At 40.8% G+C, this 288,358-nt stretch overlaps 2 protein-coding genes across 3 annotated transcripts; one reads left to right on the top strand and one right to left on the bottom strand.

Moving 5' to 3' along the window:
* The first annotated feature begins 52,525 nt into the window (after positions 1–52,525).
* Positions 52,526–212,065, top strand: LOC132830419 (lysine-specific demethylase 2B-like). 2 transcript variants are annotated; one of them, XM_060848098.1, is made up of 11 exons: positions 52,526–52,676; positions 105,252–105,476; positions 113,246–113,389; positions 124,348–124,434; positions 126,961–127,122; positions 134,783–134,821; positions 139,855–140,585; positions 199,696–199,859; positions 204,627–204,788; positions 206,677–206,895; positions 208,562–212,065. In XM_060848098.1, exons 1-11 carry the CDS (start codon positions 52,635–52,637, stop codon positions 208,756–208,758), a joined length of 2,172 nt encoding a protein of 723 aa, XP_060704081.1. In that variant the 5' UTR covers positions 52,526–52,634; the 3' UTR covers positions 208,759–212,065. The 2 variants fall into 2 exon arrangements, with proteins under 2 accessions (XP_060704081.1, XP_060704080.1); XM_060848097.1 differs by having other exon boundaries at positions 126,907–127,122.
* Positions 212,066–229,561: 17,496 nt separating this feature from the next.
* bckdk (branched chain ketoacid dehydrogenase kinase) lies at positions 229,562–286,967 on the bottom strand. Its single transcript, XM_060848137.1, has 11 exons — positions 286,455–286,967; positions 278,468–278,536; positions 276,979–277,089; positions 273,653–273,700; positions 273,398–273,517; positions 270,401–270,499; positions 267,982–268,055; positions 256,900–257,028; positions 248,334–248,423; positions 234,737–234,892; positions 229,562–231,427 (listed from the first exon to the last, which is right to left on the bottom strand). The coding sequence occupies exons 1-11, from the start codon at positions 286,719–286,721 to the stop codon at positions 231,283–231,285; spliced, it is 1,308 nt and encodes a 435-aa protein (XP_060704120.1). The 5' UTR covers positions 286,722–286,967; the 3' UTR covers positions 229,562–231,282.
* Positions 286,968–288,358: the final 1,391 nt, after the last annotated feature.

Here is a 288,358-nt window from a genome sequence, read left to right as displayed (position 1 = left end):
AAGGTAACAGTACAATGTGGGTTGCCTGCGGGGATGAGAACCGTGGAGATTCTGAGGTTCAAGTTAATGGAAGAAGAAGACCACAAAGTACCTTAACAAGCCTCAATCACTGAAAGAAAGTTCTAATGCCGTGGTCTTTGTGGCTACATATTGGAGATAAATGAGTTTCCTGCTTTAAGGCTGAAGATTTGACAGTTGACAAGAATCACTGATCTTGACAGTCTCTGATTTGCCAGAGATCAAGGCTGAAGAGGAGCCACAGCTGCTATCAATGGATAGTATGAATGAGCACAAGTGATGGGTTTGCACTTTAGGGAAGTACTGAATAAGAAGACTGAATGTAAGTAAGACTGAACAAAGTAAACCATACCTATTACACATGCTTGTTTTAAAAACAGCATTGTTAGCCTCAATAGAAAGTTGCAGGTAACAAAGGTTGATCATTACAATATATTACAACCTATAAAAATCAATTCCACTCAAGCAACTATTAAAATTTCTGTTGCCAAAGTCCATCAAATTCTTTTCTACCAAGAACTAGCAGACAAAGCTACCCAATATTTAAGTAAAAAATGAGGTCTGCAGATGCTGGAGATCACAGCTGCAAATGTGTTGCTGGTCAAAGCACAGCAGGTTAGGCAGCATCTCAGGAATAGAGAATTCGACGTTTCGAGCATAAGCCCTTCATCAGGAATAAGAGAGAGTAGCCAAGCAGGCTAAGATAAAAGGTAGGGAGGAGGGACTAGGGGGAGGGGCGATGGAGGTGGGATAGGTGGAAGGAGGTAACGTGGCTGAAGAGTTTCTGTGCAGAGGAGATGACCTGGGGGGTGCTCTGTGCAGATGCCTTCCTTGAAGAAGCTCTCTTCCTCCCTCTACAAGGATTTCAGTGAGTCCCTCTCTCACTGCACCCCCCAGGTCATCTCCTCTGCACAGAAACTCTTCAGCCACGTTACCTCCTTCCACCTATCCCACCTCCATCGCCCCTCCCCCTAGTCCCTCCTCCCTACCTTTTATCTTAGCCTGCTTGGCTACTCTCTCTTATTCCTGATGAAGGGCTTATGCTCGAAACGTCGAATTCTCTATTCCTGAGATGCTGCCTGGCCTGCTGTGCTTTGACCAGCAACACATTTGCAGCTGTACCCAATATTTAATGCTGTTTATTCATTGTGAATTGCACTAGGCTGTGCAGAGAAAGTCAACCTCCAATAAAAAGATGTGGAAGCTTTAGAGAGGGTGCAGAGGAGATTTACCAGTATGCTGCCTGGATTGAAGGGCAATGACTGCCAGACAACTTAGACCCCTTGGCATCATGGTAGCCCACAAACCTACGAACACAGTAAAACAGCAGCTAATGAACTTGAAAGACCCTATACAGTCACCAAGTAAAACTAATGTCATTTACAAATACCATGCAAGAACTGTAACAAACACTACATTGGACAAACAGACAGAAAACTAACCATACACCAACTAGCCACAAAATGACATGACCCTCTCTCACTAGTATCCTTACATACAGAGGAGGAAGGACACCACTTCGACTGGGACAACACATCCATCCTAGGACAAGCCAAACAGAGATACACACAAGAAGTCCGAGAAGCATGGCATTTCAACCGGAACTCTATCAACAAACACATCGAGTTAGACCCCCAACTACCACCCCCTGAGGAAAGGAACAGGAAATGACATCACCAACCCAAAGAAACCTAAACAACAGAAAGCAGGAATGTATACTGCTTCACCTGAGGCCCGCTGAAGATGTTACCTAGTAGGGTGACAAAACATCTGGAAATGAACCTCTGAGCTCAACGAGCAAACCTACATCCAGAACCTCAACCTGAGCTACAAATCTTCTCATAAGAATTTTAAGGTTATTAAAGGAAGGTTTCAGGGAGATGTGAGAGGTAGGTTCTTTATACAGAGAGTGGTGGTTGCTTGGAATGCACTACCAGTGGGTGGTAGTTGAGTCAGATACATTAGGGGCATTTAAGCGACCCTTGGATAGGGACATGGAAGATAACACAATGAAGGGTATGTAGGTTAGTCTGATCTCAGAGTAGGATAAAATGCTCGCACAACATTGAGAGCCAAAGGGCCTGTACTGTGTTGTACTGTTCTATGCTCTATGTTCTAAAAGGGGTAGTAGCTTACAAAAACGAAAATAATGTCAATCTTAGACTGGGAGATCATTAAAGTCTTGTGACACTTATTGCAATGAAGAAAGGAATTATGACATTACAGATTTTTGTACAAAGCTAGCCTAACTTTAACTGATGCGGGAAATTTTAAAAAATGCTGCTACAGTTCTGAGTCACTTGACTGTGTAGCTTCTGCCTCTAAATGTATGACAGACAGATGTACCCAGATAGCGAAAGAGTCTTAAAACACCAGAAGTTTTTACCAGACAATAAAGGTGTGAGAACTATAACACCAGACAATAAAGGTGCGAAAATTCAAGTTTTAGAGATAATAGCATACAAGAGGAAGAATTTCAGAGGAACTCATAAGTAATTTCTTTGCTTTGTGGAACCCTTGATTCCTTAGAATTAGCATATCGCTATTTTGAACTTTGAACAATACTAAAAAATCTGCCTAGGAACAGCCAAATGTGCAGAATGCCAAGAAGAAAGCACTGAGAACACTGCTAAGTGGAAGTTTTGATGAAGGGAGAACATAGTGAAAAGTAAAACAAATAACTTTATGTTGAAAAACATCAGGCAGTGTCAAAGTATCAAAACCACATACAGTCATAGAGTCATAGAGATGCACAACACAGAAACAGACCTTTCGGTCGAACTCGTCCATGCCAACCAGATATCCTAACAAAATCTAGTCTCACTTAGTCCATATCCCTCTAAACCCTTTCTATTTATATATTTAGATGCCTTTTAAATGTTGTAATTGTCTCGGCCTCCAACACTCCCTCTGGCAGCTCATTCCATACATGCACTATCCTCTATATCAAAAGTTGCCCCTTCAGTCCCTTTTAAATGTTTTCGGTCTCAACCTAAACCTATTGCCTCTAGTTCTGGACTCCCCCACCCCAGGGAAAATACCTTGTCTATTAACCCTATTCGAGCCCCTCATGTTTTTATAAACCTCGATCAGGTCACCCTTCAGCTTCCGATGCTCCAGGGAAAATAGCCACAGCCTAGTCAGCCTCACCCTATAGCTCAAACCCTCCAACTCTGGCAACACCCTCATAAATCTGTTCTGAACCCTTTTAAGTTTCACAACATCCTTCTGATAGGAGGGAGAACATAGAACAATAAAGCGCAGTACAGGCCCTTCGGTCCTCAATGTTGCGCCAACGTGTGAAACCAATCTATCACCCTTCAATTTAAAACTATGTCCCCTCACGCTAGCCACCACCATCTGAGGAAGAATGCTCTCGCTGTCCACCCTATCTAATCCTCTATTTGCGTACCAGAACTGTACGCAATACTCCAAGTGCGGCCGCACCAGCGATTTGTATAACTGCAACATGACTTCATGGCTCCAAAACCCAATCCCTCTCCCAATAAAAGCTAACACACTGTAAGCCTTCTTAACAACCCTATTATAACCTGGGTGGCAACTTTCAGGGATCTATGCTCATGGACACCGAGATCTCTCTGCTCATCCACACTACCATGAATCTTCTTATTAGCCCAGTACTTTGTGTTCCTGTTACACCTTCCAAGACAAGAATTGTACACAATATTCCAGAAGTGGCCTAACCAACGTCCTGTCCAGCCACAACATGACCTTCCAACTCCTATACTCAATATAAAGCATACAAAACACCTTCTTTTCTATCCTATCGACCTGCAACTCCACTTTCAAGGAACTACGAACCTGCACTCCAAGGTCTTTTTATTCAGTCACACTCCCCAGGACCTTCCTATTAAGTATGTAAGTCCTGCCCTAATTTGTTTTTCATAAAATGCAGTACCTCACATTTATCTAAATTAAATTCCATCTGCCTCTCCTCAGCCCATTGGCCCATCTGTCCAAGATCCCATCATACTCTGAGGAAACCTTCTTCACTATCCACAACACCTCCAATTTTGGTGTCATCTGCAAACTTGCTAACTATATCTCTTATGTTCACATCCAAATCATTTATATAAAGGAGGAAAAGTAGTGGACTCAGCACCGATCCTTGTGGCACACCAATGGTCACAGGCCTCCAGACTGACAGAAAACCCTCCACTACAATCCTCTGTCTTCTAACTTCGAGTCAGTCCTGTATCCCAATGGCTAGTTCTCCGTGTTCCACGTGATCTAACGTTGCTAGCCAGCCTACTACGAGGAACCTTGTCAAACGCCTTACTGAAGTCGATATAGATCATAACTACTAAATAACAAGGAACCCTCTCTCCCTCCTAAAATCCACTGTCCCAAAGAGCTTACCAGTTCCAGAAAACACTATTCATTCGACTGCGGAAGCTTTGCAGCTACTGAATCTGACTTCAAGTATTAAACTTTTGTTATCATAGAATCATAAAGTCCTACAGCACAGAGACAGGACCTTCGGCCCAAACTGGTCCAAGCCAATCAAAACGTCCATCCACACTAACTCCATTTCCCTACACTTGGCCCATATCCTTCGAATCCTTTCCTATCCATGTATTTGTCCAAATGCCTTTTAAATATTGTTAATGTACTAGCCTCAACCACTTCCGCTGGCTGCTCATTCTATATGCGTATCACCCTCTGTGTAAAAACGTTGCCCCTCAGGTTCCCTTTTATTCTTTCCCCTGTAATCTTAAATTGATGCCTTCTCGTCATCGATTCCCCAATCCTGGAAAAAAGACTGAGTGCATTCACCATATCCACATCTTTCATGATCTAATACACCTCTATAAGGCCCTCCCTCAGTCTCATACGCTCTAAAGAAAAACGTCTTAGTTTGTCCAACCTCTCCCTATAACTTAGACCCTTCAGTACAGGCAACTTCCTTGTAAATTTCTTCTGCATTCTTTCCAATTTAATATCATTCTTCCTAAAACAAGGTGACAGGACTGAACACAATTCTCCAATTGTGGCCTCACCAATGTCCTGTATAACTACAACATACTTCCTAAATTCTATATTCAATGGCCTGACTGAGGAAGGTAAGTGTGCCAAAAGCCTTCTTCACTGCCCTGTCTCCCTGTGACTCCACTTTCAGAGAGCTGTGAACCTGAACTCCAAGGTCCCTCTGTTCCACTACACTCCTTAAGGCACTGCCATTCACCATGAAACTCCTACCTTGATTTGATTTTGCAAAATGCAAGACCTCACATTTATCTATATTAAACTCCATTTGTCATTTTCGGCCCACTTCCTCAGCTGATCAAGATCCTGTTGCAATTTCTGATAACCTTCCTCACTGTCCACAATACTGCCTATTTTAGTGTCATCTGCAAACTTACTGATCATGCCTTGTACATTTTCATCCAAATCATTGATATTGATAACAAACAGTAATGGGCTCAGCACCAATCTCTGAGACACTCAATTAGTCACAGGCCTTCAGTCTGACAAGCATCCTTCCATTATTATCCTCTGCTTCCTACCATTGAGATAATTTAGTATCCAATTTGCCTGCTTGCCCTGGATTCTCTGTGAGCTAACCTTCCAGAGCAGTCTACCATGTGGAACCTGATCAAAGGCCTTACTGAAATCCGTCAGCCTTCCTGGTCACTTCATCAAAGAACTCGAACAAATGTGTGAAGCATGATCTTCCACTTTCAAAGCCACACTTATTCTTAATCAAATCTTACTCTTTGTCTATATACATGGGCTTCAGTAAGGCATTTGACAAAGTTCCCCATGGTAGGCTGATGAAGAAAGAGAAATCGCATGGGGTCCAGGGTGTACAAGCTAGATGGATAAAGAACTGGCTGGGCAACAGGAGACAGAGAGTTGTAGTGAGGATCTAAAATTTGAATTTAGGCAACAAGTATATGTAGATTTTTATTTACCACAAAATGGCTTATCGATTTAAAAATAAAACTATAAAATGGCCTGTGAACTTGTACTGCAGATTTACATAATTAAGCTGAAATTCAAAGATAAGAGGACAATAGAGTTTTCATAAAATTAATACTGACATATTAATTGACCATTTGAACTAACCTTGAACTGATACAGTGCATGACAATTTACATAAATAAGATATCTTTTCCAAAGAATATAATTGGATTAGCCTGTCTTCAATCATGTCACCATATTACAGTTGACTGGACTTTTCTTGTAATTAAGAACCCTTTCCCAGGAAATATCATTGGATTAACTTGCTGTAAATCATGTCACTTTATTGTATGTGATTGGCCTTTCTTGTAATTAATGCTGTACTGTTTCTTAAAAAACATATAAATAATGTGTAATTTTCAAATGTCATTGCGCAATTTCACCACGGAACACAAAAGCTTCAACCTTTGTGTCCCTGGATAGAATAGCGTCAAGGTACCTTAATTCAATAAACTAATGACCCTTGCTCTTGAACAGACCGTATTTGTCGATTCTTTTGACCGATCCCGAACCAACAGGCCCCTTGGTTAGATCTTCAGTAGTGGAAGCAGGTTTCTCAAAATGGAGAATTGTGACCAATGGTGTTCCACGGGGGTCCGGCCATGCTGGGGCCACTATTGTTTGTGTTATACATAAATGATCTGGAGAAAGGTATAAGGTAGTCTGATGAGCAAGTTCGCAGATGACACTAAGATTGGTGGAGTAGCAGATAGTGAAGGGGGCTGTCAGAGAAATGGCAGATGGAGTTCAATCTGGGCAAATGCAAGGAAGATCCAATTCAAGAGGAAACTATATAGTAAATGGAAAAGTCCTGGGGAAAATTGATGTTCACATCTATTGCTCCCTGAAGGTGGCAACACGGGTCAATAGAGTAGTCAAGGAGGCATATGGCATGCTTTCCTTCATCGGACAGGTTATTGAGTACAAGAGTTGGCAGGTCATGTTACAGTTGTATAAGACTTTGGTTCGGCCACATTTGGAATACTGCGTACAGGATGTGGATGCTTTGGAGAGGAGGTTCATCAGGATGTTGCATGGTATGGAGGGTGCTAGCTGTGAAGAGAGGTTGAGTAGATTAGGATTATTTTCATTAGAAAGATAGAGGTTGAGGGGGGAACGTGATTGAGATCTACAAAATCATTAGAAGTATAGACATGATAGATAGTAAGAAGCTTTCTTCCAAGTATCGGGGACTCAATTACTATGGGTTACAAGTTCAAAATGAGAGGGGAAAAGTTTAGGGGAGATATGCGTGGAAAGTACTTTACGCTGAGGGTGATTGGTGACTGGAACGTGTTACCAGTGGAAGTGGTAGAGGCAGGCACAATAACATCATTTAAGATGTATCGAGGTAGATACACAAATGGGCAGGGAGCAGAGAGATACAGACCCTTAGAAAATAGGCGACAGGTTTAGATAGAGGATCTGGATTAGCACAGGACCTCATCTAGAAGACTGGAATGATGATGCAAAAATATCAGCCAGGTTCCCTGCAATTTCTTCTCTAGCATCTTGCAGTGTTCTTAGATATATCTGGTCAAGACCAGGTGATTTATTCTATTGCATCCAACACCTCCTTGACTGTGATATGGACTCTCCCGAAGATATCACCACTAACTTCCCTAAGTTGCCAAGTCTTCATGTCTTTCTCCATTGTAAACACAGTAGAAATATTCATTGAGAACCTCACCCATCTCCTTTGGTTCTACACATACATGTCCACTTTAGTCCTTGAGGGAACCTGTTCTCTCTCTCTTGTTATTCTTTTTCCTTTAATGTGCTTAAGTACCTCTCTGGATTCACCCGACTCTTCTCAGCCAAGGTTATCTCGTGCCCCCTTTTCGCCCTGCTGATTTCCTTCTTTGGTAAAATCCTGTATTCTCTATATAGCTTCAAGGATTCCTTTGATCGCAGCTGCCTGTACCTGAATCACACCTCCTTTTTACTGGTTAAAGCCTTCATGCCTTTTGTCATCCATAGTTCCCTATTGCTGTCAACCTTGTCTTTCACTCTCACAGGGACATTCAGACCTTGAACTCTAGCTATCACACTTATAAAGGCCTCCCACTTGTCAGAGGTCCCTTTGCCTGCAAACAAACTATGTCAATCCACTCCTACAAGCTCCTGTGTAATTCCATCAAAATTTAGACCCAATTTAGAACTTGAACTTGTGGCCTAGTTTTGTCCCTCTCCATAACTATTTTAAAACTAATGGAACTATGGTAACTGCTCCCAAAATGCTCCCCCCATCACCTATACTGCTCTGCTTCTCAAGAGTAGGTTGAGTTTTGCCACTTCCCGAGTAAAAGCCTCTATATACTGCTTGAGGAAACTTTCCTAAACGCACTTTAAAAATTCTACCTTCTCCAAGGCCTTAACGCTCTGGAGGTCCTAGCCTATGTTAGGAAAATGAAAATCCCTTACTATAATAACCCTATTGCCCCTGCAAGTCTCCCCAATCTCCCTGCGTATTTGTTCCTCTAATTCCCATTGACTCTGACCAGTAGAGTGTCGCAAGGATCAATGCTGCGTCCACTGCTTTTCGTCAATTATATAAATGATTTGGATATGAGCTTAAGAGGTATAGTTAGTAAGTTGCAAATGACACCAAAATTGGAGGTGTAGTGGACAGCTAAGAAAGTTACCTCGGATTACAACGAGATCTTGATCAGATGAGCCAATGGGCTGAGGAGTGGCAGATGGAGTTTAATTTAGGTAAATGTGAGGTGGTAAATTTTGGGAAAGCAAATGATAAGGTCCTAGGGAGTGTTGCTTAACAATGAAACCTTGGAGTGCAGGTTCATAGCTCCTTGTAAGTAGAGTCTCAAGTAGATAGGGTAGTGAAGAAGGCGTTTGGTATGCTTTTCTTTATAGGCCAGAGTATTGAGTACAGGAGTTGGGAAGTCATGTTCCAGCTAACAGGACATTGGTTAGGCCACTGTTGGAATATTGTATGCAATTCTGGTCTCCTTCCTATTGGAAGGATGTTGTGAAACTTGAAAGGTTTCAGAAAAGATTTACAAGGATGTTGCCAGGGTTGGAGGATTTGAGCTAAAGGGAGAGACTGATCAGGTGGTGCTGTTTTCCCTGGAGTGTTTGAGGCTGAGGGATGATCTTATTAGGGGTTTATAAAATCATGAGGGGCATGGATAGGATAAATCGACATAATCTTTTCCCTTGGGTGGGGGAGTCTAGAACTAGAGGGCATAGGTTTAGGTTGAGAGGGAAAGATATAAAAGAGACCTAAGGGGCAACTTTTTCACGCCGATAGTGGTATGTGTATGGAATGAGCTGCCAGAGGAAGTGGTGGATGCTGGTATGATTGCAATTTTAAAAAGGCATCTGGATGGGTATATAAATAGGAAGGATTGGGAGGGATATGGGCCGGGTGCTGGCAGGTGGGACTAGATTGGGTTGGGATATCTGGTCAAGATGGACAAGTTGGACCAAAGGGTCTGTTTCCGTGCTGTATATCTCTATGACTCTATGACTATCTGGGGACCTATAGTACAACCCTAATAATATCACCAACCCCTTCTTATTTCATACCTCCACCTACAAAGCCTCACTGGATGACCCTTTAGTTATTTCATCTCTGATTATTGTTGTGACACTCGCCTTAATCAAAAAAGCAACCTCCCCACCCTCTCCTTCCACCACCTCTCTCCTGACCAAAGTACCTATACCCTGGCAGATTGAGCTGCCAGTCCTGCCCCTTCCTTAGCCTTGTTTCTGTAAAGACTATAATATCCCAGTCCCACATACCTATCTACGCCCTCAGTTCATCGGCCTTACCTGTCAGCTCTCTTCATTGAAATAAATGCAATTTAATCCAACAAGCATTCCTAATCTTAGTATCTGTAATTTAGCATTGAAAATGTTATCTCTCTGTTTGTAGGGAAAACTCAATAAAAGGTCGTAATAATGTGCCGTTTAACCTGTTTAAACAAGAAGTTTGACTGTTGTCTACTTTACTTGAATCATTCAATTTAACAAGGAATTAAACAAGCAATATTAATTCAGATCCCCGACCAATTCGGAACACATTCAGTGGTCATAACACACATCAAAATGTGACGAAGACATCTACATTCCTGAACTGTTTTATTTATTATTCATCATTTATTCATCATGTCAATGGAGGTGAATTTTAGCTGGTGTAAAACTGCCTGTGATGTACAATTTAAAAAAAACATGTCTAGTTTGTGTACTAAAACAACTGTGCTCATCTGGCATTTTTTCACAGATATTCCAAAACCCATGATACACACTAGTTAAGAAGTACAGTTAGTCTCAAAGCAGCAACTGTGTTGCCAGTATAATTTGAAGCAGGTACTAACTTAGATACACTTGTTATTTTTCAATTTATTCTTGGCTTGTGAGCATCACATTCAAGGACAGCAGTAATTGCCCATCTTAAATTGTCTTTGAAAAGCTGGTGCATTCTTAGAGTAATAGAGATGTACAGCAGGGAAACAGATCCTTCGGTCCACCCCATCAATGCAGACCAGTAATCCCAGCCCAATCTAGTCCCATCTGCCAGCACCCAGCCCGTATCCCACCAAAACCTTCCTATTCATATACCCATCCTTTTGAATGTTGCATTTGTACCAGTCTCCACCACTTCCTCTGGCAACTTATTCCACAAACGTACCACCCTCTGCATGAAAATATTGTCCCTTTGAGCCATTGTAGTCTCTGTGTGTTGGTGAAGAGCTATACGGATACAATTCCAGGATTTTGCACCAGCAGCAATGATGTAACATCAAATAATTCCTAATCAGGATGGCAAATGTCTTGGAGGTGGTGGTATTCCCACGTATGTTCTGTCATTCTCCTTCTAGATGGTAGAGGTTGCATATTTGGAATATACTGTTGATGGAGGCTTAGTGAATTGCTACAGAGCATGTTGTGGAGCGCATTACTGCTCCTACTTGATCTCATCCTCACAAATCTAACTGCCACCTGTCCTTGACAGTATTGCAGTACCACTTCACAAATCTTGTAGAGACGAAGTCCCATTTTCACACTGAGGATAATCTCTATTGCATTGTGTGGTATAATCATTAGGACAAATAGAATGGACTCACAACAGAGCTCAAAGTTGACAAACTGTGGGATGCGGTGGCCCACCAACAACAGCAGAATTGTATTCAATGGCAGCAGATCAATTATATTTTATACTGACCACTAGATTGCTGAATCCATGAAATTGTGAAAATGCAAACACTGAAAGTCAATTGGAATCCCATAGAGGTTCAAATTAAATCTCAGTTTGAATTTCAAATTATTCATACTTCTTGTTTTTATTACAGTTACTTCTCTTAACTTTGTGGGCAGTTATAGGGCCATACACCATGGAAACATATCCTTCGTCCATGTCAAACTAAACTAATCCCCCCTGTCTGCTCCTGAGCCACATCCTCTAAACCTTTCTGATTCATGGACTTATCCAAATGTCTTTTAATTGTGCCCAAATCCACCACTTCCTCAGGAAGTTCATTTCACACACGAACCACTCTGTGTATAAAAAATTTGCCCCTCATGCCTTTTTAAAAACTTTCTCCTCTCACCTTAAAAATGTGTCCCCTAGTCTTGAAATTCCCCCATCCTTGGGAAAAGAGACATACCATTAACCCTGAGTATACTCCTCATGATTTAATAAACGTCTAAAAGGTCACTCTCAATCTCCTACTCTCCAGTGAAAAAAGATCCAGCCTTTCTTTATAACTTAAACCTTCCATACCGGCAACATCCCAGTATACCTCTTTTGAACCTTCTCCAGCTTAATAATATCCATCCTATAACTAGGTGACCAGAACTGGACATAGTACGCCAGAAAAGGCCTCACCAAAATCCTGTGTAACCTCAACATGACTTACTAACTCCTATACTCAAAGGACTGAGCAATGAAGGTAAATATGTTAAACACCCTGTCAATATATGACGCAAACTTCATAGAATTATGTACCTGAAACCCTCCAACACTACCCACGGCCCGACAATGAATGATATAAGTCCTACCCCTGTTTGTTGTACCAAAATGCAATATCTCGCATTTATCCAGATTGAACTCCACTGCCATTTTTAAGCCCATTGACACATTTGATCAAGATCTCTTTGTAATCCTAGATAACCTTCACTGTCTACTTCACCACCAATTTTGATGTTGTCAGCAGACTTACTAACTATGCCTTCTATATTCTCATCCAAATCACTTATATAAGTGACAAACAAAAGAGGACCGAGAAGCGATCCCTGTGGATTACTGCTGGTCACAGGCCTCCAGTCCAAAAACAATCCTCCATTGCCCCTCTTTGTCTCCTGTCATTAAGCCACTTGGTTAAGGTACAGTCAGTTCTGATATCACACAATAGTTCTGTTCTTGTGCAATCTTGCATTATAAGAAATTTGGACAATAGCTACACCGTTTAAACTAATGGGGTCGGACTCATGTTATAGCCAATACAGATAAGGAAAGTTTGTATTCGACAAGTAGTGGTCTAATTTCTTCAAAAGCCAAGTCGTGTTGAAGAAACACATGTTATAGCAGAACCAAGTGTACACGTTGTTGAAGAAAGGACATTACAGCCTTTCTTTATAACTTAAACCTTCCATACCAAGCAGCATCCCAGTATACCTCTTTTGAACCTTCTCCAGCTTAATAATATCCATCCTATAACTAGGTGACCAGAACTGGACATAGTATGCTGCTGCATCTAATCTAATCTAATCTACAACAACTTTTTCGATTTGCTATAACAGACTGGAGGATCACATGATTATTGCTACTGTGTTGCCAGAGTGATATATTTCAGTTTTGGTCATTGGAATACATATGAACATGTGGAATGACAGGTAGGAAAGGGATGGCTGGTCTGTAAGGTCAATTCCATACCATGAAACCTGACACATTGCAACTGGGGATTTTCAGCATTTGTATCCCCCATTTCTTACCTAGCGATTTTATTTCGAGCAGATGCAAAAGAAAAGAAAAATTAAGGACCAATGCTCGAGAAAATTCCTCTCCAATCCTCTCATGCAATCAAGACCATTCCAGGAAATCTCACAAAGTTTTACCTGTTATACCACCTATCTTTTTACGATTTGTTCTTTGTCCCAACTAAGAGCTTGGCCAGCTTCCCTTTAAAGATGCACAGATAGTCATCAGCCACACCAGCTGGCAACGCAATGCAAAGGATCATTACTCTTTACAAAACAAAGAATTTCCTAACATCCAGTCTATTTCTACTTTTGCATAGTTTAAAAATGTTTCATAGCCCTCCCAAATCTGTCAAATCGCTAGAGTACAGGCCAATAGAAAAGAAATTCTTGTCGTTATATTTGATATTTTTTAACTTTCAACATATATTATTTTAATATTATTACATTATTATACTCAGTACATCATATTTAAGGATTCAAGTTCTTTTTACAGCGGACAATGAGACTTTTTTCTAATATTAGGAGATATGGATTCAAAAGAAAGCATATAATTTTGATTGTTCTCATTGTGACTAAGGATTTCTTCTATGGTATAAGGTGGCACTCTTTGATCAGCAAAGCTTAAAACTTTCAATCTTTGCCACTGCTCAAGGCAAGTTATCTCCATTCCATATCAAGTACTTCCCAAAGTATGAAACAGCTTTGGCATTTGGAAATCAACTGCCTTCTGAAGTTTGGAAGATCCTGCCAAAATTGGTGTGTCAAAAATACAGAAATACTGAGGAGTAGGGTTTGCCTGTATTTATTAGTAATTCTAGGATGAACTTAAATAAAATTATTTGACAGTCTTTAATGTATTGTGGGTCGCTGTGGGTTAATTGAATATTGCTTAAAAGCCTTCTATAAACATTGGGTTCAGCATGGAGGTTAAGTAGTCTGCTTAGGGACAAGAGCTCTTCTGTGAACAATGTTTAGTAGTCTAGCTGAAAATAAGGAAAGTTTTGAATTCTGATTACTCTTCAAGGATTGGGCATGAATTTTGTAGGAAAATGTTGCTTTGTTTGAATGAATTACATGCATCGTGACTTCTTCATATATTTATAGCCATGTTATCTCAGAGAAAAGTAAATAGACAATATTAAAACCTATGGTGATGCATTGCAAATATTTATTTGGCACCTTTTCTTTGTTGCTGTACTTCTTTAAAGTTTCGGGCTTTTTATATTTTATGGAAGATTATTTTATGAAGTTGTGAAATTAGTAATCTCCTTTCATATATAATCCAGGTTGATACTTCATTGCTGTACTGTTGGTGTGCTGCATTGTTGGAGATGCTGTTTTTCAGCTGAGCTGTCAAACTGGAGCCTGATCTGCAAGTTAAGATCCCTTGGAATTATTTTGAAAAACATGGGAGTTTCCTGCTGTCTTGGTCAATATTTATCCCACGGTGTCTGAAAAAGATCAATAACTCACTGCTGTTTGTGGAGCCTGCTATGGGAAATTTTAACTGTTATAATTCCCTATTTAACAGTAGCAATTACACATCAAAAGTACTTAAATTGCTGTGAACCTTTTTGGGGCATTCTGCAGATATGAAATTTACAAGATCTTCTTCATTGTAGAGAACAAACATAATTGTCAAAAAATGTAACAATTAATTAGACCTTCCAATTTGATTTGAATGAGGCCAAAATGTTTAAGAAGGTTGTTAAGTAAACAATTCTGAACCCTAAGAAATCAAGAGATTAAAGCATATATTGCATAAAGGAGGAGGGGGAAGTGGCTTGCATTAAGAGACTAATGAGACTGATTGAGTTTAGTGGCTGCGCCAAGAAACCAGAGGCATTGGCAAGGTCAATGGAATCATTGCATGATAACAGCACATGAGGGCATTCAGCCCATTGTGTCCATTCTGTTTGCAACTTACTTGATTTACTCCCCTGCCTTTTTTTTTTACCATAGCTTTACACTGCTTCTGATTATTTTTCAATTCCCTTTTTAAAGCTATTGTTGAATCTACTCCACCAACTCCAATAATTTGCGCACATATAGCCTTAGCCACTGAGCTCCTTAACCTCATTTAGATTTGTATCCTTTAACTTATGTTAACTCACTTTCTTCCCAACAAGTATTTCCTGCCTTCGTTTGGGTCTGTCCAATGTGTCCACTCTCCTATTTCAGGTGTGGTGGTAGTGGTGGTTGGAGGGTGGTGGGGTTAGGGATTGGGGATATTCTGTGGGCAGTGAGAAACCTTTCATAGAACATAGAACATAGAAAAATACAGCGCAGTACAGGCCCTTCGGCCCTCGATGTTGCGCTGACTGAAGCCTACCTAACCTACACTAGCCCAATAACCTCCATATGTTTATCCAATGCCCGCTTAAATGACCATAAAGAGGGAGAGTCCACCACTGCTACTGGCAGGGCATTCCATGAACTCACAACCCGCTGAGTAAAGAATCTACCCCTAACATCTGTCCTATACCTACCACCCCTTAATTTAAAGCTGTGTCCCCTAGTAACAGCTGACTCCATTAGCGGAAAAAGATTCTCACTGTCAACCCTATCTAAACCCCTAATCATCTTGTACACCTCTATCAAATCTCCCCTAAACCTTCTTTTCTCCAATGAGAACAGCCCCAAGTGCCTCAGCCTTTCCTCATACGATCTTCCTACCATGCCAGGCAACATCCTGGTAAACCTCCTCTGCACTCGTTCCAATGCCTCCACATCCTTCCTATAGTATGGCGACCAAAACTGCACACAATACTCCAGATGAGGCCGCACCAGAGTCTTATACAACTGCAACATGAAACCATAAACTCCAGTTTAGTTTGAAGATATTGCATTTTGTGTTTGCTGTCTGCCATTTAATCCTCATTAACCATGTTAAAAGTAGGCTTTACCTTTAGTCATTTTCCTCTTCTTAACAAAATACATCACTTTACACACTCTCCATTAAGTTCCATTTATCACTTGCCCAGTCATTCCACTTAGTTGTATCTACCCTCGTGGAATCATTCACTAACTTCCTTACAGTTCACAGTACTTCCAAGTTTTGAAGTTGTTCCTTGAATACCCTTATCTAGGTTATTAATACATACCAAGAAAAGTGGAGATCCTTCACAGTGACCCCTGGAGAATGCCATAAGATACCTTCCTCCATTCTAGAAAACAACTACCCTCTGTCTCTTGTCTCTCATCCAATTTTGTACCCACTCTGTTACTGTCCCTTTTGTTCAATAGACTCAAACTTTGCTGACAAACCTGTTATGTGGCATTTTACCAAAGGTCTTTAGGAAGTCTACATATATAAATACTCCACCAACCACATTACACTGATAAATCACCACTGATAGTCTGGCTTTTTTTATTTATTCTTTCACAGGATGGGGTTGGTATTGTGGGCAAGATCAGCATTTGTTGTTCATCCTTAATTATGCTTGAACTGAGTAGCTTGCTAGGCCATTACAGAGCAATCACATCATTGTGGGTCTAGAGTCACATGCAGCCAGACCCGATAAAGACAGATCATTTCCTTCCCTAAAGCATGTTACTGAATCATGTGGGTATCTATGACAAACTTCAATGGTTATCAATCATTATGTGTAAGCAGACTTGAGACTGATCAAGTAAAATGTAAATATTTTAATTATTGAGATTGCCTGAAGATACCATTAGCTATTTCTGTTATCTTCATGTGCAATTTCACAGTTACTGCAAAAAATCTTAAATAATGAAATTTATAACTGTTTCAAAACTTTTAATAATGTGACTTTATTCACATGGTTAGATAATAAGAAATTCTACCTCTTGAGAACATATGAAATTAGTTTCAAAAATTTTAATGTAGTTTATTAATCCGTGTGAGCAGACTTGATAAAAATAACACCAGTAGATTTCATCGGGAAGCTGCATTATTATGTTCGCTTGCTTCAGACATCAAGTATCTCATTGATCAAACAACTTTATGCCAAGGCACAAGTTAACACAGTAACAGGTTCCACTCGATGGTTTCAGTTTCCATTACATTGTTAACAAGACAAAACTACAGCCTGTAATGAAATTTGACCAGTTTTCTAACGCTTTGTGTTGAGAAAGTTGCAGATGGAAATGGAAAGCATAGGCAAAACTAAAATAGCAGGAAATCCATAGCAAGTCAGACAATGCCTGTATGGAAGAAAGTGAGTTGATGCTTCAAGGCAATAACCTTTAATAAGGACTGGAAAAATATTAGATATTTAATAACTTGAAAATAAAGCACAAAGTTGGGAAAATAAGGGATGAAAGAATGGAGAAATGTAAACATTTGTGATGGGATGAAGATAGATGCTGCTAAATGACAAAAGGGATAATTGCCAGAGGCAAGGGACTGATAATGAGACAGGTTTGGAACAAAAGACTGGTGCAGAGTAGGCACAATTGTTTACAGAGTAATTACACAGGGGAAGTGAACCATGTAAAATTTGGCAAGGTGAGGTAGACTCCTGTGATAAGGAAATGAAGCACAGGGTGATGGGAAGACCCCAAGGATGTGGACAGCTCTGTCATATGCCATATTGTCAGTTGTGTACCAAAAAAGAATTTTAATTCTGAGCACCCACTTTCATCACCTCTACTCTATCACTCATTATCTGAGAGGGGTTTCATTTTCTCAGATATTGCAGGCTGGTAATGGAGAATCAGAGTCAATAGAAGTTCAGGCATGTCAACCATTTTTAAAAAAAAAATATAACTCAAGTCCAAATAGTAATTATGATTCCGTTTCCACTTACAAAGCTAAATTCTCCTGCAAACCTGTGATTAATTAAATACAATATATACATTACATCAAGCTCCATAAATTGTCTTCTAAGATATTACATTTAGGAACAGCAGGAAGAAGTGTAACATAGACAATGAATGATCTGATGTGAGTTGAAGCAGCCATGTAATGGTGTAGTAAACATCTGCTCTTAGTTTCCTCTTGGTAAAGGTTGTAAATACCTGAGAGGACGTTGAACTGGTTTGGCTAAAGACAGATATGAATTGGGCAAACTTACAAAGGAATATATTAAATAGAGAATATTATTAAAGAGACAGTAAATATTTGTGATGAGGGGACCAAGCAAGGTAGGAGAGAGGGAGATAGAATATAAAAGATTGAACAGACTGCTCGAATAAGCAGGAGACTAATGGGTAAAATGTAAAATGATACCAGGAAACAAAGATGCCCAAGGGACAAATGGTTGGGACCCAAGTGGTTTTTGCTAAACATAGGCAGAACAAAGGGAACAAGGGAGAAACCAATGACAGGAAATAAAAAAATATAGTAAGAGAGGAAAATGAGGAGAAAGCTAGGATAATGTATGAGCAGTGAAAAAGCAACAGATTGAGAAACAAGAGAAAGGCCCATGTATGCGTTGTTATCTCTCACCTACCTATAGATTTGTCATCTCCAGACTTGATTATTACAATCCCCTCCTCATTACCTTCTCATTTTCCACCTTCTATGCTCTTTGGTTAGATTTCCCAATATCCAGATGGTCATTATTTCATTGTAAATGGAAGAGGTGTTTATGGGACCGTGCGAAATCTCCATTATACCAGACAATGAAGGAATTACATAAGACATTGAAAATCCTGCTGAGCATTTAAGTCTCCATTTAAATTTAAAAATAGTTACTCAGGAAAAGTTAGGCTACATATAGTTTAACTTCATTAGGATATGACTCCCACACAAACCTCCTGTCCCACCCAATCTGACCAGAGATGAGACCTCGCCTGAGATTATCTCTCCCCAGGAAACCTGATTCCATATCATGTCCATAGCTAAGTTTACTTATTTCTTGTTTACTGATTCCACTATCTTTGTTGACCTACACTAAGCCTCTGTCGTCCTCTTACACGTTTGCCAGAGTTTTTCTAGCCCTGAATAATGTGAATAATGGTGACTCAGTTGGGAAAATATGGAAAAATAGGAAAATTTAAATGGGTGTGTTGAAGAAGGAAATTTGACTTTTTTAAATGTTGAGATGAGAATCTCCTGAGTGAGTGCTGAGAAGCCAATTTACATATATTAACATCTCATTACGATCTAATTTCACCTCATTTATATTGATTTTCTTTCTTCCAATATGCTGGACAGAAAGTAGATGCTAGCAATTCCCAATCTGAAAGAGCAGATATCTGGTGGCTTCAGCTCCCCACTTACTACTTTAGGCCTCCATCTTAGACAGCAGATCTCAGCAACTAAGGTTATGCTCCAAGGACAGCGACTGCCTATACTCACGCACGTTGGAGGTTGCATTGGACATGCACCAGCCTCACTGCATTTCATGGCACATTGCCAAATCACCTGGAGCGTCATTCTTCACTTCAATACTGCACTTCAGAGAATGCAGTAATTGTGAAAGATGGCAACTGAGCACATAAAGTGGGGGAAGTGCACTGGAGAATATGGCTTATTGTGGGGGTGGAGGTCATCAACAGTTACAAAATTTGACAGGAGGATAGTGTTGCATAACAGCCTGCATGGCTCAAAGGATAATGCTGGGAGATGAAGACTTAAATAAGAGTTGGGTCGGAATGTACTGATAGCCTTGACAATGGGTGCAAGAAAAAAACAAACATGGAAATTTGTGGGGGTTCGCTTGACTACTGAGGTCACTGAATTAAAATCCTAGAATTCCCTCTCAAATGGCGTTGTGGGTCAACTTATAGGACATGGATTGCATGGTTCAGGAAAGCAGCTCACCACCAACTTCTCAAAGGCAGCTATGTCCCACAAATTAATTTAAAAAAGAAAATCCTTGAAATTGACAAATAGCTGATTTTTTGTAAAATTCAGCTCTTGTCTCCACATCACTTTTGATTTGTACCCTGCCCTGCTCCCTTTTGTCCTCTGAATCAAAGCTTTTAATGTATTCAGGCACTGGCAAGATCATCTGAATCTCCATCACCAGCTCGCTACTCCCACTTTGCTCACTGCAACTCTCCCACACCCTTCAAAACCTTTGAAAAATCATCAACTTAGTCAAGTCTTTGTTCATCTTTTCTAATCTCTCCCTCCATGGCAGGCTACCAATTAATTTTCTTTCCCAAGGTATTTTCATTTGTGGAAAAACTTGGGATATTTTGACTTTAAACGCACTACATAAATATAAACATTTAATAAGTAGTGTTTTTCTGGATTCTTTCATGTAAGACATCTCAAGGCACTTCACTGTTCAACATCATGTCCAAATGCATGTAGGTTATGAACTAGAGAAGGTAGCTAAAAAAACAGACTTTTAAAGGTAACAGGATGGTGTAATGTGCAGAGATTAATGGAGATTGTTCTGGAGTGAGCATGTAATGAAAAGGGAACAGAGCATTTCGCAGTTACACATCAGGATGACTTTGACTTTGATAATATTGAGCTGCAAACATTCTGATTCATTTATAGGTACTTTCTAAGCAACCTTTTCAGAGATGTTATTACACACTTCTGTTGCAGTTGGGATTTGAAACCAAACATTACCACAAGCCTGACATCATTGGTGGGCAAATTGTTGGAGGAAATCCTGAGGGACAGGATTTACATGTATTTGGAAAGGCAAGGACTGATTAGGGACAGTCAGCATGGCTTTGTGCATGGGAAATCATATCTCACAAACTTGATTGAACTTTTTGAAGAAGTAACAAAGAGGATTGATGAGGGCAGAGCAATGAATGTGACCTCTATGAACTTCAGTAAGGCGTTCCATAAGGTTCCTCATGGGAGACTTGTTAGCAAGGTTAGAGCTCACGGAATTCAGGGAGAACTAGCCATTTGGATACAGAACTGGTGAAGGTAGAAGACAGAGGGTGGTAGTGGAGGGTGCCTTTCAGACTGGTGGCTCATGACCATTGGTGTGCCACAAGGATCGGTGCTGGGTCCACTAATTTTTGGCATTTATATAAATGATTTGGAAGTCGACATAGGAGGTTTAGTTATTAAGTTTACAGATGACACCAAAATTGGAGGTGTAGTGGACAGTGAAGAAGGTTACGTCAGAATACAATGGAATCTTGATCAGATGGGCCAATGGGCTGAAGAGTGGCAAATAGAATTTAATTTAGATAAGTGCGAGGTGCTGCCTTTTGGAAAAGTAAATCAGAGTAGGACTTATACACTTAATGGTAAGGTCCTAAGGAGTGGTGCTGAACAAAGAGACCTTGGAGTGTGGGTTCGTAGTTCCTCGAAAGTGGAGTTGCAGGTCAATAGGATAGTGAAAAAGGCATTTGGTATGTTTTCCTTTATTCGTCACGGCATTGTATATAGAAGTTGGGAGGTCATGTTGCGGCTGTATACGACATCAGTTAGGCCACTTTTGGAATAATGCTTGCAGTTCTAGCCTCCTAGCTATCAGAAGGATGTTGTGAAACTTGAAAGGGTTCAGAAAAGATTTACAAGGATGTTCCCAGGTTTGGAGGATTTGAGCTATAGGAAGAGGCTGAATAAGCTGGGGCTGTTCTCCCTTACTGGAGTATCAGAGGCTGAGGGGTGACCTTATAGAGATATACAAAAGCATGAGGGGCATGGATAGGATAAATTGACAAGGTCTTTTTCCCTGAGTTGGGGGAGTCCAGAACTGGCTTTAGGGTGAGAAGGGAAAGATATAAAAGGGACCTATGGGGCAATTTTTTCACGCAGAGTGTGGTACATGTATGGAATAAGCTGTCAGGGAAGTAGTGGAGGCTAGTACAATTACAGCATTTAAAAGGCATCTGGGTGGGTATATGAATAGGAAGGGTTTACAGATGGGACTAGATTAGTTTACGATATCTGGTCAGCATGGACGAATTGGGCTGAAGGCTCTGTTCCTCTGCTGTATATTTCTAAGACTCTACAACCCTCAAGATGTAAACAATTTGCATGAGCTTGTTATGACTCACCTCTGGGACAGGAGGCATTTGAAACTGCAGCACTACCACAAAACTCCTTTCTATTATTGCTTTAAATATTTTTAATGTTCAGAGTTGTTATTACACGCCTCTCAAGTAGGTGGGAGTTGAACTTGGGATTCTTGGCTCAGAGGAAGGGACTGTACAATTATGCCAAAAAGAGGTGAACCTGGGATCATAGTTTAGAGGTAGGGACATTACTACTGCACCACAAGAACTCCATAATCTTATAAACCTAACAATGAAATCACCATGGCTAGTTGTCAAACGTTTCATATGTCATGGCACAAATCACTGGTAGCTCGACGTTTGGGTAGTAGTCTGTCACCAATTGTCCTTAGTTTTCTTTAATTAACTTATTTAGACAAGCTGTGACATTCCTCTGGGTAAGGTAGGACTGAAACTTGATTCTTCTGGCTCAGTTGGAGGGACACTGCGGCTACACTATTAAACCCTTCACTATTACTTAATACTAACACATTAAAATCAATGCTGTTAATAATAGCAAGTACTTAAGCACATTATTGGGTTAATTAATTACCTAAATGACTGGTTCAATAATAAAGGAAGAATAAGAAGGACTGGTTTGCAGAAGAGATGCTGCACAACTGTGTTAATTAAGTTTATCCACAAAGAAAGCTATCTTGATTTCTGACTCACTGACAAGCTTGGGTCCGATTAATAATAGGCCAGTCCTTGGAATCAAGTGTTGTATTGGCTTTGGCTTCACAATTGTCACTACACTTTGTTAGCAAGTATGAGTATTAATTTTGTAGCTAGCTCATAAATCAGAAATTAGCAACTCTGTTCAGTGCAACAGGCATATTATATCATCGTCCACACCACTGATTTCATATTTCAGTACTGTACATGAAAGTGATGCACTCCAAGATTTCCACTTATACCATACAAGCTTCTAATTATCTTTGTTATTGACTTGATGTTAATAGCAATTACATAACCATATCAGCTGTGTGCATCTTGAGAAGATGTGGTTTTCGACACAGCTTCATATTCCAGTAAGAAATCTCTAAGGACAAATTAACACTAAGATATTCTGCACTTTTCCAGTACAATTTTCTCCATATTTGCCTATGGAATTATCATAGATCTATTATAGTGTTTTATTTTTGGTTTTGATTCTATGAATAAATAGGTTGTCATGATTAATTTCGATTCATAACCTGCACTCAAGCAGAAACTTAACATCTACTTTGTCACTGACCTTCATTGCAAAAAAACAACTGCTACAGGAACATTTTTTTCATGTCTGATACAGCTCCAGTTGTGTATCTGTCCTTATAATCTATTCACCAAACTCCTGTTACAACCGAACCTTGGGATAAGTTCCCCAAGTTATTACAATTCCAGACAAATATCCCAAATTATTAAGATCCCAAGTGAAGACAGTTGAACTGGCTCCCTTTCTTTATTCACCTACCTCTCATTGGTCGCAACAAGGCTAATTGAAGAAGGATCCCTCTCATGTAATAAAGAGTAAGTTTATTTATTGCTGAACAGAAAAAGAACTCATAGTGGAATATACAGGAACATGTGTCAGAAGAAAACAGGACAGAAGAACTATCTTGCCCTGTCTGCTTTCAGCTAACTACCATCAAATAAACATGATTTGGAGATGCCGGTGTTGGACTGGGTGGACAAAGTTAAAAATCACACAACACCAGGTTATAGTCCAACAGGTTTAACTGGAAGCACTAGCTTTCGAAGAGCTGCTCCTTTATCAAGTGGTTGACAACCACCTGATGAAGGAGTGGCACTTCGAAAGCTAGTGCTTCCAGTTAAACTTGTTGGACTATAACCTGGTGTTGTGTGATTTTTAACTTTAATCAAATAAACAGACCAAAAGGATTTCAAATAACCTGCAAATCCAAGCATCCCAAAATCCACCTACACCAAATGAACTGCAACATTCAAAGAAGGCAACTAACCAGGGATAGGTCATAAAAGGTATTGCCCACTTCCCTCCAGAAAAGATAGAAATTAAAAGATATTTGGGTTAGTTTCTGGGTCATTTGTGAAGATGGTGGAATGTTAGGTTGTCGTCAATTTCAAGATTCTCAGCTTTTGGAGATTTTTAAAAATTCTTTAGTCCTTAGTCCTGTTTCTTTGATGGTAGTTTGCTGGCAGTACTCAGAGCAAGAGTGCTTCTAACCTGTTTCATTCTGACTGGCTTGCTGGCTTCTAGCATGGAGAGTGAAACAAGCATTTATCTGCAATGTAGAGGTAACAAATGCATAATTCTTTAACTATGTATTCACAGTACACCAATGCCTGAATACAGGCTAAGCCATCAAGGTATGTTACAATGTAGAATGTAACAAAACAGGCAGGTGCTTATGAATGCACTAAATGCGAACTCACTTTAAATCAAAAATTAGCCTTGGGGTAACATTAGCATATTAGGTGTGCTGAGTTATGAAACAAGGAGCACCTGGAAGCCTTGAAAGCCAAGTCAAATTCAGGGAGGAAGGCATGTTAGTGGACTGAGGAAGAAACTAATCTTCTTCAGTTTAAGTTGAGATTCATGGGATGCTCATTTATTCACAAAAAAAAACCCAAACATCCAAAAAACCAAGTGCACGATGCCCGAAGAGGACAGACCAGATGCTGGCTTACAACACAAGACCTGTAACAAAGGCAAGGTCACATGACATCCTAAAACAGAGACTGAAGAGAGAACACTGGACTCAACATATTAACTCTGCTTTCTCTCCATAGGTGCTGCTAGGCCTGCTGAGTTTCTCTAGCAATTTCTGTTTTTGTTTTACCCCAAAAGAGTCACTAGACTGCGCATCTGCAATCCAAATATTGGGACATGGATGACCAGCTAATTTTGACCAAGCAATTTTTAAGCTTGCAAGGTGACCCTGAAGTCAAACTGTTGGGGCTGGGGCTAATGGAAGCATCACAGACTTCCTAATGACTGTACATGAACCCATCAAAACACTCAACGGCCTCAAAGAAGTAAATCAAAAAAGCTCAAGAGAAACAAGTGTGATAAAAACACCATTGCAAAGAAAACCTGGGCAGCCCAGAAAGCCCTGTCAGAAAAACACTGCTTTACAAAACTGACCAGTTAGAGCACTAGCCACTGCCCTGTGCCCTCTGTCCAAAGAGCTTAATTTTAGCACAAAAGTATCAGCTCCAAATAACAAGGGAAAATAAATTTACCCAATATTCAGGTCAACATCATGATGGACAATTAATGATGCCAACAGAGAAAGAGGAACTCAGTGTGGCCGTCAAAGGGACAAATCATAAGACTGCAGCAGGCCTAGATGGGATGAGATTGCAAGACATCCAGAACATGGACAATGGTGATTCTTTCCAATGACACTGACTTTTCTCACTACGACTAAAATCAAGAACCATCCTAGACTCCCTGAAAATGTGTCAAATGGTCCTAAATTGAAGAGGCAATGCTTAAAAACATTGATAAATGACAATATAACACAACTGGTCCTCAGTTACACCACTTTTTCAAGAAAACAGTAAAGAAATTAATAGAGGCAGTCAATATAAACCCTAGGCAGAAGGGTTTCCTAGCAGCGATCCCAAGTCACAACAAGAATATTGCATTCCTTGAAAATATCATTAAGGGGTGCCAGGCAGAAACGTAAGGACCTTGCAGTTATCTTTGTGATCTTGCAAAGGCACTCAACACTATCGGTCACAAACTGCTTAACTGCACTGGATCAACTTCCCTGGAAATTTCATACAGCTGATCGAAGACATGTACACGAGCAACACAACATTGCAACAAAACAAACCAACCTGATTAAAAACAGGCAGCGGAGTCAAGCAGGGCGACCCTCTATCTCTAATCCATTTCAAATTGTGTTGGATCCCTGGTTTGCACCCTGGAAAAAGCCAACTCAGGAGTGTCTGTGACATTGATCAACTTGCTTTGGCCTTTGTGGATGATATTGTCCTTTTAAGCAATTCAAATGCTGGAATGGCCAGAAACCTAAAACTGGTCCAGTCTTTATTTTTAACAACCCAGGACTTAAAATTAATACTGCAAAGACCAAAGGCTATCACTTCACCTATATGGGCAAGGCCTTTCTATAAAACCATAAAGAGAATTGGGCACTGAAGGGAGACAACACTTCTTATATTCCCCAGAGAGAAGCAACAGTGCCTGCACAGACACATGGGCAGGCATGACAGAGAACAAATGGGAGGAGACACCGAAGTACTGAGTCTCCAGCCTGGAAACAACTGCTCTCTGACTGACGCAGAAAATCGAGATCTTCCCCATATATCATCCCTAGGCTGTATTATCGGAAACATCACAAAACACCCTTTACAAACTTGATCAATTAATCCGGTACGTAACTAAGCAGTTCCTGCATCTTCTGACACATACAAATGATGACCTGTTACGCTCAGAGATGGCAGGCTCAGTGTGCCAAAGCTGAAGGTGCAGATCCCAGCTGCAGTCATTCGAAAATGGGAAACATTTGAGACAGCTAAGAATAATGATTCAGCCACATTTCAATTCTGCAGGAAAATATTGATACCATGAAAGGACTGCGCTAGACAAGGTCTTGAGGGGAATTGAGACCTACCTACAGAAGGAAAATCCAGAGCCTGTACTGGAAGTGGAAGAATTCATGGATCACCTAGATCCTGAACATATATTAACAACAGAAATATGCAGAGAGTAATTACACAGCTTGGAGACAGTGGTCAATCATTAAACAGTTAACTCTCAAGAGTCAAGTCTTTGGAATCAGATACTACAAGAACAATAAGGTCTCCAATACCTGAATCAAATTAGCATATAACACCAAGTCATAATTAACAGCGTATTATTATACTGCAAACTGTACCCAACTAGAACTACGATAACACAAAGTGGTCTCTACATGCTGAAAAACTGTCAGAGATGTGAGGCTCCATTAGAAACACTAGCACACATTTCTAGGAAATGTTTGTTTGTGAAGAATACAAGGATTAAACACTACAATATGATCCTGACAAAGTTACAAGAATATGTTGAGAAATACAGCTACACAACATGCAACAAACTGAGGCTGATGGACAAGGACATGCCACTTTGGAAACTTGACTTGATTTTTAAGAAAGAGCATATGATCATGGTTGGTTTTGACAGTTTGCTACAAGGATGACAAGACAATGGAGAAAGCATGGGAGGCAAAAAGAAGAAAGTAGACACACCTTGGCCTGGAGATTAAGGAACTGACAGGAAGTCTGAACAGGAACTCCAGCTCCGGCTTTGTGCTGGGCCAATGAAGGATGTGGTTCCTTGGTATACAATGGAAAAGTCACTTGTCCAAGAAGCATCAAGACTTAGAATATCCCTGATGCTTGAACTGCTACAAATTTTTAACAGCAGACAAAAATATGACAGAGTGTATCTGGCTTTATGCTGGAGATGACAAGCACTGACACTATTGTGCCAACTGCAGTGTCATGTTTATGGTATCAGCATTATCACATGGGGATAAAATTGGTAAAGGTACGAAAAAAACAAAAACATAGTATAACCAAGGAAAAATAATAGGTAATGGTAATGAATAATAATCACACTGGATCAGATCTTTGTCTAAATAAAAGCAATGTGGTGGGTAATTTACAACAAGAAGTACATCAAACAACTAGCCTGAATGGCATTCAGTTCCATATGCCACATAGAAGTGAAAATCCCACATGGTAAATTGGACGTTTTTGTCCTTCTTGGTACCTGACCCCTGTCCTTTGCCTGACATCAGTGATTGGTACTAGAGGTATCCCAAAACATCAATGAGCAATGTAAAGACTCAGACAAGGCACTCCTACAAGCATTCCAAAATAGCCTTTTTTACTGCTTCAATTAGTGGTATATTCTCAGGCAAGAGTGAGTAAACCTCTTGCATATTCCTGAATCCCTACACTGAAGTAATACGGACCAATGTTGGATGGCCACTTTATGCTGCTGTGTTACCCACTCAAAATAGATGAAGAAATCTTCTACCTCTGCCTTCTCAAATTTAGGAATTATATGAGCAATCTGAGTTGTCTCCAATCTTAAGTCTGGAGTCAGTGATGCATTCTTTGGACAGAGTAGGATTCCTGTTCCTCTACTTGAGTTGCGTTAGTTCAAATTTCTGTTTCTTTTGCTTTTCTTGAAATTTCCTCTTGCCTCCTTGTCTTTTTCTCTTTCCTATTTCTCATTATCTTCCACGCTCTCATTTTTTTGCCTTCCCTTTTCTTGAAATTCTAATTTTGCTGCTCCAATTTTATTATATTGCTACTCTCTTCATATCATCGTCCTCAATTGCTACTTCTAAACTTATAAAATTTTAGGTCTAATCCTAAGTGCTTTTCTAAATCTTTTCACTGTTTGAGGAAAGGAACTCTTGCATCCTCAGATTCTGCTAGAAACGCGCTGGCATCAAATCCAGACATGCCTATGCTGTAGTGGAGACTGTGGTGCTGGAAAGTAAGCAATGCAAATTCAAGAAAGCCTTTTCCAGCTTTTTCTTTAAAATTTATACCAGTGATAATTTACCCACACTAATTATTTTGTTTAAATGGTGGAATGATCTCCCTATGTTTTACAAACAAAGCCTGGACAAGGTTTCCCAAGTTACTATGGTTAACGACAGATATCCCATATCATTGAGCTCTTGGGTGAGGGAGGGAGTAATGGACTGGGTTTCCTTCTTTATCTGTTCACTGCCTCGGTTGGTCCGAGACAAATGAATCTATGTTTTAAAAGAAGCCAATTAAGCAGGCCTTCTGGAATTAACAAAAAAGTGAGTTTACTAGCTATTAAACATGAAGAGAATTAATACTGTGACATGCATAAACACAAACAAGGAATAAAGAGAAAAGGAAACTAGAAGATTTAAAGGTATTACAGATCAGTTTTTATGGATCATTTGTGAAGAGTAGTTAGTTGCATGTTAACAGTTATTTCAGGACTCTTGAATTTTTTAAGTCCTGTTTCTTTGCGAAAGGGTGACTGACAACATTCCGAATGAAAGAGTCCTCCTGATCTTTTTCATCTGACTAGCTAGCTGGCCAGTTGGTTTCTGATGCTTAGAGTTAGAGAATCTTTTTACCTGTAGTGTGTGGGTGACTAGTAGATGATTCTTTAACTGTGATTTTCACTGCAGACTACTGCTGTGACCTAGTCTTGTATACACTAACTTCAGTTCATTGGAACACCTTCTTCCATTAGCACACTGATCCCAAGGTTACAGTCTACATTGAACTCCTTTTGAAATTGCTGTAAGGGCAAAATAGAAGAAATGTCTGCAAGAAGTAGCTTTCTGCGTGGGGGTTGAGGGGGTGTGAGTGGGGGTGAAGAGCTTATGATAATCAGACACTTTGTTACCTCTTTCCATTACATCTTTCTATTTGTTTGAATTCCCCTGTGCTATTTCATGGGCTCCACACAGAGGTTGGTGAGAAAGCACTATTTATCCATTTGTAGACTTTTTAAAAAATCTTTGGCACTCCTCTTTTAAAAAACAGATTTTAGAATGAAAAGTTAAAAAATATCCTTGGTACTTTGGGGTTCTGATCCATTGTAATGATACTTCACGAGATAATGTTATTCTTCATCCTATTCTCTTTGCCTTCAAACTACACTGTGGAATTGTTAGGTATTAAGTCTTCATAATTTGATTTATTCACAGATTCTGGCTCAGAAGAAAACCATCAGGGTTATCATGTCTGCAAAAGCTCTCCAAATGAGCTTCGTGACTTAGTGTTTAGTGAAATAAAGGCAAAATACTGCAGATGCTGGAAGTCAGAAATAAAAGCAGAAAGTGCTGGAGAAACTCAGCACGTCTGGCAACATCTGTGGAGGCAAAAACAGAGTGCTTATTGAAGTTCTTTTATCTACTATTTTGTTTTAAGCAGGTTAACATTTTGTTAAAACAACAGTTTGAGGTTTATTATACATATGTATTCAATACTACCATCTATTACCATCTACCCATAACACCTCAATGTATTTTCCTTGCATTAAAAGTGAAACCATCTAATCATTTCCAATAAGTAATGTAATTAACGCACAAAATATAAATTTAATGCAAACAAAATTCAATGAAGAAGCGGTCCGAAACACTCTGCATAATTTCAGATTCTTTGTTTTGCATTTGGCAGAAGTTGATTTTGCAATCCATGCTTCTTCTGTTTGAATATTAAACACCAGTTCCAATCCCTTTGACTTCTATTTGCCTATATACTGGCAATAAATTCATTGACCTTTGATCAGCTTGTATTCTGTTTGGTTTCTTACAAGGTAGTTTATTCCTAGCATTCTTTTTTACCAAATGGGACGGGTAGTTTCATTCCAGTGGTTCTGGCACGTGACTATAGCTATAGTAACTACAAATATCTTAAGTTCCAGGCAGGTCTCTCTCTGCACATTATGACCTGAATTTTAATGGAGGTAACCGGATTACATTTTGGAGCTAGCTTTGCACACTTGAAATGCAGAGGAACAGGTTTCTCTCAAGTTCTGCTGAACTTAATGGCTGGATGCTTTCCAGTTGCAGAGAGGGTTGGAATCCAGTGACTCAGGAAGTAAACAGAATTATCAGCTGGGGATGGGGTTGGAAAGCGTTCTTGTTCTTCCTGGCAGCTAAGCAAATTAGGAGCTACTACTTCTACACTATGGGCTTAATGGCTCTCAAACTAAAAAAGTCGTGTATACCAGCTGGAGAAGTCACAAGCCAACACAAGAAAGGTGCAATTGCACTTCTCCAAACATCTTCCTTTTCATATATTCAAAACAAAAAATGTTTTCTTTGTCTTTTGTAGTTACAAATTAACCAATACACATGGTCACAAAAGACATTATCACTCATTAGCAAAAAAAATGCGCAAACCCCAGTCAGTTCCACTTCCATCAGTCTCTGAACATGCATTGCATAAATAATTTTTAAGTTGTGCAAGTCTCTTACTGGCACATGTGCACTTTTTCACCGGTCGTTTGTTAGGCATCTGCACATTGCTGGGTGATTTCCTTCTCTGCAGAATATTGTTCCTGTGATGAGTTTTAATCGTGGTGACTGTTGTTGCTGATAACATTTTGATATGGCATTCTGGACTCTGTGCAGGTGGTAAGATTGCTTCCTAATCTGTGCTTGCAGTGAAGGTACAGCTTCTCTAACTGTACTGAGGAATCTGCTGTTGTGCCGATCTAGCTGATCATTCACACTCACCACGGACAATCAAAATGGCAGCTACTCAACACATATCCCAAGTTGCTACAAGATCTGACTCTTGTTGAGAATGCTGACCATTTGCACCTTGACTGGCTTCCCAATGTTGGGCTTAATAATTTGGCAGTTACATCGCAGTGACATTTGACATTCTGTAGATAGATGTTATGGTTAGTATGCTTGGAGACACCACTAAAATTAGTGGTGTAATGGACAGCGATAAGGTTACCTCAGAATTCAAAGGCATCTTGATCAGATGGGCCAGTGGGCTGAGGAGTGGCAGATGGAATTTAATTTAGGTGAATATGAAGTGCTGCATTTTGGGAAGACAAATCAGGGCAGGACTTATACACTTAATGGTAAAGTCCTGGGGAGAGTAGCTCAATAAAGAGACCTTAGAGTACAAGTTCATAGTTCCTTGAAAGTGGAATTGCAGGGAGACAGGATAGTGAAGAAAGCATTTAGTATGCTTTTCTTTTATTTGCCAGATCAGTGAGTCTAGGAGTTGGGAGGTCATGTTGTGGCTGTACATTGGTTTGGCCAGTTTGGAATACTGCATTCAATTCTGGTCTCCCTGCTATAAGAAAGATGTTATGAAACTCGAAAGGGTTCAAAAAAGATTTACAAGGATATTGCCAGAATTGAAGGGTTTGAGCTATAGGGAGATACTGAATACACTGGGTTATTTTCCCTGGAGCATTGGAGGCGGAGGAATGACCTTACAGTGATCTACAAAATTGTGAGGGGTATGGATAGGCTACACAGCCAAGATCTTTTCCCTAGGGAGTCCAGAACTAGAGGGCATAGGTTTAAGGTGAGAGGGAAAAGATTTAAAAGGGACCTAAGGGGCAACTTTTTCACACAGATGTTGGTGCATGTATGGGATGAGCTGCCAGAGGATGTGGTGGCGGCTGCTCCAATACAACATTTAAAAGGTATCTGGACGGGCAAATGAATAGGAGGAGAAAGTGAGGTCTGCAGATGCTGGAGATCAGAGCTGAAAATGTGTTGCTGGAACAGTGCAGCAGGTCAGGCAGCATCCAAGGAACAGGAAATTCGACGTTTCGGGCATAAGCCCTTCATCAGGAATGAGGAAAGTGTGTCCAGCAGGCTAAGATAAAAGGTAGGGAGGAGGGACTTGGGGGAGGGGCGATGGAGATGTGATAGGTGGAAGGAGGTCAAGGTGAGGGTGATAGGCCGGAGTGGGGTGGGGGCGGAGAGGTCAGGAAGAAGATTGCAGGTTAGGAAGGCGGTGCTGAGTTTGAGGGATTCGACTGAGACAAGGTGGGGGGAGGGCATGGATAATGGTCTGACCCAAATTCTCACCTCATCACATTTCTCCAGTTTCCTCATTTCCCCTCCCCCCACCTTGTCTCAGTCGAATCCCTCGAACACAGCACCGCCTTCCTAACCTGCAATCTTCTTCCTGACCTCTCCACCCCCACCCCACTCCGGCCTATCACCCTCACCTTGACCTCCTTCCACCTATCACATCTCCATCGCCCCTCCCCCAAGTCCCTCCTCCCTACCTTTTATCTTAGCCTGCTGGACACACTTTCCTCATTCCTGATGAAGGGCTTATGCCCGAAACGTCGAATTTCCTGTTCCTTGGATTCTGCCTGACCTGCTGCGCTATTCCAGCAACACATTTTCAGCTCAGGGCAAATGAATAGGAAGGGTTTAGATAAATGTGGGCCAAATGCTGGTAAGTGGGATTTGGATAACTTAGGATATCTGATTGGCTAGACGAGTTGGACCGAAGGGTGTGTTTCCATGCTATACAGCTCTATGACTTTGATTCTGACTATCTTGATTATATCACTCGCTGTTAAGAGTGTGGTCCTGGAAAAGCACAGCAAGTCAGGCAGCATTTGATGCGTTTTGGGTATAAGTCCTGCATCAGGAATGAGGCTTGTGGGCTGGGAGGCTGAGAGATAAATGGGAGGGGGCGTGGGGCTGGGGAGGAAGGTAGCTGGGAATGTGATTGCAGGATCCCAAGGTGGGATTTTTCCTCCAGGTGTTGGGTGTTAAGGGTTTGGCGATGGAGGAGGCTCAGAATTTGTATGTCCTTGGTGGAGCCAGAGGGGGAATTAAAGTGTTAGAATCAACTAAACAATTAAAGTGTTTTGGGCATAAACTCACAAATATCGATCACTGCAGTGATTATTTCTGAGCTTAGTACTATTTTTGCTAGTGGAAGGGAGTTTGGATGCAGCATGAGGTGAGAATTTGGGTCAGACCATTATCCATGCCCTTAATAGGAGCATTTCGTCACTTATTGTCTTGTTGAAGTCTATGTAGATTTGTTTGATTTCTTTATCCAAGATAAAGAAATTTGGCAATTTTCACTGTTGTCTCAGCCTTTTCAATTGATTGGGGGCAATGTAGAGATGATATATCTTAGTGAATTTCCCAATCCCCTTTACACAATGGCTGAAGTTTTCACTCATGAATTGTGAGACATCGTCACTCATCCCAATGTCTGGAATGCAATAATAACTGAAACGTATTTTCAATCTTTCTACTAACTCACTGCTAGTCATAGATAGTGGCTGGTTTAACATTCAATATTCAGAATAGTAGTTGATGGTGGCTCCTGTGTGAGTGAAGAAGTCTACTCTAAGCTAAATCCATGATCTTTCTGAGATATCAAATATCATAAACAAGCTTTCAACTTGCTAAGATTGATTGATATTTGTTACAAGCAGTGCACTGGTTGATATCCTTAATGTTGATTACCCATAGTTGGTCAGTAGAGAACTTTTCTTGCCTTCATCAGACCCTACTCAATTACTTGGTGGGTTGCATGAGTAAGATAATAACTATTTCCTTTGTAATAAAAACCATCTTGGATTATCACTTCATCACTTGATGCTTTCAGGTCATTCTTTCATTATACCCTTTCTTCTTGCAGCATGGAGAATTGAAGAGATGCATCTTGCTGCACAGTTTGCATGACTTGAGTAAGACATTTGTATTTCAGGTTCAAAATCTCTGCTGAGATGATTTCCACTGTTGCTTCTCATTCAAACTGGAAGATTTCATACTTTGAAATAGTTGTATTCTCAACTCTTCAGAGTAGGTGTTGCTCTCAACAGAATATTTCACATCTAGATGATATCTCTGCAAACAAAGTAACATTCTTCAAAGATGAACATAGAAGTGGTCTGTCCATGATGCTCTGAAGTGGTTTTTGGTCGTACTCCACTGTCACTATGTATCTCCTAAAAGGATATTGATTAAAATACCCATTAACAAGGACAATAGCTTGGTACTTTTTTATGGGTAAAAACAATGACTGCAGATGCTGGAAACCAGATTCTGGATCAGTGGTGCTGGAGGAGCACAGCAGTTCAGGCAGCATCCAACGAGCAGCGAAATCGATGTTTCGGGCAAAAGCCCTTCATCAGGAATAAAGGCTGTCCATGCTTCCAGCTCACTGCCTTTATTCCTGATGAACGGCTTTTGCCCGAAACGTCGATTTCGCTGCTCGTTGGATGCTGCCTGAACTGCTGTGCTCTTCCAGCACCACTGGTACTTTTTTTTATCTCTGTCTGAGCCTAACAACATTTGGTTTGCATTAACATACTGGATGCAAATACAAGTAGTTGGCCTCGCCTACAAAAGGATTTTGCTAGGTCCTGTCATGCCAGGTGACTTTATTTACTTTTCAGTACCTAAGTACTGGTGTTGTTATCACTAGCTGTTTGATTCTAGTGAAAGCTGCTTCTTGTTCTGTGCCCTAACACCTCCCATTCCCTGTTCCATTTCTTTAAATTCCCCACCCTCCCAACGCAATATAAACAGAGATCCCTTGTTCTCACCTCACCAGTCTTTGCATCCAATGCACCATCTTTAAACACTTTTGCCAACTTCAATTAGACACCACCACCAAGAACATCTTCCCCTCCTGATCCCTCTCTGCCTTCTGCAAGGACTGTTCCCTTCAACAGTCCTTGGTTTGTGTCACTTTCGCCACTGATCCCCCCGAACACTCAGGCACCATCTCCTGCAGCTGGAAAAGATGCAAAAACTTACCGGTACACCATGCTCCTCACCTCCATCCAGGGCCCCAAACACTCCTTCCAGATGAGTCAGAGGTTCACCTATCTCTCTTCCAACCTAGTTTACTGCATCAGGTGCTCCCAACGTAGCCCTCTCTACATAGGGTGACCAAATGTAAACTTAGGGAATGGTTCGCCAGGATTGCAGCCGAGCATATAGGGGCTGACCGGACCTCCCAGTCACTGCCTATTTCAATTCCCCTAACCACTCCCTTTCCAACATGACCATACTAGGCCTCCTTCATTGCCACAACAAATCACACCGCAAGTTGGAGGAACATCTTCATCTTCCATCTGGGCAGCCTACAGCCCAGAGGACACAACATTGAGTTCTCCAATTTCAAATAATCTCCCTTCCCAACCCTCGAGTCCTTTCCCAACTCCTCCCCCATCCCTTCTACTGCTCCCTGCTACCAACCGCATTCATTCCTCCCATTGACCAAACAGGTCGTACCCTATACCTATCTTCAGCTATCCCCACTTCACCACCCTCTCCCCACCACCCCTTTTATCTGCAGCTCCTCCTACACCCACCCCCAGTCCTGAAGAAAGGTTACACCTGAAACGTTGACTTCTCCCCCTTCTGACGCTGCCTAGCTTGCTGCGTTCTTCCAGCCTCCTGCCTGTCCATTTTGGATTCCAGCATCTGCAGTTTTTTTGTTCCCATCCTTAAGGGGGATCTTGCATAGAAATCAGATTCTGATGATAAATTAGGCAAGACCTTTGCTAAATAGTTCACAAATTCAACAAATCATGATCCTGCTTTCACATTTTTTGGTTGCTGCATCTCTGCTACAGCTCGCAAGTTTTCAGGATATGGGCAAAGTCATTTTGCTGTCAATATATGGCCTATGTACTTGACTCATGGCCTGGATACTTGACTTCAAGCATTTTTGATTGCCTCTTCTCCTAGTTCAGTTTCAGGTTCATATGATGAGCCCTCCCTAGCAGGCACATCAAATTCTGACTGTCACATGTGATGCCTTCTTCCATCATATCTCCACTCCCATAGATTGGCAGCTCACCCACAATAATTTACACATTTGGAAGATCACAGATCTCCTGCTGACTGCATTACCCACTTCTGGAGCAGTGAAAATGCCAAACAGCACACACAACCATCTGTATTTTCAGAATGTCCACCATGCTGATAACCCAATCTGTCAGAGTTGTCACTTTTTAAAATCAATATATAGAGTCATACAGTCATAGAACTATACAGCATGGAAACAGATCCTTCGGTCCAATCCGTCCATGCCGACCCGATATCCCAATACATGTCTTTCAATTTAAACTTCAGGATAGCTGAAACTTCCCTGTCAGATGCTGAATTGTTCTCATGCGTCCATCTACTTCAACATAATATTCATCAGAAAGTCTTCAAAGACCTGTGGAAATATCTCTGTAGTTTTTCAGGATCTGTTCAGCAGTAAATGGCACAGTGCAGTGTGAAGAGTTGCCAATTTCTTTTAGCATGCTTGGGATTGCTAGGTCATGCTTTAGAATTGCTTCAGCTGAGATGACTGCATTTTGCTTAAGGTCTACTATCTGAAACTCCAAACTTAATTTTTCCCATTTGCACTAGGCTCTCAGCTTAATGTATCCTCATTCCATCATATAGCCTCAACCCTACGTTTGAGGGATTAATTTTGATGAACCATTTTATGTCGCTTTGCACAAATTCTGCATGAAGCATCAGTGTTATCTTACACTTCAGGCTCACTTGGTGCTCTCCTTCAGTAGTCACAAATCATTTATTACCTTTTGACCTGATGATATCAACCTACTGTAAGGTGCAAAGTAATACATTGGAAACACTGGCTGCTATCTCTTCAGCAACCATCCTTATAGGTTTATTTTGCTTCTTTTTAGCTGAACACTTCAACCAAAATGATTCAGCTTCTTGTAGCTACAGCACACTTCCACCACACTTGACATGATTGTTTCTTTTGCAATATTTTCCACAATATTTACATCCTATACTCTAGCCTTGGTTTTTTTCTGCTGGCGATTTTGCAAATATTTCTTCCCTGTTCCAAATCTGTTCTTCTCATTTGGCCTGTACAGTCTTAGCATAATGCACAGTCTCATTTCTTTTCCCATTGATATGCTCTAATTGAAGATTGAAATCCTCAGAGCTTCTGTACACTTCAATTGTTTTCTTGAGAGTAGGTTTCCCTCTGCAGATATGGGCTCACATCAGGATCCCTTACACCTAAAATAGTCCTGTCTCTGATGAAATCATCTTTCAGTTATTCAAATCTCAGGATTTAGATAGATGTGGTCACATACTGATCAATATCTAAGTCATAGTGTCACAGAGATGTACAGAACGGAAACAGACCCTTCGGTACAATTCGTCCATCCAGACCAAATATCCCAAACCAATCTAGTCCCACCTGCCAGAACCTGGCCCATATCCCTCCAAACCCTTCCTATTCATATACCCATCCAGATGCTTTTACATGTTGCAATTGTACCAGCCTCCACCACTTCCTCTGACAGCTCATTTCATACACGTACCACCCTCTGCGTGAAAAAGTTGCCCCTTAGGTCTCTTTTATATCTTTCCCCTTGCACCCTAAACCTATGCCCTCTAGTTCTGGACTCCCCACCCCAGGGGAGTCTATTTTTTCTATCCATGCCCCTCATGATTTTGTAAACCTCTGTAAGGTCATCCCTCAGCCTCCAACACTCCAGGGAAAACAGCCCCAGCCTATTCACCCTCTTCCTACAGCTCAAGTCCTCCAACCCTGGTAACATCCTTGTAAATCTTTTCTGAACCCTTTCAAGTTTCACAACATCTTTCCGATAGGAAGACCAGAATTTTATGCAATATTCCAACACTGGCCTAACCAATGTCCTGTTCAGCCGCAACATGACCTCCTAAATCCTATTCCTGAAGAAGGGCTCATGCCCGAAACATCGATTCTCCTGCTCCTTGGACGCTGCCTGACCTGCTGCACTTTTCCAGCAATACATTTTCAGTCCTAAATCCTTTACTCAATATGCTGACCAATAACGGAAAGCATTCCAAACGCCTTCAGAGCCATGATATTAATCATTTACCATTCAGAAAAAACATTAAGGTGGGGTTCCAAATGGATCTTTAAAGCCCACAAAATGTTTCCTGTCTGTTCATTACTCAGCTCTAGCTTTCAATACCACTGGTAGCACTCTTTCCCCAGCACTGATAACACAGATGCAACTTTATATATTCAGGTTTTTTAATTAATCTTGTTGCTATTTCATTGTTTTGCCACTGATTGGAAAGAAATTCAAATTCTGTCTCTTTTTATTTCCACAGCAGTAGCAAGTGGAAAAGTCAATTATTTTGACTCACCCAGCAATTCAACGTTGCATACAATTTTTAAAATATCTTTACTGTTTCTTTCAGTTGCTGGTTCAATTAAAGCTCTGTAAACCTACACTTTATTGTCATCTTTTCCACAGTAGATGGCTCTCAACAATTCAGTCAAATGTTGTAAAAGTTCATCCCAAGTTTGCTAAAATCAACCCAATTGTCCATGTAAATTCTATAATTACCGAAGTCTATTATTACTTTATTGGTCAACTACTGAAACATTGCTGGTGCCTTTTTAACTCCAAATGGCATGCCTTTGCATAGATAAAGTCCAGCCAGTGTTACAAAAGCCAAGATTTATTTATGATTTGGAGATGCCGGTGTTGGACTGGGGTGTACGAAGTTAAAACCCACACAACACCTGGTTATAGTCCAGCAGGTTTAATTGGAAGCACACTAGCTTTCGGAGCATTGCTCCTTCATCAGGTAGTAGTGGAGGGCTCAATCCTAACACAGAATTTATAGCAAAAATTTACAGTGTGATGTAACTGAAATTATACATTGAAAAATTGATTGTCTGTTAAGCCTTTCATCTGTTAGAATACCAAGACAGTTTCACTTCTTTCATGTGTAAATCACAAAACCTTTTTTTTTGCAAAAGTTGCATTCTCAGGTTAGCTGTTAACAATGGTGATAGCTAGACAATATGTTGAAGGTGTTAACACCCTGTGTTCTCTGTCTATGCCATGCTGTTTAGATTGATTCTCATCTAAAAAGTGAGATAACGGAGTTTTACATGAATTCATGCAGTTTTTGAGCAAAGTACAGTGTAACCCTCCAAGTGCAAATTCACTCCACAAAATATGTGTGTGTGTGTGTGTGTGTGTGTGTGTGTGTCTGTCTGTCTGGATTGTGAGTGTGTAGAAAGTATATGTATGTGTGTGTAGTGAGTGCAGAGTGTCTTAAGCCTGTGAGGGGGTGCATTTATTTAGCTCTCTTGGTTAAAGGACTTTATCAATAATAATACTATAGCAAGTTGTGACAAACTTGGCATGTCCATTTTCTCCAAGTCTGGTATGGGATTTGGGTCCACTTGTGAAACAGCTGGTTTTGTCACTATCACAACAGATGCTCTGACTTGATTCAATAATGTTACTGTTCATCTTCAATTTAATCTATTCCCTTATCTAAGGTAACCCTTCTGGACTGAAACAGTATTTTGTTGTTTTATAGGTACAGCATTCCCCACATCCACATCACAACAACCTAATTCCATACATTGATTTACAATTCTGTAATAACCCTCTTAAGTCACCTCGATGGTTTTCTGGAAGTTAAACGTGATGCTAACTAACCTGTTCAGTAATTCTGTATTTTCAAATTTGGTTCTTGGGAAGTTAACTTGGAATTTTTCTATTTCAGATTCATTCTGATGTCTTTATTTCATTCCCTATTTCTTTCACTTTTGTAAGTACAGTTTTCTCCTGACTGTCATCGCTACGATAATATCTTTTCAACAAGTCGAAATGACACATTCTTTGACTTTTTTTCCTATCCACTACTCACAACATAATTCACATCATTGCATCTCTTCTTAATTTGATAAGGTCCAGTGAACCTTGCTTTTAATGGTTCCTCTGAGAAGTGCAACAACACTAACATCCTGCTTTCTATAACAAAATTTCAAACATTAGCTGTTTTATTTGCCCTACTTTTCATTATTTATTGAGCTGCTTTCAGATTGTTTTTTTGCCAACTCACATGTGCTAGTCAGATTCTGACTCAGTTGACATTTAGAGTCATTGAGATGTACAACACTCAACCAGACCCTTTGGTCCATCTATTCCATGCTGACCTGATATCCTAAATTAATATAGTCCCATTTGCCAGCATGTGTCCCATAATGGTCTAAGCCCCTCCTACTCACATATCCATCCAGATGCCTTTTAAATGTTCTAATTGTACCAGCTTTCACCACTTCCATACATGCACCATCCTCTGCGTGAAAAAGTTGCCCCTTAGGTCCCTTTTAAATCTTTCCCCTCTCACCTTAAACTTATACCTTCTAGTTTTGGACTCCTCCACCTCTGGGAAAATACCTTGTCTATTCACCTTTTCCATATCCCTCATGATTTTATAAACCTCTATAAAGGTCGGCCCTCAGCCTCCAAATGTTCAGGAAAAATAACCCCAACCTATTCAGCTCTTCCTGTAGCTCAAACCCTCCAATCCTGGCAACATCCTTGTAACCTTTTCTGAACACTTTCAAGTTTCACAACATCCTTCCTATAGAAAGGAGACCAGAATTGCATGCAGTAACAGTTAAAGGTGGATAAATCCCCAGGACCTGATCAGGTGTACCTGAGAACTCTGTGGGAAGCTAGAGAAGTGATTGCTGGGCTTCTTGCTGAGATATTTGTATCATCGATAGTCACAGGTGAGGTGCCAGAAGATTGGAGGTTGGCAAACGTGGTGCCACTGTTTAAGAAGGGCAGTAAAGACAAGCCAGGGAACTATAGACCAGTGAGCCTGACCTCAGTGGTGGGCAGATTGTTGGAGGGAATCCTGAGGTACAGGATATACATGTATTTGGAAAGTCAAGGACTGATTCGGGATAGTCAACATGGTTTTGTGCGTGGGAAATCATGTTTCACAAACTTGATTGAGTTTTTTGAATAAGAAACAAAGAAGATTGATGAGGGCAGAGCATAGATGTGATCTATATGGATTTCAGTAAGGCGTTTGACAAGGTTCCCCATGGGAGACTGATTAGCAAGGTTAGATTTCACAGAATACAGGGAGAACTAGCCATTTGGATACAGAACTGGCTCAAAGGTAGAAGATAAAGGGTGGTGGTGGAGGGTTGTTTTTCAGACTGGAGGCCTGTGATCAGTGGAGTGCCACAAGGATCGATGCTGGCACCTCTACTTTTTGTCATTTACATAATGATTTGGATGCGAACATAAAATATACAGTTAGTAAGTTTGCAGATGACACCAAAATTGGAGGTGTAGTGGACAGCGAAGAAGGATACCTCAGATTACAACAGGATCTGGACCAGATGGGCCAATGGGCTGAGAAGTGGCAGATGGAGTTTAATTCAGATAAATGCAAGGTGCATTTGTGGGAAAGCAAATCTTAGCAGGACTTATACACTAAATGGTAAGGTCCTAGGGAGTGTTGCTGAACAAAGTGACCTTGGAGTGCAAGTTCATAGCTCCTTGAAAGTGGAGTTGCAGGTAGATAGGATAGTGAAGAAGGTGTTTGGTAGGCATTTCTTTATTGGTCAGAGTATTGAGTACAGGAGTTGGGAGGTCATGTTGCAGCTGTACAGGACATTGTTTAGGCCACTGTTGGAATATTGCATAAAATTCTGGTCTCCTTCCTATCGGAAAGATGTTGTGAAACTTGAAAGGGTTCAGAAAAGATTTACAAGGATGTTGCCAGGGTTGGAAGATCTGAGCTACAGAGAGAGGCTGAACAGGCTGGGGTTGTTTTCCCTGGAGCGTCGGAGGCTGAAGCGTGACCTTCTAGAGGTTTATAAAATTATGAGGGACATGGTTAGGATAAAAAGACAAAGTCTTTTCCCTGGGGTCGGGGAGACCAGAACTAGAGGGTATAGGTTTAGGGTGAGAGGGGAAAGATAAAGAAGAGACCTAAGAGGCAACTTTTTCACGCAGAGGGTGGTATGTGTATGGAATGAGCTGCCAGAGGATGTGATGGAGGCTAGTACAATTGCAACATTTAAGAGGCAATTGGATGGGTATATGAATAGGAAGGGTTTGGAGGGATATGGGCTGGGTTCTGGCAGGTGGGACTAGCTTGGGTTGGGATATCTGGTCAGCATGGATGGGTTGGACCGAAGGGTCTGTTTCCATGCTATACACCTCTATGACTCTATGACTCTAGTATTCCCAAAGTAGGTTAACCAATTTCTTGTACAGTTGTAACATGATCTCCCAACTCCTATATTCGATGCATTAACTAACAAAGGTCTTTGAGGCATAGATTAGAAGCAATGTTTCTGAGTTTTGGTTTGTCAACTTTTCCTTAATTAATTCAAGTGGTCCTCTTACCTCATGTCCATATATTTGTTCAAAAGGACGAAATCCTGACTACTCATTTGGAGTGACCCTACAGGCAAATAGTAACAATGGAATTTCCTTATCCTAATCATTCGGTCATTCTTGGAAAAAGCTCTATCGTTGTCTTCAAAGTTTGATGCCATTTTTTCAATGCAACTTGAGATTATAGGCAACATGCAGAAGATGTGAATTCTTTAATTCTCAACATGGTCTTCATTTTTTTAAATATCTGTAACACAGATTTTGAGCCTTGCTCTGAATGTATTTCATTGGGTAATATAAATCTTGTAAAAAAAATTGAACTTCCTGTCCACTATCAATTTTGTAGTAATTTTTCCTAAAGGAGCTGTTTTCGGAAATCTTGTAGAAACATCCACAATCATTAGAAGATATTAGTTTCCAGTCCTGGTCCTTACTCAATCTATTGAGAGTCTACTACATGTACTTGGTTGGACGTCAGGAAGGTCTTTCTGTAATATTTTTGTTTCTTTCACCTCCATTGTCTTTTCTACCACCTTGGCAAATCCAATATTCTTGAGTCTGCCAGGTTATTTTCCAAAATAAAATCAATTCCCTCTATAGAAATTTGTTTCACTACTTCAAATACCAGCTCCCCATCTACCAAATAACTCTTTAATTTAACTCTGTACAATGTTATGACTCCCATGAATCAGTTCCAATTAATATTTTCTCCTTCACCAACCCCTCGGGTAAACAAATGACATCATCAGCAGCCAGCATCAGTGATTGACTTGCTCTGGTATATCTCAATATTGTTACTGGCTTACCTCTTTCATTTGAAACATCAGGAAATATCTTCCCTTTTGAGATAAAATACTTTCCCCAGTTATTCTTCATGAAAGATATTGTATGATTGTTCTGAGCCATTCCTTCTTAGTAGATTCCAAAGAAATATATTCTCAAAGAAAGATGTTCCCTGTGTACCAGGGCATTGGTGCGAACAAGGGATAGATGGGTCAGAACAGTCTTAGTACCTTCTTCCTTCCCTGATGCCTACTTTTTATCTGAAGACTTCTTAGACTTTCCTACAACTACAATTGGTCTCCCATTTAATTTTCAGCAGTTGGCTTTGTTACGTCCAAGTCCAAATTATTACAACAAAAGCATGTTAACTTCTTTACATCCCTTTTCTGTTTAAGCCTTTCTATTTTGTTACTTTGACATCCTTCTATCTCTTATCTCAAAGTAATGCTTTATCCATCTGCAAATGTTCTCTTCCTCCAATATCCTTGTGGATTTCCATCTGACTATTTTCCCACTTGTAATTGTTTATGAGAGATATCTTAGACATTTACTACAACTTCTGTTTCTTTAATTTGGAATACTTGACGGTTTTCAGATTTATGGTAACACCAGTTCTGAATTCTTCCATGATCAAAACTTCCCTTATAAATTCAAAATTTTTCTCTAGTTTGAATAATGCAAATGTCCAATCTCATAGCATTTCCTTCTCTCTTGCAAAATTTCACATAAGTTGGAATAGTTTTGTTTTTTGTAGATGATCTTTTAAGCTTAAGTGGGAGACACACAACTTATACAAAGAAGTTTACATTTCATTTTACTGTGTCCTGTGTCATTCCTGGTGAAGGGCTTATGCTTGAAACGTTGACTCTCCTGCTTCTCAGATGCTGCCTGACCAGCTGTGCTTTTCTAGCACCACACTCTTCGACTGTGTTCCGTGAAGTCCCTGGAATAAGATATCTGTACAGAGCAGTGTTCCTGAGAAGGCAAGGACATATTGTGCATGAGGTTATGTAAAATACCCTCTTAAATTCAATGAATTCAAAAATCCAGCCAAGATTCCCCAATTATTATGATCCCTGCTAATGATATTACCAATCAAGATAATTCCCAGATAGTTTTCTAGCTAGATAGATAATGTTGTGACTTGTTTTAACAAAGTGGTCTTTTCACAAACATAAGCATGCAATGCTTAGATTTTGCCTTAACAATAAAACAGAAGTTCATTACAAAACAAATAAAGATAAAATCTACTTTAGTAATTCAAATTTTTTTTAAACAATGTACAAGTATAATACCATTAGTCCCAAAACATTTCTTTATAAATTGAAAGGAAACAGCTTTTTATATAATTCAAATACACCCTTGGTACTGCACCCAAAATACTACAATATTCACACCAGAGTCTCTACATCTAATACCTCGGCCAGCTTATGTTACTTGGAGTTCAACTTTTAAACTGGAATTGCAAATAGCTTCCTCGTAGGGCTATTATTTTTCTCTTTAAACGTATTCAGCTTTATATGTCTAATTCATTATGTTTCTTTCCATCCTCAGCAGCACTGCTTCATACAGCCATCTTATTTAGAGTCAGAGAGTCATGGAGATGTACAGCATGGAAACAGACCCTTCAGTCCAACCCATCCATGCCGACTAGATATCCCAACTCAGTTTAGTCCCATCTGCCAGCACCTAGCCCATATCCTTTTTCCCTTAAGTTTAAAAAACCCTCGCCTGATCTTCTAAGCTGGAGTTTATTTATCTTTATTGTGCAGAAAACTCTACCAATTTACACAAACTGCCATTAATTCTAAAGTTTAAACTCAAAAACTGTTTTAAAATAAAGCACATGGCTACATAAATACTTACAAGCTAATTATTAACTTTAGACTCCTAGATACTCACCAGGTACTAACCCAAATACCAGGAACCCAAACTTACAATAAGTAATTTTTTTTTAAATATACAAGTCCCTTTTTACATCTGAGCTGTCAGATTTCAACTTGCTTGATCCTTAAAAATACACAAGGCCTAAAAATGGAAAATGAAAAATAAGCCGTGTCCATTGCTTTCTGATGTAAGCAACACCTAAACACCATTCTGTTTGCTAATTTGCACGATATCAGTGTGCAAAGGCACTCATGATTTGGAGATGCCGGTGTTGGACTGGGGTGTACAAAGTTAAAAATCACAACACCAGGTTATAGTCCAACAGGTTTAATTGGAAGCACACGAGCTTTCGGAGCGACGCTCCTTCATCAGGTGATAGTGGAAGGCTCAATCATCTATTCAACATATTGTCTAGCTATCACCATTGTTAACAGCTAACCTGAGAATGCAATTTTTTTAAAAAAGGCTTTGTGATTTACACATGAAAGAAGTGAAACTATCACTGTATTCTAACAGATGAAAGGCTTAACAGACAATCAATTTTTCAATGTATAATTTCAGTTACATCACACTGTAAATTTTTGCTATAAATTCTGTTACGATTGAGCCCTCCACAATCACCTTATGAAGGAGCGTCGCTCTGAAAGCTAGTGTGCTTCCAATTAAACCTGTTGGACTATAACCTGGTGTTGTGTGATTTTTAACTTTGCAAAAGCACTGATCATGTTGCTGAGTGGCTCTTTAACCAAGCATGATGTTCCAAGTCTTTCAATGCTAAACTCAGCCTGCAGCTTTTAAAGGTAAGTATTTTCGGTCAGGGACAAGTGTTGGAATTAGTTGCAGAAGAGAATGCAAGAAAGAAGAACACTGATTTAGAAACGATAGTAAACATTTCTTTCAATATATAAGAAACAAACGAGAGGCAAAAGAGGACTTTGGGCCGCTCCAAATTGATGCAGGAAAGCTAGTGATGGGAGATAAGGAAAGAGCTGAAGTACTTCGCCCCAGTCTTCACATGAGTAATATCTCAACAATTAAGGAGAGTCAGGAGGCAGAGTTGAGTGGTAGCCATTACAAAAGCGAGAGTGCTAGGAAAACTAAAAGGTCTAAAAATTGATAAATCTCCTGGCCCCAATGGGCTACATTCTGAGGGAGTTCTGAGGGAGGTGCCTGAGGAAATAGAAGAGGTGTTGGTTGTGATCTTTCAAAACTCACTGGCATCAGGGAAAGTCCCAGATGATTGGTAAATCGCAGTTGTAACCCCCTTGTTCAAGAAAGGATCAAGACAAAAGATGGAAAATTATAGGACGATTAGCCTGACCTTAGTTGTAGGTAAAATTCTAGATTCCATCGTTAAGGATGAGATTTCTAAATTCTTGGAAGTGTAGGGTCGAATTAGAACAAGTCAGCATGGACTTAGTAAGACGAGGTCCGAAAAACCTGTTACAATTCTTTGAAGTGGTAACAAGTAGATTAGACCAGGGAAACCCAGTGGATGTTATAGATTAGATTACTTAGTGTGGAAACAGGCCCAACAAATCCAGGATTTTCTAAAGGTTGACTTGCAAGTTGAGTCCATGGTTAAGAAAGCAAATGTAATGTTGTCATTTATCTCAAGATGGTTGAAATATAAAAGCAGCGACGTGCTACTGAGACTTTATAAAGCTCTAATTAGGCCCCATCTGTGGGAAGCTAGAGAAGTGATTGCTAGGCCTCTTGTTGAGATATTTGTATCATCAATAGTCACAGGTGAGGTGCTGGAAGACTGGAGGTTGGCCACTGTTTAAGAAGGGTGGTAAGGACAAGCCAGGGAACTATAGACCAGTGAGTCTGATGTCGGTGGTGGGCAAGTTGTTGGAGGGAATCCTGAGGGACAGGATGTACATGTATTTGGAAAGGCAAGGACTGAATAGGGATAGTCAACATGGTTTAGTGTGTGGGAAATCATGTCTCACAAACTTGATTGAGTTTTTTGAAGAAGTAACAAACAGGACTGATGAAGGCAGATTGGTAGATGTGATCTATATGGACTTCAGTTAGGCATTCGACAAGGTTCCCATGGGGGACTGGTTAGCAAGGTTAGATCGCACGGAATACAGGGAGAACTAGCCATTTGGATACAGAACTGGCTCAAAGGTAGAAGACAGAGGGTGGTGGTGGTGGAGGGTTGTTTTTCAGACTGGAGGCCTGGAACCAGTGGTGTGCCACAAGGATCGATGCTGGGTCCTCTACCTTTTGTCATTTACATAAATGATTTGGACGCAAGCACAAGAGGTACGGTTAGTAAGTTTGCAGATGCACCAAAATTGGAGGTGTAGTGGACAGCGCAGAGGGGTACCTCAGATTACAAGATGATCTGGACCAGATGGGTCAATGGGCTGAGAAGTGGCAGATGGAGTTTAATTCAGATAAATGCGAGGTGCTGCATTTTGGGAAAGCAAATCTTAGCAGGACTTATACACTTAATGGTAAGGTCCTAGGGAATGTTGCTGTAGAAAGAGACCTTGGATTGCAGGTTAATAGCGCCTTGAAAATGGAGTCGCAGATAGATAGGATAGTGAAGAAGGCATTTGATATGCATTCCTTTATTGGTCAGAGTATTGAGTACAGGAGTTGGAAGGTCATGTTGCGGTTGTACAGGACATTGTTTAGGCCACTATTGGAATATTGGAATTCTGGTCTCCTTCCTATCGGAAAGATGTTGTGAAACTTGAAAGGATTTAGAAACGATTTACAAGGATGTTGCCAGGGTTGGAGGATTTGAGCTATAGGGAGAGGCTGAACTGGCTGGGGCTATTTTCCCTAGGGTTTTGGAGGGTGAGGGGTGACGTTATAGAGGTTTACAAAATTATGAGGTGCATGGATAGGGTGAATAGGCAAAGCCTTTTCCCTGGGGTCGGGGAGTCTAGAACTAGAGGGCACAGGTTTAGGGTGAGAGGGGAAAGAGACCTACGGGGCAACATTTCCATAGAGAGGGTGGTACATGTATGGAATGAGCTGCCAGAGGAAGTGGTGGAGGTTGATACAATTGCAACATTTAAGAGGCAATTGGATGGGCATATGAATCGGAAGGGTTTGGAGGGATGTGTGCCAGGTGCTGGCAGGTGGAACAAGATTGGGTTGGGATATCTGGTCGGCATGGACGGGTTGGACCGAAGAGTCTGTTTCCATGCTGTATGTCTCTATGACCCTGTTTAGAATACTGTGTCCAGTTTTGGGACCTACACCCCAGGAATGACATTGGCACTGGAGTGTGTCCAGCGGAGATTCACACGAATGATTCCTGGAATGGCAGGCCTGACATACAATGAATGGCTGAGGATCCTGGGATTTTATTCATTAGAGTTTAGAAGGTTGAGGGGAGATCTAATAGAAACTTACAAGATAATGCATGGCTCAGAAAGGGTGAATGCTGGGAGGTGAGGTGGGGAGACTAGGATCCATGAGCACAGCCTTAGAATTAGAGGGGGTCAATTTAGAATGGAAATTAGGAGACATTTCTTCAATTAGAGAGTGGGTGGGCTTATGGAATTCATTGCCACGAAGCACAGTGGAGGCCGGGGCGTTGAATGTCTTCAAGGCAGAGACTGATAAATTCTTGATCTTGCAAAGAATTAAGAGATATGGGGAGAGTGCGAGTAAGTGGAGTTGAAATAACCATCAACCATGACTGAATGGCGGAGTGGACTCAATGGGCCGAACAGCCTTACTTCCATTCCTATGTCTTACAGTCTTATGATATATGGAGACATTGACCGAGATCATGCTCCAAAATTCTGGGTGTCATGGTGAAGATGATAGGATGGCCCTTTATCCACAAGAGCTCTCCAAACAACCAATGTGAAGGGAATGGGAGCAGACAGCTGGGGAAGTCAATGCTAAGAGCCAACCTTGAGCATCTGGCTGCAGTGCACACATGAAGATGATCAATGAGCATACATAAACAGTCAAGGTCAGTGAGTTAATCACCAAATGTCATATTCCTAACAACTAGCCTTCGACAAATAGCCTCAGATACTGGTGAATTAATCACATTCTCAATACTCACTTATAAACAACCCCAATGTGTCATAGTCGCACCCCTAGCACTGTCACACACCTCACACCATGTCTCTCAATATGCACATACTGCCATTTATTCAACTCTAACAGCCATAACACCCGAAAATGGTGCATCACAATCACGAACACACCTTCCTCTCCCTTGCCAGACATGGTGTACAATGTAGTATCACCTGATTGGTGCGGTAAAGTCCTAGCCACATGTCCAAACCTCCTTCAGAAGGCAGTGGTTACTATTATTGCTGTGGCCATGCCTGAGGCTGTGGCCAGCTGCAGAGCTGCAATAATCAAAGAAGATAGTCTCCTGATACTAGGTTCTCCTTCTTACCGTTCACTTCCCTCATCTCACAGTCTCTTTGAACTTACAAGATAAAGATGAATTAACCTTCTACCATTGGTTTTACTTCTCTTCACCACAACTTTATCCTTTTCTCATTTCAGATACCAAGATCTGCAACATGGCAAAGTGTTGTGAAAGTGCAAAAAACTAGAAAAACGCTGATGAAGAAATACTATCAGATGCTTTGATACTAACAGTCATGTGTAGCTCAATAGTATAAATAAGAGAGTTGTAGTGCAGCACACAGAGTGCAGTGGGTCAGAGTAGAATCATGGTGAATTTAGTGAATAAGGGAGGGAGAACTTTTCCTATCATTGTTTACTGCCAGAAGACCAGGAGTTGAAAAGCTGCATAAAGCAGGCTAACTTAAAAAAAAATCAAAGAGTAACATCACATGGTGAACTATAAGTTCCTTAATTTCTCAATTTATTTTATAGTTAATGATACTAAAGTAAGTTTGTTACGGTGGAGCAGCTTGGGCATGCAGAGTGTTCACCATGTGAGGAATTGTAGATACTTCTTGTGACCTAAATAAATACATTTGCATTAAGTGTCACAGTCTGCAGCAACTAGAACACCAGGTTTTGGAATGTGCACAAGGTTGTCCACGAGGCTGAGAACTACATGGATAGCTTGGTGAGAGAGATGGCTACACCAGATTGGAAGCATGCAGGCAGATGGGGAATGGGATCACCAAACTGCAGTAATTCCACGAGTTCCATCTAGAAAACTGATGAAGGCGAAGACACATTGCACCATTGGGGAGTCTGCAATCATAGTGGCACCATATACTCACTTCAGCCGCGTTACCATACTAGAGAATGAAAATCATGAGCTCTCTATGAACACCTTCCTTCTACTACAGTGGACAACAAACTACAAAATATTGCAAACATCTTTAGTTTCATCCTACAAGGAGCTGTATTTAAAAACACTTCTGGCAACTGGCTCTTTTCCTGCCTGAAGGTCCAACTTTAGAACAAACATAATTAAAGAAACTTCACTAAAGTGCAAAAGTCACACACACTACTCCTCACTGAGGCTCTGAACATCTTGATGGATATGACCTCCTGTTCAGAGCTCTTCTCCCACTTCCAGCAGCTTGTCCTGTTTCATGTAGCCCCGAGCAAAATATCTACTGGTGAATTCATATCTGGCAACAGACATCTTATGAAGAAGCCTTGAAGTCAGCAAAAAGTCCTTCAGCAACTGCTACACCACTCTGTAGACTTTAGTATCTGAATTAAACTACTGAATGTACCAGACACTTGTAATACTTAACAGAAAATATATAACTGACCCACAAAGTAGTTTACAACCCTTTTATATAGCAATGGTGTGGGCCTTTTACTGCTATTGAATGTCTTCAGCTGAACAAAGTTAAGATCAGGCTTTAGGTGGAATGTTAAGCGTTGAAATTGTACCATAGTATTAAATTAGTGCTGCACGTGATTTAACATCATGATTTGCATGCTCAGCCTGTTTCCATCATATGGGCATTGCATGTGCATGTGTTATACAATTACAGATATGAACAAACCCATGTTCTGGCTGAAGTTCCATGCTAGTAGTATTACCCCAAAACTATTTTTCAATCCATCCAGTTTATCATTCCTCAGAATATTCCCTTCTGTTCTTTTACCACATTACCCCACTCCTTTTATTTAAGAGTCAGTTTTACAGCCCATAAAGAGACCGCTCGGCCCATTATGCCAGTTCTAATCATTAAACATCCATCTATTCTCATCCATTTTCCAGCACTTGGCCCAAACCTTGTATGGGTTTCAAGTGCTCATCTAAAGATTTCTTAAATATTGATATGGTTTCTGCTTTTATCAGCCTTTTAGACAGTGAGTTCTAACTTCCTGCATTGTCTGGGTGAAGAACCTTTAATTCAAATCCGCTCTCAACCTCCTACTCCTTATCTTAAAACTGGGTCTTCTAGTAACTGACCCCTCTATTGTGGAGAGAAGTTCACACTTATAATATCTCTAACAGTCATGATTTAGAGATGCCGGTGTTGGACTGGGGTGTACAAAGTTAAAAATCACACAACACCAGATTATAGTCCAACAGGTTTAATTAGAAACACACTAGCTTTGGAGAGTCGCTCCTTCATCAGGTGATAGTCTTGTCAGATCACTATCACCTGATGAAGGAGCGTCGCTCCGAAAGCTAGTGTGCTTCCAGTTAAACCTGTTGGACTATAACCTGGTGTTGTGTGAGTTTTAACTTAATATCTCTAACGTTTCCTAACTCTGGTAAAAAAAACATTGAGTTGAAACACTAACTTCAGTTTACTCTCTGCAGATACATGCGCATGCATTTTCGATTTTGCGATGAATGCCATTGACGCTATCCCATCATGACTCGGTGGGACACTCTTTAAAATCACACCTCTATTTCTACATAGCAGCAAACAAAAATAAATAAATCTCACATTCGCAGGAGGCAGAACCATGACTTTTCCCTCCTCCCTTACACCCCACCCCTATTTCTTCAGCTTTTGCCATCGCGCCTGAAAATGTCAATCAACATGATGGCAGCAGACGCTATTGATTGACGACTCCAGGAACCAATAGAGGCTGGGCTAACGTCATTACGCACACGGTACGTCCGACGCTGGAGGCCGGGATTTGTCAATTGCCATGCGCAGTGTAGTTGGATTGTGGGAATACTGCCCGTCAGCGCACCGCGTGCGCCGCTTCTCCGCGCGTGCTCACGTTTGAATCGCCAACGCACCGCCCGCGCGCTGTGATTGACACCAGCTCCCCGCCCCACCCCCTCGCCATGCTGTGAGCTGCAGCACAGGGCCCGCCCCCACACCGCTTCTCGATTGGACAACGTTACCCTGGTGGGCGGGTGGACCTGTGAACTGACAGCACCGATTGGGCGGTGCGCATGTCAATCACCCGGAGAGCTAGGCTTTTCATTGTGAAGTTAGGTTGAGCAGCGTTAGATGGAGGAAGCTCCTTAATGAATGTTGAGTGTATTCTGTGAGAGTGTGCTTAATAGAGCCATGACTGGATTTCTTTGGTTGGGCAGCATGAATTGTGAAAGGTCATGGCACTGAGTCCTGATGATGAAGATTATGACACCTCTCAGGTCAGCCTTTAAGGATCATTTTCTACTTTACTTAAAGGCTTAATGTGCCTGCGTGTGTTCTGTGGTGCTGTTGGGGAGAAAGTCTCAGTCAGTAGTGTCTGCTGTTGCTACTGGGCAAGGCCTTTCATCCTACCCTTAGAAAACACACACCACTGGAAAATTATGGTGCCCTTTCCACAGGAATGAAAAAGCTTCAGGGAAGTGGGATAGTTCGTAGCTCTTTTTGAGAAAGGGAGTGACCTAGTTATTCAAGCCAGTCTTTTAGGAATTTGCTTTAATTAACCATAAATCTTTGCACATCTTCCCCTAGGTAGAAGAACACCCTGTGTTATGCATCATCTGCTAAAAATAATTGTTTGTGTAACTAACCTTCTGTAGATTTATCTTTTTTAAAAAAAACTAAATAGCTCCTCATGTACTTCACTGTATTGAATGTGATAGATCAACTGCTTAAATAATTAAATGTAAGCTAGTTTGATTGGGAAATTCAGTTACCAAGTTGCTAAGAATAGCTGGTTATTTTAATTTTGTATAATCAGCATTATATATTGTTTTGTTAAATATCTTGTTAAATGTATCTGAAGAAATAATTATCTGATAATGTATGATGCAAATTGCAGATTTTTAATATGGCTGTTATATGCCTTTTATCTATCATATTTCTAAATAGCCTGTTAAGAGTTTTTTTTATTATGAGGGAAGGAATTGAAATAAGTATCCTGATACCAGGAAGGATATAGAATCATTTTGGGGCTTGCCAAGCTAACCTTTGGGCTTAATGAGCTAATGTTTTACCAAAAGTCCATTGTTCTGGAAAGCAACAGCTTAGGGTTTTATACATTCCTAACTTTTTTGAAAGATCGGTACATAGATATTATGTTGAGCTTTTACTCTTGCAAGATGCTAATTATCTTGACTGGGTATACTTAAACATTAAAGGAATATGTGTCAAAGTTTTGTTATTTTGGCTTGTTTTCTAAACCGGATGGTTTATCAGATGTGCATACTTTGCAAAAAGATTAATTTTCTGAGATTATGAAGCACTATTTTTTTCTCTCAAATTAAAGATCCTACAAACCTAATCTGTATAACTGCAGTTTATTTGGATGCAATCTGAAATTGAAATTCAGATTTGTTTGCCTTGTTCCTTGTACCATTTGTTGTCTCGAGCATTGAAACTGGGTAGCCATTACAGCCTTACTGTGTTTATTTTCAGAACCTGGGACAGGTTATAATGTTCTTAGTTTAATCTACCAATGCTGAATTGAGTGTTTAATCTATCAATGCAGTCCCAAGTTCTCTTGTTTCATCCTCGAATATAAAAAAAACTCTGCAAAATGAAAACAAAAATAGAACAGTGGTAATGGTTGTACTACATTTGATATAGAGGACAGATGGTAATTCAAGAAAAAAACAACAAATTCAAAATAAGTTAGAATCTATAGTTGTTAGGGACTTGTAGTCTGCAAGATTGGACTTGTAGATCTGGATCATTTAGGTTACTGTGTTTAATACAATTTGCTGGCAATTTCTTAAGATCTAACTCGTAAGTGGATCCATCAATAAAGTTATTAAGTACTTCCATGTTGTAAAACACATTGTGATTAGGTAATCACACATATGGACTTCAGACAAAAGGACAGTAGATTGAACTATCTAATGTAACACATTTACATTTTTTTGGGGGGGGGAAATGTTTACTTTTGGGATGAGATTTTGAGAATCATAAATTTAGTTATTTTCTGGAGGAGTGAGATTGCCTTTGTGTCAAGCTGGCAGTATTTTGGACATTGATTCTCTTCTCTTGATTTGTTTTTGTATGGTTTGGTTTTATAGTGCCAGGATTTCAGAGGCATGGCTGAAACCCATTTTATTTGCCTAAGCTACCATACTGTGGTGTCTAGCTGCTAAACTCCACCTTGTTGTTTAGTTGCTGGTGTCTTGAGTGGTTGTTATATTGGTGGAACATATTTATCAACTGCCCCAGTAATTGGGAAATTACTTTAAAATTTTATCGGTGCTAGGCAATGAATTGCTTTTAACCTTCACTGTCATTCATTCCTTGTGTTGCTATATTTTTAAGAAAGGCATTTTGAAAATGTTATAATTTATTTTATTGTGATGAGTTGTGATTTAGAATGCAAGTTTGTTGGAACCAGAGTGTTCTTTTTCAAAGGATTTAGATAAATACTTGATAAGGTTGTCAGTCTTCTTTCTCTTGTTTTTCTTTTTGTCTCTGGTCCACTCTCTTTTTTTCCAACTTTTTTACACTTCCATGGGTGTTGACATCTTTCGGATGGGTGCTTTGTGTCACGACTTCACTGACATTGCATTCTTTGAGTTTCGGTCACTGTAGCTGAAGCTAGTTGTCAATGCAACAACTATTTACTTGTCCATTTCTAGCAGACTTCCTGGTTTGCTTGCTCACTACTATCCCAATGAAGATAATATAATTCAGCAAAACTGCTAATCAAACCCAAGATAGTTGCAGAGCTATCTGCTGTGTCTGAGATTTTATAGCTTGCTGTTTTGAGAAATTGCTTTTGCTTCTTCTTTTTCAGCTGAATTAATTAACACCATTCCAAAGTTACAGTATTTGTAAGGAGAGTTTACATTAGCTAATTAGCTAAGTTCAGCGGTTTCTGGTTTACAACAGTTGGCATTTCTGTAATGCTACTTGTGTGTGGCAAGGTGCAGGGTTGAGAAAAAAACAGGATGTCAAATAAGGTTGAAGTGGAGCAACAACAAATGTGGGGGAGGTTGGTGGCATTGAGGAGAGGTGTATACAGAGCTGCAGAGGACAGTTGTACTGAATAGCTAGTGTTGAGAGTTGAACATTGAGAAATCCTGTTGGAAGAGCAAAGGGTATGAGTGGGCACATGAGACAAGAGGAAAACATTCTATTAACAGGCTAGTGTAGCTAAGTGTTAACTGCACACTGAAGCAGCTAAGCAAATCTCACAATTATATTTGGAAACCACCATCTTGTCAAGGGCAGTTAAGGATGATCAATAAATACTTGCTAGGCGAAAGTGGATGCTGAAGATTCATAATAAATACTTGCTGGCAAAGTCCATATACCACGGATGATTTTGTTTTTTAAAAAGTACCAGAAATGTGATAACTAGCATGTGATTTTTCAAACTCAAATGTAGCTGGCGTTGGAAGATGGTTATGCAGCCCTAAGAGGATGTGGCTTCATGGGATGCATTTCTAAAGCTTTACTGACATATAGAATAAATAATTACTGTGACATATGAAAGTGATATTTTTTAACTCTGAGCAAATTCTGTTACTTTTTGGCATACAACACTTAAAATACAAAGCAGATCTTTTTTGTTGTTGCAGTAAATCTTTGTATCATTTTCTTTTTTTAGCTGGTTCCTCTTTAAGTACATGTTGAGCCTTGCCTTTGCAACACACAAAATTGTCCATGAGAATGTTGCATACTTGAAATAACTGCCATTTTACTTTAGTTGTGCAATCTAATGTCTTACATTTATGGAGTAGCAAAGGTCTTTTTTTTAAAAACAAGCTTTTTTCTAGTGGTAGATCTTTATGATGCCACATGTAATTATGTGTAGTATTTTACACAAACCATTTACTGAGGACTCCATTTTTTGCACGAATTGCAACATGTAAATAGTCTGCAAATGATATGAGCTGTGCAACAAGATGCAATTCTGAAACCATTATTTTGGTTTATGGTATTAGCTATTTGTGCTGGTTTCTCTGTCTTGGAGATTTTGTATTGGTGTTATGGATTTGTGGTCTGTGGCAAGCTTTATGGGTGATAGTAATTGGCTGATTGGACACTACGTGAAGTACTCCATGTACTTTATATATAAAATAATATTTCTGATTTAACTAACAACTTATCACACCAAGGCTCCTTTAGAAAACATCTTCCAAACCAACAGTCATTTTGATCTAGATATGCAGGAACACCACCTGAAACTTCTCCACCATGACATTCGCAGTCCTGACTTGGAAACATATTGCCATCCCTTCAGCGTTGCTGGATCAAAATACTGGAACTCCCTCTAATAGCATTGTCACTCAGCCTACATGGACTACAGCCTACATGGACTGCAGTGGTTCAAGAAGCAGTTCCCCACCACCTTTGAGGACAGTTATGGATGGGTAATAAATTCTGGTCCATCCAAAGATGGCCACATTCCATGAGTAATTTTTGTTTTTTAAAAAAAAAAGAAAATACGATAAATGTGTATACATCATGAAATTCTCTCACTAGCACAGTAACCTAGTCCAGAGAAATCTAAGGGGTACCTGTAAACCACTTAATTGAAATCCTCTAATTGCCAACGCATGTTTGAATTTCTCCGTAGTAAATTAGATGTTGAATTGTCTTTTGTCACCTGTTGATGTTGCAGTTTTCAACTGGAGGGTTTGACTCCCATTTATTCCCCTCTTTTCAGTCTTCCAGGGTCACATTTTCTGATTGACTTTCTGTTCCCTTTTTTTGTCATTTTGTGGGTTTAAATTTTCACTTTTTGCTGCAGGATGAGGCCTGTCATTCCTTTTTTTTGTCTTGTTTTTTTCTTTTTCTTGTTTTGTAAGGGAAGGTGACAGCTCAGTGGTTTTATCACCTGGACTTTATTCGAGAGACCTAGGTAATTATTCTGGGAACCTGGATTCAAATCCCAACATGCCAGGTGATGGAATTTCGATTCATTATAAAACTGGAATTAAAGAGTCACCAAATTGCCAATTGTCAGAAAAATCGATCTGGTTCGCTAATGCCCTTCAGCGAAGGAGATTGTCATCCTTAACAATGTGGTTGACTCTTAATTGCTCTCTGGACAATAAGGATGGGCAGTAAATGCCTGGCCTAGCCAGTGAAGCATACATCCTATAAATGAATAAAACAAATTCACTTCTTGCCTTACTCAGCAGAGTGAGGAATCTTCATCAAGTTGTCTCATTTTTGTAGTCATGAATCCAGTCTGATACCACAGTATCTGAAAATCTAATATTTTAGATTTTAAAAAAAAATTTAAGACCGTAAAGCTCTGGTTAGGCCCCATTTGGAGTACTGTGTCCAGTTTTGGTCCCCACACCTCAAGAAGGACATACTGGCACTGGAATGTGTCCAGCGAGATTCACACGGATGATCCCTGGAATGGTTGGTCTAACATACGAGGAACGGCTGAGGATCCTGGCATTGTATTCATTGGAGTTTAGAAGATTTAAGGGGAGACTTAATAGAAACTTACAAGATAATACATGGCTTGGAAAGGGTGGACGCTAGGAAATTTTTTTTTCATTAGGCGAGGAGACTAGGACCCATAGACACAGCCTTAAAATTAGAGGGGGTCAATTCAGAACAGAAATGAGGAAACATTTCTTCAGCCAGAGAGTGGTGGGCCTGTGGAATTCATTGCCGCAGAGTGCAGCGGACGCCGGGATGCTAAATGTCTTCAAGGCAGAGATTGATAGATTCTTGATGTCTCGAAGAATTAAGGGCTATGGGGAGAATGCGGGTAAGTGGAGTTGAAATGTCCATCAGCCATGATTGAATGGCGGAGTGGACTCGATGGGCCGAATGGCCTTACTTCCACTCCTATGTCTTATGGTCTTACATAAGCACAGGATTGGATCATTTGGCCCCTCGATCTTGCTTCACAGTTCAATAGGATCATGGCTGATCTGGCACTCCTTGTGCCCTCTTTTCCTGCCCTTTTCCCAAAGGCTTTGATTGAAACATAATGCCCAAGAAGGAGTCTTTAGTCATTTTGTTAATTTGGAAGATTACATTTTTTTATGATCCTGACTTGTTTACTCAAATTTCCGGATTCTAGTTTCTTTCTAGAGCTAGTTTTGATGTGACAAACTATCCAAAAGTGCTTTTTGAGGATCTGGGATATGGGAAGTGTGTGCAAAAGTGTAGCTGAGGTCAATGATCACAAAGCAGACTTGGGCCTGAACTTCCTCCACCTCCACTCACCTCCTCCTCTTTCTTCCCCCCCCCCCCCCCCACCCCCATCATGCAGGTAGTGGCTAGTACAGGTGTTGGTTGAGTGGATGAGATTGTTTTGGTTTGAATGTCCTTTACTGGGAACTGGCCATTGTGCATTTTAAATGCACGTTACAGTCGTCACTTCTGTTCTGCCAGTCTAAGTATTTCAGAACCATTTATGAAAGGGTTACTTTCAAACTGTGTATTTCAGCGACACTAATTCATGTAGTTTGTTTCATTTCCTGCTCAGTATACCCTCTCTTTTTGAAGTACAATTCTGATGTCAAATAGCAAGAAATCAGCTTTGAATATTTAGATAAGTAATGCAATATATACTTACCAATTTACTTGGACCATCTGTAACCATGTCTAAAGATACCCACATGTCATAGCAGTACTATTAGGACATATGTAGTACAGCCTGAGTAATTACTACAATGAGGTTATTAACGCAGTGGATATTTTGCACAAAGTGATTGCAGTGTACCATTTGCACCACATGCAGCAAAATTCCATTTTAACATTAGCTATTTAACATTTCAGTCATATTAAGAATATTTGATTTCATGTGGTGATATGCTACTCGTATTGATTTTAGTAGTCAACATGTGTTAAATGATTACTAGAGATGTCCAGCTATTTCAACAATAAAATATATAATTTTTGTAATTGCAGAAACTAATTGCGTTACTTTTGAAACTGTGCGTTCAGGCCCATGAAATGTGAGAATAATTATTGAATATACCTTGTCTAATTGTTAGTTTCTTGCTTGTCATCTTGAGCTTTGGTGATCTGATTTTCTCTAAGCTGGCTCTTCGTTTTGAGTTTTTCATTAAAATTTGTCATCTTGGTTTTAACATGCTTAAAAATAAAATCTGAGAGGCACCCATAAAAAGAAAAAAATGGTTTTAACAATTGGAAAGAATTGATGTTCTAACTTTCTAAGCCTAAGTTACAATGATTAGGCTGTTCCTTCCAGGTTCTTTGAATTTGTGCTTTTCAAAATGTACTTTTTACTAACTTGTTCGTGGACGTGAGTGTTGCTTTTGTGAACTCAGTGTTGATGTGCCACGCAACACCAGGTGTACTTGAACTGATTGTATTGGATGTAGGTGCACCCACCATGTTGTAAGGAAGGGAGTTTTAAATTTTTGACCCAACAGCAGTAAAGGGATAGGATATAATTCCAAGTTGTAGCTTAGAGGGGAACCTGAGGTAAAGGTCTTTTCGTGTGTTTACAGCTCTGTCTTTCCAGTTGTATGGACCCACGTTTTGGAAGATGCTGTTGAAGGAGTCTTGCTAAGTTACTGATCTTGTATATGGTGTGTGCCAGTGGCAAGTGGGTTCACTGTTTAAGATGATGGATCAAATGCAGATCAAGTACACTATTTTAACCTGAATCAAGCATCTTGAGTATTGTTGGAGTTGTACCCATCCAGGCAATTGGGGAGTATTCTATCATGTTCTTGACTTGTAGATGGTGAGCAAGCTTTGAGGAGTTCGGGGTGAGTTGTTCACAACAGAATTCCCAGTCATCGACTTGCTGCTGTAATCAGTGTTTGTGGCTGTTTCTACTTCAGTTTCTAGTCAATGGTCACCTCCTAGATGTTGACAGTAGAGATGTCAAAGGAGAGCAATGGAGTTTAATGTTTTACATAATTTCATTTTTCAAAAATAGTAATAAATAATGATTTGGGAAGTGTTGGTGGTTGGGAAGCATTTCCAGTCAAACAAGTGAATTGATCATATGACCAGGTTTGCACATCTTTGTGCAAGATTGAATTATTGCAAGGTGTCATAAATATAGTTATCCCATTGTACTGTCCTTGAATAAAGAGCCTCTTATGCGATAAAACTCTTGTGTAATTTCTTCAGGAATCATAAGGCTCTATATTTCAAATCGTTGTAATGCGAAATCCCCTAAAAACCCATTGAATTCTTCATCCAGAGTTTGTGTTGTGGGGCTTTCCCAAACAACTTCTTCAGTTTGAAGAAACTGTAAGTCCTACAACCCCTCAACCTGTTGATCCAACATTTTTTTAAAAAATTATGAATTAACTGAAAATTAACTACCTTTTTCGTCATGTCTGTTTACATGTTCATTATGTTGCTGAGTAAAATTTTAAAGTCTTGTATCTTTCCTCGACAACTTGTGGATTTTGTACTGTACTAGTTCTTTTATTTTCCTTTTATCTTTGCAGTAGTGTAAGCATACACTACCAAAAAAATACAGTTAGATGAGAAGAGTAAGAAGTAGTAAGATGAGAAGTTGTTTCTGCCATATACTTTTGAAAAATAAGACTTTCGTTTATATAGTGGTCTTTCATTATCTCTCTGTCCCAAAGTGTTTTATAGCCAATTAAGCTGGACATCCCAATTTTGTTTGCATTAAGTATGGTGTAGGTGATTTAACAGCTGGAATCGCATGTACAGTAGTGCCATCCACAACCACCTGATGAAGGAGCATCGCTCCAAAAGCTAGTGCTTCCAAATAAACCTGTTGGACTATAACCTGGTGTTGTGATTTTTAACTTTGGAGAAGTAAAGGTAGAGTATTCCAGAACTGGAACTTAAGCAGCTACAAGCACAGCCATTAGTGGTAGAAGCAATTAAGACTAGGATGCACGTGATTCTAGAATTAGAGGAACATGACATTTTGGAAGCTTGTGTGGCTGGAGATTGGAGATGGAGGGCGAAGACAGAAGTGATTTTAAAAATAATAATTCTCACGTGAAAAATGTAAATTGTCGCTTCATCAGGAGCCAATGCAGGTGAATGAGTACAGAACCGATAGTAGAATAGTACTTGCTTTAGGGACACATGCAGGAGAGTTTTGAATGAGTTCAATGTTATCAAACAATATGGAGACTATTAGGAGCATATTGGAATACTCATGTTTAGAGGTAGCAAGGATTTAAGCAGCAAATATGGATGATTACCGGTTTCCAATTCCACTAATCTTAATGATGCCATGAATTTGAGTACAAACGCTCATCTTTAGATTAAATTTGACACCTAGGTTGCAAATATGCTTGTAATCTCAGACTGTCAGGGAAAGAGCGGGGGTGGTAGTCAGCAAACCGTTTGTTTTTGGTCCCTACTTAATTGTTTCAATCGATCTCATGTATATGTGGGAGAAATGTCTGCTCCTCCAGTACTGGATGTTGAATGAACAATGTGAGGAAGCCAAGAATAGACCATTGGAGGCTTTCAGAGATCATGTTACATAGAACATAGAACAGTACAGCACAGAACAGGCCCTTCAGCCCATGATATTGTGCCGACCATTGATCCTCATGTAAGGTAAACCTAATGTATGAACTCTCAAATTTCTGTCACCATATGCATGTCCAGCAGTCTCTTAAATGTCCCCAATGACCTCCTTTCCATAACTGCTGCTGGCAACGCATTCTATGCTCTCTCAACTCTCTGCTTAAAGAACCCACCTCTGACATCCCCTCTATACTTTCTGCCAACCAGCTTAAAGCTATGACCCCTCGTGTTAACCATTTCTGCCATGGGAAAAAGTTTCTGGCTATCAACTCTATCTATGCCTCTCATTATCTTGTACACCTCAATTAGGTCCCCTGTCTTCCTCCTTTTTTCCAATGAGAAAAGTCTGAGCTCAGTCACCCTCTCTCTTTTGAAAGATAAACCCTCCATTCCAGGCAGCATCCTGGTAAACTTCTTCTGAACCCTCTCCAAAGCATCCACATCTTTCCAATAATAGGGCGACCAGAACTGGACACAGTATTCCAAGTGCGGTCTAACAAGTTTTATAGGGTTACGACAAGATCTCACAGCTCTTAAACTCAATCCCCCTGTTAATGAAAGCCAAAATACTATATGCTTTCTTAACAACCTTGTCCACTTGGGTGGCAATTTTAAGGGATCTATGTACCTGCACACCAAGATCCCGCTGTTGCTCCACACTGTCAAGAATCCTGTCTTTAATCCTGTACTCAACTTTCAAGTTCAACCTTCCAAAATGCTTCACCTCGCATTTATCAAGGTTGAACTCCATCTGCCACCTCTCAGCCCACCTCTGCATCCTGTCAATATCATGCTGCAGCCTACAACAATCCTCCTATACTGTCAATGACACCTCCAACCTTTGTGTCGTCTGCAAATTTGCTAACCCATCCTTCAACCTCCTTATCCAAGTCATTAATAAAAATTACAAAGAGCAGAGGCCCAAGAACAGAGGCCTGTGGAACACCACTCACCACTGACTTCCAGGCAGAATATTTTCTTTCCACTACCACTCACTGTCTTCTGTCGACCAGCTAATTCTGTATCCAGACAACTAAATTTCCCTGTATCCCATTCCTCCTGACCTTCTGAACAAGCCTACCCTGGGGAACCTTATCAAATGCCTTACTGAAGTCCATATATACAACATCCACCGCTTGACCCTCATCAACTTGTCTAGTAATGTTGTGGGAATAGAAAGAGAAACCATTTCAAGTAATTCTTTGGCTCCAATTTAGTTAAGAATTGGGCCAAAAGAGAAGTATCCCATTCAACTGAGAATAAAAAAGTACTTTATTTCCCTCTCCAATTCCATTTTGAGAGAGTCCCTTCCTGCTGTCCCCCTCTTCCCCGATCGTTTGATGGCTTGCATTGCCCTTAATGGTCTTTGTGCATATATCTAATTTAGTTTCTGGTGGCAATTAAAGAAAAACAATAGAGACATAGATGTAGTGATGTAGTGGCGGTGGTTCATACCTCTGGACCAAAGGCCCATGTTCAAATCTCAATAACTCCAGAAGTCTGTAACAAAATCTCTGAAGAAGTTGATGAGGAAATGTCCAGCAGTGGAGGGGTGTTGGGAAAATGGTGTAGTCAACTACATCAAAGGCTGTAGGTAGTTTGAGAAGAATCTGGAGGGAAAGTTTACCTTTTGTTGCAGGCACATAAGACTTCAGTACTGTAGTAGGACACAATATGAATAGCAGGATTCCAAATAGTCAATTTCACTTAATCCAAATACTTGATAGTATTCTGAATTTAATTTTGATATACAGTACTCCTGTAACTTTACAATAAACCATTAACTATACATTTTAATCTATTCAGGTATTTTGCACCGCAGCATATGCTAGGAAAGACTTTCTTCACAGTCTGCTATCTTTGACTATCTGTTTTTTTTCATCTCAGCCAATGTTTTAAAAGTTGTATAATTTTGCAACACTGGTCTGCAGTCAACATTAAAAGTGCAGAGTTCCTTTTTATTGCATGGTTTTCAGGTTCCTGTCTGACAACATGTGTGAACAGTATTGCTATTACTAGTTGAACTTCCTTTTTTGTATTGCTTGTATTAGATTTTTATTTACATACTGGCAAATTTAAGTCAATTTGTTTATGACATGTTGCTATCGTATGTGAATTGAATTTTAAATCCGAAGCATAACTCAATTTCTACTCTTTAAGGACCAGGATAGCATCAGGATTTTTTTTTCAAATTTTCACTTGGCAAAAGTTTTCTTGGTAACGATGTCTGGCAGTGAAAGTATTTTGTTTTGGAGTAAACAGATCAGAGATCTCAATAGAGTCGGAAAGCAGGGCAAAAATAGCAAAAATTGAGCGAATTTGACAAGCGATTAAAAATTGAAGACTCTGTGAGCTTGATGATCATTCCACGTAATTTACCCTATTAAATTTACACACTTTTGCGTTCCCCTTCGCATGATCTAAATTGCTGGTCAACTCCAATTTCATAGTGCAAAATTGATATACTTGTGGTTTAAAATTGGACTGCTAACTCTTCTTTAACTTAACTCAATTGAATTGCAACATTCTTTTTATTTTACTGTAATTAAGTACGCCTACTCATTAGTGCTTCCATTGATTTGTACCATACAGGTTTTGCTCTATCAATGACACTCTTAAATTTAAACTTTGGCCTGCATTGCAGGTAGCCAAGATGTAGATTTTTGACAGGTTTCCCAATCTGCCATTGGTATTAGAAACTATTTATCTAGCCAGTACTGTGTTGGTTTTGAGTTAGTTTGGTGTGTCAGTTAGAAGTCCTTAGAAGTATGATGTAATGTAGCAGTACAAATATTTCGATTCACTGGTTCAGCTTAGTATCTGTTTTAAAAAAAGAAGTGCAGTTAAGGAACTTGCTGTTAGATGCCTCTGAAAGTAGTTACTCTGCTTACGTCAATATTGCCTTTTGAGCATCAGAGCAAAAAGCACCAAATTTAGCATTATTTCAAAATCCAGAGAAATTATAAGAACAACACACTTAAATTGTTCAGAGGATCTGATGTACGTAACCAAGCCTGATTTTGGATGTACATGCACAACTTCAGTATTGGGCTTGAAACATTTCCGGCTATACACTGACGCTGCATTTGGATAATAAATTATGCATTAACTATACCAATTGCAAGGAGCAGTTGTGTGCAACTTCCTTCTTCAGGCCTTCACCTAAATCTGCATTTTCAGTAGTTTCTTGTACAAATTCCTGTTTAATTTAGATCTAATAATTTTATGCTGTTGATTTTACTAAAAGAAATGACTGCTCTTAAGTTATTGTAGTTTTGTCTTTTAATGAATCCTGCACTCTTTAAACTAAAGGAATTTAATGCAACATTATACACATCCACAAACTCGTATTTCTTGCCTTCATATTTTAATTTTTAGTATGAATTGAAATAAGTGTTACCGCAATTAACTTATTTGTAGGATATTCATGTGTTTGAAACCACTTTGTAATTTGCTGTGAACATTTGGATTAGTTAGTCAGTTTTCGATATCCCAAACTGAAACCATGCGAAATGGGAGAGCAGGGAGGAAATGGAGTTCATCTATTTATGTCAAACATCATGTGCAACAATTGAGTGCTTTAGTGTGATATACTAATGCATTGAGCACCGTTATAGTGGACTTCAACCTACTTTTCTAATCAGCCTGTTAAGCAATGTTATTACACACCTCTGGAGCGGATGGAACTTAAACTTGGGCCTCCTGATCCAGGGGTAGGGACACAACCGTTATGCCACACGAGGGCCCATATAGCAGACTTCAGATCTATGATGCACAAATATTACTTTAACATACCAGCAGTTTTTTGGAGCATGCAATAAAGTACCGTAACACTTAGTTTTGTAGTTGGGTGTTGGGCAAGGATGTCAGTTTTTAGATCGAAAAATTTATCCTCGAATTCACTCCAGGTCTGGGTACTGTACAGCAAATGCAATGCTGAAGTAAATGGATAATTGCAAAGGTAATTAGAGTAGGGGGGTATACAACCTTCTTAGGACAGCAGCATGAAAACAGTGAAAAAAACGGACAGTATATTTAAATAGTGATATATTGGGAGATGGACTGAACAGTAGCAATGGAATTTCATTCTGAAAAGTTCAGGTGTTGCATTTTAGCAGGATCACCAAGGTAAGAGAGCACACATTGATTGGATGGACCCTATGAGAATCGGTGGGACCTTGGTGTGCATGCCCATTGGTCCTTGAAGGTGGCAGAACAGGTAGATAAGGTAATTATGAAGAAATGGGATATTATTAGTTAAGGTATTGAATACCATGAATACAGAGCAAGGAGGTCGTGATGGAGCTGTATCATTAGTTAGACCATAGTTGGAGTAGTGTGTGCAATTCTGTGCACTATAAAAAGAACTTATGCACTAGAGAGAGTGTGGAAGAGAGTTCACCATGATGTTACCTGAGCTGGAGTGATCCAGTTATGAAGAGATTGTACACTTCAATCAAATTCTCCACTCTGCTTTATTTATAACAAAGTTTTAAAGGGCACAGGCAGGTTAGACAGGGAGAAACGTTTTCCTTTTTTTAACTTTTTTTTTCTAATCAACCTGTTCAGAAATGTTATTACACACCTCTGGAGCAGATGGGACTTGAACTTGGGCCTCCTGGTCCAGGGGTAGGGACACTACCACTGCACCACAAGGAGGCCGTGGCTGCTATTTCTGCTTGAAGGGATAACTGTGTAAATAGTATCTATAAGAAGTGTCAGGTTACTTATTTTTTAAAAAAAATACAGTAATCCTTCAATGATCCTTTTCTCATTTCAGTCCACAGTCAATTAGAGAGTCAGTAACCAGGAAAAATAGTTTTAAGGTAATGAGCAAGAAGTTGAGGGAATTTGAGGAACAATATTTCACAATGTTGTAGATGTATGGAACTTTATGCTTGGAGGCCTTAGAGATGACAATCAAGAATTATTTAGATGAATACTTGAAATGCTATAACATAAACTACAGGCCAAGTGCTGGAAAATGGGATTAGTGTAGATTAATATTTGACCAGTGCAGACGCTATTGCTAAAGGACCTCTTTCCATGCTGCAAAAACAAATTCTATGAAATGTAGATGTACACAGAGATCTCAGTGTTCTTGTCCACCAATCAATGAAAGTAATCCGGCAGGTGCAGTAAACAGTTTGGAAGGCAAGTGATACATTAACATTGATTGAAGGAGGATTTGAGATCAGAAGTAGGGATATCTTACTGCAGTTAGTCATGATCTTGATAAGACCACACCTGGAGCATTGCAAGCAATTTTGGTTTCCCTATCTAAGAAAGGATATACTTCAGCCTTTAGGCTGATAATGGAACTATCCTATGAGAAGTGATTGGTTGGATCAGGCCTTTAATTTAGAATTTAGGAGGATGACGGAATCTGATTGAAACATAAAATTCTAACAGAACTGCACAGACTAGATGCAGGGAGGATGTTTTCCTTGCTCGAGTCATTGAGAAGCAAGGATCTCAGTCTTGGGATGCAGGGTAGGCCATTTTAGGACTGAGATGAGAAAAGATTTCTTCACTTGGAGTGTAGCAAACCTGTGGACTTCTCTACCACAGAAGACTGTGAAAGCCAGGTCACTGAATATATTCAAGTTTTTTTTAGATTTTTAATGGCATTAAAGGACATGGAGGAGAAAGCAGAATATGACAAACACATCAGCCATGATTGAATTGAAAAGTGAAGCAGGCTCGAATGACCTAATTTTTTTTTCTCCTACTTTCTACTTTTGTAATGCGTCTAGTGAGTTCTTGAATTTCTCAAGCCAGGAAGAATGATAATCAACACCATATAAAACTTTTGAGTCCATTTTTACTTCAATCTATCTTTTAGTCTTTGCCTCTTTCTTTCCCCACAATTTTGTCTTTTTTTGTCTATCTTAATCCCACCCTCTTCACCTATGCCGCTTTTTTTTAGCATCTCATTGAGCTAATGTTCCTAGATGAATTAGTTAATTGGGATAAATGGCCTTCCTCAGCTATATTAATTTAATGGTTTGTACAAGGAGATGCACGAAATGCACTGGCTAACAAGGTGAATCACATATTTTGAAAGTATTTTGCATTCTTTATTTGTAAAATAGTATTTTGTGCAAGGCTGTCTGTGGATTTAACTATGGGCAAATTGAGTCAGCATGATATTTTGATTTGAAAACTCTTTGCTTGAAGATAATGAAGAATACAAGGAAATGTGATATGCTGACAAAATCTCTTGTGTGCAAAAATTTCTGATTCTATGCAGTAGCACTGACCATTACTTTGACAAGTTACACATTTGCAAGCTTAGCCCCTTTATTTTGCATAGGAATAAGCAAATTGATATAAAGACAACCTTTAATTGGCCTTTGATTTGATTTCTTATTATTGTCACATGCACCTAGGTACAGTGAAAAGTTTTGCGTGCAGCACAGGCAAGTAATACCATACAAAGTGCATAAGAACTGCAAAGAATAGAGTATTATGGCTGCAGAAAAGGCACTCCAAGTAAGATCAACATTAAATTTAAAATTTGAGAGGTCCATTCAGAAGTTTTCGCAACAGCAGGGAAGAAGCTGTTCTTGAATCTGTTTGTATGTGTATACGAATGTCTGCCCCAACGGAACAGAGTAAAGTGTCTAACCAGGATGAGAGGTGTCTTTGATTACGTTGCTTTCCTGAGGCAGCAAGAAGAACAGGTGAAGTCAATGGATGGAAGGGTGGTTTGCATGATAGACTGGGCTGTGTTCACGGCCGTCTGGTTTCTTGCGACTTTGGGAAAAACAGTTGCCAAACCGTGCTGTGGTGCATCTGAAAGATTCTATATTGGTAAGAGTCCTTATGGATATGCCAAAATTCCTGAGCCTCCTGAGGAAGTAGAGACATTGTTGTGCTTTCTTGATTCTGGAGTAGAGTGGTGCTGGAAAAGCATAGCAGTTCAGGCAGCATCCGAGGGGCAGGAAAATCGACGTTTCAGGCAGAAGCCCTTCATCAGGAATCATTGCGTTGATATGTGAAAGCTGCAAATGTGTTGCTGGAAAAGCGCAGCAGGTCAGGCAGCATCCAAGGAACAGTAAGTTCGACATTTTGGGCATAAGCCCTTCATTTCAGCTCTGATACTCCAGCATCTGCAGACCTCACTTTCTCCTCGTTGATATGTGAAAGTCAGGGCAGATTGGTGATCGTCACTTCTAGGAACTCTGCTGTTAACCATTTCACCTCTGCATCATTGATGCAGACAGGGGTGTGCCCTCCACTCCACTCCTAATTTCTGAAGTCAATGACCAGCTCCTTTTGTTTTTACTGATATTGATGGAGAGATTATTGTCTTTACACAATGCCCCTAAGCACTCGAGCTTTTTCGTATATTCTGTCTCATTGTTTGAGATCCTCCGTACAACAGTGGTGTCATCAGCAAACTTGAAAATGGAGTTGGAGTGGAATTTGGCCACATAGTCGTGAGTGTAGTAGGGGACTGATGTTGAGGATTATGGTGGAAGAATTGTTGCCTATTCTTACTGATTACAGTCTATGGTTCATAAAGTCAAGGATCTAGTTACAGAGGGGGAGATGAGACATGGGTCTCAAAGTTTAGAGATGAGTTGTTTGGAATTATGGTGTTGAAAATGGAACTGTAGTCAATAAGTGGGGGCCTGACATAATTTGGAGATGCCAGTGTTGGACTGCGGTGTACAAAGTTAAAAGTCGCACAACACCAGGTTATAGTCCAACAGGTTTAATTGGAAGCACACTAGCTTTTGGAACGAAGCTCCTTCATCCCCTGATAGCGTCGCTCCAAAAGCTAGAATGCTTCCAATTGAGCCTGACATAGACATCCTTGTTATCCAGATGTTCCAGGATGAGTGTAGGGCCAGGGAGATGGCATCTGCTGTGGACCTGTTGTGCCAGTAGGCTAATTAGAAAGAATCAGGGCAGTTTAATAGGCTGGAGTTGATGTAGGCCATGACTAACCTCTTAAAGCATTTCATAATTATGGAGGTCAGAGTCACTGGGTGGTAGTCATTGAGGCACGCAGTATGACTTTTCTTTGGCACCAGGATGTTGGTGGTCATCTTGAAGCAGGTGGGGACTTCACATTATGTTAAGGCGAGGTTAAAGATGTCTGTGAATACTCCTGTGAGCTGGTCCACACTGGATCTGAATGCACAGTGGAAGCTCCATCTAGACCTCACTCTTTCTGTGGGTTCACTCTAAAGAAAGCCCTTTTTTTAAAAACTGTCTATGCCTGTATCAATATGTGTAGTAAACACCTAGGATTCTTTGTTCTTTCAGACCCTAATTCTGAGAAACGTATTTGTCTATCATAGATCCAAAGTTAATAACCTCACACTTTCCATGGTGAGCACACAGTTTTGCCTATCATTTAAGTCTGGGTCTAACCCTTTGCCACTACTTACGTAAGGTCTTGTGCTCCCTAAATTAAGTAACATCGTCTGTAATCTAAAATAGTCAAATGTGCATATCATTGATTTATATGGTGAAGAGCCAGGGTCTCAGTATTCCAACTGCACACTAGAAATAATGAGCAAGTCTTTGGGCAGCACGGTGGCACAGTGGTTAGCACTGCTGCCTCACAGCGCCAGGGACCTGGGTTCAATTCCCGCCTCAGGCGACTGACTGTGTGGAGTTTGCACGTTCTCCCCGTGTCTGCGTGGGTTTCCTCCGGGTGCTCCGGTTTCCTCCCACAGTCCAAAGATGTGCGGGTCAGGTGAATTGGCCATGCTAAATTCCCCGTAGTGTTAGGTAAGGGGTATGGGTGGGGGTTGCGCTTCGGCGGGTCGGTGTGGACTTGTTGGGCCGAAGGGCCTGTTTCCACACTGTAAGTCTAATCTAATCTTTACTAAGTGGTATCAGCAGTGTATTGCAGCAGTCATATTTTCTTGCCTTCACTTTCTTAACCTTTTTTAGAAATACATTTTCAAAAATTTGTTTTAGGAAAAAAATCAGGTGTGATCAGACAGATAAATTAAATATCCGGTCTAAAATTTATTGGACTGCTTCTGAGTCAAACCTCTTTCATTAATGTAAGATGTGTTGGCGCAAGAACCTGCTGGTATTTCTGAAGTAATGACTGAATCCAGATATGTTGCATGGATAAAAGAAGTTTATAGTTTCAAACATTGAAGACTGAGTGCTGGTATGAAACAAATACAAAGTTAGGCTTAGGGGAAAGGTATGGGTGGAGTTAGAGACCTGAAGTCTATACATGCTGTTTGTTTCTCATTGTCTCTGGCCAACAATTTTTAAAACCTGACAATCTCTAATGAATATTTTGAGTGAACTCCACCCACCACCTCCAATATCCTTGAGTTAAAAGTTTGCTCTGGTGATATGAGTTTTAGGGATTGTAATACAGGCTTTTTTTTAAACCATTGCTCCGTTTGAATAAACAGGAAGTGTTTATAACCAGCATGAGGACTGTGACTGTCACTTTAAAGGTTTAAACTAGTTGCATTTTTGGTGAATGAGTAGTCATGGTCGGAGTTCAGGTACTGAAATTTCTCATACTGCTAGTTTACCATAAATACTTTTCTGCTTGACCAAGCTTTCATTAATATTGTAGCAATCGTGATCTTTAAAATATAGCTTGATACATTTCAGTGTTAGTCACAGATTAGAAACATTTGAAGGTGTAAAAGAATGATAATCTGGATTTGATTCTTAGTTGAAAAGGATGCTGGTTTCAAAAATGCTTTGACTGATTTATTTTCTATACTTTTAATATGAACCAAAATTGAACTCTCCAGTTTTGACTTTGCTCACTGAGCATTTCCTAACCGCACACTAAAACTGATATGTTCTTTTTTTTACAAAAAAATAGTTAACAGCAGTGTGCACTTTGAGGAATTTGTAAATGTGCACAAATTAATTGGCTTTTGAACTGCATTTAAAAGTCCCAACAAGTGGGCTAATATTTCTAAAATCATAACTTCTTCTGTGCAATGTAAATAAAATTTTAAAATGGAGCTTTTCTGGCAAAACTAGGAAAAAAAAATGATGATCCATTAAATTTATTCTTGGTGCACTCTAATCCAAAACTCCTTGGTGTGTTTATACCAGTAGTTAGAATCATTGTGATTGATCCAGAAAACAAATGCTAGGTTTTTTTTTGTTTTCTTTCTATAGTCCTCTTCACTTTTTTAATGCAACTGAGTTATTGAACTAACCATTTATTAGCAATGTTACACTGATTATGTCCTTTAAAACCTTTTAAACCTCCAGGTAGACATATGACTGGAAAATAATACTCTCCTGTATTTCTGTGAAGTCCTGTTTCCAATTAATAATAAAATGGGAAATGCAGGTTTCCAAATGTTGTTGTCAGTCTTGAAATTGAGCGATTTACAGGGGAAATTATGCACATTACATTTGGTCCAAGACTGTCTTTGGGTTTAGGAATATCCTTTACTTTGCAAGACTGCCTGAAACAGTAAAAACAAGATCAGTTACAATCTGTGAGCTCAGTGCCACTGGGGACAAAAACCTGTTCTCTGCAGTAGGTTTTCTTGAGGTCTTTTTTAGCTCCAAGGTACTGATAGTGATAAGACTAAAATAGCTGAGTTCAGTCCAGTGAATGTCAACAAACAATGCTGAATTACACTATTGCTACCCTGTATGTTTCTTGTATTCTGCATGATCAAGACTTGAATCACGAACCCAGACGTGATTTTGCATTGTTACTGTAGAGTGGGTTTTAGATGCCTTTATTTAAGTAAACCATACACCTGGAAATATTAATTCCTCATTGGCAGATCTGGGTTCTTTTAATGTTTTGGGATAACAACAGTTACCAGATTGAAAGCATGTTGACTATGACTCTGATTCTGCTTTCAACCTGTGTGTTGGATGGAAAAACCTGTTAACTGACCTACCTTTGAGAAGTAAATGTGGCTGAATAACCTGTTTTTAATTACAGTTTTGATGTTTGATCCTAATAAATGCAACAAATATCATTTAACATTGCATCATAATATAATTGCCCAGTTTTGGGGTTTAGAAGAGAAACTAAGGAATGGATTGGGGGGAAATCTAAGTGACTTGCTGATTAACTTCTGTCTGATTTTGTTTTCACACTTGAATTAACTTTATTGACTGTATGGTGATAGCCATAGCCTGGCGTTTGTGTAGTACAAATGTTACTTGATCCTTGTCAGCCCAATTAGCTGGGTTAGATTTGTCCTGTTTTATGTACATAGAACATAGAACATAGAAAAATACAGCGCAGTACAGGCCCTTCAGCCCTCAATGTTGCGCCGACCGAATCCTACCTAACCTACACTAGCCCAATAACTTCCAAATGCTTATCCAATGCCCGCTTAAATGACCATAAAGAGGGAGAGTTCACCACTGCTACTGGCAGGGCATTCCATGAACTCCCAGCCCGCTGTGTAAAGAATCTACCCCTAACAGGTTATACCTGGGCAATTTTCCATTGTCTGGTAGAAGCCAGTGTTGTAACTGTACTGGAACAGCTTGGTTAGGGGAGCGGCAAGTTCTGGAGCACAAGTCTTCAGGACTATTGCTGGAATGTTATCAGGGCCTGTAGCCATTGCAGTATCCAGTGTCTCCAACCGTTTCTTACAACCGTGTGGAGTGAATCGAATTGGCTGAAAATCTGTAATGCTGAGCACCGTTTGGAGGAGGCTAAGATGGGTACTTCGCTCTGCGCTTCTGGCTGAAGATGGACACGAAAGCTTCAGCGTTATCTTTTCCACTGATATGCTGGGCCCTTCCACCATTGAGGATGGGGATATGTAGAGACTCTTCCTCCAATGAATGATTTAATTGTCCACCACTGTTCATGATTGGATGTAGCAGGCTGCATTGATCTAATCCATTGGTAGTGGGATCACTTAGCTCAGTTTATCCCTTGCTGCTTACGCTGTTTGGCATGCAGTAGTCCTTTTTAGTGGCTTCATCAGATTGACCCCTCATCTTCAGGTATGTCTGGTACTGTTCCTGACATGCCCTCCTGCACACTTCATTGAACCTAGCTTGATGGTAATGATTGAGTGGGAGATATGCTGGGCCATGAGGTTACAGATTGTACTCGAGTAGAACTCTATTGCTGCTGATATCCCACAGTGCCTTGTGAATGCCCAGTCTTAAGTTGCTAGATCGTTCGAAGTCTGTCCCATTTAGCAGGATGGCTGTGCCACACACCATTAAGGTTTTTTTCAATGTGAAGGCAGGACTTCTACTCTACAAGGTCTGTGTGGTGGTTGCTCTTACCGATACTGTCGTAGATTGATGCATCTACAGTTGGCAGATTGGTAAGGATGAGATCAAGTATATTTTTCCGTCTTGTTGGTTCCCTTCCCACCTTCTGCAGACCTTGTCTATCAGCTATGTCCTTTTGGACTCAACCAAGAAGAATCCTACTGAGGAATTATGATCTAAATGAGTACCTTACACTTATTAATTGTTTTGTAGGATAACAACAGCAACAAGATAGTAGTATTTTAGGCACTTTTGAGTGTGATTTTGTGTTTATTTTAAGGGAAATTTAGCAAGATGTAAATATCAATGACAATTACTGGGATTATTGGTCCTGACTTGAAAGTTCTGTATTGAGAATTTAGTTTCCTAACTTGAAATGACTAACTTATGGAGTTTTGGCAATTCATAAATTTCACAATAAAATCTATTCAAAGTTTTGAGTCCATAAACTGTAATAAAAAGTATGCAAATAAGTATCTGAGATGAGTGACAATCGACATCAATCCCTGGCTTCAGGTGACCCACTCATACTTCCATATAAGTTAGGGTGACACTTCACTTGCAGTACAGAGGAAATGTTGCATTATTGGATATGTTGCGTTATGGATGATATATTGAATAAGTTTTGTGTGGCTGTAGAAGTTGCAATGAAAGAACAGAAGTGGCTTGGCCAGTATTTTGGCACTTAATCAACAACACCAAAATACACTGTCTATTTTATTTCATAGTTATTTATAGGATCTTGCTATAAGCAACTTGAGAACCAAAAAAATTACAATTATGACTTCAAAAGTTATAATGTTCTGTGATTGTGGAAGACCTAACACACATCATTTTGTTTTCATTACCTCAAAGCTGTCACTTATAAAATTCACTGTGTAGTACAACATTGTTCATCTGCTTTGCTCCTCGTGCAAGAAGATTAATTGTACTCCAACACCTTATGTCCTTCACTTTCTTAATTCAGTAGTTTTTTTGCAGATAGGTGGGCTATCCTGAGAATAATTGCTAGCTAGGAGCAATTAACAAGACAGGAACTGAATCAACCTATTTGACTTTGTTTGTAACTCAACCCTAGGTGAGATCACTGCCTTTTTTAGTTGCTTATTTATTTTTAGGCAGAATCTTTAATACTGAAACAGGTCATTACAGCCCAATTTTGAATATACCTATGTATAAACTGTGCTCGAACCTCTTCCTTCATTTTCTCATACAAATTGTCTATACCTTTTGCTCTTAAAGCTTTCTCTTGAATCTGTCCATGTGGCTGTTGTGCTACTTGGTTCCATCATTGTGTCTGCTTGGCCTGAAGACAGGCCTTTGACTCAAGTCTTCTTGAATTCTTTCTATCTCACATTGTTTTTATTTGTTATAACTTCAATTTTAAAGTTATCTAAGTTAAATATTTTTCTGCCTCTTGCTTGAAATTTTCCCACCATAACATTTCTTATTAATCAGTTTCCTCTTAAAATGTGTCCTACCCAGTTTCACTGTCTTAATCTAATTATTTTCAATAAATTTCTTCATTGATTCATTCATTGCCAAAGCATTATGTTTTTCTGTCCAGCAGTTCCTTTCCATTCTCCTCCAAGCCCACATTTCAATGTTAGTTAGCAATTTTGATCTTTTCCATCAGTCTTGCATCCAGCCAAAACACACTATAAGTCAAGTTGAGTTGCCTTTAGAGCCACTTATTTAGCTTTCTGGTTATGGTTATCTCTTCTTGACATTTCCCATCATGGTCATTGTTCTTATTTCTTTGCTGCGTTTTTTTTTCTTCTGTAGCTATTATACTTCTTAAAGAAGAGAGGGAAATAGGAACTCCTAAATAGGAATAAGGGGAAGCAAATCTCTCATGATGTCACTAGGTAATAGTGTTTTATTAGTCTGGCTAGTGTAGTCTGGACTAGCTATTAGTACAGAAGTTCAGGTAATATTCTAGGACCTGGATTTGAATCCTGCCATGAGGAATGGTGGAATTTGAATTCGATTTCAAACAAAAGTCTGGAATTAAGAGTCTAATGATCATGGAATCATTATCGATTGTTGGAAAATAAAACCCCATCTGGTTCACTAATGACCTCTTCAGACTTCCCCACTGTCATCAGACTTACGAATTGGCCTCTCTGCATCTTCTCTGTAGCTGAAGCACTATATTCTGCATTCTGTTCTATTATGCTGATGTAATTATGTATGATTTTTCTGGTCAGCATGCAAAACAATAGATTAGATTCGATTACTTACAGTGGAAACAGGCCCTACGGCCCAATAAGTCCACACCGACCCTCCAAAGACCAACCCACCCAGACCCATTCCCCTACATTTACCCCTTTCACCTAACACTACGGGCAGTTTAGCATGGCCAATTCACCTACTTTTCACTAGCTTGGTACATGTGACAATAATATATTAAAATCAAGAAGTAAACTGCCGCTCTTATACAGTCTGGCCTGCATGTGTCTCTAGACCCACGGATACGTGGTTAGCTCAAAATCCTGCCGGGAAATTACAGATGAGCAATAAATGCTGGTTTAGTCAGCAATGTTTTAATCCTGTGAATTAATAACGAAATTAAATAGAGTTCTTGTACCTGTTGCGATTCTCTTCCTTTTATGAATGTATGAATATTTCTTGCTGATTATGAGATATGCATCTTTGGTCATATCAGTGTTCACTTACATTCCAGAGGTCATGCCTGCTGTTACTAATCTATTTACTCATTCTTTTAATCCTCCTGTGCTCGCTCCAAGTCCCTTAATTATCTGCAAATATAACTGATGCTATCATTCACTTTCCCAATCTCAACACCAAATTCTGTGTTCAAATGCTTTTTTGATAATTTCTCCTACACAGACTTTGAAGAGGACTGGTGATAAACAACACTTTTCTCAAATTTGTCTTCCAATTGGACATTACTCTAACTCCCCATTGGCTCCTCTCACTATTGCTGTTTGTCCACAGGTTTCTTTAGAGTCCACTATCTCTACTGCAATATATTTCAGCACCTTCAAGAGTTTAATGTAGTCAACTGAAACAAATACTTTTTAGCATGAAAAGAAGTAAAATACTGTGGATGTTTTTTTCAAAGATATATAAAAAAGACATTTTAATTTAGTGTTGCTGAACAAAGAGACCTTGGAGAGCAGGTTCATAGCTCCTTGAAAGTGAAGTCGCAGGTAGATAGGATAGTGAAGAAGGCATTTGGTATGCTTTTTTTTTTATTGGTCAGAATATTGAGTACAGGAGTTGGGAGGTCATGTTGCAGCTGTACAGGACACTGGTTAGGCCATTGTTGGAATATTGCGTGCAATTCTGGTCTCCTTCCTATCAAAAAGATGTTATGAAACTTGAAAGGGTTCAGAAAAGATTTACAAGGATGTTGCTAGGTTTGGAGGATTTGAGCTATGGGGAGAGGCTGAACAGGCTGGGATTGTTTTCCCTGGAGCGTCAGAGGCTATGGGGTGACCTTCTAGAGGTTTACAAAATTGGAGGGCATGGATAGGATAAATGGACAGTCTTTTCCCTGGGATAGGGGAGTCCGGAACTAGAGGGCATAGGTTTAGGGTGAGAGGGGAAAGATAGAAAAGAGACTTACAGGGCAACCTTTTCATGCAGAGGGTGGTCTGTGTATGGAATGAGCTGTTGGAGGAAGTGGTGGAAGCTGGTACAATTGCAACATTTAAGAGGCATCTAGATAGGTGTATGAATAGGAAGGGTTTGGAGGGATATAGACCAGGTACTGGCAGGTGGGACTAGATTGGGTTGTGATATCTGGTCGGCATGGACGAGTTGGACTGAAGGGTCTGTTTCCATGCTGTACATCCCTATGACTCTCTAATTGCAGTCCAGCTTCTGCTTATTTAAAATCAACCTGTTCAGGCAACCAGAACAGGTGAGACTTGAATCTAGACATTCTGGTCCAGAGGTGGGGACACTATCACAAAATCACAGGACCCTTTTCCTGTCCAATATCTAAATTGCATTCACTCACTAATCATCTTATAGTGATTGCTTCATTTGTCCCTCTTTGTTCCTGCATTCCAGACTGGTGCCCCCGAAGTAGTTTTGTGCCACCTCGTATTAGCTGGAAGAAGAACATAATGTTGACATTAATTTCATTGGTCCACAATTGTGTACTTTAAAAGTGAAAATGAATTAGATTTAAAACTGGAAAAGCAGCTAGAATAGATTAAATATGCAAACCTGAATAGATTAAACAGGAGGTATAAAATATGTAAACTTAACCTCAATGTTTACTAAGCTGAGCAAAGATACTAACTAATTTGAGTTATAATGTTCATGACACTTCAAATTGTACTTCATTGGTTCTGGTGAACTTTGTGTCCTGAGGTCATGAAATATGACTCATTTCATGTTTCTTATTTTTGAAAATAATCATGTCTAGAATTTTAGTGGCACAAAGGGACAAGGAATTGGGCAGTGTCCTCGAAATGGAAAGCTGTTTCCATAGAGTGAAGGGGAAAGGAAGCTGAGCTCTGGATTAAGCAAGGTGTCAGGCTTTTCCACCTCCTGACCCAGCTTGAGATGGTGTTGTGTTTTGATCATCTGCAGTCCAGAGATTTGCTGTTGCTGAATGAATTAATTAGCTATTTACAAAGTATGAGATCGCTGTAGTTAAACTTTGAATAATAGATTTGCCATTGCCAACATTATGTAAAAAATATTATTATTCCACTGTTGAAGTGGACTTGAGTCCCTTAGGGCAGAGATTCTGATTGCTGCAAGTAAGCATATCTAAGGTTGATCAGCACATATTTGTGGTTTGTGGGGGAAGTTAGCAGATTTTGAAATTAATGATAAGTTTCTAGTTGCAGTTGAAGGTTGAGGGATTGGGGGATTGCAGGGGCTGGAAATTTGAAATAACAACATAACCATTTTACTTTTTAAGTGTGTTGGATATTCTCTGTTGTTAAAATGCTAGGGAATTTCCATAAGTCTCCGAACAGAACATTGTGCATAGAGTTGTAGATAATCATAAGTTGCTCTATGACTTGTGCTTTTGTTTTTTACCGTACATTTCCTCCCCTACCCCCAACTTTGATCGCTTTTCATGTCATATCTCTGTCACAGCTTTCGGAAGTCATCAGTCTCTATTTTAGAGAAGATGGTTAGGTCAGAAGGGCTATCGGATATTCTGCCATCTAAACTGCTCTTCATTTTTTTAAAAAAAGTTTTTTGCTTCAGGTTTCTCAAGATAATGATTTTATTCTTGGTGGCAAAATTCCAAATACTGTGGAACTATTGAATGCTTATTCAGCACCAGCATTAGGTTCTATAGTAATACAAGCCTGTTTCTTAGTGGATCAGACAAATAAATAAAATGCACAAATGCCATCAAAAGCATTTATGAAATGGGGGCTCCAATGCAAGTTTAAATCTTCTACAGTGTGCCTTTGGGTTACGATTGTAAGGAATGTTTTTGCACACTGACCATGAGATGTTTATCTAGATCAAAACAAATGTTTCTATAGTTGGATCTGAATATTTGCACCAGTGCTGAAAGATTTTGAGGTTAGTATATAAAATATTAGTATATTTCAATATTGCTGAAGCATTTGGTTGGTGTCCAAAGTACAAGTGAGCCAAATGTGATGACCAAAACTTGGCAAATATCTTTTGGCAAAGCACACAGATATGCAGCAGCACTAACATAATTTGTGTAGTATTCAAGTAAACTTGGAAAAATACAACATTTTAAGATATTGAGCAACACCCAATATAACATCACTGTGTATATTGGTGCCAATCGGTGCTGTAGAAACTGTTTCTACAGTTTTGGATGGTTTCATTATCGTCAGTTAATGAAAAGCAAAGGGAGGCTGTGTATTATTTAGCCTGTCGCAGAGTTAAGCCATTTTATGACAAGGTAATCTTTGGGAATCACTCCACTTATGCTTTTCTGGTACTATGCAAAAGCTGTATTTTGGTGAAATTGAATGCTATGTAACTCAACATTTTTTTGTCCCTTCACATTAACTTGAACAAAACTGTCAACAGAGTAAGAGGTGATTAGCCATAATCCATGAAGGGCCATGAGCATCTCTCAACAGGCAGATCAACAAGTGGTTATATAGTTTGACAGAAACCACTCTGCATCAAACATGGTGTAAGATAAGGATGTCTGAATCTCCATAGCTGGTATGAGGATTGAAAACCTCTGCTGTTGGAATCATTGTACATTTGGCCTTTAGCTGTCTATCTAGCTGAACTAACCAATCTCATCAGTAACTTGACAGAATGCATTGTTATAGAGTTGCATTTCATGTCACAATGTTTTAAAGCGTTTTATAGTCAACAAAGCGGTTGTTTATATTGCAGGCAAATATGACAACCAGTTTCCAACATTGTGTGTCTCAAACTGCTGTGTTGAAGGACAAATTCTGAGCAGCAATATGAGAATACCTATTCCCCTACTCTACTTTCTGCACTGTTTTAGGATTTTTTTTCTGCCTTCCTGAGTAAGACAGAATCTTGGCTTTAAATGCCATCAAAAGCATTTATGAAATGCTTTTGTGTACTAAAATAATGCTGTAAACCTCAGTACAACATTGATGTCAGCCTATGTGACATCCTGAATTGGAGTTCAAACCTGTAATTTTGTAACTTTGAGTCTACCATTGGGTGCAGTCAGCAAAGTATCTGCTTTAGATTATACTTAGTGGGGGGGAAAGGAACCTTAAACATGAATGCTCACATTATAAACCAGAGAAACTGAGCAGGTTTTGAGGCTGAAAGCAACACCTGAAGGAAGTAGAATCTCCAAGTGTTGTCACAGCATGAGAAACAATTAATATTCAAAAATGGAAAATTGAATCATGTGATTTCCTTCAGGTTCGGAAGATGCCAAGCCACAAATTAAGTTATGGTAAATATCGAATGTAATCTACCTAAAACTTAAACTCAAGAAATTAGTTAGACTTAAATCAACTCTGCTTAAAAAAATTTAAAAACAGCTTTAGATATAAAGATTAGAGAGATTTGGCAGAGCAAGTGGTCTGCAGCTACTGCAGCATTTGGGAATGTGTGAAGAGTGTATGCTCTTGGATTGCCACATTTGCTGTAAGTCTCTATATCTTGAGGAATGTTAGCTCAAGATTTGGTGAGCTGGTGTTTGGAAGAAGTGAATGGCACCATTCACATATGTAGAGTTTTGGGGAGACAATGTCTGGTGAACTATGTATAATTTGGCCTCCATACCTAATAAAGAATATACTTGCCTTTTGAAGGAGTGCAGCAAAGAGTCACTAGACTGATACCTTGGATAGGGAGGTTGATTTATGAGGAGTAATTGAGTAGAATAGACCTATAGGTCCTTGAGTTTAGAGTCATTGAAATATATAAATTATTACTATTAGTGCGCTTGTAGATGCTGAAAGGATGATTTCCCCCAATCCTGGAAATTGGAGGAATAAGGGTCAGAGTCTCAAACTAGAGAATTTAAGACCAAGATGATGTGATGCTTCATCACTGAAGGTTACAATTCCTTAATCTTTTGTCCTCAAGAACTGTAAATGTTCAGCCATGAACCTTTCCGAGATCCAGACCATAGAGCTATTCTAGACTGTCATCTAGGGCTAAATGGTCAAAAAAAAAGCAAAATACTGTGGATGCTGGAAATCTGAAATAAGCACAGAAAACACCGGAGAAACTCACCAGATCTAGCCGTGTCTGTGGAGAGAGAAATTGTTGAATCATAGACTCCCTACAGTGTGGAAACAGGCCATTTGGCCCAACAAGTCCATAATTGACCCTCCGAAGAGTATCCCACCAGATCCATTCCCTTATCCTATTACTTTTACATTTCCCCTGACTAATGCCCCTAACCTGCACATCCCTGGACACTATGGGCAATTTAACATGGCCAATGCACCTGTCCTGCACATCTTTGGACTGTGGGAGGAAACTCTCACAAACACAGGGAGAATGTCTGGGTGGAGTTTGCTGTCACCTGAGGCTGGAATAGAGGCTGGCACTGTGAGGCAGCAGTGTTAACCACTGAGCCAATTCTAACTCGACCATTCTAAGAATCATTTTGGACTTTAGGTTAATTCTGTTTCTCCAAAGATGGTGCCAGACTTGCTGAGTTTCTTCAGTACTTTATCACCTCGGGCCCGAGGCTTTGAGGGTGCCAAGTTAGATGGAAGTGAATTTTTGCTCCATTTAATATATTTTTAAATGGAGGAGTGGGGTGTAGAGCATGCCAACCTTGGGTAGTCTCTGCTGAGATTGATTGATTGATTGATTGATTTAATATTTTAAAAATGATTTAAGGAATCCAAGAACATGGAGATGATGTTGCAAAGAGAAAGAGATTGGCCATGATTTGTTGAATGGAATTGGAGATTTTAAGGGCCAAGTACCTTGCTATTGCTGCTGTTTTAAATAATCTCTAGTTATTTAGAGACCACTATTCCCTCCTGAGAATGTGTATATGGTATAAACAGGCAGGGAAAGAGTTAAGTTCTGAATTTTGTGAACAGGAAGTTCAGCTGAGCATGACTCTGATCAGATGAGAACTTTGTTAACATTGGGGTATTTGAGGCAAGGATAATGGGTTAACAAGGTGGAAAAGCAGTCATTATGTAGAACCATTTAACAATATTGCAAGCATTCAGTATGTAATGTCAGTTAACAAGGTGAAAAGTATTCATTATGTGAAGTCAGTTTTTCTTTGTGTAACAGCAGATGGTTCAATCTTTACCACTGATACTCGTTGATTGTCACAGTCACCCAACTAATCTGTACATTGCCTTATCTGAATGCTCCTCCCTGTAAAATGACTGTAGTTCATTGAGAAACTATTCCAGAGAAGACTGTGAGCTCATGTCTCTCTCTCTCTCTCTCTCTCTAGGGCCTGGAATAAAGATAAAGGAGGTAAAACTATACTATCTGTGAGGTTGTGCTTCGACTGAGGTGGGGGGGGAGGAAAGAGGGTGGAATGGGACAACACCTCCAGCTCCCCAGCTTGGAAGAGAGAAGAAATGTGGGGTATTGTTGAACCAAAACCTCAAATATAGAGTGATTACTTGAAGAATCCCCATGAGTTAGTTCAGGGATCCCTAAAATAAAAGGAACTATTCCATTCAGATCTTGCATAAACCTTTGTAACTGGTTGACTTTGTTTCTGCATTGCAATACTGTAGTTGAGTTCCATGTGATCATTTGGACTACCTTTTTATCACTTAGAGGTTGGAGATTTTATAGATTATTTTCTCTATATATTGGCCCTAGAGACGATTCAGAGATGATTCATGATAATGGTCCCAAGAATGAAAAGCTTAACAAATGAGGAAGATTTTGAGGATGCTGGTACTATACTTGGAGTTTAGAAGGATGGGGGTGTGGAGGTGGTGGGAAATCTAATTGAAACTTACACTTGCACTCTGTCTAGGCCATTCAGTATTATGTATGTTAGGAAAATGCTTCCAATGGTAGGAGAGACTAGGACCCAAGGGCACAGCTTTAAAGTAAAGAGAAGACCTTTTAGAATAAGGATATGGAGAAACTTCTTTAGCTATAGGGTGGAGAATCTGTGGAATTCACTGCCACAGCAGACTGCAGATGCCAGATCATTGAGTATATTTAAGACTGAGTTGGGTTCTTTGTCAAGGGAAATCAAGGGTAGAAAATGGGAGAATGGGATTTAGAAACTTATCAGCTGTGATTTGAATGGCGGAACAGACTCAATGGCCTGAGTGACCCAATTTCTGCTCCTATGTCTTATGGTATAATACCTTTGCCTGCTATCTGTCAGTCCCAATGATTGCATGCAGTCTACTTTGACCAGTCGATCACTTTTTATCTGTTTTCATATATTAAGCTATCCAAAATTTTCAGCAAATGTGTGCATAGTTTCCTTTTGTAACATGCATATTTGAGGATAAGGTAATTTCCTCCAATCTCTCTCGTGAAACAGGCAATCAGTTGTATTCTTGGGAGAACTTTGTACAGTACTTATCATGTTTGTGTACTTAAAAGCAGCAGTTATTGCACTGATTGTACACATCTATAATAAAATAATTGCGTTGTGTACCAGTTTGTTTTATGACTAAATGAGCAGCCAAATTTTATTATGTAATAGATTAGTGAAAATCCTACAGTGCCAATTCAATTTGTTATCCACTAGACCTAGTGTACAGTTCATCAATGATTTTGGATTATACAGTATGTATTAGAACAAAATCTAATAAAACCATACATTAGCTTTGAGAGATTTAAATGAACCTTCTTTCAAAGGGTTTGTTCACAAATATGCAATGTATATTAAAGTTCATCTTGCCATTTGGGACTGAGATGAGAAATTTCTTAATGGATGCACATGCAGAATTCTCTACCACAAAGTGGTTGAGACCAAAACATTTGAATATTTTATAGAAGGAGTTAGATGTAGTCTTGGAGCTAAAGGGGTCAAAAGATTTGGATGAAAGCTGGAACAAGATGCTAAGTTGTTTGATAGACCGTGCTTGTAATGAAAAATGGAAGAGCAGGCTGGAAGGGCTGAATGGTCTACTTATCCTATTTTTCTATGTACCTGTATTGTCTCTTGATTTTTTAAAATATCCTTGTATTCTTATTTTCTACTTTTTCCAAACTGGCAATGAGGCTAAAAACAAAAAGTGCAGGGAAAACCTGAAAAGTCTGGCAAAATCTGTGAAGCAAGAAACTGAATTCATGTTTTCAGTCCAAATGAGTCTTCATTTCTGAAGAAGAGTCATTTGTACTTGACATTAGCTCTATTACTCTCTCCACATATACTGCCAGACATGCTGAATATCTACTATCTGCATAATTTTGCTTTTATTGGAAGATTACATAGTTGAGTGCTTAAGGTATTCAAAAGCTGAAACAAGAATATGAACTATGTATAATAGCAATGATCTCTGCCTTTAACCTTTATTCAGAAGAGAGGAATGCACCTTTTAATTCATTCTGAATATTTTCAATCGTGGTTTCATTAAAATCCTCTTCAATACTAATAACTTTGTAAAAGTAAAATGATATGTCAGAACAATTAAAATCAACATAATTTAAACATTTGTAAATGATGGATTTTTAAATTTAAATAAAGGAAATTTCTCCCCATAGTCATTGCAAAGATATATCTTGTACAATTCCAGTATATTCATTCCTTCATGCAGAAATGTAGCAGCTCACTCCTTCCAACTTGATCTTTGACTTGTAGGCTCTCTCGCGTCTTATCCAATCATTTTGAATCTTTTGTTTGCATTCATCGGCAGTTTAATTCCATTCAATTCCTTGGGCATGATTAACATCAACAAGAGAGATGTCTACGTACCCGGTCTTCCTTAGATCACAACAGTTCTTGTTGTTCACAATCTCAAGAGGCTCCCTTCTCTCAATCCTTTAAATTGTTTATCACTTTGACAACAGCAGTGGGGTTATCCAATCCAAAATCCTTTTGTTGTTCCCATCTTTAGTATCCTAGCCTGTCCAAATAAAAAAGTCCAGTAAAACAGTCTCTAGTCTGGTCTCAGAGTCCTCTTCAACACCAAGATTTGTTCATAGACTGCCATACTGAAAACTCTTTGATATAGAAAGAACCTTGCTTATTTTCTCTTTGCACCAACCCCCAGTTCAAGGAGGAAAAATAAGTTCAAAGTTTGGGAGAAGATTTGTAGCTCGGGTGCTCGTTGTTGTGGTTCTGTTCACTGGGCTGGGAGTTTTTGTTGCAAACGTTTCATCCCCTGTCTAGGTGACATCCTCAGTGCTTGGGAGCCTCCTGTGAAGCGCTTCTGTGCTGATTCCTCCGGCATTTATAGTGGTCACCACTATAAATGCCAGAGGAATCAGCACAGAAGCGCTTCACAGGAGGCTTCCAAGCACTGAGGATGTCACCTAGACAGGGGATGAAACGTTTGCAACAAAAACTCCCAGCCCAGTGAACAGAACCACAACAACAGAAAAACAAGTTGACCCTCCCCTGCATTGGCTTTCTATTTACCCTTTTGGGTTTTTAGTTGTTCATCCCCAGGCATGTGAGCATTTCTTGGAACCTAATGGTGTCATAATCAGGAAAAAAAAGTAACCTGTTTCAACATACTATTCAATATAATTTGTTAAAGAAACATCAAGCAAAGACAATACAGGCTTTTCCCAGCATATGGATTGTCACATCTTCTATAGTATGAAGAAATGTTTCTCTTTCAAATTGTAGGTTTGCTGTAATCTACCGGTTAAGTATTGCACCTTTTTGTTTTAAGATTACTTAGTGTGGAAACAGGCCCTTCGGCCCAACAAGTCCACACCGACCCTCCGAAGAACAACCCACACCCAGACCCATTCCCCTACATCTAACACCACGGGGAATTTAGCATGGCCAATTCACCTAACCTACACATTTTTGGACTGTGGGAGGAAACTAGAGCACCTGGAGGAAACGCACGCAGACACCGGGAGAATGTGCAAACCCCACACAGATAATCGCCTGAGGCGGGAATTGAACCCGGGTTTGTGGCGCTGTGAGCCAGCAGTGCTAACCACTGTACCACCGTTCCACCCGTAATGCTGCAATAACTCTATGATGTTGACCCTACAATATTATTCAAAATTAACAATGAAAAATATATAGGATATGAAAAAAACAAAGGCTGTTTGTTTTAGTTTTAAAATTAATGTTTGGTTTTGTTTAGACAGGCTGGAGGCCTGTGACTAGTGGTGTGGCACAAGGATTGGTGTTCGTCATTTATATAAATGATTTGGATGTGAGCATAAGAAGTATAGTTAGTAAGTTGGCAGATGACACCAAAATTGGAGGCATAGTGGACAGCCAGGAAGGTTTCCTCCGATTACAACGGGATCTTGATCAGGAGGGGGCTGATAAGTGGCAAATGGAATTTAATTTTGATAAATGCGAGGTGCTGCATTTTGGAAAAGCAAATCAGGGCAGGACTTATACATTTATTGGTAAGGCCCTAGGGAGCTGAACAAAGAGAGCTTGGAATGCAGGTTCATAGCTTCTTGAAAGTGGAGTCACAGATAGATAGGATAGTGAAGAACGCATTTCGTATGCTTGCCCTTATCGGTCAGAGCATAGAGTATAGGAGTTGGGAGGTAATGTTGCAGCTGTTAGGCCGCTGTTGGAATATTATGTGCAACTCTGGTCTCCTTCCTATTGGAAGGATGTTGTGAAACTTGACAGGGTTCAGAAAAGAGTTACAAGGACGTTGCCAGAGTTGGAAGATTTGAGCTATAGGGAGAGGCTGAACAAGCTGGGACTGATTCCCTGGAATGTTGGAGGCTGAGGGGTGACCTTGTAGAGGTTTCCAAAATCATGAGGGGCATGGATAGGATAAATAGACAAATTATTTTACCTGGGGTGGGGGGAGTCCAGACCTAGAGGGCATAGATTGATGGGGAGAGGGGAAAGATTTTAAAAGGTACCCAAGGGACAACTTTTTCACGCAGAGAGTGGTGCGTGTATTGAATGAGCTGCCAGAGGAAGTGGTGGAGACTGGGACAATTACAGTATTTAAAAGGCATCTGGATGAGTATATGAATAGGAAGGGTTTAGAGGGATATGAGCCATCATAGTCATAGAGATGGACAGCACGGAAACAGACCCATCGATCCAATCCGTCCATGCCGACCAGATATCCCAACCCAATCTAGTCCCACCAGCCAGCACCCGGCCCATATCCCTCCAAACCCTTTCTGTTCACATACCCATCCAAATGCCTTTTTAAATGTTACAATTGTACTAGCCTCCACTACTTCCACTGGCAGCTCATTCCATACACGTACCACCTTCTGCATGAATAAGTTGCCCCTTAGGACTCTTTTTATTTTTATGTCTTTCCCCTCTCACCCTACACCTATGCCCTCCTAGTTCTGGACTCCCCAACCCCAGGGAAAAGACTTTGTCTATTTATCCTATCCATGCCCCTCATAATTTTGTAAACCTCTAGAAGGACACCCCTCAGCCTCTAACGCTCCAGGGAAAACAGCTCCAGCTTGTTCAGCTTCTCCCTATAACTCAAATCCTCCAACCCTGACAACATCCTTGTAAATCTTTACTAAACCCTTTCGAGTTTCACAACATCCTTCCGATTGGAAGGAGACCGGAATTGCATGCAGTATTCCAACAGTGGCCTAACTAATGTCCTGTACAGCCGTAACATGACCTCCCAACTCCTGTACTCAGTACTCTGACCAATAAAGGAAAACATGCCAACTGCCACCTTCACTATCCTATCCACCTGCGACTCCACTTTCAAGGAGCTATGAATCTGCACTCCAAGGTCTCTTTGTTGGGCAACACTTGCCTAGGACCTTCCCATTAAGTGCATCAGTCCTGCTAAAGCAGCACCTCGCGTTTATCTGAATTAAACTCCATCTGCCACTTCTCAGCCTATTCACCCATCTGATCAAGATCCCATTGTAATCTGAGGTAACCTTCTTCGCTCCACCTCCAATTTTGGTGTCATCTGCAAACTTACTAACTGTACCTCTTACGCTCGCATCTAAATCATTTATATAAAGAGGTGGACCCGGCACCATTCCTTGTGGCACTCCACTGGTCACAGCCCTCCAGTCTGAAAAACAACCCTCCACCACCACCCTCTGCCTTCTACCTTTTTAAGCCAGTTCTGTATCCAAATGGCTAGTTCTCCTTGTATTCCATGAGATCTAACCTTGCTTGCCAGTCTCCCATGTGGAACCTTGTCGAATACTTTCCTGAAGTCCATATAGATCACATCTACCGCTTTGCCCTCATCAGTCCTCTTTGTTACTTCAAAAAACTCAATCAAGTTTTTGCGACATGATTTCCCATGCACAAAGCTATATTGACTATCCTTAATCAATCCTTGCCTTTCCAAATACATGTACATCCTGTCCCTCAGGATTCCCTCCAAACAACTTGCCCACCACTGACGTTAAGCTCACTGGTCTATAGTTCCCTGGCTTGTCCTTACCACCTTTTTTTAAATAGTGGCACTACATTAGCCAATCTCCAGTCTTCCAGCACCTCACCTGTTACTATGGCTGATACAAATATTTCAGCAAGAGGCCCAGCAATCACTTCCCTAACCTCCCACAGAGTTCTAGGGTACACCTGATTAGGTCCTGAGGATTTAACCACTCTCTTATGCATTTCAAGACATGTAGCACTTCCTCCTCTGTAATATGGACATTTTTCAAGATGTCACCATGTATTTCCCTACGTTCTATATCTTCCATGTCGTTTTCCAAAGTAAATACTAATGTGAAATACTCGTTTAGTGTCTCCCCCATTTTCTGCGGCTCCACACAAAGGCCGCCTTGCTGATCTGTGAGAGGCCCTATTCTCTCCCTAGTTACCCTTTTGTCCTTAATGTATTTGTAAAAACCCTTTGGATTCTCCTTAACTCTATTTGACAAAGCTATCTCATGTCCCCTTTTTGCCGTCCATATTTCCTCCTTAAGTATATCCCTACTGCCTTTATACTCTTCTAAGGATTCGCTCTATCTATCCTGTCTATACCTGACACATTCTTCCTTCTTTTTCTTAACCAAATCCTCAATTTCTTTAGTCATCCAGCATTCCCTATGCCTACCAGCCTTCCCTTTCACCCTAAGAGGAATATACTTTTCTCAGGACTCTCGTTATTTCATTTCTGAATCAGAGAATTTTCTTGTACACACTTAACAAATGCCTCTCTGTCTAAACCCTTAACACTAATGCAGTCCCAGTCTATGTTTGGAAAGTTAAAATCCCTGATCATAACCACCCTATTATTCTTACAGATGAATGAGACCTCCTTACAAATTTGTTTCTTCATTTCCCTCTGGCTATTAGGGGGTCTATAATACAATCCCAGTAAGGTGATCATCCCTTTCCTATTTCTCAGTTCTACTCAAATAACTTCCCTGGATGTATTTCTGGGAATATCCTCCCTCCTTACAGCTGTAATTCTATCCCTTATCAAAAACACCACTCCCCCCCCCTCTTTGCCTCCCTTAGCATTTGTATCCTGCACATCCCTGAGCCATGTTTCTATAATTGCTCTGATACCTCAGTCCTATGTTCCAAACCATGCCCTGAATTCATCTGCGTTCCCTGCTAGGCCCCTTGCGTTGAAAGAAATGCAGTTTAATGTATCAGACCTACCTTGTTCTCTGCTTTGTCCCTGCCTGCCCTGACTGACTCGTTTATGTTTTCAGTTGTACCAGTCTCAGATTGATCTCTTTTCTCACTATCTCCCTCTGTCTCTGCGCTCTCCCCTTGTCCCCACCATACTAGTTTAAATCTCCCTGCCAGTGTATTATCCCCTTCCAATTTAGGTGCAGTCCATACTCCTTGTACAGGTCACTTCTACCCCAACCAAGATTCCAGTGATCCAAAAATGTAAATCCTTCTCCCGTACACCGGCTACTCAGCGATGTATTCATCTGCTCTTTCCTCCTCTGCCTGCCCTTACTAGCTCCTAGCACCGGGAGTTATCCAGGTATTACTACTCTTGAAAGCCTCCTTTTTTAAATTTCTGCCGAACTTAAGAATCTCAACCTTTTTCCCTTCCTATATCATTGGCTCTAATGTGTACAATGTCCTCCTGCTGGCCCCCCTCCTCCTTGAGAACATTCTGCACCCTCTCTCAGACATCCTTGATCCTGGCAAACAGGTTCCTCCAGGATTAGATTTTCATTGTTTGTTAATTTTCCCAGACACAGTCCGATGCCCTTGCCCTTGCCCTTCCATGTGCTTCCTTTGTCTGTTCCTCTCCCTTTTAAAACTACTGTTGTTTTGACGTTTTCTTTCTCCAAAGTTCCAAAACAGTGCAACAGCATATAAAACAGTCATTGCTGCTACTCCTGAAATTTGAAGAAATCATTTTCAACACCTGAAATACCTCAAAAAAAAAGGGGCAGCTGTTACAGCCAGAAATTTTTCCTGCCCTCCATCTTGGATTACCAAGAATCCTCTTGTGCTGACAAATGGGACTAGATTAGGTTAGATTCTCTGGTCGGCATTGATGATTTGGACTGAAGCATCTGTTTCCATGCTGTATATCTCTATAATTTTATGACTCTTCTCATTAATTATATCATTAAAGTAATTTTGTTTTTTTTTATCTGTGGAACAACATGAGAAAGAGTTCCATTACTAATGACATAAAGTAACAATGGATTATTGTTACCTGGCATACTGTTATAAGTTCTATATTAATACTCACAATTAAGATAAAAGTGGAAACTTGAACACTTTTAAAATGTTAACTTTTTGTACTTTATTAATAACTGCTTGAGTAATTGAGCCTCGCTGAATATAGTAACTCAATGTTACGTGTGTGCTATCACAAAAATGACAATATACTGTATTAGAATATTATCGGATTAACAATTGCAGTTTGGAGGGTTTTTAACTGTTGCCGTATTATGCACCTGAAATGTGCTTTTCCCTTGGAAAGCTTGGACACATGGCAAATCCTTCAGTAGTCTCCTGTTGGCTTGAGGGTTACTTGCAATTCAATTAGAGTGAAGGTATGCATATGCAACAACTTTTTTAAAAATCCTGAACTATGTGTTCAGAATAACTAAGTCTACTAAGTGTAGGAATGTCTCACTATACCAATGGAAATCTGAACTAAAGACAGGTAAAAGTTAAGTGTGCAGCAAGATGTTCCCTCTCCTTGCTCTCCCTTTTTAAAGAGGAAGAGTTAAGTGAGTAATGGCAGTGATAGTCAGGAAAATGATATGTTTAAAAATAACCAGTTCCAGTTGGCAGGTTTTTTTTTCCCTTTTGCCAGTGATACAAATAGAATAACAATGTCAACATTTGCTTAATATGTGTTGCTTGCTCAGCCACTTCAGAGAACAGGTACATGACAACCATTGGTGTGATTCCAGAGTTCAGATCAAAACGCTAGAAACCCTATGAACCAGTAGTTAGCATTATTTTTCCTCTTACTGATATTAGTGTTTTATTTTAAGACTGAAAATTACAACTTGGTTTACAAACCAAGTGTGTGGATTACTAGTTCACTAATGTAATGCAAGTCTTTATACTCATCATCAATGGTAGTTCTAAACAGGCCATGACACACTCCCACTCTCAGGGTGAATCTTTGGGTGGATTGTACAGACTGTTACACTTGCAACATGGTGGCCACAGGAAGGGGTGAGTGGATCATTGGTCTGGCAGCATGCTTCTTTGTCTATTTTCTCCTGGCTTCCATTTTCTCCTGATGACAAGTCTCTAGGTGCTCGACACCTTCCCAGATGCTCCTCCTCCACTTTGGATGGTCTTGGGTCAGTGATTCCTAGGTATCTGTGGGAATTCTGCACTTTGCCAGTGAGGCTTTGAGGGTATCATTGAAGCACTTCCTCTGTCTACCTAGGGCTTGCCTGCTATTTCAAAGCTGGGAGTAGAGCACGTCATTCAGATGACATGCCCAACCCATTGTGTAGCCAATCCAGGGTGATCAGTGCCTCGATGCTGGTGTTGGTGTGTGTATATTACCTAATCTACCAATACTGCATTCTCTTGTGCTCCTATTTCTATGCTAACTGAAATCAGTAAAGAAGCTTAATAGTGCATGTAATTTGGTGTAAGTTCTATGGGCAAATTGTTTATCATATTTTTAAAAGAAAATTGCAATTATTGATCAAAATAGAGATTTTTAGAAATGTCATTGCAGATGCTATAACAATATTAACTACCACTAATCCGGTTTTAGCCTGGCTGTTTTTGGGAGGAAATGTTTAACATTCAAAATTATTCTATTTCTGTCAAAATTGCCATCAAATCTTGGAAGGTGCCTCACAAACAATAGAGCTCTCATTTGTGGGAATTGAACTGCCATGTTGGTACAGTGTAGGAATGAAATAAGGTGGCATTCCTTAGCTAAATCCTTTTTCTAAAATCTTTTGACACTGATTTTTTCCATTTTGAATCTTGGATTGAGTGCACGGAGAAACTATGACGTGTGCCATACTTAAGTATTTGCAATAGTTGTGATTATCATGTGGGATCAGTAATTGCAGCAATTTTATTTTTCATCTCTCTCTCTCTAGAGAAGTTTAGTGAGTCTTTTGAGTACTGTGCAAAAGTTTCAGTACATGCATTCCATAGATCACAACTCCTGTATACTAAAGTGAATTGATACAGAGCCATAACTTTATGAAAGAACACCTTTTTTTCAAAAATTGCTTTGTGACATCAGAGGTTACTCCCACAAAATCCACTTCGAAGCAAAGGATAAGGTGTACCCTGCCTTATTGGTATGTGCTTTATTCTTCATACTTCCACATGTTGTTTTTGCAGCTACAGATTGTCATGGTAAATTTAACTCCGCCTTTTATTCATTATTCTGTAAGTTTAATTGTTAATAAAGCTTAGCTTTTTAAATAAGGAAAGTTTGCCTCTGGTAGTAGACAGCATAGGAATGTGGTATCTATTTAGGGCTTTTTTTATTCTGCTATCTACTGAAATTAGTCTTTTGTAATTCATATTAACATCTTCACAAAAAATGGACTTTTATAGTGTATTTCATGTCATCCTAAATGTTTAGTTTTTAAAAAATATTTTAAAAATGGTAATGACTCCTTATCAATTGATGCTTTTACTGCTTTAGATAAATTGGAACAAAATGTGACTTCTTCATTGATTTTTATTGTTCCCCTCTATAATCAACTGATGTTAATCCGAGTCTTAAATAATGCGATCTCAATCTTGACTGCACTGATTGATACGTCTACAGTCTAAATCATTTCTAACCCACATATTCTCATATCTGCATCTGACAAGCCCAAAAGATATTGTCATGTATGTAGGATAGACACTTCATAATGATGGCAAATGTGTCTGCCTTCAGATGCGATTATGCAGCAGATTTAAATCTGCTTCAGCTTGTGCAGTAGGAGAAAACTGAGATAAGGAAAAGTGTAGCAAGCCCTGCTGTGTCCACTTCCGCTTTCCTCAAAGCTTTTATCACTCATTTGTTAAGTTTCATTGTCTGACATCCCCATGTGGACTCTCTTTAGGGAATCAGTAGCTGGAACAGACTCATTGGAGGTTTGCCATGATGACTCGTGTGCTGCCTGGTGATTTTTGTGACACGGATTAATTTGGTAACAATTGGTGAAGGAGCTATTGACTTTAACCAGAGTATTATAGTAGTGCTGGCTCAGTTTATCTTGCCCATTTTATCTTGTCTTGTCAATTTTTTAATCTTTTTTTTGTGTGCAAATAAATGAGCCGGAAAATTGATTAATATCAATAAGCAGAAGTATTGCTACTTGGGTGTTTGCCTCCTCACTAGTGTTCTTATGAACCATATAATTTTTTTTAAAAAATGAAATGTGGCATGGCCAATATTTGTTGGCTATCCCTAACTGCTCTTGAATTGAATGGCTTACTAGGCTAATTCAGAGGACAATTAAGAGTCAACCAAATTGCTAAGAGTTTGGAATCACATGAAGCCAGACCAGATTTTCTTCCCTAAAGGACGATATAACTCATTGGGTTCACTATCAATCCTTCTCAGGTTTCACTGATCTGGATCTTACCAACATGCAACCCATTACAGCAATGTAGAACTAACGCCTCAGATCTTTTTCTGACTGAGGATCTTTCATCGCCTTGGCAACTTGACACAACTGCTTACAGTTGTTTGTGATCCACTGGCAAAGGATATCCAGCAATGCTGGAGACTGACCTTCAGCAGTGCGCTTTTCTTGCTTACTTTCAGACTCCAAATCATTGCTGTTTCACAAAATTGTCTAATCTAAGCATTTGAGACCCTTATCTGGTGAATGCTCAAAAGAATTTATCAATAGTTTTGTATTTGTTGGACGTTCAAATGACATTTTGATGTTCAGAAAGAGATTGCATTTTTGGGCTGTCACACAGGAATGTAATGTTCAGTTTTGCACCTTGGAGCACTTACATGCCTCAAGCAAGAACATTTGAAGTGCAATGATTCCAGCACCAATGATAAAGTTATATCTTGTGCTGAAAAATGACAGCAGTGATGAATGTAATCTTGCTGGTTCCAATATAAGTCAGCTGTTATACTTGTGCATCCAGAGGCTTTGAAACTTTTCTTGCACAGTCAGTCCACTGTCAACTATACCATTGCTATTAATGTGGTGTTGTGATTCCAGTCAGATCCTTAAAATATATGTATTCGATTTTAGGTGCATCAGCGGAGGGCTTGTCAGAAACTTGCTTTGCACTGATTACAGTAATGGAAACACTAGAGAAGATTATATACCAAGCTCATTCACTTGGAGCAATTTAACTTGTAGTTGCTTATTGGGATTACAAAACCAGTGGCTTGGTTGGCTTTGCCTGGGTATGGTTCTGCTGAATTTTGTGTCCTCTTGCACTGAGAAAATAACAATGTTCTGATTAGGAATAACTTTTCCAGGACTGTCTGGGAAAGAGCTGCTTTTTTTTTAATTCATCTGAAAATCGAAATAAGTTGTCACTCTGTGTGCCCAAAGCTTTAATGTGACTTGGGATCAACCAAACACATTGAGGAAACAAAAATGCCAGGTGTTACCAATGTTTCCGACCAACCTCTTGCATGGCACTTTTTAGCAATTGTCACGACTCATTTGAGTGTGCTGATACTCAGCCCATGCTACACCCGGGGTTACTGCAAAATTTGAAGATTTAATCATTTTAGTCAAAATCCCCAATTACAGATAAATCCATTCTAACCAACAAGCAACACACAAAGGATCAACATACAATTCGTTTCTTAAACTCTACCCCTTTTTATAGATACTCACAGACAAGAAAAATAAATGTTAAGGGAGCACAATTCAATAATGTCAGCTGCAGGATCCAATGAGGTGTCCCTGTCCTTCTAATTTTCAATCTTCTTTCGAAGTCATTTCAGCTCATTACCCTGGGTAGTTGGAACACGAGTTGTTTAGTCTCCGGTTACAAGCAGCAATTTATGGCAGATGATCAGATAGAAGACAGCTAGCTATTCTAATTCTTTTGTAACTTCATTAAAAAGGCAGCATCCACTCTCCTTGTAGAGTCTGGAAGCTTTCTGTTCATGTATTGTTCTCAGTGGTTACTGGGCAGGTGCACAGCCAGAGTTGTTTTTCATGCTAAACACTCATGACCCACACAGCTAGTCAAGTATCCTCCCCTACTCCTTAGTCATAGAGATGTACAGCATGGAAACAGACCCTTTGGTCCAACATGTCCATGCCGACCAGCTGTCCTAAACTAATCTAGTCTCATTTGCCAGCACTTGGCCCATATCCCTCTAAGCCCTTCCTAGTCATGAACCCATCCGGATGCCTTTTAAATATTGTAATTATACCAGCCTCCACCACTTCCTCTGGCAGCTCATTTCATACATGCACCATCCTCTGTGTGGAAAAGTTGCCCCTTGGGTCCCGTTTAACTTTTTCCACTCTTGCCTTAAATCTATGCCCTTGTGTTCTGGACTCCCCCCACAACAGGGAAAAGACTTTGTCTATTTCCTCTATCAATACCCCACATGATTTTATAAACCTCTAAGGTCACTCTTCAGCCTCTGCTCCAGGAAAAACACCCCCAGACTGTTCAGCTTCTCCCTATAGCTCAAACCTGGTAACATCTTTGTAAATCTTTTCTGAACCTTTGCACGTTTCACAACATCCTTCCTATAGCAGGGAGACCAGAATTGCGCGCACAACTCCAAAAATGGCCTATAAAGCCGCAACATGACCTTACAACTCTTATGTTCGTTGCTCTGACCAATAAAGGAAAGCATACCAAATGCCTTCTTCACTATCCTATCTACCTGTGACTCCACTTTCAAGTAGCTATGAACTTGCACTCCAAGGTCTCTTTGTTCAGCAATGCCCCCCAGGACCTTACCATTAAGTGTAGAAGTCCTGCTAAGATTTGCTTTCCCAAAATGCAGCACCTCACATTTATTTGAATTAAATTCCATCTGCCACTCCTCAGCTCATTGGCCCATCTGATCAAGGTCCCTTTGTACTCTGAGGAAACTTTCTTCACTGTCCACTGCACATCCAATTTTGGTGTCATCTGCAAACCCCGTGTTAACTACCTACATTCACATCCAGATCATTTACAGAGGAACCTTGATTATCTGAATACCAATTATCTGAAAATCGGATTATCAGAAGAAGATCTTGAGGTCCTGATGGAAGCATTACATCAAAGATGTGTTTTCAACAGTTTGTTTAGTGATTTAACCAGGCACCGTCACCAAATTACTGACTGCCTGCGTGCTCTCTCTCCCCCGACACGTTCTCTGGAGTTCTACACAGGGGTGAACCCTAAACCCCTGTTCCTCAGATAATCTCTCCAACATTGTTCTGTACAGGCAAAGGTGGAACCTGTCAAAAGATTGTGGCTGTGGCTTCGGCTTCGTGTGTATGCTATTTGGTGACTTACCGACAAAGGCAGTCTTAGACTCGGGGGGTAGTGTTAGGCAGGGTTGCGGGCTGGGGGCAGTGTTAGATGGGGTTGGGGATTATGGGGACGGTGTTAGACGGCAGGGGTGCGCGGGAAGTGTGGTGGGCAGGGTCTCACGCGCTGTGTGCTGCTGTTGTGACTTTTAAAAACTCCGAGCCCCAGAGGAAAGGCATTTAGTCGATTAACTAAATAATCGATTATTCAAACGAAATAGTGCCCGCCCATCACGTTTGGATAATCGAGGTTCCCCTGTATATAAATGGTGAAAAGTAGTGGTACCCACAATGATCCTTGTAGCACAACACTGGTCACAGGCCTCCAATCTGAAAAGCAACTCTCCACCACCACCCTTCTATATTCAAGCCAGTTCCCTATCAAAATGGCTAGTTCTCCCCTGTATGATCTAACCTTGCTAACCAATGTACCATGAGGAGCCTTGAACGTTTTACTGAAATCCGTACAGATCATGTCCACCGCTCTGTCCTCTCCATTACTTTTTCAAAAAAATTAAGTTAGTTTGAGAGTGGGAAATCATGTCTCACTATGTTGATTATCCCTAATAGTCCTTGTCTTTTCAAATACATGTAAATCCTGTCCCTCAGGATTCCCTCCAACAACTTGCCCAAACCACAATGTCAGATTCACCGGTCTATTGTTCCCTGGCTTGCTTGAACAAGGCAACAGTGTAAATAACATTCACAAAGAGTCATAGTTTTAAATTTGCAATGTCTCCTTCCACGGTTTAAAACCGTGACCATTTTCCATTTTGATCGACAACTCAAAAATAGAGAAAAATTTAAAAGGTGATCTTTATGCAATATTTTATGAAAAGTTTAAATTTTCCATTTTCACTGAATTTGGTTTTGTATGTTTAATTATTTAAATGTTCTGTTTATGTTCCAATTCATTTGTCTCCTCATGTGACCTCAGGATTACTTGAAATGAAAAGCACTACAGTAATTGACAGAATTTTTCTTTACTCCAATGTAGAGATCATTCCACTGTTCAACTATACTCAGTACAGTATAGTTTAGGCGGCATACAATACCTCGCACCACTGAAAGAAAGAATGAGATTTCCCTTGTGACATGGCTACCCTTACTCACTTGGCCTGCCTGGCCAAAGTAGATTATCTGATCATTTTTACTTCCTGGCCATTTGTACATCCTTGCTTTATATAAATTGGCTACTGCATCTCCCAAAGTTACGATAACCACACTTATTGGTTATGAAACAGCAGCCGAGGATGTGAAAGAGCATATTGAATTTTTTTTTTCCTTGCAGTGAAACATTTTTGAATTTCAGCTTGGTGTCATTCCTTTTTGAAAATACATGGGGAGTTGACAAACCAGATGCATTCACTTTGTTTCCCACTGCAACACAGTATGATAGTGCAAGGGTTAATGGTCAATTTTGCCTCCACAGAGAGCTTAAAGAAGGACTTAACAAACATGTATAGTCATTTGCTCAGTCATGTGAATGACTGCTAATGGTTTTTGATGTTGGGTAATAGGTCATAGCGTTGCAAAATGCATTGAAAACATTGATGTAAAATTGCGTGTATAGACATCACAAATCTGTGTAGACGTGCACAAGTAGAAATTCTGTCGTGGTAATGTAAGATCAAAAATAAGATGGTGCTGCTGCATATAGTGTGATCCTGAGCCACCGGATTCACTAGAATTATATTTCCATTTTTACGATACTGATTGTGGATAATGTAAATTTGAGGAGTAGCAGGAACTTCGCTGTCTTTTTTTTTGAAAAGAAAATAATTCTACTTGTTGGTTCCTACTAAATTTCCTTTTTATTTTGTTCGTGTACAAAAAAATTAATCTGCTGTGAATCATTCCTTTATTCTAACTCCTTGGATGACCAGCCTGCAGTTTAGTAAATGGGACAAGGCTGATTGCTTCTTGTACCCATCTGTGATTGTTACCACTGAATATACAGCTAACAAATGAGGGAAATTCAAGGTCTGTCTTTACACTGATGATTTAGGAAATTGGCTGGAATTTGTACAGTGTACACATAACCATCCTTGTAGTTGAACAGAATAGTTACCCTGAGAGCAGTCTATCTAGGTTCTATGGAGATGGCTGATTTATGTTGAAGAATTTTGAATCTACCCCAGGTTCACAGCATGAAAAGAGACCCTTCAATCCACTGTATCCACACAAGTCATTGAACATCTGTCAATTCCAGTCCCATTTTCCAGTATTTGATATTCCAATTAATCACTGACCCCTGAGTAAAAGCTTTTTTCCTCAATCACCTCACTCCTGCCCATTGCTTTTGAACTGTGCCCACTGGGTTATTGGCCCCTCCATTAAGTGGAAAATCTTCTACCTATTGACCCTAACTGCCTATCAGACCATTTGTAACTCTTTTTCATCACCCACCCCCTCCCCCCACCCCCCTACTGATAACAGCCTGTTTTTTGCGAAAGTCTTAATGTTGTATTTATTTGGTGGTTTCTTGAAGCACAGGATTGTCATGGCACAGAGGCAGCTGTTTAGCCCATCATCCTGGCATTGGTTCTATTACGTAGTACCAATCTTCTTTCTCTTTCTCCATATTCCTGTGCAGCATTTCCACCCAAATAATCATCCAATTTCTCATTGAATGCCTTACTTGAACTTGCCTCCTCCATGATTGCAGACGTTCTATTGCTCTAATTACTCTACTCAGTGTGTAAGTTTTTTTTTTAGCCCTCACACCACCCTTGCTTCAATTGCACCTCAGTTTAAGTCTATAGCCCTTTTTTTTGTCTTTCATGAGTGGGATCAGTTTCTATCCATCTACTCTGTCCAGCTCACTCATGAAAACCCTGTAAGAAATCTCAGTTGCCTTGTCTCCAAGGAGAATAGTCCAACTTCTTCAGTCTATCCTCTTAACTGTCTCATCCCTGGAACCATTCTTGCAAATCATTTTTGCACTCTCACCAATGCATTCCTATCTTTATGTAACACCCGCAGCTATAAACAATACTCTATCTGTGGTCTAACAAGTATCTTGTAGAAGTTTAATGTTACTTCCTTGCTCTTGTACTCTGTGCCCAAGTTAGTAAAGCTGAGAAGACTATGCATTATAAGTGCACTCTCCACCTGTCCTGCCACCTTCTGTGATCTGTGCACGTTTACACTCGAGCGTTTCTGCTCCTGCCAACCCCTTTTTAGAATTGTACTCCCTATTTTAATGTTCTCCTGACCAAAGTGCATCACTTTTTATACTTCTGCTTTACATGTGGTACCTATCCACCCACTCCACCAATTTGTCAATGTGCTTTTGGAGTTTCACATGCTCCTCCTCATAGTTTACAATTCTTCTAAGTTTAGTGTCATCTGCAAATTTTGAAATTGTCCACCGCACATCAAGATCCCATTTAATATCTCTGGAAAAGTAAAGGTCCTAATACAAATATCCACTAAAAAAAGCTTCCTGCGTCTTGAAAAAAATTCAGTGACGATTAAATTACTTCCTCTCAGTTAACTACTTCTGCCTCCACGTTGCTACTGTCCCTTTTATACCATGACCTAAAACTTTCCCCTCAGTTCTGTCGTGAGACACCTTCTGGAAACCATGTATACCACAGTGTCATTCTCATTGATCTTTTCTGTTATCTGTTCAAAACCTCCAAGTTTGTTAAACATGATTTCCCCTTTATAAATCCATGCTGATCTTCCTAATCAGTACATCTTTTTCCATGAGTACTAATGCTATCCTGTGTAATTGTTTCTAGAAGTTTCCCCACTACCAAAATTAAACTAACTGGTCATTAATTGCAGGGATTATTCTTGTAACCTTTCTTGGACAAGGTCATAACGTTTGCCATTCTCCAGCTTCCTGGCATCAGCCCCAAGTCAGGGAAGACTAAAAGATTTTTATAGCCATTGCCCCCTCAATTTCTACCCTCACTTCCTTCAAAAATCATTGGAAGTATCTCATCTGATGTCAGTGCCTTGTCTACTTTAAGTACCAACAGTCTAGCCAAACTGGTTCCTTACTAAATTTGAGCCCTTCTAGTGACAAAGTTCCTCCATTGTGTCACCAAGGCCTGGGCAACATCCTCCTCTTTAGTAAATACAGATGTATAATATTCATTGACCACCTAATCCGTGTCCCTGTCTCTGTGTCGATCGCCTTTTTGGTCTTTGATCAATCCTATTCCTCCTTTTAACCACTCTCTCTTTACTGTTTATATGCCTATAAAAGATTTTGGGATTTCCCTGTTAGTGTTTCTTATAATTCTTTTTTGCTTTTATTTACTTTATGCCCAAAACCGTGATTCTCCTGCTCCTCAGATACTGCCTGACCTGCTGTGCTTTTCCAGCACCACATTTTTCAACTTACTTTTTAAATGTACAACCAATATTTCACACAAGGGAAGGATAAATTCCAGAGCAAAAATTGTCAGTTGTCTTATAATCATGAGCATGTTCCCTCAGGAGTTAAGACTTATTTCATGAATGCAGACTGAATGGAAGAACCAGAAAGATAACTCTGCTATTAAAATCAACCCTTAGTTATTTTCATTGACTGCTGTGTTGACTCCTTTTTTTTTGAAAAGGAAAACCTTGTTTTCTGCTTTTAACACACACCCTGCCTGCCTAATACTTTTCATGTGCCACCTCCCTAGACTCCATATTTGATTTAACATGTTAATTCATGTATGGCAATCTGGGTTTACTAGCACTCCTTTCTCTGATCTGAATATTTTTAGTGCAGTGTATCCCTCACTGGTTAATTATTTTAACTGTCACCTGTTCTTTAATTTTGGCAGAGATCAACCTCTTGAAAGTTTGCTCTTTTACAGTTTGGTACTTTTTGATTTCTTGTTTGTTTTCTTAATCAAAATGTAGTTGTGATTTTGTGAACTTGCATTATCTGTGTATTTTAGCCATGGCCCTGTTAATAGCACACTTTCTTCCTGAGTCAAGAGATTGCGGATTCCAATGTTCCAGGATTTGAGCACTCCAGTGCATTGTGCAAGAAATGCTGTAATTTGTCAATGAGGCTCGGACAGGCATAAAGCTGTTGCAGTTAATTTGCATATCTTGTCTAGCTGATTGGTTTGTCAACAACTCTCCAGGATTGTCCTGGAGTTTCCAGAAATTGATGATTAATTTCCTGGATGCTCCTGGGCAAAAAAGAATTGCAGGATTATTCAATAAGAGTTTCTTTTTAAATTATTTATTTTGAACACCTGGGGAAAGATCTATTTTACTGATAAGACAGTCAGTGTTAATCCATTTGGGCAGCAGTTGGCATCATAAAATAAAATGTCTGGTGCATAGATGAATATTACATGTGAGATTGGGAGGAGATGGTGTCCATTCACAATAGGAGGGTATCCAGCCACCATTGGCAAGCCTTTTTATTGAGGAAATCAAGTAATGCACATCCGGCTTTGGTGGCTAATTGGCATTGTCTCCACCATATTGTCGTCATGTTTCATTTGTTTTGTTTTAATGAGATTCATACCATATACACTGGCCTACACCCCATCCATACGGAGTTTTCCAGGGCAAGAGAGTATATAGTTGTCAGAACTTTCAATTATGTGTTTAAGCTAGTAAGCACGTGATTCCCCATATTTTGGACATTCATTACTTTTGATTTTTTTCTTTGCTCCATCTTTAGCGCAGAAGCACTTTGTTTCTGTTTAACTAAGAACTGTCAATGCATACATGCAAACTTTATGATTATCGTTTGCCTAACAAAAATTCTTAATTGCAAATTAGCTCCAGGCAGGTGCTGTACATTGAGACACCAATTTGGTCAGCTAATCAATTAGGTGAAGTCATTTACTGAAAGTGTTCAGCCTTGTATGTTCACAAAATGATGGTCGGTTTACTCAACCTTTTTTAAGAATACCTACAGTTTGGAAACAGGCCATTCTACCCAACTAGTCCATGCCAATCTTCCTAAGGGCATCCCACCCAGACCCAGGCCTGGCCCTATCCTTGTAAACCCTATGTTTCCCTTGGCTAATGCATCTAACCTATACATCCCTGAACACTGTGGGCAATTTAGCTTGGCCAATCCACCTAATCTGCACATCTTTGAATTGTGGGAGGAAATCAGAGGAAACCCAATCAGACACCGGGAGAATGTGCAATCTCCATGTAGACGGTCACCCAAGGCTAGAATCAAACCCAGGTCCCTGGCGCTGATGCAGCAGTTCTAACCACTGAGCTATCATGCCGCAACTTGTCTTACATACCAAAGTAATGCATTGCACATCTGTAATGTGTTTATTCCTGACCTGCAAAACCTGTTTTGTTTATCAAGTTGTACTACCAGCCTTGGCTAAGTTCAACTAGAGTAACTGGTCTGGTGAGGTTTGGGATCTCTTTAAAAAGGCGTCAACGTGTGGACCAAGAAAAACTATAGTATGTGAAAAAGCTGGTTCAACTCTGCAAAAGCTTTATTATTTGTTCCTGAGTTATTTCATAAAATAGATAACAAATTCCTCAACCATCTGATTTGCAGAATCATGAGTAACTGACATTTGCTGAAACATTGCATTCTGTATGCATTACAAAGAGATCATATAGTGCTAAATGTTTAGAAAGGCTTTCCCTTTTTTAAAAAAGGGTGTGATGTTTCTGAAATAATGAGTAGATTTTGCAATTTTTCTTTACTCATTTACGGGATCAGGGCATCACCAGAATTTATCACCCCTCCCAAATTGACTAGAGAGCAGTTAAAAGTCAACCATATTATTGTGGGTGTGCAGTTACATATAGGCCAGACCAACCAAGGATAGCAGATCTCCCTCCTTAAAAGATATTCATGTTCCAGATGGGTTTTATGGCACCCAACAATGGTTACATGATTGATATCAGGCCAGCTTTTCATTCTAGATTTTTACATAATGTAAATTTCATCTGTCATGGTGGGAATCAAATTTTTGCATCAAACCATTAGCCTAGGGTTCTGAATTATTAGAGCTGAAAATGTGTTGCTGGTTAAAGCACAGCAGGTCAGGCAGCATCCAAGGAACAGGAAATTCGACGTTTCGGGCCAGAGCCCTTCACCATTCCTGATGAAGGGCTCTGGCCCAAAACGTCGAATTTCCTGTTCCTTGGATGCTGCCTGACCTGCTGTGCTTTAACCAGCAACACATTTTCAGCTCTGATCTCCAGCATCTGCAGACCTCACTTTTTACTCTTCTGAATTATTAGTCCAGTGACATTGGGAATGTAGTGGCATGGTGATAATGTCACTGGACTAATAATTCAGAAGAGTAAAAAGTGAGGTCTGCAGATGCTGGAGATCAGAGCTGAAAATGTGTTGCTGGTTAAAGCACAGCAGGTCAGGCAGCATCCAAGGAACAGGAAATTCGACGTTTTGGGCCAGAGCCCTTCATCAGGAATGGTGAAGGGCTCTGGCCCGAAACGTCGAATTTCCTGTTCCTTGGATGCTGCCTGACCTGCTGTGCTTTAACCAGCAACACATTTTCAGCTCTGATCTCCAGCATCTGCAGACCTCACTTTTTACTCTTCTGAATTATTAGTCCAGTGACATTATCACCATGCCACTACATTCCCAGAGTGTAATGGTATTGAATTGAATGAGAATGGTTGGCTGAAAAAATGTTGCATTGTAATTGATATTAAGTCTTCCTGTTCCGTGGTTGTACCTTTTTTATAGTTTTTTTTTTGCTTTGATATAGTCCAGGGCCTCAGCAAGACTAAAACCGCGGCCTACCCCATCATCAGGACCCAAAATACTTGTCCATAAATCAACAAGTGGAGCGCGAAGACGCAGGACACGATGTCGCAAATGCGAAGCTTGCCAACGCTCGGAGTGTGGCGAATGCCACTTCTGCAAAGACATGAAGAAGTTTGGAGGTCCTGGCAGAATGAAGCAATCCTGTCTCAAGCGGCAATGTATTGCAGTAAGTGCAAAGATTTTTTTTAAAGAAAAGTATAATCGTTAACTAGTTTTAATACAGAATAATTTCCATGGAGCTGAACCTATCCTTTGATTTGATTTAATTCTGAGTTTGGCACAGCCAATTCTATTCTTAAATTTGTCTTGAGGGAGAAATGCTTGTAATGGGCAATTCAAAGATGTGCAGGTTAGGTGAATTGGCAATAGCAAATTGCCCATTGTGTTCAGGGATGTGTAGGTCAGGTACGTTAGGAGAAAATGTAGAGTAATAGGGTAGAAAAATGGGTCTAGGTGGGTTACTCTTCAGAGGGTCAGTGTGAACTTGTTGGGCAAAATGGCCTGTTTCCACACTGTATGGATTCTATGTTCTTTTGATTTTGGGTGGAATATTTTTGTCAAATAGAATTGATTGTTAGGAAAAGAAATGTATTCATTTCATATGTATTGAGTTATAGTTTATTGATTGATTATGTTTGCTGATGACACCAAAATTGGAGATGTAGAGGACAGCGAAAAAGGTTACCTCAGATTACAATGGGATCTTGATCAGATGGGCCAATGGGCTGAGAAGTGGCAGATGGTGTTTAATTTAGATAAATGTGAGGTGCTGCATTTTTGGAAAGCAAATCTTAGCAGGACTTATACACTTAATGGTAAGGCCCTAGGGAGAGTTGCTGAACAAAGAGACCTTGGAGTGCAGGTTCATAGTTCCTTGAAAATAGAGTCGCAGGTAGATAAGACAGTGAAGAAGGCATTTGTATGCTTTCCTTTATTGGTCAGAGTATTGAGTACAGGAGTTGGGAGGTCATTTTGCGGCTGTACAGGATATTGGTTAGGCCACTGTTGGAATATTGCATAAAAATCTGGTCTTCCTATTGGAAAGATGTTGTGAAACGTGAAAGGGTTCAGAAAAGATTTACAAGGATGTTGCCAGGGTCAGTGGATTTGAGCTAAAGGGTGAGGCTGATCAGGCTGGTGCTGTTTTCCCTGGAGTGTTGGAGGCTGAGGGGTGACTGTATAGAGGTTTATAAAATCATGAGGGGGATGGACAGGATAAATACCCAAGGTTTTTTCTCTGGAGTGGGGGAGTCCAGAATTCTAGGGCATAGGTTTAGGGTGAGAGGGGAAAGATGTATAAGAGACCTAAGGGGCAACTTTTTCACGCAGAGGGTGGTATGTGTATGGAATGAGCTGCCGGAGGAAGTGGTGAAGGCTAGTACAATTGCAACATTTTAAAAGGTATTTAGATGGGTATATGAATAGGAGGAGTTGAGGGATATGAGCCTGGTGCTGGCAGGTGGGACTAGATTGGGTGGGATATCTGGTTGACAAGGACGTGTTGGACCGAAGCTGTACATCTCTATGACTCTATGTAAAGCAGGTTTAGTTAAAATATAGAACCACCAATCAATCATCAGTCTTGGAAATTGACAAGAAATGATCTACTCAAACATGTGCATGCATGTGTCGAGAGTGTGGTGCTGGAAAAGCACAGCAGCGAATCGATTTTTGGCTCAAAACGTCGACTCTGCTGCTCCTCGGATACTGCCTGACCTGCTGTGCTTTTCCAGCACCACGCTCTCGACTCCAATCTCCAGCATCTGCAGGCCTCACTTTCGCTTATGTGACACCATCCTCCTTTACCTTAACTGTGTGTCTATTTGACTTGCTTAATTTTGTTAATAGTTTGATAGGACATGCTGCTCCAGTTGGATAAGAGACTTTTGCAATGTATTGTAATCCAAAATGCTCGCCTGACTGCTACTTTTTTTTCATGGAGATAATCAGCAAAAACAAACTGCTGTGTAGTTGGAAGATTCAGAGGAAGCTTGCAAACTCCAATTGTTGCACTTTTGAAATATTAAAGAATGGATTAATAAATTAATGTTTTCGTAACATTTTAGTAAAGTGTGTCGGAGGCTGAGGGTAACCTTATAGAGGTTTATAAAATCATGAGAGGCATGGATAAAGTGAACAGTCAAGTCTTTTCCCCCCAGGGTGGAGTGGTCCAAAACTAGTTGACATTATTCCCACCTCAGCTTAACCAATTTAAAAGGGACCTAAGGGGCAACGTTTTCATGTAGATGGTGGTGCAAATATGGAATAAACTGCCAGAGGAGGTGGTGGAGGCTGGTACAATTGCAACATCTTAAAAGGCATCTGGATGGATATCTGAAGAGGAAGGGTTTGGGGGATATGGGCCAAATGCTAGCAAATGGGAGTAGATTAATTTAGGTTGGAATGGATGAGTTCTGTTTCCATGCTGTACATCTCTATGACTGAGATGGAGAAAGTTACCAAAAACATGAAGATCTTGCATTCGTATAGAATATTTCATGGGTACAGGATGTTCTAGAGTATTTCATGCTCAATTAACTATTTCTGATGTGTAGTCACTTGTAAGAAAGAGGGGAGAAAAAGAGAATCTGAGGAAAGATCTTTGAAATAGTAGAGATGGATTTGATCCTACAAACATATTTAAATCTTAGAAAATAATTTGATGTAGATCACCTCAAGGATGCAGGTACTAACCAAAGTAATTATATTATATTGTATTGTAAATACTTCATTTTTATTTGCTCATAAGATGCAAGTTTCTCATGACCAGCATTTATTGCTCATCCCTTATGGTCCTTGACGTAGTGGGGGTAAGCTCTGTTTCGAATCTCTGCGTATTTTACAGTGTGGCTGAATATAATTCTGTAGATGCTCATAGATCCTTGTGGGTACCCAATTTTGAGCTGCTAGGTCTGATTTGAATATATTCTGTTTAACAAAAGTGTAGTGTCACACAATTTACTCATTATTTGAATTTAAACTTCCCCAACAGCTGTGGTGAGATTTGAAATTGTATAATTAAAGAATTTGAACTAACCTCTGGATTATTAGTCTGTAGTCTCTGCTGGTATATCCCCTACTTGATCATTAACATCAAGCCAGAGGACCAACAAAGGTTCAGTGTATCATGTAGGTGAGCATGTCAGGAGCAGCACTAAGAGTACGTAAAAATGAGGTACCAACTTAGTGAGACTACAGTATAAGACTGCAAGATTGCTAAACAGTGGAAACAGTATGCTATAGTCACAGCTAAGAGATTACCCATCTTCAAGACTAAAGGGAACAAAGCCATTGATGAGGATATCAGTGGCAGAAAAGCTTAGGCTGGGAATATGGTGAAGTAACAAAAGTCAAAAGGTTGTAAGATCAGTCACTTCTGTGATTGTTCACCACAAAATGTGCTTTCAATGACAGAAGTTGTGAGCAATCCTGTTCAGACTCCAGCAGTCCAGAGAACCATATGGAATCTCAGGCAAGGGGAGCTGAGTTTGTGGCAGAAGGAAAAAAGACCTTGGCTTTAGTCTGCCCAATATTTAATTGGAAGGAATTGCTAGATGTAGAATAATCAGTCTGATGATATTAAAACAGTGGATGATTGGGAGTTCTGATTGTGATAAGGTGAGACGGGGCAAGTTTAAAGGCAGTGTGTGAGCAAATTCTTTTACACAGGGTGATGGGTGTTAGCAGGGAAGGTGGTAGCAGATATATTAGCAAAGTTTTAAGGCGCCTTTGGACACACAAAGATGATCATGCAGGGAACAGAGGGATATGGGCCATATGCAGGAAGATAGGATTAGTTCAGAGTGGCATCATGGTCAGCATAGGCATCTTGGCCGAAAGGCCTATTCTTATGCCTTACAGTTGTGTCCCCCATCTGGAAACTGTTGTTTTGATACTGCCCAAGGGTACCATATAATCAAAATGAGAAATTGAAAGGGCACATGTATAGATTCTTGGGTCCATTAGGAGTAACGTTTTGGAAGTGGAAAGAGAAGATATTGATGGCTAGATTAGAATGGAAACAAGTGAATGCAGTCCACCCAGATATGATAGTGGAGAGCCATTGGAGGAAGATGTCAAAATCAATTGTCAAAGGCTGCAAACAGCTTAAACAATATAATGGGATTGTTTGCTTTTGTCACAGTAACATGACTTTCAGGGCTGTTTGCTGCTAATTTGGTAGGAACGACCATTTTTTTTAGATTACTTACAGTGTGGAAACAGGCCCTTCGGCCCAACAAGTCCACACCGACCCGCCGAAGCGCAACCCACCCATACCCCTACATATACCCCTTACCTAACACTACGGGCAATTTAGCATGGCCAATTCACCTGACCCGCACATCTTTGGACTGTGGGAGGAAACCGGAGCACCCGGAGGAAACCCACGCAGACACGGGGAGAACGTGCAAACTCCACACAGTCAGTCGCCTGAGGCGGGAATTGAACCCAGGTCCCTGGCGCTGTGAGGCAGCAGTGCTAACCACTGTGCCACCGTGCCGCCCTAGATTCAAAATTGGAATTCTGGGAATGGATTTGGAAGGAATTTGGGGAAGACTGAGCTTAAAGATGGGATGGTAGTTTGCAAGGGTAGTGTGGTCAGGGTTGGTTTTGTTTTCAATGTACTATGACAAATTTGCAGGAGAAAGGGATGAATATGAAGAAAAAGAACCCCCATAATTCTGTCACTTGAGAGCTAAGAAAGAAAGTTGCATGGTCATCAGTTCATTGGCAGCAAGGTAGGAAGGATGTGGAAGCTTTAGAACGAGTGCAGAGGAGGTTTACCAGGATGTTGCCTGGAATGGTAGGAAAATCTTATGAGGAAAGGCTGAGGCACTTGGGGCTGTTCTCATTGGAGAAGAGAAGGTTTAGGGGAGATCTGATAGAAGTGTATAAGATGATTAGGGGTTTAGATAGGGTAGATACTAAGAACCTTTTACCGCTAATGGAGTCAGGTGTTACTAGGGGACATAGCTTTAAATTAAGGGGTGGTAGGTATAGGACAGATGTTAGGGGTAGATTCTTCACTCAGCGGGTTGTGAGTTCATGGAATGCCCTGCCCGTATCAGTGGTGAACTCTCCTTCTTTATGGTCATTTAAGCGGGCATTGGATAGGCTTTTGGAAGTTATTGGGCTAGTATAGGTTAGGTAGGATTCGGTCGGCGCAACATCGAGGGCCGAAGGGCCTGTACTGCGCTGTATCCTTCTATGTTCTATGTTCTAAGGTCAGCAAAGGCTGGGTCTCATTACAAAAGTTCAGTGAGGGCTAAAGAAATTTGGAAATGCAGCTCTAAGTGAACCATGGGAGAGAGATTTCCAGAGATGGATACCAAAAGAGAGATGGGCTTTGGAGGGGGAAGAGAAATGCAGGTGAAGAACAATACATGCTCATGATCAAAGATGACCTGTTTTTCCATCTGCAGCGTTAGGGAGGGCACCTTCCGTCAGCAGGAGCATGTTTGTGAATAAGAGTGAATGCAGTTTACATCGAGGGTGGGATTAAAGGATGATTCGAAGGTAGTGAATTTAAAGCAAACTTTGAACACAACTCATGATGTTAAAATCACCTAGAGTGAGAAGTTACTTGATATCGAGGCTACGAGCAGGAAAGCAGCGATGATCACTCATTGAGAAAATGGCATAGTGCACAAGCATGTGCTGCATAATGTGTACTTTAAATGGTGAAACAAGATGAATAAATGAGGAGCAGGTGTCATAGGAGTCTGGGGGCAAACCTAGGTAAACAGCAACAGTTTGGGTCTTAATTTGGCGACATACTTGCATGATCACCAAGGTGTAAATTTTGAAACTTTTGTTTTTAAGAAAAAGTATTTTTTTTAAATTAAAGCAACTTATTGTACTGCAGCATGCTTGTTTGCCTTTGATTATGTTGTTTTGCTACCCAGTTGCTGGAATATTAGTTGAAAGTAATTCAGGAATTACTACTCTAGTGTTTGAAAAGATGCGTTTTGTCAAAGCTGTTCATTATTGCATTCGTCAGGTCAATTTGCAAAAATATCAATTAAAGAAGAAAATCAACATTTTATATTGCATAAGAAGGAGAATGCAGCATTTTTGGCAAATGAACACTGGTAGACGCATTACTATGGAGAATATACCCATTAATGATTGACAGTTAACAGCCAGGTTTTGCTTAAATTTCAATCCAGGTCGACTCTGTTAAGAGCATGCCCTAAAAATTGCAACACTGAATGTCTGAGATCAATTTTGTTGAGTTTGAACACAAGCAGTGTATGCACGTGTTTTTTCTGTCTGCAAAGAATAGCACCAGCACATACATATTTAGGATTCTGAATAACTCGTCTGATTTTTTTTTTACATCCAATGTGAACATCTGATAGTGTTGTGTGGTCTTAAGGCCACCCTGCATATTCAGTAAACCTGACAACGGAATAGGTGTAAGCACCTTCAACAAGCATGACCGTGTCAACAACTGCACAGTATTCTTAATGGTTCAAATTTGTATGCATTGGGTCTGTGCTCCGCACTAGCAGGCAACTTCTTTCTCAAAAGCAAGCTTGAAAAAAAAAGCAATAGCTGAATCTGTGCAAGAGCAATAAGCTTCTCAGTGATAAGATACAGTGAGTATTTTATATATCCATATGTCTCACTGTATCCCTCATAGTTACAGGCTGCCTAAAATGCACAGAAGCCATGTCAGTTTACCCCACCTTATGCATGACTGGTTCTGCAGAATATGAATTGACAACTGGTTGAATAAATTGTTACAACCAATCTTGAGCAAATTTTCCATATATGTGATTGAGACCTTTATTTGTGCAGACCATACAGAACTTGCATGTCGATAGCCATGCAGCATCAATGTGCTTAGTTGACATTTTACTACCCTATTCAACCAATTGCTTCTGGAGTGGCACATATCACATTACAATGTGGTGCTATGTAATTGCTATTTTGATGCGCCACCATTTCCATGAATCATATTCATTGATCTCCAGGTTGCAGAGTTGAATTCAACAAAATTAGAAAAATGCTTACATAGATATGTTGCCATGGGATCCTAAATAACCTAGGGCTTACTAACATGCTTGGAACACATTGGGATTCCAACAATTTCATTGCACTTTGAGTGAACAAACCAGGGCACATGGAAGAAACCCATGTAGATGTGGGGAGTATGTTCAGAGTCCACACAGTTGCCCAAGACTGGAATTGAACCCACGACCTTGACACTGAGGCAGCAGTGCCACCCAATGGCCCACAATTTTACACTCCGGTTGTAACCCAGTGAAATACAAACCATTCATTAACACTCCAGGGTATCCTATTCTTTGAGACACATTGGATGAGGTCATAGTTCCTGCAAAACTGACTGACCTACTTTTTCTTCAGATCCTTCACAAAAGTAACACCCATATGCTACTAACTTGAAATCCAAATCTTCCCTGAACTAGTCTTGAATCCTTATCTCACTGATGTGTTGAAAATGTGTTGCCAAATTATTAGGATGGTTAATACAATTATTTTAATAGTGCTAATAAGTTATGCAAGTTTTGCTTTATGCCAAAGGACTATGTAGAGTGTATGTCAACAGTTGCTTGCTGTAGGTTTTGAGATTCCTTGCACAAATAGTATAAGCGTAATCATGCTGCTTTAGACCAATATCTATAACACACACCACAGTAGCTTGAGATAGACACTGCAACCAGTTTGTCATGGGTGATTTCTGGCTTCTGCTCAACAAATATCCAAGCTGTGTGGTTGTAATTAGAAAGTCCAAGTTGGATTAAACCTGTGCTTCTACATATGTCACCTCCAAATTTATCCTGAGTTCCAAAATGTCATCAAAACTAAAGTAATGAAATGAGTAGTGGTATTAGAAATAGTGTATTTTACATTGCATATTATTTTGGACTCGACTAGAATCTAATGATCTCCAATACTTTGTTGCAGCCTGTACTACCACACACTGCAGTCTGCAAGATTTGCGGTGAGGCAGGAAAGGAAGACAATGTGGTGGATGAAGCAGAGAAATTTAACTCTAGCTTAATGGAATGCTCCATCTGCAATGAAATATTACACCCAGGATGTCTGAAGGTATGTTTGACCTAATTAACCTCATTGGTCATATTTTAAAATTCCTAAATTTTTGGGTTTTTTTTCAGATTCAAAAGGTTGTTGATGATATCAATTTGAATGGTGTGAAAAAGACAAATATTATTTTAATTGGATAGTTTAGTGCCAGTGGTAGTAGTATCATTTACAGCACAGAAGATCATTTGGCTCATCAAATCCATGCTGGCTATCTACAGAGCAATCCAATCATTGACATTCTTCCACTCGATCATTTAACTCTGGAGTTATTTCAGTAAACTGCCCAACCACTTTCCTTTTTGGATCATTCATAAGCTTCACTTCCATTATCCTCCTCGGCAGTGGGCTCAAGATCTTTACCACTTGATGTCTTTTTTTAAAAATAAAAATTAGCTTCCCATGCATTTATTGCCTAAAATCTTAGTACCAGTACTAAGGGACATGGATTTATTAGTTAATGTGAATGGTTTTACCTTGTCTATGTAACATAAGCCTGTCATAATCTTGAATACTGTTATCAAATCTAATCTTATTCTATTTTCCTCCAAGGAGAGCAACCCCAGCCAGTCTAACCCAGTCTTGTAACAAAAATTCTTCATCCCTGGAACCACTGTGGCAAATTTTTCCTGCAGTCTCTTGAAAATGTTTGCATCTGTCTCAAGAATACATTACATCAGTGACCAAAACCGATATATAAAAGAATTCCGCCCAATACCCCTCTCTTTGTATTCTATCTCTTTTTATGAAGCCCAAGATATCATAAGCTTTGCTACCATGCTCTCAATAAGTCTTTCCACTAAACATCTACTCTGTCAAGTCCCTTTATAATCTTGCATGTTTCAATAAGGTTTCCTCTCACTTTGAAACTCCAGTGGACACAGGCCCAACCTGACCCATCTTTTCCTTTTATAAACCCTTCATCCCATGACTCGGATGTGTGAGCCTTTAATAGTTACATTCTTAAATACGACTTAAGGCATCTGTTACATATACGGTCTCCACAATATTCTGTACAATCACTGCGAACCTTACTAATTTATCTCCAATCCCCTTGCAATAAATGGCAACCTTTTATTTGGCTTCCTAATTGCTTGCTGTATCTGCACATTCACATTTTGTAACTTACGTACCAGGATTTGCACACTCCTATATAATTCTGCGTTCTCCAATCTCTCTCCATTTAAGTATGTTGCATTTCTTCCTGCCAAAGTGGACAAATTCATATCATCCCTCGTTATAATCAGCGGCTACTAAATTTTACTCACTCACTTAACCTATCCTTATTCATTTTTATACTTCGAAGTTGGTAGGAAAGTACACAGTGTCATTAGACAATTTTAGTAACTGTGAAGCCAATCCTCTAGTTTTATCCAATATCTCCACTTCTCCAACAAGACCCCACCAACTCTCCCACCCATCCCAGCTTTCAGGCACATGCACTTGCGCACACTGCAGAGTGAGCTGTTATTTTGTGTAGTAGCCATTTTAACTGACACTTGACAAAGTACCTTTTTAGAGCTCCAAGCATACCATAACTTTCCTTTCAGTTGCTAATTATTTTCTTAAGGAACTCTAAGTTAGTCAAATACTTTCCCTTTCACAAAAGTGTTTCCTCTGCCTCGTTTGTACTAAATTCTCCTAAGTGCATCGCTGTAAAAGTCTTTAATAATAGATTCTTGCATTTTCCCTGATGTTAAAATAACTTATGACACGGTGGTGAGCCCTTCTGTCATTTAAACCAAAAACCCAGAAAAGCTCCCCTTGCCTCATAATCTCTTTAAAATATGAGTGACAGACAACTCCCACATTTCACTATTTAAAGAAAATAACATCAATTTATTTTTTAACTGTAAAAGTGAACATTAAACAACTATTTGCAATTCTAAGCCCCCCCTTTCTCTTAACTGCTTATTACCTGCTTCCAACTTTATAGCAGTATGCTTTCCAATAGGAAACTTATTAAAATTACATCAACTTAATTTCAAAACCACATAGCCAATGTGGTCTTCTGTGACTTCACTCTTCTGGCTGCTGAATTCTCTGTCATCATCTTTCTTTTTACTGTGAGTGTGTTTCATATGAAAAGGTACCTCTTGATGGGGAGTGTTTCCTGTATCGTGGATCCATCTCGATGGCAGTTACTCTCTTTCCAGTTTTCAAAATGTCTGCATTTTTATATCCCCAACATTGAGTCTTCTCATTGGCAAAACAATAAATTCAAGTTCAATTGGGTTTTAGTATCTTGGGGCATAATTTAAACTAGTTAAATTTGAATTGTTGGGATCCAAGATGGCGGCAACCCAGCAAGACTGAGTCCACAGTGCTCTACCCAAAACTTGGGAAAAGTGGGCTATCCACCCCCACCACACTCACTAAACCATTTATAATAGTTGTTAACCTTAAATAGTTACCTATTAGTACATTTAAATAGTCTAATACTAGCTGGAAAATGAGTAAAGGGAAGGGAACAGGCGGCTCTAAGAAAGCAGGGACCCCTCCCCCACCCTCTCCCTCTTCATCTGCAACAAAGGTGTCTTCAGCTACTTCAGGAGATTTACCAATGAAGATGAGCTTTGAGGAGATGTTTGCCAGGTGGGAGGCGAAGATTGATGCTTTTATCGATGAGTCTCGACAGAGCAGAGAAGCACTATCAGCCGAGCTGCAGAAGCAGGGCAGAGACATTCAGGAATTGGAGTGCCGAGTCAGAGAGGTGGAGTCGAAGGCCGCAGCCTCAGAGACTGGGATAAAATCAACAGCCGACCACATCCGTTTTCTCGAGAATCGAGTCCAGAACCTAGAAAACCACATTGATGACCTCGAAAATTGATGTCGTAGAAAAAATATTCGGTTGTTGGGCCTGCCCGAGCAGGAAGAGGGAGGTCAGCTGACAGCATTCTTAGAGCATTGGCTGCCACAACTTTTAAATCTGCAGGCTGGATCAGGCCAGGTAAGGGTAGAATGGGCCTACCGGGTCACAGTACGTGGGCCCGGCTCAACCCAGCGCCCACGCCCGGTCCTGTTCCAGCTGCAGAGCTATAGGGAGAGGCAGATGCTCCTGGAAGCCTCAAGAAATCTGGGAAAAGATCCCCAAGCTATGACCCACAAAGGATCCAGGATCATGCTGTTCCAGGACTTCTCCCCAGCTTTGGTCCGAAAGAGGAAGGCATTCGATGAGGCGAAGAAGCGTTTAAGGGACTTAAATATCCAGTACTCCTTACGATATCCAGCGACGCTACGCCTTAGCCACGAAGGATCCATATATAACTTCGGATCACCGGAGAAGGCTAAGGAATTCTTGGACTCTCTTAAATAAACTGTAAGAGATTGTGGACGCTGGTCTGCCTTTCCCATTATTTTGGTTTACATCCCTTCATCTTTTCTTATATTCCCAAATATATTTAGATGTGGGTGGGGGTGGGGTGTTCACTGTTAACTCTAGCTTTATATTATATTTGAATTCTCCTCATTTTATTGAGGAACACCTGGGTCAAGGATGGGGCACTGGTTGGAAGAGGGTAAGATGGACTGTGGGAGAGGAAGTGACGCTCCCTGGGAACAAGGGAGAAAATCTCCAATTCGGAATGTTTTATATTTTTTATACTTAGAAAGAGTTTTTTGTTATATTGTTTTGAGTGTATCAGAGAATCTTTACTTTTGTAAATCTTGTATGCTCCATGCTCGGGATGTTCTAAATAGGGTTTCCCCTCCCGAGGGGTCTCGGATCTGTCCAGATGATTATGGCTGAACAGTCGGTTAAGTGGTGCACCTGGAATGTCAGGGGGAGTAATTCGCCAGTTAAAAGGAAGAAAATATTATCAAATCTTAAGAAGGAGAGAGTTGATATAGCTCTCCTACAGGAGACACACCTGTCGGATAAAGAACACTTAAAATTACGACAGGGCGGATTTGACCAGGCCTTTTTTTCCTCTTTTAATTCAAAAAGCAGGGGAGTCGTTATCCTTGTCCGGAAGAACTTCCCTTTGAAAATTCTAAATCAGATAAAAGACGAATCTGGACGATATATTTTGATTAAAGCCCTCATAAATGGAGAGGAATATGGGATCTTAAATGTATACTGCCCCCCAGCACACCCCTTTAAATTCATAACGGAAGCTTTTTCAAAACTGATGGCCTTTGGTGCCCGTCATACAATTATAGGGGGAGACTTTAATTGTATTATGGATCCGGAAATAGACAGGATTCCCAAGAGTGCCGCTGGAGTATCTGCCAGATCTAGACAACTGGCGGACCTGAATAAAGAATTAGGATTGGTAGATGTATGGAGATGTCTCCATCCACAGGGTAGAGATTTTTCTTTCTACTCTAATCCACATAAATGTCACACAAGAATTGGTATGTTTTTTGCCCCATCGATTTTTCTAAACTCTATAGCAACCTGTAAAATAGGTACTATAGCAATCTCTGACCATACCGCTGTATACATGGAAACTAAGGTAAAGAACAATGGGACATCTGTTCGGCATTGGCATATGGACCCCTTCCTGATAAAAGATAGCAAATTTTTAAAGTACATCTCCCAAGAACTTAAAACTTTTTTAGAAATTAATACTGGTACGGCTAGCAATCCGTCAATGATGTGGGAGACCATCAAAGCTTATGCACGAGGTTTGATCATCTCCTATTCAGCGACCCAGAGGAAAATGAAGGGAGAGCAACAGCGTCTGCTCGAAGCTCGCCTAAAAGCAGCCGAAACAGCATATGCTGATAGACCTTCTATCACAAAATTGCAGAGGATTACAGCTCTTAGGACAGCTTTAAACACCGCGCTTACTCAAACGGCTAAAAGGGAAATATTATTTGCGAAACAAAGATTATATGAATATGGCGACAAACCGGGTAGATACTTAGCATTTCTTGCAAAGAAAAAGAAAGCCCCTCAAACTATTCCGACCATCAAGGAAAGTACAGGTACCCTGACTCATGATCAAAAAAAGATCAATGCGACCTTTAAAGAATTTTATTCTGAACTATATAGATCACAGGATTGTGAAGATAGGATTAGGACGATGCAGTCATTTTTTAAAAATTTGACCTTCCCGGGCCTGACTCCGGAACAGGTGTCGGCCCTAAATACCCCTTTAACAGTCCAAGAAATACTTGAGGCAATTAGGCAACTTCAGAGCGGAAAAGCACCGGGCCCGGATGGTTTTCAAGCTGAATTCTATAAAGAATTTACAGGAATATTGGTTGACCCACTTATGGATATGTATAATTTTGCGCATAGTCAGGTCTGTCTCCCGCCCATGCTGAAAGAAGCAAATATTTCTCTTATCATCAAAAAAGGAAAAGACCCAGAAGATTGTGCATCTTACAGACCAATATCCTTACTAAATGTAGACTTTAAAATTCTCTCAAAAATGTTAGCACTAAGACTAGAAAGGGTACTGCCATATATTATAAAGGAGGACCAGACGGGGTTTATTAAGGGCCGCAGATCATCCAATAATATCAGAAGGGTCTTGAATATGATCCAAGCCTGTCATCAGGGAAAGATACCAGGAGTAGTAATTTCATTGGATGCGGAAAAGGCATTTGATAGGGTTGAATGGTCATATTTATTTTACACATTGGAAAGGTTTGGCGTTGGACAGGTGTTTACCAAATGGGTTTCAACATTGTATAATGACCCCAAAGCAGCTGTTATTACTAATGGGTTAAGATCGGATGGCTTCAGTGTGGGTAGGGGCTGCCGTCAAGGATGTCCTCTCTCACCATTGTTATTTACACTGATAATCAAACCATTAGCAGAAGCCATCCGGACTGATCCTAATATAACGGCCCTGAGGATTGGTACAGGTAAACACAAAATTACCCTCTATGCAGATGACGTTCTCTTATTCCTCAGTAATCCTTTAATGTCAGTGCCTCGTCTAATTCAAGTTATTAATACATTTAGTGCATTCTCAGGCTAAAAATTAATTTTTCAAAATCGGAAGCCAATGGGTGGTCTGGCTATGATACCCCACTTAATGGACGGATCCCCTTTTCCCTTCCGTTGGTCCCTGGAGGGCTTCTTATATTTAGGTATTTTTATCACGCCAGTATTTGATCAGCTGTATAGGGCTAATTTTGTACAATTAATGGAAAGGATAAGGCAGGACCTCCAGCGATGGAGAGACCTTCCGATTTCCTGGCTAGGGAGAATAGCATTAATTAAAATGAATGTTCTGCCCCGTCTCTTATATCCTATGAGAATGCTCCCGCTGATGCTGCCAAGGCTAGCCCTACGTAAATTGTATGGCTGGTTGGGCTCCTTTATTTGGAACCAAAGACGGCCCCTTATTAAGCTGAAGAAGCTACAGCTTCCACAGGCAAGGGGAGGACTGGACTTCCCAGACTTTAGGAAATATCAGTTAAGCTCCCTACTAAGTTACATAGCTGATTGGGTTTCATCTGATCCACAATCAATTTGGCTGGATATCGAAGCCTCCCAAGTAAAATACCCACTTATTAACCTTTTATTTTCAGATAAGAGGAAAATCATTACAGACCACTGTAAAAATCCCATAATATTAAACACAATTAAGGCCTGGAATATAATGCGGCAAAATGAGGGTAACTCACATAAAACATCCCCCCATGCACCAATAGTAGGTGCATGGGGATTCCAACCGGGGATTACAGATGCCACCTTTAAACTCTGGAGATCCAGGGGCATCTCATGCTTAGGGGATCTATTTAAAGATGGGATCCTGATGTCCTTTGAGCAGCTGCGTCTGAAATTCGGAATACCTAACGGGGATCTCTTTCGATACTTCCAAGTTCGAGATTATATACAGAGGGAGACTACATTAATAGATAGTCTTTTTATAAATCAGACAGAGAACGTAATGTCTTACGACCAGCGGGGGCATCCTCCATTAGTACTATATACCATTTGCTACATGATGGAGTCTCAGGAGTCATGGATGACCTGCTTAAAACATGGGAGCAGGACTTGGGGCTAGAAATCTCTGAGGATATGTGGAATGACATTTGGGAAAATGCTAGAAGAATTGCTATCTGTAACAGAACTCAGGCTATCCAACTAAAGATACTTCATAGGGCCCATATAGCTCCGGCTCGACTGGCAAAATTTAAGGCAGGAGCATCTCCAATGTGTCCTAAATGCAAAATAGAGGTGGGTACTCTTGTACATTGTCTGTGGACTTGTCAGAAAATCCGCAGATACTGGACTAAAGTGGCAAATACCCTGACAGAAATTTTAGGAACGGAAATTAGGGTGGACCCTGTATCTCTCCTTTTGGGCTTTTCGAACCTCTCATCTCTGGATATGCATGGGAAGAGACTATTTTCTATTCTCTCTTTCTGTGCAAGGAAAAATATTTTGGTGAACTGGGTGGCTGAGGGCCCCCCTGGACTTTCAAATTGGCACAGATTAATTATGGAATATATCCCCCTTGACTTCCTCACAAATATGGTACACCGAAAGACTGAATTATTTTATAAAATATGGCAGCCCTTTTTGAATTATATAAATGCAGATATTTCGGCTATCCTAACAAGGGCTTTTATTTAGTGAAGATTTCAGATCGGGCTGCTCCGGGGCCCCTTGGGAGAGGAATCCTGCGCGAATACGGGTTTTATTATATTTGATGTTTATACATTCCGAGCATGTAAGAGACTTAGGTATACACTCTGGTTAGTTATAGGTTAGATTAGTAGAAAGTTGAGTTTTTTTTTCTTTCTTTTTTTGTTTCTTTTTTTTTCTTTTTTTGTTTTCTTTCTTTCTCTTTTCTTTGTTAAATTATGACTATTGTATATATGATTTAATTGTACATCAATGTTTGTATTTGAGAGTTTTGTTTATTTTTGTAAATTTGCAAAAAATGTTAAATTTCAATAAAAATATCTACAAAAAAAAAATTGAATTGTTGTCAAAACAACAACCAAAACTCTGGTATCCATTTCATAGCCAAATGTTACATATTTTCAATTTTCCAGTACACTCTGGGACTGCCATCTAGTCATATACACCGATGCTTGTAATCTGTCAGTTCAGAATAGCATTCACCCTCTCAAAGGTACAGTGCGCGCCTTCAACTTCATAACAATATATATGATACCGTATGCAGTTTGTTCCAGAATGTGTGAAATGGGTACATTTTAAGGATAGAACATTACAGCGCAGTACAGGCCCTTCAGCCTTTGATGGTTTCACAGGTCAGCGCAACAATCTGAAGCCCATTTAACCGACAGTATTCCATTTTCGTCCATATGTCTGTGCAATGGCCATTTAAATGCCCTTAAAGTTGGTGAGTCTACTAGTGTTGCAGGCAGTGCATTCCACGCCCCTACTACTGGGTAAAGAAATTACCTCTGACATCTGTTCTATATCTATGACCCTTCAATTTAAAGCTAGCCATCACCATCTGAGAAGAAAAAGTGGTCAGAGAGCCTATTTAACCCTCTGATTATCATGTATGTTTCAATTAAGTCACCTCTTAACCTTCTTCTCTCCAACAAAAACAGCCTCAAGTCCATCGGCCTTTCCTTGTAAGACCATCCCTCTATACCAAGCAACATCCAAGCAAATCTCCTCTTGAACCCTTTCCAAAGCTTCCACATCCTATAATGCGGTGACCAGAACTGTACACAATTCTCCAAGTGAGGCCACACCAGAGTACTGTACAGCTGCAGCATGACCTAGTGGTTCCAAAACTCAATCCCTCTACTAATAAAAGCTAACACACTCTGTGCCTTCTTAACAACCCAATCAACCTGGGCGGCAACTTTCAGGGATGTATGTACACGGACACAGATCTCTCTGCTCATCTACACGACCAAGAATCTTACCATTAGCCTAGCACACTTTATTCATGTTACTCCTTCCAAAGTGAATCACCGCTCACTTTCTTCCACATTAAACTCCATTTTCCCAGCTCTGCAGTTTATCTATGTCCCCCTGTAATCTACAAAAGCCTTCTGCACTGTCCACAACTCTACCGGCCTTAGTGTCATCCACAGGTTTACTAACCCATCCTTCTATGCCCTCATCCAGGTCATTTATAAAAATGACAAACTGTAGTGGACCCAAAACGGATCCTTGCGGTACCCAACTAGTAACTGAACTCCAGGATGAACATTTCCTATCAACCACAACCCTCTGCCGTTTCAGTTAGCCAATTTCTAATCCAAACCACTAGACCTACACTTCACAAAACCATGTTGACTATCCCTAATCAACTTATTCCTTTCTTGAGGATTATAAATCCTATCTCTTGTAACCTTTTCCAACACTTTACCCACAACTGAAGTAAGGTTCACTGGTTTATAATTACCAGGTTGTCTTTACTCCCCTTCTTGAACAAGGGAACTACATTTGCTATCTTCCAGTCTTGCAATATTCCTGGAAACAATGGCTTTGATCTTTGTCATCAAAGACTTTACAATCTCCTCCCTGGCTTCCCAGAAAATCCTTGGATAAATCCCTTCCTGTCCAGGAGACTTACCTATTTTTACACTTTCCAGATTTCTAACACCACCTCCTTCTGAACCGCAATCCTGTCTAGTCTAGTAGCTTGTATCTCAGTATTCTCCTCGACCCCATTCACATTGACTTTTTCCAATGTGAATACTGACAAGATATTCATTTAACACTTTCCCTATCTCCTCTGACTCCACACACGGCTTCCCGCTACTATCCTTGATTGGCCCTAATTTTACTTTAGCCATTCTTTTATTCCTGATATAGCTGTAGAAAGCCTTGGGATTTTCCTTGATCCTCGCCAACGGCTTTGCATGTCCCCTCCTGGCTCCTCTTAACTCTTTCTTTAGGTGTTTAGGATATGTTTAGCTTTCTTTGTGAGCAAATATTCAATGATGTGTAGCTTTTTTCATGTAAAAAAGATAATTTAGTACTGAATCAATTTAAAGCTTTAAACAGTTACTGTTTTTTAGAATAGACATGCCTAAAGAAACTGCGGTTGCTACCCTGGAGACGGACTGAAAAGTTTCTCAGCAATGCCTGTAAGCAAGGCTGCCCGAGATATTACCTGGAGTATTGTGTACAAATTTGATCTCTTTATCTAAGAAAGAATGTACTTGCCATAGAGGGAGTTAAACTGCAGTGCACTAGATTAATCCCTAGGATAATGGAATTGTTTTGAGGAGACTCGGTCAATATTTCCTATGGTTTCAAAGAATGAGAGTTGATCTCATTGAAACCTAGAAATTTTTCATGGGCTGTGACAAGATCTGTACAGCTAGAATATTTTTCCTGACAGGAGAGCCAAAATGTAGGTGAATTTAAGAGGAATTTCTTCACTCAGTATAGTGAATTTTTGGTATCTTTTCCCCCTGATGGCTGTAGAAGCTCAATCATTGAGCAGGTTCAAGATCAAAATTGGAGGATTTCTGGAGACTAATGACATTAAGGATTTAGAAAGAGTGCAAGAAAATGGCTTTGATGTGGACCATTTATGTGTACTTGGCTTATTTCAGTCAAGCTGTATTTGCAGTCCATCAATATGCATGAAAATTGACTAGTGCCTTGCTAAAATCTGGGTTTACTTTGATATCTGCCATGTGAGACTTGGCATTCCCAGCAAGTTGAATTTCTGAATGTTTCAGCTGGACAGGGTGGGTCATGAAGTAAGAGTTCTGTTACTCAGCACTTGTCTCCTTTGTAATAAGTCCAAAGTGATAAAATAAGCCACAGACAGTGGAATAGTATTAACATTTGCAAATAGTATTAACATTTTCAACAACTGTACTTTGTACTACAAAATTGAGCTAATTATTGTTCAATCTTTCCTTCAATCAAAATATGCCTATTTTTATTTCTTTGAAAAAATCCCTAATTGCTAACTATTTGCCTGCTATGTATTATTGACATTTTGACCGATCTTGATGACGTGCTTCAGTTATCTAACTACTTTTGATCTGAAATGTTTGATTCGTGCATGTGTATAATACATTAATGTTCTTTTTAACATCAGGTGGAGGAGTCTGAAGGGCTTATAAATGATGAGTTGCCAAATTGCTGGGAATGTCCAAAATGTAACCAGGAAGGAAAAACAGGCAAAGTAAGTGTTGATGAAGTAATTTTTTTTTTGAAGAAAATTTCTGATTGAAAGGAATTTTAAGCCTAACATAGAAAACTGAGGAAAGATTTGGGCCTGAGTAATTTCTGTTCAGAAATTTATTTTTAGCTAGAAGTAATAGAAATTAATTCTGATTGATTGTTCCGCAATTTTATAAGTTTCTATGTTTCTACTATAAAATCTCCATTATCTTGTATAATGGAGGGAAGTTCTCATCTTTCTGTCTCTTCCTTCCCCACTACCACCCCACTTTCATGCACCCTGGCTCTTTGCTCCTTCCCTCCATTTTATAGATCTGCAATAAACCAAATTGAATATTTTATTAACTGACCATCTTGGGCTCTGAAAACGCAAAGATATTTGGTTTGCCATGTACACACGTCACTAAATTCAATCATACAGCATCCTCTTTCTATCTCTCTATCTTTAATAACCAGATGATAAGGGGGAAAATTGGCTCCTCTCTTTTTATTTCCCCCCATCTCAGTCAGTTGCAATAACAATTTTATTATTTAGCATATAGCCATTGCACTTCAACTAAAATGTTATATTAGTCAAAATTAAGGAGACAATTTGGCAAAGTTTTATTGAGTGAAAGAAAAAGCATTTTATTACCTCCTAAACCTGAGAAAAAAATGAATAAAGTACAACATCAAACACATGCAAACACAGGTAACATTTTTAAAAAGGAGTGTGTACCTGGTATAAACAAGAAGAATAAAGATTATGCACTTTGAAAGTTCTTTGAGTTGTTAAGTTGTTTAGATTTTAAAGTGAGATTACAATTGTTTAACGGTCTCCTTAGCAGTGGTGAAGTTTGTAGATACCTTTTCAAATTCTCAGTGAGTGGTTATTTCCTCAATTTGCTTTTTGAGTGTTGGCTGCAGAAATAATGACCAGAAATAGGGAAAGAGAAATGTTTAATTCCTATCCTTTCATTTTCCCCCTCTGCTGTGCTGCTGAGACACAGCTACTGAAATACCATATACTGTATTCACAAGTCTGGCTCCATTGTCTAGTGTGGCCAACTGGCAGGTGTTCCTTTCAACACCTAAAATGAGATTATCATGCAGATGTGAATTTGCAGTTGTTGAAAAATTTCTGATGCTGGTTCAGTTGCTTTTTTTCGAAGACTTTAGATAAAATATACATTTCATTTGAGAATAGGGTTAGCCACTCAACACTGGACTTCAGTCTGTAGCCAGTGCTGGCTGCAACCAATTTAGACCCAAGTTTCTTTTGAAAAAAAAATTTCATCTACAAAAGATGTCAAATATAATAGTCAGATAATGGATGTTAATATTTGATACGCCATGTTTATCACTATCATCTCACACTCTATTTCTACCTATCTATGTACAACTGAAACACTACTTCCAAATTATTTGGGGACCTGGTTAACAGTAGAAATTCTAAACAATTTGTAACCAAATCTACTCAGATGGGTTTGCCAGTACTGAAGTAATTCCTGTAAAATTCCATGACATTGATGATTGGTCTGCCATCTTATAGCCTAGATGGGTGATCCTGTCACTGGACTCTTTTTTTCCCCCCCACCTCCCCACCCCACTCCAAGCACCCCAAAAGGTGCTTGAGACCTGCATTATACAGCTGTGGTCAATTTGAAGATGTCACGTTACCCCATACTAGATTTCAGTTGTATTCATCTTTACATTAGTGTTATTTTGATGGAGATGTTTATAGAACTTGGTAGTAGCATGCTGAGTACTGTAAATATAATCTAAATGCACAAAAGAACAGTTGTGTACAGTCATACAGCATGGAAACAGGCACTTTGGTCTAACCAGTCCATTCCAAACATAATCCCAAACTGAACTAATCCCATCTGCCTGCTCCTGGTCTATATCCTTCCAAACCTTTCCCACTCATGTACTTATCCAAATGTCTTTGAAACGTTGTAATTGTGCTCACTTCCACCACTTCCTCAGCAAGTTCATTCCATTCACGAACCACCCTTTGTGTAAAAGCAAAATTGCCCCAAGTCTTTTTTTTAAATCTCTCTCCTCTAACCTTTTAATATTAGAGTCTTGAAATCCCCCTTCCTACCATTAACTCTGTCTATACCTCATTATTTTATAAACTGCTATCGGATCTCATCATACTTTCGGTATACCTAAAGGATTGTAATTTTAGAATTAGTTTTGAGGAAATAAATGTGACATGGTTATGCAATATTTAAAAACAAAAACCTGGATTAAGCCAAGCACATGCTAATAGTACGATACATGCATAGTCTTTTTTTTAAAAGAAAATGTGACTTTGAAAGTACTGTTGTGACATTTGTAGCTTTGTACTTAAACAAAACACAAAGGGACAAATGCATTTAAAGTAAAATACATGTAGACCACATACCACACCAGGCAGCGCAGCGCAAGCTTCTCTGCAATCGCGGGTGGTAATGTGCGTTTATTCCCATTTCCGATCTTCATGCAGAAGAGAGGCCCTGGGTTTAAATTCGCCTCCAATCTTCCTGGGTCTCTCTTAAAGGAGTTTAAAGAAGGTGAAGATGGAGGGAGACGAAAATCTGAAGACCTCGGCCGTCCAAAAGTGGAAGAATATCATCCTAACAGAAGGAAATCTGATGATGGTCTGGGACTCAAACGAAGAAAAGAAAAAGATTTACCAACTGATTTGGGTCCAAGTAAAAAGGTATTGCAATTTTAAAAATATTTTTGTGTGGTCTGGGATTTAAAAGTTGTTAATACTTGGTGGCATTTTACATCTTAAGTGCTCAGCCAGGTACAAACTTAAAGAATTCCCCTGATGTATGGGCATTGCTATGGAAAATATATTTGTTTACCAGCACAATATGTTAGTTTATAGGCAGGGAAATACTTCATGTAGGTTGTCATTTATGTTGTCTGTTGATTCTGTGATGTATTCCTATTGATGCAGCAAATAGGACATGGAAGTACTTGTTTTTATCTTTAATTATTGTACTGCACAATAGTGTTCTGAACTGGAATATTAAATAATCAATTTGAACATAGTGTTGTGCAAATATTGTCATGGAATTATGTGTCCAAGTGTGAAAGTAATGCAATTATGGGTTGATTTGGGTGTTTAATAAATTGGATAAAGATGGACGATTGCAATTGCTCAGCCACTTGAAATGGTGAATTCAATGAAATGAAATAGGGTTTTAGAAAGTTTTGAATTGTGAAATGTGATTTTTGAATAGACGTCTTAGTGCAAGCTGCAGCCTTTTTATTTGTTCCTTTTTGTGGCATTAAATATAAAGTAATTTGCCCAAGTGGACTGTATTTAGTAACATGGCGCTTTTAGAAAATAGTTGAAGCCTTGCAGGGCTGATGCTGGGCGCTCTGTCTTCTAAAACCTTTTTGAATTTTGTCCATAAAGGCAGAATGTAACAAAGGAGGACTCAATAACATTTTTTAAAAGTACTTCAATTTAATATCATTTTAAATTTAGTTTTGTGATGACATGGCAATATTGATTAAATATGAATTTATTGTCAATACATATACATTGCACAAAGTGAATTGATGTTAAACCTACTAGCTGGTATGTGCAAAGGAGAAGAGATGAACAAATGTAACACTCTATAAGGCAGTGGATGGGCTATAATAATTCAGTGGACAAATTAACCCAGAGATTAACACCAATACAATAACTATCGCAGATGAATACATGAGCATCCAGAATCATGCAACTATAGACAATTTGTTAAATATCTGGTACATGTGTATATGGCTGTTTTGTGAAAGGAGTTTTTGCTGAGACTAGGTGGACGTGCAAGAAAATATGACATTTCGTTTTTAACAAAAACCTTTTCTGAAATCTTTGGAATATTCACATTCACTTGGGTGCAATTGACATTGTCCAAGCCACTTACTTTTCCTACTGGGCATGATTTGGTCTAGCTTTGAGTTTTCAATAGCTGTGCCCTGATTTGGGATGGAGTCTGTTTCTCATCAAAGCTTGAATCACAACAGCCATATCTGGATTGTTAGCCAAGCTTGACAGTAAATGTTTCTCAAATTTATCAAGAATTAAATAAAACCAAAAATGGAGTAAGTGCCAAAATACCATTTTAATGGATAAGATTTAAATTGTGCAACTTGCAGAAATTCTACAGCTTGAAAGTTGTTTTTTTTTTACAACTATTGAGTTGTACTAGAATTGTACAGATGCAGGAATGCTCTCTGCTTGTCACACCTCTGCTGACTCTTTGAAACAGTAATACAATTACTACAATTTGTCTACGTCCCTATTGCTTCTCCCAGCCAATAATAAAGCTTAGCCTACATTAGGCTGCATTTTATTCTCTCGTAACAAATGACCCCAACCATTCATTATTTGCTTTCAGGCATTCTATTTGATTCTGTTTTGAAAATTGCAGTTACTGTGTATTAGAAAGACTTTGGGGTGGAGCAGTTCCTGCAGAGCATCGGAGACCTATGTGAACAGGATAAATAACAATCTTATTTAATGGTTCTTTTAATTGATTTGTTCAATCAGTTTTTCTCAATGTGGCCCCATTTTCATATGCCCAAGAGTAAGTTTGAGCGATTTTCAGTGGAATGTGTAGGGTTGGGAGGAGAGAGAGTAGGTTTGTGAGTTTGTGTCATTGAGCAGATTCTGTCTGTTGGAAAATATGTCTGGGTTGTAAAGGAAAAACTATATATTTGCAGCCTATTTGCACCAGGAGTCAGGCCTCAAAAGCCTGTACGTTAGGCCATGCCCTTCATTAGAAAGCATGATTTAAAGGGACCTCACAGTTAGTTTCTGTTAGTTTCATGATAGCCATTGCTGCCTTATACTTTCCAGATCCAAAATGTAGTCTTGCTATACCACTGAGAGTCAGGACCCACAGTTTTGGAAACCTTGAGTTATAAGGAATTGAAGGTATGCATTCACTACTCTAATTGGCACTTTCTGCTTCAATGTCAAACCAGGTACAGAAAGCAAAAATCGAGGGGAAGAAAGGTGAGTTTGAGAGGCATGTACAAAATTAAGAGATTTTACTTGAATCTTTCCTCTTAAAGCTTCAACAATAACTGAAATATGAGACCGTACTTGTAAAGGTTAACTTTTAGTGGATAGTACCAACAAGTAAAATTATCATTACATTAACTTATAATGGAATGGGTAAGCCCTAAGTCTTCCTGCTGACTTTAATGTCACATGGATTGCAATTAGATTCCTTTCATTTATTTCAATGATGAGTTTTGGTAAGACATTCAGTGAAGCTTCAGAATACAAAGAAATTTTACCAAAACTTACTCATTTCGGTTTAGCTGCATGTTTATCTGATTTACGCTTCCATACTTCTGTTATCTGCAGTATAATCAAAATTGGGGCCTGGAATATATAAGGGTGAGATTTATCAAAGTTGTGAATGCTATTCATAACAGTAAACTCTATTTTTAGGTCAGGTTATCCTAAATCGGTCACAGTCCCAGTTTGTTCACAAAATGAGATTATGGGGGCAGCAACAATGGCTGCCATGGAGCTGGGATTGAACCTTACGGGTGTGAGGCCCTTTAAATCCTTACATTTTCTATAGATGGGATGGTCCAATGGACGGATCCTTGAGGCTGATTCTTTGTGCAAATAAAGATGTGAAAAGGTAAGTTTTAAAAAGAATCTGCAGTTAAAACACTGGCCAGCAACGAAAGCTGAAGGCCACTGCTGCTCACTTGCTGACTCAAAAACTCGTATCCCTCAACTTTTCATTTTTGAAGGGGAACAAGAAATCTGGGACTTGAAAGTGGAGACAGTGGGAAAAGCTTGTTTTACATGATCAACAAAATTTGCATTTTGAAGAGCTTGAAAAGGAAAGGTGAATTAATCTGGGCCACTGTCTTGAAGGATTGCTTAATAGAATAGTTGTTGTATAATGTCAGCACCACCATTGTAGTAAATAAGTGAATCTCCAAGTTAAACATCAAATGAAAATGTCCTTTTTATAAATGATGTAGTAGTACACTAAGAGAATGATTGACTGACAGACTGGAAAGCTGCATTCAGTATGCACACAGAAGAAGAACAGTGCTTCTAAAAGCTAAAATTCTTAATACATGAGAGATGAACTCTTATTTATGACATTGCCCAGACTTTGCATTCATACAATATTCTGTGCTATGCACTGTTCATTGGTGTTGTGAACTTGAAATTGCATATATTCAAGAAATACATTTTCTTTTACAATAGTTGAAGAATTTTCATGGCCAGAATTAAAATTGATGTTGAGCACTGATGATGAGGTCTGTGCATGATTCTAAAGCATTTGGATCTGTTTTTCAAATGAACTTTTATCTAACTAGACAAAGGGCTGCTATGAAGCATACTATAAAGCAGTTGCTGTTTTGTCTTTGTGCATTCTGTCCACTGCATTGTTTTTTTCCAAAAGTAGTGTACCGGTGCTTCATGTGATGACATGATGCATACCAACTTTGAAGGAAAATGAAGAGAAATTGCTAATTATGGAATTGAATCTGTGACCATTTCAATCTTGAATATTCATGCCAGAGGTTTGCTTGTCCATAGGATGTTCTTCCCAATCTGCCAAAATTAATATATCATAAAATACTGTTGAATCTTTGTCCCACATGCTACTTCTTTCACCATAGGTGATCATGAGCATTGGTACACCTGTGCTATTACATATTCGTAAAGCCTAACGGTCTCTGAAAGGAAAATTTTGTATTTACAGAGTACTATATTTCCACAGGATGGTCCGGAGCATTTTGCAAATGCAGCCACTGTTATATATGCAAATGCAGTGGGCAATTTGCACACGCCCAAGTTCTCAAAGCAGCAAACAAATGAATGCTGAGTTAATGTCTTTGGCAGTTTCAATTGACAGATTAATATCGAGTAAGAGAATTGTCATTTCACTCACTGCTACAGACTCGATTCCAGCTAACTAAACAAGCAGGCAACTGAAACAATCAGCTTTTTGATTTAGATGTTAAACTGTTCGGATGTCTCCCTCCTTGGGTGGATAGGAACAATCCTATGGTGCGAAAGTCTACTGTTCCATCTCCAGATCTTATCTAAACTCTTATTTAATCTCATCTACTTTTTTTTTTCCAAATAATTTCCAAAGTACATTTAGATGTTAAGGGACTATTGTCTGTTATACTGATGTTCATCAGTCTCTTGCCACAAAATATTATTTTAGTCCTGATTTTTCTGTTAAAAGAACTCCAACAGATTAAAATTGGTGTCCCTTCCTTCACAAACTTCAAAAATCTAGAATGATAGGAGACTGAGAATAGTTCGATAACAATGGAACATTAAAGACAGACTATTGATTTGAGGCATTTTGCCGGTTTGATGGTAAGGTTGGGGTTGGAGTGGAGGGCTGTGTGTTGTGAGGTTGAGAGGTTGGAGTGGGTGCCACTTCCTGAGACAAACTAGCTACTATAGCCACATCTCTTTCCTCAGCACTTGTCTACGGAACCGACTGACCCCGCAAATTCACCCACTCCAATTTCTCACCCTCACAACACGCAGCCCTCCATCCTTCCACTCCAACCCCAACCTCACCATCAAACTGGCAGACCAGGGAGGCGCAGTGGTAGTTTGGTGCACCGATCTTTACACCGCTGAAGCTAGGTGCCAATTCATGAACATCTCCTCCTACTGCCCCCTTGACCATGACCCCATCTCACACCAACAAACTATCATCTCCCAGACCATCCATAACCTCATCACCTCAGGAGATCTCCCATCCACTGCCTCTAACCTCCTAGTTCCACAACCCCGCACCGCCCGTTTCTACCTCCTACCCAAAATCCACAAACCCGGCTGACCCATTGTCTCAGCCTGAAACAGGAAGACATCACTGGCACATCTCCGCAGCTGCCTGAGGAAGAAACTCTCCAGGTTGCTGGCACCCAGAGGCCTGCTAGAGATTAAGCATCTATTCTGCCCGAGGCAAGAGAAGACCTTAAGCTATTGGTCATTAGTAATTTTATTAAAATGCAAAGTCACAGGAGCAGTAGGCAGGTTTGTCAGAGGTACTTGGCAAACTGGATTGAAGATTGGAGGATTCTGTTAATGCCTTTGGTACCATGCTGATACAGGCATGCATGTGTCTGGCTGTCTGCGTGAACAGTTGACGACTGCCACAGACAGCCAAGTCCAGCATACACAGCATCAATCGGATATGCACACAGCATTGCTCTAACCATTGGTGCTCAGCAACAATGGCAAAGGAACTGGGCGATGAGGGACCTTGACCTCATTCTGGTTCCTCTTCCTCATGAGGAAGCAGGTTGGTGTCAGTCAGCTGTTAATCAGAAAAGATGCCAAAAACAGGCTCCCCAGAAAGCTTCTCTTGAGACATGTGAAAAGGTGCCCGGCACCAGCACCACCCCTCCACCCCCCCACTTTGCCTGCAAAACAGAACCCTGTACAATTTCAAGTTGAGGGTGAGTCTGCATCTTGCAGGGCACCCTCTGAGCATGTCTGAACCTTCTATCCACAAATTCCCTCAGATTTTCGCAACCAAAACTCCATGACGAACATACACCCTCCACCTCGTCAACAGATGCCAAGACTGCACCTAGACGTCGTGGGAGTGAAAGAGAAAAAGAACACCCATTTGAGGCCACGTAGGTGGCATGAATGAAACTTTATTGTAAATAGCAAAACAAATATATTTTAAATGTGTGTTCACTTTTCATTATCAACTATGTAATCAACTATAATTGTCACTGCAGCTGCAAGAGTGAAGTTAGAGATGCTCACCATCTTTAGAACCGTATGGTGTTCTAACCCTATCTGAATGGTAGCATCCCAAATACAAGCGTTAAATTTAGTCATGACTGAATGAGGGAGCATCAGATGTTATGAAAGCTTCCATCACTTTGTAACCTTAACTTTGATTAAACAACAGGGAAAACAAAGAAACAGCAAACCAAACTATAAACTGTATTTGTAATAGGATTAAGCAGGAAATTGCTGGTCTCTGCAGCATCAATACATTTACAGTCCGTGAAAGATGACTTCACAGAACTCTGTTCCATTGAAAATGATTGTCAAACAAGTCCTAGCCAAGATGATCTTTCTGTCTTGGAGTGCAGGCTCATAGCTCCTTGAAAGTGGAGTTACAGGTAGATAGGATAGTGAAGAAAGCGTTTGGTATGCTTTCCTTTATTGGTCAGAGTATTGAGTACAGGAGTTGGGAGGTCATGTTGCGGTTGTACAGGATATTGGTTAGGCCACTGTTGGAATATTGTGTGCAATTCCGGTCACCACCTTATTGGAAAGATGTTGTGAAACTTGAAAGGGTTCAGGAAAGATTTTACAAGGATGTTGCCAGGTTTGGAGGATTTGAGCTAAAAGGAGAGGCTGAATAGACTAGGGCTGTTTTCCCTGGAGCATTGGAGGCTAAGGGGTGACCGTATAGAGGTTTATAAAATCATGAGGGGCATGGATAGGATGAATAGACAAAGTCTTTTCCCTAGGGTGGGGATGTCCAGAACTAGAGGGCATAGGTTTAGGGTGAGAGGGGAAAGATGTACAAGAGACCTGAGGGGTAATGTTTTCACACAGGGTGGTACGTGTATGGAATGAGCTGCCAGAGAAAGTGGTGGCAGCTAGTACAATTGCAGCGTTTAAAAGGCATCTGCATGGATAAATGAATAGGAAAGGTTTGGAGGGATATGGGCCTGGTGCTGGCAGGTGGAAATAGATTAGGTTGGGATATCTGGTCGGCATGGACAAGTTGGACCGCAGGGTCTGTTTCCGTGTTGTACATCTCTAACTCTGATAAACTTTCATTTCAATTTTGGCTTCAATACTGTGGCTTTCACAGATCCTCATTGTCTATCACGTACCCTCAAACCTGGAATGAAGCATCTGATTTTCAAGAAATCTAAAATGTGATAGGGTAAACTGAGAAAAACATGTTCCTTTGAGCATGGGAGTCTCTCACTTGGGAAAGTGTTTAAAAGATACAGCCAGATTTTTCAAGAGTGCAATTATGAAATGTGGAACCGATAGTAGATGTTTGGAGTTCTCTTTTGAAAACAGCAGTTGATGTTAGAAAAATTGTTTAACTTTAAATCTGGAATTGATAGATTTCTTATCAAAGGTATTAAGGAATATGAGGCCGGTATCTGGAGTTAAGTCACATGATACCCATGATCTCAATTTCAAAACCAGCTTCATGTGTTCCTAATGTCTTCCTTTATTTAAAAATCAGAGATTATATTTACAATGCAAATACCTGTCGGGCATTTCGGAAACATTGTATTCACTATACAAAAATATTCTTATTACAGATCAATGGTCAATTATATATTTTCATTTGTGTTTTTCTTCTCTTTAGCTAAGAGGTGGAAAGGATGACAAACTTCTAAAGAGGAAGGTAGGCAATGTTGCTCGATCTTAAAATTTGCATGCATGTAGTTTTGGTTTGTCTCTGTTAAAATGATCAAGTTTGTGAAATTTTTTTAACCAAGAAGCTTGAATTTTTGGGTACTTTTTTTCCAGTCTTTTGTTCAGTTTTGAAGGTGCATGGCTGTGCATTTCATGGACTCCAAACGGCAATTCTATAACTTGACAAACTCCACAAAGGATGCCGGTTATGTTCAGTTTGTTCTCTTGGTTATTTTAGTACACCAGAAGTATTGCCGTGGTCAAATAATTTAGAAATATTCATTTATATTTTGATGTTTTGTTTTTTTATTTCCTTAAATCCTGAATTCAGAGAGTTTCCTTCCCAACCAATAGTGAGTCTCTCTATAAATTGACTTGAATATCTAATGAGTGCAAAGTTCTCTTGTAATCACCCTGGTGAATGGAGAGAATTTTCTGCCGAGCACCATCCTTCATTTTCTTCTTCTAATCATTTAGGCTGTCATCTTGAAGGTACTAACTTTGTTTCTGAAATTGATTTTTCTGGCATCAGGCAATATTGTGATACTGTGTGACCATGTGTATATGTTTTCATTTGCTTTGGATCAGATAATAGAGATATTTGACATTTTTTGAGAATTTGCAGAATTCATAAGGTAATGACAGCCATTTTGCTGATTTTTTAAATCTGGAGAATGTATGGGAAACCCAGGTATACTGACCTATTGCTGCTTTAGTAAATCCTTCACAAGCATGTGCCTTTCCATTTGTGTTGTGCTGGATTGCCAACCACAGCTAAGATCCTGCTGGCAATACTGGAATGCTTTCTCAGATTTACTTTTGAAATTAGTTAAATTTAAATTTGTTAATAGATGTAAGTTGTCATCCACTCTCAAAGATGAGGGCTGAGAGTTCCCATTTTATGGCTGTAGCTGTTAAATTTTGATAAGTATTTAATGGCTGAGTCTTTAAATGATTTCATGTGGGTCAGTAAATGCATAGGTGATGTGTTCGTTAGATAGTGGGGACTAGGGCTTGATGTGGTTATTGAGGTGTTGTTTAGGGAATTACCCAGCTGATAGGCCAGGTTTCAAATTAAGATTTCCTGGGTGGGTGTCAAGATTTGTCAAGTGTATCTAACCCAACTCTCTGCCCTAATTTACAACCACCTGATGAAGGAGCAGCGCTCCGAAAGCTAGTGCTTCCAAATAAACCTGTTGGACCATAACCTGGTGTTGTGATTTTTAACTTCTCTGCCCTAATGTAGGTTCCTGGGTGGTAAAGGAATTGCATTTTGGAAGTTTTTAAACTTGCCAGGCAGTTCCATCATATGTACAAGTGTTAGGATGTCCATAATGCCATGATGCGTATTTTCTGTTGTATGTATGGTCTCTGACAATTTTGTTTTGAGCCATTATCATTTCAAGGATACACTTAAAATGATAACTTGTGTTGCTTAACACATCCCAATTAAACAAAGTTGAAATTCTGCTGTCTGTTTTGCTTTGTTACTTTGACAAGAAGTATCAATAATATGATACTCCATCAATCTGCTTAATTGATCTTGGGTAATAAGGAATTTATAATGTGTTTTCTATGCTGTCTAAAATGACATTTCACATGTAAATAATGCACGTTGAGTCAGCATATTTAACCTCATCTAAGAGTTGGCTTTCAACAAAGATGGCTAAATAATTTTACTCTGGCTGATATTGTTTAACTAAATTATGACTGTTGTTGAGCATTGTGTAGCTTAGTTGAAATCATTCTTGCCCCTAAGTCAGAAGATTCTGCTTGAAATCCCACTCCAAGGCTTGAGCACAAAAATCAAGGCTAATGCTACAGTCAACTACTGAGGGTGTGTTGCTCTCTAGGAGGTGCTGTCTTTCAGATGAGATGTTAAACCCCAGTCCCATTTGTTATTTGGATGGATTAAGCAGCCCCACAATACTCTTTCAAAAACAAATGTTATCCTCGTCTCCTGGCCAAGATTTATTCCTGAATCAGCATTACAAAAACTGTATATCTGGTCATTATCATTTGCTGTTTGTGGGAGTTTGTTCTGCGTAAATTGGCTGCTGTATTCTATACCTTTTTATAGAAATTGCTAATCATGGGGCTGCTTAATAAGCTGCAAGTGTTTGACATGCCCCATGGCTGTGGAAAGTACAATATAAACCTGTCTCTCTGTCTTTCTTTATTATTTTTCCTTTTTGGTATCTGCTCATGCATTGTAATTGAAATAAATATTACTATCTGTTGTACCTTTTAAAAAAAATTGTTTCTGATACTTAATGTTTTAAAGAAAAATTCAACTTCCACTGTGACTTTCAAATTCAGCTTTCCAGAGAAGGCAATTTAAACTTTGTGAGATTTGCAATATTTTATGCTGAATAAGTTATGTTGGTGTTCATTGGCCATCTTAATCTGTAGAACTACGAACTTATAGTTTTGTTCTCTCTCTCTCTCCCTCTCCCTCTCCCTCTCCCTCTCCCTCTCCCTCTCTCTCTGCAGTTAGATTTTGTTTGGCCCCAAGTACAATATGGCATTGAGCCAAAGTTCTATCCCCACACTGCTACTTTAGCATTGTATAATCACATTCATATTTTGCTTTTGCAGTAATTTTGTTCATATGCTATTAAACAAATCTCTTTTTATTTAAAAGGCAAATTTAAGTTTTTTTGCCATTTCTGTACGACCTACTTTTGAAATAAGTTTGTGAGCAAAGTAGCTGAGTATAAAATAAAAATGGAATTGTCAGAAACAACTGATCCCTCAGTAAGGAATTGGGTTATTGTTTCATCAGTAGAAAAGAACATGAATTCATGTTCACAACTTTTGTGACTTCGTGTCCCAAATGGCACATGATGACCAGAGGGAACACCTTTTGCTGGAAAAGCGCAGCAGGTCAGGCAGCATCCAAGGAACAGGAGATTCGATGTTTCGGACATAAGCCCTTCAGGAATTCCTGAAGAAGGGCTTATGCCTGTAATGTTGAATCTCCTGTTCCTTGGATGCTGCTGACCTGCTGCGCTTTTCCAACAACACATTTTCAGCTCTGATCTCCAGCATCTGCAGTCCTCACTTTCTCCTCCAGGGAAAACCTTTGTCTAGGAAACCACTCTGGCAAAGTTTTCTTCAAAATGGCTCCATGAGATTTGTGATATGTTTAACTCAATATTTTATCTCAAGATTTTGACAGTGCAGCATTCCATCAATATTGCATTAAGTTCCAACCCAGATTTCCAGCTTCAGTAGGACTTGAACTTACAACCGATTCAGAGAGAGTGTGTTACTACTAAGCCCTAGAAATTCCATTTCTGGTCAAAAACAGGGGGTATTTTACCACCACCTGTCCAGAGCTGCTGCCTGAATGTCTGCATCATTTTTTGTTAGTTTTACTTTTTATAGCAAGATATTAAGATCACGTTGGTTAGACCATCATTTTATTTTGCTTTGCCTAAATTTAAGCATGAATACAATGTGTTTAAACTGCAATGAGGCAATCCTAAATATTTTCTCAAGAGCATTTTTCCTGTTCCTTGTATCCCATGACTGAGAAAGAGGCCATTCTGAATGTTTTACAGTCATCATGCCAAATTTAGTAATTGGAAGTTCGGTTAGAATTGAATGTAATTCCAGATGTTATATTGCTCAGGGCAGCATTACACTTGCACCATTAACAGATTAACGGGCCCTACTTGATTATCCTACAGTTTTGGATGAAATGGCTTGTAAATCTGTTTTGTTGACTACTAATTTCATCTGTTTATCCCAGTCTGGTTCAGAAGCCAGAATTCAAGATCTCAACTGTATTTGCTATTTTAACTCTGTACAAAAAAGTGCAGTTTCACTTGACAATGTCGCAGATTTTCTAATAGAAGGAAAGAAATTATGATTTGCCGACTTCTATCTTGCCTGACTATTTGTTCATTAGTATAGATTTCTTAAATTTCTTATTTATTTTTGATATCAAATTAAGTTGCAAAAACCCATATTTTAAAATTCAGTTTTTTGATTCTTGTGAAGAGGACCAGTAAATCGATTAGATCTTAAAAGTGTCTTGTTGGATTTACAGGTCGCTCTGCTATAACACGTATTTCGTCAAAGCGAATTTGCCATAATGAGATTGACGAACTGGAGATGCTGTTCCTAAGCGGAAACTTTTAAAATGTGTGTTGGCTATCATGTGATTACAGAGCCAACACTTTAAATACTGTTACTAAAATGTGATTTTTCTATAACACAGGGGTTGTGAAGGTATGCAACCATCATTTTATAGAAGGACAGACTGTATTTTGATACTGTTTCTGTGGCAAAAATAAATTAAAGTCCTAGTCCAATTTTTGAGCAAACAAATTTATTCAATCTTTCAGTGTAAAATGCAGCTGCACTGTTGCATTCTGAGACGCAACCTTTGGGTGAGATGTTAATGACTCCATAGCTCATTTGAAAAAGAGCTGAATTCTCCTGATGATCTGCTTAACTTTTCTTCCTTTTCCAGCCCCGCCAAAAGTGTTTTCCTGCTGGACTAACGTGCTGTGGCCAAAATGTTTACTACATTTGTCTGCTCACTGCATGGTAGAATAAATTATTAAAAGCGAAGAGCTTTAAAACATTTTTTGTAACAACAATAACTTCATTTGGAACAGAATAAAGCCAGGAGGGAAGTGATACTTTTTGCTCCCACGTTAATTTCCATTTGTCAACATTTACTTTGGCAAGAATTCCACATTTCTTAAAAAAAATAGATTAAACAAAATCCACTGTGGCTTCACTTATTTCAAACTCTAAATTTGTGATTAGTCAAAAGTCTGATTTTTTCAAGGCTCTGCCTCTTGCAGGTCCCTTTTTTCTTTTAATAATTAGCAAACTTGAATGTAAGAGTTCATTTCCTTGGCAATGGAAAGTAATTAACCATTTTATCATTTGAGGCTGACTGTAACCATTAAAACATTTTTGACTTTGCAAATATTTGAAGTTTAGCATTTTGAGGGTTTTTAATTTTTAAAACTTTTTTTTTATTTAATTTTTGTTCTTTAGAAACGGAAAACAACTCCAGATTCTGAAGAATGCACTAAAGCAAATCATCTTGAAAGATCGGCAGATGCAGAAAGAATAGAACGGATACGACAAATGATGAAACGTGTCAACCGAAATGAAGCAACCAGCTCTAGCTCTAGTTCTGATTCAGACTCCAATTCAAGTTCTGGTTCAGATTCCAGCTTAGAGAGATCAACAGGAAGTAGTGGTGGATCTAGTCCAAGGTCTGTTGCAAAGGCTGATAACCAAAGGTCCAAGCTCAGAAGGCTTTCTAATGATATTTTTAGTGAGGAAGATGATGAAGAAGAGGAGGAAGATGATGAAGAGAATGCAAAAAGTGTAAAAACTAATTCGCTTTTGGCCTCAAAAGAGCGAGAAAATAACTATTATTCCCTGAGAGGGGAGAGTATGAAAAGAAACTCCTTTAGGACAGTGGAGGTTTCATTGAAGAAGAAAAATGGGCCATCTAGTCAATTTTGTCACAAAGTTGTAGGAGGTTTGCCTCGTCCTCCGATACTAAGCAAACTCTCCGTGCAGTCTCCTCCTAAGCCATTTCAAATGGAGCGGCATGTGGTGCGACCTCCACCTGATAGTCCTGAGCCTGATTCGCTACCATTGGCTGGTGGCTCAAAACATGTGATGCATCGGGAAGTGTGGTTGGCAATATTCAGGTACCTCAGCCATAAGGATCTGTGCATCTGTATGAGAGTGTGCAAAACCTGGAGCAAATGGTAAGTGCAGTGATGTCAAAAGTGTATTTTAGTTGCTGAAGTTCTCGGAAATGAATTCTGCCAGTATTTCAGTTACTCAGTTCTTCCCCTTTTCTGGTTAATCATAATTTGGGTAGTCCAGTTACTTGTACCTGAAATACTGCCACAGTTTGGAGATGCCGGTGTTGGACTGGGGTGTGCATAGTTAAAAATCGGGACCACCTGATGAAGGAGCGACGCTCCGAAAGCTAGTGTGCTTCCAATTAAACCTGTTGGACTATAACCTGGTATTGTGATTTTTAAATTTGTACAGTCACAATGTTTTTGAAAAGAAAAATGAAGTGAGCCTCTGTCTTCTTACAAGGTTTTATGCAATTGTACAGTCAAAACTTAATGATTAATTGTCTAATTTAGAACCAGAAAATGCTGACAATATTTTGGTGTCTTGGCATGTGTGGAGAGAAAAATAAGGTTTCAGTCTGATGGCCTTTTGTCAGAACTGTCAGATCTGCTGATGGTTTTCAACATGTTCTGTTTCTGTTTTGAATTTCCAGCTTCTGCTTAAGAATGAGCACTCTGAAATTTACTCAAGACACTGTAGTGTTCAATTTGGTTTTAATTTGTACAGGCTCCTGAACTGGAATGCAATGGGGGTGGTGAATTCAAAGGATTACATTAATTATTGTATCTTGGAACTCCCTTCCAAAAACCCCAGATGGACCTGTTGAGTTCCGAATAAGTGGCCCCAAGGGCAATCAAGAATGGGCAACAAATAACTGGCCTGCGATGCCTCACATCTCATGAATAAATTATTTTTGCACCAATCATGGTAAACTGAATATGTGAAGGTTGCTATATGAAAATGTACCTAAAAAAATTGAAATTTATAACCATACTCTCTCTACCACTACTACTTTCCTGACATTTTTAACTTGTTTAATTTTCCTGGTTTATAACTTGAATTGCTTCTCAAATAGCATCATAGAGATGTACAGCATGGAAACAGACCCTTCGGTCCTACTCGTCCATGCCGACCAGATAACCCAACCCAATCTAGTCCCATCTGCCAGCACCTGGCCCATATCCCTCCGAACCCTTCCTATTCATATACCCATCCAAATGCCTGTTAAATGTTGCAATTGTACCAGCCTCCACCACTTCCTCTGGCAGCTCATTCCATACACTTACCACTCTGTGTGAAAAAGTTGCCCCTTCGGTGTCTCTTATAAATTTTCCCTCATCCTAAACCTATACCCTCTAGTTCTGGGCTCCCCGACCCCAGGTAAAAGACTTTGCCTATTTACACTACACTATCCATGCCCCTCATAATCTTGTAAGCCTTTATAAGGTCACCCCTCAGCTTCCAATGCTCTAGGGAAAACAGCCCCAGCCTGTTAAGCCTCTCCCTATAGCGCAAATCCCCAACCCTGGCAACATCCTTTCAAAGCTTTTCTGAACCCTTTCAAGTTTCACAAAATAAATTGTTACATGAAGTGATTAACATGGAGCTAAAGGTTTACTTATGCTGTATGTTGCGTTGTGAACCTTAACCTATTTTACTGTCAATCGAAAACAATGGTAAACTTCTGTGGAGCTTAGAAAGTCAGAAGTAAAAATCTGCTTTTGATGTGAAGTCATTTTACATTGAGGGGCCCTGTTTTCACTGGAGTTGATCACTGGTAGATGTGTTTAACCCGGAACTCGTTCACAAATGTGAATGCACAGTGTATACTTGAAGCTAGATTGCTACATTCATAAGGGATGTCATTCTCCAGTATAGCAGCCTTGACAAGGCATCTGCATCACTGTGTTTATTTGCTTCTCAGTGGCTGATTTCATGTGAAAGGCTGACTGAGTCAGTGCCCATCTTTGCAGACATGCTGGTGTCATTCAAGGTATTCCCTTATATGAATCAAAAATGAAGGTTAGTTGCCTACGATTGGTCAGTAGCGAACAGTGCTTGCCATAAAGGAAATGGGTGAACTTCTTAATACCGATAGTTATGCCCAATCCTCTGTTTTCAACGTGGGCATAATTCTTCTCTGCATTTGTGACCTTGATGATAATGCGACAGACCTTTCCCCTTCATTCAATAAGATGTGCAACAGTACAGCACCATGAGGTGAGGTGTCTCATGAAAACTGTAGTGATAACTTCAGGTCAAAACGATTTAACTTTTTTAAGGCTTGCTTCACCTCCCGATAAGCCTTCTCACATTCCTCGAGTACATTTCCACAGCCACCCTTTTTCCAGCAACTGATACAAGTATTTTAGTAAAGGTGCCAGATTTGAGACTAATTTGCCGTAATAATTGACAAGTCACAAGAACTCAGTTGAGACGCATTCTTTGGTCTAGGAGCCTTCATGATGGCCTCGATCTTGGGTGCTGTGTGTAGTCCCTCACCATTTTTTACTTGGTCCAGGTACTCCATGCAGTCCCTAAAGTACTCATTTCTCCATTTTTATTTGTAATGATGGTGGTGCCTGTGTTGGATTGGGGTGGACAAAGTCAGAAATCACACGACACTGGGTATAGTCCAACAGATTTATTTGAAACCATAAGCTTTTGGAGCCCTGTTCCTCCTCCACGTAACTGGTGAGAGAGAATACGCTGGGGACGTTTTTTTATCAGTAAAAGATCAAAGAGTCATAAAACTGATGAATGTATTGAACAAACCTAGATAGCTGTTAAATCTTTAATCAGTTGGAATAGAGATGCAGGTTTCAATTGATCAATATGTAAATCCCAGAATTTTTTTCAAGTCACTGCCCCAAGATAATTTTACTTTTTTATTTTGATAAAATCTTAACATCTCAGATCAGACAATGCATTTTAGGTGTGAGGCCATTCTTCGAGTCTAGTCTGTGTCTTAACCTGGAGTCAGACTGGTTTTATTTCCAAAGTAGGAATTTATTAACTGCCACACTGACAGTGTTTACAGATTGTGTGCTTTTGAACAAAATAGAATGGATCTGCAAATATCAAGAATATAGTTATTTTAGGGACTCCTTTTGAGTACATAAAGGGCTTGATGGTAGGAAGCAAAGGGTAATAGTGGAAGGATGATTGTCAGACTGGAGGCCTGTCACTAGTGGTGTGCCTCAGGGATCAGTGCTGGACCTATTACGGATTCTTTTTCTATTTCAGTGATTTGGAGGAGAATGTACAAGGCATAATTAGTAAGTTTGCTGATGACAGTAAAATGGGTGGTATTGTGGACAGTGAGGAAGGTTATCAGAAATTGCAGCAGAACCTTGATTAGCTGGGGAAGTCACCTGACATGGCAAATGGAGTTTAATATAGGTAAGTATGAGGTATTGCGTTTTGGAAAGTCAAATCAAGGTAGGCATTTTACAGTGAACAGTAAGGCCTTAAGGAGTGTAGTAGAACAGAGGAACCTTGGAGTTCAGGTGCACTGTTCTGAAAATGGGAGACAGGGCAGTGAAGAAGACTTTTGGCTCACTGACCTTCAGTCAGGGCATGGAGTATAGAAGTTGGGAAGTTATGTTGCAATTATACAGGACATTGGTAGGCTATACTTGGAAAATTGTGTTCCGTTTTGGTCACCCTGCTATAGGAAGGATATTATTAAACTGCAAAGAGTGCCAAAGAAGTTTACAAGGATATTGTTAGGACTGAATGGTCTGAGTTATCAGGAGAGATTGGACAAGCTAGGACTTTTTTTCTTTTGGAGTTTAGGAGACTGAAGGAAGACCTTTAGAGGTGTATAATATCATGAGAGGCATGGATAGGGTGAATGCACTCAGTCTTTTTCCCAGGGTTGGGGAATTGTGGACCAGAGAGTATTGGTTTAAGGTTAAAGGGAAAAGAATGAAAGGGAATCTGCGGGGCAACATTTTTAGAGAGGCTGGTACTCATATGGAATGAACTGCTAGCAGAAATGGTTGAGGCAAGTACGTTATCAACATTTAAAAGGCATTTGGACACATACATGGATAGGAACAGTTTAGAATGATATGGACCAAGTGCAGGGAAATGAGAAACTTGGGACAACAAAATATACATCTCTTTTCGAGAAAACTATAGAACTATATTTTTGCTCTAACTAAAAGCAGTATAGACCAAGCTGCTCAAATAGTTACCGTTTATACTGTAAACATCTATGATTGTGTTCGAGTATTCTAAGTGGTGATATCAAAGTAAAGAAATCCACATGTTGCAATATTGAATGCTCATTCCCAACCACTTTGAAAGCAGTGTTTTCCATGTTAAAACTGAACTGCACTTGGAACATAAAAGGAGGAGTAGGCCATTCAGCCCCTTGAGCCTGTTCTACCATTCAGTAAGATCATAGCTGAAATGTGATTTTGCTGTTTATGCCTGCTTTTGGCCCATTATCCCATGATAGTTTACAGATCTGGCAGTATTTTAGAGAGAAAACAGAGTTAACAGTTTGGTTCCAGGGACCCTCCTTCAGGTCAAAATATTAACTCTGCTTTCTCTGCACAGATGTTGACAGACCTGCTGAACATTTCCAGAAATTTGTTTTTATTTCTGATTTTCGGCATCCACAGTTCTGTCTTGTGATACCTTTGCTGAAAAGAAAAGTATCTATCTCTGGTTTAAAATAAACAAACGATCCAGTATCTACTGCCATTTGTGGAAGAGAGTCTTTGTAGAAGTGCTTCCCAACATCTCTCCTGAACAGTCTGGCCCTAATTGTCAGACTATTGCCTCTTGTTCTAGAATTCCTGACCAGTAGAAACAGCTTATCTTTATATACTCTGTGATTTCATGTTAATATCTTGAAGACTTTGATCACAGATTTCTAAATTCTAGTGAGAACAGGTTTAGTATGTATAATCTCTCCTTATGACTTAACCCTGAAGACCAGGTATCATTCTTGTAAACCTACATTGTACTCTGTCCAAAGCCAATATATACTACTTAGTTGTGGTGCCCTGATATACTCTTAGTATTTTGCATTCAGGCAATAGTTACATGATAGAATTGGAATGTTACTTGTTAGCAAAGGACAAATCAGGATGATGTTATAAGTATCATCCCCTTAATTCCTCTGATACAAATATTCTATAAATGCTATCCCAAAATCACGCTTTCGGATGTACAATATTTAGAATTCCTAATTTAGAGTCCGAGTTATGCAGCACACAAACGGACCTTTCGGTCCAACTCGTCCGTGTCTACCCAGATATCCTGAATTATTTTCTCCCATTTGCCAGTAATTGGCTCATATCCCTCTACTCATATACCCATCCAGATGCCTTTTAAGTGATGTCATTGTACCAGTCTCCTCCACTTTTTCTGTGGCAGCTTGTTCCATACACACACCACACTGTGTGAAAAGGTTGCCCCTCAGGTCCTTGCCCCCTCTCATAGATTCGTAGAGATGTACAGCACGGAAACAGACCCTTCGGTCCAACCCATCGTGCCGACCAGATATCCCAACCCAATCTCTCTCCTGTGCCCTCTAGTTTTGGACTCCCCCACCCTGTTTATTTACCCTACCCATGTAAGTCATGATTTTATAAATCTCTATAAGGTTGCCCCTCAGCCTCCGATGCTCCAGCAACAACAGCCCCAGCCTTTCCAGCCTCTTCCTATGGCTCAAAGTCTCCAACATCCTTTTCTGAACCCTTTCAAATTTCAAAACATTTTTCCTATAGCAGGGAGAGACCATGTTCCCAAACTAAACTAGTCCCACACCTGACTGCTCCTGGCCCATATCTGTCCAAACCTTTCCTATTCATTTACTTATCCAAATGTCTTCTAAACGTTATAGCTCTACCCATATCCACCACTTCACTGGAAATTAATTCCAAACATGTACCACACTCCATGGAAAACGTTGCCCCCTGGGTCTCGTTTTGAATCTTTTCCCTTGTGCTTTAAACCTATGCCCCTTTAGTTCTGGACTTACCCACCCTGGGGGAAAAAGACCTTACCTATTCACCCCATCCATGATTTTATAAACTTTTATATAAGTTTATAAAACCTCAGCCTCCTACCCTCCAGTGAAAAAATTAATTGACTTTTATTTACAAATTATAACTTTACCTAACATTACTGTTTGTTCAGTAACTTCAAATGCATGTGGATAATTGATCAATTTAACATCAATTGATTATTGGTGCAGCTTTAGGTGGTGACCTAGGATTTGAACATCCTTGAGCTGGTTCCTGGCTTTTATTATACTAAATTTGTCATCCCACCTAGCTGCAGGATCATATGCCCACCTTTCTGTGAGTCTATAAATCTGCTACATGATAGAGATACCATAACTTCTTAGAAAGCTGCCACAAGAAGAGTGGTTCCCCCAGCATGTGAATACAAACCACATCAAATAGAAAGCCACAATTAGATTGGCACAGATGATGTCACATTTCAGGAGGCAATATGTGAACAGATTATTTATTCCAACATTGGAAAGGTAGCCACACAAAAAAAACCTGGGACCAAAATAAGTCTTGTTTCAATTGTGTGGCATTTTGGTGAGATCCCCTTGAAATACTGTTGTGCAATTTTGGTATCCATATCTAAGGAAGGATATCCTTATGCAGAAAGTACAGTGAAGGTTGACAAGATTGCCTCTAGCAATGCTTTTGAATTGAATTGAATCGAATCATTTATTGTCGCATGTATTCAATAAAAAATACAGTAAAAAGTGTGTACCATCACCATGTATAGGTGCCATTCACATTTACTTAAAATAAAAGTAAAGGAAGATAACTTAGAGTCCAACTTTTCCTTCTCTGTTGCTACAGTCTCTCTCTGGGCAATGTGAGAGTTGTCCTCTGATAAACTAAATAAATTGGATCTATGTTCTGTGGAAATTTTAGAAGAATGAGAGGTTCTAACTGAAATCTTCAAGGTTATGGTGGGACTTGACACTGAGATGTTGTTTCCTCTGGGTGGGTAATTCGTAGCAAGGAGACACTGTTTCAGGATCAGGGGTCAATCATTTGGGACTGAGAAAGAAAAATTTCATGACAAAAGGTTGTGAATCTTTAAAATTCTCGAACTCCAAGTAGTGGATTGTTGAGACAGATATTTTTAGGATCTTAGAGAACCAAGGGATATGGGGTGCAGGTGAAAAAATGGAGTTGAACTGCCCGGGATTAGTTGTGATCATATTAAATATCTCAGCGAGCTAGACCAGCTGTCTTCCTCCTCTTGTCTCGGTGTTGTTTAGAATAGAGAGAACCTGAATTAATAGAGCACCTTTCACAATCTCAGGACATGCCAAAGGGATCCCCAACCAGTGGAGTACTAAAGAAGGAAGCATATGTTAGGTATAGACAGGATAGATCGAGTGAATCCTTCGAAGAATAGAAAGGAAGTAGGAGTATACTTAAGAGGGAAATCAGGAGAGCAAAACGGGGACATGAGATTGCTTTGGCAAATAGGATTAAGGAGAATCCAAAGGGTTTTTACAAATATATTAAGGACAAAAGGGTAACTAGGGAGAAAATATGGCCCCCTCAAAAATCAGCAAGGTGGCCTTTGTGTGGAGCCACAGAAAATGGGGCAGATACTAAATGAATATTTTGCATCAGTGGAAAAGGATATGGAACATATAGACTGTAGGGAAATAGATGGTGACATCTTGCAAAATGTCCAGATTACAGAGGAGGAAGTGCTGGATGTCTTGAAACAGTTAAAGGTGAATAAATCCCCAGGACATAATCAGGTGTAACTGAGAACTCTGTGGGAAGCTAGAGAAGTGATTGCTGGGCCTCTTGCTGAGATATTTGTATCATCGATAGTCACAGGCGAGGTGCCGGAAGACTGGAGGTTGGCAAACATGGTGCCACTGTTTAAGAAGGGCTGTAAAGACAATCCAGGGAACTATAGACCGGTGAGCCTGACCTCAGTGGTGGGCAAGTTGTTGGAGGGAATCCTGAGGGACAGGATGTACATGTATTTGGAAAGGCAAGGACTGATTCGTGATAGTCAACATGGCTTTGTGCATTGGAAATCATGTCTCACAAACTTGAGTTTTTTGAAGAAGTAACAAAGTGGATTGATGAGGGCAGAGTGGTAGATGTGATCTATATGGACTTCAATAAGGCATTCGACAAGGTCCCCCATGGGAGACTGATTAGCAAGGTTAGATCTCATGGAATGCAGGGAGAGCTAGCCATTTGGATACAGAACTGGCTCGAAGGTAGAAGACAGAGGGTGGTGGTGGAGGCCTGTGACCAGTGGAGTGACACAGGGATCGGTGCTGAGTCCTCTACTTTTTGTCATTTACATAAATGATTTGGATGCAAGCATAAGAGGTACAGTTAGTAAGTTTGCAGATGGCACCAAAATTGGAGGTGTAGTGGGCAACGAAGAGAATTACCTCCGATTACAACAGGATGTTGACCAGATGGGCCAGTGGGCTGAGAAGTGGCAGATGGAGTTTAATTCAGATAAATGAGAGGTGCTGCATTTTGGGAAAGCAAATCTTCGCAGGACTTCTACACATAATGGTATGGTCCTAGGGAGTGTTGCTGAATAAAGAGACCTTGGAGTGCAGGTTCATAGCTCCTTGAAAGTGGAGTCGCAAGTAGATAGAATAGTGAAGAAGGCATTTGGTATGCTTTCCTTTATTGGTCAGAGTATTGAGTACAGGAGTTGGGAAGTCATGTTGCGGCTGTACAGGATATTGGTTAGGCCACTGTTGGAATATTGCATGCAATTCTGGTCTCCTTCCTATCAGAAAGATATTGTGAAACTTGAAAGGGTTCAGAAAAGATTTACAAGGATTTGAGCTATAGGGAGAGGCTGAACAGGCTGAGACTGTTTTCCCTGAAGCGTCAGAGGCTGAGTGTTGACCTTCTAGAGGTTTACAAAATTATGAGGGGCATAGATTGTCTATTTATCCTAAGTCTTTTACCTGGGGTCGAGGAGTCCAGAACTAGAGGGCATAGGTTTAGGGTGAGCGGGGAAAGATATAAAAGAGACCTAAGAGGAAACTTTTTCACGCAGAGGGTGGTACGTGTATGGAATGAGCTGCCAGAGGAAGTCGTGAAGGCTGGTACAATTGCAACATTTTAAGAGGCATTTGGATGAGTATATGAATAGAAAGGGTTTGGAGGGATATGGGCCGGGTGCTAGCAGGTGGGACTATATTGGGACATCTGGTTGAGATGGACAGGTTGGACCGAAGGGTCTGTTTCCATGCTGTACATCTCTGTGACTCTGACTCCAATCACTATTTTCATCTCATTGAAACTTAGAAAATTGTTAAAGGGCTAGATAAGGTACATGCAGAAATGATTCCAAAGACTTAAGTCGGGGTGGGATCTAGGACTAGAGGCCACAATTTTAGAGTAAAGGGTAACTTATTTTAGGACTGTGATGAAAAGAAATTTTGTCACTGGGGATTGGGGATTTTTAAAATTATGTACCCCGGATACTCTGGAAGTTCAATCTTTTCAGTATGTTCAGGATAGAGGTCAATAGATTTCTAGATACCAGGTGGTTGTATAAGCAGATACATTAGCAAAATTCAAGAGATATTTAGATAGATAATAGAGAGAGAGAAGCTTTTTATTTGTCCTTTCTACCAAATGCAACAGATACAGTAAAAAGAAGACTGTGTTCCCCCAGGACAGAGTGTGTTACATGGACAGCATTTGTACCTGGCCTAAAGTGCATAACAAGTGCAAAACACTCAAGTTACAGTATAGGAGAAGAATGATAAATAATAGACATTTTTCTGGCAGCAATTCAAAATTATGCAAAGAATATCAGATGGGAAAGACTCTGATCATACTGGGTTAAGAGCCTGGTGGCTTGGGGGAAGAAGCTGTTGCACAGTCTGGCCGTGAGACACCGAATGCTCTGGTATGTTCTGCTAGATGGCAGGAGGGAGAAGAGTTTGAGTGAGGGATGTATGGGATTTTCCATATTGCTCTTAACCTTTCAGCTGCTGTGTGTGGTGTAAATGTCTGTAATGGAGGGAAGAGAGATCCCAATGCTCTTCTCAGCTGTACTCACTATCCTTTGTAGGCTCTTACGATCCGAGACAGTGCAGTTCCCAAACCTGGCAGTGATGCAGTTGCTCAGGGTACTGTCAATGAACCCTCTGTAGAATGTGATGATGGGAGGTGGGCTTTCCTCGGCCTGCACGAAACTAGAGATGCTGCTGGGCTGGCTTAGCTATGGAGCTGGTATAGAGGGTCCAAGTGAGATTCTCTGTCAAGTGTATGCCAAGAAATTAGGTGCTGTTTACTGTCTTCACAGGGGAGCTGTCGATGTCCAGGAGAGAATGGTCACTCCGTGCTGTCCTGAAGTCAACAACCACCTTTTTTTGTCATTTCCATGTTCAGAGACAGGCAGTCCGTTAGCTGCTGCACTTCCTCTCTGTATGCTGACCCATCGTTCATGCTGATGAGACACGCCGCAGTTGTACCATCAGCGAACTTGATGTGATTCGATCTGTGCATCACTGCACAATAGTGTGTCAGCAGGGCGAGCAGCAGTGGACTAAGCACACAGCCCTGGAGGCCCCCCGCCGTGCTCAGTGTGATGGTGTTTGAGATGCTGTTCCTGATCCAGACTGACTGAGGTCTCCCAGTCAGGAAGTCTAGGATGCAGTTACAAAGGGAGGTACTTAGGCCCAGCAAACTCAGTTTTCCAATCTGTTGCTGAGGAACAATAGGGTTAAATGCAGAACTGAATTCTTTCTACATTAGTCTGACGTAGGTGTCTGTCTTTTCCAGGTGGGTGAGGGATGAGGGCCAGATGGAGGGTGGTGGAAATGACATCTGTTAACCAGTTTGGTCGATATGCAAACTGCAGGGTGTTCAGTGAGAGAGACAGCAGGGTCTTAATATGCCTTCTCATGAGCCTCTCTAAGCACTTCGTGATGATGGGTGCAAGTGCAACAGGGCGGTAGTCGTTGAGACAGGACGCTGAAGGCAATCTCAACATGGGAACGATGGTGGCAGCCTTGAAGCACTTTGGAACCATGGCACAGCTCAGAGATGTTGAAGATGTCCGTGAGAACATCTGCCAGTGCGTCAGAGCATCCTCTGAGCCACTTTGCTAGGGATGTCATCTGGTCTAGCAACCTTCTGTGGGTTGACTCTGCATACAGTTTTCCTCATGTTGGCTGTGGAAAAACACCACACCCGGTCATGGGAGGAAGTGAGCTTCCTCGCTGCCACCTCATTTCATGTCTCAGTGCCTCAAACTGTGCATAAAACTTGCTCAACTCAACGGGGAGGGAGGCATCACCAGCACAAGATACCCTTCCATATGCTCTGTCCTGAAAGTGGCTTTGAATTCTGTGTTTATGCAGGCTTTGACTCTTTGATGACCTGGGTCAGGTTGGCCCTTGCAGTTGTTAGGGCCACCTTGGTGTCTGCTCTGAAGGTTGAATCATGGGTCCTCAGCAGCGCGCACACCTTTCCAGTCATCCACAGCTTCTGGTTGGGGCGAGAAGTGATGGTCTTGGTCACAGTGACATCGTCAATACACTTGCTAATGTAGCAAATCGCTGACACCGTGTACTGCTCTAAGTTGATGGAGTTGCTATCAGTTGCCACCTCCCTGAACACACGCCACTCAGTGTGCTCAAAACAGTTTTGAAGAGCAGAAATGACTCCTGCCTGCTCGGTTTTCACTTGCTTTCGAACCAGTTTGACACATCCGCCGAGTGGTCTGTATGCTGGGATTAGCACAACAGATGTGGTCTGAGGAGCTGAGATGTGGCTGGGCCTCTGCCCTGTATGCATTGGAGATGTTTGTGTGAACCAGATCCAGCGTGTTCTCCCCACCCATAGCAAAGTCCACATGCTGATGGAATTTAGGGAGCACAGTTTTAAGATTTACATGGTTGAAATCTCCAGCAACAATTAACAGACAGTTAGGATGTGCATTCTGCAGTCCACTAATAGCTATATTCAGTTCAGAGTGTTTCCTTAGCATTAGTACTGGGAGGAATATACACCCCAAGTATAAGGATGGCGGTGAATTCCCGCAGCAAATAAAATGGTCTGCATCTAACAGTCACAAACTCCACCGGTGATGAGCAGTAACTGGAGACTAGCACAGAGTCTTTGTACCATTCCGTTTTGATACAGACATACAGGCCTCCACCCCATGCCTTACCGCACAGAGCTGCATTTTTGTTGATGCAAAACCAGGTGAGCCCATCTAGCTGGATGGTGTTGGCTGGAACTCCGTCGTTGAGCAATGTTTCCGTGCAAACAAGGACACAGCACTCTCTGACTCACACTGAGACACCTGCTGCAGTTGGATGTTGTCCAGAGAGCAAGCATTGGAGAGCAGAATGCATAGGAGAGCTGGCCAGCCAGGGTATGCTATAAGCCTAGCATGAAGTCCTGCACACTTACCATGCTTCCACCCCCTCGCACACCACTTCTGATGACTCAGAACCTGACATCAGGTGAGGCCGAGACTGGGAGTCTGGTCTCCGCAGCAAGCAGAGATCGCATATTCCTGCCGCAGCTCTCCATTCAGATGGATTGGATTAGAATGACTTTAACATTGGTGCAGACATGGTGGTTGTAACAACATAATTGTTATGGGGGCTTTAACCTTTGAAATATTGACTGAAAAACTATGGTTCGAGTGCTTAGTCAGTTTTTGTCCAATGTGTACAGGTGGGTTTCCTGATACAGTATGTAGACAGGTCAACAAGGGTCGCAGCCACATTGGATTTGGTACTGGGTAATGAAGCTGGCCAGGAGTTAGATTTGGAGGTGGGTGAGCACTTCATGATGGTGACCACAATTAGGTTATATTTGCTTTAGCGATAGAAAGAGATAGGTGCATGCCACAGGGCAAGCATTGTAGCTGGGGAAAAGGCAATTATGATGCAATTAGGCAAGATTTAGGGTGCATAGGATGGGAAAGAAAACTGCAGGGGATGGGCACAATTGAAATGTGGAGCTTATTCAAGGAACAGCTACTGCGTGTCCTTGATATGTATGTACCTGTCAGGCAGGGAGGAAGTGGTCGAGCAAGGAAGACGTGGTTTACTAAAGAAGCTGAATTTCTTGTCAAGAGGAAGAAGGTGGCTTATGTTAGGATGAGGTGTGAAGGCTCAGTTCAGGTGCTTGAGTGTTACTAGTTAGCTCTCTCTTTAGGTCTTTTCTGGCTAAGAAGAGCTAGGAGGAGACATGAGAAGTCATTGGCAGGTAGGATCAAGGAAAACCCTAAAGCTTTCAATAGGTAGCTTTAGTAAGGTTAGGGCCAATCGAGGATAGTAGTAGTGGGAAGCTATGCGTGGTGTCCGAGGAAATAGGAGAAGCGCTAAATGAATATTTTTTCATCAGTACTCGCACTGGAAAAAGACAATATTGTCGAGAGGAATACTGAGATACAGGATACTAGACTAAACAGGATTAAGGTTCACAAGGAGGTGTCAGCAATTCTGGAAAGTGTAAAATTAGATAAGACCCCTGAGCTGGGTGGGATTTATCCTAGGATTCTCCAGAAGCCTTTGAGGAGGAATAGTGCCAGAAGATTGGAAGATAGCAAATGTTGTCCCCTCGTTCAAGAAAGGGAGTAGAGTCAACCCTGGTAATTATAGACCAGCGAACCTTAGTTCAGTTGTGGGTAAAGTGTTGGACAAGGTTATAAGAGATAGGATTTATTATCATCTCTATAGGAATAAGTTGATTATGGCTAATCAACATGGTTTTGTGAAGGGTAGGCCGTGCCTCACAAACCTTATTGAGTCCTTCAAGAAGGTGACCAAACAAGTAGATGAGGGTAAAGCCGTTGATATGGTGTATGTGTATGCTGTATCAGTTAAGGCTGGTAATTCTAGTTGAAATTGCTTACCTTGGATTGTCTAATTAAACTGTGTCAATTTGAATTACAGATTTTTGGTTATGAGTACAATGGTTTTGCAATGTGAGTGAGGGGATGATCAGCTTAACAAACTCTGAAGGGGTGCCCAGATTCTGTAGTGAGTAGCAAGGACCAGTAGAAATTGGTCTATCCAGCATTCACTTAGTCTTAATTAAATCTTTCGTAAATTGCAATCTCCATTAAGATGAATACTATTAATTTCACTTAATTGATTCTTTGTTAAGTCAGTATGTCTACAGAGTACTACAACAAGAGGAGAGGAGTATTTTCTACCTCTTGTGATGTGTTTGATCTTGTGATCTTAGTGATGTTTGGATTTAGCTTGTATTTTAACAGTGATCATTCTCTTAGTGTTTGAAAGACTTGAAATTACAAGTAACAATTTTAACTTTGAAAATCTTACATTTGAAATATTTTGCATTTGCATAGTCATTTTGTTTGTGTATCCAGTATGTAACTTGATAAGGATAAATGTCAGGTTATTAATAGACAATTACCGTCTAACTATTCTCTTGCTGTTTTCCAGCTCTTGGCCCATAACCTTTTTAGGCTTTCGCATCACAAGTGCACATCTACATACCATTTCAATGTTATGAGGGTTTCTGTCTCTGCCACCCTGAGAAGCTGTGAATTCCAGTTTCCCAACACCACCTGGATGGGGGAAAAAAACATTTCCTCACGTCCCTACTAACCATTGTTCCGCTTACCTTAAACCTATGCCCCCAATCATTGATCCAGCTGCCAATTGGAAAATCTTTTTCCTGTCTACACCCCTAATAACTTTGTGTTCTCAATCATGTTCCCTCTGTCTCCTCTGCATCTCGTCTGCTACACCAGTCTCTCCTTAACTAGAACACTCCAGCCCAATCCACATACTGGTAAATCTCCACTGCACCCTCTCCATTGAAATCGCATCTCTCATATAAGAACTGCATGCAATAGCTTATGTGCTGTGCATCATTGGAGCAGGCAATGAGGCGATGTGATAGATGCTAAGGAGCCAGGGGAACAGTGAGGAAGTCCTCCTTGTGGATGACCAAGCTCGCTGTATCGAGCTGTACAAGGCAGACAGGTCTAGATTGACACCCGGTTCCAGTCTATAAAAATTGGGTACAAAAAATGATCATGGATTATTGTGGTCACGAGACAAGCATTTCATTTAACTTTGTGGGGTGAACTATGGGGCTGAAAAGCTTCTATTCATTTGTGTTCACTTTTGCTGGCTGTCAGTAAAATTTTGCGTTAATTTTGATTTGTCTGAATATTCCATTGTTGCGACTTTTCCCTTTTGGGATAATGACAAAATGAGGGTGACCACTGCGTTTTGGGGAAGAAAATTGGGTATTTGGGGGTGGTGGGGTCCAGAATTCAGAGAGGATGTATCCAGGAACAGGTAAACTGCATGGCCGACACAGTGACATGAAGTGAGAAAATGGGATTATGTGTAAGGGATGGTCAGACATGTGGGTTATGTGTTGTGGATGGTCTGGCCTTCTGGTTACTGCCATGATATTGTTGGTGAAGAGCAATGGCAGATTGCCAACATTTGTATGGGTGTGCAGTGGCCTTTTAAAGATGTTGCAAGGGATGCCAGTCTTTTGGCAGATATTCACTAGTGGCGAGTTGTTCAAGGGAACGGTGCATAGTAAGAAGTGGGTAGAATTGGATGTAGGCGATGCTATAATGGCATGGTGGCTAGAAAATGAGGTGTGCCATATAAGATATGCTGAGAATCCCTCCATGCTTGCAATTAGCCAAAAAACAACAGCCCATTACTTTTATTTCTTCTCTGTTGCTGCTAATTCTTCTGGTTAACTGTTTTTCCAGTTGGGCTTCCAGAATCTATTGTACAGAGGATCCCTCATTTATGAATGTCCAACCATTGAACGCCAGTACTTGCAAATGCAATCCCAAATGAGGGTGTAATTTTAAAGATCTATGAACATAGGGAAAGGCTGAATAGGCTTGAGCTATTTTCCCTGGAGTGTCAGAGGCTTAGGGGAGACCTTATAGCAGCTTATAAAATTGTGAGGAACATGGATAGGGTGAACAGCCAAGATATTTTCCCCAGAGTGGGGTGGGGGGGGGGGGGGTCCAAAGCTAGAGGTTTAAAGTGAGAGGGGAAAAATTTAAAAGGGACCTGAGGGGCAATGTTTTCACACAGGATGGTGTGTGTATGGGATGAGCAGCCATAGGAAATGTTGGAGGCTGGTACAATTAGAACATTTAAAAGGCATCTGGATGGGTACATGAATAGGAAGGGTTTAAAGGGATATGGCCCAAATGCTGGCAAATGGGACTAGACTAATTTGGGATATCTGGTTGATGTGTACGAGTTGGACCAAATGGTCTGTTTCTGTGCCATACAGCTCTGACACTTATGAACAGCTTTTTTTTATATATATTGTCCTCCATTATGTTCAGCCTTGGGTACAAGTCAACTTGCAATGAACTCCAGCAAAGAACCTGTTTGCAACCTAGGACTGCCTGCACTTTGCCTCCGGAGGAGAGGAAATTTTGCTCCAGGAAAAGAAATGACACTTACAAAATCAAATGTTTTAATTAACCAATGGATTAATTTGAATGGTGACAATGTCTTTAGTGTCATGTATATGATAAAAAGTATCAAGGCACCCCACAGGAATATTCTAAAATAAAGTTTTAAAAATTTCACAAACTTTAAAAATGCTCGGATGAGCACTTGAAATGTCATAACATTCAAGGCTATGAGCGAACTGCTGGAAAGTGAGATTGGTGCAGACTTGAATAGTTTTTTTTGTGCGTACAGACTCAATGGGCCTCTTCTGAACCATATGATTATATGAATTACATTGTATTGGAGGTATGCCTTACTGTATATAATTTTAGTGTATTTTGTTCCTTTATGCAGTATTGTATTTGCATGGAATTCAATAACAGTCCATTTTTTAGCTTTTTTGTTTTTCAAAACAATGAACAAGCTTTACATTGGTATTGGTAGCTGCTTTAGAAAATCTATGCTGCCCTAGTTTCTATGTCTATATTTTTAATCTTATTTCATAAAAGAGCACAAAGGAGGTTGCTAAAACTGCTCTCAATATTTCATTAGACCCAGATGCTAATCTGTTGTTGCTCTGTAGATGGTAAAGAAACGATAATTTATCATTTTCATTACTGGTCAGCAGGTTGCTCAACTTTCCACTTGAACGAGTTCCAATCTGTTGACATCAGCAAGTATATTTTATAGAAGCAGAAAAGACACCTTTCCTCCTTGTATTGATTCCAGAGTAATTTTTAGTTTTGTGCAACTCTTTCAAGGATAAATTTGAGGGTTTCAAGTTTAAAAGAATTAAAACATTCATATTTGTTGCAGACCTAAAAAATATACCTATAAATAGTTTCTACATGAATGTAGGCTTTTTTTGTGCCAATTTTTCTCTCTCAAAATTTTCAAGAGTGTATCATGTCGTGGAACCAGACTTGAATTGGTGGACATCCATGCCTAGATCATATGTCGGTGACCTCCATCCATATCATAGCCTACTGCATTCCTGGAAAATGATTCTGGTTTGTTCCTTAGTATCCAAATCAGATTTACAGTGTGGTACGTTAATTTGGTGACCTTCAGGTGCAGGTATTCTGTATAGGAGCATGATGTTGGGGCAGTAACTGAGACTAAGCTCAAAAATGGTACAACTCTGGAGTGCGGGTAGCACAGTAGGCTACCTTTAAAACAAAAGAGTTCAGGCAGTGAACATAAAAGGGAGTAGAAAAGCAAAAGGAGATGTGATAATGCCCATTAGGGACAAAAAGGGGACACAAATGGAAGCTTAGAGCATGGCTGAAAAAACTGAATGAGCGGTCAGTTCTGACGTAGCGCAATAGTTCTGTTCCCGTGCGACTCCACATTATAAAAAGATTGCGTAATAGTAGCACCATTTAAACTAATGGGGTTGGAATCATGTTATCGCCAATACAGATAAAGAAAGTTTGTATTCTACAAATAATTATCAAAATTCTTCAATCACGTTATAATCAATTTGCGTTGAAGAAATGTGTGTTATAGCAGTGACTAGTGGAGTGCCACAAGGATTGGTGCTGGGCCACTACTTTTTGTCACTTACATAAATGATTTGGATGTGAGCATAAGAGGTACAGTTAGTAAGTTTGCAGATGACACCAAAATTGGAGGTGTAGTGGACAGCGAAGAGGGTTACCTCAGATTACAACGGGATCTTGATAAGATGGGCCAATGGGCTGAGAATTGGCAGATGGAGTTTAATTCAGATAAATGTGAGGTCCTGCATTTTGGGAAAGCAAATCTTAGCAGGACTTATACACCTAATGGTAAGGTCCTAGGGAGTGTTGCTGAAGTACAGGTTCATCACTCCTTGAAAGTGGGGTCTCAGGTAGGTAGGATAGTGAAGAAGGCGTTTGGTATGCTTTCCTTTATTGGTCAGAGTATTGAGTACAGGGGTTGGGAGGTCATGTTGCGGCTGTACAGGACATTGGTTAGGCCACTATTGGAATGTTGCGTGCAATTCTGGTCTCCTTCCTATCGGAAAGATGTTGCGTAACTTGAAAGGGTTCAGAAAAGATTTACAAGGATGTTGCCAGGGTTGGAAGATCTGAGCTACAGGGAGTGGCTGAACAGGCTGGGGCTGTTTGCCCTGGAGCGTCTGAGGCTGAGGGGTGATCTTCTAGAGGTTTACAAAATTGAGGGGCATGGATAGGATAAATAGAGAAAGTCTTTTCCCTGGGGTCGGGGGTCCAGAACTAGAGAGCATAGGTTTAGGGTGAGAGGGGAAAGATATAAAACAGACCTAAGGGGCAACGTTTTCACACAGAGGGTGGTATGAGTATGGAATGAGCTGCCAGAGGATGTGGTGGAGGCTGGTACCATTGCAACATTTAAGAGGCATTTGGATGGGTATATGAATAGGAAGGGTTTGGAGGGATATGGACTGGGTGCTGTTAGGTGGGACTAGATTTGGTTGGGATATCTGGTCAGCATGGACAGGTCGGACCGAAGGGTCTGTTTCCATGCTGTACATCTCTGACTCTCTGACTGTATTTGGGAGCAGATTTCTCTAGCTTCCTCATTTTCCCCCCCCACCTTATCTCAGTTCCAACCCTCGGACTCAGCACCGCCTTCTTGACCTGCAATCATCTTCCCGACCTCTCCACCTCCATCCCCTCTCTGGCCTACCACTCTCACCTTAACCTCCTTCCACCTATCGCATTCCCAACACTCCTCCCTACCTTTTATCTTGGCCTGCTTGGCACACCTTCCTCATTCCTGAAGAAGGGCTTATGTCAGAAACGTCGATTCTCCTGCTCCTTGGATGCTGCCTGACCTGCTGCGCTTTTCCAGCAACACATTTTTCAGCTCTGATCTCCAGCATCTGCAGTCCTCACTTTCTCCTAAGAAATAAGACCTACCAAAGTTGTAATGAAAAAGCAAGTATTTGAAATACTGGATGGGTTAAAGCTTTATGAAGAGGAGCTAGAAAAAGTGGCTGGGTTTATTTAAAGTTTGTAGCTGAGGTGCAGCTGAGGATACCAGAGGAAGAAAGGTTGAAAATCGATGAGGCACTGATGCAAATCTTCTATTCCACCTTCGAGAGAGGTGTGGTGCCAGGGGATTCTAGAATTGGAAATTATTCAGCCTTGTACAAAAAGGGTTTAAAGAGAAACACAGTAATAGGTAATCATTTTATCTTTGGGAATGCTTATAGAAACCATAGTTTGGGACAGTTACAGTCACTTGAACTCAAATCGAATCAAATTTGGTTTACTGTGCTCTTAACAAATCTTGGCTGGCTCTCCTCAATAAATCCACTTTTGTTCCAGTCCTATTCTGGCCACCACCCATAATTCTTTCTTTGGTTATATCATTGATGCTGCTTCCCTCTCTTGTTTGGAATTGGAAAGGTTCATCAATTTCACTTCTAATTTTCACCCCGCCCTACTTTAACTTGATCTAACTTTAACTTGATCTAACTCTGACTCTTCCCTTTCCTTCCTCGACAGCTCTGTTTCCATTTCTGGGGATTGGCTGGCCACTAATCTCCACTATAAATCAGCTAACTCCCACTACTACCTGGACTATATATCCTCACATTCTGTTTCCTGTAAAGACCCCATTCCATTCTCACAATTCCTTTGTCTCCATCACACATGTTCTGATGAGGTCAACTTTGCCAAGGGAGATTGAAATATCCACCACCTTCCTCAAACAAGAATTCCCCATACCGTTGTTGACAGGGCCCTCAACCAGGTCCGGCCCATCTTCCACACTTCCACCCTCACACCTCCTCCCCCCCCCCCCCCCCCCCCCCCCACACTTCCCTCCCATAACCAGGGGAACCCTATCATCCCACCAGCATCCACATCCAGAAGATCATCAGCTGCCATTTCTGTCCCCTTCAGTGAGAGGCCACCACCAGACACTCATTCCCCTCCCCTACCTTGTCTCCTTCCGCAAAGACTGTTCCCTCTGGGGGACACTGGTCCGTTCTTCCTTCACTCCCAACACCACCACCCCTCCCCTACCACAGCACCTTCCCCTGCAACTGCTGAAGGTTAAAACCTGTCCGTTTACCTCCTTCCCCCTCAGTATCAAAGGGTCCAAGCATTATCTTCCAGGTGAAACAGCACTATATCTGCACTTCTCACGATCTAGTCTACTGCATTTGCTGCTCACAATGTGGTCTCCTCTACATTGGGGAAACAAACCGTAGACTGAGTGACTGTTTCGCAGAACATCTGTGTTCTGCCCGGAAAAAAGACCATGAGCTTCCTGTTGTCTGCCACTTTTAACTCCCCACCCTGGTCCCAAGCCAACATCTGTCTCAGGTTTGTTGCAGTACTCCAGTGAAGCTTATTGTATGCTGGAAGAACAACAACTCATTTTTCGCTTAGGGACCCTGCAGCCCTCCATACTCAATACTGAGTTCAATAATTTTAGAGCCTGAAGTCTCCCATGTCCTACCCACATGCCTTGTTATTACATAGTCTGCCGTTACACACCACTACCTATTCTTAGCCACTAACAGTCTCCATTAACAACTCCCTCCCAGCCAGATCATTATTAACTCTTTTGTCTGTCCAACTGTTCTTCCCTCTCTTTAGGCTCTATTCCCACCTAATGTTTACTATTTATCCCCACCACGTACCCCATCTTCTGCATTAAAATGGACATATTCTCAACTGCCATTAGTCGTGAGGAAGGGATCACCAGACCCGAACATTAGCTTTGATTTCTCTTCACAGATACTGCTGAGCTTTTACAGCAACTTCTGTTTTTGTTTCTGATTTACAGAATCCACTGTTCTTTCAGTTTTTATTGTTGGAGAGAGGGTTCATCAGTTTGATGTGGTGCAGCAATTGGAGCTATGAGGCGAGGCATGTGGGACGTTCTTTTGTTTTTGAAAAGAGATGGAAGAACTAATTTGCATGAAAAATATTAAATTTCTTTCATGTAGTTCATGGAAACTTAACTTTAAAATGTCAAATTCTGCAAAATTTGATTTTTTGCACTGTAAACTATAGACAATTCTGACAGTAATTTTCATTGCTCCAACTGGAGCAGAAAAAAACCTCATCAGCCTTTTATCATGTTGTAAAGTAATACTACTGTCTTGAGGGTTTAAATCTTTTGTTACACTGATAACAGATTCCATGGATAATGTTGTACTATGGTGGAATTTGAGGACAATATATGCTATGAGTTTTTTTTAATCAAGTATGATTTTTCATTCTGGGTTGAGTACCATGTCCGTTTATTGTATCTTCAAATGAAATTTGATATTCGTTTTTATTAAATTGTAAAGTTTTAGATATTGAAGATTGTGTGTCAGTAATCAAAGGCTTAGCAGCATGATTGCTGATGGATGGTCATAGTTAAAGTATATTTCTCTCTTTGTCAATGGGACTGAGTACTTAACTCTCAAATGCCAGAGACACTCATAAGCTATATAAAATCTGTCTTGCCTGTCAATACACATGGATAAATTTTTCTGGTGTGTGAATGACTAATATTCTGTTTCTATTGTGTAGAAGCCATTTTTAAAAATGCAGCAAATGTAAGATGGAGATTAAAAGGACTGTTCTAATCTCCGTTTTCTTCTAAATTTGCCTTATTGTGTGGAGGGACATCTGGGCTGTTGAGTGGAATTTAGTAATTATCTTCACAATCTCACAAGTGGTGACTTGTATTTCTAACAGATTTCTAAAACTTCCTGAAGCAATTAGTTTTGTTTATAATAAATCTAATATAAATTAAATCTTTTATCTCCATGATCTGCTTACTTGGGGGGGGGGTGCGGGGGGGGGGAGGTAGAAGAGAGAGAGTTGATTTTCAACTTGATTGCCTGAAAAATAATCTTAACAACCAATCTACTCACTGAAAAACCAACCCAATTTTGGTGGCAATTTTGAACCAAAAGATCCCCACACTCTACATTTTCTGGACTAAGCACATGTGCAGATTCAGTTTCAATATGAATGCTAAGATTCCAGTTATTTGCTCCTTCTCAGGCTATGCTCTGAAAATATCTTGCCCATTGACTTGGCATTGAGCAGAATATGGATATTGTTAAGATCAGTGTAGGCCACAAAGTTTTGATTTCTAACTCCTCCTTAACCAATTGGTACAGCAGAAAGAGTTGGGTCTAGTGTATTTAGGTGTATGTAAACTTTTTAATAGTGTGATCAGTTATACTTTTGATAAAACCTTGCTAGCATTGTAAAGTTTTAGAAGTGTACAGTCTCATCTTCTCAGAATTTAACTAGCGCGAGAAAGATTCTTCAAAACCGTTTTTTTAGCGTCTCTATTAAAATTTGTCTTCTGATCTTTATTTTGTTAACTATACGTGTTTAAACCTCATTTATAATTCCTGGTTTAAATTCTCAACGAATATTCTTCATTTGTTAAAGAACTACTAGTTGCCTTGCTTAAAGATAGAACAATAAGATTCTTTATTCAGGGTTCTGTGTTGGGTCAGATACCTGATGACAGCAAGTCTCCCTTGGAAAAATTAACAAAAACTCTTCTTGAGAAGCTGTCAGCATGATGAACTGAGAGCGTTTTTCCATTTGTCACTCACTGCAAGATCTGGGACAGATGAGTTTTGTTATATTGAGGATCAAAGTTGTTTAAATTGTCTGGAATAAGACCCTCTGAGGTAAATGGTAAATTTCTGAAGATAATTTATGACAATGACAATGATATCAATATTGATGATCACCATTTTTAGAAGAGAGAATTTGGTGACATTTTAAATGCATGTCATTGCATTCTGGCACAATAATTGAGGAGGGCTATAGAAACTGTTAAGAAAGTGTAAGATTTAATGTAGATTCTGCCTTGGGATTGTTATAATACCAGTTAATATTACTGCCTATCAAGGACCTGGCTTCATAGATTTTAATTTTATTTGTTCTGGTTTTAACCAGAAATGCAAGCACATAGTGCTTTAAAGACAAAAAAAAGGTTATAACAAAAGGATTGAAGATAACAATAGAACAACCCAAACCGCAGTATCTACTAATTTTGAAAATGCAAAGATTTTACACACTGCTTAAAAGACACATTGAAAAGAAGCAAAACCTGAAATGTAATATCTAAACTACTACTGGTACAGCTCCCAAAAACACCACTTGCATAATACTGACAATGGAATGCCTACATCTAACACTTTTTGGGAGGTATAAGTCACTTGCTGCTTCAACCTTTTAGACTGGAACTGTGATAGCTTCTTATTGGAACAATCACACACCTCAGCTTCAGGGTACTCAACTTAAATAACCTTTCTTTGAAGGTTTTTATCCTGATAGTGTTAGTCTGAGACAAAAAGCATCTTTTTCATGACGTGGAAGAGCCAGTGATGGACTGTGGTGGACTAAGTTAAAAATCAGAGCTGAAAAATGTGTTGCTGGAAAAGCGCAGCAGGTCAGGCAGCATCCAAGGAGCAGGAGAATCGACATTTCGGGCATAAGCCCTTCTTCAGGAATGAGGAAGGTGTGTCAAGCAGGCTAAGATAAAAGGTAGGGAGGAGGGACTTGGAGGGGCGTTGGGAATGCGATAGGTGGAAGGAAGTTAAGGTGATGGTGATAGACCAGAGAGGGGATGGGGGTGGAGAGGTTGGGAAGATGATTGCAGGTCAAGACGGCGGTGCTGAGTCTGAGGGTTGGGACTGAGATGAGATGAGGTGGGGAGAGGGGAAATGAGGAAGCTGGAGAAATCTGCTCCCAAATACAGTTGGGAAGGGATCCCACCGCACACCTGAGCGTCCTCCAACTGGTGCACCACGTCAGGTCCAAGCACCACCGTTTTAAAGTATTGGATGGCGGTGGCCACGTACCGGACGTCTACCGCTGCCCTGCTTGCTATGTCCTGCGGCAGCGTCCAGCCCAGGCCCCCGGCACCCAGCACGTCCCCGACCCTGGGCACCCTCACCGCCACGGCCCTCCCCTCCAACAGCCACTCGAACCCGTGAGTACGGAGGTGTAGATTCCTGAGCAACGGCTCCCTGATGAAAGCCGCTACTCCTGCTGGAGGGCAGGCGCGGTGTGATTCGACCATGTTCCAGACAGTGATCTGGTCCTGATAAAGACAGGCAGCGTCTTAAAGGCAACCTCCAAACCGTCACGATCGACGAACAGGAGCTGCGTGTCATAGTTAAGGTTACACACCTGGCAGAAAAAATACGTCGCCAGGGTGCACCACCTAGGAGGAGGCTCGACGTAAAGGTATCGCTGCAAGGTCTGAAGGCGGAACGTCGCGACCTGGGTGCGGACGAACACCAGCGACTGACCGCCCTCAATAGGGAGACTCAGAACCTGCGCAGCGACCCATTGCATCTTTTTGTCCCAGAAGAAGTCGACCAACGTTCTCTGGATGTCAGTGACAAAGCCAGGAGAAGGGACCAAAGTGACCAACCGGTACCACAGCATGGCGGCCACCAGCTGGTTTATGACCAGCGCTCGGCTCCTGTAAGATAGCACTCGAAGCACTCCTGTCCAGCGGCCGAGGCGAGCCGAGACTTTGGCCTCCAGCTCCTGCCAGTTGGCCGGCCAGGATTCCTCAGCCGGGCTGAGGTAGACCCCAAGGTAGAGGAGATGGGTGGTACTCCAGCTGAACCCCCGTAACTCCTCCGGCAGAGAGTCCACCCGCCATGGACCGACCAGAAGTCCGGAACATTTGGCCCGGTTGGTCCTGGCGGACCTACCTTTTATCTTAGCCTGCTTGGCACATCTTCCTCATTCCTGAAGAAGGGCATATGCCCAAAATGTCAATTCTCCTGCTCCTTGGATGTTGCCTGACCTGCTGCGCTTTTCCAGCAACACATTGTTCAGCTCTGATCTCCAGCATCTGCAGTCCTCACTTTCTCAAAGTTAAAAATCTCACAACAGCAGGCTATAGTTCAACAGGTTTATTTGGAAGCACTTTGGAGCACTGCTCCTTCATCAGGTGGGTTGTGAAGAATAAGGCCACTTTATGGTCTTACTCTCCACAACCACCTGAAGAAGGAGCAGCACTATGAAAGCTAGTGCCTTCAAATAAACCTGTTGGACTATAACCTGGTGGTGTGTGCTTTTTAACTTCAAGATAATCAAACTTACTAAACCTGTCATACCCTGATCTGGAATATAGCTATCCTGTTCGAAGATTTCATGGAACTAACACATTGAAAGTCAAAAATGGAATAAGTCTCAGTTACGGGCATTTCCTAAGCTTAAAAAAATTTCCAGAATTCTCTAACAAACCTTTTGGGGATCCATTATTTATCATTCTGTGAAAACTGTCCATTAGTGCACAAACCCTTTTGCTATACAGCCAGGCCTCAAAAGCTGTGAAGAATCTATCATGGTTACAGAAATGCCTGCAAATGAACTATTAACTTCAGACATACAAAAATGCCCACAGATTACCAAATAAAAAAACCAAACCCAAACCATCCAAATAGCATTGGGAAATCTATATTTAAATCCTACATTTTATATTGCAGATCTGTACTACTTCTGAGATTTTAAATTTACATTAAATTCTGAGAGACTGCATGATGGTCAGATGGCAGGAAAAAAGAAGCAAGAGAAAGTAGCATTAAAAAGCAGCGAAGAATTGTTTTGCTTAGATGAATAGCTTGCTTAATTCCCAGTTAAACAGCAATTTTAGGCTCATTATGGCCTCAAAAGTGACTAAAATCATTTTCTATCCACGTAGATTTGTTGCCAAAATATGTAGTGAGATCAACTTTAGTAGTAACTAAATTCGTTGCAGAATTCATTACAAACATTTGCTTGATAAATTTTGGTTGGCACGTGCAAAGAGTTAAATTTTGAAATATTTAAAAATTAAGGCCAAACAACTGTAATTTCTCTGGAACTGTTCTGGACTCTGTCCAGTATAACTGAGATATTTAACTGCCATTGACATGCAACTGCAACATTTAACCACAATGAATTCGGGGAATACAACATGTTTCTGTTGTGTGAGACACATAATCAACCAAAGCAGTAATGTTCTTTGTATTTTAGTTATTAGTTAATTATGTTTCGATTGACTTATTTTTTGTTGTTGAGACTTGTTTCCACTAAAAACCTTTAAAAAAAAGTTCGTTTTGGCACTTGTAATAATAGCTGTTGAACATTCCAGTATTATCGGACTGAAAAACCTTACTTGTGCCATTCCTCCAATACTACCTGAGTTTTGAAACAAAAATTCTCTCCAACCCTGGCTTGTTTGCATTTATGATTTGCAAGCTCAATTTGTCTGAGGTCAATACTTCATCTGTATGTATTTTGGTTGTATCATATCTGGACTTGTTAATATTTGGGAATTTGGTCACTTGTGTAAGTATGTCTAAGTGACCCAGTGGCTTATATTTGTATTGTAACAATTCCAACCCACCATCTGTGTGGAAGTAAGATCTACTTCCTCATATTTTAAGAAATTGTGCAAACTCAACCATTGATCATTAAAGTGATACTTAAATGCAGGACCAAAGGTGAAGTATGTTGGGTTCAGCTTTAGGACCATAAGAGCATGTGGGGGGAAAGAAAATCTTCCACTTTTTGCATTTATGAATGAAAATAAATTCCACCTGAGTAATTAGAACATTGGGTTGTCCAGAGGGCTCATCCTGTATAGTATCTTCCAATGAAAAATCCATTTGCTGTAACCTGCTTCAACTACCAATTTCCTAGGTGTGTCAAATATGTTAAAATTGATTAAACAATGAGTTTTCTGTTTGCTTCAAATTGAAAATATATCTGATTTAGCAGCCCTTCCAGCCAATTGTAGCTAAGTCATTCACCATCAGTTTTTAAGATTGGCATTGTCATTTTATAAAAATATCATTGCAGATTTTTTAAACGGAAAGCAATTATGGTTCACTTGGACATTGGGTTGTGAAGTGACTGTGTACAGGAAGTCAGCCAGATCAAATTGCAAAGCTGTTAGTTGGGCAATCACAGTATTCTTGCCTTTATGTAAATAGATTCTTGTCAATTCTCATGCAAACCTTTACAAGATTTGAATACATTTGATAACACTGTTTTTCACATAAAGAACACTAACATAAATAAGTTGCTGAATAGTGCAAAACATCATAATTTTAAATGGAATTAAATCATTTAATGATAGAGATATTACAATATTGGCTTGTGGCAACAACCTAATGCATTGCTTCCCAAGCATTATGCACTGTGAGCCTAGTTTGAGCCTTGAAAATTGCCCTGACCTCCCCTCGGTGACAGCTGTGAGAGTGTGGGAGACCAGAAAACTCACCTGACTGTGTTTTTACTTGAACGGAGTTTGGGACTCCACAGTAGGTCATTTTAGACCACAGCCGCCATTTTTTAAAAAATGCACAGATTTAAAGGGGCTTCTCAACTGTTAACACTAGGAGCTTGAGAAGTCATGATGGGCACAGTGGTTAGCACTGCTACCTCACAGCACCAGAGACCCGGGTTCAATTCCCACCTCAGGCAATTGTTCTTGTGTCTGCGTGGGTTTCCTCCCACGGTCCAAAGATGTGCAGATTAGGTGAATTGGCCATGCTAAATTGCACGTAGTGTTCGGTGAAGGGGTAAATGTGGCGGGATGGGTCTGGGTAGGTTGCTCTTCGATGGGTCGGTGTGGGCTTGTTGGCCCAAGGGCCTTTTTCCACACCGTAAGTAATCTTAATTACACCATCATAGTTTACTTCTTTTTCACTAAATTGTTTACAAAATTGAGCTAATGCATCATGAATTGTCAGTTCTTCAGGTGTTGCAGTTTATGGATTAAGTTATTAATTTCACATCTTTTACTTCCGCTTTTATCTTGTTGTCTTATTTTATAATTGTTAGTTCCAATAGTTTTACAAATCAAGAGCCTGGATTATCTGAAAAGGGAGCATGCGCAGGGTTACCGGGAGTAGGCGAGAGAATTTTGTTATTGCCTTAGTTTAATTTCAGTTTTTGTACCTGCATCCGTAAATTGTGGTGTAGTTTCTTTGGGTTGTGTGACAGTGCGAAATCCAAATGGTGTTGATAATGTATCATTTCGAAGATGCATTCCACCACCAGAGACCCAGCATGAGAATGTTCCACATCGATTTTTTTTTTGATATTTATGAGAAAGAAAACATTTTTTCAAAAGTTAGTCCTTTATGATTAAAATAAAAGTCTGTACAACTTGTACGTAATCCAAATTTTCAACACCTTTTCTCCACCAGCACCGTACACCCAAAACCCTACCCCTCCACACTTCACTTCAGCTCTGAAGAGTTATCTAGACTCAAAACATTAGCTTGCTCTCCATGGATGTTGTTTGACCTGCTTTGATCTGCAGCATTTGTTGTTTTCAGCACAGATTCCAACATTTATAATTATTTGCTCGTACATGTATTTGATTTTTCTTGTTAATATTGCAAGTAAGTTGTTCACAGCAGGGAATGCGATTCAAGTGCTTACTTGAACACACAAATCAGCCAGTCATGAATTGGTTAATGATCAACATGATTTTTAACTGGTGAAATACATGTAAAATTACTTTTGGTGAAATGATATTTGAAAAATCTTTCAAGAATCGATTCTATCAAGATGTCTCACTTTACACCAACAGCTTAAGCATTCTATCATTCTGAGCATTAAGTACTGTGAAAATATGTACTGGAATATTTTATTTTCAAAGATACTCCTCGAGTCAAGGAGCATGAGGGAAGTGAACCTTATGAAAACTCACTATAAATTGAATAGCTGTTGGTAATGCTAAAGTAAAGATAAGGTAAGCAAAATGCAAAAGCCAAAATGATTTTAAAAAATGAGTAAAATTACTCAAATTGAGAGAAAACCATAACTGACAGAAGATAAATTATAAATAATAGCTGAAGATGCAAAGTTATCCCTACTGAAATGTTCACATTTTTCGTGATTCAGTGTAGGCATTCAATTAGAGTGCATTTTCTGCATAGTTCACTAATGTTAAGCTGTATTTAGTGTGGTCAAGTAGAGGTCTTCAAGCATGTGTCAAAGCTAATTTTTTTATCATTGGCCAACATTTATTTCTTAACAGAAATGACTGGAGAAACTCTGCAGATCTGTCAGCAGCTCTGGAAGAAAGCAGAGTTAATGTTTCAGAGCCAGTGACCCTTCAGAACGCCCAGACCTGCTCACATTTCCCAGTAATTTCTGGTTGTGTGTTTTTGATTTCCATCATCTGCAGTTCTTTGTTTTTATTACCCTATACTTGTTACCCATCTCTAGTTGTCCTTGAGAAGGTGGTGATGAGCAGCAGTCTATGTTCTCTAACTAGTGGAAGAGTTATCACATCATTGATTTAGATAAGCCATTTTCTAATAAAACTAAAGGAGCGGCAAAAGTGTTTGCTCTAGTGGCCCTGTTTTCAAATATTTATCTGAAACTGTTTGTTTATAATTTTAACAGTTTCAAATTCAGAGCTAAAATTATTTTTCTTTGGAGTTAAGTATTAAAGCACAATGTGTGATAGGATTCTAAAGTTCCTATCTCTTGACTACAAAGAATTGAAAGCAAAGGACAAGGCATGTCCAGTTTCAGCAGCATAGCTTGGCCAATGTGCAGTTCTGGTTGCAGTTTCAATCGCTTACTTTCTTGCATTTGTGACAGTTAATACTATAGAATTTTAAACTGGTAATTATTTGAAATAGAATTTCCTTTACAATTAGGAATCGAATCGGGGCTGTGATTTTTAAATTGCGAATGTTATTTTGATATTGATTGAACTTATTATAACAGGATATAATGCACAAAATTTGTTCTGTTTGACTTCTAAGTGCAGAGAAACTGCACAGATTGGAATATGGATTCCATACATAACGATGCAATTTTTAATTAAATATAAACGTTTTTGATGCTTTCCCTGAACCCCTTAGGTCTTGTAATATCATATGCGATATCTTTTGTTGGTTTGGAAAAGGCTGCTGTTGAAAGTTTCCAGATATGTGGTTCTGACAAGTATTAAGTTGATGACAGGATACTGAAAAAGTACTGGTGACTACTTGTCTGCGGAAGCATATTGGATCCTTTGATTCAAGAGAGACATTATAATTTGGATTAGCAATGAGAGTAATTTCTAGATTTCTGCATTTATCATATGTATGGTTGCTGTCAATTTTATCCAGGGGTTTGTATGTATGTTGACAGGCTTGCAGTGATCGCTACCTTTAATTTTGGACCTATATGTAATATTGGAAATAACTGAAATTCTTAAATGGAATAGAAGAGCAGTAAGCACAAAAGATCACTACATTATTTGCATAGGGCAGGTTATTGGTGCATTTGGAAAGAAAGGAACCTTGCCATTATTTTGCACCTTTCATAACCTCTATATCGTAGAATCATAAAATTCCTGCATGTGGAAAGAAGCCATTTGGTCCATGGAGTCAGCACCAACCCTCCAAAGAGCCTCTTCACAGATCCCTACCCTCTCCCAGTAACCCTGCTTTTACCATGGCTAATCCACCTGGCCTACACTTTCTTAGACACTATGGGGCAGTTTAGCATGGCCAATCAACCTAACCTGTGGGAGGAAACTAGAGTACATAACAGAAATACATGCAGACATTGGGAGAACGTGCAAACTCCACACAGCCAATTACCCAAGGTTGGAATCAAACTCTGGTCCCTGGCACAGCAGTGCTACTTTGCTATCATAGAGCATTTTGCAGCTAAACTAGTGTAGTCAGAGATACCCTGCTCCTCCACAGAGTGTGCTGTTTAATTCGAACGTGAAACTAATATAGAGTTAACTGATTTATTGTGATCTTAAACTAATTGCACAGTAGTGTTTCTGTAAAGACCAATGGACATGTTGAGCCTCACTTAATCTTCAATCTGAGTTTTAAAATTGTATGAAGTCTTAATTTAATGCTGAACCAGCTGAGTAGAACTGAAATTCTTTTGCTATTAACAGCTATGTTCCTTCAGATGATTAAAGGTTGGATTGTTTAAAAATTATTTTAAGTATCGTCATTGTAATTAAGGAAAAGAGGCACACAGTAAATTTTGCACACTGCAAGGTCACATTTTAATGTGTGAGATAATATTGAAGTAATCTCTTGTTCGTTGAGAATAAACATTAGCACAGTCACTCGGAGAGCACACTAGTGTTTAACCGAAGAAAACTGATGGTCCTCTGTTAAACAGTTTTGAAGAGACACCTCTTATGGTGCTGCATTCCTCCAATAATCCACTGAAGTGTCAGTCTATCTTATGTAGGGAAGTATTCCTACATAGTATTTGGTTGTATGAGTGTTAGTGAGACTACACCTAAAGTATTGCTTATAATTTGGGATTCCTGTTTGAGGGATGTAGTGTGGGAGGCAGCTCAGATGTTCACTAGATTGCTTCTGGAACTGTTTAGGCCTATGCTTTCTTGAGTTTAAAAGAATAAGAGGAGATCTTAATTGAGGCAAAAAGGATGCTAAAAGGGATTGCCAGTAAATGTTGAAATAATTTAATCTTTTGAGGTAATCTAGAACAAGCAGTTATATTTTCGGATGGGGATAGCAGATTTAAAACAGATGAAAAATGTGTGGAATTCCGTACTCTAGAATGCAATGAATGCTGGGATATTGAGTAAGTTGAAGGAGATGGACAGATTTTTAATGGTAATGGTTTGAAGAATTATGGAGTGCTTGCAGGAAAGTGGAGTCCAGAGATCCGCCATGATTGTATGGAATGGCAGAGCAGGCTTGATTGAGGGATGAATTGCTTACTCCTATTTCTTATTATTTTATGTACTCAAGTCTATGGAATTGACCTTTTGACTTAATCAAGTATACTGCTACTGAGCCAAAACTGACTCGTGGAAAACCGATTTATTACTAGTAAGGGTAATGGTTAATTCATCAAGTATCTCAACTTTGTGAAGTGAAACTCCTTGAAAACTGATGTTTGTCATGGGGAGTAGGTTTATTTATGGAAATAGCTTTGTGAGCAAGCATATCCGTTCGTAAATTTATTATTTCTGCTTTGCTAGTTATTTTCCCATTTATTTTAATACACCTTCTAGGAGAAACAGTAAATGTCTTCAGGTTTTTTTGTCTGCAGTTTCATTAATTTATCAATTGAATGTTTTCTGTTTTGTTACGGTTTCCATGAATTTCTTCTTTTCATTAATCCTTGGATATCTATCTGAAGCATTAGCTGTAGGTCTCCTCCTATAAATACTGCCTGAGCAACTGAGCATTTCTAGCATCTATATTTTGCTTCAGTGAACTATTCATAAGCCAATTTTTCTCTAAATGTTACAGTTAAACCAGTTTATAATGTCCTATTTGTTGCATTTACTGTGGTTGCCATCTGACAACTAATTTGATGGAGAAGGCAATGCAAGCCTGTGGTATACAGCCAAGCAGCAATTTAGAAGGCGATTACGGAGATGAGTATAAATTGATATGGATCTGAAGCATTAGTTTAAATTTTTGGTGCATAATTATTAAAAATATTGGCAAAGTTTGATTTTAAATTAGCAAACAATTGTATTGTATGACAAATATCCCTTGTCATTTTACTATTTTATAGCTGTGGTTGAATTTCTCAGTAAGAAATATTTGACAATTTTGCTGTTGTGTTAAATTTGGAATAAGAACTGCTAACTATTCATTCGTATGTTAAATAAACTGACAACCATAGCGGTGTATAAATTGATACTTGCAATTGTTATATCAGAGGACAATATGTTTGCTGAGAAGTAGTTACAGTGATTGAATTGCTAAATGTTTGCATAGTTCATTTTGTACAGTATATAAAAATGAACACATTCCAGTCTATTTAAAAAGCACCTTGATGGGTTTATTTTTCTCAGTGTTATCTCATTACTTGCTGTTCAGACTGCAGATGTTGACAATAGAAAATCTAGGAAAGCTTCTAAATGACATTACTGAACTAATTGCTTTTTATTTTAAGTACTTAAGCACTCTGACAAGGCTGCCCTGGAGGTTGATGGGTTGCTGTAATCAGTGCCACTAAACACTTATGCTTGTGATATTTATAATCTGCTATTTAGCCTAAATAATTCTCAATTTCGGGTCCAACATAATACAGTTTGGGACACATGGGGCTGAATCAGGCTAGAATAGAGGTGGATCAGTTTAAAAATTCAGTCAACTTATGCTGTAGAATTGGAAGTACTGTGTGTGTTTTCATCACCTGCCCAGGTGAGGGTGGGCCTCAGAACAGGCCTGCATCTGTTATTAGCCCAATTAAGCTCATTGCGAGCTTATTAAAAGCCCATCTCTTCCAATCTTCCGAAATTCCTGGAAGAGGCTGAGGTTTCACAAATGGCTGTATCAGACCAGCTGCATAGAGGTGAGGATCATATCTGGTGCAACTCTAGCAAAGTGTATAACAAGGTAATTGAAGATTCTGTTTTATGTTTAAAAGGATGAACACTGAAGTTAATATTTCATCAGCTTTCCAGAGGTTTTATACAAAACATTCTTGCTCCCAGATAATAAAGGCAAGTTTCCCATGTGACATCTTAACACCTTATCTATCTGCTCTGCTACTTTATGCACACCAAGAATCTAATTTCAGTGCAAAAACAAATTGTTGACAAAACTCAGCAGGTCTGGCAGCATCTTTGGAAAGAAAGCAGATTTAATGTTTCAAGTCTGATGATTCTTCGTCAGAACTGGTAGCTGGGAAGAAAAGAGGTATACACGCTGAAGATGAGACTGGGAGTGGTTGGGTGAAGAGAATAGGTGGAGAGACTGCCCAGCGAGAGGGAGATGTGCAAGTAATAGACAGACAAGGGGATAATTGACAGTAGGCCAAGACAGAAGAGAAGCTGAAAAAGTGATGACTACAGAAAGTAGGAGAGAATGGGTCAGCTGTGCTGAAAGCAACCCATGTCATGACAGGAGAAAGCGAGGACTGCAGATACTGGAGGTGAGCATGAAATTATTGCATTCCCAGCTACCTTCCCCTTCCCCAGCCCCACCCACCCCCTCCCATTTATCTTACAGCGCCCCCCCCCCCCCCCCCCCCCCCCCCAGCCCACAAACCTCATTCCCAATGAAGGGTTTATGCCCAAAATGTCAGTTCTCCTGTTCCTCGGATGCTGCCTGACCCCCTGTGCTTTTCCAGCATCCCACTCTTGACAGAACCAGCGTGTAGCAGTGGGTTAAAAAAAATGTGGAAGGATAGAATCAGTCTCTAAAGCTATTGAACGTGTTGAGTCCTAGAGGCTACACGCTCTCTGCTGGAAAATGAGATGCTGCTCTGAGCTTTCACTGAGGCTTGCTGGAACACCGCAGCAGGCCTGTGACAGAAATGGTGTGAGAATACATGTATGTTGAAGTGGCAGGCAACTGGAAGTTCAGGGTCATTTTTACAGACACAACGATCTACAAAATGGTTACCCAGTCTGCATTTCATCTCCCCAGTGTAGAAGAGGTTACACTGTATACAGCGAATACAGTGTGCTAGACTGGATGAACTGCAGCTAAATCGATGCTTCACCTGGAAAGGCTGTCTCGGACCTGAATAGTGAGGAAGGAGGAAGTTACAGGCAGGAGTTACTCCTTTTGCAGTTGCATTGGGAAGGTGTTGTGTAAGTGTGGGGAGGTATTGGGAATAGAAGAGTGGATCAGGATGTCCAGAGGGAATGGTCGTAGGGGAAGGGCACATGTGTTTAGACATTGCCTGCTGCTGGAGGTGACAAATGGCAGCTAACAATCCTTTGGTTGTGGAGGCTAGTGAGGTGATATTATCAATATTATGAAAATAGTACTAGGAATGATTTGGGATTCCTCAGTTGTACTGTTGTTATTAAGCCCAGCAGGGTTGGTTAGTTCAATTGGCTGGATGGCTGGTTTGTGATTGAGTGATTTCAACAGCGTGGGGTCAATCCCCACACCAGCCGAGATTAACATGGTGAACCCTCCTTCTGAACCTCTCCCCTCACCTGAGGATTGGTGATCCTTCAGTTTAACCACCACCAGTTGTGTCTCTCTAATGAGCCAGCAGCCTTATAGCCTGGTAAGGACTACAGCAACTCCACCTTTTACTTTTATTGAGCCTTAAGCCCCACAATTCCTATGCTAGTAGCAAGTAAAGTTTTGAACTAAAGATATTTTTGGAGTTAGCAAATTCACCAGTCATCCACCACTCACCCTTACCTGTTGCTATTATCTATTAACCATGTTGCTTATTGCTTACTGCTCTACAGAAACTTGCTCAGTTTGTTTTCTGTTAGTTTAAAGTTTACGCCACCAAAGTCTTTGCTCCCACAGGAAATGGTACTTCCACCTTTTGTGACTAAGTCATTGCATCAGTTACAGTTCTTCAGGTCAAGAAACCACATAGCAGTCAATCATGGTCAAAGAGCAGTAATTGCATGGAAAACCGCAAAGCTCATAAGCCATATGTTGACAGTCACTGAAGATGTACTGGTTGGTCCCAGGTTATACCTACAAAAAATCTAGCATGTTAAAAATGTTTTCAGAACAATGCATAAAACAATGAATAGGAAGGTTTTTCTTAAAAATGCCAGCTTGTGATGCTGAGCTTTACATGTTACAGATTTGTTTAACGATGTGCAATGGCTGGCAGTTGCTGGCTGATTTGCACACAAGGAAGTTTAAGTGCCACCTGCCACAGAGATGTGTCATAACATGCCTGAATAGGTTCATTCCAAAACACAACAAAGGAACAGCCAGCCTTTTCTATCCTGAATGTTTCTTCTATCTTGGCCTGAAATCTGCTGCACCCAACAGACTTGACCACCAGAGGATGATGGGAGTGCTTTTTAAAGGGGAAATGAGTGACTTTCAGCCACTGAGTGAGAATGGTGGGAATTGCAAGGATTTTTGAAAAATGATTTGTTTGCCTTTTTTGCAGCAGTAATATGATCTCAGGTATCTGAATGTTGGGCCACACCCTGTATTAGGCAACAAGTGTGGATTTAAAGAGTGCTCAGTTCATTTTACTGTTCCCAACATTGATTGGGATACACTTAGTGTCAGAGGTCTAGATGGGCAGAATTTGTAAGAAGCATCCAGGAGAGTTTTCTAGAGTGGTATGTCAATAGTCTGACAAGGGAAGTGGCCACATGGGACCTGGTGTTGGGGAATGAGCCAGGCTAAGTGGTAGAAGTTGCGGCGGGGGATTTCTTTGGGAGCAGTGGCCACAATTCTGTGCATTTTAGAATACTCTTAGAAAAAGATGAGAGTGGTCCTAAGGGAAGAGTACTAAACAGGGCCAAGGCCAATTATATCAAAATTAGGCAGGAGCTGAGAAATGTGGATTGGACTCAGCTATTTGAAGGGAAGTCCACATTTGATATGTGGGAGGCTTTTAAAAATAGTGCAGGATAGGTATGTCCTGTTGAAAGCAAAGGATAGGAAAGCAAGGATCGTGAACCATGGTTGACAGGAGAAATCATACGACTAGCCAAGAGGAAAAGGGAAGCATTCATAAGATCCAGGCAGCTAAGAACAGAACGGGCCCTGGAGGAATATCTGGAGAATAGGACCAGTCTTAAGGAATCAAGTGGGCTAAAAGGGTCATGAAATAGCTTTATTTCAAGCTATTGAAAGCAAGCAGAATTAAGGAGAATCCCAAAACATTTTATTCCTACATAAGAAGCAAGCAGGTAACTAGAGAAAGGAAGGAGAGTTGTATGTCAAACCTGAGAAAGTGGGTGAGATTCTGAATGATTACTTTACATCAGTGTTCACTGAGGAGAGGGACATGATGAATGTTGAGATTAGAGATAGAAGTTTGATTACTCTGGATCACATTGACATAAGTAGGGAAGATTGTGTTGGGGAGGCTTGAGGACAAATCCCCAGGACTGGATGGGCTCTATCCCAGGTTGCTGAGGGAGGTGAGAGAGGAAATAGCTGAGGCCACGACCGATATCTTTGTAGCATCTTTAAACACCAGTGAGGTGCAAGAGGACTGGAGGATTGCTCATGTTATCCCCCTGTACAAGAAGGGTAGTAGGGATATTCTGGGTAACTATAGACCAGTGAGCCTGACATCAGTGGTGGGAAAGTTGCTGGAGAAGTACTGAGGGATATAATCTATTTATATTTGGAAAAGAATGGGCTTATCAGTGATAGGCAACATGGTTTTGTGTGAGGGTGATGGTGCCTTACCAACTTAATAGAGTTCTTTGAGGAAGTGACCAAGTTGATAGATGAACGAAGGGATGTTGATGTCATATACATGGACTTTAGTATGGCATTTGATAAGGTTCCCCATGGTAAACTAATGGAGAAAGTGAAGTCACATGGTGTGCAGTGTGTTCTAACTAGGTGTCTAAAGAACTGGTTGAGCAACAGAAAACAGAGGGTAGAAGTTGAGGGGAGTTCCTTGAAATGGAGAAAAGTGACCAGTGGTGTTCCACAGGGATCAATGCTGGGGCCACTGTTGATTGTAATATACATAACTGATCTGGAAGAGGGCACTGTTGGTATGATCAGCAAGTTTGCAGATGATACTAAGATTGGTGGAGTAACAGGGGACTGTCAAAGAATACAGGAGAATGTAGATAGACTGGAGAGTTGGATGGAGAAGTGGCCAATGGAGTTCATTCCAGATAAATGTGAGGTGATGCATTTTGGGAAGTCTAATTCTAGAGCAAATTGTACAGTAAAAGAAAGAACCTTGGGAAAAGCTGATGGGCTGAGAGATCTGAGAGTTCACGTCCATTGTATCCTGAAGGTTGCTGCACAGGTGGATAGAGTGGTCAAGAAGGCATATAGTATGCTTGCCTTCATTGGACGGGGTATTGAGTATAAGAGCTGGCAAGTCATCTTAAAATTGTACAAGACATTGGTCCGGCCGCATTCAGAACACTGTGTACAGTTCTGGTTGCTGCATTACTAAATGGATGTGGATGCTTTGGAGAGAGTGCAAGAAGGTTTACAAGGATGTTGTCTGGTATGGAAGGTGCTGGTTATGCAGAGAGGTTGAGTAGGTTAGGATTGTTTTCAGTTAAAGAAAGGAGGTTGAGTGGGGACCTGATTGAGGTTTACAAAATCATGAAGGGTATAGACAGAGTAGATAGAGAAGTTTTTTTTTCCCAGGGTGAAGGATTCAATAACGAGAGGTCACGCTTTCAAGATGAGAGGTGAAAAGTTTAAGGGGATACACGCGGCAAGCACTTTATACAGAGGGTGGTAGGTGCCTGGAATATGTTGTCAGCAGAGGTAGTAGAGGCAGGCACAGTAGATTCATTTAAGATACGTCTCAACAGATGCATGAGTAGGTGGGGAGTAGACAGATACAGATGCTTAGGAATTGGGCAGTGGATTTTGATTGGCTCATGCTCGGAGGGCCAATGGGCCTGTTCCTGGCTGTAAATGTTCTTTGTTCTTCTTCATGCTTGGAACTACACTTGTTAGAGTTCAGAAGGATGAGGGGGATCTAATTGAAACATAGAGTACTGAATGGCTTGGACAGAGTAGATGTTAAGATGTTTCCATTGGCAGGAGAGACTAGGACATTGGCACAGCTTTAGATTAAAGGGAGAGCATTTTAGAACGGAGATAAGGAGAAACTTCAGCAAGAGAGTAGTGAATCTATGGAATTCATTGCCACCGAAGGCTGTGGAGGCTAGGTCATTGAGTATACTTAAGACTGAGATAGATAACCCCTGGATACTCGAGAAGCTATGGGGAGAAAGGAGGACAATGGGTTTGATAACTTATCAGCTATGATTGAATGGTGAGCAACTTGATGGACTGAATGGCCTAATTTCTGCTCATGTCTTTTGGTCTGAGAGAGCTTGAAACCTGAAAAGTTGTTACAACACCATGAGGGTCATAACCAACTTTTTAGGAAGCCCTGCCTTTGGAATAAAAGGTTCACTTTTATTCCTCACCACATTAAGGATTGCTTCATGTGTTTGATATATTCATATTAAATAAAAAGCAACAAGCAACATTTGCTGTAAACATCTGAAAAATAATCCAGAACATAGCAATCTTGCCTGCCTCATTTCCTACACTAGGGCCACTTACACTCTTGTCAATCTGCCTTGGTTTCATTTAGTTGAGTTGCATTTGCCAGCTGTTTTTGATTTCTGAAGGAAAAATATCAGTCAAATATAGAGCAAAGAAAACCTTGCTTTAAAATTTACAACTCTGAATTCCCGTAAACATAGCTGTAGATTTATATACACCAAATGTGCTGCCTTTTTGGATGTGGAATGAAATCCTGGAAAGTTGATGTGATTGTCCTCCTTTCTCCCCATAGCTCGAGTATCCAGGGGTTATCTATCTCCGTCTTAAGTATACTCAATGACCTAGCCTCCACAGCCTTCGGTGGCAATGAATTCCATAGATTCACTACTCTCTTGCTGAAGTTTCTCCTTATCTCCGTTCTAAAATGCTCTCCCTTTAATCTAAAGAGATAATGGGGATTCTACGTCCTTTTCCTGTTAATAGGAATTGTGTACCTACTCCTTTCCCAGCCTTTGCCAATGAAGGGCAAATGTAAAATATCTATATGTATTTCTGAATATAATGCCATTGTTGTGTCTAAATCCATCAGAGTCATCGAGATGTATAGCATGGAAATGGACCCTTCAGTCTAATCTGTCCATGCCAACCAGATATCCCAACCCAATCTAGTCCTACCTGCCAGCAACCAGCCCATATCCCTCCAAACCCTTCCTATTCATATACCCATCCAAATGCCTTTTAAATGTTGCAATTGTACCAGCCTTCACCACTTCCTCTGGCAGCTCATTCCATACACTTACCACTCTGTGAAAATGTTACCCCTTAGGCCTCTTTTATATCTTTCCCCTCTCACCCTAATCTATGCCCTCTAGTTCTGGACTCCCCGATCCCAGAGAAAAGACTTTGTCTATTTACCCTATCTATGCCCCTCATAATTTTGTAAAACACTTGATCTTTCACTTCCCTTCAATGGTCCTGTGGTTTATTGTTTTCTGCTAGATGACTCTTTAATGCAGTGACTTAATAGAAAAGCTGGCAATGCAGCAAACCTTAGTTAATACCAAGCATACTTCAAATGACAGACTGCACAAAAGCAGGCACAGTTGGTGAAACATTTTACCATGTGACAGCCTTGCTAATGTTTCTGCTACAGCAGATTCTGAAAGGAATAAATTCTTCTGAGATATGATCTTCCTGGAATTGAATTCAAATTTGAGAGTACTTTTCTCCACTCAAAGAACTGGGGTATGCCACTAAGGTATCATTATTTTTTAAGGATAAATAACAAGATTGCCTATAAACACAGTATGCCCTTTTTGAAAACATACGGTGCCTTCCTGTTTGCAAGCACAGCACTACTACTACTTGTTTATACGAGATAGTAAGCAACATGCTTTTGGGATTTTAGATCAGAGTTCATTCTAGAAGATCAGTCCAAAGTTATCCAGGCATTGTTCTAATACAGATAGCCCCACTATCTGAAAGTAGAGCATTCCCAGACACCTTTTGTAAGCCAAAAATGGTGTAAAGCGAAGGTGAATTGAATTGAATTTATTGTCACGTGTACTGAGGCACAGTGAAAAGCTTTGTCTTGGGAGCAATACAGGCAGATCACAGACTTAAGTAGCATAGATAGTAAATAATCGGTAAACAGCAGCAAAAGCAAAAACACAGGTACAGGCGAATGTTAAGAGTTTGAGAGTCCATTCAGTATTCTAACAAAAGTAGGGTAGAAACTGTTGCGAACTGGCTGGTGTGTGTTTTCAGGCTTCTGTACCTTCTCCCCCTTGGTGGAGGTTGTAGAAAATCATTGCCAGGTGGGATGGATCTTTGAGAATGCTGGCGGCCTTTGCTTGACAGCGAGCCTGGTAGATGGATTCTATAGATAGGAGGTTGACCTTTGTGATTGTCCGGGCCGAGTTCACCACTCTCTGTAACAGTCTCCGATCTTGAATGGTATAGTTGCCATACATCCAGACAGAATGCTCTCAATAGCAGACCTATAAAAATTAGTAAGGGTATTCGCCGTCATGCCCAATTTCCTCAGCTGCCTGAGAAAGAAGAGACGTTGTTGGGCCTTTGTAACCAGTGCGTCCACATGAAGAGTCCAAGAAAGCTTGTTGTGGATAACCATTCCTCAGAGCTTGACACTCTACACTCGTTCTACTCTGGTGCATGATTTATATGGGGGAAAGTATTGCCGTTTTTCCTAAAAGTGAAACTCCTCTTTGGGTTTGCAAAAACAGGTACTAATGTAGGTCTTTAGTAAAAGCGAAATTGTGTAAAGTGAACGTTTGATGGGGGATAGCTGTACATAAGAACAGCAATCTTGGAGTGAGTCCCATGTGAACTAAATTTTAATCTGAGTCTAAGAGATTTCTATCTGTAATGATTATCACTAAAAGTTAAGCAACTGTTACTAGAATTTTTAAAGCTGTTTAGTTGAGAAGAAACATGGTAGAACAGATTTTTTTTTCACGTGCCCTAGTTATTTCTGATGGTAATAGGTTCTTGGTGGCTTAATTTGATTGCTCCAGTTTTGTTTTGGGTACTTGTTCCTGATCATCAGCTGCTTCTACCAATGAGGAAGGCATTGCAAAGGTAATTGCCAATATAATTTTAAAAACACAATTTTTATGGTTTTAAAAAAGCTTGACAAAACAATAACTGGTAATGGGTGCCACACTGGAAGACTTCCCTGCAGCAGAATATCTAAGTATCTGAAATCACTCAACAATATTGTTTTTGTTGTGAGGGGGGGGGGGGGGGGGGGGGAGGTTTCTATTACCTGCAGCAATTAACTTGTAAATGACATTGTCCACTGTTTACTTAGCAACGCTCAGTTTCAGTTGTATTCTGGAACGGCAGAATAAGTGCATTGTGCATTACATGACAATGCTCCAGTCTTTTATATTGTAGTATATTAACTGATATTTACTGAGTAATGTCATGAGATTTCTACCATTTCTGTACAAAGCATTTAAAAGCAATCCTGAATTGAATAGTATCCAGTTTTTCTTTTGTGGGATATAAAACTGAATTATTTTATGTAAATTGTCTGACCAAAACTGCTTTCCCACAAGTTACCAGTTAGTGAGAAAAAGTTCAAACAGATGTGCACTTGAACAACAGTGAGTGCCAGCTGCAACTATAGTAACTATGCATAATCACTGTACTACTTCATGGAAATCAAAAATTATTAGTATCAGTGCTTGGCAAAAACTGAGGAATTTTAAAATGTGAAAGGTTTGAGTTGTGTTCTTTATTGTTCAAGATAAAAATCTACTGGGATGGATTCATATCCAATGGGCGAAGTAGCAGTATCCTTTATAGTATTATAACAGCACCCATTGAAACATCTTGGCTTCAATGCTGAACTGTGGATTGTATTTAAATAATTGTTGAACTCGGAGAAGCAGTGACATTGAGGAATTAATTAATTTAATGCCCCTGATGACAGGAAAACATATGAACATAAACAGGAATAGAGATCAGAGTTATGTGGATCCTCGAATCATCTCTGCCATTTGAAAAAACCATAGCTGATCTTTTGACCTGACCTTTTCTTGTGTAATACCCATATCTCTCAATTCCCCTAGAGTCCAAAAATCTTGTCTCGTTCAGCATCGAGTAGAATCAGAGACTGGAGAGGCGGGAAGAGAGAGGGAGTAGAGAGAGCGGCTCCAGAGAAGTGGGGGGGGGATACGAGAGAGAGGGGTTTAAATTCTTAAAGAATCACAACCCTTTAGGTAAAGAAATACCTTGCAATCTCCATCTTAAATGATCAATCCTTTATTGAGGCTATGCATCTAGTTCTAGAAATCCCAACCTGGAAAGCAACCGTTCAACAGCTATACTGTCAAGACTTATCGATGTGGTTACCTCTCACTCTTCTAAACTCCAGAGAGTACACGTACATATCCCTTTTAAAGTGTGTTCTCATAGCACCATTTCATAGTAACATGGTTGATAAATTAGGGACATTCCAGAATTGCTTTCCCATGAGTTATCAGTTAGATATAATGTTTTAATGTGAAGCATGCTCAGTATTTTTTTAAACAAACTTTCACTTTGCTACTCTCCCAGCACTTGCCAGCCCCCTCTCTCGTTCTCCTGGCTGTGATGGATTAGGAGAGGTGGCAATTATGAGGTCACTTATTAAAAGTTGGTAAATTAGGAGACTTTTGGGCGAGTTGAATTTAAGGCAGTTAATAAGTCTTGAAATGCAAAAACAATGAGGTTAGGAACATAACCTACCCTCTGTTACATGTTTTAGGAATGTAATTTTTGTTCTCATTTAGCACAATATTTTAAGAACATATTAGAGGAGTGCTTAATTAAGGGATAGTTGTATTGGTACAAATTTCTACAATCTCTCCTCTAAGGCAATTCTTCCATCCTAGTTTAAAAAAGGTTGGAAATATTCTGCCAGTCAGGCAGCACCTGTGGAGAGAGGAACAAAGATGATACTCTTAGAATTAGAAGGGATAAATTCAGAACAGAAATGCGGAGACATTTCTTCAGCCAGAGAGTGGTGGGCCTGTGGAATTCATTGCCACGGAGTGCTGTGGAGGCCAGGACGCTAAATGTCTTCAAGGCAGAGATTGATAAATTCTTGATGTCACAAGGAATTAAGGGCAACGGGAGAATGCGTATGAGAGGAGTTGAAATGCCCATCAGCCATGATTGAATGGCGGTGTGGACTCGATGGGCCGAATGGCATTCCTTCCACTCCTATGTCTTATGGTCTTATAATGTCAATGTTCTGATTCAGGTTTGAGTGAGTAGCTTGTAGCACTTAGTCTCTGAGTCCCAAGGGCTTGGATTAAAGTCAAATGACCAGGGTTTGAGTACAAAATCAAGGTTTTTAGTCCAGTGTAGGTTGTGGCAGTGCGACATTCTTGCGGGTGCCATGTTTCAGATAAGCCATAAGTCCCATCTGCCTGCATATTGAATATAAAAGATCCCATGGCGCCATTTTGAAATGTGATACAAGAATTATTCTTTGGTGTCCAGAGCAATAATTATTCTTTCATCAACATGACCAGAACATATTATTTGGTCATAAGGGCTCTTGTGGTGCAGTGATAAAGTCCCTACTATTAAACCAGGAAACCTGTGTTCAAGTACCACCTAATCTAGTGGCATGTAAATAAAACATCTTTGAACAGATTGATTAGAGGATATCTGGTCTGGTCATTGTTGCATTGCTGTTTGTGAGAGATCATCCATTGAATGTTGGCTACAGTTTCCTACATTTTGAAATGTTAACTTCATTGGCTGTGAAGCACTGAGATATCTGACCGTTATGAAGTGTGCTGCATAAATGCAAGTCTTTTTTTAATGGAGGAAAAAAATAGAATTCCAGAGTTTGGAGCTGAAGGTAACATCACTATTTGTTATTGCACACCCTTGGACCATATGGATCTTGAACCCTTGTATCTTGGCTCAGGGATGGAGATGCTATCACAATGCCATAAAGGCTAGGCTAGTAGATTAATTAAGACTTGGGGTGCAAACGAGGCTCATACTGGAGGAGTACATGGCTATTGTAGGGGAGTTGTAGAGAGAGATGGGGATACAGGGAAGAATTTGAAAACGAGACTGAACAGCTTTAACTCTGTTCAAGTCTAACAATATCCAATGTAGGTTAGCAAGCACAGATTGATAATTGACTAACATTATTGAGGAAGTTAGGATAAGGACAGTAGAGTTTAAATGAGCTTTATTTTATCGAGGGAGGAATATCAGAAGCTGGTCAGAAAGCCATTGCAATAATCGATGTGAGAGATGATGAGGACATCAAATGAGGATTTCAGCAGCATTTGAGCTAAGGCTAGGCAAAACTCGACCTTTTGTAAGTGATTGAGCTGAAATGTATTTGGAAGTTTCACTCGGTAACATTGGCACCATGTGTATCAATTCAGCCTCTGACAGTGGTTAGGTAGAAAAATGAAGTTGTTGGCTCAGAGTTTCTAGTGGAAACCAAAGCCAATGGCTTTGATCTTCTCAATATGTAGTTGGAAATTTCTTTACTGATCCAATATTGGAGGTCAGAGATGCAGTGTCACGAATTAGGCAATTGGTGGGGCATTGGGTGAGCACAGTGAAGAGAGTGGAGAGGAGGAATGGATGACAGTAGATAGTGACACAATTGAGTTGGGTGTATCAGTACATATGTGGAACCTGACTTGTCTTTGGATGATGACACTGGACACATTTGTAATTGAGAAATAGACAGAGCCAGGACAGATCCATGGGTGACTCAAAGGGAGTAAGAGCACCTCTCCCCTGGATTTATCCAAATCATAATTTCATCCATTCTGTTTCCCTGCTTTTTCTCACTACCACCCCCAAATTTATATAATGTATGATATTCCTTTGATTTTTTTAGTCATTTGGTTAATTCTCCAGATCTCCAATGTGAGAAGAGTTTATATATCTATTTTAATTTAATTGACCTGGTCCTGGATTGGAAATGTAATGTTGCATTCCTAATCTTGATAGTTTATAGAGAGCTGAGCTTTTTGTTTTTTTTTAAACACACTTCCCAGAGCATTACTAATAGAGGCATAGAACCCTGTCTGCTTTCCCATGGGTATGGTGCAATACAAGGGACCAAAACTCAATTAAAGTTTCCTTCATAGAACATAGAACATTACAGCACAGTACAGGCCCTCCGGCCTCAATGTTGCACCGACTTGCCATACCAATCTGAAGCCCATCTAACCTACACTATTCCATGTATGTCCATATGCTTGTCCAATGATGACTTAAATGTACTTAAAGTTGGCAAATCTACTACCGTTGCAGCCAAAGCATTCCTTACCCTTACGACTCTGAGTAAAGAAACTACCTCTGACATCTGTCCTATATCTATCACCCTTCAATTTAAAGCTATGCCCCCTCATGCTCGCCGTCACCATTCTTGGAAAAAGGCTCTCCCTGACCACCCTATCTAACCATCTGATTATCTTGTATGTCTCTATTAAGTCACCTCTCAACCTTCTTCTCTCTAACGAAAACAGCCTCAAGTCTCTCAGTCTTTCCTCTTAAGACCTTCCCTCCACACCAGGCAACATCCTAGTAAATCTCCCCTGACATTTACTAGAAGATTTCCCAAGTGCAGCCGCACCAGAGTTTTGTACAGCTGCAGCATAACCTCATGGTTCTAGAACTTGATCCCTCTATTAATAAAAGCTAAAACACTATGTTTTCTTAACAACCCTGTCAACCTGGATGGCAACTTTCAAGGATCTGTGTACACTGACATCAAGATCTCTCTGCTCATCTACACGACCAAGAATCTTACCATTAGCCCAGTACTTTGCATTCCGGTTACTCCGACCAAAGTGAATCACCTCTCACTTGTCCGCATTAAACTCCATTTATCACCTCTCAGCCCAACTCTGCAGCTTATCTATGTCTCTTTGTAACCTACAACATCCTTCGTCACTATCCACAACTCCACCGATCTTGGTGTCATCTGCAAACTTACTAACTCGCCCTTCTAAGCCCTCATCGGTCGTTTATAAAAATGATGAACAGCAGTGGGCCCAACACTGACCCTTGCGGTATACCACTAGTAACTGGACTCTAAGATGGACATTTCCCATCAACCACCGCCCTCTGTCTTCTTTCAGCAAGCCAATTACTGATCCAAACTGCTATATCTCTCACATTCCCACTCCTCCGCATTTTGTACAATAGCCTACTTTGGGGAACCTTATCGAATGCCTTGCTGAAATCCATATACACCACATCAACCGCCTTACTCTCATCTACCTGCTTGGTCACCTTCTCAAAGAACTCAATACGGTTTGTGAGGCACGACCTACCCTTCACAAAACCGTGCTGACTATCCCTAATCAAATTATTCTTTTCTAGATGTTTATAAATCTTTTCCAACACTTTACCAACAACTGAAGTAAAGCTCTCTGGTCTATAGTTACCAGAGTTGTCTCTACTCCACTTCTTGAACAGGGGAACCACATTTGCTATTCTCCAGTCTTCTGGCACTATTCCTGTAGACAATGACGATTTAAAGATCAATGCGAAAGACTCGGCAATCTCTTCCCTGGCTTCCCAGAGGATCCTAGGATAAATCCCATCCAGCCCAAGGGACTTAGCTATTTTCACACTCTGCAGGATTTCTAATTCCTCTTCCTTGTGAACCTCAATCACACCTAGTCTAGTAACCTGTATCTCCGTGTTCTCTTCGACAACATTGTCGTTTTCTAGAGTGAATACTGTCGAAAAATATTCATTTGGTGCTTCCCCTATCTCCTCTGACTCCACACACAACTTCCTACTACTGTCCTTGATTGGCCCTAATCTTACTCTCATCATTCTTTTACTCCTTAAATACCTATAGAAAGCCTTAGGGTTTACCCTGATCCTATCTACCAACAACTTCTCATGTCTCCTCCTGGCTCTTCTGAGCTCTCTCTTCAATCTGTTCAAAGATTGGTGTTTTATACACCTTGAGCAGGTGGGACTTGAACCCAGATCCAGGGACAGGGACAATACAACTGTGTCACTACCACCAGGAAAATGTCCATGTAGCTAATTGAATATTCAGAAGCAAAGTCTGTTAAGGGCAATGCTAACATCAAAAACTTGCAGTAATAGGGAGAGAGGGAGGGGATAAAAATCAATGGAATTGGAAAGGGAAATTAAGCACTGTACCCTCCCTGGTACCTACTTCTCCATAATGGCATAGAAAGGATTGCTGGACTGCACGTGCTCCGACTCTAATGACACCCAGCCCAAACGTGCCTGCAGAAAAGGGGTAGCCAGAGATGATCCCCTTCCACAGCCCGCTGTCTGGAGCTGTTTATAGCCAGCCTAGCCTGGCGAGGCCCCGGGAGCAGACCCATGCCTCCCCTTTTTAAAAGTCATGATTTGGAGATGCCGGTGTTGGACTGGGGTGGACAAAGTTTAAAAATCTCACACCACCAGGTTATAGTCCAACAGGTTTAATTAGAAGCGCACTAGCTTTCAGAGCGACACTCCTTCATCAGGTGATCGTAGCACTACCACCTGATGAAGGAGCGTCGCTCCGAAAGTTAGTGTGCTTCCAAATAAACCTGTAGGACTATAACCTGGTGTTGTGATTTTTAACCTTTTTAAAAGAGCATCCTATTTTTTTTTTTGTTTTCTAAACAACCTGTTCAGAGATGTTATTATTACAGACTGCTGGAGCAGGTGGGAACTAAATCCAGGCCTCTTGACTAGGGGTAGGGACATTACCACTGCACCACAAGAACCTTCCCCCCCCCCCCCCCCCCCCCCAAAGCTTGTTTTATTAACCCAGATTGAAAAGTTAGGACAAACTGTTGGAGCAGGTGGAATTTGAGGCAGGGACACTACCACTGTGACTCAAGTTTTTTTTTCCCATTTAATCTATTTTTTAACCTGTTCAGAGATGTCACTACACACCTGTGGAGTGGATATGACTTGAAACCAGGCATTCTAGTCCAGGGCTGGGGCTACTACCACTGTACCACAAGCACACTTGAATTGACTAGTGGAGTTGGCAACACATGCATTCTTCCGATTGATAATACTTGGGTTGATTCATACAGAGACACTTAACAGAATGTTTTCTTAGGGAAGACTTCTACAAACTTGCATGTTATAATGTTACAGCTAATAAAAATGTAAAGTGGATCAAAATATCCCGAATGGCTGAACTTCCAATTAAATTTCATTTCAAGAGCTACTGTATAATTAAATTTACATTTCTGATATTTGGTATATTCTTAAAATTACCTGATTTTTACATGGTGGATTTCTGCATTTTGCTAATATGACCAGCTATTTGCATATACAGCAAGACATCCGGTTTCTGAAAGAGTTGTGTTTCACGTCATAGTTATCATTGGACCAAGGCCCTAGTGGATCATTTTACATTCGAAAGGCTTTTCACCAAGTTGTATTCTGTTTTGCTAAGTTTTTTGTTGAAATACTAATTAAGACTGGTTAAAGATATTATGCAACAAACATAGTGTGTAATCTTGCACAATTAAATTTAGTACAGCATAATGTTATGCTGACACCTATTGGTGAATTGCAGATTTCTTTCACTCTTCCATTGCAGGCTAAAGAAACTGCACAGTATATTTATTGTTGGTAATAGTAGATGGGCATTCAATACTTTTGTTATGTTCCTTCAAAGGCTCTTTTAATTAATTGTGGTGCTGGAAAGGCACAGCAAGTCAGGCAACATTGGAGGAGCAGGAAAATTGACGTTTCGGGCATAAGCCTTCATCAGGAATGTTATGCCCAAAACATCGTCTCTTCTGCTCCTCGATGCTGCCCGACCTGCTCTGCTTTACTAGTGCCACACTTTTCGACTCTGATTTCCAGTATCTGTAGTCCTGACTTTCTCTCATTTTAATTAAGCAGAAACCATACCGGCCATTATCTCCTGGCATTCAATTGAGATTATTGCTGATCTCTGGCCTAATTGCATAGCCTAAATTCCCTTAATATTTGTGGTTAATACCAATTTTAGATATGAACTCAAAGTTTGGGAGAAGATTTGTAGCTCGGGTGCTCGTTGTTGTGGTTCTGTTCGCCGAACTGGGAATTTGTGTTGCAGACATTTCATCCCCTGTCTAGATAGCATCCTCAGTGCTTGGGAGCCTCCTGTGAAGCGCTTCTGTGATCTTTCCTCCGGCATTTATAGTGATTTGTACCTGCCACTTCAGGTTGTCAGTTCCAGCTGTCTGCTGCAGTGGTCGATATATTGGGTCCAGGTCGATGTGCTTATTGATTGAATCTGTAGATGAGTGCCATGCCTCTAGGAATTCCCTGGCTGTTCTCTGTTTGGCTTGTCCTATAATAGTAGTGTTGTCCCAGTCGAATTCATGTTGCTTATCATCTGCGTGTGTGGCTACTAAGAATAGCTGGTCGTGTCGTTTCGTGGCTAGTTGGTGTTCATGGATGTGGATCATTAGCTGTCTTCCTGTTTGTCCTATGTAGTGTTTTTTGCAGTCCTTGCATGGAATTTTGTATACTACATTGGTTTTGCTCATGCTGGGTATTGGGTCCTTCGTTCTGGTGAGTTGTTGTCTGAGAGTCGCTGTTGGTTTGTGTGCTGTTATGAGTCCTATTGGTTGCAGTAGTCTGGCTGTCAGTTCGGAAATGCTCCTGATGTATGGTAGTGTGGCTAGTCCTTTGGGTTGCGGCATGTCCTCATTCCGTTGTCTTTCCGTTAGGCATTTGTTGATGAAATTGCGCGGGTATCTGTTTTTGGCGAATACATTGTATAGGTGTTCTTCTTCCTCTTTTTGCAGTTCTGGTGTGCTGAAGTTTGTTGTGGCCCTTTTGAATAGTGTCTTGATGCAACTTCTTTTGTGTTGGGTGGTTGCTTTCATAGTTCAGGACTTGGTCAGTTTGTGTGGCTTTCCTGTATGATATGAACTGGTATCATTACCATTTTTAAGAAACATTTGCAAACTTGCTGCTATTTTTGTGTGGAAACACAGTATGCCCTAATGTAGTTCTTAAATGGCTTCTATTCTTACACTATTTCCCTTTGTTTTTACCCAATCTAGAACAATGACTGCAGATGCTGGAATCCAGTCTAGATTAGAGTGGTGCTGGAAAAGCACAGTAGTTCAGGCAGCATCCGAGGAGCAGTAAAATCGACGTTTCGGGCAAGAGCCCTTCATCAGGAATACAGGCAGAGAGCCTGAAGGGTGGAGAGATAAATGAGAGGAGGGTGGAGGTGGGGAGAATGTAGCAGAGTACAATAGGTGAGTGGGGAAGGGGATGAAGGTGATCGGTTAGGGGGGAGGGGGGAGTGGATAGGTGGAAAAGATGATAGGCCGGTAGGGCAAGTCATGGGGACAGTGTTGAGCTGGAAGTTTGGAACTGGGGTGAGGTGGGGGAAGAGGAAATGAGGAAACTGTTGAAGTGTTCTGAGGCGGAAGATGAGGCGTTCTTCCTCCAGGCACCTAGTGGTGAGGGAGCAGTGGTGAAGGAGGCCCAAGACCCTCCATATCCTCAGCAGAGTGGGAGGGGGAGTTGAAGTGTTGGGCCACAGGGCGGTCTGGTTGATTGGTGCGGGTGTCCCAGAGATGTTCTCTAAAGTGCTCTGCTAGGAGGCGTCCAGTCTCCCCAATGTAGAGGAGACCGCATCGGGAGCAACAGATACAATAAATGATATTGGTGGATGTGCAGGTAAAACTTTGGATGTGGAAGGCTCCTTTAGGACCTTGGATGGAGGTGAGGGAGGAGGTGTGGGCGCAGGCTTTGCAATTTCTGTGGTGGCAGGGGAAGGTGCCAGGATGGGAGGGTGGGTTGGGGGGGGTCGGGGTATGGACCTGACCAGGTAGTCATGTAGGGAATGGTCTTTGCAGAAGGCGGAAAGGGGTGGGGAGGGAAATATATCCCTGGTAGTGGGGTCCATTTGGAGGTGGCGGAAATGTCGGCGGATGATTTGGTTTATGCGAAGGTTGGTAGGGTGGAATGTGAGCACCAGGGGGGTTCTGTCCTTGTTACAGTTGGAGGGGTGGGGTCTGAGGGCGGAGGTGCAGGATATGGATGAGATGCGTTTAAGGGCATCTTTAACCATATGGGAAGGGAAATTATGGTCTCTAAAGGAGGAGGCCATCTGGTGTGTTCTGTGGTGGAATGGTCCTCTTGGGAGCAAATACAGCAGAGGAGGAGGAATTGGGAATACGGGATGGCATTTTTGCAGGAGATAGGGTGGGAAGAGGTGTAATCCAGGTAGCTGTGGGAGTTTGTGGGTTTGTAAAAAAAAAAATGTTGGTGTTAAGTCGGTCATCATTAATGGAGATGGAAAGGTCCAGGAAGGGGAGGGAGGTGTCAGAGATGGTCCTGGTAAATTTAAGGTCAGGGTGGAATGTGTTTGTGAAGTTGATGAATTGTTCAACCTCCTCGCGGGAGCACGAGGTGGCACCAATGCAGTCATCAATATAGCGGAGGAAGAGGTGGGGAGTGGTGCCGGTGTAATTACAGAAGATGGACTGTTCTACGTAGCCAACAGAGACGGGCATAGCTGGGGCCCATATGGGGCCCATGGCTACCCCTTTGATCTGGAGGAAGTGGGAGCATTTGAAGGAGAAATTAAGGGTGAGGACCAGTTCGACCAGATGAAAGGGTACTGTTGGCGATGTCAGGAGAGGAAGAAACAGAGGGCTTGGAGGCCCTGGTCATGCCGGATGTAGTTGTCGAGGGATTGGATATCCATGGTGAAGATGAGGCGTTGGGGGCCGGGGAAACGGAAGTCTTGGAGGAGGTGGAGGGCATGGGTGGTGTCTTGAACGTATGTGGGGAGTTCTTGGACTAGGGGGGAATAGGACGGTGTCAAGGTAGGTAGAAATGGGTTCAGTGGGGCAGGAGCATGCTGAGATAATGGGTCAGCCACCTTCCCTTCCTGGACCTCTCCATCGCTATTAATGACGACCGACTTGACACCGACATTTTTTTACAAACCCGACTCCACAGCTACCTGGATTAGTTCTACATTGCCCAATCTACTGTTATTCTAAATAGCTTGGACTTCAGTTAATCACCCCCTATAATCTAAATTTCAGAAAATATAATCTTAGTTGTATTCCTGCCCTTTCCTTAATTTCTACATCTCCTATGATTTCTCCAATTCTATTGATTAGGTTCACCTGACCTTCACTTTGACATCAGGTAGATAATGTATTATATAGAGCTTTTGATCCTCTTACAAAGTATATTATCCATCCCTCTAATTATTATTATATCCTCTCCAAACACTACATTCTTTTAATATTCCTGTTGTAAGATGTCATAATCTGAATTCTGGCATTCCATCTTACAATCTTCATAAGAATTTGCAGATGATGATGAACCTTCCAGATGGTACTTAATGGAGGTGACAGAAAATTCAATGTCTGGCTGGCGAGCCAGTGAGAACCCTGTATCGTCTCTTTTAGAGAAGGCCTGTTATATTAACTGGACAACGATGGGCCTTTCCCAGGATCAAGGTGTCAGGGCAGACATCCTGATTGCTGAAGGTCAGCCAGTCAGGAGCTCAGTTGAATGGCAGTGCTATCAAGAGAGGTGCTAACTGCTACTCATATGGCACCTATCCAAAACTGAGGATTATTGCTTGGTCCCAGGCCTCAAGTGAATGGTAGCAAGAGGCAAGTTACAGACGTGATCAGGTCCCTCAATCAGACACTTAAGGCCTTTGAGTGGAGAACCCTTTTGGATGTTTTCAAACAATTGCACCTGAGTTGCTGCTTGTGTTCCCTGCACGATGAGATACTTCCCCATCACTTGGTTAATACTAATGGCAACAGAATGGGTCTCTTAAGGGTCTCAATTGACAATGGGACTGTTTGACCATCCACTGACCTTCCCACCATGGACTTAATTGAGGTGAGGCAGAAAGATAACAAGTAAGGAGAGCTGATAGCGTATTATTGCTAGACAAGTTATCCAGAGACCCAGGAAGTCTGCTAGGGACCTAGATTCACATCCCACTGTGGCAGATGGTGGAACTTCTAGTCTGATGACTTGAAACATTTATCAATTACCAGAAGAAAATAAGATGTAGGTGTAGATAACGTTCAACTCCGCTTTCTTGTTATTCTTTTCCCTTATGACCCTAACTATGAAGTATATGGAAGACTGAGAGCGATTTTTAACAACATTGCATCACCAGCCCTTAGTCAAGAATTCTACAGATTTGTTACCCTCTGATAGAAGAAATTACTTCTCATCTCTTTCTTAAATGTGCATTCTCTTATTCTGAGATTATTCCCTTTGGTCCTAGAGTCTCTTTCACAGGCAAACAGCCTCTCTGCATCTACTCTGAGAATCTTGTATTTTCAGTAAGCTTACCTCTCATTCTTAACTCCGAGTTTGGGCCCGACTTTCTCAACTTGCCCTCTGAGGACAGTCCTTTCATACCTGGTATCAACTTAGCAAACGTACTTTGAACTGTCTCCAATGCCAGTATATTTTTTTAAAAAGACACCCAAAATTGCTCATAGATTTCAGCTGTAGTCTGAGTAGTGCTTTGTATTACAAAACTGGTCTACTTTTAACACCACTCCCTTTGGAATAAAGGCCAATATTCCATTTGCCTCTCTAATCATCTGCTGAACCTGGATGCTAGCTTTTTATAATTCATTTGTGAGGATTCCCAACCCCTCTGCTCCTTAGCTTTCTGCAGTCAAAGCATTTAAATAATATTCAGCTCCTCTAGTCTTTCTGCCAAAGTGCATAACCTCAAGGTTTCTATCTGCCAAGTCTTTTCTCACTCATATAACCTGTCTGTGCCTCTCTGCAGATTCTGTGGCATCCTCACCATTTGCCTTCACAGCTATTTGTGTCATCGCCAAGCTACCCCGTATATATTTTTAAACTAAAATCTTTCACCAGTTATTTTAGGGATAGAAATATAGCATCCTTGTCTGGTCCCAGCTACATGTGACTCCAGGACCCACAGCAATGTGGTTGACTCTGACTCTTAACTATTATCTGAAGTGTTATACCAAGACATTTAGTTGTATTAAACCACTGAAAATGTCTCCAAGAATGAAACAGACCAAACCACCTTGTCTTGATCTAGACAGTAGAAATGACATCAGCAAAATCAGCATTGTTAGCCCTGCAAAACTGTGACTAGACCCAAAATTGAAAATGTTATCTCCGAGATTAATCGAGTAACAGCCTGATGTTATCTATAAGTTGTCATTCAGTGAGCATGACTGTGACCTAAATAAAACTAATGCCATCCTGAGTATGTCATGGCCTATGGCAAATCAAACCAGGTGGCAGCACAGTAGTTCAGTCAGAAGAGGGTTGTATGGAAATCCTCAAAATTGACTCATGAAGTCTTAAGATAAGAAAACTTCCTGCTAATGAATCAGTACTGTTTCATGTTGAGCATCACTTGAAGGAAGCATTGGAGATGATATAAACAGTAATTGTGCTGTGGGTGGAGGATTTCAATGTCCATCACCATGAGTGGCTAGCCAGCACCCGTGCTGATCTAGCTGGTCAGCATAAATAACTCAATGTTGCAAAAGCCATGTGCCCTGACAACATTACAGATGTAACACTGAAGATGCGTGCTTCAGAACTTGCAACCTTAGCCAAGCTGTTCCAGTGCTATTTAGATGCCAGTGTTGTAATGTGGTAAGATGCTCTGGTATGTCCTATACATAAAGAGCAGGACGAATCCAACCTGGCCAGTTAACACCCCATTGGTCTACTCTTGATCATCAGTAAAGTGATGGAAAGAGTGATCAACAGCACTGTCGAGCAGCTCTTGCTAAGCAATAACCTGCTCATTGCCACTCGCTTGGTTTCTGCCAGGGCCACTAGTTCCTGACTTCATTTGAAGCTAGGTTCTAACATGAACCAAACTTCAGAGCTGAGATGAGTGTCAACACACTTGACATCAGGCCACGTTTCACCAGATGTGGCATCAAGAAGCCTGAGGAAAACTGCAGTTGATGGCAGTTAGGAGGAAAACTCTCTACAGGTTGGAGTCCTGGCACAAAGGAAGATGGTTGCTGCCATCTCAGTTCCACAGTAGTGTCCTAAGCCCAACTATCTTCTGTTGTTGTTTTGTCAATTACCTCCTCCCATTATAAGATCAGAAGTGGGAATGTTCATTGATTGCTGAGATACTAAAGCAGTCCATGCCAATATGCAGCAAAACTTGGACAATATCCATTCATGCTAAACAAGTCATAGTCATACAGCACAGAAACTGACCCTACCGTTCAACTCATCCATGCCGACCAGCTATCCCAACCTAATCTAGCCCCACTTGCTAGCACCTGGCCCACATCCCTCCAAACCCTTCCTATTCATATACCTATCCAGATGCCTTTTAAATGTTACAATTGTATTAGCCTCCACCACTTCCTCTGGCAGCTCGTTCCATACATGCACCATGCTCTGCATGAAAAAGGTCTGTCATATCTTTCATCTCTCACCCTAAATCTATGACCTCCAGTTCTGGACTCTCCCACTCCAGGGAAAAGACCTTGTCTATTTAGATGAAAGTGAGTGCTGCAGATGTTGGAGATGAGAGGCGAGATTAGAGTGGTGCTGGAAAAGCATTTATCTCTTCACCCAGAGGCTCACAGCCTCATTCCTGATGAAGGGCTTTTGCCTAAACCGTCAATTATCCTGCTCCTCAGATGCTGCCTGACCTATTGTGCTTTTCCAGCACCACTCTAATCTTGACCTTGTCTATTTACCCTATCCATGCCCTTTATGATTTTATAAACCTCTGTAAGGTCACCCCTCGGCCTCCAACACTCCAGGAAAGACACCCAGCTTATTCAACCTCTCCCTATAGCTCAAATCCTCCAACCCTGGCTCCATCCTTGTAAATCTTTTCTGAATCCTTTCAAGTTTCACAACAACATTTTGATAGGAAGGAGATCAGAATTGCGTCCAATATTCCAAAAGTGGTCTAACCAATGTCCTGTATAGCCGCAACATGACCTCCCAATTCCTGTACTCAATACTCTGACCAATAAAGGAAAGCATACCAAGCACTGCCTCCACTATCCAAGTTACCTGCGACTACTTTCAAGGAGCTATGAACCTGCACTCCAAGGTCTCTTTGTTCAGCAACACTCCCTAGGACCTTACCATTAAGCGTATAAGTCATGCTAAGATTTACTTTCCTAAAATGCAGCACCTCCCATTTATCTAAAACTCCACCTGCCTCTCCTCAAGCCCATTGGCCCACCTGATCAAGATCTTGTACTGAGGTAACCTTCTTCCAATGACCACCACACCTCCGAGTTTGGTGTCATCTACAAACTTACTAACTATAACTCCTATGTTCACATCCAAATCATTTATATAAATGACAAAAAGTAGTGGACCCAACAATGATCCTTATGGCACATCACTAGTCACAGGCCTCCAGTCTGAAAAGCAACCCTCCCACCACCACCCTCTGTCTTCTACATTCAAGCCGGTACTGCATCCAAAGTCTTAGTTCTCCCTCTATTTCATGTGATCTAACCTTGCTAGTCCACCTACCATGAGGAACCTTGTTGAATGCGTGACTGAAGTCCATATAGATTACCTCTGCTGCTCTCACCTCATCAATCCTCTTTGTTACTGCTTCAAAAAACTCAATCAAGTTTGAGACATGTTTTCCCATGCACAAAGCCATATTGACTATCTCTAATCAATCCTTGTCTTTCCAAATACATGTACATCATATCCCTCAGGATTCCCTCCAACAACTTTCCTACCACAGATGTCAAACTCACTGGTCTATAGTTGCCTGGCTTTTCCTTACCATCTTTGTTAAAAGTGGCACCACGTTTGCCAACCTCCACTCTTCCAGCACCTCGCCTGTGACTATCGATGATACAAATACCTCAGCAAGTGACCCAGCAATCACTTCCCTAGCTTCCCAAAGAGTTCTAGCGTACACCTGATCAGGTCGTGAGGATTTATTCACCTTTCTGTTTCAAGACATTCAGCACATCTTCCTCTGTTATGGGGATTTTTCAAGGTGTCACCATCTGTTTCCTTACATTCTATATCTTCCATGTCCTTCTCCACAGTAAATACTGATTCAAGATACTCGTTTTGTATCTCCTGCGGCTCCGCACAAAGGCTGCCTTGCTGATCTTTGAGGGGCCCTTTCTCTCCTTAGTTACCCTTTTGCCCTTGATGTATTTGTAAAAACCCTTTGGATTCCCCTTAACTCTATTTGTCAAAGCCATCTCCTGTCTCCTTTCTGCTATCCTGATTTCCTTCCTAAGTATACTCCTACTGCCTTTGTTCTTCTTAGGATTCACTCCATCTATCCTGTATATACCTGATATATACTTCCTTCATTTTCTTAACCAAACCCTCAATTTCTCTAGGAGAAAGTGAGGACTGCAGATGCTGGAGATCAGAGCTGAAAATGTGTTGCTGGAAAAGCGCAGCAGGTCAGGCTGCATCCAAGGAACAGGAGATTCGACGTTTCGGGCATGAGCCCTTCTTCTCCTGAACCACCAGTATGCAGTGGTAAAGTGTTTATCATTAACAAGATGCACTGCTGCAACTCAACAAGGCTCATTTTGCCAGCACTTTGTAAACCACCTGTACCACAGAAGGATAAGGGCAACATATACATAAGGACATTACCCCAACCGTCCAAATTGCATACCATCCTGACTTAAAGCTGTATTGCAATTTCTTTATTTTCGCTGGGTCATAATCCTGGAAGCACCATAGATGTTCCTGCACCCCAGAAAGGAAGCTCTTTAGGGCAGTTAGGGATGGGCAATAAATGGTGGCTTAGCCAAACATGACAGCAATGAGGAAATTATATCCCCCATCTGTACAATCTGTGTTTTGGCACCGTCATGAATGTCGGCGCACATTAAGGTGGTGCTTCTTGCATATTGTTATTTTTTTAACTTTGAGCTTAAAGACATTAGACTTAATGATTGGGTTGGGGTGTGAGTTTGGGACATGGAGGGTGAGGGGCAGAATTGTGATGTTGTGTATAAACTGAAGTTTTATAGACACTGTTCCAATCCTGCACCTCTGGTATTTATTCCAAATTGTCTTGATTGTCATGAATTAATTTAAATGGCTATTGTGTACAAATTGCCAGTCAGTATGCAACTACAAGCCATATATAAGCTTGCATGTTGTGTGTACATAGCCTCGTCATACTTTGTGTACCTGCTGATTCATTTTATGTATACAGTGAGCAACCTACTTCTAAATTAATTTACATTCTTAATGCTGCGATTTGAATGCTTCTGTACTTATTTAGTATTAAATCTCAAAACATTTGTTTTTATTTTGTAACTTTCTGCTTATCCACTGCATAGTTTCACTGATCTTCGTTTTGTTTCTTTCTCGGTGGTTACAGGTGTTGTGACAAGCGGTTGTGGACCACAATTAACCTGAGTGGCTGCAAATCGATCACTCCAACTATGCTGAGTGGGATCATCAGGAGACAGCCTATCGTACTGAACCTTAGCTGGACAAACATATCGAAAAAGCAACTTAGTTGGCTCATAAACAAATTACAGAGTAAGCCTGGATTTTGTACATGTATTTGTGAATTCTAAGAAGATCTCTTTTGCACTTGTACAGATCTCTAGAATGAGGATAATTGTATTAACATTCTCATTAAATATGTAACACTACATGTCAGGAATGTAGAACAATTTAATTATGTGCTAATTTAGTTTAAATTTGCCAATTTAAGCACATTCCCTACAGTAGGCACTCCATTTAAATTGTAATGCAGAAACTCTGTGCTGATGATTCCTGAGAACCATAATAGGTGCTCCTCGTAGATATAGGATAAGGGGTAGTAGATTTAAAACTTGGATGAGGAGAAAATATTTCTCTCAAAGGGTCATGATTCTGTGGAATTCACCATTGCCCCAAAATACGCTGGATGCTGGGACATTGAGCAAATTTAAGGAGGGACTGGATTGAAGGGGATGGAGAGTAGGCAGAAATGTGGGATTGCGGCAAAGATGAGATCAGTTATGATTATATTAAATGGAGCAGGAGGCTTGAGGAGCTGAATTGCCCCTAGTTCTTTGGCTCAGTGACAGTGAAGTTCAAAAACTAGGATGGCGTGTGGCATTGGAAGGGAACCTACAGGCAACAGTATTGCCATGCATCTGCTGCCCTCGTCATTCTAGACAATAGAGATTATGAATCTTAAAAGGTGCTGTCTGAGGAGCTTTGAATTTCTGCAATGCATCTTACACTGATGCACAGTGACAGCTATGTGTTTGAAAATGTGGTGTCAGTCAAGCAGGCTACTTTATCCTCGATGGTGCTCAGTGTCTTGTTTGAGCTGCATCCATTCGGGCAAGTGGAGAGTATTCCATCCCGCTCCTGAATTATGTCTTCTAGTTTTGCTGTAATGTCTTTGGATAAACTGCGTCAGGGTAATGATTTAAGATTTTGCTCTGATTTTGTCCAGTTCAAAGAGAATACATTTGACTTGAAAGTAGTTAAAAGTTAACTGAAGACCTATTTGATGAGAAGATTAGAGTTGTGAAAGGGAGCATTTATTTACAACTGTCAAGTCAGTCTGAAGTGATTTCACTTTTCACAGTCACTGGTGTTATGGTTATTTGAAGCCTGAATTCAAATCAGAACCTGATGCCACCAACCTGAGTATCCCTGGGGAAGATCATTCTCTTCACATTCTTTTCATTTATTGCCAATGTAAATATCTTGATATTGTGGCATTTCATGATTCAAATTAAAGTTCTTGCAGGATGTTTCAAGTCCCTGAAATAGAAGAGTACTCAAACGATGTTACTGTAGAGACTCTCACTGTCTGAATGAATTGTAACAAAATGGGAAATCCTGTCTTGTGATTTGAGATAAATATATTAACACTTGGAGGATTATATATGATCTATTCAGTTTATACAATTGCAGGACTCCCATTTAGCCATGTGGTACACTTGATGGCCACGTTTTCCTCCTTTACAGGATTTGCTTTGGCCGTTACCAGTTTGTCAGGGTGGAGGGTCAGGGAAGGTGTCCTTGGATCATAGTCTGAAGTAAGAGCTACCAGAAGCACTGAAGCCCATGTCCTGTGCATGTAGAATCCTATTAGGTCTGTAATTTTGATTCTGAGGATGAACTGAGCCCCATGCATTTATGCAAAGTTGATTATATCAGCGTTTTCTCCATGAACACCATGGATTGGCAATAGGTTAAGGAATCTATTTCTTCATTCCATGATGTTGTATGACATCACTTGGTGCCTTGCATTCCAGAGAGTGATTGCCTTGAATGAAATTTATATTCTATCAATCAGTCATATACAGCAGCCCCCAGTTTCCAAACTGGATCCATTCCTCAGTACATTCATTGGTTCATTTATGCACAAGTCAGAACACAGTATAGTACAATATAAAATATCCATTTGTAGGTATGAGCAAACGTCCGCATGTCAAATCCTTAAAATTAATAGTGCTGTGCAACCTTGCATGTAAGTATGAACATTTGTGGGCGGCACGGTGGCACAGTGGTTAGCACTGCTGCCTCACAGCGCCAGAGACCCGGGTTCAATTCCCGACTCAGGCGACTGACTGTGTGGAGTTTGCACGTTCTCCCCGTGTCTGCATGGGTTTCCTCCGGGTGCTCCGGTTTCCTCCCACAGTCCAAAGATATGTGGGTCAGGTGAATAGGCCATGCTAAATTTTCCGTAGTGTTAGGTAAGGGGTATATGTAGGGGTATGGGTGGGTTGCGCTTCGGCGGGTCGGTGTGGACTTGTTGGTTTGAAGGGCCTGTTTCCACACTAAGTAATCTAATCTAATTTGTAACTTGGGGACCCCTTGTATAGTGTATCCTTCACATTGTACTGCTCAGTGGCTCTAAGATGGTGAAAAATTGAAGGATAATGCATGATATCCTTAGGAAATGGTAGTTTGGCAAATTTTAATTTTTTGAATGCGTGACGACAAATATCTCCAATCTATCTGCTTCTGTTAGACAAACTGCAACAAAGTTAAATACAATAATTAATAATCACCTGTGTTTATTAGATTACAAGCCAAATGTGTAAACTTTAACTACAGAATAGACTTTCTCAGTTGAACACAGTAATGCCACTGAAGACCCCGTGCTACAGAACTTGTGTCCTTAGCCAAGCTACCCAGTACAGCTATGACACTGGCTTTGACTCAGCAATGTGGACAATTTTCCAAGTGCACCCCATCCATAGAAAGCAGGACAAATCCAATTCTGCCAATTACTGCCTCATCAATCTACTCTGTCAACAGCAAAATAATGGAAATGATTGTCAATAGCGCTATCAAGCCACACACATACAGCAAGAACCTGCTCACCAGTACTCCACCAGGGCCACTTGACTCCTGATCTAATTAGACTCTTGATCCAACAATGGACAAAATAGCTTAATTCCAAAAGTGACAAAAGATTGACTGACTACCCTTGACATCAAAGCATCATTTCACTAAATGTGATACCAAAGTGCCCGTGCAAAATTTCAGATGGGAACTGGGGAAAGCTCTCCACTGGTTGGAATCCTAACTAGCACAAAGGAAGATGTTTTTTTTTCTGAAGGTCAGTCACCTCTGCACAAGGACACTACACTGAGGGGCATTTGTAGTGGTGTCTTGAGCCCAGCCATCTTCAGCTGTTTATCAATGGCCTTCCCTCCATCATAAAATCAGAAATGGGCTGTTCATGATGCCTACTTAGTGTTCAGACCTCACCAAGTATTGAAGACATCTATGTCCAGATGCAGCCTGATCTGACCATGTTTAGGCCAACAACATTTGTGCCATGTAAACATGAGGCAATGACCGTCTCTAAGACAGAAACTAACCATCTCTCCTTTGATATTATATAGCATTACTATTGCTGGATCCCCCTACATTAGCATTTTATCAGTTACCATTGATAAGAAACTCAGCTGAATCAGTCATAAATACTGTGGCTGCAAGAGCAGATGAGAGGCTGGGAATTCTACAGTGAGTAACTCAATACCTGCCTCGCCAAAACTGTCCCATATACTTGCTATTTGCCTGGATGCAAGTGTCCGGATCCCCCATGGTGATCATAAACTGAAAAGAAAGGTATCTAGTGACCAGATTTGAAAATTTTTATTGTTAAGGCATTCTGAATTTGCTTTGATTTTGAATTTGAGTATTACAATTTTCTTCACTTCAAGGTATAATAAAGATAAATCTGAAATTTCAAGCATGTGCATCATTCCCTACACATTTGTAGTACCACATGCAATCTCAGGCCTTCTAATTTGGTATTTAGAGTCATAAGAGATATACAGCATGGAAACAGACCCTTCGGTCCAACCTGTCCATGGCGACTAGATATCCCAATCCAATCTAGTCCCACCTGCCAGCACCCAGCCCACATCCCTCCAAACCCTTCCTATTCATAAACCCATCCAGATGCCTTTTAAATGTTGCAATTGTACCAGCCTCCACCACTTCCTCTGGCATTAGTATGTAGGAGCTCTCGCTTTTCCCACTCAAATTCAATAGCTTTCATTGACAACCAAATTTTAATAGAGAGCCCCAGTTACATTTATCACAAGACATCTGGCTACAAACCCTCAGTCTTCTGCAACATTAATAATGCAGTTTGTCTGTTAGTTTTTAATCTATTCATGGGATGTGAGCATCAAAACAAGGCCAGCATTTATTATCCACCCGTAATTACCCTTGAGAAGTTACAGTGAACCATATTGTTGAACTCTTGCAAACCTGTTTATTTAGGTATACTGCCATGCTGTTTGGGAGGGAATGCTAGTGTTTTGACCCAAGTAAAGTGAAGAAATGAAATATAGTTCCAATTTAGGATGTGACATGAAGGAGAAGTTACAGGTGCTGGTGAAAGTTCATAAGACTCCCAAGAGATGTACGTGAGCAGTGATGCCAGTATATGGCCTTCATTTATTTTTGCTGATATAAGGGAGTTGAAATCTGTGTTTGAAAATTTTAAATGGTTTTACCTTAACTGGAGGTTTGTACTTGCTAGTCCTGTTGTTTTCCCCTTATCAACTGAGTAAGAAGGAGCTCTGTTCCAAGAAAACCAGCTGGAGGTTCCTCACTGTTTTGCTTTGAATGGAAGCCTTTTCATCTCGTAGTGACCTGGTAAATAGCACTTTGTGCAATTCGTGAACATGCAGAAAGCAATTGGCACTTGAAGGTTTATCTCCATTATGTCTGCAGATATGTCATGGGTTAAAGATTAATGAACAGCCTATTCTGTACTGTCACCTACTTTTTAAGTTGATTTTAAGTGCGAATCTTATCTTTTTCTGACAGATTTGAAAATCCTAGCACTAGCAGGTTGCATTTGGAGTGCAATCTCTGCACTTTGTACGGCGAGCTGTCCCCTTCTACACATGCTTGATCTTCGCTGGGTGGAGGACCTGAAAGACTCCCAGATGAAAGAGTTGCTTTCACCGCCTACAGATTGCAGAGTAGGTCAGTTCAAAGAGTTAATACACATCCAATCGGTTGACAACTACTTAGTATTTTACTGCAGTAGAGAGAAGCATAACACTGGATCTATAGTTTTATCTGTGCAGTGATGTATGAATTTAAGCTAAACCATCTTCACTAGTATTTTGACAACTTACTGTCTGTTAAACTAAAATTGTTTTCTTCATCTTCGAATAGTTGAGATTATCACATATTAGAAAATGGTTGTCCATGTGTTTTAAGATGTTCGGAATCTTTCATTTTTGCTATCGAGCATCTGGTTAACATTTTCTTCAGAACGCAACATGCTCTGCTGACCACATCCTTTCTTAGTGAAATAATAAAGAAGCTTGACTAAAAAAGGAAATGAACCTGGTTTAGATCAGGACCAACACACACAGCATTGAATGTTGCTTTAGATCCAAGTCACAATTAACAGCTGGTATTTCGATCATAGTCATATCATTTGGAAACAGATCCTTCAGCCCAACTTGTCCATGCCAACCAGGTTTCCTAAACTGAACTAGTCCCATTTGCCTGTATTTGGCCTATATCCCTCTAAACTGTTCCTATCCATGTAGCTGTTTGAAATGTTGTAATTGTATATGCTTCTACCACTTCCTCTGGTAACTTATTCCATACATGCACCACCCTCTATGTGGAAAAAGTTGCACCTGCGGTCCCTCTTAAATTGTTTTAAACCTGTATCCTCTAGTTTGGGCTGCACTACCATAGGGAAAAGACCTAGCTATTCATCTTAACTGTGCCCCTTATCATCTCGTAGACCTCTAAGATCATCCCTTTGCCTCCTATGTTCCAGGGGAGAAAAGGTCCCAGTCTCTCCTTCAAACCCTCCAACCTCAGTAACATCCTTGTAAGTGTTTTGCATCCTTTCCAGTTTAATCACATCATTCCTACTGCAGGGTGACCAAAATTGTACGCAGCACTCCAAATGTGGCCTTACCAATGTCTTGTAGAGTGATGGTCACAGAATTGAGTACAATGAAAGCAAGCGAGCCAAATGCCTCCTTCACCACCCTATCGACTTGTGACTCCACTTTCAAGGGACTAAGTACCTGCAGCCCTAGGTCTCTCTCTTCAACAATACTCCCTAGGGTCCCCCAATAAACCATGTAAGTCCTGCCCTGGTTTGCTTGCCAAAATGCAATACCTCCCATTTATTTGAATTAAACTCCATCTGCCATTGTTCAGCCCACTGACCTAGTTGATCAAGATCCTTATTGTACTGTTAGATAACCTTCACTGTCCACTATACCACCAATTTTTGGTGTCATCCGCAGAGTTACTAACCATGCCTTCGTGTTCTCATCCAAGTTGTTTATGTAAATGACTAGCAACAGTAGACCCAGCACTGATCCTTGCAGTACACTGCTGATCACAAGCCTCCAGTCTGAACAACAACCCTGTACCACTGCCCTCTGCCTCCTACCATCGAGCTAATTTTGTACCCAGTTGGCACGCTCACCCTGAATCCCATGTGGTCTGTCTTTACTAACCAGAGTACTATGTGGAACCTTGATGAAGGTCTTGCTCAAGTCCATGTGATAATGTCTCAACTGACATACCAGAAGATCAAAGCAATCTACATGGAACAGCTTTTTGAAGATTTGTCATGGTACTCTGCCAGAGTGTGTTAAGTCACGTTCCTAATTTAAAAACAAAAGCTCAAGGCAATTGACAAAACATTGTTGCAACTTTCTCCAACATTTTGATTTTGCATAACATGCATTTGCTGATGTCTAAAATTACCCTGTTTCCAAATGTTTATTATCTTACAAACTTTTTAACTTTTCTGTGTCTGTGATTGTATCAATATTTGTAATTTCAACATGACCTTTGAAAGCAGCTACCCTTTTTCTGTCTTTCACAGGTCAGAACAACGATCAGAGCAAACTCTGGAACCTGACAGAATTTCACTTAGCTGGTCTGGACATCACTGACATCTCCCTGGCACTGATGACCCGTCACATGCCAATGTTGAACAAGCTGGATCTCAGCCAGTGCAACCACTTGTCTGATCAATCCATTGCCATCCTGACAGCGCCTGGCTCGTCTATACGGGAAACACTGACTGAAATTGACCTTTCAGGTAAAAAGATCGTTAGTATCTCAACAACATATTTTTTTATTTCTTCATAGACATTGAGTGGATGAGTATAATCCTGTGGATTTAGCCAGCTCAGTCAATGGTTTCATTGCTGTTTTTACAAACTTCACTGGTTGTCCACACAGTGGTGATCATACTAGGATAAAGTAATTCACAAACACTAAGAATTACTGAGTAAATGCTAAAAAATTAGAAATGCCTCTGTATAGGCTCTTGTAATCTGAACATACTGGTGATATGGGTGTTAAAGTGATTAGTAAAAGCAAAAGTGGTGAGAGGTAAAGGTTTTTCTCACCATGAATAGGTAGGGTCTGAAATGCACTGCCAGTGTATGCTGGAGGTATGAGTCAAGTGTGTGGTGCTGGAAAAGCACAGCAGGTCAGGCAGCGTCTGAGGAGCAGGAGAATCAACCTTCAGGCAAAAACCCTTCATCACTTTCACCTGTGCTGGAGGTATTCTTGACTGAGGTATTCACAGGTAAATTAGATAGTTATTTGAACATGAACCAGATGCAGGGGTATAAGGAGAAGATAGGAAAATAGCACTGAGCAAGATGGTCATTTGAAAAGATGATGCAGGCACAATGAGTCAAATAGCCTTAGTTTCCTGTTTTTAAAAAAATTGTAATACCGTAAACATACCTGTATTTGGTGATAAGATAACGGACTATTTACCAAATTATTAGATCCACCCAGTACTGACAATGTAGTGCTGTCCACTTGGCATTGCTCTCCTGAACCTGAGGGAAAATATGAAAAGAGTTTTCATTTAGTGTTGTGAAGTTAGTGTTTGTAAAATTATGAAATGGGGAAAGCATTACATGATCCCTTTTAAAGGTGTTTTTTTCCCCTGTGTTTAGAGATTTAAAAAGGGATGACTTTAAGTAGGTCAGAGATTGAGGTGCACAGAGCACCCAAATGGAAACATTTGTATTAAAAGGCTGTGCAGTTAGCAGACCAAGCAGCATTTTTTTTTAATTTAGCAAATCAATTCGAGACAGGGCTTGGCTATCAGAAATCTATTAAATTTAAATCTGATAGTTTTGACAACCTAGGACCAATCAGATTGTAAAAATATTGATAGGTCATCAGAGGTATAAAAGAAGGGGATAGTTGGAAAAAATTCCAGAGCTAACTGCTATCCGCTAAGCGGTAAGAACTCTCAGCTCCTAGCAAAAGCACCATCTATTTATTGTGGTACATTGGAACCCCATCTAAATTCCTGACAGAAGAATCTACAGAGAAAGCAAGCATGACAGAAGGATCAGCAGAGAAGAGACACAGTTCTGGAAGACAAGTAACCTGGCTGTAATTTCGAGAGACTAAACCCTATTGTTTTATTATATATGTGGGGGACTTGTACTTATTGGAAAAGCATACCATTAGAATCTTGCATTATTCGGGAATAGTTAGTAGTTAGAGGGGAATTGTTTGGTCTGTTAACAGTTTAGTTAATTGGGTTCACAGATAAATAAATTGTTACTTGTGGATTGTAAAATGAGCGTCAGGGATTTCTTTTACTTGAGTAATTCGGTTTTAGTTCTCAAAGGGAGGAGTCAACCTTTATAACATTTACAGATGGCAATATTAAATTGACAATTGTCAATAAATACTGTTGTCTTAATCCTTTTAATGTTTTTTCCTCTCAGGTTGCAATGGGATAACAGATCAGTGCCTAACGCTGCTTAAAGACTGCCCAAATCTTACTCTAATTGACTTTCGGAATTGCAAACTGATTTCACCCCAAGCTTGTCAGCACCTTGTGGAAGGGCAGTCAGATGTTGCCCCCTTTGAACTCTTGGAAGACAAACTATTAAAGAGGAGAAGTTTACAGTTGACAAAATAGCCTCCTAGTCGCCCATAAGCCTTGCTGAAATGTTTCTCCGAGTCCGGATGGAGACAGTGCAGATATAACATTTGAGAATTGCCTCTGCCTGCTGCTTCGGGTGTGTGTGTGTATTTGTGGGCCATGCCGTGATAGTTGGGGGTCGTCATGGTGATCATGTCATTCACTGCTGGCAAAGTCAGTGATCCAGTGACTGCTGTACAGTTTTGGGGGGAAATTACTGGTGTAATTGCCTTCACTTAGAAAATGAAGCATGGTTTTGGAAAAAAAAATGTTTTTGTATTGCAAATACAGGGTTCTGAGCATTACGCTCTGGTAGTAAACTCTTTTCCCCCCGCCTTCCCCTCCCTCCTTTTCCCTCTTGAAGAGAAAACAGTGATATGGTAGATTTAGGGAATATTTTAAAAAACTTGGAACATGGAGATATTATGCATGTTTGAAAAAAAAACACGAGAAAGCTTAAAGATGGGCTGCAATTTAAGTTTGGGAAAGACTATTTCCTCCAAGTCTAAATTTGAGGAGAGGCCAAAATAATACCGATGCTCCTAACAAGTGTAGTTCAGTTATACTTCTGAAGAAGTGTACGATGGTTCCTTTAACATTCCATTTTGCTGTACTTCAGTTTTAACCTATGATGTATAGGTTGAGAGTCAGCACATTATCTTAATACTGAAAAATAAGTTGTCAGTTTGCAAAACCTGGTTACTGAAATAATTCCTGGTAATAATAGACTTCATTCATTCCTGTTTTGGACTTTTGTCACTGAATTTTATTCCTTTGATCAAAACAAACTGAATCATATATTGAGGCCAAACTGATTGCTATGACACTCTAGTTCTGCTCAGAATTGTGAAAAAGGGGTGTGCTGTGATGTCTAACATGTTTTATTACAAAGTTGTATTTTGTAGGGTGTGCTTTACTTATTAGTGATCTGCAATGATATTGTGCATATTTCATAGTATTTTAAAATGCACCATGGCAGCCCGCCTGGCCTAATTAAGGGATGTTTTAATCAGAGAAATGGAAAATGTGCAGTGATTGCATTTAGAAAAGAAATGAGTACTTTTGAAAGGAATAATTTCACCGTTAGTTGTTCTGTCTCTTTTAAATAGGACAGACAAAATGGACGCACGATAACTTTTAGACCATTAGATAAATAAACATGTAGGACTTCTGACTCTACCAACTCATTAATATTCTATCAATGCAGTTCCTGCTCAGGAACAGCAATATTGTAAGTTATACACTGATTCATTGTCAGTGCAACAACGAAATAAGACCTTTTTATGAAAATCTGTGTTGTGTAAACCACTTGCTTTTAATGACTAACTTTAATTGTAACTAACCATGCCTACCCAAACTTGCCTTGTGCCAGAAAGGTTCATACAACTTGTTTACATAACACTGTAAACATGACTGGTTCACGCACAATAGGACATTTTAAAGTGCACCTGTAAGACCTAGCCTGTAGATAGCAGAAATTATTTTTTTAATCTAAGTATCCTGCCAAAAACAGAACTAAATAGAAACACTATGAGCAGTTTGATGTACCACACATTTCAAGAAACAGCTGATACAAATTCTGATTTATTTCTGCTTACTGAGAAAAACCATGTTTTATTTGTTTGGCCTTGTGCTACTAACATTGAATATATGTTTTGTTAGTAAATGTGGCTACTACCATAAACTTATGCAAGTGAATTAGTCTGCTGCCCTGCCCAGAGAGGAGCCTTTATATTAACTGAACTGGCTCTCAAAGACCTATCTGAATTTGTATGTTTCAAAAACCATTCTTCGAGTTTTAGAGTTCAGGATTTTTTATATTTCTTACATTATCGTATGTCGGTGTTTCCTCCTTTAGAGCAAAGACTCACAACTTGTTTTTTCTTTAAATTTAACATGGGGCTCATTTCTCAGTTTTCCACGTTTTTATGACTTTGGTCAAATAAATACCATGCACCCATCTTTAAGCTTTTATCATTAGTCTATGCACTGTTGGAGAGGGTGAATATATGTTTGATAAATGGAGGACTTTCCTTTCAACCTTGCTTATTGTCTGGCTTCAAAAATACTGTAAACACTCTGCTTGTCCTCGATTGTATCCTGCTTTCTACAAATATTAGCAGCAAAGGATTTCAAGTACTGGTCACAGCATACTGTCTAATGGCTAAAGCAGAATATCTGTTCTATATATCTCTTCTTTACAAAAAAAACACATTTATTGTAAGAGAATGTACTAAATTTCTGCCAGACCTACATCCCTTAGAATATAGATGGTACTTGATTAAAGCAGCAGTTGTAAAAATCTGTATATTATTCTGAGGCATCTGCTGCTTTCTATAAGTAGTAGGGAGATTGTTCAAGTTGGGTTTGAAATAGATTAAACTTTAAGGGGTGTGTAATTAAATTTATACCTAAAACCAAAACATTGACGGCTTTGTTTGATCCAAAGATAAAATCGTCAGTAAAAAAAATACTGAAAATAATGTGATATTCTAAGAAATTTTACCTTTTTTGGTCTGTTGTACAAAAGTATTTTTTCTCTTAAACAGTGCAGCATTTCCCCCTGTTTATGCATTCCCCTGTTTATGCAGTGCAAGCTCTCAAACACATTGGATAATAGGCCATGCTCCAAACGTGAAGATCTGAATGCGTGTGACAAACAGTCAGCTGTATTTGCTTTATCTTTTAGTGTGACAACACCTGACAGAAATGTTTCTTAAAGGACCATAGGTGGGGTGTTTCTGTTCCTTGTTTGACAATGAACTTGTTTGTTTTTAATTTCAGCAAAAGTATTTTTCTGTAAGCCTAATCTTGTTTCTAATTATCTTTTTTTGTTTCAGTGGTAGTCGTCTATGCTGTGGTTTCACAGAGGGAACCTAGCTCAGTGTGGATTATCATTTACATGTGTGCACTCTGAATTCAAATTGTGTGCATAAATAAATTTTATATAAGTTCACAATGATGCATTTGTTTACATACTAATGGTGCAAGGAAGATAAATCCACATGTGAAATTAGTACAAAAGCAATTTTAGCAATAGTTTCACAGATGTTTACATCACATGATTACTTGTTCTATGAATTTCTTGTACTTAACTTTTATATCAAATAGAAAATTACATACATGCTTCATTATTTTGTTAACATCTTATTAAAGAAATACTCTGTGATAATGCAGCTAACAGGAACTAATCCCACCTCTTGTGCTATTTTGTAAAGAGTTTTAAAAGCATTCATTTTTAATGCAAAGTAAATTTAAATTGATAGAGGGCATAATTTCAATTGTTTTTTTTAAATTGGTAACACCACTGTAAAATCTCTTCCAGGATTCGGTTTTTGTGCATGTATGCTTTAATCCTTTCTTTTTTCTTGAAAAAAGTTTTCTTTCATACCTTAAGCTGCCAATTTTAATCCATCTGTCTTCCTTCACACTCAGGGCTCCTGGGAAAAAGTTTAATCTAACTTTGAAATATCCTTTTTAGTATGAAGACAGAATTTAAAGGGTCACTTAAATGAAAAGTGCACACATTAAATTCCATTTTTAAAAATCTGCCAAAAAATCATTTTTTTTCCCTGAAGCAACAGCGCTGGTCATTTCACTAAGGTGAAACATAACATTGGACGTCATGTTGGGATCAGTATCAGGAATTAACTGTGCTGAGTATATTTGCTAAAAGCACTAAGTTCAATTTTCTTTTAGCTGGTAGAACATTTGTTCTGTTCACTTACGGATAAACAGACAGCATCATTGTTTTAATTCAGTAGTTTCAGTATGTGGATTGGCTTGCCAATTCAACACATACTTAGAAATGGCAGCAACTAAGTTAATTGCCAGTGTTTAACACAATTTCATGATATTGTCTGTCTATTGTTTTCTTGATTAGTTTTTAAATAGTTGTTTAAATAAATGGCATCAGGGCAATGCCAGTCATATGTCTGTTAATATGATCCGTTCTCCTTTCTCTGTGCAAAATCCTTGAATATTTCAATCAAAAGCAAAGTACAGATGCCAAAGGAAAATGTTGCCATCCAAAAATATTTCAATCCATAAAAAATTGGATTGTTCTTTTAAGCTTTCCTTTTTTAAAACCAGCTTTTAAACTTTTAAAAAGTAACCGCACGTAGAAAACTGAAGTAAGTCACTCAGTAACAATGTAAACATGAGGAGGTGCTGGAAATAATAGTTCACATGTACACTGCTTTTATCCATTGAATGCCTTCCTTGGCATTGCACACTGACCTAATGCGTGTAGTTCAATATGAACTGATTTTCTGTCACTTAACAACCAATTATATACCATTCACTTAGTTACTGAAGATAGAATCACATTGGCAAGTAGTACTGTGTTATCAGTGCAAGGTCCTATTCCTAAACTGGGAGGCTAGTTTAAATTAACTGCTGAGGATTGACACCTTTCATATTCACTGCATAGTGCGAGCATGGTTGGTGGCCATCAGACTGTGTGAATGTCATAAATACTTTGTATCAAGGAAAACTAAATTAAAGCTTTTAATTTTAATTTCCATTTATAGATCTTAAGCCACAATTGGGAATTGCATTCTCAGGGGCCTGGTGTTTTTAAACATACATGAAGAGGTTTTATGTTTTTTAAAAAATGTTATTGTTCAGTTTGCTTTTTAAAAAGCTTTATAATCTAATGTGCTTTTGAATATACAGTGTCACCTTACAAAAGCTCCTGTTCACTGCCATAAACCTTCCTTTGATATCAATAAATGAAGAAAAATTGACAGACTAAGCTTCATTTAACGGACTAGGACTCTGGAATATTATAGGAAGATAATACTGTCACAAAAGCCTCATATATTCTTGGAGCCCAAGCAACAATCTATAATGTCTTCATGCCAGCAGTATTGCTCTTCTCTGAACACTTGTATTTGTCATCTTCTAATTTGATACTAGCAGGCTGTTGTAAATAAACTACCATTATCAATTCCACTCAGCATTTTTAGAAGTATGTATGCTACAGAGACTCATTGCAGAAGGCATTTACTCTTGAATAGTTGCAGGGCATTCTTCCACTAGTATAGAAAGAAAAATGGCTATGATGATAAAATAGCAAAACTGCCACAGGCCTCTATTGTGTTTATATTTTGTTGAAGATTGTTTTCCTTGATTTGTACATTTGTTCATTTTTCCAAAACAATCCTAAGTGGCTTCTGAATCATTCACTGAATTATCAGTCTTTGTTTCATCATTAATTATAAAGAATGAATGGGATTATTTGCCTATGCTAGGGGTTGCTAGTGTAGTAGATGGTACAAGTGTCGATAATAGCAGGGAAGATTAATGATGTAGGCCTCTATACTTCTATTTTCACACTCCTTGATTTATTGTCCTTGCCCTTACAGTAGAATATATTTCATCTTGGTACATTGGGAGCTAACACTTGATAGTTTTATAGGAGTATTTTTTCTTAAGTTGCAGGGTTATTCACTCAGGTGTCGATTTTGTTTTAGAAATTTTTACCAGAGAACGTAATTGTCTAAAACTGTTTCTAAGAAGCTACATTTCATTCTGAATTCTGCCATTGATGCTGTCATTTCACTGAGTTAAAGCATTTTTGTAGTGAAATTCAAATGGTGGTTATTTTAAAATATATTTTGTACTTTTGTTTTACTATCTATATCCTAATGCACTGCATTACTTGCTTGTCTCTTCAAAAACATTTTAAATACCTTGCTAACTGTTTCTATTATTTTTCCAAGTGTGATTTTCTTTCTTTTTTCATTTGGCACTGACAAGATGTTTCACCATCGCACTAAAGCAACTGCCTCTAACTTTTAATGAAGGATACAGGGAAAAGGTGGGGAAAATGGGTGAGTTGCTCTTGCTGATTGTGAACATCTTGGCATTGAGCTGAGTGACCTCCTATACTGAAATCATCTTTATGATTCTATGAAAAGGCACTATTAATGCCACACAGAGAGAATTAGAAGTCCAACCAAAACTTTGGACTTGAAGTTCTGCAATCAATCAACCCTCATCCTTTGTACGTCACTTTCTCTGCCATTGCCAAGCCTTGAGACTAACACTTAGTCAAAGGACATCTTCCTTATGTAAAATACATTTGAGCAAATGCTTTATAAATGCAAATTGCTGTTTGTCTTGAGATCCCTCCAGATAATTGGGTAAACAATGGATGATGCAGTTGATTTCTGCTTGCCCATTAGAATAGCGCCTCCTGTCTCGTTATGAAGGGATGTTTGTTTTAAATTCAAATCTAACTGGTTACTAGGTAAGATTCAATTTTTAAAAAAAAACTAAAGTCTGTGGACATAACTGCAGTTTGTGAATAATACAAAACTACAACTGACTCGATGATATTACTGGAAAAGTGCATTGAGTCTACATGATGTCTCTGCCTACTGCTCAGGAGAGTTAACTATTTAATCAATACTGCTTAACATTGGCAACACAATGAGCAGAGGGCTGCCATCCACCTGCACTAATACTGTTTAACTTAAGTCATTTAGATCTATCTGCTAAGATGGTGCTTGTACTAATATGAATGTCCTTTTTTTAAAATTTGGTTTCTGAATGCTTGCTTGTTTTTGGCGTAATAGAAATAATTCCTATTCCCAAAATACACAAGCTCTGTTTACAGTTCTGATCTGAGACTCATCTGTGCATCTGGTAAGTCTCATGAAGGCCTTGGTTCCATTGGAATATTCACCAAGTGCATTCTTTTAAACCTGGCTTAATACTAGACCTGAGGCAGGGTGCAGCCCCAATACCCAATCTCTCAACATGGGCTATCTGACACTTAATGTGCACCTAAAACAATTCTGTATTTAAAACCAGTAATTGTGTTTATTAAAAATCTGTGCTTAGTTCATCCTCATAACCTCCAATCTCTCCAATTGTTTCTGGGTGGCCAGAAAAATTAAAGATGCCTTTGTCTGATGGCTGCAGCTATTACACTTTTAAAGAATAGTTTTACTGCATTTATTTAAAATTTGCTGGGGAGTTTCCTCCTCACTTTTGGGAAGTCATTTCAAGTTCTTGTTTCAACAGATGTTATCTTTAAATGTAGAAGGTGATTGTTCACAGCAGTTCATTTTAAAGGTTATTGCTTATAGGACAAAACAAAATGGCATTGGGAGAAACTCAAGAACACCATTGTTTTGAAACGTTTACAGCAGTTTACTGGATTTTGTGGAAAGTGGCATCTTGATGTGGAGTTTTTGTAAGAATAAATTCTAAATCTTCACTACCATGTAACTATTTTGGAGATAAAATAACTAGCCATATATCTGCAGTAAACATTCAAACCATTGTACTTTAGGAGAGCTGGTTTCCTTTTTATTACCCCCTTCTGTTTTCAAAGTATGCAGAATTTCATGAAAAATCATCAAAAATATATATTTTAAGAGAAGCAATACTAGGAGTGTTCCCAGAGATTTGAGTTCAACTTGTGTCACAACATGAAAGGTTGCTGGATCATGTGATGCAATTTGAGTTTAACCTGTCCCCCCTCATTGAGTTTTCTTGCTAGTTAAGATTCATGCCTCTGCACAGTATATTCTGACACATTTAAAATGGTTCTGGTTCCTGTTGCTTGTTTATACACAAGTTGATCTCCCTTCTGTATGGTGTGATGAAATTCTGTTTTAATGTAGCCTGAATTTTGAGTGATTCAGTTCAAATAGTATCAACTAGGTTCAACTAATTAAACTCCTAACCCTGTTGTACCTGCATGTGAAACCTGCAATAGATGAGGCTTTGGGTGAATTTTGTAACTCTGTCAATCTTGTAATCTCCTGTATACAATGTTATTCCAGGACCGGGAGGAATATTAGGCTTTTTTTATTTATATCTGTTTAATCCATGTTCACGCTTAATGTTGTTACAGCACACCTTGGTTTCAGCTGCATTGTTTGAACTGGCTTTAATGGTCAGTGTACTGGAAGGTGTGTCAATTTAAATGTGGAACAATATTAACTAAGTACATGCAGTGTCCTCCACAATGAAATTAAAAGTGGAAGACTGCCGAAGGACTCCAAGACTTGCATTTTACAGTTGCTTATATATGTGTCATATACATATTTATTGACCAAAATACTTGGTGAGGGCCACACGAGTTCATGTGGAATGCCCAATAATTCAGGTTGTGACTTCTTGTTCCTGGTGTTCTCCTAGTTAATAGAAAATAAATGCAGAATTTTGTAAAGCTTTGAGTAATTTCTCAGTTGATGTTTTGTAGGCATTATACCACTTGTAAATAACATTCTGCTGGTTGGTTCTTGTACCTCTGATCCTTATCTTGAATTTGTAGCTGCACAAAAAAACATGCTATACTTCAGAAATCTCAACTATACTTGAATAAAGTTTTACTTTAAATTTAAAGGTTTTTCACCTGTTCTAATTGCTGTATTTTGTGACCTGGAATCTATGTGAAATGTCCCTTTGGGTGGTAGGATGTCAGAATGAGCTTTTATTTGTCAAGACTGTAGCTATGAAGATAAACCAAGTCAATTCACCCCACTTTTTAGCATGCACCTCCATTGGAATGGTTTGGAAAGAAACTGGGGAGACAAGACACTCGATCAGGAACAGGGAGCCCTGCACATAATTCCTTTGGATAGAACAATATTTTCGTGAGTTATTTTACTTGCCTATTGGCCAATGTGTGTTTCTCTGCTTTTCAATCCTTTTAATGCAGTGTATTCAAGAGCAAAGCTAGGCAGATACTTGCTTGTTTTCTGTTAACCTGTAAGAGAACACCGCCTGCTAAAAGTTCTTCTTTCCTAGACAAATCTAAATGAGAATTGATGTGCTGGTTATGATTTTGCGATCTTTCCCAGATACTGGAATGGCCCTAACAATTAGAAATTAGCAAAAGTATTTAATAAATGAGTGAATACAGACAACTGCAGGCCAGAACATCTGGGCTTAAGTCTCTCATACCCCGAAGTTTTGTTATAATGTACCTGAACAAGTTAATTGCTCAAAAGAAAATACAAAAGGGTTAAAGTCCTGCTTCAGCTGTACACTGGTTTGATTAGACCTCATCTTGAGTGTCTTTGTGCACTGCTGGGAGTTACACCTCCAGAAAGTGTTTTATTCCTGTATGGTCAAGTTCAGATATTGGCACGCAGTTTGGTGTTATCTGAAGATTGCTGATTTGAATTCTTTTGGGATCCTTTCTGGAACTGATAGCATGGTGATCAGGATGCTGGTTTTGCAGTGCTGTAGGATTGATTCCTTCTTTGGAGTTTATGGTATGTTTCTGAAGCAAAGTCTAAAGTAGCTGCAAATCTATGCTAGATGAAAGAGAGTAATCCTTTTAGATCAGGCCTCCTCAGGAAGCCTGCAATTGGATCTGCTGAAAGTAACCAGCAGCAGGCCGTGGACAAGGGCATAAACTCTGACAGGGTGCTGTCTTCTGTGGTTATTTCTATGCCAAGGTTTCCATTGAGATGGAGCAAGCAGTATCCACCGACACAGTAAAAGCATTCGAGCATAGTGGACATCATAGTAACATCAAAGTTACCTCTTTGGTAACTTTTAGAAAGTGCTTTTGAAGGACCCTTGGCAAATTGCTATAGTGGATCTTGTAAATGGTGGATGTTGCTTCCACTATGCCAGTGATGGAGATGGAGGAGGTTTAAGATGGTTGAGGGAGTGTTTCTCAAGCATGCTGCTTAATATCACAGATTATCACCATCCTGGTAACAATATTTTCATTTAATTTTGATAACATTCCACTGGAAGTTTCTGATGTTTGTTTTTATCACAGTACCCCACCAGGGGCTGTATAACTAATCAGTATTCATCACTAAATACTGCTTGGATTGGAAAATTGGTAAATTCATGGAATTTTTACAGTATCTGCCTGCTGCTGCTTAATGGTTAGCAGTTGTTAATTTTCCTTTTTTAATGTAGCTCACTATTTTGACTAATGTGTCATTTGCACATATGTCTGGGACATTTATACGTCTGGAGGCCTGAGTAAAAGAGATTTCAGAAAAGTGATCACCTGTGCTTTTTTTTTTAAAACTTTTTTCCTTGATGTTTTTTAATAATCCTAGTTAAATTTGACGACTCATCTACGGTCATATTTGTCAGTTTACTCCAGAGGAGCTTTATATGTTCAATATAGTCTTGTGAAGAAATTCAATCCCAATGGTGTGCCTTGTATTCCATTTTTTTTTTAAAAATCCATGATTTTAAATTTGTTCATTTGTCTGACAAGAATTAAATCCTGTGTCGTCTTTGATGCCATAGCTATCATTTGAGCTAATTAAATTACTGGGAAGCACTGTGATTTCTTAATACAGTAACTAAATTGTTATCAATGACATTTACACAGAGCTAGCAATAATTTTTAATGGTAAATTAATATCCTCAATTTCTTTTGGCTATTCAGAGCACAGTAATATCAGTAACATGAATTCTTTTGAAAGCCACCCTTAAGCTAAATGCTAACTGTGCCCTGGTGTTTAAAAATTGCTAAATGTAATCTGTCTTTGTAATGACTTCCTGAACTAAAGCTTGCTACTCAGAAATGTTTCGCTTTTAAGTTGAAAAAATTTCCTCAGTTGTAAATTGCTGCCAAAATTATGGTGCTGTGTTGAAAATGTACTACTTGAGCAGTGGCTTGCTCTGCTGAAAAATCATCTCGAGTGCTAGCTCCTTTTTTTAAAAAAAAAAATTTCACCGTCCACTATTTGAAAACCAGACTCAATTTGATTTTCCTTTCCCTTAAATGAGTAAAAGTGACCTGCCAGCCGCTTCAAATTGTCAATATTTCAAACTTGCACTTCAGTTATGGATGAAATAGTCCAATACTTAGCGTCACATGGTTGGGTGTGTGGGGCAGGGATTTTAAAAAGTGCCTTGTTTTAGTAACACGTTATGTGTCTGGTAAATTAGTAAGCTACATAACATTTTTGAGCAATGGGTCTTAAAACTCAAACCTACTTGTAAATTATGTTCAATGGGTTTTTAATGTTTTATTACTGTTCATTATCAAATACTTCAAAAACTTCTTTTAAAACATTGGAAACTTTATATCCTATTGTCAAGCTGCAAAGATAATTTATTGCCTCCAGGCAGTAGTTTACCCACATCTATTGTCGGTATTTTCAGAGGTGCCATCAAAGTGCCTTGCAGTGCATCATGTGGATTGTGCAATAGAAAGAAAGTCAAAGATGATGGTGGGGTATTCCTCAAGTATGCTGCTTAGTCTTGGAAGGTTGTTGAGCTTCCAGAGTATTGTTGGAGTGACATTCATTCAAATAAGTGAAGAATATTCCAGAATGCTGCTGTCGTGAGTGGTGGACAGACTTTTGGAAATCAGAGGGTACATTGGTCACCTCCAAGTGTCCAACTGCCAAATTGTTTTATAGCCACTGTATTTAAGAAGCTGATACAGTTCGGTTTCTGATCAACAATGCCACCAAGATGATAGTGTGGTATTCAGCAATTGTAATGATATTGAATGTCAAGGGACATGGTCAAAATTTCTTTGAGTCATTGAGTCAAGAATTTTTAGAAAGAGATAGAGAAAAGTCCTTGGGTGCTTGATGACTGGCACAGATATGTTGGACCAATCAGTTCGAATCCTGTTCACCAGGCCCTTTCAGCTTGTATGATGCCAAGACCAGTCATTCTCTCTCAAATTCAGTTCCAAGATGAGCTGCATCTGTTGTGCTGGGCTGAGTCATTGAGGATGAAGTACACCCTTCTCTTAGTTATTTCATTACCTACAAAGTGAAAAACAAGGTATGACGTGACTTGTTAGTTGTGCGACCTCTTTCCGTAAACAATGGAAATGGTGCACAGTAGTTAGACATACAAAATCTACCACTTGCTGTGTGCTGTACTTGATAGAGATTGTAGTTTCACATAAGTGCACTTTATGGAAAGAGTCTTCACAACCATCTCACTTCAGAGCTCAAAATGCCAGTATCCTACTGCAACTTGACCTGCTGAATGTTATCCAGAGTCAGAGATGTACAGCACAGAAACAGACCCTTCGGTCCAACCTGTCCATACTGACCAGATATCCCAACCCAACCTAGTCCCACCTGCCAGCACCCGGCCCATATCCCTCCAAACCCTTCTTATTCATATACCCATCCAGATGCCTTTTTAGTGTTGCAATTGTACCAGCCTCCTCCACATCCTCTAACAGCTCATTCCATACTACCTTCAGTGAAAACGTTGCCCCTTGGGTCTCTTTTATATTCCCCCCCACCCCAGGGAAAAGACTTTATCTTTTATCCTATCCATGCCCCGCATGATTTTATAAACCTTTTAAGGTCAACCCTCAGCCTCCGACGCTCCAGGGAAAATGGCCCTAGCTTATTCAACCTCTCCCTGGAGCTCAAATACTCCAACCCTGGCAACATCCTTGTAAATCATTTCTGTGCCCTTTCAAGTTTCACAACATCTTTCCAATAGGAAGGAGAACAGAATTGCACGCGATATTCCAACAGTGGCCAACCAGTGTCTTGTACAGCTGCACATGACCTCTCAACTTCTGAACTCAATGCTCTGACCAATAAAGGAAAGCAAAACAAACGCCTTCTTCACTATCCCATCTACCTGTGACTCCAAGGTCTCTTTGTTCAGCAACACTCCCGAGGGCCTGACCATTAGGTGTATAAGTCCTGGTAGGATTTGCTTTCCCAAAATGCAGCACCTCACATTTATCTAAACTCCATCTGCCACTTCTCAGCCCATTGGCCCATCTGATCAAGATCCCATTGTAATCTGAGGTAACCTTCTTCGCTGTCCACTACATCTGTTGGGTGTTTTGGGCGGCACGGTGGCACAGTGGTTAGCACTGCTGCCTCACAGCGCCTGAAGACCCGGGTTCAATTCCCGACTCAGGCGACTGACTGTGTGGAGTTTGCACGTTCTCCCCGTGTCTGCGTGGGTTTCCTCCGGGTGCTCCGGTTTCCTCCCACAGTCCAAAGATGTGCGGGTCAGGTGAATTGGCCATGCTAAATTGCCCATAGTGTTAGGTAAGGGGTAATGTAGGGGTATGGGTGGGTTTCGCTTCGGCGGGTCGGTGTGGACTTGTTGGGCCGAAGGGCCTGTTTCCACACTGTAAGTCTAATCTAATCTAATCAATAGCAGCAAAGATGTGGAGAAACAGATTGGGAAACAGATTTTGGAAAGGTGCAGAAGCCACAGGGTCGTAGTGATGGGCGACTTCAACTTCCCAAATATTGATTGGAAGCTCTTTAGATCAAGTAGATTGGATGGGGCGGTGTTTGTGCAGTGTGTCCAGGAAGCTTTTCTAACTCAGTATGTAGATTGTCCAACCAGAGGGGAGGCCATATTGGATTTGGTACTCGGTAATGAACCGGGACAAGTGATGGGCTTGTTAGTGGGTGAACGTTTTGGTGATGGTGACCACAATTCTGTGACTTTCACCTTGGTTATGGAGAGAGATAGGTGCGCACAACAGGGTAGATTTTACAATTGGGGGAAGGGAAATTACGATGCTGTAAGACAGGATTTGAGGAGCATAAGTTGGGAGCATAGGCTGTCAGGGAAGGATGTGGTGGAAATGTGGAACTTTTTCAAGGAACAGATACGACGTGTCCTTGATATGTATGTATCTATCAGGCAGGAAAGAAATGGTCGTGTGAGGGAGCCTTGGTTGACGAGGGAGGTTGAATGTCTAGTAAAGAGGAAGAAGGAGGCTTACATAAGGTTGAGGAAACAGGGTTCAGACAGAGCAGTGGAGGGATACAGGATAGCCAGAAGGGACCTGAAGAAAGGGATTAGGAGAGCTAAGAGAGGGCATGAAAAATCCTTGGCAGATAGGATCAAGGATAACCCCAAGGCATTTTATGCGTATGTGAGAAACATGAGAATGACGAGAACGAGGGTAGGTCCGATCAAGGACAGTAGTGGGAGATTTGTGTATTGAGTCGGAAGAGATAGGAGAGGTCTTGAATGAGTACTTTTCTTCGGTATTTACGAACGAGAGGGACCGTATTGTTGAAGAGGAGAGTGTGAAACGGACTGGTAAGCTAGAAGAGATACTTGTTAGGAAGGAAGATGTGTTGGACATTTTGAACAACTTGAGAATAGACAAGTCCCCCGGGCCTGACGGGATATATCCTAGGATTATGTGGGAAGCAAGAGAGGAAATTGCAGTACCGTTGGCAATGATCTTTTCGTCTTCACTGTCAACGGGGGTGGTACCAGGGGACTGGAGAGTAGCGAATGTTGTGCCCCTGTTCAAAAAAGGGAATAGGGATAACCCCGGGAATTACAGGCCAGTTAGTCTTACTTCTGTGGTAGGCAAAGTAATGGAAAGGGTACTGAGGGATAGGATTTATGAGTATCTGGAAAGACACTGCTTGATTAGGGACAGCCAGCACGGATTTGTGAAGGGTAGGTCTTGCCTTACAAGTCTTATTGAATTCTTTGAGGAGGTGACCAAGTATGTGGATGAGGGTAGAGCAATGGATGCAATGTACATGGATTTTAATAAGGCATTTGATAAGCTTCCCCATGGTAGGCTTATGCGGAAAGTCAGGAGGCAAGGGATAGAGGGAAACTTGGCCAATTGGATAGAAAACTGGCTAACCGGTCAAAGTCAGAGTGGTGGTAGATGGTAAATATTCAGCCTGGAGCCCAGTTACAAGTGGAGTTCCGCAGGGATCAGTTCTGGGTCCTCTGCTGTTTGTAATTTTTATTAATGACTTGGATGAGGGAGTCGAAGGGTGGGTCAATAAATTTGCAGATGATACGAAGATTGGTGGAGTTGTGGACAGTGAGGAGGGCTGTTGTCGGCTGCAAAGGGACTTAGATATGATGCAGAGCTGGGCTGAGGAGTGGCAGATGGAGTTCAACCCTGCCAAGTGTGAGGTTGTCCATTTTGGAAGAACAAATAAGAATGCGGAATACAGGGTTAACGGTAGGGTTCTTAGTCAGGTAGAGGAACAGAGGGATCTTGGGGTCTATGTACATAGATCTTTGAAAGTTGCCACTCAGGTGGATAGAGCTTGTATTAGCGTTCATTAGCAGAGGGATTGAATTCAAGAGTCGTGAAGTGATGTTGCAGCTGTACAGGACTTTGGTTAGGCCACATTTGGAGTACTGTGTGCAGTTCTGGTCGCCTCACTTTAGGAAAGATGTGGAAGCTCTGGAGAGGGTGCAGAGAAGATTTACCAGGATGTTGCCTGGAATGGAGAATAAGTCGTACGAGGGCAGGTTGAGAGTTCTCGGCCTTTTCTCGTTGGAACGGCGAGGATGAGGGGTGACTTGATAGAGGTTTATAAGATGATCAGAGGAATAGATAGAGTAGACAGTCAGAAACTTTTTCCCCGGGTACAACAGAGTGTTACAAGGGGACATAAATTTAAGGTGAAGGGTGGAAGGTATAGGGGAGATGTCAGGGGTGGGTTCTTTACCCAGAGAGTGGTGGGGGCATGGAATGCGCTGCCCGTGGGAGTGGTAGAGTCAGAATCATTGGTGACCTTTAAGCGGCAATTGGATAGGTACATGGATGGGTGCTTAATCTAGGATAGATGTTCGGCACAACATCGTGGGCCGAAGGGCCTGTTCTGTGCTGTATTGTTCTATGTTCTAACTCCAATTTTGGTGTCATCTGCAAACTTACTATACCTCTCATGCTCACATCCAAATCATTTATATAAATGAAAAGTAGTGGATCCAGCACAGATCCTTGTGGCACAATAGACAATAGGTGCAGGAGTAGGCCATTCTGCCCTTCGAGCCTGCACCGCCATTCAATATGATCATGGCTGATCATTCCTAATTAGTATCCTCTTCCTGCCTTATCTCCATAACCCTTGATTCCACTATCTTTGAGAGCTCTATCTAACTCTTTCTTAAATGAATCCATAGACTGGGCCTCCACTGCCCTCTGGGGCAGAGCATTCTAGGTGAAGAAGTTTCTCCTCATCTCTGTCCTAAATGGTCTACCCCATATTTTTAAGCTGTGTTCTCTGGTTCGGCACTCACCCATCAGCGGAAACATGTTTCCTGTTGCCAGAGTGTCCAATCCTTTGATAATCTTATATGTCTCAATCAGATCCCCTCTCAGTCTTCTAAACTCGAGGGTATACAAGCCCAGTCGCTCCAGTCTTTCAGTGTAAGGTAATCCTGCCATTCCAGGAATTGACCTCATGAACCTATGCTGCACTCCCTCAATAGCCAGAATGTCTTTCCTCAAATTTGAAGACCAGAACTGCACACAGTACTCCAGGTGTGGTCTCACCAGGGCCCTGTACAGCTGCAGAAGTACCTCTTTGCTTCTATATTCAATTCCTCTTGTTATGAAGGCCAGCATGCTATTAGCCTTCTTCACTACCTGCTGTACCTTACATCTACTGGATCTCCCTCATCCATCTTCAGAGTTACAGCCTCAAAAACTTCAAGAAGATTAGTCAAGCATGATTTCCCCTTCATAAATCCATGCTGACTCTGACCTATCCTGTTACTACTATCCAGATGTGCCATAATTTCATCCTTTACAATTGACTCCAGCATCTTTCCCACCACTGAGGTCAGACTAACTGGTCTATAATTTCCTGCTTTTTCTCTCCCACCTTTCTTAAAAAGTGGTATAACATTAGCCACCCTCCAATCCTCAGGAACCGACCCCGAATCTATCGAATTCTGGAAAATAATCAACAATGCATCCACGATTTCCTGAGCCACCTCCCTCCTTCAGTACCCTCAGATGTAGACCATCAGGCCCCGGAGACTTATCAACCTTCAGACCTAACAGTCTCTCCAACACCAAATCCTGGCAAATATAGATTCCCTTCAGTTCAGGTCCTTCAGCCACTGTTACCTCAGGGAGATTGCTTGTGTCTTCCCCAGTGAACACAGATCTGAAGTACCAATTTAATTCTTCTGCCATTTTTGTTCCCCGTAATATATTCCCCTGTTTCTGTCTTCAAGGGCCCAATTTTAGTCCTAACCATTTTTTTGCCTTGCACATACTTTAAAAAGCTTTTACTATCCTCCTTTATATTATTGGCCAGTTTACCTTCGTACCTCATTTTTCCTCTGTGGATTTCCTTCTTAGTAATCCTCTGTTGCTCTTTAAAAGCTTCCCAGTCCTCCGTTTTCCCACTTATCTTTGCTATGTTACACTTTTTCTCTTTTAACTTTATATGTTTCTTAACTTCCCTCATCAGCCACAGCCACCCATGCCTCCTCCTGGGATCTTTCTTCCTTTTAGGAATGAACTGACCCTGCAACTTCTGCATTACACCCAGAAATATCCGCCATTGTTCCTCCACGGTCATCCCTGCTCAGGTATTGCCCCACTGAACTTTGGCCAGCTCCTGCCTCATAGTTCCATAGTTCCCTTTATTCAACAGAAGTACTGTCACTTCCAACTGTACCCTCTCCCTCTCAAATTGCAGATTGAAGCTTAATGTATTATGGTCACTACTTCCTAATGGCTCCTTCACTTCGAGGTCTCTGACCAATTCTGGTTCGTTACACAATACTAGATCCAGAATTGCCTTCTCCCTGGTTGGCTCCAGCACCAGCTGCTCTAAGAATCCATCTCTGAAGCACTCCACAAAGTCTCTTTCTTGAGGTCCAATACCATCCTGATTCTCCCAGTCTACCTGCATGTTAAAATCCCCCATAACATCTTTACCACAGGCCAATTTCAGCTCCTGATTCATCTTACATCCGGCATCCAGACTACTGTTTGGGGGTCTGTAGATGACTCCCAAGAGCGTCTTTTTACCCTTAGAATTTTGCAGCTCTATCCACACTGACTCTACATCCCCTGACTCTAGGTCCTCCTGCGCAAGGGACTGAATATCCTCCCTTACCAACAAGGCCACTCCACCCCCTCTGCACGTCAGTCTGTCCTTACGATAGCACGTGTAGCCTTGAATATTCATTTCCCAGGCCCTGTCCACTTGAAGCCACGTCTCAGTTAACCCCACAATATTGTATCTGCCAATTTCCAAAAGAGCCTCAAGCTCATCCATCTTATGGCTGATGCTTCATGCATTCATATATAGTATTTTTAATTTGTTACTGCTCTCACCCTTCCCATCAACCTCTCTTTCACTCAACCTTACAGCATGATCCCTTTCCGAATTTTCTGCCTCATTGATACAGTTGTCTTTCTTGACTTCTCTTGTTCTAACTTTCCCTTCAAATTCTTTTTTGTACAACTAGCTTCCCCCCCCCCCCCGCTACTTAGTTTAAATGTAGCGGTGTTGCAGTAGAAAACCTGCCTGCCAGAATGCTGGTCCCTAACCTATTAAGGTGCAAACCGTCTTTCTTGTAGAATTTATGCTTACCACAAAATATACCCCAGTGATCCAAGAACTTAAATCCTTGCTTCCTGCACGTTCAAGTCCATTATCTCCCTGTTTCTGGCCTCACCAGCCCGAGGAACTGGAAGCAAACCGGAGATAACCACCCTGGACATTCTGCTTTTCAGCCTTCTTCCTAGTTCTCCAAAGTCCCGCTGTAGTATGTGCCTCCTCTTCTTCCTGACATCATTTGTGCCGACATGTACCACTACCTCTGGGTCTTTACCCTCGTCCTTGAGGATTTCCTGCACTCTGTCCTGCACCAGGAAGGCAACACCATCCTTAAATCCTGTCTGCTGCCACAAAAACCCCGGTCAGTTCCTCTCACGGTGGAGTCCCCTATTACCACGGCTCTGTGCGATGTCCGACTCTTCCGCTCTGCCTCTGTGGCAACGTTTGATTGACAGACCTGGCCGCCTTGTGAACTGGCAGTGTCATCACTCTCTACTATTTCCAAAAGCTTCAACTTACACCTGTCTACTCTCTGCCTTCCTCATCGTCTGCTCTCTTCACTGGGCACAGGCCTCCAGCCTGAAAAATATCCTCCACCACCACCACCCTCTGTCTTCTATCTCTGAGCCAGTTCTGTATCCAAATGGCTAGTTCCCCCTGTATTCCATGTGATCTGACCTTACTTGCCAGTCTCCCATGGGCAACCTTGTCAAATACCTTACTGAAGTCCATATAGATTGCATCTACCGATCTGCCCTCATGAATCCTCTTTAAGTTTGAGACATTTTGAAGAAGTTAAAGATTGAGTTTTATTTCCCATGCATAAAGTCATGGTGACTGTCCCTACTCAGTCCTTGCCTTTCAATATACATGCACATCCTGTCTCTCAGGAGTCCCTCCAAACAACATGCCCACTACCAACGTCAGGCTCCCCAGTCTATAGTTCCCCTAGCTTGTCCTTACCACCTTTCTTAAACAGTGGCACCTGTGACTATCAATGATACAAATATCTCAGTAAGAGACCCAGCAATCACTTCTAGCTTCCAACAGAGTTCTAGGGTACACCTGATCAGGTCATGGGGATTTATCCACTTTTATGCATTTCAAGACATCCAGCACTTTCTCCTCTGTAATATGGACATATTTCAAGATGTCACCATCTATTTCCCTACATTCTATATCTTTCATGTCCTTTTCCACAGTAAATGCATCTGCCCCATTTCCTGTGGCTCCACACAAAGGTTGCCTTGCTGATCTTTGAGGGGCCCTATTCTCTCCCTTTTGTCCTTTAATATATTTGTAAAAACCCTTTTGGATTCTCCTTCATTCTATTTGCCAAAGCTATTTCATGTCCCCGTTTTGCCCTCCTGATCTCCCTCTTAAGCATACTCCTACTGCCTTTATACTCTAAGGATTCACTCGATCTATCCTGTCTATACCTGACATATGCTTCCTTCTTTTTCTTAACCAAATCCTCAATTTCTCTAGTCATCCAGTTTTCCTTTCACCCTAAAAAGAATATACTTTCTTTGGACACTCATTTCTGAAGGCTTCCTATTTTCTAGCCATCCATTTACCTGCGAACATCTGCCCCTAATCAGTTTTTGAAAGTTCTTGCCTCATACCATCAAAATTGGACTTTGTCCAATTTAAAACTTCAACATTTTAGATCTGGTCTATCCTCTTCCACCACTACTTTGGGGCCAGCGACCATAATTCTATTAGTTTCAAAGTGCTCCCCCATTGACACCTCAGTCACCTGCCCTGCCTTATTTCCCAAGAGTAGGTCAAGTTTTGCACCTTCTCTAGTAGGTACATCCACATACTGAATCAGAAAATTGTCACACATTTTAACAAATTCCTCTCCATCTAAAACCCTTAACACTGTGGCAGTCCCAGTTAAAATCCTCTACCATAACCACCCTATATACTGTTCTTAATGTTTAGATACATTGTATAATTGATACCTCTGACCAAACATCTATTCCCAGATCTTGAGCGATGCAGTGCCATTCCAACAAATGTCTGATTTCACATCAAGTTTGCAGCTACTCCATTTTTCTTCCTGCAGAAGTTCTGATGATCAACTAAAAATCAAAGTCACTTTTAACAAAATTGCTTGATTGCTGTCATTAGCACATTTTAATTCTGGCCAAATAGCGATGTGCAAAAAATAGACTGATTTTATGCACTGTCGAGGTATGGAATGGCAATTTGAGAAATCACCCAGGAACCATCTTTGTCTGATAAAGCCAATACCCTCGACAATATTTGAGGGTGTCATTCAGGTTGCACGAGCTCTTGATGATGTGGTGAAGCACACAGCAAATACCAAAAGCAGAAAAGCACAGAGACAATCCTTACTGCAAGGACAACATAATCAATGAGAACTTTCACCTCAAAGCTTTATGAATTACATTTTTTGTGACTTTCCTGATTGCAGATAAATTATATTGAGACGGGGGAAAAATTCATATCAAGGCCATAATTGGAGATGTCTACAACACCACAGACAACTTTGCTTTTTTGTGGCAATTTATTGATAATTATTCACCATATTGAATACCATAAATACACAGGTAGTTGCTGTACATAACTTCAGCAAAAAAAAGTGATTTTCTCTCAGAATATCAGATTTTTTCTGTACCTATAATGTGGAACATTTAACTTTGAAAACGAGCAAGACATTACAACATCACTTAATGTAAAGGAGGCTAGTATCTATATTTCTGTTCTTGCCTCCTTCTGAACATTAAATGTATTTTATAATATCATAATCCAATTTCAAATAGAATTTTACCTGCTCCAGATAGCAGACAAATTTTCAGGTTAGATATAGAAGGGAAGAGGTTACTCGAAGGGGAAAAAAATTCAATTCCAATTAAATGAATCACCTTTCTCCATGTGTTAGGAATACTCTTTAAACAGTGTAGTTTTGTTTTAATGGATCATCATCTTCCTTATTTGCTCCAGTAAGATAAAACGGACCTATCACTTACCGAATGCAGGAATGATGATGGGCAATTCCACAACATGACATCAGTCTTGTATTTGCAGCCCTGATGCTCCACTGCTCCCAGTGGCTTCCCAACTGAAAGTCTAAGGTTTTACTGTAATCAGACAAAGTCAAAGGGGAGCTAGAACCATCCTGCAGGCTTTGGGAGCTTTTCAGAAGAAGATGAAGAACAAAACCCTTGAGGAACTGGCGATGGTACGTGGACCTGTGTCACAGTAATGTCAATCGCTGAGCACCGCATCAACATAAAACTCAAAGGAGCAACAAGACTAACTGACAACAGGATCTGAGCTATAAATGGTCACAGTAAGGCAGCTCTAACCAAAAGGAGCCTTACAAGGCTAAACCATAGCAGCAGCGTATACAGTTTACAAATATCGTTGTCCACGTCTTGAATCTGTAATAACAACTGGGTTACTGTTGTGCTGTGATATCAAACAAGTGAACAAACATTTCAAACTCGGAGCAGATAATTCCTGTAGGGACTGCACAAATACCCTGTAATTCTGATGGGAGTGCAGCAGCTTCAGATTAAAGTAGTAGCACCAGCATCTAAAAATACCGCAATTTTAATTTATAACAAAGTAAATGAATGGTGATTGATCTGGAATGAAAACTATTTCTTCTCACAATAGGGTGAATATTAATGTATCAAATCACTGGAACGCAACACAACCTGCAACTTCAATAGGAAAATGAGTGGCCTCTGTCAAATTCAGAAATGGTTACCATAAAGTCTTAGAAAAATTTAAAATTCAGAAGTTATTATACTATGCTTGTATTAAACTGTGGTAAATAAATGTCTCTACATCCAGAGTTTAAAAAGAGAATGTGGGATTAGATTTTCTTTCCTGCTTCTTCTTATCGACAGTTAACCATTAGTCCCCTTGCTGGAAGAAAAATGCAGACGAACCAGCAGAGGGCACTGCTGACCAAAATGATCACTGGTAGCCACCAATGTGAGCATCAGGTCAGTCAACAAGAGTCTATTGTCTTTGCTCATTCAAGCAAAGCTGCAAGTAGTTTCCAGCAGTCCTTTTTTTTTCACAGTCAGTTAAATTAGAGCTCCTTCACTCCAAGTGATGCTAAGACAAACTTCTCAGATTTTTTTTTGTTCTTATCCAAAAGTAGGTCTTGAGAATTATTGCAGTTCATGTCCAGTTGTGTTCGGAGCCATGAGTTTAGTGTAATATAACCGTCTAGCAATCATCTCCACAGCTGATGATGATTCTGGCTCCTGACCTAGATGCGGAAACTTACTTCCTTCCCATCAATGTGCTTTAGGCGCAGGTAAACATCTGTCCCGATGCCCTGCATGGACTGAATGTGGAGCGATCCACCCAAGTACTCAGCGTAAGCACGGGAGGTGGGCAGACCAAAGCCAAACCTGGACAAACAACAAAGGACAGTTTTAGTCCTTCAACCTGCTCGGAGAATCCATCAGGCACAAGGTGGAACAACAAACCTATACAGCAACAACCAAACATTTCTGGTAACTGCCTGGAGTGCCCTCCCCATCAGTTTACAATGTTGCTCCATTGTTCGTTTTGAATATCATGAGAGATTGAAGTATCAGCTTAATCCAGAATTGTGCAGGTCGCTCTGCTATAGCAAGTGTTTCTTTAACATGAATTCACGGTCATGTGATTGAACTGGGGACACCTCTTAAAGTGCAAACTTTTAAAATATGTTTGCTGTAATGCAGTTACATCACCAACAGTAAGCAGTGTTTCTAAAGTGTGATTTTTCTATAACATGGTATTGTACAAGAACACAGCCATCACATTATAGAAGAAATGGTACTGTATTCATCATCGCTGTTCTTCCACATGTCCCTTTGATTCAGTCACTACCTAAAATATTAACTGAATGATTGATTGGAAATTTGCTAACTGGTATCAGTCTGTTTTGAGTTAGTGGTTTATTTCAGGGTCAGTAGCAACTGAAGTGCTGGGAAGCACATCCCAGCAATGACCTTCGCACTGATATCAAATACTCAAAAAGCTGTAGCAAGAGGCTGTCTGATAACCACCAGGTCTCGATCAGTGTTTATTGTACACATCAACCCCTTCCCATTCCTTTTCACTCAACCTTTCTCCCTCATTTATCTGGTTCCCTTTAAACACATTTTACACAGTTTACCTCAAACACAATCCACGTTCTAACCACTTCTAGGCAGTAATGTTGATCTGGAATTCCTGAATGAATTTAGTAATGACTAACATATAGTTCCTGGTTTAGCCTCCCTTGTAATCTTAAAGGTCTCAAATCAAGCAGTTCACTAATGCAGAATCAAGCCCAGAGATTGTCCAATCTTTCTGGAGAGATAGAAACCTCTGCTATCGTTCAGTCTTCACTCCTTTGTATGGCCAGCAATACTGCTGTAGCATACTGCATTCAGGGAGGCTTCTCCTGCCCCATGAGAAAACAAAGGACACAAAGCAGGAGAGCGTGGGAATAGGGTGTCCTACAATGGACTTCGCTGGGTGGGGAGAGCATCTATCTTCTAGATTGTGCAAATTCCTCATTCTTTCTCCCGGTGTTCGCATGGGTTTCCAGTTTCCTCCCACAGCCAAAAATGGACAGGTTAGGTAGATTGACCTTGGTTAAAAACTGGGACTGGGTGGGATCCTCTTCAGGAGAGTCAGTGCAGATTTGATGGGCCGAATGGCCTTTTTCAGTACTGTAGAGTGTCGAATGGGAGCTTCCAGAGCAGAGCACTGGGTTGGGGATGTGTTCGTATGGATCAACTCCCACAGGAACACTGCCACCCTCACCAGCTCTCATTCCATAGCCCTACTCTGAGTTGTGGTTGTGCCTCACTCCCCAGCCCGTGGGGGAATAAGGTTGGTGCTCACAGCAGTTAACCCATAATATATCACCTCGCCCCTTTAAACAGAGAAATCTGTCATAGCAACACCATGACCCAATCACCACTCCTCAGGTTCAAGAACCAGCAGGATAAAAACAGTCATTTCCCAATAACTATACGGAATAGCTCCCTTATCATCCAGAGATTGGAGGAAATGTATGATCATCAAAGTGAAGAGAAGTTGGAAGCTTCCCAAATTAACACAGGTAGAGTTAGACAAGATGTAAGAGTCGAAACAGTCAATGGCTTCCATTGGCGTGAGAGTGTAGCAATAGAACGAGGGAGTGTTACAGAAAGCTCACTTTTCAGGAATTCAGCCACAAATTTAAGTAAAAGACAATTTCCCCTAGGAATCAATGTCAGAGCCAGAATTAGTTTTCTTCATGTATTTCTCAGCCAGAGAAAGAAAATATGAAATCCTGAACTGTACAAGTGCAACACTGCATTCCCAAATGAAGTAACTTGCATAATAAAATATTAGTCCCAAGATTTCAATATAAGCAGTGTTTTAATGTACAATACTGTTAGTGACCAGCTCCATCTATTGGTTGACATTCAAAGTTTGGGAGAAGATTTGTAGCTCGGGTGCTCGTTGTTGTGGTTCTGTTCGCCGAACTGGGAATTTGTGTTGCAGACGTTTCGTCCCCTGTCTAGGTGACATCCTCAGTGCTTGGGAGCCTCCTGTGAAGCGCTTCTCTGATGTTTCCTCCGGCATTTATAGTGATTTGTATCTGCTGCTTCCGGTTGTCAGTTCCAGCTGTCTGCTGCAGTGGCCGGTATATTGGGTCCAGGTCGATGTGCTTATTGATAGAATTTGTAGATGAGTGCCATGCCTCTAGGAATTCCCTGGCTGTTCTCTGTTTGGCTTGTCCTATAATAGTAGTGTTGTCCCAGTCACATTCATGTTGCTTATCATCTGCGTGTGTGGCTATGAAGGATAGCTGGTCGTGTCTTTTAGATTAGATTACTTACAGTGTGGAAACAGGCCCTTCGGCCCAACAAGTCCACACCGACCCGCCGAAGCGCAACCCACCCATACCCTTACATTTACCCCTTACCTAACACTACGGGCAATTTAGCATGGCCAATTCACCTGACCCGCACATCTTTGGACTGTGGGAGGAAACCGGAGCACCCGGAGGAAACCCACGCAGACACGGGGAGAATGTGCAAACTCCACACAGTCAGTCGCCTGAGTCGGGAATTGAACCCGGGTCTCTGGTGCTGTGAGGCAGCAGTGCTAACCACTGTGCCACCGTGTCGTTTCGTGGCTAGGTGGTGTTCATGGATGCAGATCGTTAGCTGTTTTCCTGTTTGTCCTATGAATCTGTGAATGAGAGGCATGCCTCTAGGAAAACACTACAATCAATAAACACATCGATCTGGACCCAATATACCGGCCGCTGCAGTGGACAGCTGGAACTGACAACCGGAAGCGGCAGAGACAAACCACTACAAATGCCGGAGGAAACATCACAGAAGCGCTTCACAGGAGGCTCCCAAGCACTGAGGATGTCACCTAGAGAGGGGACAAAAACGTCTGCAACACAAATTCCCAGCTCGGCGAACAGGAACCACAACATTGGTTGACATTGGATAGTGTGGCTGGATTGGCAAAATTTCTTGCACTGAATGATCTCCTTCATTTCCCATATTCCAATGTCTGGTAATAAGACTACCTCATATTAACTATAATCTATTTCTAGACAGTGCAAAGTCTCTGCCAGTGTGCAATTTAACCTGGATTTGTTTATTTACCTATTAAACCCAAGTCAGGCCTCTCTAACAGCCCATGGGGAATGAAGGATCCTTGTCAGTCCTTACCCATGCATCGGCCCTGACTGGGGCCCACTGTTGACCGTGTGGCCGTAAAAAGAGTTCATTGTGGAATCCTGTGAGCTCTCCTCAGCCGTGGTGAAGTGATAATCTGTCACTTTGTCGATGATCTGGTGAGGAATCCCACCTCCACGATCCGAGATCCTGAAACAAAGGTGACAGGAGCAGGGTGAGGGTAACAGCATTGGGCCTTGCGCACCCCTCTCTCTCTCTCTCTCTCTCTCTCTCTCTCTCTCGGTCAGTAGCTGGCAACTGCAGACTCTTTCCGTAAAGGGCAACATTTGGCTAAAACTGAATAGCTTTTAATCACCAAAATCATTGTGAAAAGGAAACGTTTTTCAAATCAATCCCAAGTGTATTGTTAGCTTACCAATCATGTGTACATCCAGTTTCTGATGGTTCCCATCAGAGTGGTTGTTGAAATGAAAAATGAAAGCTAACCGCCTGAAAATCCAATCTTTTCGGTGAGATGGATAATCCATAACAAAAAACAACAGTGAACCCAGTTATAAACCAACCTGACTGCAACATTCAATAAAAGGGGCTGACAGTGCAGGGAGACCTGTTCCCCGCTCCCTGGCTCTGACCCGGCCTTGACCCGGCCTCCCCCGCTCCCCGGCTCTGTCTCTGCGAAACCGAATAAGATGGCGGCTTTTTTTGTGCGGGTGATGAACCCAAATTAATCAAATTAAGTTTTAAGAAACAACTTTAAAGTGCAGAGGAGGGAGAATGATTTCGGGTAGGCTAAGAGGCTCTTGGGTTTACAAGGCTCAAGGCCTGTATCTGAACTATCGGCTGAATAGAGCAGGGACGTCAGGAAACCAGAGTTACTGACCTTAAAGCAGTAGCAAGGACACCTTTACAAACAGGCCCGAAAGCATTCTCGTCCCACATAAGGAACTGAAACCACTTAGACTTCTCATCATCACAAAGTAAAAAGTGGATTTCTGACACAAACATCTGACGGAAGGACATTTAAGTAACATCATTCCTGTCCTGGTACCTCTCCTCTGTTTAAACAGATGTTCTCTATACAAGAACTCAATGGCCAGGAACTCTCAACCCAGGCCCAGCTGGGCTCTTCAGGATCAAGGTGGTCCACAGCAGGAGGGGCAGCACTGGTCCTGTGTGCCAATACCAACATGACGAGGAACCCAAGTGGGCCAGCAGCAATGGCCAGATCAACTGACGGGGAAAGGGAATGGCCTCATTGAGGACGTACTGACTCCTGGGCATGTCTGATAGCTATCAGGTCCAAAAAGGTTTTATATCCCACCACAAATGTTATTTGTCGCTTTCAAGTAGTGCATAGGTCGCTCTGCTGTAATGCGTTTTGTTAATGCAAATTCGCTATAACACGATTGATGCATTGGGGTCACTGTTTCTAAACTGCAAGCTCTTAAAGTGTGTATTGGGTATAATGCGATTCCGGCCCCACTAGTTTCAGTGGGGCTGCTATTACGTGATTCTCTTATGACGTAGAATTGTTACTAGCCCTCAAACTACATCATGTCAAAGTGGTCACTACACAGTCAAGAGAACTGCAATCACACACCGTGCCTGCATTGGGAATCACAGATGGACAACCAGAAGCAGGCACGTACGCACGGATACACACACGCAGGCAGACACTCAGACAGACAGGCAAGCACACATGCACAGGCACACAGACAGGCATGCATGTAGGCACACTGGCATGCACACAGACAGGCACGCACAGACACACCGCATGCAGTCAGGCACACACAGACAGGGATGGATGCACGGAACCGCATGCACAGACAGGCACGGACATACAGACAGACATGCACACACAAACACGCATGGACACGCACATACACAGGCAGGCAGATGGGCATGCACGGACACAGACACGCTGACACACAGGCATGTATAGACACACGGACAGGCCGGCACGCGCGCACACGGATGCACAGACACACGGACAGCCAGGCACGCGCAGACACGGACCGACACACAGACAGGCATGCATTCACACACGGACAGACAGGCACGCATGGACAGACAGACAGACAGGCACGCATAGACAGACAGACAGACAGGCACGCATGCACACATATGGACAGACCGGTACGCACATGCACACACACGGACAGACACACACACACACACAAACCAATCAACAAGGACTGCATACTCAAACCATCAGGCCTGTGCTTGATGATGTACTTCACATTCAGCAGCCAGATATATGAACAAGTTAACGGGCCACCTATGGGCTCACCCATCTTTAGGCTCATAGCCTTCCCACAAGTCTGACTCAAACTCTCACTTAGTTATTACAAAAATGTTGTCTACATATCTAAGTGAGAGATTGGAAGCACACACTGGGTTATCAACACTATGCTCACAAGGATCAAATTTATAAGATAGGAGGACACTAACAATCAACTCCCATTCCTGAGAGTGATTGCAGAAAGCACATAGAACGGTGAATGCACCACAAAAGTGTACAGGAAAACTGCACACACCGACCAGATCCTGAACTTCAACAGCAACCACCTGAACACATTCAAGAGAAGCTGCATCAGGACCCTGTTCAAAAGGCCGACACCACACTGCAGCAGTCCGGACCGGTGACAAAAGGCCGACACCACACTGCAGCAGTCCGGACCGGTGACAAAAGGCCGACACCACACTGCAGCAGTCCGGACCGGTGACAAAAGGCCGACACCACACTGCAGCAGTCCGGACCGGTGACAAAGCCTGTGCCAAGGAAAGCCCCACGACCTCATCTGCAGATGCCTAACAGACAAACAATGCAATGAGGATATGCCACAACCTAACTCATTAGCCACACTAGCTTATGTAAAACAAATCTCTGAACTGACAGCCAGATGTCTCTGCCCACTGGATTCATGACAGCCCATAAACCGACAGGCACACTCAGACAACCACTCACCAGGATAAAAGACCCTACCACCCATCATGTGCAAGACTAATGTAATTGACAAGATTCCATGTAAAAACTGCATGAAACACTATACGGGGCAAACAAATAGCAATCCGCATTCACGAACACGAACCTGCCCCTAGCAGTGCTTGGTCTTACTTGGGGAAATAAGCAGCTACAGGGAAGTCCCACTTATTTTGGTTCAGGGCAGGAAAGCATGAGGTGATTTCCTTTGAGTTACTGGTGGGTCTCCAAGTTTCTTGGAGCAGCTCAGTAAAATGGTTTGATCAGTTTCCCTAAATTGTGATTTCCAGACCATTTTCGCCTGGTTCCACGGCAGGCACTCCATCGCACTCTCAATTAGTTCAGTGTAGTTTAGAATTAGGGCAAAAGGTAAATTCTAAGGGAGAAAATATCCAGTCGGTCAGTCACTGGGAACAAACACAAAGGATGAAGGAAAATAAACAGTTAGTCAACGGAAGCAATTTTTTTCTTTGTCCCCTGGTTCTAGACTTCCCAGAGTTTTAAAAACAAGGTGGTGGGGCAGGGGTGTCACTTAAGTCCAAGATGAAGAGAAATTCATTTATTTAAAGGGTTGTGAATCTTTGGAATTCTCTACCACAGAGAGCTGTGGAAGCACAGTCTTTGAGTATGTTGAAGGTAAAAGTTGAGAGATTCTGATTACCAAAAGGTTACAGGGTTATAGGGATGACATGAGCAAAAATGGCAATGAAACTATTCCATCAGCCATGATCGCACTAAATGGTGGGGCACACTCAATGGGCTGTACGACCTACACCTGTGTAAAAGAAATTCCTCCTAAGCTGCATCCACACACGGCCCACATGACAGTTAATGCTGTAACAGCCAAGGTATTTTCCTAGCTGGAAGCAATCTCCCAAGATCTTGCCTTCACGGTGTTAAATGACTCAGTTTGGTTTCCTCAGTCTTCACTTCTCCAGCAAAATACAGGAACCCCAACTCTCAATCCCTCCTCGCCATTCCAGTCACATCCTTAGAAATCAGCATCACCATTGCCTTGATTAGAGGAAGCAGCCAAGGCACAGCATGAGAGCTGTGGTCTAACCAGCCTTCACCACAACCTACTACAGTCACGGGTGAGAATGCCAAACGTTGAGGTGCCCTACCCAATGCCAGGGTCAAGGAGACCTCCTCAGGCCTGGAGAAGGAGGAGAGAGTCCAATAGATGTTGTCCACTTTGATACCAAAACCTTTGACAGGTGTAGAAATGAGGTTCTGCTAGAAAATCTTGAAGAGTTCGTGGTTAAATCCAAAAGCAGAACTTCCAAAGTAACAATCTCTAGATTGCTACCTGGGCCACGGGCAAGGAGTTAAATGTGTGACGTGGGTTACAGTTCATAGGGCACTGCCACCAGTACTGGGGTAGAAGGGAGCTGTGCTGGTGGAAACACTTCACTTGACTCCCCTGCCAAGGACCAGTGTCCTGGCAAATCAAATCACTCTGGTTGTGGAGCCAATCTTCAACTACATAAGACAGGGGAGAGTTTGGGAGAAAGGAAATGTAGGATTATGTAGCAAGCAGGCATGCCAGCATTACAGGGGAGCTACTTGGATACTGATACCTGAGTGGGACAGGAAGGTTTAGCATGTACAAACACAGAAAAAAGGTCAAAGGGGGGAAAGACAAAGAGAAAAGGTGAAGCTAATTGACTCTTTACTTGAAAGTGTGCAATATTCAGAGCAAAATGAATGAATTGGCAACATAAATACCAGGTTAGTGGTTATATTACAGCCATTACAGTCCCATGGGAGCAATGAGATCTGAAAGCTGGAACTAAATATTCCAGAGTATGTAACGTTCCAGAAGCAGGAACGAAAGGGTGGTGGGTGCATTGTTGGTGCAGGATGGAATATGTACAAGAGCAAGGAATTATCTTGGATCAGAAGATGTAGGATTCACATGAGTGGAGCTAATAAAAAGTGCAAGATGACACCGAAGTCAGTGGTGGGTAAGTTGTTGGGGAAGGTTCTGAGGGACAGGATTTACATGCATTTGGAAAAACTATCCCTAATCAGTCATTGTCAGCATGGCTTTTTTGCATGGGAAATTGTGTTTCACGAACTTGATTGAGTTTTGTTTTGAAAGAAGTGACAAAAAAAAATTGATGAAAGCAGAGCAGTAGACATTTGCTAAAGTCCCTATTGATAAACAGTCAACAAGGTTCTGCGTGGTAAATTGGTTAGCAAAGTTAGATCACATGGAATGCAGGGAGAGCTAGCCATCTGGATACTAAATTGCCTTGAAGGTAGGAGACAGAGAGTGGAGGTGGAAGTTCATTTTCAGACTGGAGGCCTGTGACCAGTGGTGTGCCGCAAGGATCGGTGCTGGGCCCACAGCTTTTCATCATTTATGTAAATGAGTTGGATGTGAACATAGGGGGTATGGTTAGTAAGTCTGCAGATGACACCAAGATTGATAGTACAGCGGACAGTGAAGAAGATTACCTCAGAGTAAAATGGGATCTTGATTGAATGAGCCAAATGGGCTGAGGAGTGGCAGATGGAGTTTAAATTAGATAAATGGGAGGTGCTGCATTTTGGAAAAGCAAATCAGGGCAAGATTTATACACTTAATGGTAGGGTCTTTGGGAGTGTTGCTGAACAAAGAGAGCTTGGAGTGCAGGTTCATAGCTCCTTGAAAGTGGAATCACAGATAGACAGGCTAGTGAAGGTAGCATTTGGTACGCTTTCCTTTATTGGTTAGAGCATAGAGTGTAGGAGTTGGGCTGTACAGGACATTGGTTAGGCCACTTTTAGAATACTACATTCAATTCTGCTCTCTCTGCTATAGGAAATATCTTGGTAAATTTGAACGGGTTCAGAAAAGGTTTACAACAACGTTGGTGAGATTGGAGGGCTTGAGCTTAAGGGAGAGACTGAATCGGCTGGGGCTGTTTTCCCTGGAGCGTTGGAGGCTGAAGGATGACTTAATAGAGGTTTATAAAATCGTGAAGGGCATGCATAGGGTAAATAGACAAGGTCTTTTCCGTGGGATAGGGGAGTCCAGAACTAGAGGGCATGGATTTAAGGTGAGAGGGAAAAGATTTAAAAAGAACCTAAGGGGCAACTTTTTCATGCAGAGGGTGCTGCGTGTATGGAATGAGCTGCCAGAGGAAGTGGTGGAGGCTGGTACAATTACAACATTTGAAAGGCATCTGGATGGGTACATGAATAGGAAGGGTTTGGAGGGATATGGGCCAAATGCTGGTAAATGGGACTAGGTCAGATTGGGATATTTGGTCAACACAGATGACAAGTTGGACCGACCAGTCTATTTCCATGCTGTATGACTCCATGTTGAACAAGCAGTCAGATAGCTTAGCAACAGCTGAGGGTGGGACTGGTGACGTCTGAAATATTTTGGCAAGTTAAGTCTGAATCAAACTCCACAAACATTTGTGGTCTGAATTCTGCTTACTCATGCATCAGGTTTCAGAACCCCTGGCAGCAATCCGTATGGACACGAGGTTTTCAGGAAACGAAGACAGCTGGCCACAAACAAAATGTTTACTGGGTGTCGGGAAAAAAACAACTGGATTTTACGTAAGGCTTTGCATCCATGAGGTCTGGAACCAAATCATTACAACAGTGACTTTCACTCCAACGTTGGCAATGAGGGAAACGCTCAGACAGAGCAACCAGGAATAACAACAGGATACATAACCAGACTGATCTTGGCCGAGGAGCAAAGGTCACCTAGCACACTGAGGAATAGGAAAGGGATGGTCACCTTACTGGACTTGTACTATAGACCCCCCCTCCCCCCTCCAAAAGCCAGCAGGAAATTGAGAAGTAAATGTGTAGAGATCTCAATTATCTGTAAGAATAAGAGGGCTTAATGTTCGGGGATTTTAACTTTCCAAACTCAGACTGGGAACACCATAGGCTTGGATGGAGAGGAATTTAGGAAGTGTACACAAGGAAAATTTCTTATTCAGTATGTGACCACACATACTAGAGAATGAGCAAAATTTAATCACCTCTTGGGAAATAAGGCAGGGCAACTGACTGAGGTGTCAGTGGGGTAGCATTTTGGGGCCAGCAAAAATAATTCTATTAGTTGTAATATAGTTATGGAGAAGAATAGACCTCATCGAAAAGTCAAAACTCTAAATTGGATGAAGGCCGATTTTGATGGTATTAGGCAAGAACTTTCAGAAGTTGACCTAGTGGGGGAGGCGAGGGGGTGATATTTGGAGGTAAAGGGTCAGTTGGAAAGTGGGAACCCTTCAAAAATGAAAGACTCCAGAGACTGTATGCTCCTATTAGGGCAGAGGACAAGGCCAGGATCTGTAGGGATAGCTGGGTGACTAGAGAAATTGAGGAAGTATGTATCAGGTATAAACAGCAGAGATTGAGTGAATCCGTAGAACAATATAAGGGCAGTAGGAGTCAATTCAAGAGGAAAACCTGAAGGGCAAAAAGGGAACTGGAGACAGCTTTGACAGATAGGGTTAAAGAGAATCCAAAAGGGACTCTACCGATATATTAATGGACATAAAGAGCAACCCGGGAGAGATTAGGGCTCCTGGAAGATCAGCAACGTCACCTGTGTGTGGAACTGCAGGAGATGGGTGAAATACTAAATGAGTATTTCACATCAGTGCTTACTGGGGAAACGGCTATGGAAGCTAGAGAACTTGCGGAACTAAAGGGCGGCACGGTGGCACAGTGGTTAGCACTGCTGCCTCACAGCGCCAGAGACTCGGGTTCAACTCTCGCCTCAGGCAACTCTCTGTGTGGAGTTTGCACATTCTCCCTGTGTCTGTGTGGGTTTCCTCTGGGTGCTCGTGTCCTCCCACAGTCCAAAGATGAGCAGCTTAGGTGAATTGGCCATGCTAAATTGCCCGTAGTGTTCGGTGAAGGCGTAAATGTAGGAGAATGGGTCTGGGTGGGTTACGCTTCGGCAGGTCGGTGTGGACTTGTTGGGCCGAAGGGCCTGTTTCCACTCTGTAGGGAATCTAATCTAAAGAGTGATATCTTGAAAAAAGTGTCCACATTACAGAGGTGGTGGTGCTGGACGTCTTAAAATGCAAAAGGGTGGACAAAACCCTGGGACTGGAACTTTATGGAAATCTAGGGAAGTGATTGCTGGGCCCCTGCTGACATGTTTACATCACTGGTGGCCACAGGTGAGGTGTAGGAAGTCTGGAGGTTGGCTAACGTGGTGCTATTATTTAAGAAAGGTGGTAAGGAAAAGCCAGGTAACAGTGGAATAATCAGCCTGACACCAATGGTGGGCAAGCTGTTGGAGGTAATCCTGAGGGACAGGATTTACATGTATTTGAAAAGGCAAGGTCTGTTAGGGATAGTCAGCATGGCTTTTTGTGTGGGAAATCATGTCTCACAAACGTAGAGTCATAGAGATGTATAGCATGGAAGTAGACCCTTCAATCCAACTCGTCCATACTGACCAGATATCCTAAATTAATCTAGTCCCATTTGCCAGCACTTGGCCCATAATCCCTCTAAACCCTTCCTATTCATAAACCCATCCAGATGCCCTGTAAATGTTGCAATTATACCAGCCTCTGCCACATCCTCTGGCAACTCATTCCATATACCCACCACCCTCCACGTGAAAAAGTTGCCCCTTAGATCTCTTTTATATCATTCTCCCTTCACCCTAAACCTATGCCCTTGAGTTCTTGACTTCACCACCCCAGGGAAAAGACTTTGTCTATTTATTCTATCCATGCCCCTCCTGATCTTATAAACCTCTATTAAGGTCACCCCTCAGCCTCCAACATTCCAGGGAAAACAGCCCAGCCAATTAAACTTCTTCCTATAGCTCAAACCCTCCAACCCTGACAACAACCTTGTAAATCTTTCTGAACCCTTTCAAGTTTCACAATCCTTGATGTCATTTTTTGAAGAAGAGATGAAGAAGATTGATGAAAGCAGAGTAGGGGACGTTGTCTACATGGACAACAGTAAGGCATTTGACAAGGTTCTGACTGGTTGGTAAGGTTAGATCATATGGAATACAGGGAGAACTAATCCTTTGGATATGAAATTGGATCGAAGGTAGGAGACAGAGGGTGCTGGTGGAGAGTTGCTTTTCGGACTGGAGGTCTGTGACCAGTGGAGTACCATAAAGATTGGTGCTAGGTCCACTACTTTTTGTCATTTATATAAAAATGATTTGGATGTGAATATAGGGAGGTCTAGTTAGTAAGTTTGCAGATGACACCAAAAACGGTGGGTAATGGACAGAGAAGAAGTTTTTGTTGCAAACGTTTCGTCCCCTGGCTGGGCGACATCATCAGTGCTTTGGAGCCTCCTGCGAAGCGCTGCTTTGATGTTTCTCCCGGTATTTATAGTGGTCTGTCCTTGCCGCTTCCGGGTGTCAGTTTCAGCTGTCCGCTGTAGTGGTTGATCAACAAACACATTGACCTGGCCCCAATATACCAACCACTACAGCGGACAGCTGAAACGGACACCCGGAAGCGGCAAGGACAGACCACTATAAATACCGGAAGAAACATCAAAGAAGCGCTTCGCAGGAGGGTCCACAGCACTGATGATGTCGCCCAGCCAGGGGACGAAACGTTTGCAACAAAAACTTCCAGCTCGGCGAACAGAACCACAACAACGAGCACCCAAGCTACAAATCTTCGCACAAACCTTGAGGACAGAGAAGAAGGTTATATCAGAGTACAACGGGACCTTGATCAGATGGGTCAATGGAGTTTAATTTAGATAAATGTGAGTCGCTGCATTTTGGAAAGGCAAATCAGGGCAGGACTTATACACTTAATGGTAAGGTCCTGGGGCATCTTGCCAAACAAAAAGACCTTAGAGTGCAGGTTCATAGCTCCTCGAAAGTGGAGTCACAGAGTAGTGAAGGCAGCATTTAGTATGCTTGCCTTCGTTGGTCAGTGCATTGAGTATCAAAGTTAGGAGATCATATTACAGCAGTACAGGACATTGGTTAGCCACTTTTGGAATACTGCGTTCAATTCTAGTCTCACTGTCATTGGAAGGATGTTGTGAAACTTGAAAAAGTTCAGAAAAGATTTACAAGGATGTTGCCAGGGTGGGAGGGTTTGAGCTATAGGGAGAGGCTGAATAAACGGTGGCTGTTTTCCCTGGAGCATCAGAGACTGAGGGGTGACCAGAGAGGTTCATAAAATCATGAGGGGCATGGAGAGGGTGAAAAACAAATGTCCACAAGTTGGAGCGGAGGATCTGTTTCCATGTTGTACATCTCTATGACTCTTTTCCCCAGGGTAGGTCAGTACAAAACAAAAGGGCGTAGGTGTAAAGGTGAGACAGAGAAAAGATATAAAAAAGGGACTTAAGGGGCAACTTTTTCACACAGAGTGGCACATTGACAGAATGAGATGCCAGAGGATGTGGTGGAGCCTGGTAGAATTGCAGCATTTAAAAGGCATCTGGATATGGGCCAAATGCTGACAAATGGGACTAGATTAATTTAGGATGTCTGGTTGGCATGGACGAGTTAGACTGAAGGATCTGTTTGTGTGTGACTCTATGACCAGGGAGACTCGAGTGTGATACGCAGACAAAGTGCTGACAGGAGAAAGTATGGACTGCAGATGCCAGACAGTCAAAGTCAAAAAGTGTGGCACTGAAAAAGCACAGCAGGTCAGGCAGCATCCGAGGAGCAGGAGAGTGAACATTTCAGGCATAAGCACTTCATCAGGACTGGCTCAGGGTAAGAATGTCACTCTCCTGCTCCTCGGATGCTGCCTGCCCTGCTGAGCTTTTCCAGAGCCACACTTTTCGACAGAGTGCTGGCAGTTTGGCAAGTCGAGGAATGAGCTGAAAATGTGTTGCTGGTTAAAGCGCAGCAGGTCAGGCAGCATCCAAGGAACAGGAAATTCGACGTTTCGGGCAAAAGCCCTTCATCAGGAATCCAGTCAAGGAATGAGTCGAGGAAGGAAAGGGAATGTAATTTTGCTTTGCTATTTCCACTTTATCAACCTCTAGGAATTTGGTCTTACTCTGCCACAAGTGAAGAAGCTTGTTATTTGACGAGTACCAAGTGGTTAACATTTATCCTATTCCTAAGATTTAAAATTGTAAAGGAACTGATGGCAGAGTTAATAAAATGCACCAGGAAAAGAAAACAAATCATTGAATACATCATTAGGTAGTTAATTCAAACAGAACAAGCTGACAGAAGGGGTGAGGTGTCACAGCTGCTACATGTCGGGGCTCCTGGATGCCAGTGTGACCTACAACAAACACAACGACAGTAAGACTACAGTAAGTGCTTATAGCTTGACAGCATTGGCTCAGAGCTGCAGGCTCACCTACAATACATTGGGGTGTGTGTGTGGGGGGTGATGTTTTGTACTGGGAGGTACTCACACCCCTTAGGATAGGGTCTGTGATTTAGTCAGTGGTCAGAGAAAGGAGGCTGTGATTATGAGTGAGATGGGTAAGGATACCTAGAGAGCAGGACTGCCTGCCTTTGCAACTGCCCTACAGGCTTCAATGTCTCTCTGCTTATTCGGGTGAGAAGGGGCTGCGGTGTGGAGGAGCTAGCTGAATCAGATAACTTTGTGCCCCACAGTGTCAAGACGGAGTAGAAATGAGGAATGTAGGAGTAGTAGGGCACAGGCATTCTTTCTGTAGAAAAATGCAAAATCCAGAAGCCCTGGCCGCTGTCATGGTTCCAGGGAATCTGCTCAGGGGTGAAGAATTTGCAGTCGAAGGGAGAGGACCCAGTCATTATAATCCACATTGATAACCAATGACGGGGCAAGAGATTCTGTATTGTCAACATGAGGAGCTAGGCACTAAATTAACAATCAGAACCTCAAAGGCATTAATCTCGGAGTTATCACCTGAGTCACGTGCAAACTAGAAGGTGGCAGATTAGAGAAGTGAACGTGTGGTTCAATGACTGATGAGAAAAAAAATGGGATCATGTCACGAAGCACCAGTAGCAGTACTGGGAAATATAGCAGCTTTACCATTAGGACAATCTATATCTGAACGATGTTTCAGCAAGCTGCATAAACAGGAAGGTAGATAGGCTTTCAAATTAAATACCATGGAAAGGGATCAAATTTGTTAACTCTGGTAAAAACAAGAGGAAAGAGACAAGGCAAGAGAGAAAGTTGTTAGTATGGAAACTATAAGCTATTTCATACCTTTGTTTATGTCATACCCCTGTTCTGCTTCCACTTGTGCTTCTATAATGCACATGTGGAATACACAGCAGACATACCTTTCTTCAGGATAAGTAGCACAGAAAGTGCCTTTTGGCCCACCCAGAACATGGAATTTATTGTTCTGTTCTTCACCAGCATCCCCTCAACGTTCCTTATCTAAATTTACCAACCTAACTATCCACCCGCTTGTGTCTGTCTGTTAGCAGGCCACTAGCCATTCTATATACCCACTCCATCAAAACTCTTCCTAAAATCTTCCAAACAGCAGTTCAAGGTGGAGCTCACCACCACCTTCTCAAAGACAGTTAGGAACAAGGCAGCAAATACTGGCCCAAGCCACAAAGCGGACATCCAGTGAAGCAACCTTTTAAGAAAAAAATCGCTTTCCTAATGTGCATGCCATGTAGTTTTGAAATCAATTACATAAATCTCAGTACTGTCTCCAATACCTCTTATTGTTATGTAATAGAAACTAGAACTGCACGCAATACTTCAGGAGGTATAACAAGTTTCACCAGAGGTTTAAATTAGAATTTGGATTTTTTTTATTTAGGGCCTTGTTAATGTGCCGGGTAACTTCATGTGATTTATGTATTTGTACTCTGAGATGCCTATTTTCCTCTATCCTACCTAGAGACTTGTACCTGCCAAGTAATCTCCCCATTTTATCAAAACATATTACCTCATGTTTATCGGTGTTCAAACTTTGTTTGCCAGTTTGGTTTATAGCTCTTTCATGGGATGCGAGGCAGCATGACCAGCATTTACTGTCTACCCACATGCCCTTTGAACCGAGTGGCTTGCTCGTCCATTTCAGAGGGCAGTTAAGAGTTAGCTACATTGTTAAGAGCCTGGAGTCACGTGTAGGCCAGACCGGGTAAGCACAGTAGCTTTCCTTCCCTAAAAGGACATTAGCAACACACCACTGGGTGAAACAGTGACTGCTGCCTGAATTAAACCCAGGCACTTGTGAGTGAAGGTGGGGAGAGCACTGACTGACAGAAGGATTGGCAGCAAGGATTGGGCGTGTCAATTCTCAGCCTCCATCTTCAAGATTGTTCGTTCCCTCAATCAGGCACTGACTGTGCTTCAACGAGGATTACTCCACTACCCGGAGCCTGTAAGCAAGCATGCCAGTCACAAATCTGACTGGGTGAATACCAGCTGGAAGGGATGGGAGCTGGGCTTTCATGTACCATCACAGCAGCAGCAGTAACCAGCACTTTTAGGAGCAAGCAGACCCTTACAGCTGACTGTGAGACACAACATCACTCAGACTGGCACAGATAATCACCACACTCAGTTTGCCCACTGCTTCTCCCACAGTTAATCCACAGTAACTGGGGCTAAGAATAATTAGTAAACTGCATAGTTCACACACGAATAACAACACTTCAAAACAAAAAATTATCCACATCAGGGGAGGTCATCAGCTTGAAAGGGGCAAACAACTGAAAAAAAACAGGAAATGGTGATTTACCGGATAATGAAATCAATATCATTGTTGGCAATGGTGACCACAATGTCAGGGACATTGTACGGTGTGTCAAGGTGACTTTCCATCGTCGCTCTGTGAAAGGAGAAAGAAAAGCAATCAATCAAATCCCACAGAGGGATACACACTGACCTGCACATTCACCCAGTCGTATCAGGTGTGACAATTTCATTCTAAAACAATGGGATTCAGAATGACAGTAAAGATTCAAATCCATCACCCCAATGAGGGGTTTCTACAGGATATTTGGTATCTGTTAGAGAGTTCCAGGGACTAGCTCTCAAATCAGAAACCACAGAATTGTGAACAAAATGGTTTACAAATGGAGCTTTGGCTAAACCACCCACGGGAATACAGTACTGCACTGGTTTCCCATTGCCATAGTACAAAAACGATCGACAAGGGTGGTACCAAAACTGAGAAGATACAACTGTCTGGACAAACTGAACAGTTGAAAGTGTTACCTTATCTCAGTCACTTTCTAGAGAAAATCTAGAATAGGTTTTTTAAATTATGAAAGGTAAGTGTAGACTTAAAGAAAATAGCTCTATTTAGGAGGATCCAAAACTAGAGGTCATAAGTGTACAGGCACTAAAAACAAAAGGAAGTTAACATTTAATTTTCCATTTATATAACATTAATACAATAAAAAAGGATTCCAAGATACTTCACAGCAACATTAAAAATTAAAATTTGAAATTGAATCATTAAGAAATTTTACATCTGAAGGCAAAAGAAACTTCAGGAGACCCAAGGTCTGGATAAAGTTATTGGTTTTATGGCACAACTTAAAAGGAGTTCTAAAAGGTAGAGGGGCCTAAGAGGTCAAGGAAGCATTTCTAGAGCTTGGACCCAATAACTGAAGATCAGGAACTTCTTTACTCGGAGGTGTGTGAGAATGTGCAGCCCACTCTAATGTGTAGTGGTCAAGGGACAACCAACTGTCTATGAGGAAGCTACGTACAGAAGGAAACAACTTTTTTAGGAACAGAGAGAGAGAGAGAGAAAGAGAAAAAAAAGAGAGAGAGAGATAGAAAGAGAGGAGAGAAAGAAAGAAGAGAGAGAAAGAAAAAATGAGAAAGAAAAAGAGCGAGAAAGAGAGAAAAAAGAGAGACACACAGATACACAAAGAGTGACACAGGCAGAGCGACACAGAATAAGGTGAGGAGGAGGCTCATGTGAAGGACAAACACTGGTCGGCCATAGCTCCGTTTTCTATACTGAAATTCCATCATGTAACCACCGTCTAAAAGTCACTGCCAGAATTCAAGATATAAATATACACACAACCTTTCACATAACGTACACAAAGTTATCAGACAGACAATCGCTATATTTATAGAGTTATACAGCATGGAAACAGGCCTTTTAGCCCATCTCAATACTGATCAGGATTGCAGCTCTTCCACTGAACTCGTCCCATTTGTCTTTGTTTAGCTGGTAACTTTCCTATCCATGTACCTATCCAATGTCTTTTAAAATGCTGTCAGTGTACCAGCCTCTACCATTTCCTCTGGCAGCTCATTCCATATTTGCACCAACCTGTATGTGAAAAGGTTGCCCCTCAGGTCCCTTTTAAATCTTTCCCCTCCCATCCTAAACCAATATCCTTTAGTTTTGGACTCTCCTAATCCAGGGAAAGACCTTGGCTATTCATCCTATCCATGCCCCTCATGATTTTATAAACCTCTATAAGGTTACCCCTCAGCCTCTGACACTCCAGGGAAAACTTCCCAGCCCATCCAGCCTCTCCTTATAACACAAACCTTCCAGTCTCAGTGACATCCTTTTTTGCCCCCTTTCCAGGTTAAAACATCCTTCCCATAGCAGGGTGACCAGAATTTTATGCAGTACTCCAAATATGGCCTTACCAATATATTGTACAGCTGTAACATGATGACCCAATTCCTATACTGAATGCTGTGACTGATGAAGCAAAGTGTGCCAAACTCCTCCTTCACCACCTGGTCTACCGGTGATGCCACTGTCAAGGAACAATGTACCTGAACCCCTAAATCACTCTGTTTGACATACTCCCCACAGGCTTACCATTAACTGTACAAATCCTGTCCTGGTCTGACTTCCCAAACTACAACACCTCATGTTCGTCTAAATTAAACTCCATCTGCCATCCCTCAGCCCACTGGCCTAGTTGATTAAACATAACGTTGATCTCTTAGATAATCCTCTTCATGTGTCTTATATCTTCATACACTATCTTGACTTGGAAATATATAGTCGTTCCTTCACAGTTTACTGGATCAAAACCCTGGAACTCCTTTCATACCAGCACTCTGGCTGTCTCTACATCAGATAGTCTATAGCAGTTCAAGCTGACAGTTCACCAGCATCTTCTCACGGGCAACTAGGGATAGGTAGCAAGTCATGGTCCAGCCAACGACATCATGAAAATGGATCAAAAACAAAAATTCACAGATAGAAGACTCGAACCTCTTTCTGAATAATTAAAGACAGCAGAGGTTGCAGCTCTCCCAGTGCAAGTCAATTATCCCAGAAACATCATTATAGCTGGAGAAAAACAACATTTAAAAATAAACTGAATACACAAAAAACAGAAAATCTCAAAAGTCAAATGTTTACAGTGGGGTTCCTTGCCAAGTCTAGTGCTGGACAGCAACAAAACCTAAAGTAGGTCATCACTTACAATGAACAGTGACTTCATTGTAAGCGTTTATATAAAATTGCAGAAAGCAAAATTCAATTTCTGCAAATTAGTATCGGTACATCAATAGGAGAGTCAGTTCTTCGGATTAACCATTGCAGCAACTACCAGGTCCATGGGAGCTGGAAGAAGAAATGTTTGCAAAGAGTGAGGTACCAGCACTTTAGCTCCATTGACAGTGCAGTGGAAAATATTCAGGGAAATCAACCCAATATGACATGGCTGATCAGACAACAGAATGGCAATATGTTTGCCACATGACCAGAGGTTCACTTACCATTGACACCGCCTCCATTGTAACTTTACACAGTAAAATCTGTCACTTTCTTTTTGAAGGGAAAGAATATTTCTGTCACATGTGTACGAGGGATCCAGTCCTGTTTACATAGGCGGTCACTACAAACACTTCCCCGGAGTGACAGGCAACATGACCAGGTGAAAACCCGATGGAACAAAGTTTGAGGTTACCAGCTTCTTATGTTGAGTCATAGATTCAAGTAATGGCCAGTGCCTCAGGAAGACAAATGACAGAGCGCTACTCATCTGCACAAGCTTTGTGCATGGAGACCAGAGTCAGTGGACAAGAACTACCAGCCAAGAGAGGGAACAAATGGTGTCATGTGAGAGAGACTGGTCAAACTCCAGCAGGTTAAGAAACAGGAAGCAGAATTGGGAAAAGTTATCCAGATAAAGGGAGAGGGACAAAGCCGGACTGAACTCAGCTGGAACTGGAAACAAATAAAATGACAGGACGGGGATGAAAATTGAAGGGACCTGTAAAAGGAGAGGCAAAAGTTTCTCTTGTTCTCTCCGCAAAGTTTGTTCAAAGGATAGCAAATTAAAAGTTGACAGATTGTGATGGATCTAATCCAATGGGAGGATTTTAAAAAGTAGGGACCGAGATAGTGAAATCAGGTGCGAACATTTTCACTAAGTGTCAAGGGGCTGTCGGGTTAATAAATGGAGGAAAAAAATGTCACGGTGATTTGGAAAAGAAAGAATGTTCAGAGGTGTGGGGAGACTGCAGTGTGCTCTTGTGCTGCAGTGGTAGTGTCCCTACCTGTGAGCCAGGAGTCCTCTGTTCAACTCCTACCTGTTCCAGAGCTATGTAGTAACATTCCCGAACAGGTAGATTAAAAAAAGAAATCTGTGCAGTGAGGTACTGGGAATGGCAATAGGTGAACCACACCTGGCTTCAAGGTCATATTGGAGTGACATTAAAATGCTCAGAGCAAGAGGAAAATGGATCAAATACAAGAAGGAACAGAAACAATGGACATAGTGGGCTCTAGGGTCTGAGAATATTCTGTCAACACTAGAGCGAGTTAGAAACCTTTTCAGAGAATCCTACATCAGCATTCAATAACTGCTTTCTAGCATACATTTCTTATAGGAAGGAATTAAACAGGACTCTGAAATAAACTATTTCAAAACAGTAAGATTTCACAGTTTATAATAAGGATCCCACACAGCTCCCAACATTGCCATTTCAGACGAATTACTGTGCAGACGGAAGAAATTTAAACACAAACAATGGCCAGGCAAGACCTCTCTTTAATGCTTTATGTCAGAGAGTGGTGCCAAGTACATTCTGTACAGAACTAGGAGGGCTGAGAGGCGTTTCTGACCACCAGCTGTATCCTGTGTGATAAACAGGATCCGATTACACTTTTGGAAAGCACTGTTTCAAAATTATATTTTATTTTTACATACGAAGTTAAAGCTGAACAACAGGACTATTGACCGAAAAGGTCAGCACAAGGGGGTTTTGGTCATTCTGGATTCAGAGGGATCTTTGTTAAGTGGGGGGGGGCACTGTTCCAAAAGATGCCTGATCTCTGAGCATTTGTTACAGCAGCAGAAATCAGGGAGAATGGAGGGGGTAGTGGCCAAACAGGATGTGGCACATTGTGAGACATCTTGCCCATTTTACCTTAAAAACATGAAAACTATCCTTCCTATTCCAAGATGGTGTGGGGATTGCTGGGGTATGTGTGTTATTTCAGGTTTTCAGCTAGCCTAGCTTTCCTTTGTTTCTGCCTCCTGCGTTGGAGGTGAGATGGTGCAGCCTCTGATTGAGTGGTAACGTACAGAGCTCTCGGATGGAAGGTGGAGAGTTTCAGATACTGCTGCAAAACATCCCACTAACAGTCTGCTTCTGAACAGTGGGGTTACTTTTATGGAAGTCGCTCTGGCAGTTATGTAGTTAACTTAATGCCGTAGCGCATGCCCGGGATCATATTACAGGGCTCCAGTAACAGAAAGTGGTAGTGTGCTGGGATAGGTTAAGTGTAATGTAGGGAAGCAGTGTGGCAGACGCTGATTAGTTTAGAGAGACAAAGCAAACCAGCCTGATTGGTTATGCTAATGTTACCCAATAAGCGTGGGAACAACAAGTGTACAAACTACAGAGGAGCAAAGACGTTGTGGGCACTCAGGGAAGACATTTTTCCGGCTGCCACAGCTTTGCTTTTGCAAGATTGAAGTTTAATGTCATGAAGGATTTTGCGTGTCTCCTGGTAATTTTTTTTATAGAACATGGAGTGATTCTTCCACAACTCTGTCCACAGAGAAACACTCACTGGCTAAACAAAGAGACCCCAGAGTGTGGAGCAATCAGCTATTAAGGAGATGGTTACAGCCACAAACACGTGTTCATGTCACAGCCTTTACAATGATCAATCAGATTGTGAATTCTTCCTTCTGAAGGCAGCAAAGATGCAACCTGGATGTAGCAACTCACAAAGGGCTTAATGTCAGATTTAATGTATGTATTTATTGGTTCCATCACTTCAAAATTTATATGATACAGAAGGTTCAAAGCAGAAGCTGAACAGGCTGAGGTTTATTTCCCTGGACCGTAGGACTGAGGAGGTGACCTTATAGAACTTTATAAAACCATGGGAGGCCATAGATAAGTTTCTACACTAGATTTAGAGATGCCAGTGTTGGACTGGGGTGTACAAAGTAAAAATCACACAACACCAGGTTACACAACCTGCTGGACTATAACCTGGTGTTGTGTGATGTTTAACTTCACAGATAAGGTGAATACCAAAAGGTCTTTTCCCCAGGGTATGGAAGTTCAAAACGAGAGAGCATAGGTTTAAGGTGAGATGGAAAAGATCTGAAAAGGTGATGCATGTATGAAACGAGCTACCAGAGCAAGTGGTAGAGGTGGGTACAATTACAACATGTATTTGGATAGGAAAGATTTAAAAGGGATATGGGCTAAAAGCAGGCAAATGGGCCAAGTTCAGTGTAGAAACTTGGTCGGCATGGATGAGTTGGGCTGAAGGATCTGTTTCCATGACTCATATTCTGGCATATTTTGAAAATCAGACTCTAAAACAGAGATTCTGCTAATTAATGACAGTAGCTGCAAATATCTACAGAGCCTGTCCCCAAGTTCTACCCTGGAAATGAACCCTCTTTAAAGGTATTCTCCATGCAGACTTCTGCTACTGCTGCTTTCAGAAACAATGGCAGACCTTATCCAGCCTCCCTCCCACTTTCCACCTCAGATGCTGTCTGACCAGCTGTGCTTTTCCAGCACCACATTCTTTGACTCTGATCTGCAGCATCTGCAGTCCTCACTTTCTCCTAGTTGGACTCATGAGAGTACATTTATGGCCCTAAAGTGCCTCAGCACTCGAGTGCAGCTGACAATGCATCAACAGCTCACCCTCCAACCTTATTACTTTTAAAATTCATTCGTGGGATGTGGATGTCACTGGCTGGGCCATTAATTATTGCCCATCCCTAACTGCCCTGGAGAAGCTGCTAGTAAAGAAGTTATGGGGAAAAATTAAAAAATAATTGACGAGGTCTTTGTCTTTCTGATAGTTAAGAGAGGCCCTTTCTCTCTAAAGTCATTAGATAGTTCCTGTTGTATCTTCAGGATTGCCTCAAACAGACTGTTGCAAAAGCTGAGCTTCAGCAAGTTTAATATCCTCTAGGTTAAACTTTACTACATAAGTGATTAGGGGAATAGGAAAAAGAGGCGGCCATTTGGAAGAACATTAATTCTGTTCCCCACTAAAAAGGGGATAGTAACTGATCCACACCCCAATTCCATTTATCCAATTGGGCTCCATATCCTTCAATACTCATGACAACCAATCTCTATCTCTCCCAGACTGGAAATTCACAACAGAGCTAGCACGTGTTGACGTTTGTCAGCAAGTGTTCCATGTTTTTTAAGACCCTTTTTTTTTAAATCAGAATTTGGTCTTCGTTTCTCTCCTGAATGTTCTGGCTCTGATCTTAAGTTTGTAACCCTTTGTCCTGGATTTTTTACGTCATGCAAGATATTTCTATCACTCAATCTTAAAACTCCAATTAAAATTGTTTAATGCAGAGAAGGTAAAGCTAGTTTATCAAATTTCTGCTGAGAATAACAACCGTGACAGCATTCTCTCTTTCCAAAGCCTAATTGTGTTGTCTAAGGTACCTAATTGTGTTGTCTATGCTAATAAATGCATGATCTCACATTGAGCTCCACTGAAACCCAATACTTAAAAAGCTTCTTTAAACAAAAATGGCAGCACATTTTTGGATTGGAATTCCCAACTCAATGCCCTCACTGGAATAAAAAGAGAATGGATATGAAAGTGAGATGGAATGGCTGTATTTCATGAGTGACATCAGCAAGTGACCATAAGGATGGAATGGTCTGTGCTTGTGAGAGACAACACTATCACATTCAGCAGTGTCAATAGAAGGGTTTGCAAAGCTCACTAAGGGCTGACAGTAGTCACTCGAAGGTAAGGGGAAACCATTTGGACGGGTGCCAAGGCTGATGGGCCTTTTTCAGAGCTCTACAACATTAGGCCACTATTGGAATACTGCATGCAATTCTGGTCTCCTTGCTATGAGAAAGGATGTTGTGAAACTTAAAGCCGCTCAGAAAAGATTTACAAGGATGTTGCCAGAGTTGGAAGGTTTGAGTTATAGGGAGGGGGCCAAACAGACTAGAGCTATTTTCCCTGCAGTGTTGCAGGATGAGGGGTGACCTCATAGAGGTTTATGTAATCATGAGGGGCATCGACAGGGTGAATAAATAAGGTCTTTTCCCCATGGTAGGGGACTCCAAAACTAAAGGGTACAGGTTTAAAGGGGAGAGGGAAATAATATAAAAGGGAAATTAAAGGGCAACATTTTCACACAGAGGGTGGTACGTGTATGGAATGAGCTGCCAGAGGAAATGGAGGAGGCTGGTACAATTACAACATTGAAAAGACATCTGGATGGGTATATGAATAGGAAGGGTTTAGAGGGATATGGGTCAAGTGCTGGCAAATGAGACTAGATTAGGTTAGGATATCTGTTTGGTGTGGACGAGTTGGACTGAAGGATCTGTTCTGTGCTGTACATCTCTATGACTCTATGATGTAACAGTGCCACAGAGTTGACCTTGACCAAGTGCTGCAGACTGGCACATTCCGAGGACCAAGACTGAGTCCAACTGCTGCCAAGGCACAATGGGAAAAGTCCACCATAGTCTTTCTGCCAAAGTTAAATGCTACTGTACAGAACCAAACTGCATTTGTGATTATATAAATAAAGACTTTTATGAATAAAGTATAATTTTTGAAATTAAAAAAAGTCAAGGATAATCAGCTGATATGCAGAATAGAACCCAAGTCACAAACCATAGGACACATACCCACTTATCACAGCAAGTTAATTATTTCAATAATTAACAACATGGAACAAGGCCAGAGGGCAGAAAGCAGGATTTTCCCTCATTCTCTACGGTCGGCCAGTTAGAGCATGGGGGTTCATCGCTGAACTGGTCCCATCCCCAGTCCCCAGTCCCTGGGCTCTCTATCATTACCTTCCATTGTGTGCGAAGACAGGACTCACCTCATTGCATTCTTCAGTAACTCAGGAAGGATGTAGTCCAAGGGCATTGGGATATAAGGGTACCTGGCTGCCACATGACCATTTATCCGTACTCTTGGGGAACTTCCATACTGATGCTCACACAACCGCCTAGAGAAAAAGGGAATAAAATAACAACTCATCTTTAAAGCAAACACTGATCTGCTCATGTTTGAGTGACAGAAATATTAACTCTACTCCTTTTACCACAGTGCTACTTCACCATAACATATAGGCTCGAATAGAGGCCATTCAGCCCATCGAGCCTGCTCCACAGATTAAAATCTTGAAAGCATCAGCATTAATCAGTTGCAGAATTATTGACATTTTTTTTGAGGTACACAGAACAATGCAGTATCCAGGTACTGCACAACTTAAAACAGCTTTAAAGTAACAAAAATGAATAATTAAGAAGAAATGTAGCAACAATAGCATTACTGCACAGTTACATCAAACGCTGCATAACTCTGCTTAAGCAATCGGGACTAATCAATGACCAATATTTATTGGGCTTGAACTTTATAATTTATAAAAAGGGATCAAGAGTTACAGGGAAAAAGCAGGAGAATGGGATCCTGCTCAGCAGTCCTCTGTATTTCTCTTTAGTCTTTACCTGTTTGTACCTGGTTTGTTGAAAGGGGTGGAAGGAGGCTGAAAGGTTAGTTTCATTTTTGCTCAATGTGTTGAAGTTTTGAAATTGATTTCCACATATATGATCTTGGATTTGCTTTCTTTTTTAGATTAGATTAGATTCCCCACAGTGCAGAAACAGGCCCTTTGGCCCAACCAGTCCACATTAACTCTCTGAAGAGTAACCCACCCAGACCCATCTCCCTCTGACTAATGCACCTAGCACTATGGGCAATTTAGCATGGCCAGTTCACCTGTCCTGCACATCTGTGGACTGTGGGAGGAAACCAGTACAAACTCAAAGTGCCAACGGACACGCCTGGTGATACTTCTCAAAACACTGTTTGGGATTTAATAAGAATCCGAGTGAATTCTATGTAAATAATTGTCAGCTGTCAGTTAACTTGCAGACAGACATTTTGAGACCGGTTTTCACAAATTTTAGTTGTGGTTAAAAAAAAGGAACAGATTCTTTATTAATTCTTCAAATTTACTGGATTTATGGGATTGATTTTATTTGTCACTTTCTTTTACTACAAAAGAAAAACACTATTACATAGAAAATAATGCTCAAAAATACTAGCTTTTAAAAACCATAAGAACTGACTTCAAAAGTTCCAAGACATAAGAAACTGCTACAATAGAGGGGGGAGGTCAGTATTTGATCCCCTCTGGTTTAGAACCCATTAAAACTACCTAGCATCAATTAAACAACAAACTTTCCAAAAGGCGTGGTCCATGGAGAGGGTAGGTTGGAGAATCACTGCAGCATTAGAAGCACCACTTCCACACCCCAGTGAGGATCCTTATCCAGAACATCTCAGCCACAGGACAACACGATGACAAGTGGCTGACATTGCTGCCTCACAACACCACAGACCTAGGATCAATTCCAGCCTTGGGTGATTGTCTGTGTCAAATTTGTATGTTCTCCCTCTCTCTGTGCAGGTTTCCTCTGGGTGCTCCAGTTTCTTCCCCCAGTCCAGAGATGTGCAGGTTAGGTGAACTGGCTATGCCAAATTGCCCAAAATGTATTAGCTATGGGAAATTTGGCGTTATTTGGAGTGAGGGAGCTGAGTCTGGGTGAGATGCTCTTTGGAGGGTAGGTGCCAACTTGATGGGCTGAATGGCCTCTTTCCACACGGCAGGATTCTATAATTCTATCATAACCCCTCCCAGATTTAAAAAGAAGCGTGTACAAACTGTGGGTACCACAAAAGGAACTAGCTATAGATACATAGGGAGAGGCAAACACTTCAAGCAAGGGACAGAAAGAACTTAATTTTTTTTAAAAATGAAAAAAAAAACCAAGCTGTGTCTTTCACAGTTTCAGGATATCTCCAAGCATTTTACAACCAGGATTTTATTGAATTGAAGTGTAGCTATTGTTGTAATACAGAAGCTCAGTTGTTCATTGCCTGTCATGATACAAACAAGACAATAAGTTTGTGTGATGTTGAAAGCTAAAGTTCAGCCAGAATTCCCCAGCTTTCCTTTGAAATCATGCCATGGAATCGTTTACATCAATCAGAAAGGACATATAGGGCCCTGATTTTACACATTGTTAGAAAAAGAAAAAGGAGCTTGCATGAAACGGCAACAAATTGCTTTCAAATGTACACAGGAGGGTTTTTTTTTTAACCGGGGACAGAGGGAAGTCACATGTGGGTGGCACAATGGCTGTGTTTGGCACTGCTGCCTCAGCACCAGGGACCTGGGTTCAATTCCAGCCTCTGATGACTGTCTTTGTACATTTCTCCCAGTGCCTGCTTGGGTTTCCTCCGATGTGCAGATTAGGTAGATTGGCCATGCTAAATTACCTGCAGTGTTCATGGATTAGATTAGACTTACAGTGTGGAAACAGGCCCTTCGGCCCAACAAGTCCACACCGACCCGCCAAAGCGAAACCCACCCATACCCTTACATTTACCCCTTACCTAACACTAGGGGCAATTTAGCATGGCCAATTCACCTGACCCGCACATCTTTGGACTGTGGGAGGAAACCGGAGCACCCGGAGGAAACCCACGCAGTCACGGGGAGAACGTGCAAACTCCACACAGTTAGTCGCCTGAGTCGGGAACTGAACCCGGGTCTCAGGCGCTGTGAGGCAGAAGTGCTAACCACTGTGCCACCGTGCCGCCCACAAATGTGGAGGCCAGGTGGATTAAGGATAGGGTAGGGGGTCGGGTCTGGGCGGGATGCTCTTCAGAGGGTTGGTGTGGACTTGATGGGCCGTATGGCCTGATTCCACACTGTAGGGATTCTATGAGTAGAAAAGGCTCACACTGTATCATCCAGAAATGAAAGTATGGGAAATAGTCAGCGATATGGCAAGTGTGCATCCAGGAGCATCAGCTGTGTCAGTGTTGACCTCAACATTTTAAAGGACTATTTGTACAGCTGATCAGAGGCAGCATTAAGGAGTACAGGAGCTGTGGGGCAGGCGGGGGAGAGGGGTGTTGGGGGATAAAGAAAGACCACAGCGTAACAGTTATGTCACGGGACTAAAATCCAGAGGCCAGGTTAATAGCCTAACCACAGCAAAGGGTGGAATTTAAATTCAATTACTAATTCAGAGTTGGATTACACAGAGACTCACAAAACTATCATGGATTTTTATAAAAACTCATCTGGCCAACTAAAACTCTTCAGGGAAGGATGTCAGTGTCCTTACCCAGACTGGCCTCCATGTGACTACAAACCCCTGCAACGTGGAGGACTCTGAACAGGCCATTTCCACTTAAATCACTCGTTAGAAGGACAATTCGGGAAGGACAAAAAACTGCGAAATTGCCAGTGACACTCTGATCTTATGGAAGATCTTTTCTAAATTCTTACATACATTAACTAAAAGTGGACAGGTCAGTGATGAAGAATATTGTAAACGTAGACATTCTTCGAATGACTTCATATTTCAGCCCCACACCGAGAAGGGAAAGCAGCCTGGTGCCTTCACCACAAATAAACAGAAGTGAGAAAATAAAGCATGACAGTAGCAGACAGTTTCCCACCGCTGAACCCATGGCTAACTTAGTCGCATAAAATTCATTACACAGAATTAATATCACTTGATCAGCTTGATCATCACTTTCTAATCAAAGGAGTTTTTGAGAATTCTCTATTTAATGTTCTGGAATGCAATCTGTAACGCTTGTCAACCTTTAACATCAGCAGAGGAGAAACATAGCTGGTCCACTGACTGCACAATATTATCTGCTCCAATCCCATTTCTAACTTCTCTCAATCTCACACTCAACATTTTTTTTACTTTAAATTATTTATCTGGTTCTTCTTCAATTAACAACAATCCTCATTAGGTTGAGGTGTTTGAAGGGTCCAATGGCCTTATTCAGAGACAAGCAGGGAATTCTGCTGAAACCACACAAATGGAGCGGTGACTAGGTCACTGCTGTGTTTGCTATTTAAGAACAGTTCAATGAACTGTCTTGGCACGTGAAAACATTTGTCAACGTTTGAGACACGTAATAACACACTAAATAAATACAAGCTTTTTTCCGCCCCATGAAATAAACTGGAAATAAACTTCTGCACTTGCAGTAAAGTAATCCACATTCAAATATCCTTTTGCACAATTCTATTTCTTCTACATTACTCCTTTCCACCTCAAGGAATTTGAATTTCAAGCAGCAAGGGACAAACAACACTTCCAGCTGCAGTCCTCATTGTTAAAGTAGTGTTCCACCACTAACCACATTCTGGGGGTTACCATTGACCAGAAACTGAACTGGAATTGCCATATAAATATAGTGGCTAACAGAGCTGATCAGAGGCGAGGAATACTGGTGAACAACTCATCTCCTGTCCATTTCGATTTTATAAACCTCTATAAGGTCACCCCTCAGCCTCCGACGCTCCAAGGAAAACAGCCCCAGCCTATTCAGCCTCTCCCTATAGCTCAAACCCTCCAACCCTGGCAACATCCTTGTAAATCTTTTCTGAACCCTTTCAAGTTTCACAACATCTTTCCGATAGGAGGGAGACCAGAATTGCACACAATATTCCAACAGTGGCCTAACCAATGTCCTGTACACAACATGACCTCCCAACCCCTGTACTCAATACTCTGACCAATAAAAGGAAAGCAAACCAAATGCCTTCTTCACTATCCTATCTACCTGTGACTCCCCTTTCAAGGAGCTATGAACCTGTATTCCAAGGTCTTTGTTCAGCAATACTTCCCAGGACCTTACCAGTGTATAAAAGTATATGAAGTCCTGCCCTGATTTGCCTTTCCAAAATGCAGCACCTCACTAAAGCTCCACCTGCCACTTCTCAGCCCATTGGCCCATCTGATCAAGATCCCATTGTACTCAGAGGTAACCTTCTTCATTGTCTACCACACCTCTAAGTTTGGTGTCATCTGCAAACTTACTATGCCTCCTACATTCACATCCAAATCATTTATATAAACGACAAAAGCACCAATCCTCGTGGCACTCCACTAGTCACAGGCCTCCAAGTCTGAAAAGCATCCCTCCAACCCCACCCTGTTTTCTACCTTTGAGCCATTTCTGTATCCAAACGGCTAGTTCTCCCTGTATTTCATGTGATATAACCTTATGAGCCAGTCTACCATGGAGAACCTTGTCGAATGCCTTACTGAAATCCATATACATCATGTCCACCACTCTGCCCTCATCTATCCTCTTTATTACTTCTTCAAAAAATTCTATCAAATTCAAAAGATATGATTTCCCACGCACAGAGCCATGTTGACTACCCCTAATCAGTCCTTGCCTTTTCAAATACATATAAATCCTGTCCCTCAGGATTCCCTCGAACAACTTGCCCACTACTGACATCAGGGTCACTGGTCTATAGTTCCCTGGCTTGTCCTTACCACACTTCTTAAACAGTGGCACCGCCCTAGCCAACCTCCAGTCCTTGGGCACCTCACCTGTGACTATCAATGATCCAAATATTTCACTAACAGGCCTAGCAATCCCTTCCCTTGCTTCCCACAGAGTTCTAGGGTACACCTGGTCAGGTCCTGGGGATTTATCCACTTTTTCGCGTTTCAATGCTACATGGACTGTGGTTGTTCAAAATCCCAACTCACCACCTCCTTCTGGAGGGCAGTGAGGAATGGGAAATAAATATTGGTTTTACCAGTGATGTGTACATCACCAAGAAGTTAAACAAAAATGCAGAGTTTAACGAAGAGTTTGAAAACTGAAGCAAGAACCTGGTTAACGGTGCAACTGACTGCAAAGCGATTGGTTTATGTTAGCAGGATTGATTGTCTGTTCTCCGGTGAAATTCAGCACTGCACTCTAATCTCCCTTTCGAAGCATACGAAGCCTTGCGATTGTGTATGCAACCTCTGAAGCTTCAAAAGTATTTCACAGTCTTTTTAAAAAAGGCAGCTATTGTAGTAATACAGGAAACATGGCGAAGAATTTGAAGACAGGAATCTTCTATAATAAGGAGTGGGTAACGACTGAATAATGTACTTTGGTGCCATTGGTTGAGGGTTAAATATTTGCCGGGTTTGCGAACACATCTGATTTAGAATAGAAAGGGTGAAACTGTTTCCAATGGCTCAAGAGTGAAAAACCAGGTCACTAAATTGAAGGTCATCAGCAGAAGAACCAAGTGATGCTGAGGAAATTAATTATTAGAATCCTGCCTAAAAGGGCTATGGAAACAGATTCAGTTCAGTGAATTTAATACAACTTTTCAAAGGAAAAAAATGTCACGACTATGGAGGGGTAAAGCAGGGGAATGGGACTAATTTCTTTGCAACAGTTTACTTAATAAGAGTCTACAAAGCGATAATGGACCAAATAGAATTGAAAAGCACAGGAAGAACCTAAGAGTCTTTGAGGACAATAGGGAGAATTCCTCAGTGCTACTTCGGAAAAATAGCAGGGGATCTTTCACACTCACTGGGAGGAGAGAGACGGGGTCTCTAAGTTCTCTTCCAAAAGGCAGCACCATCAACAATGGAACACTTCCTCAGTACTGTACTGGAAGAATTAGCCCAGAGATAGGAGGTAATGCTGATGGTCTATCAGGCACTTGTTAGACCTGAATTGGAGTATTGCACACCAAAATAGGTATCACATTATAGGAAGGCTGAGTATGCGACAGAGACAGAGAGACAGAGAGGAGGATAGATTGATGGAGTTGGATTACTTCAGGTCTCCGGTTATAGGAAAGAGATTATTAAGCTCGAGGGGGCTCAGAAGAAATTTACCAGATGTTGCCGGGTACGAAAGGTTTGAGTTATAAAGGCTGGAACTTTTTCACTGGAGAGGCGACTTTAAAGAAGTTTATAAAATAATAAGGAATATAGGTAGGAGTTAATGGTAATTGTCTTTTCCCCAAGATGGGGGATTTCAAGACTAAAGAGGCATATCTAAAAGGTGAGAGAACTTTTTTAAAAAAACACACACTGTGGTTTGCGAATGGAAAACACTTTAAGAAAATGGAGAACGTGGGGACAATTACAACATTTAAAAGATTTTTAGGTAACTACGTGACTAGGAAAAGGTTTGGAGGGATATGGGCCAGCAGCAGGCAGGTGGGACTAGTTTAGTTTTGGATTATGTTCAGCGTGGACTGGTCGGTCTGAATGGTCTGTTTCTGTGCTGTATGATGTTATGACTAATAGCCAGAAGCATGCTGACCCACCAGCGCAATTCTATTGTCTCCCATGAGGAGATGCAGGTGAGTTAACAAGAACAACTAGGGTCAAATTTTACACGAGATGTAGGAAAATTCCAGATTTTTGGCCAAAAATAAGGTGTAGACTTTTACACGTAATCAACTATTACTCAAGCATATACGTAATCAACTTCCATTCCAACCAACCAGCCTCTGCTCAGCAACCAGACAGGTTAACACAGAATAGACTTGTCAGCAAAACTCAAGCCCAAGGGGCAAAAGGTGTAGTAGTAATATAGGAACAAATCTGGCTCAAGCTTAGAAAACAGCATTAGTGGGTGGCTGTTTTACCAGATTTGAGGGAGGTAAATTGTTGTTTTACCTAGAAGGAGGGATAGTGTGTTCCCCAAGGTTCAGAGCTGAGATCTCTGCTGGTGCCAATATACAGTACATCCAATGTCAATAGGCCACAATTTAAGCATTTTTAGACAACATGATCGTCATAGTACATACTGAGGAAAATAGCAACAAAATACAGTGGCTGGGGAACAGTCAAACATATGGTAGTAAAACTCACCACTGGAAAGTGTGAAGTGATAGAAGGGAGAACGTGGGGAGTCATGAAACAGCATTAAATACTGAATGAAAAACTTTGCGGGTATTTACATACAAGCCTTTGAAGTTAGCAGGACAGGAGAATAACGGATACAGGGATCCTGGGCTTCATTAATAGGGTCGTAATAATAAAGTATCGAGGAAGTTAGTTACATACAATATTCGTTCAGCATGTGGGGGAGTATTGTCCCAATTCTGAACACCAAATGTTACGGAAAGAAGAATAAAGCCAACAGTGCAGGTTAAATCCTGTACTGGCTGTGCAGTTCATGGCAAGTCTGCCTCAGCACATGCTTGTGGTTAATGCTCAAGTTGTACATAACCATCCCTCCCATGCTGTAATGCAGAGAGCTGCCTGTGCTCCTTTAGGATGTGTGGCTCCATGTTTTGCAAAGAATTTCAACAAGAGATTTACTTGAAAACTTCCAGGGATGAGGTCCCATAGATACAATGAAGAAGCAGGGTTTGTTCTCCTCATAGAAGAGGTGCTTAGAGGAGATTTGATAAAGGGGTTTTGGATTAAAAGAGTTTAGATGGAGTACGTTGTGGTTCAGGGATTAGTAAATAGAGTGGGAGAGAATGAAGATAATGAGCAAAAGAACTGGAAGCAACATCTAAAGAACTATTCCTAAAATAAGATCTTAGGATTTGGATAAGATGACAGATACAGAATTAATAGTTAACCTACAAAAGGGAATGCAATCAATTTTTGAAGGGGAAAATAAATTCGCTTGGGGATGATAGTGTGAAGCGTTAATGCCACTGAACTAGTAATCCAATGTCCAAACTAATGCTCTGGGTAGTGGTGGAATTTTAATTCAATTAACATTGGGAATTGAAAGCTAGTCTTGATAATGGAAAACCATGAAACTATGAATCATGCTCAAGTTCACTACAGCCCTTTGGGGAAGGCCTGTGACGTGTTAGCCTCTGCTCAGCAATGTGGTTGACCCTTAACTGAATACGAAATGGCTTGGAAAACCACTTTCATTCCAGAGCAATTAGGGATGGACAACAAATGCTGCTCTTGCCAGAAACACTGAAATTCCACAAAAGTTCAAGAAATTGCAGAGATATGGAGAACGAGCAGAGAGTAAAATACACCAGTTAGAATGGGCAGAAAGGCCTCCTTGTGTACTGGACTATTTTTGATGCTATGGCATACTATACAATGCAATGAGAAGACCTCTCAAGTGTGTAAATTAGATATCCTGATGTTCTGGACCATGACAGGCTATCATGTGATTTGACACGACTTAGCTTTACTTAGTGTTCCACAGTGTGAGCCGCCCTTAATGTAGTGTCCTGACAGCTCTGCAGGGAGCTCATGGAAAGCTTAAACGCACAATAAATGTTTCACAGAACTTCTGCTCTTTGAAAAGGGATCCGTACAAACAGCTGAAAATGTGTTGCTGATTAAAGCGCAGCAGGTCAGGCAGCATCCAAGGAACAGGAAATTCGACGTTTCGGGCACAAGCCCTTCATCAGGATTCCTGATGAAGGGCTTGTGCCCGAAACGTCGAATTTCCTGTTCCTTGGATGCTGCCTGACCTGCTGCGCTTTAACCAGCAACACATTTTCAGCTCTGATCTCCAGCATCTGCAGACCTCACTTTTTACTCCATACAAACAGCACTAACTGGTCAGTCACTTCGATACTTCTTGGAAAATCTCACTGTATTTGAACTGGCTGCGCAGTCTACCCACAGAACAAGAGCTCACTTGAAGGAGTTCATTTGACGTGAAGTGATTCTGGATGTCATTAAGGTGTGAAAAGGGGTGTTGTTCAAAGGCCAGGAAGGCACAGCTGGAGTCAAACACCATGCTAAGCAACTGAATCTCAGCACTGTCTTCAGCATTCCTGCAACAATTGCAGGGAAAGTAATCAGCATGGATAGCCACTTAACACTCCCCAGTGAGAGATCTTGTGGTGCAGTGGTAGCACTTAGCTCTGGAGTCAGAAGGTCCAGCTTCAAGCGCCACATCAGGACTTGTTGGCAACGTGGAAACAAGATTCATGACAATCAGCCCCGGAATCTTTCCAGCATCTCTGCTCAAATTCCCAAAGGTGAAAAGGGAAAAAAAAGTGCTTATGAAGATAATGTTAAAAAGTCACTATCTAGTTTTTGTTTAGATGGTTTAGAAGGTGTAGATGAAGGGGAGAATGGGATCTGATATAGTAACATTATTACATGAACAAGTCTGCAATAACTCACTAACTGGCCTCCTCTACAAGTTGAGCAAAGCTAAGGTATGGTCACTGCTGAAAGACCCGACATCCTTTACCTATAAAGTTTCTAGATGATTTTAAATTAAATCAACTTGTTTTAAAAAAAAGAATAAAGTCATCAATATTCAATTTTTCTTTCCAAAATAGAAATATCATTGGTTCATGGTTCAGTAATGGAAAAAAACTGGAGCTAAAGAGCCAGTGTGTTTTTCTCTCTCCTCTCTGCCAACCCATATACAGTCTGTTATTCACCAGAATTAGACTCCGTACACAAGCCTACTCTCAGGCCTCTCTGATGGACCAGACTGATGTGCAATACAAGCCCTTCCCCGGCCCTTGTTCTTAGCAGGGAACTACACTGAAAACTGCAAGGTTCTAACTTTTATTATTCACTAAGCTAAGAGATGGAGGCTTTGGAAGTGTAACAAGAAACATAATGAAAAACAAAAAAATTAGTTTCAGCTGTGATTATGTGGTTCTTGCCAAGTCAAGGACCCTGCTGTATGTTTAATTTTAAACAAGCACCACATCACACAGACAGCAATGACAGGAATGTCAGCCTTTCCCCTGCCCTTGACATAATAGAAACAACCAGCTCACTGTCAAACAGACTGCATACCTTTCCTTCTTCAGCCGATTAGCATGACCCACCCCCTTCCAGATAATACTGATGATTCAATTACTAAAAAAAATCACAAAGGCCAGGGCTTCCTGGATAAGAGTCACGTAGTTGCCAGGGGGAAAAAAGGTTTTAAAAATAAACTCAGTCTAAATAAAGCTAAATATCACAGATCTGAAATAAGAAAAACGAAGTACTGGAAAACCTCAGTGGCTTTGGCATCCTCTGTGGAGAGCATGTGCCAAATGTTTCAAGCAAATGTGTCATCTTTTGGCGTCACAGCATGTTCTCTACTCTTTCCAAATTCAATGACTAATCTCACACAGGGCAGGACTCACCGAGCAAAATCTACCCACTTCTCAATGATCTTCTTTGGAGACAGCCGTGTACAGATAATTCCCACAAAGTCAGGCTGCGAAAAGAACACAGAAAAACAGACAGACTTAACTACAGAACATAGAAAAGTACAGCACAGTACAGGCCCTTGGGCCCACGATGTTGTGCTGAAGATTAATACTAATCTAAAATAAAATAGCCTAACCTACACTTCCCTCAATTCGCTTTTGTCCACATGCATGACCAGCAATCGCTTAAATGTCCCTAATGACTCTGCTTTCACCATTACCACTGGCAACATATTCCATGTGCTCACAACTCTCAGCATAAAGAACCTACCTCTGACATCTCCTTTACACCTTCCTCCTAACACCTTAAAACAATGACATCTCATGGCAGTCAATCTGGGGAAAGGTCTCTGGCTATCAACTCTATCCATGCCTCCCATTACCTTGCACACCTCTACTATTTCAGGAATAAGATAACATTGCAAATAAAGAGGCAGTTCGGCCTGGCTGGTCTACATTGGTGTTTATGCCACACAAGTTTCTTCCCATCGTAACTACACCTCACCATGTCAACATACATGTCCACAGAAATAGATCATGTTATGGACCAATGGTATTACCATGTGATTTGGACGGTCATGGTTCAGAAGGCTTGATGGGAAAGAAGAGGAGACAGATTAATTAAGAAGTTCCAAGCTGCCCTAACCTAGTGAGACCATCTTTCCTTCTCATAGTTAAGTTTTACTCCATTGTAGTTAGTCACAGACATGTCTATATCATACAGTGTCAAAGCAGAATAATTAACTAAAGGCATGCATTAACATGGAAGGGATAAGGCATCAATAAACAGTGTCAGACTTGGCACGCTTGCTTCTGGATCAGAAGGTTACAGGTTCAAGCCCCACACTGGAGATTTAAGCAGGAGAGCCTAGGCTGATACTTCAGTGCAGTACAGGGAGCTACACTATTGGAGGTAGTCCCTTTCAATGCAAGGTCCAATTAAACAAGGCACTATCTGCTGTCTCAGGTGGATGGAAAAAATGCAATGGCAAGTTTGGGAGAAGAGCATAAGAATTCTCCCTCGTTTCATGGGCTACATTTACCCATCAACTAACATCACCAAAACAGGTTAGTTGGTTGTGACCTTCTGAGTCTAACACATACCACTTCAAGTATGGCTGTAGACCACTCAGGGATGTTGACAGAGTGAAAGGCATTGTATAAATGCAAATCTTTCTGACATTTCTATTATGGCATCAGCTTCCAATTTGTTCAAATCATAGAATCTCCACAGTGTGGAAAGAGGCCATTCAGCCCATCAAACCTCTGAAAAGCTGTGACCAAGACCCACTCCATCCCTGTAACCCCACATTTCCCCATGGCCAATCCACCTAACCTGCACATCTTGGGACTGTGGGAAGAAATTGAAGCACCTGGTGAAATACCACACAAACACTGGGAGAACGTGCAAACTCCACACAGACAGCCGCTGAGGCTAGACTCGAACGCGGATCCCTGGTGCTGGGAGGCAGCAGTGCTAACCACCGTCATAAGTGTTACTCCTTGGAAATGTCAGCAACATGTTCCCACAGGAAGACTCAGATCAAAAATGTCAAACATGCCTGAGATTCTCAACATCAACAACCTGCATTGAACAGTTTGTTGGAGAGAGTGTAGCCTCTTGATCTCAACCAAGAAAAACACCCTGGACCAAGCCACCCTTGGGTGCTCTGCTGCCTCCTTTATGTGATAGCATAACAACATCAGCAGAGAACTACAATACACAAAAAAAATCATCGTCCATTATTTGCTGGAGAGGAATTTTGCAATTTCTGTGTCAATATACAATCTAGAATAGCAACTCTTACTGGGTCTAAACTCTGTTTTCATGGGCAACCCTTTCCCAGCAATCACTCAGTAACTTCTGGGTACTCTCAGTCTTTGTGACAGCAATGTGTTTGCTGTAGGCAATAATTTAATCATTAACATTACCAGCACTTTATCCACCTGGACTCATGTGGAAGGACAGCACACTGTTTACTTCACTCCTAGCAGCAAACAGGTTTCACTCCATGCAGGGTTTCACTGCCCTGCAGGTTTCCCTTTAAAACAATTTTCTCCCCTGGTTTCTGCACATTCTCTGGTTCCAAAGGCAGTCCATTTTCAAGGAGCAGTGCAAGTTCTCTTTTGAGAGAGGTTGCTGCTTATCTTGTTTGCTTCTGCAAATGGTTACTCATAAATCAGCACTTGACATTTTAACTGCGCTCCCTCAAAAAGCTGACGCAAACAACCTGCAAGGCCGGATGAGTTGGTATAAACTAGACACCCAGAATTTGAATTGAACTAAACCCAAGAAAACAGTGGGACTTACAAAGGCCCATCTAACATCTCCCTCATCCTATTGAACACTTACATTATTCTCATACAGAGTCAGGTGATGTGTTGCCAGCATACGGATTCCCAGTCGGGACGTCAGAGTGTCGTCCAGGAAAGAACGGATCAATGATTCATCCTGAAAAATTGAGGCACCATTGTACAATGAAATGCAACGGAAAATGCTCGGTTAGCCAACTCCTTGCTCCTGCACTATCGCCACAGCCTTTGTTACCTTCAGATTCAACTGTTCCAAAATGCCCCTTCACCAGCTTCACATCTTATACCCTCCATTAAACTTCAATTCATACAAACCACTGCTGTCTGCATTTTCACATGTATCAATTCTCCCATCGCCTGATCTACAGAGGAACCTCGGTTATCCGAGCATCACAGGCAGGGAGTATTTTGTTCGGATAATCAAATGCCAGGTAACACAGTTCAGCCAAGCATCAGGACCTTGAAATCTTGTCCGGATGATCTGAAATTCGGATAATCAAATGCCAGATAATCAAGGTTCCTCTGTACATTAGCTGACACTGAGAACCAACACCAATTTTTTTTAATCCTCATTTTTACAAGCACAATCCTCTGAGATAATTCTGATCTTCCCATCTGGACTCTTGCACACCCCTGATTTTAACCACCGCATCACTGGTGGCCTCAAGGGCATTAACTCTTAATTTTCACCCAAAACTGTCCAGCTATCCAAACTTTCTCTCCTTAAAAGACGTTTCTTATAAATCTGCCTCTTTGATTCAGTTTTCACCTTCTGCCTAAAAACATCAATTCGGAAAAGATAATCAAATTTAGTTTGATAAAGTTCCCATGCAGTGTCCATGATGTTAAAAAGGTGTCGTATAAATACAAGTTTCACCTTTGTGTGACTACAGAGCGAAAAACAGCCACATGTGACAACACATCAGGCTTGGAAGATCGCAACACAGGCAGACATTTTTCAAGGTGCTGCATTTGTGGCAGTGCAGAGGTAACAGAGGGGCCTGTGGAAGGAAAACTGCACAAGGTCTCCTCTGGGTCACTACAAACATCTCCTGCAGAGCCAGCTTGACAGCAGCATTGCCAGAGCTTTGGAATTATACCCCTAGACCAAAGAAGAACAAGGAACAAGACAGCACAGGAACAGGCCCTTTGGCTCAGCAAGCCAGCATGGATTTTACCCTGGTTTTCAGCTGGGAAAAAGGTGTAAGATCCAAATAGATGTGTTGCAAATTAAATAGATTTCCTGCGGAGATTTATATGTTCTAATCAACCTGTTCTAAAATGCTATTATACACCTAAGTGGAACTTGAACCTAGGTTGTTTGATGAATTTGCATGTGCTATACATAACCCTCTGAGAATAAATAAAGAGGTGATTTGAAACCCACTTCCTAAATCTCTCACCCCTGGGAAGTTGCTCATGCCCTGTCTGCTTCTGTTCTACACTTATTAATGCCACAGAATGAGTCAACAACCCAACATTTATAAATCGGGTGACAACCAGGGCCATCAATTGTGAACCAGAAAGACCTTGTGTTCTCTTACATCTAACAAGACTGCTAACACAAATTAAAGGACCGACATATGGAGAACATGTATCAGATTCAGCTGGAAATTTTATGTCGAAAAACAAATTCAGCAAATCTTTTGTGTTTTGGGCTGGGGAGTAATGACAAGGAGACAACTCCCCCACTGGAACCACTGGATTCCAATGCAGGAGGTAAAGTAGGCCAATCAGAATCTAAAATTAAAGTTTAAGACCCTGTAATGAGCTTTTGTTGGGCTACAATGCAGCATTGTGGAAATCATTATTCAGCCGTGCTCTCAGATACAAGCTCAGCTGTATTTCTGGCACCTTCCGAAAAGTACTTCACGACACCAAAGTGAAATGAAGCAGCCAGGGGCTTGTGACGTCAGTGCTGTTCTATTCATCAAAACAAAGCTCCACAGGACTCCCATCTTTCAGAATTTCCCATGGGGTGGGCAGCATAGCTACAAGGCTCATTACTTCTTACCATTTGAGCATGCACATCCATAACAGTTTCAAAAGACAAATCCTTCCATCACAACAGTTGCCTTTTCACCTTCCAGAAAAGCAACTTGCATTTGCCTAGCACCATGAATGCAAGGAAGATGCTCCCCGAAAAAATTCACATTTCGTTAGTCAGGCAAAAAGGTGATGCCAAACTAAGTCAAAATGGTTCTGGGCAGAGCGACCAAACACTTTGGTCAAAAAGTTGGACTTTTACAGTCAGTGACAACATTTAAAAATTGCTGTGTTGACTATAAAGCATGTCAGGAGGTCCTGATGTTCTGAAAGATGCAATGTGATTACAAGTCTACAAAAGGGAGTGAAGTCATTATAGAGGTTTAGGAAGGATCACAGCATTTGTACAGGACAGAGTGTCAGAGCAGAGCAGGCTGCCCCAAATCCATTGAAAACACATCAGGATTTAGAACGCAGATGTTTTACAAGGTACACTGGTCAGTCATTATATGACAGGATTACAGGCGCAGCAAACAGAAAGGACACAGTGAAACAAAATATTGGTGAGAGTAAGGTTCACATTTCCAGAGTTGGAAGGGATGCCTCAGAGCTGCCTAAGAGGAAAGTGATTGGAATGGGTCACATTCGGAGAGGCTAAACCGAGTTATCCCAGGACAGGGCACAAACATAACCACTTTCTAGTCTGCCTTACTGCAGTAGTGCCATATGAACAGCCCACCTGACAGACACTGCCATCACTAAACAAGTAACTCTGCCAAAAATGACATTCAACCAAAACTCAGATTTTCATGTAAGTGGAATGAGAACCAAGCCCCATGTCAAGTATCATCAAATGAGCTGACAATAATGAACATTATTTCACTCAGCACGACTGCTTTATGGAATTCGAACGCTTCTCAAAGAAAGTACTCATTTTGGCAGGAAAGTGTAACAAGGGTCAGTCTAGCGAAGAAAGAGACAAGACAGTGGTTAATTAAACTTCATTAAAATGTCTACATATTACAGACTCAAAACAATGATGTTCATCTACCTGCACGTATTTGCGGCATTCTCTGAAACCTTCAGCCAGCATCGTCACAACATCTTTATGGTCATCTAAGAGCTGACGAATCATCTTGCAGTACTGAGACTCTGTCTTGCTGTCTGTGATCTAAGGGAGTAATAAAAGGAGGGAATTGCTGGATTTGCACAATCCCTGCAAAATCTTACTTTCCACAAAAAAAACAAAAAGGGAGTTGGAAAGAAGGAAAGGGAAGGTTGGGTAAATAGCTAAAAATATACTCACTGGTGGGAAATCAGACAACACCTGAAAGGCTCTGATGTACAGCTCATGCTGGAATAAAAGGAACATATTACCAAATGAATAAACACAAGTCAAAAATCAGAGTCAACATGAAGCTCACCCTCTCCCCACATCATGATCCACCTTTCAGAAGCATCACTGTGTGACTACGGCAAGGCACACCTCAAAGTGCCACAATTCCTGCTGTTGCAGCTCAGAGACATAAGAAAATAGAGACTGACAAGGAAGTTTTATTTCTAGCAATCACCCAAGCTTGATCCAATCACATTGATTTCGTGTTGAGCACCGCTGAAGAACAGGCCAGCAGCAGAACAGTCATCGGATTGATCAAGGTTTTGTTTTAAAAACATTGTCAAATCAAAACAGGCAAGTAGCAATAAACAATGGATCAAGTCACCTTTTTTTTCGCGCTGGTTAAAAATGGCTATTCAGTCACCAGGAGATATAACCATGTCAGTAAGACCCCAGCAAACAAATGGGTTGTGAAAAAAATGTGTATCTTCTTTATTGAGGCTTCCTCTTTACCTGCCACCTCAATGAGCCCTGGGTCACCGTGCTCTGCTCAGGCTCTGAAGCCAAAGTGTGGGGGAATAGCACTTAATGTAAATGTATTGGGGGGGGGGGGGGGGGGGGGGGGGGGGGGGCAATCAACCCCAACTTGCACACACTGCACAGAGGCTTCTGCCCATGTGTGGGTCCACCAGGCTCCCTATTAACCACATTTACACCAACTGACAGGAGCAACCCAGGAATAAACAAGGCCTGGTAGCTGAATGAGAGAGACAAAGCAGGATGGGTGTCAGGAGAGGAAGTTTTGAATAGTGATGAGGAAGAAATAATGAGGTCAGTTATCATCAACCAGTGTGTCTTTTTTCTAACCGAAGAAGCTGTAACTTGCTATTACCTTTCTGAACTACTATCTTTAACTAATGAATTAAAATCAAAACTAAAACAATTTAAGATTTTAAAATAAATTACCACATGAACGAATTTGGTTTGATTGGCAAGGCCACATGCTATAACTGCAACAGAATGTCTACAGCTTGAGAACGATCAGCTAAGAGAGTGTGTTTAATCTGTAGATAGCACCAAGGATCACAGAGGATGAAGATTACCTATTGTTTTGTTCAACAGGCTGCCATCCCACTGCAGGTTAAGTCGAACTTTAACGTTAGTAGGAGGCTGTAATGGACAGTCAGGCAGGGATGGCGATCCAAGATGGAACAATGAAACAGCCTCAGCTTATGATTATGGATGTAAGCAGCAAAGATGCAGGTCATCAGCTGCAGGGGATTTTTCCTCTTTTGAAATCTCTAATATAATTTCCGAACAGGGATTCTTTAACTGCCATTTTCAGAATTTGATTGCGTCTGTCTTCACAAAAGACAAAAATGTGTTTGATCCCTTTTCCATTTCCTTCTATCCAGAGATAATTTCACTTCTCTCTGCTTTAATGGACCCACATGTAATTTCCGTTTACCTCCCTACAGGAAAGTTTACAATTTACTTTCATGGCTCTAGCTTGCCCACTTTTATTCTTCTTCCTTGAAAACTAAAATTCTTCCAATCCTCTGTTCTACTACTTACTTTTTAAAGCAACATTTTAAGTCTCTTCCTTTGATCTTTAATTCCACATGCTAGCCACAGGTAGACAATTTCTTTCCTGTGGGGACTTTACGCATTAAAGGAATGTATATTTGTTGCACATTATATATTCTTTAAATGCTAGTCACTGCTGACCTACCATTCCATCTTTGTACTGTGGCTTCCAACCTGCTGCAGCCAACTTTTTCCACATAGCTACATGATTAAGGACAAAGTTTGAAACTTAACCATATCACAGACTCAATACAAAATTGTATGGTTTCTTACAATAGGGTTAGCTACAGTTCTACATGAAAAGCTGTACATGATCCAGAGGACGCAAGTTAAAATCTCACCAAGCGCTGCCTGAAAATTAGAATGCAGTTTAAAACAAGAGCAGAAACTGAAAGTGGTCATTGGTAAAAAAAGAACACAAAGCTATCAGGTTCTCTCAAATTCACTGGTTCACTGCCTTCCCTTTAGGGAAGGAAATCTGAACATGTCAGTTAAAATTCAACTTCTCCTTTCATTAACACGATGTAGTGCTGAGTGTAAAGTGCTCCAAATGTTTCAAAACAGCTCATCACCTGACTTGCCTTTGAGTAATGCCATGAAGTGAATTTGGCAAGGATTCAAACAAAAAGAAGTACTGTAATGCCAAAAGCAAAAGTTTACCTATCAGGAAATGTTGGCATAACAGAGGGGTTTAAAATTATGAAAGGTTTTGACAGGCAGAACAAGTGTTTCTACTTGTGAAGACATCTCTCGACACCTCTAGTTCCAACTAGAGGCTGTCAATATACAATTGTCGCCTAGGAATTCCATCAGCAACTTAGAAAAAAATTTCTTCATCCAGAGAATGGTGGCAATGTGGAACCATTACCACAAGGACAGCACAGACATATTTAAGGGAGTCTTGACAACCATGAGGGAGAATGGAAATGAAGATCCCAATGGTAGTAATGGGTTCAGGTTCCTGTTCAACATCAATACTGCTGTGGACTGGTTGGACTAAATGTAACCACAAAAGTACAATATCATATAAAAGATTAATTGTTTGTCAAGCTCAAATGATTCTTTCTTGAATTTGTGCACTTTGTTCCTCTCTCCTGCATAGTTTTGTGATTTCTTCGAGGCAAACCTTTACAGAGTTTAACTGAAGATCACAGTACAGTTCAATTTTCATCCACAACATGGAGATAACAGACTTGCTAGAAACACATGCTGACCTGACCATAGAAAAGTTCATTTTAATTATGCGTAACTGCATAATTCTTCAATGCTTCTGAATAGTAAATAGTCTTTGCATCTTAAAACAGGTACCAAGTTACCACAGCCAATTGTTGTAAAAACTACATCTGATTTGCTAACGACCTTTAGGGAAGGAAATCTGTCATGCTTACCTGGTCTGATCAACATGTGGCTCCAGGCCACAAAATTCTGCTCGAATCTTAAATGCCTTTGGGCAATTAGTGCTGGCCTGACCAGCAACATCACCATCCCATGAATTAACACAAACTAATTAAGATAAACTTGAAGTAAAAGTTCAGAGTACTAGCTGCATAAATTGTTAGCACTATATTTTCATCATGTTGAAAACTGTAGCAACACACGAGTGACCAGAAAATCAGTGCAGATCCATTTCTTTTCAGTAACTTAAACATTGGCTTCTCAGTTTAGCAGCAAGAATAAAGCAGACTCATGTGTTAGTTGGGTGCACTTACCACCTGTAGGATTGTGGGATTGCAGCCAATGATGAAGGGAAGGCTCCGAAATCCCTTAATCCGATGGGCGATGCGGACAGGTAGCTCATTGTAGAGGTACTTGGCACTCCGCTGGTTAAAAAAAAAGAAATGACTACCTTAAACCATCACTAGTTTGTCCCACATGTGATTACACAAAACGCACACCACTCACACAGAAAAAATATCAATATGGGGGTTGCCTGCACAAGATAAGCCTTTAATTGTGTTCCAAGATTCCCAAGACACGCTTGAACAAATCTCAGCTCACTGCAAGTCCTTTCTTAACTACGTTCACTGGAAGTATCCAAATCTTCTCAAAAATTTCTCTGTTAAGACCTCATGATGCATTATTTCGGTCTTTGGATACGCAGCCTTGAGCTTAACTTGGTAAAAAGGAAACAAACAAATAAAAAAGCTCCAAATCAAATGCACATGAAGATTCAGCTGCTTTGTGGTAAAGCTCACTTCACCAGAAACTCCCCAGCTCCTGCTCAATGTGTAAAGCAGCATGCTCAATGTAGCACCAAAACAGGGACTCGGAAAAGGAAAGGATTAGCCTGTCTAACCACTTCCATTTCTTTGGAGAAGTCACACATGGGTTGAGAAAATGCTGACTATGTGAATATCTTCGGAAAGTAGTATATAAAAAGTGTTTTATTTATGCTTAAAACATGGAGGGTGAAAGGTGAACTTTAGAACTAGGTAAGAAATTGCCTGAAAGGTGGAGAGCCAATTGGAGATTAATTTTAGAATAGCAGAAGGTACCTGATGGGATGCATGTGGGAGCTGGTGTTGGAATTGTTATTATTTTGAATTCAGAAATACAGAAAAATACATGGAGGTACACAAAGATGACCGCATTGAAACCAAAGAGGGATTGAGAATGCAAATGAGGAGGTTGACAATGACTAGCACTGAACAGTTGTTCAAATGGTCTTTTCCTGATGCTCCTACATTTTAGTCAATAAAAAGAATATTCTGAGAAGCCCACATAACTGCAGCCTCATTTCAGGCTGAATACAGTCCAGTTAGTAAAGTTTGGTGGGGAGGTGGGAGGGGGAGGTGAGGTCACTCATGATCAATAAATATACATCCACACATTGAGTTCACCTGAATAGAGTCACTGCAATGGTGAGGTAAACTGCATTTTCTAGCATGAAGCTCAGTATAGCAATGTTCTAGAATGAATTATTCATTATACATTTGCAATTTTCCACCAGGAAGGTTACAGTGGATATCTCTTCTGAAAGACTTGCACGAAAATACAGCTTTGGAGTTGGTCAAGGACCACTTTGTGTGCCTCTATGCTGATGCATAATTATGATATTACATCTGTGAATATGCTTTGGAAGTTCTGGCTTTTGGAAGGTGCTAAAGAAATGTAGGCTGATGCTGTTAGGACCAACTTCACCCACTTTTACCCTGGGTCGTCCCTACCTAATCAGACTTGGAAGTCAAAGCAACTTACCAGGTTATGACTTCCATCTGGGGTTTTTCCTGAATACAACATGGTGGTTGGTGTCAGACGTACGGATGCCTGAAACATAATAGAAGACGTAATAGAAGACGTAGCTATTGCTTTCTGTTCCAACAAACGTGCAAATAATAATCTTATTTTCCATTCTTTTTGATCACAAGTCTGATTAAATTCCCCAGCCATCAGGTGTCACTCAGTAGTAGCCCTCTTAGTTTAGACATATGAATTTAAGTCTCACTTTACTGATCAACCACATAATCTAGGTTAATGTGTCAGTGCAGTACTGAGGGAGTGCTGCTGTGTTTTTTAAATGTGATGCTAACTCAAGACCTTCTCTGGGTCAGGGTGTAAGTTTGCTCGCTGAGCTGGAAGGTTTGTTTTCAGACGTTTTGTCACCATACTAGCTAACATCATCAGTCAGCTTCCAGTGAAGCACTGGTGTTATGTGTCACTTTCTATTTATGTGGCTTGGTTTCTTAAGGTTGGTGATATCATCTGTGGTTCTTTTTCTCAGAGGATGGTAGATGGAGTCCAAATCAATGGAGTTCCAGTTAGAATGACAATGTGGTTGACTCGTTACTGCTCTCTGGGGCAATTAGAAATGGGCAAAGACATCCACATCCTGTATAAGAAGAAGAAGTGCCTGGCTCATTTCCCTGTGTGGTAGCAGTGTATGCAATTCATAAACACTTCACAGATTAAGAGGCACCTTTGGCTATGCAGAGATCATGGAGGGTGCCATACAGACTTAAGTTCAGAAAGTCTCTTAGTTGGCTTTCCACCAACATCTATTGAATTAAAAGGACAGGAGTCACCCATACAACGAGAAATACACCAAACTGCTCTGGCCAACTATTCAAATCAGATTTCTTTGCTCTAAAGATCACTTTCTTTTTTTGTTTTACATATTTTCCCTGCAATTTCCCAGAATACATTTTGTACACCTGGCTTTTGAAAAATTCTCCTGTTCTAATGTGGGTGGCACAGTGGTTAGCACTGCTGCCTCACAGCGCCAGAGACCCAGGTTCAATTCCCGCCTCAGGCGACTGTCTGCGTGGAGTTTGCACATTCTCCCCGTGTCTGCGTGGATTTCCTCCGGGTGCTCCGCTTTCCTCCCATAATCCAAAAACGTGTAGGTTAGGTGAATTGGCCATGCTAAATTACCCATAGTGTTAGGTGAAGGGGTAAATGTAAGGGAATGGATCTGGGTGGGTTGCGCTTCGGTGGGTCAGTGTGGACTTGTTGGGCCAAAGGGCCTGTTTCCACACTGTAAGTAATCTAATCTAAGACAAGATATTCCCTTGGTCAGTGATCTACGTAATTCAATGCTGTACCTTCTGTCCCCTTTAATCTCCTGCATTAATTTTCACCAACAAGTCCATTACGCAATACCTTGACAAATACTTTTCGAAGATCGACATACACAACTGAACTGCATTGCACTCAACATCCGACTCTGTAAAAGATGGTTGCTTAAACCTAACTCACATAATTAGCTTTATAAAAATTGATGCATACTTGATTTATAGAGTCCAGTGGCACAGTGGTTAGCACTGCTGTCTCACAGCACCAGGGACTTGGATTCGATTCTAACCTCGGGTGACTGTCTGTGTGGAGTTTGCACATTCTCCCTGTGTCTGCGTGGGTTTCCTTCAGATGCTCTGGTTTCCTTCCACAGTCCAAAGATGTGCAGATCAGGTGGATTGGTCATGGTAAGTAGGGGGTCTGGGTGGGATGCTCTTCGGAGAGTCCATGCGGACTCAATGGGTGGAATAGCCTATTTTCTGGACTTTAGGGATTCTGTGACTTTTTAGAATGCTTACTAATTGTATCCCAGGTTATTAGACTGGAAAGAGTTTGTGCATGGGATGCATGGGTGGGTAAGGGTTGGATTCTGGCCAGCTAACCCAAACATTAAGTATGGGGCTCACTCTTCTCCCAGCAGGATCCTCCACCGAAATGAAGGCTGAATCACAAGCTTGGCTCCATCAGGTACGGAGTATGCCAGGTGAAACTACAGACCAGAAGTAGGCTGAGAGTCAATCTGGGCGCAAGAGGACAAGTGAGGTATTCCTGAGATCTGGAAACCCCAGGTCAGCCAGAGTTAAAGCTGGAAGACAGTTAAGCATCGAAGTATCTACAATGTCTTCACAGGTTTCCCCAGCACCTAGGTTTGGATGGCTGTACTTCAACTGTGAGCATTGTTCTTCTCATTTTCTTGTCAAAGATATGTAATAAATTTCTTCAGTCACCTAATACTACTTTCATAGCCAAGGAGGATTAGGGTGGCACAGTGGCTCAGTGGTTAACACTGCTGCCTCACAGGGAGCCAGGTTCAATTCCAGACTAAGGCGACTGTCTGTGGAGTTTGAACATTCTCCCTGTGTCTGTGTGGGTTTCCTCTGGGGATCCGGTTTCCTCCCATAATCCAAAGATGTGCCGGCTAGGTGAACTGACCAACCTAAATGTCCATAGTGTTCAGGGATGTGTAGGTGGGATGCATTAGTCAGGGGTTAATGTAGAGTGATAGGGTAGAGGAATGAGTCTGGGTGGGTTACTTTTCGAAGAATCAATGTCGACTTGTTGGGCCAAAGGGCCTGTTTCCACACCATGGGAATTTTATGATTCTAAGTTAATGGCGATGCCTCTGAAATTTCCACTCCCTATCCTGACACCGGCGAGGTTGTAGCAGAAGCAACTATTCTTTGATTAAAACCCTATGACCACTACATTCCTATGCATTTGTGCCCCTGTCTACAATAACCCCACAGTATCACAACCCTGCTCTAGACTGCAGGCCCCAAAATGCCCTCACTACATTAGTCCCGTGAACAGATTAGAGGCGGTCACACTCTGGGCGGATTCCTTCACTGCACGTTCCTTCCCAATCTGCACGATGACCACCCACTTACTATCCTCCTGAATTTCTATAGCTGCAGGGTGGCCATTTCCTGATGTGAGATTCGGGACACTTAGTTTCCTGTAGGCCTGACAGTCATCACAGCTGCTCTTCAAACTCAAAGAACTGAAGTCATTTTCTACCTGCAGTTATCCAAGAAACATCCTAGACACAAGCGCAGGAACTGCAGGCAAAGGGTGTTCGGTGTTCAATTATCTTGCTGAAAAACCACACTGGAGATCTCATGAATATTCATATAGTTATACACATGCCCCTTGGTGATAATTAATTAGCACTGCCCCTCTGTGTCAACTGGAACGTGGCGAGAGTGGGAGTTTAGATTAGATTCCCTACAGTGTGGAAACAGGCCCTTCAGCCCAACAAGTCCACACCAATCCTCTGATGAGTAACCCACCCAGACCCATTTCCCTCTGACTAATGCACCTAACACCATGGACAATTTAGCATGGCCAATTCACCTGACCTGCGCATCTTTGGATTGTGGGAGGAAGCCAGAGCATCTGGGGAAACCCACACAGACACGGGGAGAATGTGCAAACTCCACACAGACTATCGCCAGAGGCTGGAATCGAATCTGAGACCCTGGTGCTGTGAGGCAGCAGTGCTAACCAATGAATTCCAAGTCATTCAGTTGATTGGACTCTCCCAACTCTGCACATAGAATATCTGCTACAGCAAAACGTTTTTTGTTCATTAAAAACTTACTTAGTTCAAACTAGTCAGTCAACAACCACCCACAACAATTAAACCTTCAGTTCTTGCTACTGATTAAAAGCAAAATACTACAGATTCCAGAAATCTGAAACAAACTCAGAATGCTGCAGTATTTCAGCAAGGTTTCGCAGCAACTGCAGACAGAGAAAAGGAGTTAACATTTTGAGTCTGGTATGATTCTAACCGGAAACAACACATTAAAATTAAAAATCAGCAGTAATTTTAAAACAAAATCTTTTAGGAAGAAAAGCATGAAAAATCTGAAACACAGACTGCTGGAAAAACTCAGCAGCTCTGGCAACAATCAGTGGAGAGAGAGCAGAGTTTTCAATCCGTTGACCCTTCTTCAGAAGAGTTCGGGTCATTGGACTCAAAATATCAACTTTGCTTCCTCTCTACATCTGTTGCCAGACCTGCTGAGTTTTTTCAGCAGTCCCTGTTCTTGTTTCTGATTTCCTGAATTCATAGTTCTTTTGCATTTTTAAAAGATAAAATTTCAGATTGATTACACACTATGCATAGTCACTATCATTACACAGTGTGCTCACAATCTCCTGCAGCCACCGGTTTGGTAACTTGGTCCAGTTCAGTGCTACATGGACACAATATTAATCCAGAGTGGGTAGCACTCTGCATGAATGTGTCATCCTGATGGCCACTTGTGCTTCCTCTGTCACAAATCATGAGCCACCATGATCTTGCCAGCACAATCAGTGCTGACACTGAGTGCATCTCAGAGGTGAAGAGAAAGACCTACTGCCTGCCAATGATCACCCAATCCTGTGCTTGCTGCATCCACCTGCACTATGGATCAGACCTAGGTGTTCAGTAATTAAAGACCCATTTGGTGAGGGAACTTACTATCTGCTTCAGAAACACAATTGGGATTTAAATGTTAGTCTCCCTGGGCTCCAAAAGGGATGAAGTTAATATCCAGAATTCTCACCCTTGATTGCCAGTCATTAAGTCCCAATGAATATGAATAGGAAGGGTTTAGAGGGATATGGGCCAAATGCTGGCAATTGGGACTAGATTAGGTTAGGATATCTGGTCAGCATGGATGAGTTAGGTAGAAGAGTCTGTTTCCGTACTGTACATCTATACAATTCTTAAAAAAAGGTACAAGCATGTGAACACTGGGTGAAGACAAGTGTGGATATTTCAAAAGATCATGACAGTCACTGGTGACAGAAAGTGACTCCTCCATATGGCAATTAACATTCATAACAGCCAATGGGATCGCAACTTCCACCATCTCCACAACTGTGTCCTGTAAAGGCACCAAGGACTGGTCAACAGACAGCCCTTTTCTACTTTGCCCAGCTTGTCTCTCTCGAAGGTGGAGTGGAGGGGGAACAATGAACACAGAGCAGATGCATTTGGAGCCTTCATAAACATCAGGCATGGGCCACAAATTCTTTCACCAAACTGGCTGCAGCTACATAGCTTTTTAATCTATGACAGGGGTGACAACAGCATCTTTAAAATAGAGCAATATGAAACATGGATAAATGTCTGTATCTTTACAGGAGACAGGAGTAGCAGGGGACATGCACAACCATACTGGACAGGGAAGCAGGACAAGATGGGCTTCACTGGGGCTATGAAGAACTTGGCTAGAACTTACACAAGTACATGAAATAACATTTTTACAGCTACTTTAAAGCTTCATAATGGATTCTCATTTATACGTATGTTTTATTTTATGTTGATCTACAATATGCAAGCTTCAATAAATACACAACTTGAATGTTGCAGTGCTGCTTCTTGCTGGTTTGATTTTGTTAGCCTCTGGGGCATATTGATTTGTGAAAGGGTATAAAAAGGGTCACATTGAAAAACAGTTTGGGAAGCACTTCCTTGTGGAAGTACACCCTGGTTGCCAGCTGACATGGAAGCCAGGTCAGATTAGTTCTATTGATGACCCCAGCCCTGTACCATACTGCATGTGGAGAACTGGCAATGAGACAACCTCACCCTAGACAGTATTGAGACACTTCAGCATCCTAAATGTGCAGGAAGTGAATTCTGGATTTAATGAGATGCATTACTGCAACATGGATCATCCATACTGATTTTAAGGTACTTTGTTTAAAAACTGTGGTCTTCATAATACATAAAAATCTATCTCACGTCAAAAGCCTGCTTGTCAGTACATTGGGCAGGGCACATCTATTCTGACCTGTTAGCTTATGTGACATCACTACTAGAGGCAAGAAATCAGTGATGGTACCACTTGCTAAAATATATTAGTCCTGCAAGATTATTTCAAGTATTAACTTCTCAACTCTAATTCCAGCTTCTCCAATAGTACAAAGTGCATTCAATCTGGTGTTATATTATATTGGACTTTGACAATGAAGGTTAAAAAGTGTTATAGTAGCACTGTTCAATACATTAGCTACATGTAGTCAATATCTAGATAGGGTTAATTAGCATATAAATAAGTATACATACCATCGCTGGGCATATAGAGTCATACAGCACAGTATCAGACCCTTCAGTCCAACCAGATTATGCTGAACATAATCACAAACTAAATTAATCCCATCTGCATGCTCCTGGCCAATATCCCTCCAAATCTTTCCTATTCGTGTATCTATCCAAATGTCTTTTAAACATTGTAATTGGACCTGCATCCACCAATTCCTCAGGACATTAATTCCACACGTGAACCACTGTAAAAAAATTAGCCTCATCTCTCTCCTCCCACCTTGAAAATGTGCCCCCTAAAAAGAAAATTCCCCATCTTAGGGAAAAGACAACTACAATCAACTCTACCTATACCTCTCATTATTTTATGAACTTCCACCAGGTCACCTCTCAACCTCATACACTCAAACCTTCCATACATGGCAACATCCTGGTAAATCTCTTCCAAACCCTCTTCAGCTTGATAATATGTTTCTTATCACTGGGTGACCAGAAATGGATACAGTATGTGATTCAACATGCAGAGTTTGCAGTCTGTCTGACTAGACTCTTTTGTTTTTGCTTTGTAAGATCAAAAGATAAAAGAGAAGTCTGTGTGAATGTTTTGCTTCTTTGGTTGCTGAGCACTGGTAGATGTTTCTTAAGACACTCATGTGACTATATGTATTGTGATAGTTTACTGAAGCTTTCTTCACTAAAATAATTGAAAGTGACTGAAATGGAGGTTGATTTCTCTTGGCCAAAATCAAAAGGTAATAAAACTATTCTGAGAAATTAAGATTGCACAAGCAACAGGAGGTAACAATCCTGTTTGTGAAGCTTATACGCAAGCAAATAATTTTTTTTCAAATGGTGTCCAGTTCTTCATTGTGCCCAAGATTCAAAACATAGTAGTCAGCTATTTTATATATATATTTTTTTAAAATTAATGGGGCCTTTTTCTGTTCTTCTAAACAAAAATCTTTATGTTCAGACAAGAGGGGTGAAAACAGCCTGGAAGTTCTCTAGTTGTTCTCACACCAACCCCACTCCTAGTGGCCAGATGCAGAGATACTGCCTGAGGATTTTGACCAGTATACATGTAAGGTGCAGAAAAAAACACCAACAAAAGAAAAAAGCAGGTAAGGATAATTGGGAAAATTACCGGTGTACCAGTTCCATATCTACCATTATTGGCTGCGGAATATCAGTTCACACTTTCGAAGATTGGTTCTTGTATTACTTCAGAAAAACAAGATGTGTTTTTCAAAAAAAAACAGACTCTTGGCCACGTACTGGTGGGGTATCTAGGGGTTAAAAAGGTTTCCCCCGTCAGGCAGATTTTACAAACAAAGCGATTCTAAAATACAAATCCTGTTGGTGGACTTGGAAGTAAACAGCATTCGCAAACCCTCCAGGAGGAGGGGCGCCAGCTCTTCCGAGCAATTAGTTAAAATGTAAAGTAAAAAAAGCCTTTTGTCTCTAAACGTAGGGCTGAGATTAGTTAATTTCATGCAGGAAAACACGGATTAGATTGGTTCCGGGCTTCTTGACAACTACATTTGGACAATATTCTGAATATATGAAGACATAATGTGGTAAACAGGGTGGGGGAGGGGAGATAGTCTTTCAGTTAGAACAGTATTCATCAGAAGGTCAAGCAGCAACTTCGAAGTCAGTTTCTGGAACAAAAATGACTATTTGTGGATCACCCCCAACACATACAGGTCTTCACACCAACCTAAACAATTACTCCCCCTGTTCAAATTTAAATTTGACATCAGTGCAGGCTTTAGGAATTGTATTGTTTTGCTCTGGTCTGTATGTGGATTATTATTCTCAATATATTCTTCACTAATGAAGTGGGGTGGGCAGAGGAAGGTCTAAAAAGAGGGGGGAAAAAACCACAAATAAAAGAAATAGGATTTTGACCTTTTCAGCTGCTGCATCAATGGCAGACTGGTTGTAGAAGGAGGTGACCGTTTTCGATCTTTCCCTGGCCAGTTCGGAGTATCCGGATAAGGAGGAGGTGGACGTGCATCTCGCCAGGCTGCAGCGGCCGCTCGCGGGGTTCAGCGGGAAAGCCCGCGCTGGATACAATCCCGCTAGATACAATCGCACTGGATACAGTGTGGCTCTTCCAGCATTGCTGCACAACACGCTCAGCGCCACTGCTCGACTTCCAGGTAGCTTGACCATCGTTTCCACCTTTTGGCTTTCCTTCCTCCCCCCCTGACTCGCTCTCAGCCTGCTGGCTGCACCTGGCCCTCCCCTCCTGCAGACCCGTGTTGGTTTTAGTCCATGTTCAGGTGTCCAGGCCGGATTGCCCACTGGCTCCAGCCCCGCAGCAGTAACCGCATTCCGTGTCCATGCTGCAGGCTAAGAGCCGCACACAGCTTCCCTCACTCACATGCAGCTAACTCCACTGACCACACTGAGAGGCAGCACCAACCCCCTTCCCCCAGATCTCACTCATTGGCCTCTTGCAGCCTGTCATTTAAAAATGAATAATAGCAGCACCAATTGGAAGAAAGGGACCATCCTTCCAGCCGTTGGATACACCAGACGTCACCATGCTGTTTTTGAGGTTACATTTACTGGAAAATAAGAACACCCTTTCCATGTATAACAGCTTTTTCTTTGCACTTTCAAACATACATATTTAAGGAGACATTTCGCCCTGATTTAACAAACGCCGTCATGCTGATGAAAGCCGAAACGTTAACTCTCGTTTTTATTTTTCTCTGCTCGGATGCCAGAGGTGCTGAGTATATTTTGTTATTGTCCAGATCTGAACTGATCAGACCCGGCACCAAGCTGTATAAAGAAGTAATATGTGATTATAAAATCACTGCGTCACAACTGCCCAAATTTAAACTTCCGTTATGTAAAAAAAGTGTAACGTTAAGTGTGTTCAATTTTGACTGCAACTCAGATTACGTTAGTCTGTCTCAGTGAATCAGCAACGAGGTCCTGAAAAACACTGGGCCATTTCCAAATCTTGGCAGTCTCCTCTCAACAAAGGCATGTGCCGATGCTGACATTCATTGTCACTTCCAATGAGCCAACCAAACACTCCAGCTGACTGAGGAAAAGATTGAGGGCCAGAATCTCAAACCCAAGACATGTTCAAGGTTTGGTGGACAGCAGTCAGCCGCTCTGTTCTATACACTTGAGAGACCCGCAGTAAGTAGCAGCGGTGGTGCCTTCACACAATCCTCCAAATCCAGTCGTAAAAAAAGCAGCGTCCTCTCACAAGCCGATTCACACAGCATCAAAGCGCTAATCACTCAAAACCAGCTCTGTCGGGGGAAAGCATGTCATTGCTTTTCTTAAATGTGTGGGTGGCTCTGTGGTTAGCACTGCTGCCTCACAGCGCCCCAGTCTAATTCCCGCCTCAGGCGACTGACTGTGGAGTTTGCACATTCTCCCCGTGTCTGCGTGGGTTTCCTCCGGGTGCTCCGATTTCGTTCCACAGTCTAAAGATGAGCAGGTCAGGTGAATTGGCCATGCTAAATTACCCATGGCGTTAGATGCATTAGTCAGGGGTAAGTATAGGATAGGGGACTGGGTCTGGATGGGATATTCTTCAGAGGGTGGGAATGGACTTGTTGAGCCAAATGTCCTGTTTCCATACTGTAGGGAATCTAATCTCAGGAATGTCACTTGAAAGAAGTTCTGGGAGTTAGATATTAATTAATTAATTGGGCGGCACAGTGGCACAGTGGTTAGCACTGCTGCCTCACAGCACTAGAGACCTGAGTTCAATTCCCGCCTCAGGCGACTGACTCCCCGTGTCTGCGTGGGTTTCCTCCCACAGTCCAAAGATGTGTGGG

The sequence above is a fragment of the Hemiscyllium ocellatum genome, chromosome 31 (assembly GCF_020745735.1).
Source record: "Hemiscyllium ocellatum isolate sHemOce1 chromosome 31, sHemOce1.pat.X.cur, whole genome shotgun sequence".
NCBI lineage: Eukaryota > Metazoa > Chordata > Chondrichthyes > Orectolobiformes > Hemiscylliidae > Hemiscyllium > Hemiscyllium ocellatum.
Note: the sequence above shows the minus strand (reverse complement) of the source record. Positions and strands in the feature narration are given on the sequence as shown.

Bases quoted from the DNA above. Each gene is read 5' to 3' on its own strand.
- LOC132830419 (XM_060848097.1), top strand. From the start codon at position 52,635: ATGGCACTGAGTCCTGATGATGAAGATTATGACACCTCTCAG. The intron at 140,586-199,695 runs GTAAGTGCAGTG...CGGTGGTTACAG, and splicing joins TGCAAAACCTGGAGCAAATG to GTGTTGTGACAAGCGGTTGT. The intron at 206,896-208,561 runs GTAAAAAGATCG...TTTTCCTCTCAG, and splicing joins GACTGAAATTGACCTTTCAG to GTTGCAATGGGATAACAGAT.
- bckdk (XM_060848137.1), bottom strand. From the start codon at position 286,721: ATGGTCAAGCTACCTGGAAGTCGAGCAGTGGCGCTGAGCGTGTTGTGC. The intron at 277,090-278,467 runs GTAAGTTGCTTT...TTTTTTAACCAG, and splicing joins CAGATGGAAGTCATAACCTG to CGGAGTGCCAAGTACCTCTA. The intron at 270,500-273,397 runs GTAGATGAACAT...TCAATTTTTCAG, and splicing joins AATGCCGCAAATACGTGCAG to GATGAATCATTGATCCGTTC.